Raw genomic sequence first — 215,313 nt, 5'->3', positions numbered from 1 at the left:
TACAAAGTAGCAATAATTCCCAATAATTCCCATATTTTTATATATGTCATATATAATTTCTAGATTTCTCAAGTACTCCCGGACAGACAACACCACCAACTTATAAATAAATAAATAAATAAATAAATAAATAAATAAATAAATAAACACGAAATAACTCAAAACCACGTGGTACTGTTTGGGAGCAGCCCACACACACATTCACAGAGGGCAGACAGCATCACAAGAGTGGGGAAAGGTGGCACGACCCAGAGGCCGGGGGCTGTTTTCAAAGGCCTGCACCAACATGAAGGATTTTTCATACCGTTTAGTCTCACTCTCCTCACAGATAGGCTGCCTAAAAAGAGCCTAGCGTGCCTAGATTTCGCTGAGGCTCGTTCCACCCAATGAAGATGAATGGCCTTTATCGGGAGAAGAACATCTGAAAACATGGCACTCTGTTCCAGGATCTTTGATGCGGCTCCCGTGTAGGGCTACTGCCAAAATGTCCAACAATAAGGAAGTACCAATCAGATCATCCCCCTGCGCAACAACACTGGTACTGTAGCAGTGTTTTATTATATTTTTTAAGGGTAGTGGTGCAGGTAGGCCTGTAGGTGCTTGGCACAGAGGAAAGACATGTCTGCCACACTGTAGGCAAACTGCTACTGCACTTAACGGGGGGTGTTTAGGGATTGCAGTAAACATCCCTAGCTTAGTGTGAGGTTTTTGATAGCAAGGTGGGGCACAAAGGGTGGTCTGAGCAACATAATTCTTAGAGTGAGAGGTTACCTTATACCTCTGGTTATCTATTATAAAGATAAAGCTATTGCTTGAGCAATAGCCATGTCTTGGGCACAGCCAAAAATGTTTTGGCTATAGACAACACATCCCAAATTTTGTTCCATACCATTCTGGTGGTCCTAGTGTTGGTGCTAAAATTAAGTTAAAGGTTCTGTCTGTGGATTTACTGCAAAAAATGTTGGCCCAGTCACCTGATTTGCTGTGTACTTAAGGATAGGAAGTGGAAGTTATACTGTTCTCAAAGTTGCACAAACTAATAGTTATTAATTTAAGAAACATGTTTTAAAGGGTCCTCATAATATATACTGGCTTCTGAGCTGTTGAGGCATGGTATTCAACATATCCTATGAACTTGATATAATCAAAATAACTTTACAAAATTGCAGTGTGCCTGTTATTCATGCATGGAAGCAATCTGTGATATTTTACAGACATTAAATGATTTCAAAAGGAAAATAATCAGCATATTTTAAAACTTTTTTCCCTCAAATTCTTCCTTCCTGATCAGACCACTAGTAATCAGTTTTTTGTAATGCACACTGAAATCAAAGTGTGGTTATGATGATTAAGAATACATTAAGAGTACATTAGCAATTTATGAGATGTCAAAGACTGTGGTTGTTTATGCAAACTGTAAGGCACCCTAGCAAGTTTCAGGCTCTGTTCTAATTGCACTTGATTGGTTCATGGATGCTTTTGTTTCAGCTAACTCCATGTGCCATAAAAGGATGCAGCTATTTTGTTCATATTTACAGTTTGATCAAGTAAGTACTTAAATGCAATTCAAATAAACACTGAAACCTCTCAAGAACCACTCACCTCTGTTGTACTGAAATGTTTGTTTCCAAGCCTTGCTCTGAAATAGAGATTTTATTCAAACATATTCATATTTATATACTTTTTTTCCTAATATATTTATTAAGTTAGTAAATATATGAATATATTGTGTGCGCTTTTTAATTTCTGAATAGTATTTTGGTCTTTTAATTAGTGTATGTTGGTACTGAAGTATCAGGGCTGATTTGTTCTGTCTCTCATTATAATCATAATCTCAAACCCTAAGTTAAGTTTAATAAGTATAAAGAGCCTTACCTGTCTGATTTATTCATCACACCCTCACTCTATATCAGTTCTTGCATGTATTGACCCTTTACACTGCTACCTTTACATGTATCAGCTAAAAAGGCTCTCTGTTCGGATATGAAAAAAGTAAATAATATATAAAGACATTATTATTCATACTTTGCCATCTTCCCAAATGACCTCTGGCCATACTCTCATGCACCTTGCCATGTCACAACCTATATTTTACATGTTCATACTTACTAACGCACAACAGATGCCCGCCCTAACTCCTGACCTCTTTAGGATGCTTTTCCGTAAACCCACTCTCCGAAGTCAGCCAGGTCAGGTCAGGAGATGTTTATAGTGATCACTTCTCTGTTTCTGCCCATGCTTTTCTCCTTTCATTTCGCCCTCTCTACTTCCCATGTAATTATTTCCTTTCAGGGTGATGCGTGAAACTGAGTGAGGCCAAACAGGGAAGGGTCATTCATGCACTCGCCCGCTGCTTCCGCCCCTCAGCCACTTCACAGTGAACTAGGAAATTACAAAGGATTGGGCAAATTGCAGCCGGCCCACCGGCAAGAGGCTGGCGGCATGCCGCCCATCACCAGTGGGGAGGAGGGCTCAACCCTGGCCGGACCTTGCAGACCCCACAATCCATGTGGGCTGCATAGTGGAAAGCAAAGCCGGATGCAAAGAAACTTCCGTTAGCATGTGGAGGCTTCAGATGTTGGCTTCAAAGAGGAGAAAAGTCGATTGGCTAAGCCTCGCACAAGTTACATTCATGCTTTATAGAAAACCTATGCTTTCTGATTTTATGGATAGAACTTGCAGAATATATGCAATCATTCCCAAATGCTGTCTTTTGAAATGTAATGCTGTACTAGAGCACTGCAGCATTGATGTGATGTGCATATCTCTTAATCTGGAGCAGATAAGATTTGTTCATGAGTAGATCCTTGTGTAGACTGCAGGTAAACCCAGGAGCCTCTTGAGAATGTTAATACATATCCCAACCTGCTGGCTTGTCTTAAATTTAAACAAATCCAAGACAACCTTCAGCTGTCTGAGTGCCCTATGATGAGCCTGCTTTATTCCGACGACGTCATTAACACGCATCCTGATTGGCCCAGGGGCCCACTGCGTATCTGTCGCCGGACGGAGCAGAATGCATCCATCATTTACCAGGTTGATTAACATGCTCCAGATGTTTCAAGCTTCATGTTTCAGGAGCTCCCGCCCTCAGCCTTTGTTGTGATAATGATACAGTACCCAGAATGCAATTGTTTATTTTCGTTACCATCGAAGTACAGTCACGCACTCAAAGATCCTAAGTGAGCAGGGCCTTCCAAAAAGTAATCGAGCACTTCAGATGAAAGAACGGCAAATTAATCTTCCTACTCTGTTCATTCTAATTCACTCCCTCTCTCCGGGACTCTCTTCAGGACTCTGTATCCCTTCCACACAATGTTAATTATAAACTGCTGTGGGCCTCCATGCTGTAATTCCAGAGGTGAAAAGGACCACCATTGTCAACTTACATAGTCAATTTATGGATGTCACAGCTGTCAGGCAGGAATGAGAAATACATTTCCTGCTGGAGACATAGTACCTCCTGGCAGTAACACAGACTGTATGGAGGGCTAAAAGCACAGGCGAGGCTGAAACAGAGAAGGCCACAGTCTGGCCTACTTGTTCTCTAACACATGTTGTCAGTGTAGGTTTGCAGCATTCTTTACGGAGCTGGCATCCACTGAGCTTCACTTCACCTAGTGCTGTGGTGGATAGAATGAAAGACGTTTTAGCCACAAGAATGATTTTCAGTTCATCTCCTAAAGCAGTTGATTTGATTTTTAATACCCCATCCCACCCCCCATGTACCCAGCACAATAACAGGCGCCTAACCCAAAGAGACTGACCCCTATTAAGACCCACAGACCCACACATACCCTCATCTTGCTAGATACCAGAGTCTCTACAGGCTGCTACCTACAGCAAAAATATAAAGGGCTTGTCAATCTACTGAAACTGGTACAATCTCCTCCCTGAAAAGCAGGAAATAAGACTAAGATGTTGTTTCCATGTTTAGAGGAAAAAACAGCTACTTTTAGGGAACACAGTTTACTTTTATTTATAATGCAGGAAAAATCAGTACAAAGATGTAACACTTCATTTTTATATACTTTTACATCATGGAGTATTAGCAAAAGCACAAAAACTACTAGATATTACCACATCAGCTGTCAAATTATGTAGATAATAACACATGAAAAACACCTGATATTGTGTTAAGGGTTAATATAAATAAAATGAGAGCTACTCCAAATGCTCATCCGAATTACAGACAGAAGGTGACCTTTTTTCTGGAGTAAAATGCATTAGCATGCGTTTAGTTGCCATTAAGGTCTGGGGTTTTAGTCCTTTGAGAGGGGAGGGGACCTCTCCTTTTTTCCTCCTTCAGAAATCAGCAGGGCTGGAGTGAGCGTAAGAGGGGACAGTGATTACACGGAGCCACTGAGCACGGAGGACGCACAGCCACCAAATCAACCGGCAGTGGGGGAGAGGCTCCTAATCAGAGGGCAAAATGGCCCACTTGACAATCACACACAAAGCTCCCAACTCAGCGCTGATTGCGACGGCTTCGCGATCCAACCCCCCCCCCTCCTGACACTCCCCCCTATTAATGCTCCTTCAGCTCAGCCTGCCAATCAGACAGCCCTCCTTTTCCCCTCAGCTTTAATACGCCGTAATAATTGGACGAGATTTCTAATCACTCCAGTCTATCAGGTGGCTAATTGGTGTTGTTTTAAGATTGTCATTAGAGAGCGGGCTTTTTTGTCCAGGGGAAGTCGCACGGTGATTTGAACTGTCCTGCGGACATCACAGTTTTGCGAAGGGAGAATAGGGTATCGATACTTCAAAATGCTTGTAAAACGTGGGGACTTTCACTGAGGGCACGTGAATTTAAAATTTTCTCTTGTCGTTCCTGATGTAACATTACAAATTAAATATTTAAAAAGCAAAACCGCAAATTATAGTTCATAGTTTTGATAGGTCTCCAGGGAGCAAATTCTACTGTAGCCTACTAAAATATATTTGCTGCTGTAATAATTATGAGCAATGTCTATCGTAGGTGTGCCGTTATGTTTTCATGATGAAGTATAAATTAAAATGGATAAAAACGAATGTTTCGATTTTATTTTGGACCTGAGAATTAAATATCCACAGCAATAAATGTTCAATCACATATGTATAACACTACTAAGAATCTTTACACGATTTCTTTACATTTAAATCTTTACATGTAGGGTTTCGAAATGTTCATGAACTGGTCATTAACCCAGGTCACCGTAGCTCACTCCGGTTGTAAGATCGCTTTGTATACTTCCAAGCAGACCCCGCTACTAGTCCGCAGGTTTTTCTGTCCATTTTGTTAGACAAATCATAAAATCGGGAAATGACGCAGATTCAAACATTAACTTCCTAGTATATTTTTATTACGGTTAAGAGCATCCTACAAACTCTTCCATGCGCCTCCCTATAAATTTAAGAACCAAAGGGTAGCAAAATCAATCTTTGTGAAAGCACATTAACCCCCTCTAGTGGTGAGTTACTGTACATATTTACACGATCCACATCAGGCTTAATGCACGTTTCTGCTCAAATAAACCCTTTGAACACCAAACGTTATTCCACACGCAATATCAACTCCAACTGTCTGAATAGAAATATAAATTTGTGAAACTCTTGCCAGTCCTTACCTCTGACCTCTCTCGCTGTGGGCTAATAAGAAATAATCATTTCACAAGACCTCTTACCTTTCATGCAGAGCAAGCTCATCATCGATTACCACCCAGTACTGAAAATGATGTATAGCAATGTGGAGTACAATATAGTTTTATAAACAATTTATCACCATTTCACATGTGCCTCATAAAAGTGAACACCAAATAGAGAGGAGAGAGTGTATCATGAGAGAAACTCATCCATATGGTAGAGGAGGGACTTGCTAATGAGGCAAATCTCCCAAATGAGGCATCACAGGGCAGAGAACTGGCAACTAATCCTGAGGAAATGTGCTTCCAAACCACACTTGTTTCTTTGGAGGGCCCAAATGATGCTTTGGCAGAGATGACGAATGTGGTCAGCTTCCTCATTGGGCCACCAGTACCTGCTGTCTACCCTCATCACAGGGAAATGAGCTGCATGTACCATTCACATACACAAGGGCTTTCGAAATAACACCAGCTTATTTAGAAACACTGATGCAGAGAAAAAAGGCAATTAAAGGCATGCTTAACACCAGCACCCCTTTGTATAAAATGGATATTCTTTAAAGTGGATTTGAGCCTTTTTTGAGAATGTTGACTATTTATATTCATTACAATGATTATTTATGAGAGGCTCTCCACAAAGGTTTACATGCAATCTCAGAAGAAAGGCAATAACGTGCGGTTTGTTAATTGTTGTTGTTGATTGTTATTGAAAAACAACAAGTATACATTAGACAGTCATTAAACACATTTGCATGATGAGGAGTTATGATGCTTACTCTTTCAGTGAAGTCATTGGAGTTCTAACCCAGGGATTCTTGAGAGTTCTATAAAAACAATGACAGATCACATTCCAGCTCATCCTCCAAATCACTTTCCTTCTTTTTAATACTACACTCTGTTCCGCTGTCTTGCATTCTTTTTCGCCGCCTCCTGTAGACAAATTTTTGATCTGTCTGTCTGTCCTTTAATTGGCTTTTAACTTCCTCTGGTCCCAAGGTCTTTGTCAGGCAATCATACAACCTGTGAAAAGCAGAATCTTGGTTAAAGATATTTTTGGATTCAAACTTATTTGTACTAGCTAAGTATACTTTTCTAAGTAAACGACTAGTGCAATTTTAAGTTGCTCTGCATCTGCTAAAATGTCAACTGTAAATTAAATATTATAAGGTAGTTTGAATCTCTCTCTCTCTCACACACACACACACACACACACACACACACACACTGAAATACCTTCCTATCCTTCTGAGATTTTCTTCCATTTTATTATTAGCAACTGCAACAAGAAAATCAATGTATTCTTCAGAAACCAGGATTTGCCCTTTTTGGCTGAGAGGAACTTCAAGACAATGGGTACTGCGCACAGCCTGTGTGTTGGAACATCATTAAACAGATGACATTAGTTTGGCCTCTAATTTCAAACACAAAAGAGCATGCTCATTTTCTCTAATCAAAGGTGTTAACATCTACCACTCTAAATGTATGTATGCCTGTATGCTTGTTCACCGTAATGATTTTGCCTCTTTTTCCAACAGTCACTCCAGAATTCCTAAAACCTGCATTTATGGCGACAGTGTGCTGCCAGAAAAAAATGATAAAAAATGTCACCAAAAAATGATCAAATTATTTCAAATCTCGACATCTATTTGCTTCATAATATACATTTGTTACCAGGAGTTTTGCGTCGTCTAATTGTTTGCATTGAACATGAAGAACACAAGGCTCAAACTTAAAGACAGCATCTCCAGAAGACTTTCCCAAACTTGCGACCTGTATAGGAGGGCATGTAAAAGTCAGCATTATAACCCAAAGTTAGCCAAGCACCCAAGCAAAGCTGGCTTCGATAGATAAGGTCTTACCACATCATCCTTCTTACACTTATTGTGAGTTAGAAATAACCAGGTACAGTTTTGCTTTTGCATATCGATGCAGTCGGACACCTTCAAGCACAAGAAAATAAAATCAACGTAGCTAGTGAATTTACACGTTAAACTAGTAAGTTTAGGTTTAAAACAGCGGTCAAGCTATCTGTGCTTTAGCTATTCACGGTCAAGTCATCCGCGCTTTAAATTCCAATGCGACTATATGCCGATTTTACGGTATTTCGATGCTCACCGAAATCTAACGGTCCTTAAGCAAAGAGAAACAGACTTGCGTATTTTTTGGAAGAGCTTTGATGAAGACACACTTTTACTATATTTAAAAGTACAACGTACAGTTTGATTGAACTACTTTACTTGCATCAATACATTAAACACAACTGGTTATACATTTAGACAGCTCAGTAAGCATTGTGCAAAACGCTCTTTTCTATATAATGTTTCTCAGACGTTAATTATAGAGCTTGACTGCCAGCTAAAACAGGGGTTATTTTGCAAATGTGCAGGGGAAGGGGTACTCCAGGGCTGAAAAAAATTCCACTGCCAATTGAGTGGTGGCCCTTGGATATAGATCAAGTTTGAAAAGATTCTACTACACCAGTGTTTAATAAATGTATATTGACATCCTTGTATTTCTAATGATGTTTACATGTCCATTTAATTCAGAGAAAGTATTGTTACATATTTTTCTGAATTTTAACATAATACCAAGACAGTTCCACTACCACATAAGAGTAGTGTACCTTATTTATCAGCAGAGTAAGTTGGGACGGATTTCACTGTACCGTTTTTCATAAACCCATATTAAAATTCATACTACATTTATGCAAAAACATGTACTCATTTCATTTAGACTGATTTTGGATATCTATTTAACAAACATTTCCCATAATGCCAAAATCTTTCCATTACCACATAAGAATAGTGTACATTGCCTATCAGCAGAGCAGGTTGACAGATTTCACTGTACCATTTCTTCATAAACCCATATTAATGTACTTGTATTATAAAGACTGAATTTGGAGATCTATCTATCAGAAATTTCACATAATGCCAAGACAGTTCCACTATATAAGAGTAGGAGCCCTTGGCCATCATCAGTGCATGTTTGGTCACATTTCACTGCACCATTTCTTCATAAATCCATTTTAAAATTGTACTACCTTTAGGCAAAATAAAATACTTCATAGAAGCTGATTTTGACCATCTATTTCTCAAAAATGTTCCTATAATGCCAAAGCAGTAGCACTACCTCAAATGTAGGAGCCCTTGGTCATCACCAGTGCAATATATATATATATATATATATATATATATATATATATATATATATATATATATATATATATATATATATATACACACATATATATACATACATACATATTACTCATACTTCCTTTGGGCAAATTAATATACTCATATCATACATGCTGATTTTGGATTGCTGTTTCTCAGAATTTTCCCATAATGCTAAAATATTCCACTAGTCCCCAAGATTGGTAGCATTTGGGCATCATCGGTGCAAAAGACAACAGACAAGGTACACTACTCTTATGTGACAGTGGAACTGGCTTGGCATTGTCTCTGAAATTTCACAGACATAGATATCCAAAATCAGCCTAAATGAAATGAGTGCACGAATTCTCCCAAATGTAATATGATTTTAATATGGGATTATGAAAAAAGATGGTACAGTGAACTTTGTCCAAACTACTCCGCTGATAGGCAAGGGCTCCTACTGACATGTGGTAGTGGGACTGTTTTTGCATTATATTAAAATTCAGAAAAATATGTAACCATACTTTCTCTGAATTAAATGGACATGTAAACATCATTACAAACACATGGACTTCAATATATATAATTTACTAAACACTGGTGCAGTAGAACATTTTCAAACTTGATCTGGTGATAGCCAAGGGCCGCCACCAATTGGCAGTGGAATTCTTCAGACATGGAATACCCCCTGCCCTGCCCATTTGCAAAATTTTACTAGTGATAACCCCTGTTTTAGCTTGCAGTCAAGCTCTATAATAAACTTCTGAGAAACATTATACAGAAAAAGCATTTTGCACAATGCTAATTGAGCTGTCTAAATATATAACCAGTTGTGTTTAATGTAATGATGCAAGTAAACTAGTTCAAGTAAACTGTATTTTATACTTTTAAATCTAGCAAACGTGCGCGTTTTCATCAAAGCTCTTTCAAAAAAAAATACCCAAGTCTCTGTTCCTTTTGTAGGAAGCGTTAGATTGCGGTGAGCAGCGAAATACCGCAAAATCTCGCATATAGTCGCATTCGACTTTAACGCGCGGATGACTTGAACGTGAATCGCTAAAGCACGGATAACTTGACTGCAGTGATTTATCAGAGACATATCGTCGCCAGGTCACTTCTAGAGCACAATATGAAAATGCTAACCTAGCTGGATGTCATTCGTGCAGCTAACTAGATGGATATCTAGCTAGCATAACCTAGCTAACAATGTTAACTAGCTCGCTAGCAAACTTATTTTAAACAAACAAATGGGATTTATACACTTACCCCGTCAATAAGGACGATTCTTCCAGAACAAGAACTTGTGGTAAAGTAGTGCTCAGAACTATTTATGAACGCTACAATACTAGAAATCTCGTCGTCTATACTCCCCTTTCTACTAAAGTCGATTTTGTTTAGACACTGCTTCTTCCACTGTTTGAATGTATTTTCATCTTCCATGTTGAACAGATGTGATATCTAGCTAAATTATATTTTGTCGACATTCACTTTCTGTTCACCTATTTTCATATATTATACAATGATTCTTTTTTTTTATTTTTTTTAACAAGTTCTTGATATGGCTAAGGTGCTTTATAACTGCTAGCTGACTAGGTACTTAACTGGTTAATATGCTTCTATGGTAGCCGAATTGATTCAGAAATCATTAGACACGGAAGTATTTACGACATCGCGGAATTACGTTTGGATACTCTGTTGCAACTTGCGCTGTGAGTTGCTTTGCCTATATTCTAAATTGTATTCATTTGTGTCACGCATTTATATACACTTTCTCAATCCACATGCAAACCGACTGCCTATTGCTGCTTTTTGTGTTTTTATAAAGCCTATCATATTTCAGGTAGTTGATTTCTATATACTTGAATCAGGTTGCCTGCCTAGGGTTGAGAAAATGCTGAGCTCATCATGTAACAGTATGTAACTTTGTAGGCTCGTGAGTCAAGATGGCCTCATCAAAACTAATGAAAGCCATAAGAGTGTCAGAGTTTGGAGCACCTTCAGTACTGAAACTCTGCTTAGACATACCTGTTCCCACTCTAGGTCAGAAGCAGGTAAGCTAATATTTCCATGGAATATGCATTAAACTATATTAACAAAACAAATATTAGTAACAAGTAGCTGTCTGCCCATTGGTTTACCTGCTACAGGTACTCATTCGAGTGCAGGCCTGTGGAGTGAACCCAGTGGAGACGTATATTCGCTCTGGGTCCTTTGCCCGAAAGCCAAGTCTGCCCTATACTCCTGGATCGGATGTGGCTGGAGTGGTGGAGGCAGTGGGAGATGGGGTTCGCCTTCTGCAGGTGCTCGGATTATTTTCGTGTGTTTGTTTTGCAGCATGTTATACCAAAGTGGTCCTATTTCATAGTGTGGAAATGTGCACTCCTTTTAGCTGTACACAGGTATATCCTCACAGCTGGCATTTGTATTGAGTTTTCAGCATTACCTATGGCCAGATTAGCCAGTCTCACACACAGAGGGTCCTTGCACCGTTTGGTAAAAATAATAATAATAAAAATAAATGAATGTTTATATCACATTTTTGACATTTACGTTACCCATATTTACATCATTTCATTGAGAGAGAGAGTGCTAAAATATTAAGTCAAGTTTATTTACTATTGGGTTCTGTTATTCATTTAGCCTTTTATCAGAAAAGCTAGTAAAATGTATTTAATGAAAGTGAAATGCAAAATTTGAGAGTGAGGCCCAAAAATGAAAATTTGCATTAAAGGACCAAGCACTAAATGAGATTATATATAAAACTTCTAAATTAACCTTATATCTCAGATGTGGTCAGGTGTCATTTTATAAGCAATCATTTGCTAGGCTATAGTCTCACTGCATAAGAAGTCTCTCTTTTACCCACATGCACACTCCATTTTAACTTCATATTAATAGCTCTTCCCTTCTGGTAACTGTGAGTGTGTACAGTCGTGGCCAAATGTTTTGAGACTAGCACAAATTTTAGTTTTCACAAAGTTTGCTGCGTCAGTTTTTATGGTGGCATTAACTCTAGATTGTGAAGAGTGATCAGATGAATTGCAATTAATTTCAATGTCATTCCTGGCCATGAAAATTAACTTCCAGCCAGTGAATTTCAACTCTGCCACAAAATGGCCTGCTAACATAATTTCAGTGATCTTCTCGTTAGCTCAGGAGAAAGTGTTAACAAGGATAAGAAAGCTGATATCACTCCGTCATGCTGATTAGAAGAACAGACTGTCTGCTTTAAAAGGGTGGTGGTGTTTGAAGTTTTCTTCCGTTAGCCATGGTTATCTCCAAGGAAATACATGCAGTCATCATTGCATTGCAGCAAAAGGGCTTCACAGGCAAGGACATTACTGCTTGTAAGATAGTACCAACCATTTATCGAATCAAGAGCTTCAAGGAGAGAGGTTCAATTGCAGTGAAGGAGGCTTCAGGGCACTCAAGAAAGTCAAGAAAGTGCCAGGACCATCTCCTAAAGAGGAGCTATAGAATCGGGTCACCACCATTACAGAGCTTGCTCAGGAATGGCAGAGGGTAGGTGTGATTGCATCTGCATGTATAGTGAGGCAAAGGCTTTTGGAAGATGGCTTGGTGTCAAGAAGGGCAGCAAAGAAGCCACTTCTCTCCAAGAAAAACATCAAGCACAGACTGACATTCTGCAGGAAGTACAAGGATTGGACTGCAGAGTACTGGAGGCAGTAAACTTTGACACAAATTTGGATCATAGTCTCAACTTTTGGCCATGACTTTGTATCTGGGAGTTGGCTACCTCACTAAGCAGATGATAAAAAACGTTGTGTGTGTCAGTTTCTGATGTTAATTTTGTCAGGTTAGTACAGTATCTTTTGACAAAACTGACCTGTTTTTCAGGCAGGTGATCGAGTGTTCACCACAGCCACCGAGACAGGGGGATACGCTGAGTACACCGTTGCTTCCGAAGACTCTGTTCACAGACTGCCTGAGTCGTTAGATTATAAACAGGGTGCTGCCATTGGAATCCCTTATTTCACTGCTTACCGGGCCTTATTTCACAAGTAAGAGGTTGAAATGTAAGGCTGTCAAGTGATCACAAACCATATGTTTATTCATTTTTGTTAATTCTTCTGGTGTGTACCATGTCTTTTGATTTTGCATTTTGTCTTAAAAAGGGCACATGCAAAAGCTGGAGAGACAGTTCTCATTCATGGAGCCAGTGGTGGGGTAAGAACACCAACTTCCATTCATTCAACCCTACTGTTCTGATCCCTCTCCATCATTTGCTTGAATCAAACGGCAGGGCATTCATGTTGTTAGGTTGGAATTGCAGCTTGTCAGCTGGCACGAGCATTCGGCCTGAGGGTTCTGGGCACAGCGGGGACACCAGAGGGCATGAAGCTAGTGCTTAGCAATGGAGCCCATGTGGCCTTCAATCACAGAGAAAACGACTACCTTGACAGAATTCAGGTGTGGTTGACACCTAGCATCATTCATGTAAAGGAGAAAGATAAGATGATACACATTAGTGGTGTGTGTTTGTTTGTTTGTTTAGGCAGCAATGAATGGGCAAGGTGTTAACGTGATTGTTGAAATGCTATCAAATGTAAACCTTGGCAATGACCTTAAACTTCTGGCCCTGGGTGGCAGGGTGACTGTGAGTATTGTGTTTTTGGCTATAAACCTCTTTGGGCTAATTGTGTGCTTGCCATGTCCATTTGTGGTATTACGCTGTCTGTCCTTTCAGGTTGTAGGCTGTAGAGGGACTGTTGAGATTAACCCAAGAGACACCATGCTTAAGGAGTCCAGCATTATTGGCGTGGCCATGTTCAGTGCTTCAAAGGTATCATGTTCTCTATATAGAGTATAATATACACATGATGTGGGTACGCTTTCATGCTGTCCACGTCTCTGCATCCTGAAGGAGGAAATGGCAGAGAGTGCAGCGGCCCTGTTTGCAGGGTTGGAGGCTGGTTGGCTAAGACCTGCAGTTGGTCCACAGTATCCACTCGAGAAAGCAGCTCAAGCCCACGAGGACATCATCAATAATCCTGGAGCTTCTGGGAAAATGGTCCTGACTATGTGAATTTAAACCTGTATTGAAGTCATGTTTACATAGACAAAATGAGGTCAAATGGCTCCAGCGATGTAGAAACTGTTTTAAAGTATTATAATTTCAGTCACTATATTTTAATAAGTACTCTGAAATGTACTCTAAATTATTACTATGATGATTCATATACAGCAATTAAGAGCTATGCAATTACAGAGGAGAAAGACCACACCTGTTACATCTCTTGCCTAAGTACCCTATTGCTTACATGTTACTATCATTGTCAGTGATTTAGAATAACTCTTTTCTTGATTCTTCTATCCTGAGATTGGGTGATCTAGCTATCTGAATTTGTGAATTTGAGTTTGTTCCCTCTCCCTCTCCTCCCCTGCATTCAAGTCTCAAGCCCCAGCTGATTAACTGGTGTGCACCTGGAAATTAACACAGAATAATGAAGTTCCATACATGGTTCCTTCCTGATAATGTGCATCCAGAGATGGGAGGTAGTTTACTGAATGTATTTGAAATATTTAACAACATTTTGGTTTCAGTTTCAAGTTACTTTTGGGATGAGTATTTTTGTAATTGGAATTCTAAAAAGTATTTGCTTTGCTTTAATTGCATACTTAAGTTATGCATTTTTATGATGGAGCCTATGGACTAATGATTCTTTATTCTTTTCTCCCACCCACAACCCCCAAACTTCAAATGGTTGATGCTAATTTCATAAGATGATACAATTACATTAGCTGCATGCTCTGAGTGATGGTGCAATGGTTTCTCTGACTGCTTGGTATGTTGCCATCATTATAGCAACTTTGAAAGGTTTTTGCTTCTTCAAAAGGCCCTCCTTTGAATAATTTCAACAGTGGGTGTGGACTTTGCAATGAGTTTATCCGTGATCTTGTTCAGCATAAGAAAGCCGGCTTCTACCAGCCTTTAGAAGCATCATGACAGTTTCATACCAATTTTGAATACTATGGTTAAATCACATGTTTGCTCTGTATGCATGTGTAGAATTGCACAACAGCTTAAGACAGTGGGCTGCTGACATCAGTTTGTATGAAATTAGGACCCCTGGAATCCTGCTAAAGTAATAATTATTGACTATGTTTAGGATCTTGTCTATAGTAAGCAGAATTTAAACATTATAAATGTATTTTTATGTAATTTAACAAATGTATCTCAAATAAATCGTTGATGTATAGTGTGATTTATTTTAACATATTTGATAAGTAGGTTTCAGTGTATTATTTGTCCATTAGTGCATGCATCATCTAACATGGGTTGCCCCTTTAGGGGATTGGTTAGTGTGATAACCAGAAGCGGGTAAGGTGAACTCACGTGTTCTTATCTCTAAGGCACTAGTGTCAGTAATATCAGGTAGCACTCAGGTAAGGAGCATACCTAGTCTACAGTAATAGTACACTTCAGGTCTGGAGTGAGCAGTGAACATCATATAGAGTTGGCATGTTATTGGTTAGCAATTGTACATCTTTATTTTAACTGGAACAAATGGACGTCCCACTGACAACAGACTACTAATTTGTAGCCAGGATCTGAATTACTGTTGCCTGTATCGAGGTAAGCATATAGTGGTTTCATTTTAATGCGTGCTATGATTTCTTGAGAGGATGGCAAAAGGTTCTCCAAGAAGAACTTTTAACTGAACAGACCTGGCAACAGTAATGGGTGTTTTGAACAAAAATATGAAACAAATGTAAATATGTCTAACTTGTTTAGCAATATAAACAAACCAGGCAAATGGTTTTTTTATGTAGAAGCATAAATATATTCAACCTCAACTGTCAAATCTGGCAATTCTGTAAAATAATTATAGTCTTTGTTGTAATTTTTAATTGTATTATTGCTGAAAGGTGGGTAAGAATCCAGGTTATTGCTTTTGGTATATAGGAACTGTCACGTGACACAACCCCACCCCCCTCCGAGTCACGTGGTACGGCCTGCAAGGTGGGGGGGGGGGGGGTTCACCCTTGTCTAACCACACCCCAGTGATGGTACGCACCTGCATGGGGTTTATTGCTGAGCGTTTGTTCGTCTATTTAAACCCTTGTCAGGGCGTGCCTCGGTGTTGGCCGTTGTAAATGTAATTATAAATGTTAATGTTAGTGTATGTTAACTGTCGTGGAATGTTCACGTTGTGTAAAACCGTTGTCTATTTTGTGTGAGTGCCACCTTCGTCATTTGTGTTTCATGTTAATAAATGTTTCACCAGATCGAGGGAGTCTGTGCGTCCTGATCCACGCCCTGCGGCAGTCGGGCAACGTTACAGGAACACTGATGGTTTTGAAACCAGAGAGTATATTTCTTATATTTCCATATCTTAGCCTCACTAATTAGTCACAGAATACGTGGGTGCTGTCACCGGACTCACCATGACCTAGGGACACAAACCGTACATGCCATGTACATTGTGAGAGAAGAGAATCGGTGCTAAGAGAGGAAACAGGTGGCGCATCATGCATGTTTTATCACAATTCCTTCACCTTGTATGATAGTCAGGGTTGCCATGCAACGTGGGTCACAGTGGCACTAAGTGAGTTATAGTTGCAAAAACTAGAAAGAACTGAACAAAAATGGTAAAATATGACAGATCTGCATATGTCAATGAACTAATGATGTTGCTCCAAAGCCTGGGCTGTGGTTGATATTGTAATTTTCATTGTCATTAATAGGATCAAGGTTGGTGACCATCATGCAGAATGCAAAGGTTTACACAAGGCCACAAAGGCTGTGTGGGGAAAGGAAATGCAACACCATGCAACCCATTCAGTGACAAACCATGAGAAGTAAGTAGAGTGTTGCAGTTTGGCAGTACTACTCATCATCTAAAGTTACATGCTATATAGAGAATTGCTCATGATTTGCCAGATACTTTTAAGGCTGTTACGCATCAGGGCAACACAATGCTGTTCTATAGCTTTGTCTGGAATTATACTAGCCTTGTTAATTATGTTGAGCTCTCTTCTCAGGTGTTCTCCTAACACTGATGGTGTCAGTCACACAGGTTCAACTGTCTCTGTCTTGTCCTACCTCCTGTGTTGTGTGCTCTGAGGATGCCATCATTTGCAGTAATCTCTCTACCATCGTAGGTGATGACACTAATGTGATCCTTGCTAGTATTCCTAAATGTTATTCAATTTGCTGTTACCTCATTCAATATTCTCTCAGGTTATGAATACTAAGAAAAGTGCTACGTGCCAGAAAGATGCTTGTATCAGTGACGTTGCTCTCCTTGTGGTATCTTCAGCAGCTCCAAACTCAATCAAGGCCTTGATTCTCACTGATGGACTGATAGAAACTGTGGACAGTGCTGTTCTCTGTGGTTTATCCAACATGAGCGTTCTGGTGCTCAGCAACAATGTCATCTTCACTATTATGGATAATGCCTTCCAGAACCTCACTGTTCTTAGAACTCTGTTAATGGACCATAACCGTATCACATCCCAGTCCTTGGACAGATCCACTTTCTCCTGGCTAAGTAAACTGGAGATACTCCAATTGGGCAATAATGCCCTGAGGGTCATTGATGGCTCCTGGTTCCAGAACTCCAAAGCTCTGAAAGCCCTCTTTCTGGAGGGGAATCTTCTCACCAGTCTGAACTCAACTAGTTTTGGTTCTTCTGACCTGAGGAACTTGGAGACCTTGGGTTTGTCAGACAACCTCATAACTTATGTGGGTCAGGACAGCTTCCACAACCTGCCTCGTCTCCGTAGCCTGGATCTATCTCGCAACAGATTGCAGAATGCACCTAATGCTTTCTCCTATCTTTCCTGGCTCTCATTGCTAAACTTGGACCTTAATCGCTGGAACTGCACATGTGAGCTCAGAGAACTGGCTTCTTTTCTCAACAGTTACATACAGTCTCCAAGCAAAGTGTTGTACAATGGGCAGAGGATGATTTGTGAAAGGTCAGACAACCCAGCAATATGGACAGTGCTGGAGCTAACTGAAGCCAACTGTGCACCAGCTAACAGCAATATTTCAGTACAAGTTGTTGCTAAGGGTTCCAGCACACCTCAGCACTATATCAGAGATGTTGCCATCACTGCAGCCTGTTCCTTTCTGGGTAAGGGTACACTGCTTAAGGACCCCATCATTTACCAATATTTTTTATTTAACATATGGAATTTTCAAGTTGATTATGTATTTTGCTATGTTACAGGTGGTGTTGGTATTATGCTTGGAGTACTGGCACTTGTATATAGGAAACTGAATAAGAGAATTACATGTTGGCAGGTAAAGACCGCAACTGAGGGCCAGGCTGCACAGGCAACTGCCCAGTGGGACTATTCTGAAGACAAGGAAGCTCTTTCAATGTGTTATGCACTCCATAACAGCAACTACAAAGACCATCAGCCCTGGAACAAAGATGTTTCATATGATATTCCAGTCAACAACCAGTTCATATGTCGCAACTGCTGTTCAGCAAATCTTGAAACAGGTTACCAGGAGAGTAGGTGGAGGAGAAAGACTTTGCTGCAGAGATCCAATCAAATGGGAATTCAACATAACAGAAAAGATGATTGGTCATCCCATGCTAAGAGTGACCAATTGAAAGACACTGCGAGCCTGTCAAGGATCAAAGGTAGCTAAACTGAGTTACTAGTGCTTTTTGTCTGCAAATGTATTACATATTCATTACTAACCTATTCTAAAACATTTTTTAATTCACAGATGTTCAAAGATTTACTGAAAAAGATGACTCAAACACCTACCATTTTCAAACTCAAGAAAATGATCCTCAACATGGAGTTTCACAAGATCTGCCAACCATGAGAATTCAACAGTCAGCTTTCAGGAGACACTTATCAGTTGCCCAAAGTCAAACATTTACCCCTAAAGAACAAATGCACAACAACATGGAAGTTCATGGGAATCATGTAAATAATCATTCAGCGTTTAAGCATCAACTCAAGGAATATGGTACTTTGCCGGTTTACCAAACCATTAATTGCTTGCACTGTCATCAAACTTATGAATACAGACAAGCTGTGAATAAAGACCAGGATATTATCTTTAGAAAACACAAGGAGGGAATGCTGCCCAGAGGAGATCAAATATCTGAGGCAATTCAGTACAAAAATCCTTTAAATTCTAACATAGATCTGCAGGGTGAGGGTCAAGCTAGAGAACAGAGAAATGTAACATTTGCTTTATCAGGGCCCATGAACAATGCCCTCATTGTACCCAGTAAAACTCCTGACAGACCATCTAGAATCAACAGCATAAAAACATGTAGGAAACTAGAACAGAAAGGCCATCCAAGGCAAGGCAAGGCATCTGACAATGTAAACAGAATTAGCACACATAGATATGGGAAAAGCCACAAATCCAGATCTCAGTCTAATAGGAAATTAAAGGTGAAACTAAATCTGAACCCTCTTAGGAAAAGTCAGGTTTATCCTAAATCCAGTTCCAGCCATGGGAACTATGATACAGACACAGTCAAAAAAGACAAGCTGGCAACGAGTAAAGTAAAAAAGGATGGTAGTAGTCAATTAAAACAGAAATCCAAGGACAAAACTACCAAGAAATCCACACATAATGGAAGCAAGCCAAAGAAATCTGAATCATCAAAACAGTCACAGGAAAACCACCAGGGATCCAGTTTCATTCCTGAAAACAACAGTGATGATAATAAGGAAAATTCAAATGATCATTGTGAAGCAGCAGTCAATGAGTCCATATTTCCTGGGGCTACAAACACTACAACAACAATGGAAGAGTCCACCAGTCAACAGGAAGGGGGGGATCTCTCTAATAACTCCACGACCCCGCTGACATCAGGCCCTGCTGTAATACAGGAGTACCTATCATCAGGTGATGGTTCACCAAAAAGGAGAATTAGACTGATTATACCTGAGAAAACCTCCAGCAGGCCTCAAACTGCACTTCAAAAGAAAATAAGATAATACATCTGCCATCTTCTACTGTTAGTATTAAAAGACAAAGTTGTTAACTATGCTAAGGTGCATCATTCTAAGCCAATGTACATGTCCTGTCCTACAGTGTGGTATATAAAGGAAGTATCCTTAAACACTATGCAGAAACTGTGTGAAATGTATTTATCAACTATTGTTTGATAATAAACAAACTGTAATATTTTAGTTATTCATTTATCACTGCTGTTCATAATCAATGCTTTTCACCCTAGGAGAAAAAAATAGCTTCTATTCTATCCAAGGACCAATCATTTGCATACAAGTCAGATAACAGCAGCACAAAGTACTGTCTCCTAGAATTACTCTTTATGGTCTAGTGATAAGCTATACCTAGACTTCAAATGATTGCACTTGAAAATGTTCATAACACATACTGTGACAGGACAGAGCTTTACTCTAATACAATATAACAAACAACAATAAAAGTAAAAAATAAAAAATTAAAAAAAAAACGTAGCTTAATGGACCAGGAAAAGGAAAAAAGAGAAGAAAACAGAAAAGATGAGGAAGAAGGTGAAGGAAAAAACCTGAAGACTGTATTGGGAATTTTCACCAAAAAGCAGTTCACCATGTTGTGTGTTGGGGTTAGTCTGGTTGTGCTTCTACTTATCATCACAGTAACCTCATTTGTTGTAACTCTGAATTCTGATACAGGTAACTTTCATTCATGATAGAATATCTTACATGACATTAAGTTGCAATATGCATTTTTATGTTCAATGTATGGTGTTTATCAAAAATAGTAAAGTAACTGGTTATTCATATTTCCAGGAAGTTCAGAAACTTTGGTCCTTTTTCCTACGGATGGAGATATGCTAGAATTTCTTCTACAAAATGGAGAAATAAAGGAGAAAGATGGGCTCTCTGCCACATGGTATCATTCTGCTAACAGCAAAGCTGAAATGAACAAAGCCCTGCAAAGTAAAGGAAGACAATAGCTTTTAATGCCTAACTTGTTCTCATAAGTATGGTCCTATGATATTTTATTTGACCAGTGAGGACTTTTAACTTAAGAGCTACTTAAGTCAACTTTGCTTCTCATCATTATCAAAAGCAAAATGTCTATAAATGTAAAAACAGACTGATACAAGATATGCTGGTATTATTAAATGTAATGTCACATATGTTCTTGTATAACATATTTACCATGATAATCAAATCCATTCCTCAGGTGGAGCCATGATTCTTGAGGCCGATGTGAACATACAAGGCCACAACACACTCAATGAAACCAATATTCCAATAATGGCCCATCCACCAGATATTTACAGTGACAACACTTTGGAAGAATGGCTTGACGCTGTGCTCAAATCTAAGAAAGGTGAAGAATCACCAATGATTCTGAACCATCATGTATCACACCAGCAGCATTATTTGTTGCAAGCAACTGTTGTTTTTTTTATATCTAAATAGGAATCAAACTAGATTTTAAAAGTCTTCAAGCTCTGGAACCCTCACTTGATCTTCTGAGGAAAAAGAATGAAACAGGAATCAACCGTCCTGTATGGTTAAATGCAGATATTCTTCATGGCCCAAATGTTCCTAATTTCTGGCCTGTGATCAATGCCACCCGGTGAGATCATAATAAATAGCCCAAAAGACCTATTGTACTCAAATTTTTTAAATAATGTGGATTTACAGTTTCTAGACTATTTGATTTATTACCATTTTTCTACTCACCAGGTTCTTTGGTCTCATTCAGACTAAGTTTCCAGATGTCACCATCTCACCTGGGTGGACAGTTCTTTATCTGCCCTTCTATCCCAATGCAACTTACACACAGGCTATGGTAGAGAAGATGTATGATCATGTCAGACACCTTCCTCAGAAAATCACCTTTCCTGTTCTGGCAGTGATGGTCAAGAATGGATGGCCACATCTCAGCTGGCTACTCAAACAGTCTTCCAGGTATCTGAATCAGCAAAGACAAAGCAGTGGCATGCCTCATTTTAATTAGCTTATGGTATATTTTATGTGCTTTTTGGTCCAGGTTTAGTTTAACCTTGTGGCAGGGGTCAGAAAACCCCACTGTTAATGACCTGCTCTTCATCAGAGATAACAGCAACCCTCAGCGCATCTATTATGACATTTATGAGCCTGTGTTGTCCCAGTTCAAAGAGGCTGCAAGTAAGTATCACCAGAACCTATTTTACCACAAACCTTTCCTTTTATTTATTACTAAACCTGCTTTTCAACATTGTTCAGAGCAGAAAGATAGACCCAGAAGGTTCTATCCAGGTGGGGACATAGTTGACTATTTTAAGCCTGCAAACAACAATGGCCTAAACATCCAGTGGGAGACTGTGACTGATAGAAATTCTCTGCTGTCTATACTAAAAGGTTTGGCTGATACAAATGTTATCAGTTTCTGATGATCATCACTGTGAATATTATATTACGCAGAATCTATGGAGTAGTAATGGAAGCTCTTTTTTGTAGACAGCCCTGGTGGGATGCTTGTGATTCCAGTAATATCTGGAATAGATAAGCCAAAGTTTCCAGTGGTTGAGGACTCTGACCCAGAGCTGCCTCTCCAGGATTGTCTGGAGTTGATTCTGGCCTCAAAGAACCCATGGGGTATCTACCTTAGGGTGAAGTCTCAAACCCAACTTGCTGTTTCACTCCAGTTACTTCAGCAGGCCTATGACATGGGCCTCCTATACCACCCTACATGGCTCAACATGGACATTGCCCATGGAATCTTTAATTTCCAAGGCTACATGACAGGACAAGAGTTCCTGAGAACCATTAACCAGATCTTCCCACATGTCACTGTGGCTCCCAGCTGGCCCCAAGAGGCTCTTGATCAGGGTTATACACTCCAGCTGGTAAAGGACATGATAAAGCTCTTCCAGGGGACCTGGCAAGATGTTTCACTGCAGTTGCAGGCTGTTTATCTGGAGAGGTCAGAGACCAGATTTAAGAGCCTTCTCCAAAATCAGCCACGATTCTCTCTCACGGTGGAACACAGGACAGGGAAGGAAGGACTTAGTGGTGGGAATCACAGCGTTACATCTCTCCACAAAGGGTATAGAGAGCTGACCTTTTACAACATGGCAAACTCATATAAGAATAATTTTGGAAGCACAGACTATGCCTTCAACTGACATTTGTAGTATAAGGAGGGACTTCCTCTATCGGAGGAAGCTGTGTGACAAAATGTGTTGTGTATTTAATCATCTCTAATCAAAACAAAAATGTATGTAAAGCATCTGTTTTCTTTGTCATTTATATAAAATTAACCCAATTAGTAATATGATGATTTATTTAAAACTACTCAAATAAGACAAATATACTAACCATTTCATTTTATTTAAGATTTTTAATGTCAGAAATAGAAAATAAAATGTGATAATTGAAAATAGAAAGTGATATGTAAACTGCTGACAATCATTTAAATTCACTGCTATAACTATAGTGTCAAAAGTACAACAAAATAGTCATTTCCCCCCATATTCTCCAAAATGACATGGTTGTAAAAATATCTAAAATCACACTGCCATTGATGTCTTTGTAGACAATACATTGTACTGTTTTATAAAACCTTTTAGTAAACAGTGTGTAAGGCAGTGACAGGAAATTATATTTCAGTGTCAGACAACACAGAATGTCTGGTTCTGTTCTCCAGCAGGTACTGGCTGCAGGAATGGAAGGTGTAACAGAAACTGGAGGACAGTCCTGCAATGTCTGTAGAAATGTATGGCAACACCCCTGGATTGGTCTGGTTGTAGTAGGAGATCTGAGTACAAAAAACAAAACAAAACAATGATTCAAATGCACATTAAAAAAAATTAAAATAAACAAATAAAAGGCATTTATTGAGGACTTTTGCTCAAGCTTATGAAATGTGAAAACTAATTAAGAAGCCCGAAAGTGCTAAATATAATGAGAATATTGTGCTGCTTTTGTGGGATTCTTGGACCTTGAGAGGAATTGTAGGGTCCTGCATATCTGTTGTGAAACTACACTGTCAAGTTTTCCTTATGAGGTCATTTAAACTTCTCAGCTCCTACCTTAGAAACACTTTTGGACACCTCATAAATGATAAATCCAGCACAGAGCATCTCGCCTCTGTTGAAGTCCTCTGTTGGGGGATGTGTGGGAAGGGTGACTGACCGTAATGCAATAACATACGGGTCCCTAGACAGACAAACATGCCATATACCTTTTGTTCCAAAACTCCAGAAAACAAAGCGCTTACAAATGTTTGTTTTCAAGTGTTTCACTCACCCACTATTACACGGTGGTCTCCTGGAGGCCAGCAGGATGAAGTCCTGAACTTTTCCCCCCTCGCTGACAGAAGGAGTAAGGACATGATAGATGAAATCATCGTCGTTGACCTGAATTATCAGTTCACACTGCCTGCACAGGACATAAACATGAGGCTCCATTGGTGCATACTGGTGTAACATAAACACGTTTTTCGTTACATAGTCTGCTACTGATCTGTACACAAGGAGCAAAGTGTATTACTTATACAGCTTGTCCCATTCTGGCCTGCAGCATAGGTCGGAGAGCAAAAGGAACGCTCTCGCTGCCGGAACATTCACCTCAGACTCGATCCTGAAACAAAGGGTCTGATTCTCCTCTAAAGTATACAGCCTTACCTTGGAATAAACCAAAAAAAGCTAGTGTCAAAAATGTTGCGGATTTAACACATCAACCCGTAAACTGAAGAGTCAAAGCTGGTTAGGTAGTGATGACATTCTGCTCACGTTGTTCTTTTCAGAGCTGAGGGTCCATTTTGTTCTGGCTGCCAACATCTTAAGTGCAAATACATTATTGTAGCTGAGATACACCTGTAGGGGATATCAGGAATATTCGAATGTGCCAAGTTGATCTAGAAACCTGATAATCAACTGTCCTCATTCTTATAATGTTTCTGCAGATAATCAACATGTGATAATATTAACTTGTGTAAAACATTGCATAAGCTATGTGGTCCAACAAAGCAATACTGCATATCTATAGATCCTGAGGTTATAATGTGGATAGATTCAATGAGATAAAATACCTGGTTACTCTGGTCCCAGGGGACTGATAAGGGCACTTCAGTTTGTTTACAGGAGATGATGTACTTTCTGAATGGATAAACAGATTCAGTTTAGTGAATGCACATGTTAATTAGCACACAATAATACAAGTTTCGTTTAAACTACTCGTATTACATTCTGCAACAGCTGTTATCGCTTATGCAAACTTATGCTTGAAATTTGAGGAAACTGGTGCTTATTCCCATATGCTGCCACTGTGTTATTTGACAGTTATGCATCGTGTGCTACTCGCCTTGCTGTTTCACCTTTGCACACTGGGTGGTGCATTAGCACACATGTGAGGTCACAGAAACAGCAAGACATGTGAAGCTTGGTGTGGTGAAGTTACTGTGTAGCTCTTCCAGTATGTAGCTGTGAGCAGTATTGCCTTCATTTTGTTTGCTTTTGGCAACTCTTATCAGTCACTGAACTGTTAGGCCCTCTTGCAGGTTCTTTTGCATGGAAACTCAGATTGGTCCACCAATTATATTGCAGGGTCTATTAGTTGTCGTGACACGTTTTAATTCCCTTTTAATTTTTAAACGGTTATTGATGTAATTTGGTGATGTGCAGCTGGGAACAAATGCCAGCAGGCACCATGGCCTTTGATTTACAGGAAACAGTTAAGAGAGATGGGAAGGGTGAATGTGACAGCTAAGCTTGATTCTCTTGTCCTCGTTTAGGATGACATTCTGTGTTCACTACCTATCCAGTCGAATCTTCTTCCTGGCAATAGCCTCTTGGTATCTCCTGCTTCCATCCTACCAAAAGGAAAATTAAAAGAATGAATAGAAAAGACAAAATTCTCTATTTATATTATGTACAGCAGACCCCTAGTTAGAAGAATGGTTATCAATAATCAGTTATGTAACAGTTACTTCGCAAATTTTTATAGAATTTCAAACTGTTTCTTACTACTGATTTTTCAGGCTCTATTGTTTTCCCTCCTAACGTTCTATGAATATTAACAATATTCAATATCAATATCTATCAGTATTATCAAAATAGATATCTATCAATATTAACAAAAAACAAAGTTTTAAAGGAAGTATGTCTGGATCTAGACCTTACCAAGGGTTCAGGGCGTATTGGGGGCAGTGGGCATGGCTTGCCATCCTCATCCAGCACCTCAAACATCATAAAGGCACTATTAATGTGTCTCTGTGACTCCTCCCCCTGATACGCCTCCGCACACACACCTACCTCCATGCTGTCATACCAAATCACACAGTACATGACAGTTACCACACAGGTGTATAAGACAATACATCAGATAGGTGCCTACAGGACAGCTTCACCTGTTCTTGAAGGTATTGTTGACAATGGCTTTGAGGACCAAGCGGTCTCCAACCTGGGAGGGGCCTCTGAAGTGGAACATATCTATGGTTCTCAAAGTGGGATGGGCATTGCATAAACGGCTAGAAGGAGTAGGGGAAAAAAGCACCACTTTATTTAAAAAAAAAAAAAGGTTGTCCTTTTAAAAACTGTACAAACAGGTTCATGCATAAATATAATAAACCTGCAAATGACTGGAAGAAGACCAAATTCATTGCAGGAGATTGTGAAGTTACGAAATAACAGCTTTTTTTCGTCTCATCACAGGAAAACTGAGCAAAAAAACGGAGTAACAAAACTTATTTTGTATCATGGAGAATAAAAGACTCCTTTACTTTACCCTCGCCTCTCGCTCCCTCTGTGCCGCCAGCATCACAAGTTTTAATTTGTACTATTAAAGGTGACCGTTCAAACTTTGACCACTGAGTCACTTCAAAGTTTCTACTATGGGTAAATATTAACTAACAACACTGCACTGAACTGTAATGATCTTAAAATGCTATGAATTCAGGATATTAGATTCATGATGATTTATGTAGGCCTACATGCAGCATGGAATGAAGAGATATTGAAAAAGATCTTAATCGATTTTGAAAGTGAATGTGTGAGCTAGGATGTTACCTGGCTGCGATGGTGGCGACATTCTCCATCCAGGCCATGATCTGGCCCCCAAACGTATTGACCTGGTGGTTGGCATGAGGGGGGAGAACCAGCTCCACACTCTCCACCCGTGTTTTCTCAGTCGGAACGGTCAGCTGCTCATTTTGACCCTCTGAACCCAACCATTCACACACATACACAGAAATGCCAAGTGCCTCATGGCCTCCTGCCTACTTAAACGATATATTCAGTTTCTTAGAGAAATGAAACCGTCTAGTGTAGACACTTCCGCGTAATAAACATGTCTTTAGATACCTCATGCTGGATGTATGTAATTTCATGTGAAGTGAGACCTAGATTTACAACACTCACCCTCACTGGGGCTCCACTGGAAAGTCTTGTTACTCAGCAGGTCCTTCATGATGTCGATGTGGAGCAGCCTCATCCTCCTCCTCTCTGCTGCCATGCTGTACTCCAACTGCTCCTTGTGGGTGCACGGCACCAGGGGCTTCAGACAGATCTGCAAGGATATCAATTTACCAATCAATCAAACACACACACATACATATATATATAGCTTTTTTTACGCTTGGCAACAGAAAACAGCTCTCTGCTGGGTCTCACCTTTTCTGCTCTGGTGCTTCTGGCCACGAATGTGGCGAAGGCATGACACACCTTCCATTGCTGGTTACTGTAAAGGTCCTCACAGCTGACTTCTATTCCCACCTTACACACACAAGCACAGCTCATTTTGGCACAGAAGCATCATAATCGCAAGGCCACAGTGAGCAGTCAAATTTGCTGGAGCAACTCAGTTAATCTTTTCATAAGCATTACTGGGGTTGGATATACGCGGTTTCATTTGCTCTTTTAACTTGTATCGTTTTAGATGAAAAGGTTTCTCACTTTATTTCACTGCTTATTTTTGTAGTAATAAATATACAACTATATAGTGTATGCAGCAGTATGGATAAAGTGTTTAGAAATATTTGTGATGGAACAACAGAATTGGACCACCTAATAAGCAAACAATACCAAATGCTGGAATGATCAAAACAAATTGAAAACGAACAGGTATACAGGTATGATATTATTGTATAAAACCCCACAATATAATTTACATATTTAGCTAATTATTTGGACAAGTATTAGGTGTAATATGTGTTCAACAGCAATGTAGCTGAATTTGTTTTGTTTTTTTACCTCCATACTTGAGTTGAAAGCCCTGTTAACTTTTGCCTTAATGTTAACCACCTGTCCAACACTAAAAACAAATATATAGAAACAGAAGGCAGACATCATTTTAAAAGTACTCATTCTATTCCTGTTTCTCATTTCTATACAATACAATAAGCATTCAAATAAGTATCTAAGTACAAGTGTCCAGTTGAACCAGGTAGAGTAACACATCACAGCCATGTTTGTTTCACATTAAGAATCTCATAAGTATAGGTTTGTTTTGTTTTTTACTAATGCATCATAATGCCTCTGTCTGAAAGCTTGACACCCACAGTAATGACCACAAAATCATCCTTTACAGAGCTCAATACACTGCCCACATGCCAGTTATCAGCAGTCCCTGGAGCAACTTCTCTTGAATATAGTGTTAATGCCACTATATATCCAATACCAGACCCACCATCAGTGAGCCAATCATGTATATTGTATTATCATAAAAAAATAATCAATAACAAGTCTACACCAATTGGCAAATTTGTATTTGACACATTTATAAATGTTGTTTACCCAATGGTGCGCTCAAAATGAATGTCATCCATTGAGGCTGTTACACAGGAACACCCGGCATGTCTTTCAGCTGCAATGAGAAAGGGATACTTGGAGAGATCCTACGTAGGTTCCAGACAGCCCTTCTGCTGTGTTTACTAAACTGAAACATGAATGGCTGCCTTCCGAGAGCAAAAAACTATAAATTAAAAAACATTGCTGCACAGCACATAGCTGGCAAATGTATTTGGTAAGGTCTGGTTCCCAATGACCCTAAAACTGTATGTGCAGAACCTTTTAAGAATCTAAAAATGTAGTTTAAGTCTGGAAAATAATGGAAAATCTGTGGAATTTATAATAACAAAATATTTGTAGAATATTCATACAAGCAATTGTATAGCTATTATTTGCACGTGCATGAAGTACAATTTGTAGTTGGGATCTTCTCATAATTTTGCCAAGCTACAAAACAGATTTTAAACATGATAAACAACTCCAGTGTCAAAACCTGTATTGCTTGTTCGCCTCTGAAGCACTATTATGGCAAATGCAAAACCATGCAGCTGCAACAAGCTCGTTGTACTATCTATAATTTAAAACCCACCTACGCTTGGTGGTCCTTCCCCTACAATCATCCTGCCTAAACAATAACAAGCCTGCACTTATACAGAAGAGAGCTAGAGATCTCACATGCACGTTACGTGCTGCAAGTCACATTCTGGTGCACTCCCTTAGTTGCATACTCACCAGAGAGGCAGGCCGTGCAGTCCATCCATTTAAGCAGCTGCCCTACGCTCAGTTCTTTGCGGTGATTGGCATGGCAGGGGAGCACGATCTGGCTCATCTTCACCTCTGTAGGGTTGCGATACATTTTGTCGTCCTCCACGACGAGGTCTGAATCACCCTGCTCCACTTGCGGCTTGATGCCCGAAGCCATGGCAGAGAGGGGGTGATCTGTTAGGAAAGAGCTGTATATGAAAAAAAAAAAAAAAAAAAGGATGTTCCGCGTTGAGATCGCAAAACGTTGGCTCGCGCACACGGTAACGCCAGTAGTGTTGCCTTAAAGTCGAGATTTCGTTTAAAATTAGAGCCACTAGTAACTTTACGGCGAATGAGGAATTTATTCGTTTAAAGTGTTTTTAGATTTGGAATTCGACGTTGCGCTCAGAAGAAGACGAAAAACGTTCGGAAAAAGTGCAGGTGTTGTTTCGAACATGACATCTGACTTCTAAGATATTAGTTTACGAAATCCGAGACTATCATTGCATTTGCACGTTTCAGCTTGTTGAGCTTCTTTTGTTTGCTCTTTTCATTCCTCTCTCTCGCTCGCGCTCGCTTGGACTTAAACTGTGGTTAGTTATGCAATTCTCTTTAAACTTTCGTGTGCAGTCCGGACAAACACACACAGTGAAAAGTGATTTGAAAAGTCAGAACACATTACCAACAGTAGGCTTAATCTGTATAATAATGAAAACTCCGATTATATGGTGAACCCAAATATAATAACGAATAAATAAATTATTGCGTGAATCGTCAACGGCTTACTTTCCGAAGAAGACTATACGCGCCTACCAATCATAACCTTCATAATTCCACGATACTTGTCTGTATTCCATGATGGCATATTCGAGAGTCAAAAACTTAATCACAACCACAAAGAACGCGGGGACTGTCGAAGGCCACGCCTCGCATATTGAGCCGTCAACAAGACGCAATATATGTATGTAATCTGTATGAAATGCATGTATGTCTGTATGTGATCTTGGTCAATGTCTAATGTTTAAGTTTATTGAACACCTGCGGCCATCAAAACTAAAGATCTGTCGTTTCCAGTGACAAGGCATTTTAATACTAATGTACAGGGCATTAATGACATATCCGTTTGCAACGCCAGTTGCTGCTATGGCAGCAATGAAATTAGTGAAATCAAAGATGAAAAATAACTCGTCTACACTCATGGAAGTTTAGATCCCCGTGGAATGCATGTTATGATTTACACATCTACTTTTTCATATATAAACTGGCTCCTCCTACTATTAAATTAGAAGCACTTTGCTTGCACGGTTGATAAAGGACCGCAGGAAACTTCTCTGGAAAATCTGCATACTTACTACAATTTTGAATCTCTCTTTCTAGATATGTTTGTTCAAAAAAATCCGGATGACAGTTTTATTAATCACAATAACAAGAACGGGACCAATCTGACGGTTGTTTCTAGGCCGACAGCAGGGGCCGCCATACACCGTGAAATTCTTCACACGGCCATGCGCGCAAGTTCTAATGAAATATTCTTATAAATTCTACTACAGTTGGGCCTCTATGCTGCAAAATAGATCAACTCGACACCTACCCAGTCTAATGCACTTATTTGTGAAAAGGGGATGCTTTTAGCTGTCTCTTTTTTTGTTTGTGGGGTCTGTGTGAGGAATTATTTTATAAAAGCATTAACTGGATATTTTCAGGGTATTTTGTCAGGATATTTTAACTGCTTATGAGGGCAAGTGTGATTCTCAAAAAATTAAAATAAAGAAATGCAGGAAAACACACACAAACATAAAAACAAACACTAGCTAAATACTGCTATTATTACTATTAATTTCAGTACCCATGAAGTAATGTTTTGACTAGTTAAAACTATAATTCCTGGAACAAACTGACTCCTTAATGAAGACAGCAATACAAAAGTAACCTAGCCTATGCCTCACATACACACTTATGCACATTCAGGCCATACAAATACAAATATTGCTCAAAGCACTTGAATATACTATAAAGCATTCCAAAATGTGGCTCTGAACTGTGGGGAAACGAGTTCTATGTGAGGTAATGTGATACACGTTTATTGGAGAACCCAAATGTCAATCATGTGGCTTACAGTATGTCGCCGCCCATAGTCCACGCTCTGGCTGTGACCAGGGTCGGTTGAACTGCATTATCGCAGTAGGATGGGGTCACGAACGGGCTGCACGTTGACAGCTGGAACCTAAGAAACACGTCGTAGGCAAACGGTTTTACTCAGCACAAGTCATGTTCGCAAAAGGGAAAGGTACAGTGGTGCCGTCGGACGGGCAAGCTCGGGAAAAGTAAGCACTGGATCTGTTTCTTTACTGGTTGTTTTCATAGACAGTTGATTGTGTTGTCACTGCTCCCTACCGCTTAGACGAGTTCTCTTGGCGGGCAGCGTTTAGATTTCGTAGAGTCGGAGCGCACTGCTGGAAATTGTGGAAATTGAATGAAACATTGCATGTCCTGTGTTACGATAGTACTAGAACAACTTACCTTGGTTTAATATATGTTGGGTCGGCACGTACATTTCACCTGTGGGCATATGTTTTGTCCTTAAAATGCAATCCTGTGGCTTGAATCTTGTTATACTTTTTGTCTGAATTTTGTTTAAACATTATTATAACGGTAGAAGATAATGCATCGGTACAATCTTGCATCTAGTTACTTATGTGCTTCGAAAGAAGAAATATTCAACCTGAATCTGTTTATATACAAATTTGAGATGGCAGGCAAGCAACGATGATTGTGTTTCTGCTTATGACTGATTAGACGGGGGAAAATGTGTTGTATTTAACTCACTGTAGCGATTAAGATATTTAAATGAAGCTGACATGCCAAAAACATTTATCTCGCACATCCCGCGCAGGTTGGCGTTGTACGTCTACGAGTACTTGTTACATGTCGGAGCGCAGAAGTCGGCACAGACCTTCCTATCGGAGGTAGCATGTATTTCATATTTTGCATGTCTTTATATTTAACGTTAAATAAATGACCCCGTCCATTCGGCGGCCTTTGTTCTGTACGTGACCTCCATTTTGATTGCGCCTCAACATCTGTTGCATGTTATTGATCACTGGACGACCTAAACTGCCATCATCACTGCAAGCTGCGTGATGAAAATCACTAAGGTTTCTTATTTCATTTAGATAAGATGGGAGAAGAACATAACGCTTGGAGAGCCACCGGGCTTTCTACACTCATGGTGGTGGTACGTGACCCATCAATTTTCCCGAAATTATGATGAGACATTTTTGTGATATCATATTTATTGTCGCATTATGATAAAGCTTGCTAAATAAGTAACAAGAGATAATCTTTTATCTATCTGTGTATATTTAAAATGTATTGTGTATAATAGATGCCATGACTCTGAATTAATACTTCTCTATATTAGCCTGTCAGCTCTCTTTTCAAAAATACTTTGAAACTAGGATTATTTCAGCCTTAACATGTCTTAAAAACCAGGCACATAGGTACCACTATCTGCTATGAACTTTCTTCTCTTTTTAGTGTATTTTGGGACCTCTATTGTGCAGCCCCCGAGAGGAGGGACACGTGTGACCACTCCAGTGAAGCCAAAGCGTTCCATGATTACGTGAGTTATGTTGTGTTAAACGCGATCTTCAGCATAAGAAGAGATATCTGCTTTCCTAATTTGTAAAAAAAAAAAAAAAAAAGTTGACCAAAAAAAAAAAATAACGGCTTGCGTCTGTCGCTTTTACTTTATGCTAACATAAAGCGCAGATGCTCATATCATGGCACAACAGAGTGCTCGAAGTTCTACAGATAAGCCCCAGTTGATCTTACATTTAGGAATAAATGGCCAATAATGGTGTATGTTTTAGATTTTCTAGCTTTCAGGTTGTGAATTTCCAAGCAGAGACTATGGATATAAATGCCTGTGTGGAATTACAGCTGTAAAATGTGTGATGTTCACTGCAATCAGCGAAATAGAAGTATAAAATACTTCCTATTTCATTCTCACTTTGTGTTTTTTGAAAGCTTTCACTGAGCAAATGCAGTTAATTTTATAAAACACTTTATAAAAAATAGTTTTTTACTTTTAGTTTTAGAGGTTTACCATTTTATTTTGTGTTATATTTAGTTATGTTTATTTCTTATTTTTATGTTAAGTCAGTTTTAGAGTACCAAATAACATTGAGCTTCACTGATATGACACTCCCACTGAACTGACCCAGTGGCCTCTTTTTGAGTAGTCGGATTTTGCATGGGTGATATTTTTGATAATAACAGTATTGCCTCTATGTGGTAAGACCATTAAATTCAGTGGAGCATGACAGTGTTCCTTTACACTGTACAGTTTGTTTTACTAGACAGGGAGACCGGAAGGAGAGGCAAGCTGAGCAGGGTGGGAGAACAGTGAAGGGATTGCTGGGGGCAGGGGCAGGAGGAGGAGATGAACAGGAAGTCTAAACAGTCAGCTCAGAATTAAGCAGGAGAACCAGGGAGGAGAGTGGGGGGAAAAAAGAGGGTAGCAGACATGTAGCAGGAACCTGTTCCAGCCACTTGTTTGTGACTGGCAGGGAGAACCCTTGAGGTTTTCTCCTAAATGCCTGGTGGTGTTAGGAAGTGCAGGATGATGGGAAGAGGCTATTGCTGATCCTTTCTTCCTATGTTGCCCGCTGGTTACTCCCTCCATTCCATGCTGCCATCAGCAAGGTAGTATTTCGCAACTACTAAATAAGGCAGAAGACACAATATATATCACTGATTGGGTTTGAGTTTTGGGATTTTATTCATTTGAAGAATATCTGTGAGGCATTTTGGCAATAGTCTCAAATATGACACTTTGTTGTGGACATCTTTCTTTTTCCAGATTGATTGCACAGAGTTAAAGTGTCATTGATGGAAGGACTTGTACTATGTAACACAGAAACTAATCTTAAACAAATCTCCTTTAAAACCAAGAGCTTTAAACTGCTGTGCATATTCCTAGACTGACTTAGGTTGAATTACATTGAAAAAGGCTTTTATTCAGTAATTAAGCACTGCTGAGTGTCTGTTCATATACACTGAACGTAAATTAAATTTAACAAGTCCTGCAAAGGGAGGAGAATATTAGTCCGTGTTGTGGAACCTCTGCCTGGACTGGATTCAGATAGGAAATCCCTCTGCACCGTCTCAAGCATGGAGGTCCTTCCTCATTAAAGCCACAGTTAGCAGTAGAGTGGCACTGAACTGTCTTCAACCCTGGAAGAAGGGGTTACAAACCTGTTGCCTTCCAAAATTCATACATTGCATTCTGAATGCCATGACCTACCGTCAGTAACATATTTCATTTAGTTTAATGGACATGGATTTGCTTCAATTTCCATTGTTTGTGATGACTGATTCCACTATGGTGGTCCACCAATGGGGAAAGCAGGGCTAGGGTAGGAAAGTGAGATGAAGAATAAGCACAGAATTTAACGTGAGCAAAAATGATGTTTGTTTTCCACGAATCCCTGACCCTAGCTTTAAAGTCCTTCCTCAGTGGAAATGTTCATAAGCAGTGTGGGAGGATGTAGGCACCTTGCAGTCTCTGTGGCATTATTAATAAAAACAACCCTTTTAAGGCTGACCGGGCCCTTTAAGCCAGAAATAGCTGATGGTGTGGTGGAGGGTGAATCAGTGGGGGAGGGGCGTGCAGAGGACCTGATAATGGTGAGGCTGGTTCTAGCTTTTTAGCTTTTTAACCCTGACACAGCAGGAAAGGAGGGGCACTGACACACACACGCAACAGAACTCCCAGTTTGGGGACAAAAAATGTCATTAACAAGGTACAAATGCCTGGGAGAGAACCAGAGCATAATCCTGCCAGATGAGGAGAGAAATAGTTCTTGATTTGTTTACATTTTCCTGGGGTGGGAGGGTCAACGATGGTAATGCTCTCAAATAATTTAATTAAATGCATGCATTTACACAACCCCCTTAGATTGTTCTGAAGTCAGGTCTTTGAGCAAACATAGAATTGATGGGGCATTGTTTTCAAACCAGAGGCATGATCATAACAACTGTGGACCATTTCCTGTGCCACCGTAGATAGCGTGCGGAATGAGCTGTTGTGTGATTACCGCACTGTTCAAATAAATGCTCATATGAAGGGCTAGTTGAGCTTTTTAGTTTCCAGACTCAGGGTGTTTCACCTTTTCACAGGTTAAATGTCTATTTCACACCGTCCACCATTGTCCAATGATTGATTTCCTTCGCTCCAGTCAGAGCTTGAAGCAGAGCCATGAAGTCTCTGCATATTCAGTAATGACGTTAACACTGATTAGAGGCTTTGATCAGTTGAAGGTGTGAGACACTCTGCAAAGGGGTCACACACAGGATGTCTGTCGTTGGGCCCTCCAAGGGTCCTGTTTGCACCACCTCTCTTTTCTTTTTTGTCAGTGTTTGCTCTATTGTGACATCACAGACAAATTGCATCTCTAAAAGGCTTAACCCATAAGGAGCTCCTGTGTGTGTGGGTGTGTGGATGTGGGTATGGGTGGGTAGGTGGGTGTGTTGGGGTTGGTGTTTATCTTGCCTGCTGTGTCCTCTCTTTGAGACAAAAAAGGCCTGTTTAATAGGGGGATGGGGTTGATAATGGGGATCATGTGTATTTAAGAGTTGCCAAGTGTCTGTCTAGTCTTTTGGGCTGTTGAGTACCTCTGTATAGTCTGTTACACCTTCAGACTCATGCTGACAGACTGGTGTTTATATGATGTTTTTGTGAAGCATTGACTGTTCACTAAAAGACCCTGTCGGCATTGCAGACTGCACAGGTTTATGTTGGAGGCATATAATCATGCACAGGTTCAAACTGCTCTGCCAGAGCAACCTGGGGATTAGTCAGGGAATGGAGAGAAGAGGAAGGAAATGAGTGAAGAGAGAGAGAGAGAGAGTTTCTGAAGGGCAGAGAGCAAGAGAGTAGCATGGGGGAGGGGAGCTCAGACAAGGATTTTTATTTTTTTTTTGCCTGCTTCGAATAAACAAAACAATATGCAGCCAGAAGGTTTGAAGAACACAGTGCATGTTCAGCTAAGTGCACAAATGTGTGTATGTGTGTGTCTGTGTGTGTGTGTGAGAGAGAGAGAGAGAGAGTGGGTTAATTAGCTTGCTTGCTGATAAGAGTGCTCCTGTACTTGGCTTGACATAGCAGTTGTGTGAGTGAGAAGGCAGCCTTAACTATTCCAGGAATTTCCTTCACCCTTCTCTCTCTCTCTCTCTCTCTCTCTCTCTCTCTCTCTCTCTCTCTCTCTCTCTCTCTCTCTCCTTCTTTCTTTCATTCTTTGTGAAGAGGACATTGCTTGACTGTTGTTTTCAACGCTGAGGTGGAGGTGGGTGGGTATGTACAGGAGTGAGTGTGTGTGTGTGTGTGTCGGGGAGGGGAGGGGAGGGGAGGGGGGGATATGCTCCAGTCTATAGGAGGCTGGAAAGCTCACACTGCTGTTCTCTTGGGGCCAGGCTAAGGATTAGAACACCAGTGATTTGCCCAAATTCCCCATGATATTGTGGAGATTTTGTCTAGAAATGTTTGACCGCCTGCTCAATCAACAAGAGAAAGACATTTTGAACCATGGCCCTCCTACATTTCTTGTAGATATATTATTTTGGTTTACATTCCACAATTGAATCTCCTCTTCCTAAAAGCCTGTGATGTCCCAGTTAACTGAATTGTTCTCATATGTTTTCCTGTTCCTTTGCTTATAATTTGAATTGTTGAGCTTGTGTTAGTCTAGAAGAAGGTTTTTGGTTAACCCAACAAAAGTATAATTTAAGAAAGAGTTTACACACTCACAGACTAGGTGAGAATGAATTTGTGAGGCTGAATTGAAGCCACTGCTATCCTGTCAGTATTGTTTAGAAGGCACAATGCCAAGAGTTTGTTTCTGTATTTAACATGGTGGTATAAGGAATTTTTTTTCCATAAGGGAGGCCTTCTGTTTCCCTTGGAAACCAAAATAATAACATTTTCTATTTGATCCTTTTGAATGGATGTTAGAATTATGATGGCCTTGATGTTCATCTCATATTTTTTTATGGTAGACCACTTCAGTGATGTACACAGATACACTGAGCAGGTTGACTCTGGTCAATTTGCTCATCTGGATTAGCTTTTTACTGAAAGACCTCCCTTGAGACCTCTAAAGTTCTGAGACAAAAGAAACAACATGCTCTGTTTTTTTCCCTTATGGACTCATTTGCTGCTTATGGTTTCCATGGTCTCCTGGAATGCCTCCAGCAGGTTGACCTAAGGTAGTCTGTCATTCAGAGGTGAGCACGTCATGCCGGCATCTGTCCGTACGCGTGTAGCCACCTCACACAATGAGTGTGTAATGATGCCCAAGACAACATGCGAGCAGAGACAGAGGGTGTCTTACCGAGCTCAGCTGAAAACTTGGTTCAAAAAAGTGGAAAATGTTTTGAACTTTGACAGGAACTGAGATTCTGTAGTGTAGACAGTGTTCTATTTCAGTGCTCTTAAACCAACTGGAGGTCTGTCTCCTCAGTTTGCTAATACATATTATATACAGGGCGTCAGGGAAACGTGTTGAGAGAGGTGTGGCCATGGTCTGTCTTTCACAAGAACTAAGGATTTTATTGGCTTAACTGAATTAGTTCACTTTAGCATTATTAATGCAATGCTGCTGGTGAACAAATGTAGGCTTTGTCATATTGAACCAAGGCCACATAGAGCTAAGCACTATTGTAAACCAAAGGAGCTATTCAGTTCATTCTTTCCTTGGCTCCACACTGTTTTGTCGCCTGGTCTGCAGCAAGTGGGTGTGGCTCATTCAAATGCATTTCCTCTAGTGAAAAAATGTTCACCGTTTTACTCCGTTAACTATTCTTGAACCTCACTGGTTGCTTTGCAGTGACTCTGTGTGCCAATTTACAAATGACCAAAGCTAAAAGTCAAAGATGGCAAACATCCATAGAACATCCAGATATTACATGAATTACAAATATACCCTGAGAATATCTTATCATCAAGCTAATCTTAGGATGTGAATTATGTCAGATGTTTATTGTTATACCTATAGTACGATTTTCAGATAAACTCCTTGCAATTGAAATTTCTTGGACAGAAACCTCTTTTAATATTTACTGCTAAGGTGATGGTAACACTATAGTGTACCAGGATGAAAATTACTTCATGTTGTTCACTTTAGTAGGACATTGTTTGACCTGTGACACCCAACATCTCTCTCAGCTACTCCTCTTAAGGACACTTGTTTTACATTTTGTGGCTTAATTGCCACTAATGCCACTTTTATCAGGAAGGTCAATTGGCCAAGGGCAGACGGGCTCACATGCAAGCTCTGCCTCTCCCGCTCTAATTGCGCTGCCCTCTTTGGTGCGGACGCTAGCTCTTAAGAATCTCTCTCTACCAAAGAGTTTCTCAAAATAGCGGCTGGGACAGATGGCTTGACCTGAACCTTGCAAGCACTAGGAACATTTCCCTCCTTAATTATTTATGGGGGGGAGGTTTAGCAAATATTGTGTATGTGCCTATCAATGCAAATGTTTGCAAACATTAAATACAATTCAAACATTGAAACATACAATTCAGCATTCGTGTCATGAGGATATTTTCTCAGTAATTGGGGCAGGTGTGGAGGTACAGAGAGAAAGGGTATCAGAGATTAGGGCCGCTTAGGTACTTTCTGTGCACTTTTTGTGACATCACTTGTTAGGAAAAGATCTGGATAATAAGGTTAATACTGAAGACCATATTTCATCGGATACTCCAGACATTTTAAATATTTTAATTGCATGCCTTCACAAAAATTTGAAGTGCCTGTTGGCATGCTACATGCATATTTTATTACCTGAAATGAGGGAATGCAAAAATTCTAGCCTAATTCTACAGATTTAGATCTTTACACCATGATATTATTACAAGAGCATGAACCAGCATGTGAGAAATTCAATTGTGCTGAGCCCTATTGTGGAGCATTGAGATTTTAAACCAGCATAGCACATCATTAAACTCTGGCATTATAGGCACACAATTGAAATGCATGATTGTGTGGAAACTGTGTGTGCAGCTTAAAGCTCCAAGCTGGGGCGGAGCTTAAAGCTCCAAGCTGGGGCGGCGCAAGTGTGGAGAGGCACCGATCACCCGGCAACTGGTGCGCCTCCATTCCCAGAAGGCTAGTGTCTAATAATCGGACTTGCTACGCAGGGAGGATGGTGGGTGTCATGGTTACAGGCCGAGGGCTCCTCCTCACCCAAGTCTCAATCCCCCCTCACCCCAAGCCATGAGCTCGTACTTCACACCACCAACATCGAAGTGAGGAGCAGTATGAGAAATGTAGTTAATGAATCATGGCTGAACAGGGGGGAAAAGGGTGACAGAGAGCTCCTTCAGCCATGGAGGGATGAGGGGTGGGACGACTGGTGGAGTGGTGAGGAAATAGCAGGGGAAGCCAGCGGAGGAGGCAGCAGATGGATGGGTGTTCTCGTTTGAAGTTTTCCCTTTTTCCGTGCTGCTCCTCCCTTGTCTCTCAGGGCCAGCTGTCAGTAGCCATTACACTGCAAGCCTATCAGTTTACAGCAGAACAGTGGAATAATCGAACTGTTGACACTAATGGTTTTTGGGGCTTGTTCTCCAACCTGTTTGTTGATTTGTATGGTTTTGTGTGTGTGTGTGTGTGTGTGTGTGTGTGTGAGAGAGAGAGAGAGAGAGAAGCTGGAAAGAAAGACATTTGATGCCTTTATTTTTTGATAGAAACAGGTTCTGGGTTTAATTGCTGTTTGATCTTAGTCTAGTTGATGATTTTATGACTCAGGGAGGTCCTTCTTTGCTCAATCACAGATTCTTAAGGTCCTGACCTAAACGTTAATTCACCTCTTCTTAAGACTGTGATTTCCACTGCAGCCCATGAGGTACTGAAGGAATCTATATCTGTGGGCCTCTGTCAATCATTAATACATTGCCATGGGAACCTGCTGGCTTCATCCTCACATCAGAAAGTAGGTATTGCCCCAGGCTAAAATCTCTCTCTCTCTCTCTCTCTCTCTCTCTCTGACTTGCTCACACACACATGCACACATTCTACTTTTTCTTTCATTTTCTTTTTCTCTCTCCCTTTCACAAAAACACTCCCACACATACTCATGCTCCCTATACGTCTCTCTCTCTCTCTTTCTCTTCCTCTCTACCAATTCAGACAGCAACCCCACCCCCACCCCCAGCACACACACTGTCCTCAGATTATCTCTGCATTATTCGATCACCCTTTAACCCGCGGGCTGCGGCCTCTTGTCCGGACTGATGTCATATGTGGCAGTGACGTCAGAGTAAGGGACGTGGTTACCAGGCAGATGGCACTCATCCACTGGCTCTGTGGAGACAGATGAGTGCGTTCCCTCGCTCCTCTGCTGACCCCCCCCCCCCCACCCCCCCAACGTACAAATAAATGTGTGAATAAGCAAACCAATAACACCTGTCCCACTGAGTGACAGGCAGCAGAGAAACAGCTTGCTCATTTTGAGTGGAAAATGGGTGTTTACTGACAAACGTCTGCTTCTCTGCATTATGAATCTGTTAACAGAAATGGATATCAAATGATTTAATGGCACAACAGTATACGGTTTGTGATTTTTCAGTTTCCATTTCTTCATACGTGTTTGAGAAGTAAAAGCAAATCTAATCTGTCTTGCAGCATTCATTTTGTTTTTGCAATCTTCCAAACCTCCTCAAGGCCAGCTTATTTACCCCGGCAACACTGGCTTTTATTTGTGAGGAGACTTATCTTTCGGGTTGCCCTCTATGCCAAGGGTCTGTTGGCCCTAGATCGTATGAATATTTGTGCCACCAGATGTATGCTCATCTTGAGGTCAGGGCTTGATGACGAGCTTTATTTCATCAGACTGCAAGGTGAAGTAGGCCTTAGTCCCACTGTCTCGCGTGTCACTCATCACCTGCTCATCATTGTGTGGGCATATGAGGAGGGCACATGAGCCTGCGAGGACTGGGATGAGCAGCATTTTCAAAGTCCAGACAGGAAGAACTCTGCCACCTCTTGTTGCTCTCTCCATCTTGGTTGTTTGTCTGTCTCTGTGTTTAGCTCTGGCACTCTTCACTTCCTCCTCTCGTCCCTTGTCACTCCACTCCCCCTTCTCTCTGGTCTAGCCTTGGTGCGCACTTCCTGTCCCATGTCCATCTACTGGTGCCTATCTCTTCATCTAAAGAACCACAGTGTTTCTCACTGTCACCCACCCCATGGCTCTAAAGGCGACAAAATGAACCAAGCCTGAATGGAACTGCGACACATTCCAAATGTGAGACTGCTCCTGAGGCAGTCCTAGGTCTAATTTCAGCAGGCAAACCACAGACAGTGGGCATGGCTTGGGCAGGAAATGGAGGCAGGGCTGCTCACTGCTTGTTTAGACTGCCTCGGTGGTGCCGAGCGCCCCAGGGCCGGCAGCTCGCTCCTCCAGACTCCATAGGGGTTTGTGATGGTCTGATAAGAGTGATTGATTCAGGAAGCAGGAGAGAGCCATGCTTTTTTTCTGAAATGTAGGGAGGGTGGCTACTCCTACCAGAATTGGTGTGGTGAGCTTGACAAACTAGGGACAGAACCTGCCACAGTGGGTTTGTTTGGATGGTGGAGGTACTTTGGGGGGTTTTATTGTAGGGAGACTGGGTGATTGACTCTGTTCTGAGGTGGGTACAGATGTCCATGTTGGTTGCAAATAATGCTGACTTACAATAGGGTCTCTCTTTTAAAAAAAAAAACCAAAATCTGGTTTTAGATGTAATGCAGTGTGTAATGTAAGTGGGAGCTCTGAAAACAGTTTGGGAAAGTATTGGTTCATGGATTATTAGTCCAAAGGAAGTAATATTTATATTTATTAAATATTTATCTGTATTTCATAGAGTTCTAGAGTGTTGTTCATACTGCGTTAATAATGAGTTCTAGAGTGTTGAAAGATTTCATACTCCTTCTTTAGACCTAATCCTCAACATTGTCTGATGTCCACGGGTTGCCCATGCTGACAGCTTTTGCAGTGACTGGAGAATTTAATTGTCCAATCAGAAGGGAGCCAACTTGCTCTTATTATTAGACAGATGTTGCAGCGGGAAGGCTCATGCCACTCTACTTAGAAACCTGTTTATCTAGCAATGGATTTGCTAGAATCAGCCTTGGGCTGGGCTTAAAACCTGAAACCAAGGTTTCAGGAATTTTCTTTATCATTCGTTCTCATTCATTCCTCTTTCTGTCATTAACTGTTTACCCGGTAGGTAATTTGTCTTCTGGAGCCAAAAGGTGTCCCACATTTTGTGGCCAGGTACTGAAGTCATAGAGCTAGAATAACCTACCACACTTGATGTTTGTTTTGAAATCTGGCTGTACTGTTTCAGTGCAGTGTTTGGGGGTTGGAGGAGAGCAAATCTCCTAGTCTGTATCCATACTCTTTGATTGTGTTAATCTCACTAATACTCCCTGTTTTCAGTAGGAAAAGAGGATTTTGTGGGAGTGCTGAGGAAAAGCTGTAAAATGTTTCTCTCTGGCTTATTTCTCTACTTTGAAAGGGTTACAAAATGTTGATAAATTCTGGATGGAGCAGCGCTGGACAAGCATTTAAAGGACCTAATACATGCATAAAAATGTTATTCTTGACACAGTCTTTAAATGGGACTGGCTCAGGCTTAGTAGTTGGCTTGCTAACAGAGTGTGTGTTTTTACCTTCTGCCCCTGTACCATGCATGGGATTACGTGTTGAGTGTTTGTTAATATAATTGGCATTGATTATTTTGATGGCCACACATTAAACGAAACAAGAACCTGGGCAGAGCAGTTTGACGGTCACAATAATACAATGGCACGAACCATACTCAGACACACTTGTTACAACAAACGACTCGTCATTCACATGCCATGTCGGTCAAAGGCGATTTTGTCCTTCTATAACAAGATGAGCTTCTTACACGGCTTCAAGATTTTAATCCGTCGCCCTACCTGCCATCGGGCCCTTAAATCGCGATCTTTCCTAATCCGCTTTTGCATGCTCAGGCATGGGTCTGTACTGGATCTGTACCAGGTCCAGGGCCTGCCCCCACAGGAGACTCAACTCAAAAGTTAGGTGAGACATGCACATCAAGTGACCAACTAGAGATGCGGCATTTGTGGTATCGCTGACATGCTCAGGACTCTCACTGGCAGGCCACAGTTTCGGTTTGATTTTTTTTTTCCTTTGAGGAGGAAGAAAAGAGAAAGGAAGGTGTCATGGTGTAACTCCCCGATCTCGTTTTGTCGATGGGGGAGTGCGTGTTAGGGGAGCATATCTATGTTCCCAGGGTCCTATGTTCCCTTGTTTTGTATTCTGTTCACACACATTAACCCTCCTAACCCATAACTGTAACCCTAAGCCTATTATATAGAGATCCATATGGCAGTACAGGGGAACAGAAAACCCTGTTGACAAGTTCCCACAATAGCGCATGTCATAGAACGTTACTACAGAGCTGGGGAATATCTTCGTCAGGTTCCCTTTATGTGCTACATAGAGCTGGGGAACATAGGACCCTGGGAACATAGGACCCCAGGAACATAGGACCCTGGGAACATAGGACCCCAGGAACATAGGACCCTGGGAGAACACAGGACCCCGAGAACATAGGAATTACCTGCGTGTTAAGATATCCCAGTCTAAATATTGATGTACAAACACAAGGCTGGAAGATATTAGATTTAGTTGAAATTACAGCACAGGAAGATTTTATCTCCAGACACATTAATATAGTGATAGATTAATCATTAGTGCCTGGATTGCTTGCCTTGCACTATCCAAAAAATTTATAAATAAAAAGCCTGCACATACCAAATGATGCTCACTGTAATTGACTTTGATTTATTCTCCTATATCTGCCACTCATTAAAGAGATGACTTGTCTGTCATGAGTCTCGGCAGTGCCGTAGGACGTATTTCCTCTATTGATTTTGCTGATGCTGATGCTTTCATTTTAACATTGCCCAGATTATTTAGGTAGCAAGAGAATTTGGAAGACACAACAAAGCCTGTTTGGCAGTGAAGACTTTTAAAGTTCCGGTCGGCGAGACTGTGACGGTTGATTTTGAACTGCTTGATATATAAATATGCCCTTTTAAAATTTCCATAAAGGTATTTTAATAATACATTTGAGGATAAACATAATAAATGCATATATATTGGCTACATACAGAATATAGCAGAGCCTATATTGCCATTTGATTTTTTTTTTTTCTAACCAAACACATTTTAGAATGTCCATTATTAACTTTGTCATGATCGATCCTTTTAATTGATACTGACATATAAAATCCAACTTGATGATGATACACGCTGATGCTTTTCTAAGCTTTTTGGTCATATGAAAATGTATATAGTACGTCTGCATACAAATTGTATAATGCAGGTTAGCACGGTTACATGCAGTGACTTACATGCAATGTGCACTGAAAATGTATTTAGTTTAGCTTTAGTGCAATTTGGATAACACTGTAAAACAAAGCTATCCCTGTGCCTGTTCACAGAGTGCGGCTGCAGCTGCTAGCCCAGTCCTGGGGAACATGCCCTCCGGAGATGGCATGGCCGGTGGACCCATGGCTCCTGGCTTCTTTCAGGTAGGGCTTGCTCTTCTCCTCACACTTACTGATCCCATAAACCATTCCAACTTCTGCTATCAGCTTTGAGGTGCCATAGAGTCAAACACCAGGCCTCTGGGTGCACCCTCGCACTCCCATACACACACACACACACACACACATGCACGCACGCATGCACGTGCCGGCAACTCGGAGGCAGCACGCACAGTGGGGCCATTATGCCTCTGTCTCTGGTCATGTGCCAAGCCCTAGCATCCACTGGGATTCGCTCTGATTACGCCCATTAGCCGCTAATGGCAGCCACTGTTCGAGCACTCTCGCTCTGTCGGGTAGAGTTACCGTTACCGCGCTGCCCGTAACTGCCAGGCCACAGGCGTGCGTGAGTTGTGCAAAACGCACTGCTGTCAACTACCAGATAACTTCCTCCTTCCTTCTTCACGGCAAAGACTGCGTGTCAAAGTATGTAAAGGGCTTCTTGGAACGTCTGACCTCCTTTTCAAGCCGATACTGTGAACTGAAATATGTAAATGTAAATGTAGGTGAGAAATATGTAAATGGAATATGTTTCTACGCTTGTTTTTGTCACAGAAAAGATCTGTGGCTCTGTGGCTTAGAAAAGCTTTCTAGGGAAGCCCAACATCATACAAGAGATGTTCTGATCCTCCAGGGATGGATAATAGAATTACCCACACACTTGCTACCCTGTGAGTTTCTTTCAAGCAAGGGCCATTATCCCAGCGGTCAGGGCTATGCATCAGTGGACTCAGTGAAATGTGAATTAAGGCCAGTTGGAGCACCCTGCTGGACCGTTCTGAAGTAGCACTGCCCTCTAGTGTTAACTTTGTTTATTGCCTCATTTCATTATGAACAAACTCTTTCTAATTTAATCCTTCTAAAGGTTTTCACTCTCTATATAATATGATATACAATTTCTTTAAGCCTTAAGGCTGGACATTTCTGCCAGAGTTAAAGTCTTCCTGCATTCGATACCTGGTTTGAGTCAGAGACTAGCTAGATATAAGCCCAAACCAGGAAGTGAAATCGCTCAGCAGAAAGTACAGTTTCTTTGCTAAATGTTTGTCCTGCTCAGCCTGCTCCTGAAGACTTTTGAGACAAAATCATACAACTTAAAGGAATGTTGTTTAATATTTTTTAGTTCATTACTTTCCCAAATGCTTTTAGAGCACAGCTGGAAACGTGATCATCCAGGCTTAAACATCAGTCTAACATTGACTATCAACAGCCACAATAGTCCCATTATACACTTAGTCTTACATGAAGCTTTTTTAATCTCAGATTCTTAAATTAGAGGGGCTTCTGTAGTCATTCTCTCGGAGCATAATTATATCACCAGAAGCCATCTAACTTTCTCCCTTTAACCTCTCTGCTCCTCTCTGGTGACCTGCGCCAGTAATCCATCTCTCAGACCTTCACTTTGTGTGTTTCTATGCATGTTTTTATTCTGCCAACACGCCTCCCTAACTTCCCCTCCTCTCTTTCTCTATGCTCCTCCACACCACTACCATAACGCCCCCCTCCGTCCTCCACCTCGTCACCCTATCTCCCAATCCTCCACCACCGCTCTCCAACTCCTCGGTCCTCTCTCCACACTCTCCTCCCTTCACCTCCTCCTGGGGCCTCACAGGGTCCAGCAGGCTCCCAGGCATCCCCTCATGCTCAGCCTCCACCTAACTCTAACGTGATGGGAGCTCACGGACAGGTAACGCTTGCAGCAGCTTGAGTTTCCGCCTTTGCTTTTCTAACCTTTTGCATAGATTGCGTTTGTTTGTTTTAATTCTGTCACACTGCACTGCGAGATGGCTTCTATAGACAGCAAAATTACAAACTATTTCTCTTTCTCAACCTCAGCCATTTATGTCACCACGCTATGCTGGAGGACCCCGAGCACCAATTAGAATGGGCAACCAGGTAAGACCCTGCCTGGTATGTGCGATATGTGATTTTGTGTTGTGAAATGTTGTGTGTTCTTAATGCAATTTTGCACCAAGGGGTAAATGGACTGTATTGTTTTCTCCCTGTTTCTCTACCAGGCTCCGGGAGGGCAACCTTTACCACCAAACTTAATAGACCCAACACGGCCTCCAGGTACTGAAAGCCTGACGATTGCAGCTTGGGTCACACTAGTGAACCATTTTAAAATCTGGCTCATTTTAATAATTTGATCAATTAAAATACAGAACCTTTAAAATGGCATTTGTCCACCTCCCATTTACCTTTGTTATCAGACAGAAATGTGTGATTTATTCATTTTTTTTTCCATCTTCAGGCCATCCCAACCTGGGCCCCATGCAGAGAATGACCATTCCCCGAGGCATGGGCCCCATGGGGCCCGGACTGCAGGTTTGTTCCCACAGCTCTCATGCTAAGCTCTAAGACACAGACTAGTTTACCGGACTCTCTACCTAGCAGTCCCCATTACAATACACTTTCCTTCACATCTACAATGGTTTCTGTACTCTGAATCCCAGTCTCTACATTTCTCATGCACCCACAGTCTGTCAGGCTTACCATTATTGTTAAGGGATTGTGATCTTATGAATTCTTGGTTGTTTTCCTCCAAACTAACCAACCTCTTTTTTTTTCTTCCTCCTCTCTCCCACTCTGCGCGCACTGCTGTGCTTACCGTAGTCTGATCCTTGGTTGTCATTGCAGAACTACGGCGGTGGGATGAGACCTCCAAATTCTATGGGTCCAAACATGGCAGGAGTGAACATGTAAGCATCCTGTCATTACCTACATCTATTCTCTGTCTCAAGCATGCATTCCTGATGTCACCTAAATTCAGGACTGCATTTGTAGACACGTTTGCTTGAGACCAACAGGATTTTCTGGTTTTATTGGATTAGTCTTTTTTTTTTTTGGTTCAAAGGGTTGTTTTGTAGTAAAAAGGGGAAAAAAAGCAATGTTAAAGAGATGAATGTGGTTTTCTGGCTTTGTTAAGGGGTCCAGGCACTGGTAGACCATGGCCTAATCCCAACAACGTTAACACGGTAAGCTTGTCTTTAATCTAAGGGTTAAGATGGGGTTTTATATTTGCTCTGATGAAGATAAAAACCGGTGGCTTGATTAAAAAGGTTTTACTGATTTATTTTTTGTTTGTTTTGCAGATCCCATATTCTTCATCATCTCCTGGGACATATGTGGTGAGAGATTTGCTAAACTCATACGGACACATGAAACGCGAAGGCAGACTAAAAAAAGACTTGGCAAAGCAATAATGAAAAGAGGAAACAGAAAGGAAAGTCCAGATACTTGAGCTGATAAGGCAGCCAGCATGGACTATTATGTTTGGTCACTGTTACTTCAGGGGAGGGAACACTTTAGGAAAATATGACTGCAATTCTAGGAGCAAAAGAAAAATTAAAGGTAAAAGGAAATAAATAGTTTTAAAGGCAAATGCACAAACACTGCTTGTGAATATTTGCAGTGACGGCTTTTTAAAACCGCCATTGAAGGTGGGGCCTATAAAAACAATAACAGCTGTGTTAGGCATGTGCCGCTGATGACTTTTTCTCTTTTTGATGGTCTTAGGGTCCGCCAGGAGGGGCAGGGGGGGGCTGTCCACCAGGAACGCCGATCATGCCAAGTCCAGCAGGTTAGCCCACTGCGAGTATACGTACGGCTGTATTTACTCTCTGAAAGGACGTTTAAGTATCCCCAGCAGAAGCACTCCTTGCCAAGGACTCTGTGAACTTTCATTCACAATTTGTTCACATCCCCAGATTCCACTAACTCGGGCGAAAACCTCTACACAATGATCAACTCGGTGCCTCCAGGAGGGAACAGACCCAGCGTGAGTCACTGAGCTCTGCTACTCCTGCAGTTGCTGTCGCGTTAGCGCTAACGTTGCCAGTTCGCTCACTACAACTCTCTTTTTTCTGTTTCTCTTTCTTTAGTTCCCAATGGGTCCAGATGGTCCCCTGGGAGGGATGGAGCCTCAACACATGAACGGGTCATTAGGTACAACCTGGTTGCAAATGCATTAATATGTCTGTGTACTGCTAACCCTGTGAATCTGTAAAGCAGAAAACTAGTGACAAATGAAGTCTGGTATGATCTTTGCTCCCATTTTCTCATAGGTTCAGGTGACATAGATGGGCTTCCCAAGGTGATTATAAAGTGGCAATAAACAGGCTGTGTCAGCTAAGAATTCATTTCAGCTATGCCTTTGCTTGCCAAGAGTGAGCTGTGTCATTTTGTTTTGTTTTTTTTCTACAAATGTAGAACTCTCCAAATAATCTGAGCAGCATGAGCAACCCACCTGGTACGCCGAGGGATGACGGCGACTTGGGAGGCAACTTCCTTCACACTTTCCCAAATGAGAACGTTAGTGCTGCACGTACAGTTGTGTTGCTGCTGCTGTTGATGAAAAAAGAAAGAATTTGGAATCCAAACCTTAAAAAATGTAGTTTTGTGATGTCATCTTTTTCTTTTTTTTATGTCTTCAGTACTCTCCAACGATGACCATGAGCGTGTGATCAGTGACTGCGGCAGCGCTCCCAAGTGGCCCAGAAGCCACATTGCAAGCTGAGAACATCTACAACAGGGCGACAGACGAGTGGGACTTAAATCTCACGCACTCGTGAGAACTCCACCTGACAGATTCTTCATGGTGCGGTCCAGCCAAAATGGCAAAAACCGTCTGCAAGACCAGGGGTGGGCTGCTAGAGTCAGCTGAGCACTCATCTTTTGTACAGAAATTGGTTTCGTTTCAGTTTTTCCCTTTTTTTTTAAATGAATGTTTTATTTGATATGTCTGCCGAGATGCTGGATCTCTTTGGAAGCCATTATAGGACCAGCATAGTGGACCACATACAAAACAAAAATAAAGACAGTGAGGGGAAAAAAAACAAATATAAAATAGAAGTAGATATTCTTCGGAATTTTAACAACATTCCACTAGACTGCCTGAAGATTTCTTGTCAATATCAAAAACATTTTTGGACTTTGTGTGCAACACATTTACAGCTGCCTTGAGCTCACTTTACAGCTGGGTTAAGCCATTTTGTCCTCTTACTTAAAATAAACTGGTCTGATTCTGCAGAGGATGTCACTGACCAAGGGAATATCTGAAAGATGGGGGTACCACTAGAAAAGATGACCTCTTCTGTATCATAAAATGTGTAGTCAATTTTCAGAAATGAACTCTGAGCTATAAGCTTATTTTCCCTTGTCTTTGAAGTTTAGGTGGTCATCTTATTTTAGATTTGTTTAACATTTAAGGAATTTTATAGTTTGTTTTTTTCTTATATTGTAAGCGATTGGCCTAACCATTTATGTGTGCACCTGCAGTTTCCACAGTGAGGTATAAATAAAGAGACCTGGTCATGAAGGGTGTCAGATATGCTATCTTTTTCCTGGATATCCACTGGCAAAAAAACAACAACAAAAAAACCCCCCTGAAATTCATGACTTACTTTAAAAAGTGTGTCTGTAATTCAAGGCAAAGGAGGTATTTGTCTCCACTGGCCAGTGGCAGTACAGGTTGACTTTAGCTTCAGCGTCCTGCTGCTCTGCTTTCACATTATTCATGAAAAAGTTAAGTAATGAATAGCAAACAGGTCTAATGGAGATCTGGGAGGTCCGGTAAACCTGAAGGTGAACTATAGCTGCATTTGAGTAAACTTTGGAATAATTTTAATGAACTCCAATGCAGGAAGTCCACCCAGGTGAATCTTGTTCTTACATACAGTTCCACTGTTTCATTTATTTTCCATTGTAATCCCAATAACTTTTATGTCCAAATATTGTCTTCTCAGGAGACTGAACTTTTTTGTTGAAAGTTATCTGCTTTTATATGTTGGTAAGTGCTTTCTCTCTCTTATCAGCATGTTAATAGTGCACAGGACAAGAGGACTACAGATTATTAAATTTAATCTATTTTGATATGTTTGTTCACTTTGAGGCTTTCCTGTTTTGCTCCTCAGAGCTTGTGTCAATGTGCTCAAAAATACACTCTGGACCTGTAATGTTAGCTGTATTATATTTTTCTGCCATAAGAATGTATATTGTTTACATTGTTCATCTGAAACAAAGCTAAACAAAAATGAGAATGGCTGGTGAAATTTTACTAATTAAATTATTTTACGGTCCTTATAAAACAGATGATGAATGCAATTATTATTTTCTGTCTCTCCTTGTTCTCTCAAAAATAAACATATACATGAATGTATGTTGGTGTTTAGTCCATTACCGGTCAATACATGTGCTCTGACGTGACTGCAGAAATGGCACATACGGGTTGAGGGTTTTAGGGTTTATTTTTCCTCGTAAAATATTAAAATTATAAGTCTGGCAAAGCTGTTCTTGGTTTTTGGACAATCATGCAGCTCCGTTGAGGTACAGTGCCAGGAATTTGCTGAAGGTGTCAGGCTGATATCCTGACAAACCAGCAGGAACCTGAGAACCAAGGGGACAATATGGTCAGCTTACTCCCACACCCAGTCACACATGCTAAGTTAGAATGCAAGAGAACTGAATGTACTTAAGTATTTACCTGCACCACCTTCTTCTTGATCAGGGGGCAGACCTTGGCAAACTCGTACAGCGCCTGGTCAGCGTCCACCCAGACTAGGTTCTTCACGCCGCTGTCTGACTCGAGGGCTGTGGTGTTGAGCTGGAAAACCACAAACTGGAAGAGGCGGCCATTGGTAGCAATGCTCTGCACCACAATGGGTCTCTCCAAAACCTTGGGCTCATTCTGCATGAAGCAAACAGGGTAGTATTCAGAACTGCTTTGGGTCACTTAAAGATACTTAAAATACATGAAAGATATTGGAGCACTCTGCAGATGTAAATCACTTTTACTTAATCACTTTATGTTGCAAGCAAGATTAGCATATTCAAGTTCAGTCTTAATGGTCCACGCGATGCCATAAACATGCTATGCTACAGGAGCATCTATCCTTTCATGAGGTAGAAGCTCTTACTCCATACAGGGAACGAGCACGAGCCAGTGCGTTCCCGAAGGAAAACATGATCATCTTGGCCCGGAGCTGCTGGGGGTAAAGCTTAGGGGTGTTCCCAGTCTCCATCATGAAAATGGTATGTGCATGAGGGAAAGGGTAGTCCTCTCTGAACCCTACACAAACGCACAAAAAATATGCATGGGGCTTTCACTTGCGGTGCATGAAACCATTTTGATCTTTCAAGCTTGTGAGAACAACTAATTTTACTGTTTTAAATGAGAACTGCTCTGTATACAGTGTTACTATATTATATTCCCATATTATATTATATATTTTTGATTTAACTGACTATATGCAGTGCTGTGTTTTTTTTTTGTTTTTTTTTTATGAATGGTGTTTGACACTGCAGAGGTCAGGGAAACACAGGACCACTTGCCAGTGTAGTTCTCCTGCTGGTAGACATGGGTGTACTGCAGGTCAATGGTCGGGGAGATGGGGTAGAAGGTCTCCAAAACATGGTCAGCTGTGGCCTGGACCTCCTCCTCTCCGGCCAGCACTGCAAGTGGGGTGGTGCTGCTCAGCAAGAGGCCATTCTGGCCTCGGACCTGGAACAGATCCTCACCTTAGACAAAGCAGACAGATGGTCACTTCATTGGGGCTAGTCAATAATATCAAACTGATTTTTAGTGAAATTATCCTCTTTATATCAAGTCATCATAATTTGGTGTGTGTCATCAACTTTGTTTTGCTGGTGTGCTGTCTGGTGTTTCTCTTGCTCTTAACCAATAATTTGTCCTTAAGTTTTTAAAAAGTAACATGCAAATAAAATGGATCACTATTATTATTATTATTATTATTATTATTATTATTATTATGCCAAGATTGGTAACAGACATCCCATGGCTAGTTACAATAAAGGAAACATTCGGTATTGGACCATTAATCAATAAAGAGTTCTTTATGCCATGCCCTGCACAACAAATGTGTATGTAGTTTAGAACAAAAGCAAAATGATGTCTCCCATCCCGTAGCATAGACCCACCCACCTCTGGTCCAGCTGGCTGAGAGGCTGTATTTGTCTGCCAGCATCCTCTTGGCCAGGGCGGGATGAGTGACTTGCAGACCTCCGCACAGGTGGAGCAGGTTGTGCATGAGAGTGGGGCTGCAGAGGAACCATGGAGACCTGGATCAGAGACCGGTCAAAGGCCCTAGTGCAGGCATTACAAGCAATGCTTCTCTTTGCCTCTTGAAGCAGACCATTTGCCTGTCCGACACAGGATGCTCAGAGTGAAAGCGGCTTTATTTTGTACTTTGTGCATTTTGCACTTAACGAAGTCCCTAGGGAAATGACAGCTGGTTTTCGGCTCAAGACCTGGCCTTTATGGGTTCGGTGTCGCACAGGGCCACAGCTCAGAGAGAAACCGGTACGAGACAGTCGAGGCGGGAAGATCAAAAGGCCTCCAAAGGGCAGTTCTCCAGTGAGGCGGGGGAGGGGTGAGGCCTATCAAAGCCTTGGCGAAGAGGATCCCATGAATGGCAGGCCTCCCAGGGGCAGGATTAATTAATAAAGGCTTTTCGGTATGGCCCCCTGCCCATCAGGCAGACTGCTCTAGGTTTAATGATGGTCATTAGATTCAACACCCTGTCACAGCAGCGCCAGGCCAAATGCCACTCTCCATGCTCAAGGTGGTGAGCCAATTATGAAGCACTGGGCAAGGGGACAGTGGGCTGTGTGGGACAATATAGGACTGAAGGGGTGGTCCTCTCTTGTGACAAAGAGACGACAAAAAAAAAAACAAATTTAAATGCATTACATATTACATGCACTGATGTAACATTGTCAAAGTCCTTTTATAACATATGACAAACTTTAGAGAAACATCACTGAATCACTAGCTCTGCCGATTAAAGATGAAAGCTAATCTATGCAGTTGTGAATTACTAAAATCTAGAATCAAATCACTGAGTTTCTAAAATCCTTCACATTAAATATAAGACTTTGACATCTTGATCATTTTAGGGTGAAACAATCTCTGGATTCACTCTGCTGCTCCAATAATCCTATTTATTAGGACTTGCATGCAAATTCTACTTGGTTCTTCCCACCAGTCCTGACAAGTAGTAAGAACTTCAACTTGAGCTGCAGGGCAAATGTGTGTACTGCAATAGAATTATTTTGACCCTAGAGAGAGTAGTGTGTTAATATGCTGAATACATGGCTGGGGACAGATAAGCATCAACAGGTAGGGTACGCACCAGAAACGCTCTCGGCGAGGCCGATTTTCTGTCGTGTCCCAGAATCTGGCGTTGCTGATGGTATTCTGGACTCTCTCATCCTGATTCTCTATCTGATTTACTGGGTCCTCCACCAATGACAGGAGCTGAGCAGGAAACCCCTGAATGATTTTGGACTTTGTAAGCCACAAAGCTTGTCTCACACCTGAAGAGAGACACCAATAACGGTATTTATTGTCATTCTTTACAGACTCACCCATTTACCGATCAATTCGACCTAAAATAACTAGCTAGGTACCTTCCAGCACGTTTGTCCTCTGATTAAATATATAGCATGGCTTTTCTTTGTACAGAGGCATCTCTTCTTGTTTCGGCATGCGATACTGTCTGGGGTCGTTCCATCCTCGCTCCCAAACGGGGAACTTCGGCTTTGCCAAGCCGGGAACGTAGTGCATTCGTTCGGCATAAGTAATCCGTTCCAGTCCGGAGATCTCAGGTAGCTCTCGGGGCTTTTTCCTTGGAAGATTTTTTCCAGATAAGCAAGAACTTGTAGACAAGGAACGATGTGCGTTCTCTCGCAGCAGACAGAGGACAAACCTAACGTCTTTCGATGAACATTGCTTTGGAATCATTGAACCAGAAACCCCTAAACTATGCAGTGATGCGTTAAACATCTTTCAAATCATATGCCACAAATTTCGAAAGGCTGAGACTGTATATTTATAAAGAGCATACTATATTGTGCAGAGCTCGCCGTGACAGTTCAATCATTTTCCTTTAGGAGGCAGCCATATTGGTACGCAAAGACATGTGGGTAGAAACACTTCTTCTTCTAAGACTATAGGTTCAAATACGTTAACTAGCTTGCTTTTTACTGCCATCTTCTGGTTAGAACAGGTTATGAATAATGCAGTTACCACAACGTATGCTTTGAGCGCCACTGTTTTAAATTTTTTAATTGATTTGCACTAATAGTCCATAAGACGCAGGATAGGTAATATTTGATTTACCTAACTGTGCATTGAAATAACAAAGACAAACAATCGTTGAAATCCAAATTAAGAGCATGGTATCACACTCCTCTGTGTCAATGGTGACCGATACCTCATCGCTGCTGCTGTGGCAGAATTCGTGGTGACATCGTGACAGGACTCCTCTTTGAAGTAATTTCCGGCTCAGATACCCACTCGAATACAGCGACAATGATTTACATCAGTGCTTTTTATAGCATGTGCCTGAGTCCACACAAGAGCGCCAAATTTTGACATTGTTGGTCGAGTAAACAGCGATAATAACTGAAGAAGGCTCAGCCATGTTCTTCTTGTTATCCGCATGTTTCTTTAGTTTACTCCTGTCAGTTCCCTAAAAGGGCGGCATGTGTATGGCACGGGCATTAACATTTCATGTCGATTCTCGAAACAGTGACATGACAAGCCAACCTTGTGTATTTGATAGCGCTCCTTAAAATTTTAATTAGAAGGTGAAGGCCCCCTATTAGATTCCACATTCATCCTGCGAATGGAGCTCTAAGTTTTGTGTTACGTCTGCCGTTACCTCGAGCTTCCTTTCACAGCTTTGACATAATTCCTGTTCTTTCTCACTTGCGCCTTGTCCGCGGTGCATGAAGTCTGACATAGATTGAAACGATTGTCACAACATGGGCTTAAGGATTGCTATTTGCCTTAATCTGTTGTGTGTTTTTGGCAAGGTTGCATCCAGGAAAGGTAAGACTTTTTTTTGTAAAAAGTGGATAAAGAAAAGCCACTAAAATATTTGTGCATCACAGGTATGTTTACTGTAGATGAATGTCACAATTCCCTTGAGAGTGTCTCTTTGCTTTAGAACAGATTAAAAATAAATTATCTGTTGAGAACTATTATCCATGTGTCCCTTACCTGAATTTTCATTTAGGTGTTAAATGTGGAGGAATCCTCTCTGCAACCAGTGGCAACATATCAAGCCCTAATTTCCCAGGACTGTACCCATATAATGTCGAATGTGTCTGGCTGATAGTGGTCTCCGAGGGGTCCTCTGTGCTGTTGACGTTCCACCACTTTGAGCTGGAGTACCATGCAAACTGCGCGTATGACTACATCAAAATCTACAACGGCATCTCTGAGGGTGAGGGCAACCTGCTGGGGAAGTTCTGCGGAGACACAGCCCCGCCTCAGTTCAGCTCCTCCTGGAACATCATGTCCATTATCTTCCATTCCGACCGCCATGTGGCCCATACGGGGTTCTCTGTGGGATACAGGAAAGGTGATGTTTTGTTCTTCTTTAAGAGGACCTCTTCTTTAAAACATTGGAGGGAGAGGATTTTTTTCTTTTGACCAGTAGGGTAGAGGTGGCACAAGTAAGCAAACACACACAAGTACACAGAACATGTCACGCGCTTCAAAAACCATAAACCAAACTGTCAGCATATGGAGCAATGGCCAAGAATGTACACAGGCAGAAATCCATGAGTAGAATTCACAAAAAGTAAGGGACATTTTGCTCCTCTAATGATAAAAATTGCTATCTACATTATGCGCACCAGGGTTTCTGGGTCTGAGAACATATAACTAAAGCCAGTCCAAATCAAAAAGTGCCAGAAGATGCTGCAGGTTTCTGACCCAGCAAACGGATGTTAAATTGCGCCAGTGCAATGTGATTGTAGATGATTAGTTTATATCTCATGCACCTCTTTTGCCGGCTGTTTTTGTTTGTTTATTTTTTACCCCTGATGGAGAGGAGGTCTGATTGGAACAGTGATGGTTAAAACTTACTGATACGTTTTCCTCTTTTCTCTCGGGCAGACACGTGTGGTGGCGTGTTGACAGGCCTCTCGGGGGTAATATCTAGCCCAGGCTACCCACTTGAGTACAGCAACAATGCTGACTGTTCATGGACAGTGCATGTGTCCAACCGCAGTGTGGTCAGCCTGGTCTTCCTGGACTTCCAGTTGGAGAACAATGAAGGATGCAATTTTGACTACATTGCTCTCTTCGACGGGCCCACTGTTAAACACCGTCACCTTGGGAATTACTGTGGCAACGCCCGGCCTCCCAACACAGTAACCACGTCAAATCAGTTACTAGTTGTTTTTAAGTCTGACTTCAACATTGGAGGGAGAGGATTTAAAGCCTACTACTACTCAGGTGAGATCATACGCCGCCCAAAAGATCTTTAAACACGAACACTTGTTACAATTTTGGAAAAATAGATTTTCTTTGTTTTTGTAAGGTGAGTGTCAGCAAGTGCTTAAAGCTATCAGTCGGAACTTCACCAGCCCTAATTATCCAAACATCTACCCCAACAACATCAACTGTCACTGGACCATCGCACTGGCGCCTGGGTACAGAATCAAGCTCTTTTTCCCCATCATAGAGCTGGAAGACCAGAACAGCCTGACCAATATGTGCGATTATGACTCAGTAGCTGTCTACGATGGAGACAGCGAGACAGACCCTTTGCTGGGATGCTGGTGTGGAACGCAACAGCCTCCTTTTTTGACTTCGAAGACAAATAAGCTACTAGTCGTCCTTAGGACTGATCGGAACTCAGCTTTTATGGGTTTCATCGCTTCTTACACAGGAGGTGGGATGTCTGCAACACATAACCTTTCAGGCATCTTGGAGAATATGATTGTGTTGGACAGGAGGTGATCGCACATAGGTCACCATACTTCCTCTAAGATAGTGTTGAGTGGATGGCGGGCTTCATCAGTATGAGCCAGTTCTTTCTGAGCTTTAAATATTCAATCAAACCCCTATGGTATCTGTTTTTTACATTTCTGGCTAGTGCAATGAATAGCTTAAAATGGCAAGTAATTACATTTTCTCATTTCAGTCAGGAAGCAGCATTTATGTACCTTATTCTATTATCACAGTGCTCTTATGTTTTGTGTCCCAGTTGTCCCAGTCAATGTAACCTGCACTAGAACGGAGTTTCAAATTCAGATATCCCAGCAGTCTTTGCCCCAGCTGGATCGTGAAAGTGTGTATCTGGGAAATCCATCCTGCTCATCCCAGATGACAGCAACAACCTACAAGATTCTGGCCCGCTTCGTCAACTGTGGAACAGCTGGTCAGGTATCAGTTCCTGGCAAGTGATTGTAGATTTTCTGCAATATGCACAAAGCACTTCCTGCAGTCAGTGGTTTTTTGTTTGTTTGTTTTTAAAGATTTCTGGGAGTCTAAGCTGTTGTAGTGCACTGGAACTATACAGGGCCTTCTCATTTCTACATAAACCTCCTTTTGCACTTTCTGCAGAAACGGCACAACATCACAATGCTGGTGAACACTCTCTACATTGACTTCTCCGACGGAAAACAGGAGCATATTCAGGAATATGAGGTGCAGTGTGATGCCCAAAGGAAGGTGGCCATGATCAACATCATCTCAGTGGAGGAGCGCATCCGCATGAACGAAGCCGCTCGCCTTGCGGAGGTGGCCAGTAGTCAGGGGAACGCAGAGAGCGTGGAGGCCGAGCCTCATGAGACCAGCGACATCGTCTTTATCAGTGTGTGTGTGCTGGCTGTTATTCTCATGCTAATCGCCATTGTGTGGCTGCTTCTTCTTTAGAGACTGGACATTCAACTACTGGCTTACAACTTCTACATTTTTATTTTTTAAGTCTTTTATGAACAGCAGATGGAACCAAAAGAATGCATGTTGTATTATTACAGTAGATTTCAATATGTTCTTTTTTTTTTTGTATACAGATTGGGAAGCTAGAGGTCATAGTGTGCAATAATATGGACACCATCAAAATCCAGCCCTATAAAGACAATCAAATGGTCCATTTGATGCATTATATGTGCAGAGTCATTATTAAGAAGTTACTGCTAAAAAGTATTTGTAAAAATTTTTGTATAAAAAGTGAAGGCAAACAAATTATTCTGTTGAATTCCATATTCATCATGCACCAATGAATGTTAAAATCTACTTTTTGAGGTTTCCAGTTTGTTCTGTCACAATCTTACTGCTTCTTTTTGTGACTGCTCACAAATATATTCACAGGCATTTTACCATCTTTAACTTGTGCTCTCACATCAGGCTTGTGTTTGAGAGCAAAGACAATAGCTCTCACAGTCCTTCTGTATGCTCCACTAACAAGCCGAGTGCTCTGGTGAAACACCTCTCTTTCTATGTTTTCAACCAGTCCATGATTAGCCTGGAGAAGCAAGGAGAAAAAAATGATTTCCATGATTCCATGACTTTTGTTCACCATTTAGTCAGATTTATAGGCCGTTTCTATTCACTGTGGAAACTCACAGGTTATTTTGTGCGGTTTAACATCTCACATAACCTGTTTCAATATGCCACACTTTTACCATTTCACTTTGCTCCGAAGACAAATTATCCAGAGTTCCTTTTTTGGTAGAAAAAATATTAACAAAAGACCTTTTTATATACTGCATAAGTTCCAGGAACTAATGTTAATGAATGTTAACAAATGATAATGCATGTTGATGTTTTCAATTATAAAATCATAATCGCCTTTAATTCTATAGTATGTGGCAGGCATAGGAGATTTTACACCAAATCTCAGACCCAAAACAAATACTATTCAGGTATATTAGTTGAAATCAAGCTGAAATAAAAATCTAAGAGCTAATAACATGTTCTGCAAAGCTTAGATAACTGCACTGTTACACACGACATGCATATTAATTTTAGACATGCTGTAAAAAGTACCTCCAAACCAATGCTGTCAGAGATGAGTTTTACTGCATTGCTCCTGAGTCCTTCAGTCTGCTTATCACAGTGAACCTCTATGGATGGTTTGTTCGCATTCTCCTCTATGAATGTTCTCCAGTGTGTGTAGACCTTCCGTGCTAAAGACTGCACTTCAGTATCTGGATGCTCTTTGCGCAGTTTGTTAACTGTGTGACCTAAAAGAGTAACAGTACTTTTTAAAATGGTGTTTTGAATCGATTAATGTATATTCTGTGTGCATTATACACTGGTTTGTTCTTACCAATTTTGGTCGACTTTAGTACTTCCTGCGAAGGTACTTTCTTATCAAGCTCTCTCAGTGCCATTAACATGTTCTCCTTGAGCTGCCCAGGCAATTCAAGAATGGACTTGAACCTTTCAATGTCCTCGATCACGACCACTCTCTGAGAAGACACAAAACAGTTCACACAATGCCGAAGCAAGGGAACTGTAGGTTAGTGATGGTGTCATGGTGGTTAGCACGTTTGCCTTGGCCTCTTGGGCTTGAGTCCCTATCTGGGTGAAGTTTCCATGTTCTCCCTATGTCTGTGTGTTTCCTCCGGGATGTCTGGTTAGTCGCATAGTCCAAAAACACGGAGGTTAGGTTGATTGGATACTCTAAATTGTCCTGGTTGTGTGTGGTTTCTGATGGAGAGTACGCTGTGTGCAAATTGGCCGCCGCTTCTGATCAGGTGTGTGAATGTGTAAAATAAAAAATGTAAAAAATAAATATTTTGCAACTAATAATAATCGGTTACAACCTCGAAATAGCTAGTTAGCAAATAGCTACAGAGCTTACCTTTAAAGACTCCAGTGTTGCCTGACGGTATATTCTCTCTCGACGCTTTGGTCCCTGTTTTGCATGATCTTCCTTTGGAACACGCAGGACAAATTTGTCCATTTTGTTTTGTCTTTATCGTCTACTCCCTTGTAGCTAGCTAGCAGTTAGAATGTTAGAAAGGATGAGCATGCAACCAGTTAAACTAGGTTAGCTGCATTAGCTAGCTAGCTAGCAAACTTACATTAAAATATAAAATACTAGTATTATTTCACATAAAATGTATTTCTAAACTCACACTGGAAAACTTTATAACCGTAACCGTGGGTTTTTCGTTGGACAACTTTACTTGGATTTAAAGAGCTGGGTATAAGATGACCATGTTTACCTCTACCCAGATTAGTAACTAACTTGGCTGCAATTAGCGGAAATGTAATAAAAGTTTCTTGCTATAAAAACTGCTCAGTTGTCTAACGTGATTGTCATACACACATTCTACCAAAAATACCCACAATATATTAAAATAAATTAGAAATATAAGCTAAATAGATGATACAGACACAGTTTTAACTGCAATAAACAAAACACTCTTCATTTGAAAATTTGCATTATTTGTCCGAATATCCCTCACGTGACCAAGACCTCAGTTTAAGCGCGAGTTTTTATACAAACTATCCTCACAGAAGTGTCTTTTATAAACGTAAGTGCCATTGGTATCTTTGATAATTGCTTTTACAAGTAATGCAACTAAATAATAGGAGTACGTTTTGTTAGCTGTGTAGTTTCGGCGAATTTTGAAAGTTAGCTAGTTAGCAAGGTACCTGTAGTTATCTAACCGCTAGCGTTAGCCAACTAGTAAACTATTGGCTAGCTAGGTTAATATGGCTAGCAAATGCATTAGCTGTGTAGCTATTTCGACTTTTCTTCTTTTGTCTTTTCCTATTTAATGACTCAGCTCGCGCTAATTTTTCAAAACATTTGTTTGTTTTATTTATTTAGCAAATTACCACGTTTTCAGGCGGGATACTCCAAGGACATCGCCTAACGTTAAAGCGGAATGGAAGCGGCACCGTCGACTCAAACGAGCAGTACAAAAGGTCTTCAATCTGGCAAACAAATAAAAGACCACAGTAAAGTTAAACGTAAAATTCCCCGTAAGTCTATGGCGGCTGCGTTTTCTACTTATTTATGGTTATATAATAACTGGGAGACTGTTGTTCAATGTTAGTTTTATAGGTGGTTGCTCTACCGTTAAACATTTACTCGTGCTGTTTCGTCCAGGGGATGTTGAAATGGACATTGAATACCTGTATGAAGTTGTGCCACAGCTGTCGCGAGTTTTCAGAATTACTGACAAAATTGGAGAAGGTTTGGAACATAATTCTGTTTTCTCGCTGAAATATATAATAATGAATTCGTTTTGGCTCACTGGGAGCATTCTCAAATTTATTATTATTGAGTATATTAATGTTGTATTGTTAATCATTCTTATAAGTTGGGAACGTTTGCCTCGATCTGTATGGGCATGCCATGTGTACTACTTTATCCGTTACACATTCAGGAACTTTCAGTTCAGTCTACCTTGGAGAGGCACAGATAACCAGTGGTAAGAGAGAGAAGTTTGCCCTTAAACATCTTATTCCCACAAGCCACCCGGTGCGCATAGCTGCAGAATTGCAGTGTCTAACTGTTGCTGGGTGAGTACTTCACACGGTAGCAGGCTCTAGTAAAAAAAAAAAAGAAAGAAATATAATTAAAAGTGGCTTAATGTTGCTGTCTATCCTGCAGTGGTAAAGAAAATGTGATGGGAGTCACTTACTGCTTTAGGAAGGACCACCATGTGGTGATTGTTATGCCCTATGTAGAGCACCAAGCCTTTGTGGTAAGTAGTGCAGAATTCTCCCTATAACTTTAATCCCTGTAATTGCTTGCCTTCTCTTTGTACATGTGATTGCATGTAATCCAAGATCTAATTTTCTCTAGGATATTGTTGGCACACTGAGTTATGAGGAAGTGCGACAGTACATTTATCATTTACTCAAAGCCTTGAAGCATATACACAAGTTTGGAATTATCCACCGTGACATAAAGCCAACAAATTTTCTGTACAACAGGCGGGAAAAGAAGTATGTGTCTGATACAGTGCCACAGTTATCACAGTTGCATGTCAACAAACAGATATCTACTAATATTTAGTGTCTCACACAAATACTAATCTATAATAGAATTGTACAATCTAATCAATATATGAAAATATTATATACAAGAGTTGGTCATATTGTTCTAGTATTACATTCACCTTAACATTAAACAACAAAGGTAACCCAATTCCTTTCCTTCTGCCCAGGTATGCACTGGTGGATTTTGGGCTTGCGCAGGGCACTCCTGACACTCAGATACAGTTGCTAAAGGTGCTGAAAGCTAAGACTCAGAGAGGTGATGGGTCTGCAGGCAAATGTGAGGACACACTGGGGAAACAGGCACTAGTACCCTTACCACCCAACAAGAGGAGTCCTGTAGGCCATTCATCCACAAAAGCTTCAGCAAAAAAGCCATGCCCGTCCACATGCATGAAGCACGGCAAGGTGTCTGCACATATTCAGATCTATTGGGGCCGGGTGTTGGTGTGGAGGAACACTTGATCACGTTTCCGTTTGTCTATTTTGGGGCAGTCTCGCCAGTTTTTGCTGACTATTGGTTTGATTTTGAGACGTTTTTGTTTGTTTTTGTTAGGAATTGATGGGACTTTGTAAGGCATCTCGTTCTGTATTTGGGGAGAGAAACCTCAACAGCATAAACCATAATAATCTCACAGATAAAATCGAGGTTAGGATTTTTTTTACTCAAGGTTTACTCATTTTAATCTGATACCATTTAAAATGCTTTACATAATGCTTCACATTCAAACATGTTTCAATTTCAGGGACACCTGGTAAAACCATCAAAGGCAGTTGAGATCACTGCACGCAAGCTTGCTTCCAGTAAACGCCGTGTTCTCTCCACAAGAGGCCCAGCGACCAGCCAGAAGCCAAAAGATGTGGCACTTAACCCACCTCTGACATGCAATTGCTACATGACTGACCGCATCTGTAACATTTGCCTGTCCAGGTAAGACCATGCAGAATACTATCCTTACGGTTAATTTGTTTCACTAGTACTGTGGTTTGTATTTAACAGGAATTCTACATTAGATTGATAATTAACAGTACTATGGAACTTGACTCTAGTATGTATGTTTTATAGGAAACAGCAGGTGGCTCCAAGAGCTGGCACTCCAGGCTTCAGGGCTCCAGAAGTTCTGACCAAGTGCCCTAATCAAGGAACAGGTATGATGTCATCCATGGTACCATGTCATTTGTCATAATATATAACATGAGAGCTAGGTATTGATATGAGTTGCAGAAATGTATTTACCTCAGCAGTAACGTTTTTGGGTTTTGTTCCTTCCCCACAGCAATTGACATGTGGTCAGCCGGTGTCATTCTGCTCTCTCTTCTGAGTAGCAGGTATCCGTTCTTCAAAGCCAGTGACGACCTAGTGGCCTTAACTCAAATCATGACCATTCGTGGTTCTAAAGAAATGATGCAGGCTGCGAAAAAGTTCGGTATGTATCCATTTTCCAACAGTTAATACTGGCTGTCTGTTTTGATGGTTTCCCTCTTAAGTTGATTTCAGTGTTATGGCAATACAGGCAAGGCTGTGGTGTGTAGCCGTGAGCTCCCTCAGCTTGACTTGAGGATTCTCTGTGAGACCCTCAGGGGTGTTCACCCCTGTGAAGAAGACTCACTGCCAACTGAATTCCAAGCCTCCCGGCATCCTGCAGATACAAGACAGGACCTCACTGACTCTGAGACACAGAGCAGCCAGTCTCACACTGACAGTATCAAAAGCACAGGATGGTCACGGGATGGGGGATGGGACAGTGTTCCTGATGATATGTATGACCTGTTGGACAAACTTCTAGACCTGAACCCAGCAACAAGGATAACTGCTGCTATGGCTCTGCGGCATCCAGTCTTTAAAGACATCAGTGATAAGTGAATAGTATTGACAAATGTCTGTCCAAAGGACAGAATCAGAATCCACAAATATTTACTCCCCTTCAACCACTTCTTTTTAAGTCCAAAACTCATTGGGTTTGCTATTTCAAGTTTTGCTCTATATATAAAATGGTACATATGAAGTGCATTAGTTATGTAATATTTTGTATTTAAATTTTTTTTTTTTTTTGTCAAGTTTCACAAATAAAGCAAAAGTACTCAATCTGGGTTTTACTGAGGTATTTGATACATAACATTGCCTAGAGTACCACTAAGTGAACTGTGACAAATTTAAATAAACATTTCTTAGGGACATCTGTTTTGCCTTATTCTCTAGAATAAGGATGAGAATCTAGTGAAATTAAAATCATTTGGAGCCTGGCTTTGTAAAATAGGATTTTTATTAAATGCCTCAATGCAAATATTTACATGTTGACTTTCACAAACATGTTCTTGAATTAATTTTTAAGCACCAACGTATTTTTCACCAGAGTCATCCCACACTGGTGGGGTTCGTGAAAGCATGACTTTTTTATGCCTTGAGGTTTACTTTTTAATCTTGTTCTCCTTGATGCCTAATTTCAGTTCCATCTCTGCAAGAATGAATTATAGATATTTACAACTTTAATTTACAAATGCTCATGTGTTCTACAAAAATACTTGTCTTGCATAAATATTTACTGAAGGAACTGAACAACTGTCCTTAGGTTATGTGTTTGGAGATGAGGGTTTTCTGTTCAAATCCACAAGAAATGTGTCAATTATTTGTCAAGGTAATTACCATATACAGTAGATAAGAGATTAGACTTGAAAGATTGTGACAATTATGACAATGCAGTTGACTATCTATGGAAAATTCTTAATACAGTAAAAGTGGTTTGTTGATTTTATATACATACTATACAACATCTACTACAAATGCTTCTGATGGGAAGGAGAGGCATGTCATGGCAAACTACAGACAACTAGACCAGAGTAGATAAAAATCAAGATCTTATGTTTTAATCTTTGTTGGATGTCTTTACATTATATTGTCAGAGGTTTGTTGACAAACAGCTTTTTCCAGAAGAGGAAACATTTAAGTGGAGGGCTTGCTGGGCTCTTGCTTCAAGATCTGACCCCATGCCTATAGCCTGCCTTTGGCCTCAGCAATCTCCTCGATTCTCGCCAGGACGCTCTCGATCAAATCAAACGTGAATAGGGCAGACTGCAAGACCTGGAAGGGAAAATGTGTTGCATTACGTCATATGTAGTGTGGCTTACTGCTTTAGTATAGTGAAAATGAAATACGCTGGACGAAAAGCTTCTTTCAGCCGACCAAGGGTGAAATGGTAATGTGGGCCTATAAGAATACACAAAGCAAACCTTTACCTGGGTTTGCATTTCAGGAGTCATATGGGGTATTTTCTCACTGCCTAATGAAACTGTACAGACTGGTGATTTAGATCCTGCAAAAAGTACACAGATGACAAACATCATGACAAATAGTGATTTTGAAACAATAAAAATATCTATAGCTCAAAACTTGTGCAGGGTATATGGGGTTTTTTTGGGGGGGGGGGTGAAAATTGGTGATATTCAATTATTTTAGGGGTTTTTTAACTTGTTTTTTAAAGCATCTATGTGGATCATGTGCACTTAAAATAGTAAAACAACTTTCACACAAATACACAAAATGCTCTCTGCATATGCTGTTAAACTTTGATTCAAGCTCTGTCAACTGACATTGAAACCTCTCACCTGTTGTATTCTCCTTATTCCTCTTCAGCTCTGCCTCATAATGTGCTCTGGACATGTTCAAGGCTGTCCGTAGTGGCTTCAGGTAATTATCCTCTATCTTGTACAGCTCAGTCCATATCCCTGTCTGAGGAGGTGGGTCAAACTATCAAGACCACTGGCAATCTGGGAAATGTAGTGTATTTCTGTGCATTACATATTTTTGTTCAGAACAGCTTTGGAGTGCTGCTGTAAAGAGGCCTCACCTCATTCTCCCATTCTTTGTCTCTGATCAGTAGGTAGCGAAGGAGGTTCAGCGATTCCATGATCCTACATTGGCAAAAAAAAAAAAATTAATTCAAGATTCTTTTCTCTTTCTCAGAAATAAGAAAAAGGCTAAATGTGGATGAATCCACTTTAGCAGATGGATTTTTTTTGGGAGTGTCACCTATCTAAATTGTGTAGCAGGTCAGTTTCTGGTCCTTGAGGAAGACACAGGACTTGCTGCAGCAAAGGAAGTAGATGTTTACCAAGGAACCACTCATTCCCATTACCTGGCTAGGGAGAACAACACAGAAACAATGTCCACGCTGAACATGTCACTCCAAAATTGGTAGATAAATTAATGCCATCATCTCTCTAAATATACCTTCAAGGCAAAGTCAGTCTGGTTTTTGATGTTTTTAATAATGTATCCCTCCACTCCAGCATGGCCACTTGTTTTGAGCATGCATCTGAAATGAGGAAATAGTGTGTTAATTCTGCACCTGACATTCTGCTGAAATTAATGGAATTGTATCAGAATTCTTTCACTGCAATATTTACATTGATGGCATTTAGTTGACGCGTTTATCCAAAGAGACTTACAATTATGACTGAGTACAATTTGAGCATTCGAGAGTTAAGGGCCTTGTTCAGGGGCCCAACAGTAGCAACTTGGCAGTGGTGGAGCTTGAACCAGCCACCTTCCAATTACAAGTCAAGTACCTTAACCACTGAGCTACCACTGCCCAATATTAGAATTCAGTTAAAATGTGTGGTAGTTCTAATCTATAAAAGTGGGCATCTATACACTTTGCCAGACCTACTCACCTGAAAAACTTGTACTTAGCCTCTGTATTCAGTTTGTCAATGCTCAGCTGGAATACTGATAATCCTTTAGTCCTCTGTGAATAAATACAGACCACACACCATTTATGATGCATTCATTTATAATACATTTATAACACATGTATAACTTGTTTATAAACCATAAAGGCATTTGTGGGGGCTTATGCTGGCAACTGTAGACAATGTAATCAACATGTTACAGTGTTACATCTGCAACTGTTGACACAAGCATTTTTAAATGTTTATATAAGATCTACCAGTAGTTTATGTAGGTAATTGCTGTATGACTTCATAAATATTTCAATCATTAAGTAGAAAACTTCAAACAAACTATTACCAAAAAAGGTATATGGTTTGATATTACAGTTATTGTAAAAATGTTTGATTTACCAGATTCTGAACTGGAGATAATGTCATCACTTTTATGACATGCTGAAAAGAGATGCAAACACAGTAAAGGAAAACAAATTACATATGATACATCACAAAAAGAAGGACAAAATATGTCAGAGACTTATTTAACATGGTGCCTTCATTACCTGTGGAACACTAAAAAATGTTTTTAAATCCAAGAGGTCTACCGGTAGACTGCTGTTCTCAAGTCTCACCAGAGTCTTCTCATACAGTTCCTGTGTAGACAAATTTTCCTCATTCCAAATAATTTGTAAATTATTCAATACTACAACAAAATTTATAATGAATTCTATTTAAACAGAACCCTGAGCAAGGCCCTTAACCATCAATTGCTCAAGTTGTACTCAGTTATATTTCTAAGTCGCTTTGGATAAAAGCCTCAGCTAAATGCCATAAATGTAAATATCTTAATGTATCTAGTATATTTTGCAGTTATTCTTCTTACCAGTCCTTTCTGCAACCGTGATTCTTCAGTGCTGTTATAGTGAAACCAAATTTAGTGTCAAGCAAGAAAAAATTAAATACAACAAATAATCTCCAATAAAAATAAAAGATGATTATGATTAGATGTAGGTATTATAGGAATGAAATACGCACCTGCTTAGCAAAACCTCTATGTATTCCATGTTGCACTGCATGACAAAAACTGGGCTGAAAAAAAGTACATACAGTGCTATGAAATTCAAATGAGGCAACTGAACATCCTACAATTATCTCCTGGGTGTCATTTTGTAACTCTTTACCTCAGAACTGCAGGGAAGATGTCCATGGCAATGTGCTGCACAAAAAGTAGATGGGCCATGCTGGCCAAAGATTCTTTAGGATACCTAACTTCTTCCTCAAGAAAGCCAGGCACCTCTCTTTTCCGCAAAATGCTGTGGCCCAGCAAATTAGGGAGGGACTCGCCGATACTGTTCAGAATGACCTAGAGAAAGAGGCATGACATCTCAACGGGATGGTGGCTCATATGATTGCTGAGCACAACGTCTAGAAATAAGCCCAAAGCAAGAATATCTGGGGTTTTTTTTGTTTTTTTTTTACCAGGATCCCTGTGGCAAAATCCCTGAGAGGAGACTTCTCCAACGTGTCTGCATCTTTGAGCTGCACCTCCAAAAGCGGCTCACATAAACTCTTCATACAGCTGCAAAAGAACAAAACCATTCCTACAATTCCGTAAACACATGTATAAGATTGCTATATGAGGTCTTAGTTTTTCTCTTATCGCAATCTGATCCACCTTTGTGTCAGACACCTACAATTTCAGTATCTCCACCCTAAGTTCGTTCTCCCTGGACATGCCATGACTGTCCCTGGCATCTGCCTTGATCTCCTCTACGAAGGGACTAACAAAGCCCAGCAGCTCCACGCAGCAGCGGCACAAACCGAACACGTCGTCCTCCTCCTGCTCTTTGCTCAGGGGCACAGGAAGCCTGACCATCTGGCTGAGGAGGGTGGACAGGGCCATGCCCACCGAGGAGGCTTTCTTCCTGCCCAGCTTCAGCAGCACTACAGGGTGGCACAGCAAGGGACACGAAATTATGACCTCTTTTAGGTTACTGGTCAGGATCAATGATTAAGCAATGGTTCACCTCAGGTGAATAATTTGTATATGTACGCTCCAGAGGCCTTTTTTTAAACCATTGTAGCAAATAATCATATGTATGACATTGTCAGTAATCACTTTGATGAATTTAGCAGATTAAGATGGCTGTTTCACTGCAAAGAGCCCTGGACACTGGATTACAGGTGGATATAGGAACTGAAGACACTAGAAATGACAGACCACAGTATGTTCACCTGTCTGCAAGGGCTTGAGTAGAAGGATGATGGTCTCAGCAATGACACCTGAATCTAGTTGTTCAATCTGCTCCAGTAGGCCAACCAGGAGCTCTTTAGGACTACAGACCTGACATAGAAATACATCACAGGGTGCTCATCGTGGAGGAGAAAAGACAGCCAATCAATTCGTCACAGTTGAGAAGGTGGCAGAGCAAACCTCCAATAAATGCGTGAGGATGGCATGACAGTGAGGGAGATTCTTGTCTTCCTTCTTCAGGAGGACCTTCACCAGAGGCTCTAACAGGTTCCATCCCATGCATCTAACAATATTCTTTAGTGAAAACAGAAAAAGACTGTTTTCTGAATCTGGCCTCCATGATCATGTCAAACATTGAGCATATTTAACATATTTTTACCTTATTTTTCTCATCAATGACAATACTCAGAACTTGTGCACTGTCGCCTTGTTCTATACAGGTTTGCCCTACAGTCTGAAACAAGTCAAAGTCAGCTGATGAGAAGTTTCCATCCTGAATGGCTTGCTAAAGAGAGAAAAACGAGAGAGATCGTTAATACAAAAATGAGTCGGAGATGCCAAATTTCAATCTAGTTTAAATATATCCTCTAACTTACACATCTCTGGACGACATCACTGAACTGCTCTAATGCCATTCTTAATGCATTCTTGGCTTCTTTAACGCAGGCTGCCTACTGAGTGATGAGAATTAACAAAATTATCATTTGATGCGGAGTATCATCCTAAAATAATTTTAAATGTGCTCCGCGACTGGCTTTGTCTGAAATGTAATCCGCTGCAGCATTGTATGTGAAATGAACATATCACTTTACGTGGCGTTTACGTGACAAAGTTTAAGATGTCGGTCTTATTGAAATGTCTATATCCACAACATCGCTTAATTATGGGTACAGAAATAAAACATGAACTGTAAGCATCATTTCGGAACATAATTTTGAAGTAACTGAACGCCCTATGTCAAATACATAATATAGTTTCATGCAATTAAGCTAAACTCGAAGGTTACCTTTATGAATGTATGTAACGTCAAAAAATATTTAATAGTCTACTGCAGATTTAAAAATTAACCGATATAAATTTTTATTTTTCATCTAAGGCTGCTAACATAGCTAGCACTATTAATCTACATAGCTAGCCAGCTTTGCTAGCTAACAACTTGATAAACACATGGTGTACATAAAAATAGCAATCCTTTCATGAAAGATTTCTCTATAACACTAACCTACATGATTACAAATGTAATGCAGACGAACGCAATTTTAGTGAAAGCTACTGAAAAGCGGAAAAGCCAGAGCAATATTACGGCTTGTGAGTTAGTTACACACCTCTTTCCCTTCGTTTTGGACCAAACATGCCACTTTGCTCTTGCCGTAGCGTAGTGACGAAAGCGGAAACAACCCACCAGATTGTTTTGATAGAAGAAAGCATGGAAGCAGGGGAAATGAGACTGACCCGCTCATCTAAAGCCAAGAAAAAAGGTAGTTTAAAGGAACGTAATTATTTTTAAATATCTGGCTGTTTGACCCATTTGTACTAGGCAATGTGCAGCAAGCTGTCTCGCTAACGTTATGTAGCTATCATATATATTGCTTTTTATTATATATCTAATTTCCTTTAAGTCTAGTTTTATGTGTATTAACCTACAGGTGGAAAATATCAGGCGAGGTCAGCCGTAGAGGATGCTAAGAGGTAAGGTATGGCAGTAATCTTTGCAGCTAGTAATGTTATTAACCCGAAGATAGCTAGTTACCTTATTAGAGATCTCCTTGTCGTATAACTTATGTGTTGTCTGTATGTAAAAAAATTTAAGGTATCCTGTTGCAAGTTATCCCCTCACAGCGTGCAACCTTTTTCACAGGAGAGAGGCTTTGAACGAGACCCTGAGGGAGAAAGTCGAATTAGAGCGGAGGGCTCTTCATGTTGTGGAACGGTTGCTTGACAGTAATGTGACGGAGGATTTTCTTATTGACTGCGTGAGCGCGCCAGATAATTGACTTATAATAAGGGTCGCACTAAAGCGAACAGAGCAGTTGTACTTTATGGTGTTCCCTCTTCCTTGCTGACTAAGAAAATTTTGTGCATCATCTGCTTCAGGCACGACTGATCACTCCAGCTAGCTATAGAGATGCGGTGGAAGAACGCTCCATTGTTAAACTCTGTGGCTATCCTATATGCCCCAACAAACTGACCGAAGTAGGAACCTTTTTAACTAGCAGTTCTATGAAATTGCAGAAGCACCTATTAAGTCACTATATGTGTGGTGATGGATGAGAGTTTTTTATTTGATTGTGGTCATATGGCTACTGTATTGTGTGATTGTTACTCGTTATAGTCTCATTAATATAATGAATGTGTGTTCAATATTGCAGGTTCCTACTCAACAGTATAAAATTTCCACGAGGACAAATAAGGTGTATGATATCACCGAACGTAAGGTATCAAAGTGTGCAGAGAGAAGATTTGTGGTTGATGACTCTTCTTGTTCCTTTTTTAAAATAGTATTTTTGTGTCTGTTTCAGTGTTTTTGTAGCAATTCCTGCTATAAAGCCTCAAAATTCTTTGAAGTCCAGATATCAAAATCGCCACTGTGGCTGAGAAAAGAGGAGAGGTAGTATGATGACATCATTCTTATTCATTATTATAAGAGTTTGTTGCCACTATGAACAATGATGTGTGTTTTGTTTTATAAATAGACCTGCTGATGTCAAACTCATGAGGAAGGAAGATGGGTATGTTTGCACCATTTTCTTTATATATTCCCAGAAAATTAACTCAAAGATAGGTTGTAGTGCGCTCATAGTCCCTTGCCCTGTTCCCCCATGCTCAGAGGGAGCTCGGGGCAGGAGGTGCAGCTGACAGACAGAGCGGTAAGCGCAGGAGAAGTCGAGAATCCTGTTACAGAACCGGTCATTCATCTCGGGGATTTGGCCAGTGAGAGCAGCAGCAGTGATGAGGAGCAGGACTTTGTGTCCAGTGTGCTAGCTGGGCAGCGGGCGCAGAACCGGGTACACTGGGGAGAACTGCCCAAGCGCCATGGCAGGAGTGAGAAGGACCAGTCACACCAAGGTGACATGAAGGATGCCCAGGCCTCATGTCTACGACCAGAGAAAGAAAGTGGCGGGCCATCACAGTCCTACTCAACACCACACGGTGACTCATGCATCTATTCAGCCCTGCAGAGTAAAGTCACACCAAAGGAATGTGTCGTAGAGCAAGCTAGGGAGCTTTTAGACCAGTGTGCGCTGTCAGACAGCTGTACCTCAGCGGTCACACCACAGGTCCCTGTTACTGGTGCACTTCAAAAACTTAGTGATGTGAACACAGATGCCAGAAACACTCCTGACTCTGGCCTAAACATCTGCCAGGTGGGCATGAGTAGGAGAGGAGCGGCTCAGCTCAGAAGCCTTTGTAAGAACCACACGAGAGCAAAAGCAGAACCTCCATCAGTCAAGCAAGACCTGCTAAAATACCTCCGGTACACTCTGAAGGAATGGAGAACTGAGGAGACTATGAGGTTCCTCTATGGACCTGACTACACCTCTCAGACTGAGGCCACACCACCCAATGAGGAGGAGGAGGAGGAGCTGGATGAAGATGACTTGGAAGATGTCGAGGAAGAGATGGGGAAGGTTGAGCCTAAGCAGTGTGGGGGGTGTCGGGCCAGACCCAATGCCACAGCGCCCGATTACAGCACTCTGCAGGAAGAGGCGGAGCTTCTGAATCTCAGGGTGCAAGAGTTCTACAAAGGAGTCTGTGCTCTACCTGAGGAGGTCGAACCTGATGCTGTGGAAGAGGATAAAGACACAGAGGTGAGCAGTTCCACATCATTCATGTGCCACATGGCTGGACCTCTCCCGCCCAGGGCTTCCTTGAGCTCACCTAAAACAAATCATCATATTGTCCTTCTCATCTGGATTTGGATAAAGTTGTCCTTTTTGCATAATAATGCACTATAAAGGCGCCCGCCATTAGATACAAATGAAGCATGCTTTTACATACAGAGGCCTGTTGTGGGCAGTGCAAACAAGTGTTTGAGACACCATCTCATCTGAACCTTTCCAAAGTTGCACCGATTTGTAATGGCTTTTATGATTGACTGTATGCTTCTGCAGGACGGTGATAAGGGCCTTGCTCTCCCACTGGTGGATTCTCATGCACAACGTGTAATCCAGAAGCGTATAGTCGTAGAAAAGCTCACCAGAAGGTCTCTATTCAAAGTTTTTATTTTGTATGTCCTTCAGTATTGGTGCATGCCATAAAGATATTATCACAGGCTAGATATTATAAGAGAGTGTTGTGTGCCTTTTTTAATGTTTAAATTGAGACCAGTGTCTTAAAATGGTTTAACAGTGTGATGTTCACAGAATATAATAATAGAAAGCACTTGCGTGAAACTGTGAAGGAACTTGTGAAGGAAAGCAATTGCATTTTGGTAATGTTGCTTCCATTGTTGTCCTGCATGTTCATTTCCTTTTCCAGCTTAAGTGGCATTGTGGGGACCCTGCATCTAACTATGAGCGAGATTATCAACGACATCAACAACTTGGTCAGGACTTTTAGGTGAGCCATTGTGTAATATTATTATTTATTTTTTTTTTTTTCACTTATTTGTACTATTTTGAGTAGAGCCTTAATTCCATTTATGGCAAGCTGTGATATACAGTTGATTATCAATGCATCCACTATACAATAAGAATATATAGAATGCACATCTATGAAAACCATCAGAGGGACCTTGAACTGTGAGATTATTTCAATCTTCACACGGCCTAGAATAGTGATTGGTCATAGAGGTGGTGTCAACAGGAAGTTGTGGCTTACACTTTGTAGATGATTTACCGTGGGCTCCGAAGGGGCACTTCACGCTTAGATTGAAGCAGCTTCCAGGAATTCTACTGCTGTTGCTGAGGGCCACTAAATCTGAACCTGGCACACAAAGGCACCACACCAATTAAAGGTGTTAAAATTTCCTAGTTTCGGAGATCTCCAGCAGCCTGTCCTATAGCTTTTACTGTAATGACTCACATCCTATAGCTAATTCATAGAGCTTATTTTGACTCGCTGCTGTAATGATGGTTTTTGAATTCCTCTCATTAATGAGATCATACCTTGTTATGTTTTAACAGGTTCACCAGCGTTAACATTATTCACAAACCTCCTGAGTGGACCCTGATTGTAGTAGTTCTTCTATCAGTGTAAGTCTCTTTATTCCTCAGTGTTCAGGAATTATTCCAATTATGATCTAATTAAGTTAATATTGATAGGATAGTGTTAGGATATCCTAGTGTAGGATAGTGAGAGATTATCTAATCACATTTTGTGTCTAATAGAAAATGATGGATATCAAATAATTTCTTTTTCTGTAGTAAGCAACAGGTGAGACAAGAAGGATCAGAAGTAGAAGCATTTGCAAAACTGTTTTGAGTACTGCGTAAACGAAATTTCCCTATCAACCGATGGCCACTAGTATATATAATCTCACATGGGAAAGTCCTGTCCTGTGTTGGCATTCGGGAGTGGAAAGGGCTCTGATTGTTGGCCTGGAGATGGTGTTTTTCGCTGTATATGAAGCGGACTACTGATTGCAGGTTTATTGCAGCTCAGTGACCTGCTGTGCCGACAGCAAAAGTATGTGCGGGATGGGCTGACAGCTGGAGTGCAGGGCTTTAAGGGAACCTGGCTGAGGAAATCAGGGAGCATTGTTTTCCCTGCAGGAACAGCCACTCAGTAAAGCCATTTACACCAGAGTGATTTGTGTGCGTGTGGTGCAGTGCATGTGTAATGTGTGTACATTGGAAGGAGATTGAGAAACATGGAGCTTGTCTTGTAGTACTCTTAAACATAATAACATGTATACAAGCCTTTGAAACCTCTTCAGTATTTATAATTTTGTAGCTGTAGTGCATTTTCAGTGTTTTTAATATCATTGTCAGATACCTTAATTAGGGATCACCCATGGGTGATCATTTATATGAACTGACCTTGACTGAATTGCTTGCTTATTGTTCATAGACCTGTATCCATTGGTGATCAGGTCTATGATGGACAGTGGGACTTTCTCATAACCATCTCTGAAGGCATACTGTCGATATATCAGAGAAAAAAAGCAACGGGAAGGTGGCTTGTGCGTGCGCTTTCGGGTGTGTCAGAGGTGGCTCCAGGGTGCTGTTTGCACAGCAACAGGTGGTGCATGCGACTTCCCCAGGTTTTATGAAGGCTGTGCAGAGCTCCGGCGGCCGCGGGCCCTGCCCGCAGTTCCGTATTGCTCCCCGACTGAGTCAATAGAACCCCCCGCTACCACCACCCGACTGCCCGGTCTACCCGGACTGCCCCCGGGGGCCAGCGGCATGGGAAACATCCCACCTGTAGAGTTGTTCCAGCCACTCTGGCCACATGCTCTGCACAGCTGCTCAAAAACAAGGCTCTGATTTGCTGTTTACTGGCGTGGTGGACAAAGTCCAAGCAGATCACTTTATACACTTACTTGTGAAGGAGGCCATTTATTTTTTAAAAATGATACAAAATGCTCATTGAAAAGATGCTAAATGGTTCCTGGATCATTCCGATGTTTCCCAATGAGATTATGATGATCACGTCTGTGTGGTTTTCCTTCTGTGTAGGCTGCAACACTTATTTTGTGTTGCTGGATAACAGGTAATTATCAGTCTGCCCTGTTGTATTTTCATTGTTAAGAAAAATGTATGCATTGCAGTAGAGTGGCGAAAAAACACAGTGATTAAAGTCGCAGTATGCAGTGTATATGACGAGCGCATTTTGTATGGCTGTAGATGGCCTTTTTTTCCGTTCATTAATAATTTGGTTGTGGGCCTCTCTTTGCCTGATGTCAGGCGTGCAGTTAGTTTGTGCTGTTTTGTCTGAGCTTGCTGAATAATGGATAGAGCTCCCGAAACGCTAGAGCAGGTGGAAACCGAGACGTCGTGTCACCCTTTACGTCGAGAGGGAGATGGGTAGAGAGGTGATTTCATGCACGCGTGCTGCAGTAGTGTCTGTAACTCAGTGATTTTTATCAGACTGGGGGTGGGGTGGGTGCGCTGATCTCACTAGTCTCTATAGTGGTGGAGTTTGTCTTGCTCAGAGAGGGCTCATATTTTTAAATGAATTTAGAAAGGTGTGAACAGTTTTAGGTTTATTGCTTGTTTATGGCCTAATTAGCACCTCCTGGAACCTCATTGATTCTGCCAGTCTCCTTCCTGGTTTTTTTTTCTACCCGTTATATTGCAGTTGTCCTGCCATGAGCTGATATTATCAAAAGCTCTTATACTTGGTATGAAAGTGAAGAAATCTACTATGTTGTAATAATAATGATAATAATCAAGCTACCTTTTGTCTTTTTTTTTTTTTTTGCACTATGCAATTTTGGATTTGACAGTGTTGTTGTTTGCACTCTCTGTTGCAGTCCAGATGAGATGTGTTCCCTTTTTGAGTCCTGGCTGAATCTTTGCTGTGTGTGTTCATAGAAAACTATTGAACATGTTTGTTTTTAACTGGTAGTTGACAAGCACATTAGCAGACCCAAACAAGTGCCCAGTGCTACATGTGGCCAGGTGTCCCCTGAACACAACTAGCTGCATTCACATGTAGAAGACACTGCCAAGCTCCTGCCTCAATGCCACTGTGTCACTCAGTTGGTGACTGATCATGAGTCTAACCAAACTGGAGGCTTAGCGTTTTTCTCTAAGCACGCTGAGGTGCTTTACAGTACTACATGTGTAGTTCTTTGAACACGTACCGGAGGATGGAGGCACACCACTCCCCAGGTGGAGTTCAGTGGGGCTTCCTTGTACTAGTTGAGAAATCTACAACAGATCTATGAGATTTAGCTACCAAACTGAGACAGAAATTGACATTTTCTCATCCTACAATCTATCAGTGTTTATCTTTAAAGGTTATGCTTTGTCGCCAAATTTTGAGATCACTTATTGAAACCATTAATATACAGCAACGTGCTCCGTAGTTTTTCTGCTGTCTCCAGAAATCATCGGCATACTGTTGCTGCAAGACACGTTGTCTTTATGCACGTCTTTTAAATGTTTGATGGTGCTTTTTCTGTTGGTCAGGTTAACAGAAGTGTCACCACTGCTGAGAGAGTCCATGGCGAAGCCCTCTTCAGTGGAATACATGTCTTCACTCATGAAGGCACTTGGACTTACAGACCAGGATCTGCAAAACTTAGTACTACTTTTCAAGCCTAACGGACAATTACCCTCTGCCCACTTGGATATGTAAATTGCTGTATTTTGAGGGGAAAAAAATCTAAATAAAAACTTTTAACTTTAGCATGCATCATCTGTTAACTGCTTTCCTTTTAAGTTAAGACTTTCAGGGTTTTTGGTCATTACTCCACCTTAAGAAAAGTGAATGCAGTTCATGTGAAATGCAAAAACTTACCTGACTTACTCAAACATGATCTGCAGCCTGAATTGAACGATAACTTGTTTATCACAATTGACATCTTACAAAATTTCTTACGTGAAAGTTGACCTATTATGCATTTCATTGATCCCTTAGCAGAAACAAATTATAGTCTATTGTATCTGAAAAAGGATAAAATGTAGATGATGGGCTACTTAATAACCGAATAGATTGTATTTCGGTGTAATGTTGGGAACCACGACATTCGATACGATCTGATATAAAACATTTAGGAAGTATTTGATTGACAAACTGATGTCCAGCCTTCGAATAATCGCCTACGATGGATTATTTTATAAGTTTATTTCCACGTTTTTACATATTTAGAAAACAGAGTAACTCGTGTATATGAATTGAATAAACATTCAAACATTTTTATATAAATAACCTAAAAGTCATATCAGGAATTCAGCCACAGATGGCCTAGATACTCTTAGCATAGACTATCTAACGGTCTGTTAGGTCCGTATCCTGATAGTGTTTTACGTGTAAAGAGTGTGCAGTTACAAAACTGTCTTGATTTGAGGTTCTCTTTATTTTAGACCATGCTGTGTTTCTTTGTGCCTCCTCAAATCTACTTTGCGCTGAAAGCCTTTCCCGCACAAGTCGCATCCAAATGGCTTGAATCCGGTATGTTTTCGGCTATGCGTAATGAGGTTGGAACTCTGGCTAAAGGCCTTTCCACACACTTGACATTTGTGCGGCTTTTCGCCTGGAATAAAATGAAGAAATTATTAGAAATAAGTTATATACATTTCACTATCAAACTAGGCCAATGCTAACCAAACTGGCAACTTTCTCTTATGCAATTCAATCTATAAAATTATTGCCATCATCTAAACTGCAATTGGTGAACCTCGTGATTTCCGTTTTAAACAGACTTATTATAAAGACCAGTCATGTTGTACCTGTGTGGATGAATGTATGTTTTTTCATATCTGACTTCTGATGAAATCTCTTGCCACAGTATTGGCACGGGTATGGTCGCGTGTCAGAGTGGATGAGCAGGTGCGTAGACAGAGTAGACGACCTCTTGAAGCTTTTCCCACATATTTTGCAGCTGAAAATCCTCTCCTGTAATACGGTAATTTGTGTTTAAAAATGACACGACTCACGAAGTTCTCCGGCAGATATGCTTTAAAAAAAAAAACTAACAACAAAACAGACGTACTTGCGAGTGAACGGCTTTGTGCTGTTCCAGACTAACCGCGTGACCAAATGTTTTCCCGCACATTTCGCAGGCAAAGGGCCTCGTGCCACTGTGCGACCGCCGAACGTGAACCTCTAAGCCATGCGGGGTTGAAAACACCTGTTTAACATTTAAAAGAGTCGGTGTATCAGATTACCCATAAATCTTCCACGATTACTCTCATTAGAGTACACACACACACAATAGAAACGATACAATAAATCAGTGACTATAAGCATACCTTAGTACATTTTACACATTTGTATGAGCCATTTAGATGGAGCTGAGTGCACAAAAGATCAGACTGTGATTCAATGTCGGAGACCTCAGTGATGGTCTTGAAACTAGCGTAAAATCCCCCGGCGGCGGCCAAGGGGTTATACTCCTGGCTATATCCCCTGGAGGAGGTCTGTTCATTGAAAAGAGCCCGAGTACTCCTCTCCGTGGTACCATAAATGCCGGTCGGCGGTTCTGGTCCCATCGGAATGGGAAGCCGGTGAAAAGGTTGAACGAAACGCCTGAGCTCGGATCTTGCATGTGCCCAATTGCACGGTCGGAAGGTCATGTCAAAAGGCTGGATGTCATCCGGTGATGATACGGGATATTTTCCCACATCTGTTCAGAAAATATTAGTTATCATTGTAGAATATTATGTTCTATATTATCACAAAATATTCGTTTATTTTTCGTTTAATGCATTTTTCTTTTAATCCACTACAAAGAAACAAATCAAAATCACAATGCCCCTTTGGAGTAACGGACAGTAGGCTATGCAAATATTTATACCGGGAGATGATGACGGTGACCGGGGTCTCCAGGAATCGTCATAATCCGAGGGTCTGTCACACACACTGCCCTCGCAGCTGAGCGGAGACTGCTGAGCAGAGTGGTCCGCAGTACATACCACACTTCCCTCGGGCGAACGCCTGCCCGGACTTTTACCTACATCCTCGCAATGTTGTGACGCTTTATCTGTTTGAATATCTACACAGAAAGTTTTTTTTTCGACACGTGGAAATACTATTTTATACTAAAAATGGAAAATAAAGTCGAGACATATTTACACATAATACCTGTGCATGAATGCGTTTGAAGAGTAGTGAGTCGCGTGTAGTCTTCCTCCAGGTAGCGTGGCTGGTGATAGCTGTGTGCCCGTTTGCTCTTCACTAAAAATGACCTCGGCATGTTCACAGGGGTCAAGGGTCGTTATCACAGCCACGCAATCCTTCGTGGGGTGCGCTGTTTAACTAGAGAGATTTAAAACAACAACAACAACAACAACAACAGCAACATTTTTTATAACGCCGGGCCGTGTACACGTAGAAACATGACGAATACAAAGGTGCCTCAGTTCTTCACGTCTAGAAAAACTTACTGACTCACAGAATTGTCGAAATGAGGAAGGATTCGTTTTTTTGCATGTATCGAGACTTTTACGAAACGAATGAACCGAAATATCTCAAATAAAGGCCCCTGAGCTCACAGTAGATTTTAACTCCTCCGTTTAGTAACCTGGTCGAAAAGCCTACGCTGTGTCCAGGTCTCCTGGAGCATCAGTGAAACATTATCTCCTTCGTGTCAGTGACGCAGACTACCAACCAATACTGCACGCAACAGCCTGCGAGTGGTACCGTAATCAGGCTGTTAGCTTTCAGTTTATTGTTTCTTACTGCGTGCATGTCAGTGCGATGTCAGATGTCAAGAGCATCCTAATGAATATCTATTTTCTATAAAACAGAAATATTTATTTGTGTACATGACACTTGAAGCGAACAAAAATACACTGTTATTACTCAGTTTGGACAGTTTTTTTTGTTTTTTTTTTTACATAGACACGTTTTAGGACAACTAAACGGCTATATGCAGGCCTAATTACATTGGTTTTTACCATACAGGCCTTTTACATTTTACATGAAAGTTTTTTGTATTTACGGCAGTATATGTCCATCATAACTTGTAAACCGGAATATAATTCCTGCTTCACACTAAGCACTTTTTTTTTTTTTTTGCTAAAAAGAAAGAGGCGTGACTTTACTGTATGGTATTCGTCAGATGCAGCCGTTTTTAACCACCATAAAATCATTGTGGTTTCGTGAGCTCAAGGTCTGACAGCAAGATAGAAAGGATTTCAATAAATGTGGGAAAAACTTTGGCGCACCAGCTGTGATGCATTGACCGCTGATACACATGTCGCACACCCATATGAACTCATCTGTCTTAAAAACTACGAACTAGTGTCCTTTAAAAAAGATAAAGATCCTTAACAAATTTAAATGTACTTTATATTTGCTAATATATATTTTTTTTGTCATGGCAAATTAGTTTTGCACATTTATTCGCTCTCTCAATTAAACACTCAAGTAAATCATGTTGGGCTACACTTTAGCAGACTACACGGGCAGTGATTTCTTGAATACTTATAATATTGCACCGTAACTGACATTATAAACTCTTATTTAAACAGTAAATCTGGTTTTGAACATCGTTATATACAAACGATAAACTTTAGAATAAAGTGCATGACCAACCTGTTGCTCCGTGCGAGATGTGCAGCGGCGCTCGAGCTGTCTCGTCTGAAAGTGCAACTGCTGAAGCACGCGCCTTAAATAACAACTTGAACTTCCTGAAGATTACTAGGACTCTGTTTAAAGCCAAAACAGGTAACAGGTACCACTGCATAATTTGATAAGCCATATGGATTGGTGGGTGGTGGATTTGATACTATAAATTGCGTCCTGGATGGAGTAAGCGTCCCGTTATAGATGTGTCTGGGAGACGCCTATAATGATCTAAATCAGATCAGGATTTTCGCCTGTTTGAGGAAGATTTCATATTTGGCATTCGTTTGATTATATGCAATTATTCTTCCAGAAATAAAAACACAACGTCAGATTGTCGGTTAGGTTATGCATCTTAGCTTGTCGTGTCTCGAGTCTTTTTAATTAATAGTATGTTTACTGTTTGAGTTTGGTTATAGTCACGTGGTAGAGGTAGTACGTAGAAAGAGAAAAAAAACAGACTAACCACCTCTTCAAAATTGTGCAGTCGTAAATATGTAACAGAAATACGCCTAGTGTGGGATAAATAAATGTAGACTGTGTGTTGTTAGAATTGTAAAAAAAAAAAAAAAAAAAAAAAAAAAAGTCTTTCAGATTCAACGAGTGGTAGAAATTTTTTTTTTTTTTTTTTTTGGGGGGGGACGGGGACGGGGACGCTGTGTGTCTTATATGCTTTATAAACAGTAAACAGAAAGCTAACTTTATATCCGGCCAGTGAATTTATTAATTACAAGCGATACATTAGACTCTGGGTGTGTTTATACACACACACACACACACACACACACACACATAATTAATGACTTATTGATTCCAAATATAATTAATTCCTTAATCATCTTTGCAAGAGTAAGATATGATCTACAACCTTAAGCACATTTAGAAACGTTTATTTTACAAACCATTATTATCGAAATTCCCTCGTGTTTTCTAAATTGAGGCGCTGCAAACATTATCTATATTAAGACATATTTTTGCTAAAGCAGCATTAAAGTGTACAATAAATTTGAAAAATCACAGGGAAAAAAAAAAAAAGAAAAGAAAAATCACCGAGCCGGAACCCAGGGCTCAGAAACGGTACTGGCACACAAACCATGCAGGCTAATTAGTATCGCTTTATACATACGTCTATAGCAGTCCAGTTGTGTTGTTATAAGAGACTTATTAACATAACTTCAGCTTTAAGAGGAAGTTCAAGCATATCAAGATTTAATGACAAATTGTGACCAAATGTAGCGTACCACAGTGAAGAATATGTGTGTGACCACCGGACCATCCGTAGGATAGTGTTGCTAAAATGTTGCTCACAGGTGGGGCGAGCAGCCTGCCCGGGTGCACGTGTTAGCCATGGGTCGGTCGGTCAGAAGGCTACTGTCCACATCCCTCTTCTATTCGCATGATCTTGGAGACACGACGGCTAGTCGGCAGGGAAGCTGCCCACTCTCAAGTGTCATTACGTTGCAGTGTGGTGGCTGGCGATGAGGAGAAGCGCGGCGGAGACGGTCTGACTGCTTCCCTCTGCCGGGAAAGGTTCCGAATCTGGACGACAGAAAGGCCCACCCATGTGTTACAGTATTGCCTTAAGATAACTATGTGGGACTGCAGACTAAGAGACCTGTTAAATTCAGGTGCAGAAAAGAGTGCAATTTAAGGTTAGATTTCGGAGGGGAATATAATTCCAATCACATCACATTGCACGTAACACACAACCTCACCCCCCCCCCCCTCACCCGCAAGATGTTACTATATGGTTCTGTCACGGATGGATGGTACTTTCACACACGTGGCCCACTTTCGTTCTTCCAAACTCAGCGGCAGTGCCCAGTGTAGGAAAAGTCGTATGGCGCGTGCCCCATCCCCCTAAGTCACGCTGCAGTTCTCCCACAGCGCTGAAGAGAATGTAAACGTGACAAACTAACTCGCTCATCAGTCAGAACAGGAAACCAAAACCGTCTCTGAAAAGACGCTATCAATGCACGTAGAGGTCAGCACTCCCCTCCAAGCTTGTGAAATGAGGTTTCTCTCGCTCTTTGAGACTCTCACTCAGTCAGGCTCTGAGTGTTGATGGTAACTCCTCAGCTCTTTAGAGAAAACGTGATTGAAATAGCAGCACTGAATATCTGTGATCAAAACTTCACCCCTACCACCCACCCCACATTTGCTATGGCTGGAGTACTGTTGTACAAAACAAGAATGTCAAGACCTAGATAGCGGCCTGTATGTGGCCCACTGAGCTATTTCTGCAGTTCTAAGAAGATGCAGTCTTTGCTGCTTTCAACTTTTGCATTTCAATACCACACACATGTGAAATAAAGGAAAGACCTGTTTGAACATAGCACCCTCATAAGATGTTAGAAGTGTAAAGTATTTTGAACACCACACTTTGCCTGTGTGAACCGCTATGACCAATTTGAACACAAACAGTGTCTAAAGCTATTTACATATGTAGAAAGCTTTTTTGTCCAAGTTGTAAGATCCTACAACAGGTTTCAAGCATACGCAGCTCCACAGACGGCAAAAAAAAAAATGTTTGAGAACGGGTTGAGGCATCTGAGCTGATTTAAGCAGAGGTAAAACCAGAGAACCGCAAGACTCGCCATGTCATCTGATAGGTTCCCCTTGTCCTCAAAAACCACAAGGGTTGAGACAGAAACTGGGTCTACGTCCATATTTACTGCAAGTCATTCATTAGAGGCTCTTCTGGAGCATCCTAAAAATCTAATTAAATTAATACACAAATAAGTAAACAATACATGATGGATAAATAAATAAACCACAACAGCAGAATGCAAAGTGCTAATCTCATAAGATTCATTAGTGTTATCCTATTCTTGATCATGTGAATGTGGATCTTAAGGAAAGAAACCTTTTAAAATTTGAAATATTATAAAATATACGCAAATATTATAAACATATAAACAATTATTATTAAAAAAGTGTCACAGGTTAAGGCTACTGAACAAAGCCTGCTCTTGGGCTAAACTGTAGTGCCAATGGCAAATTACACACTGGGAATTATTTTAAATCTATAAGATATAAGAAATTAATTAATTTACACATAGCACAGCTTGAACAGATTAGTGCATCTTTATTACTTCTGCATGTATAGTCTATATATATATGCACTGCATTGCTAGGAAAGTCTCAAAATCTGGAGACCCAAGTCGTGAAGGAGTTCATATGGGGCAGTACGTTATACCAGAGCCCTGAACTGACTCAGCCACTTCGCTTAAAGTTTCTACTGTGCAGTAACTACAACAGTTTTCATAAACTAGCAAAAGGTTATCAGCTAAATGAAAGTGGTTTCTTTCTTTTGAGAGTTCGGGTTATAATAGCCTAAAGAACCTGGATGAAGTGTTATTGATTGAAGTTAGCGATTGCTCGAACATGGGACTAGGCCGAACGCTGACAATGCGACAGCGGCAGTTGCTGCAGACGGAGCGCGGGCAACATATTTCAGTGTCTCTTTAGCTCAGCTGGTGAACCCTACTGCTCACGCGAGATAGGGAAGGGGGGTGGGAAAAAGTGGCGGACATGGACCACAATTTACGGCACTGGAGCCAAAAACCACAAGACCGTTATCCCTCTTATCGTTGTTACGGTTTTAAAACCGACTCCAGTAAATCATTGAGAGAATAAAGGCCTAGTTTAGATATATTACTGGATTTATATAAAAACCCATTTAGAAAGCAATGTAGATAACTGGGGTGTCTGATTTAATAGGTGTGAGATAATTGTGAATTGTGAGTAAAAAAGGGAAAATAATTGCATATTAAGTATGTATATTCTATTTCATAATGGATGCAGACAACGCCTAAGGCTTTTAGCAAAATCACTTTAAAAAAATAAACAAAATTTAAATCATCATAAAAATCAAGCATGAGTGGGGATTTAATAATCTTTGTTCCAAAAACACACAATCCATCTTTATATTTTACAAGAAGCTTATTCTGATTGTTAAAGCAAAAAAAACCCATTTTGTGTTAATAAAATAAAATACCTTCATACGTATCCGATATAAACATTGCTGATACAGCATGGTAGGTGTTAAATTAACAGTGAGGATTCTGCTATGCCAAAAGAATGGATGGCACCTCCTAGCTGATTGCTTAAAGGTGACAGAGCATGAGGTGGCAATAAAGCAAGCAACACATTCGACTGCTTGGGAGCAGGGGGGTGGCAGGGTAGGTGGGGAGTCTTCCCTTATCTTTGAAATCCGCTATGCTCATCGTGACGCTATGAACAAAAGCTTCTCGCTGTAAATCTAAGGAGCTGCACAAATCATACAGAGCCAGAAGTGTTGAGAGACTTTCCTGACCATTGTGTGGCTCTTTGAGACAATGTTCTCTCTTTTTCAGGAGAGCTTTTGGCTTCTGAGGGTTCTGGATTTTGGTGAAGTATCTGTGAATAATTCAGACTGACCATCCCAACCCTGCCAGAAAAAAACATTTCTTATTAGTGTTGTGTGGTAGTAATCGTATGATTTGTTCATTATCTAATTTGTCTTTTACATGCCACACTAATGAACTCCAGAAATGCAAGCTTGAAGGAAATTTGAAGGAAACATGAAGGAGATTTTGCCTATATATACACTATAAGAACATCAAAGCAAGCATCAGCTGCCAAAAACGGAACAATCAGAGGAAAAGAAGTTACATGGCTGACAATTACAAAGTCTAAAATGCGAGACAGCTAGTCAAGATCACAGAGCTTTAGAATAAAATGAAGGCAGGAAAGTCTTAAAACTATATCTGAGGTGTGACCAAGAAAGCTTAGGCCACTGGCATGAGCAAAAAGTGTGAAACATGTGGTCAATAGGTCTAAATTTATTTGTTGCTTTAGTTACAGCTATAGCATTTACTTTACTGTGGCTCCAGAGTTCATGTATTGCCATATGAACTCTCTACTGCACCAATACTCTTCATAAAACATTTGTTGTACGTAAAAGAGGTAGATGCTTAATTGTAACCACGCATGGTCTCTCCAAACAAACCAACCCATAAAACCTAAATTCTGTTTAACAACACAGTTCATGGTTTTAAAGACATTTGTTCACACTGAATTCTACCGCACACAAACATTTACTCTTACTTTTGATAGCGAGTTATGAATAACTGCCATAATAGACACACCTGGATCTGCAACTGACTGATATGGTCCTTCAGCTCAGCAACAGTGGTGTCATCGTTGGCCAATCCTCTCCACTCCTCTTCAGGATTCTGCAGTGGACAAACTACAGATGCTCCAGCATGCTAACAGTCAGCTAAAGCCAATGGACACAAGATAGCGTAATCTCACTTCCTTGGTGTTATCTGGCTCCAACATGCATTTTCATTTATTACCCCTTAACTTTCACAGAATTCATTAACATCAGCATTAATGAATACATTGCTAGGATTTGAACATGGCACTGATAAATATTTCAACAACCCCCATTAAGTTGGAGCTAAACATTAAGGATCAAGTTTTGTTTAATGCCTTTAAGAAGTGATGCTCATGGGAAACTTTAGCCAACTTCATAGTATAGACACAGCTCGCTTCATTTAGGTGGCACAACAATTCCAGTTTACAGACAGTGGCTGAGTGCCAGCAAATTTACAAACTGATATTTCTGATGAAATCTCTAATTGTAAGTACATTTACAACGATCCGATATCAGATTATCAGATTACATTATCAGATAAAGTAAATGTACTTAATTTTAATAAAAATACCTAGCATGTGACCTTTATAAAAGATGAAATAGAAGCCATGCGTAATCACACACATTCCTCATTTATCCTCTGTGTAAAAGAACAGCAGTACTTTCTTTGTGCAGTTGGCTGTGTTCTTGCGAAATCACTTCTGCAGTGAAGAGCTTTAGGCGGATGCTGCTTTAGGCCCTCTGGTCTGAAAGTGTGAACTCGGCTGTGCGAGAAAGATGCTATCGGCCACACATTCAGAGAAAAAAATGCAGAAGATGCCGGTTCCGTGTCGGCTGTGTTGGCGATCAGCAGATAGACTTCTTTTCAGCGTTGTTATTGTGCAAAACAGAAATGTATTACTCACCTATCAACCAGGGCAATCAAAGCACAGACTTGGTGTTTCTCAACTCTGGTTCTGGTTGAAGTGTGTTTTCATGCTTTCGTTTAGGGTAAGTGGTAAGTTGTGCTGTGCAGGCCTGAAGGATGGAGTCACTAACAAAACCCTGCGACTGCAGCTGTGAAGTGTATTACTGAATGTAAGGAAGCGGGTGGCTTCGAGGACATTTGATGGGCTTTCCTCTTTAGTCAAAAGTTGGCATACTGACTCAGAGTTGAGAATGCAAAACAGTGTTTTATCCTGTCTGCAGAACTCAAAGGCAGTGGCAGATTCTACTGTCAACCTTTCAAGGGTGAAAGGGTTTAAAGTACGATGTGTGCTCTAGCAGATTTATCAAGACAGTATGATGATACTTTGGGTGTGTCTCCAGCTGCTGTTAGGGGTAATTCTTCTGTACAAATAGCTTTGGTTTAGACACACACGCACATATGCACACACGCACACCCTAATGAACAAGGGTTAAGTGACATGTAACTATCACAGTGGCCAGTGGTACATAGAGTGGTGTCCTTAACACTGAGTCATCATCCATTTCCTTTGGGCTACAGGCTACAAAGCAGCGAGCTGTACACTGCAGGGGTGAGCCAAACCAGTGGGGTTTAATAATGCACACGGACCTGGCCTGAATTTAGCCCTTGGGAAGAGTTGTGGAGGACAAATGACCCAGTAATTAGCCACCTCTGCTGAACCAAATAGGGAATTATGTCACTCTGGGCTGTGCACACCTTGTGCTGCGCTTCCTTCGTGGTCTGTCGCAGCATATTCCGCAGGCTTCGGTTTTGCGTCGCCAGCGACTGCAAATGCTCCGTCTGGTTGTACGTAAGCTCTGTGACGCGCTTCAGCTGGTTACCACGGATTTGGTTCTAGCGGGTCAAAAGTAGGCCTGGTGTTAGCATTTGCTAACACTAGCATCATGCAACGTGGTAATGTTTCTGATTGTGCAGTGGTTTAAATTGATTCAGACAATCTGTAAAACACACTACTAAACGGGTGTGACTGACTTCTAATTATCATTATTTGGGTGGATCTGATTTAGGAGTGATTTCACAGTCATGTACCTTTTACTTGTTAGGAGTGTCATACTAGATGCTGGCTTTTGCAATGTCAGTGTCAAGATCAGACAGAGCATCTGACAGAAGATTTCGACATCAACGTTATATCCGCATGCGTATCATCGTCAGACCAATGATGCATGAATTTCACGAAACAATAATCTGTGGAGTAGCCTACAGGATGTGCAATCAAAATTGTGCAAAAAGCTAATGTACTTCAGTATAAACTCAGACAATAAAACTCGCTCAAGAACTACAGTCCCACAGACTTTAGTTCCATCCCTAATCTGACTAGTCGAATAAAATCAAGAACTTCAATAGCATCTGATTATCAGAACCAGGCAAACTGAGACTAAACTCTACAGGTGCCGAATTGGGTATGCTGGATAAGTAAAACATCGCCATCTACCGGACCTTCAATTACAGTGCATGTTCAGAAGGAAAGCGTGATCTTTTTTTTTTTTTCAAAGTCGCCCATTCAAGTCAAAGCTTTGCCCAAAATTTTAATATGGTTAATACCAAAATGATTCTTATAAAACCTGGTTAACTTGAGTTATTTGTAGTCAAGTTGTCCCTAATAGCAACATTTGGTATCATCAATTGTTGCATTTAGAATTAATTAATTAATTCTTTATAGTTAGTTGTTGCATACAGACACACACACAGCTATAATGTGCTAAAAAGTTGAACCCAAGCCATTAATGTTTTTGGGTTTCCTCACTGCCACGCTTGGTGTATTAGACAATTCAGATCAATATAAAACAAAAACTGGACTTTTCTTCTGAAATATTAAGTCACTGTTGTATTCCTCGGTATGATAATTATGCAATCTATATATTATACATACATGTATACAATATATCCATAAATATAGAAAAGCTGCGTGAATAGCAATGAGTACTATTTAACATAGGTCTGACCTGTATCTGAAGCTGCAGCAGTTTGTGGCGGCTCTGTCCGAGCTGAACTCGAGCGTGTGCTTCTCTCAACCTAACACTCATCACGGCCTCCTGCAGGTCAGTCAAAGTAGTGCCTTTCTTCTGCTGATATGAAGAAAGTATAAAAATGCTCAGAAAAATGTTTGGTCCAATTACGTTGATTACATTTGCAATTGCATTACACATTGCGCGCACACACACACACCTGCCATTTCTCCTCAAGATCTTTGATGTGCTGTCTGAGCTCTCTGAACCCATTCAGTGCCTCCTCTTCTCTCAGTCTCCCACTGAGCAGCTGTTCCTGCAGGTGCTGTAGAATGCCTTCATCAGGAACGGGGCTGCTCTAAAATTTCAGATGCACACACACACACACACACGAACACACACGAACACGAACACACACACACACACGAACACACACACACACACGAACACACACACACGAACACATGCATGAGCACACAAATCCCCTTACTAATCATATCTGGTCGTAGAGTAGCGAAAGGTAAATAAAGATAATGTGGGACACACTTCCTTCTCAAGCAGAATCTTGATTTGTATCTGCTTTAGACTATACTGGCACTCCACCTCTCTCAGCCTGCTGTGGGTTAGCTCCTGCCCCAGCTGCCAGACCAGGTCTTCAGAGCACCTCTTTGAGAGAGAGAGGGTGTATAATGCTGCAGTGTTTCCCAGTCTTGTTATATTTCAGTGTTTCTACTGTTCCCCAACACATCAGACTGATTGTGGCCAGGCGTGGGATTAAAATCATTGCTATTGAGCATGGTAGACAATCTAGAGATGTGCATTGTGGTGAACCTCCAGGACCATGAGTTGGAAATACTGTACTTCTCTTTATAAGCAATTAATACAGCACAGTCTAATCTGGCCACGAGTCCTCTATGTCGGTGAAGTCTACTCACTTTCTCCAGGAGGTCAATCCTCTTTCGCAGACTTTTATTTTCAGCATGCAACTTCTAAAGGGGAGGAAGAGCAGCCACCCAAGAAGGTCCAGGTTATGAGTGGGTCACAGATCTGCAATTACTTTCTTTGTTCTCAGCAAAAAAAATAAAATAATAAAACCTTAGCCTGCAAAGGCATGTAGGAAAGAGACACAAGCTCACTTTGATTTCTTCTTCTTCCTCCATCTCCTTCATTTTTATGGCTGTGTATTCTTTCTCAAGCCTACAAAAGATGCTCAGGAGACAGTGTGCAAGCATCACAGAGATGGCCAACGGATTGTCTTAGGACCATGTTAGCAGGATCAGACAATTGTTTACTGAATTTTGATGTGTATTAAATACCAGTGAATCACTTTTCCCACTTAGTCTAAAATCTCCCAGCTAGTCCATGCCATTTGATCAAGTGATCATTATTTCTAGTAGTGGTATGTGGGAATCAATACAAAGCACACTTTTTGAGCCAGAAACACTGATCAAAAGAGCAGAGAACACACGCTCACTTCTTCATTCTCTTGGAGCTGTACTTTATCTGATACGCTGTTGCGATCATCTCGTCTGGATCTCTGGCAATCTGCTGCGGGGCCATCTTCTCCAGGAACTAAAATAAGAGGGTCACCATGTCTATGGCAGCATGTGGAAGAGCTTCAGAAATGATCACTGAGATGCAGCACAGCTGCCCACACAGAGGACTCATCTTCCAAATGCAGATTAAAACCTAGTCCAAGACTAAAAATACTTCTTAGTGACAGGGTAATTTAGAACAAGCCTTAGCTGAATAGATGTCTGAAAAAACACCCCAAAGTGTCTGGCCAGGAAGATGACATAAAAATAGATGAAGTCATGTATGAGCATGAACATTCTGTTACTATTAACAATTATTCTACTATTTCCATTGTCACTTAGAGACCAAGGGTTGGTTCCCTGGATTGGGGTAATTTTGATCTTTATCTCCTGATGATCTTTTAAGGGCATAGCATAATTAGTTGATTTATTTTTTACCTGCATCATGCTTTCCATATCGAGGTTCATAAGTTCTGCATGGGTCATCTGAAGAATGGCTAGTCCTACACGGAATACAACCTCCAGTCCCTGAGAACACCCACATCCACCCACACGATAGTTTGAGTAAATCAAGTTTAGTGGCATCTTCACTCTCTTCTAGCCTCATACACTCCTGGCCTTTTCCTGATCCCACCCTCACTGAACACGAGGTTTCAAAATGCGTGAGTACCCTGGACGTCACGGCCGTCTTTTGAACCGAACTTGAAGTGAACTCAAATTTGAAGTGAATTCAAACTGGAGCCAAATTAAGTGGCAAGCCTCACCTCACACATGAACACGTCAAAGATCCTGCAGGCTGCAGGCAAAGGCAGGCAGGACAGAAAGATGGTGAGGAACCAGGGTGAAGAGAACATAGAGGTGTGCAAGGCATGGGTTTGGAAATGAGAATGAAGTTCGGGAAGATGTTCCTGGAAAGAGACACACAGCATACCAAAACTGTACAGGGAGACACACTGGATCACAAGTACATAGATGAAAAGTTATGTTGAAATGCTTTATGGGGCGCAAAGCAATATATAAAGACTAAATCACCAAAACCATGTCAATTTTGCTGTATGTTATGGCCACTGTATCATATATGTAACATTAAACAGCACAGGATATTCATAAGGCTTTTCTAGAGGTTTCTAGACGTTGCACTCCTGTGCTTCATTGCTTGCCACTGCAAGCAGTTGAGCAGGATGTCTGACCTGGATCAGACCTTCCAGCTGGTACATGCAGCAGCCTAGTTCCACTGCATGGGGCCGGTAGAGTTCTCGCAGCCTAAAGTCCTGCATCAGCCTCACAAACACACAGAATGCGTCTTCCTCAGGCATCTAGGGTAGAAGGATTTATACAGGCTCATGAATGGGTTTGTAAACATTCAGAGAGAGCAATGTATAATTGGCAGAGTAACTGCTAAATAATTACATTTCATGGGATTTTTCTAGCATGAATAATTAATAGAAATCTTCTTAAAGAAAGCATACACTACCTGCATGAGTAACAACCCAACTATGAATGCAGATCCTTGATTGTAACCAGTTTCTTGGTCTAGAACCGAATAAGCCTATAACCAAAATAAAATAATCATTCGCTTGAGCTGGTTTCCTGTATTTGGAAATTAAACATTAAAAATAACCCATGCAGAGGGAAATAACCTTTAGAATGTCGAAGACCCGTTTCTTGAAGCTGGCATCCTGTCCGTGGAAGAGCTGATGCACGGTGAAGATTCGATCCAGGTCTCTTTGGATCAACTTCTCACATGGGCAAGTCTTCTCGAGCAGCTGTGTGTACTGCACCTCTATGGGTCTGCTATGTGCACTACACAGCAGTTGCCACACTGTGGCCCGGTACTGAGGATGGACTCCCTTCCGGATCATCTCCTAGTTGGGTTATCAACCAGCAGGCTTGTAAGGGGGTGGGGCATGGCTGATGGACGTGGACTGCTCCACCCAAAAATTCTACTAGAATAAATGCTCTAGGAAGCAATTAGCATAATGCAAATGAAGCTGCTCCCTAATACATTAATTGTTAGGCAGATAAAAATATTCCCTTTAATAGGTAGGACTGCATGTTGGGTCTTATGGTGCTACAAAATCATGAATAAAACCTATTAATCAAATTAAGAATAAAATACTATGTGGGTACTCAAGTAATAATTTTAGTTACACCTTCCAATGTTATTTTAGAATTCACATAGACTATAATAAAAATAATTCACAGAAGCTCTGCAGCTTTGCTATGAAAATGAATGGATTGTTCTGCAAATTGCCACACTTTAAATCATTGATAAAAAGACAAAAATAGTTTATTTTATATAAAAATCTAGATAACAACAACAACAACAACAATAATAATAATAACCATAATAATTCACTTTAAATATGAAGTACTTTTCACTGAAAAAAGAAATGATATTATGTTATGCTATACTACATCCCTCAGGATTATTCAGTGACTCATACATTTTTTTTTTTTTAAAACAGAGAAGAAATCAGGCCTTTACCTTCAGATGCTTGACCTTTTTCTTGCTCCATTCTTCCCAGTTCTTAATGATGCAGCCCCATGGGCTCAAGGGGCCCTCCGCAATCGAGAATACCTTTGAAGAGCAGGGACTTTGCAGTGCCCCATTTATAGAGCATAAAGACTTGCTGTCAGTTTCCAGCAGCCTGCCGTGAACGAAATAACCCCGTCATTCTTGTACAGTGTCATGGCCATTCCAACTTGTGCATCAAATCCTAATGAAAGTGTGCTATTTTCCTGAGTCAATAATTAAAAGAGAACCCAGGCAGTGTGCCAACTTATATAAACAAAATACTACCTTCAAACAACCCATTCGCCACATGTGGACAGGGATGCTCTGAGGAGGTAAATGTGTAAAGCTTTACTTTCAACTTGGGTGGAGATAAGTGGGAGTAAGGTGGAAGTGGAGGCACCTGTTCTGCTCCTCCAGCTTAGCCAGGAGCTGCTCCTCATCGTGGCTGAGTTTAGATGCATGATGGGAAGTAGGAGGAGCCACAGTGAGAAAATCCTTTGGCTCTGTGTGAGAGAAAGAAGATATTCGGGCAACCTCACCTACAGCTCAGCACACACGTACTGAGACTTAGTGTTCATTGTAAAGGCAACAGTAGATCACATCTGTTCAAAGGGTGTTCCACTTTTTCCCCCCAAAAAGTGTAAAATTCTAAATCATCCAGTGGGTCATATAAGGTAAAAGCTTAATTACTAAGAAAAATGAATGAATACTTGGTGCTTACCATTGCATGTTACTGAACTCAGAGATGTTGGGACTATCAAGATCTTTGGGACAGCCTCTCCTTTGGTAAATCCTCTCCCGTGGTCATTACTGTTCATGTCTGGAATCACATTTGCTTTTAAACCTGTTTCTACCAGTGACGAAAATATCATGCAGCAATCACATGCTGGTCATTTAGCATCACAGCCTGGTCAAAGTTCTTCTGCAAGAAGGGCTCAGCCAATGACTAAAGTGACTGGTTAGTGACCTGACTAAGCAACTTCCTCTTGATAGTTCCCTTAGATCTTAGGATTCACAAAGAGTATTGAAAATAATATCTTTCTAACACAAAACGTCAGAGTTCCTGCAAAGAGGAGCATGACTAAGAGTTAGGGCAAGTGAAACCAGAGCCTAACAGTGTAGATGTTAGGACTGTGAGGTGATAAGATGTATTTTAGCTGTTGGTGCAGATAAGCAAGAGTCACTATACTGTATGTAATGGTACAACAACAGGGTGGAACTTTTCATATCTGCATGCAGAGTTGCCACACTGTTTTAGAGAAGTGAAAAGCATTGCAGCAAAGGACATTTGCAGTCTGTGAACGCAGTCAAGCAGTGTACAGTAAACCAGGCGAGCTGTGAGTTATAGTGCACTGGGTTAGATGTTTTTAGTCTGAGGTTTCAGATATTACAATGGTCCACAGTCCCTGACTCTGACAATCACACCACTGCACACTTTCATGTCTCACCTGAAATTGTACACCTGATTCTGTGACCAATTTGCCCTTTCCTGGCTTTATATTGAGTAAGGTCTAATGGGCAGATGCTGTTATCCAGAGAGGCAAAAGGCAAAATTACAATAATTGCATTTACATTTAAAAAAAATGAACTTGAAAGAACTATAAAAGTGATTAATTAAAACATAATAAATGCTTAAAATAAATGCATAAAATACTGAATATTATAAGCATATAAACTACATAGCAGTAAGGAAACATTATTAAAATAACTAACTTTATTAAAATAGCAAACATTGAATATGGCCCTCTGGCACCTATAGGGTCAGTTGGGATGAATGGTCATCTGTAAAATACACCTTTACTGTAAGACTAGAACTAGACTAGATTCGCGGTTCTGTCAGATTTTGGTGTGAAAGCTGATGACCACCGAAATAACCATATATATATATACTTTTGCAATACCTCCACCATAACACTTGGGGCATACTCACAACCTTTCATGTGTGGTTGTATTTCCTGGACGCACACCGTTCTAACTTCCTTTTCTCAGTGCAGCGGGAGCAGTATCGGAGTCTGAAGACTTCATCTCCTGACAAAAGGAGAATTAACGATTACGAAATGGTCAGTAATAAACACATAATATGCTCTCCTACTAGAAACATGACCCCATGTGCAGGCAAAGGTACATTTTCCATCCCTGCTGGCCGCGTATGTTGGATGGATGATGTTAGATTTAATACGGCTATCTGATATAGCTAGCTAATTCTATTGGAATTGTGCGCTGCTGCCAGCCTGTGCAATTCTGCCGATTGTGTCTTTTCCTCACACGATACGCTGCACATTTACTCGGAAGGGCTACACGGACGTCCTCGCACGCGCCGATAAGTTTCCAGTTAGAATTGGCTCGTGCCCGGGGTTTAAAGTGTAGCCGCTGTTCACGTCATTGAACACGCGCGCTAATGACAACTCTGGCTAACTAGCCGCCTGCGCGGAGGTAGTTGATCTTGTGAGCTTTTAAATGCCACTGAGGAGGATGACCGTGTGGTCTTAATTATTTATTTTAGTAGTGCTGTTAGGTTACATTGGATGTTCGTGTTGTTTACTGTTCTCGTTTTTTTTTTACCCAGGGGTTCGTCAAAGTGGTCAAGAACAAGGCATATTTCAAGAGATACCAGGTCAAATTCAGAAGGAGGCGAGGTAATTCGATTTTATTCCCCACTGCCAATAATACGCGAGTTGTTACTGAAAACTGATTATTTTTCTGGAAAAAACAGTAACCAGTGGGTAGCATTCAACATAAGTGCACTACATAAGTCATTTTCTGTCCTATGTGGATCGTTGATAAACTAGTGTTTGTGATTGTTGCATCCAGAGGGAAAGACAGACTACTTTGCCCGTAAACGTCTTGTTATCCAGGACAAGAACAAGTACAACACACCCAAATACAGGATGATCGTTAGATTCTCCAACAGGGATATTGTTTGCCAGGTAATTCCAAGTGATGTGCAGATTCACATGGAAATTTTGTTCCCTCATTGAACCACAGTATGACTTCTCATTCCCTATCTCCCACCCCTGCTAGTGTTGATACTTTAACCTTACAAATATGATCAAATATCTTGGTTTGTACATGTATTCCTATACATATACTATTCCTGAATTTTAGTCTGTATTAAAATGGGCATTGCTGTAACGCTGCAGACAGCCCGTATCAACAGAGTCCCTTGTGTTCACTTCCAGATCGCATATGCCAAGATAGAAGGCGATGTGATCGTCTGCGCTGCTTACTCTCACGAGCTGCCCAAATACGGCATTCCGGTGGGGCTCACAAACTACGCTGCTGCTTACTGCACTGGCTTGCTGCTGGCACGTCGGGTAAGAACTGATGCTCGAAACACCTGGACTGACCCTGTCCACATCCCCCCCACTCCACTTTTTTGAACACTCATTCCGATTCTTCTGTAGTTGCTGAGCAAGTTCAGCCTGGATAAGGTGTACGAGGGCCAGGTGGAGGTGACTGGTGAGGAGTTCAACGTGGAGAGTGTTGACGGCCAGCCTGGTGCATTCACCTGCTACCTGGATTCCGGCCTCGCCCGAACCACCACTGGAAATAAGGTTTTTGGGGCCCTCAAAGGCGCCGTGGATGGAGGACTGTCAATCCCGCACAGGTGAGGGCACACAGGAGGTGTTGCACGCTACGAGATATTCGCTTCTCCCCGTCATGACACCTTCTGGCCTTGTAAACCAGCCTCAACTGAGAAAAACAGCACCCTGAGTTCTAGCTAACTAAGACTTCTGACATACTCATATGGTCACATAGGGGATACAGGGACTATAGGGATTACAGATTATGGAGCACCATTCAGTGTGGGATTTGTATACATTTCATGGAGCGTGATACCATCTAGTAATCCTTGATGTGAGATTGACAAGAAATGCTTTGTAGCCTTGGTGCAGAAGACAGGCTAGTCATACTGCTAGAGACATGTACTGTCTCAGTTTTGTCCTTATAGCACATTGTGATTTTCTGACATTGAGTGGGCCAAGCGGCATCAATGCACTGTGTGTAGTTGCCAGTGCATGCGCAAGGGCTTGACCTCTGTGTGTTCTGCAGCACTAAGCGGTTCCCGGGCTACGATTCCGAGAGCAAAGAATTTAACGCTGAGGTCCACCGGAAGCACATCCTGGGCTTGAATGTAGCCGGGTACATGAGCAGCCTGATGGATGAGGATGAGGAGGCCTACAAGAAGCAGTTCTCTCGATTCGTCAAGAGCGGCGTCACCCCCGACTCGGTAAGGCTGGCCGGCTGGTCGATGGCGCTTAGTGCCGCACGGGTCTCTTGTCTAGTCTCTGGAGCAGAACCTCCACAGGTACCTGTTACAGGTTATCCGTTTGTGGCTTCATCTCTCGGAACTGCTAAAAACTGTTGTCGATTTTGTAATTCTTGCCAACGACCACTAGCCTTGGCCACCTCCTCTAGCGCTGTTGTGCGGTTTACAGTTTTAACTTATTCAGCTTCTCAGTGATGAGCATCCTTGGACTGAGCAGCCATGGTTGGTCCTTCATTTGCACAGTTGATGTAACATGTTGTTTTCAAGATGGGCTGAGGAGCTTAAAATGACAATTTTATAAGCACTAAGAAAAGGATTTAAAAAACAAACAGCTGAAACAAGTAAAACCATGAGTTCCATTGTTTTTATGGTTGATGTGGTCTTGAAACATGTATGCATGTAGCATTAGTGTAGAAGCAGCAGTTCATTAAAGATTTTACATTTGATATCTATTTCAAATTAAATATAGTGACCGCTGTGTACCTCAAATGCCTTTCACCTGTTAACTGGACTATTACTTTTAAGGATGCTTGTAAACAAATGTAGTCTTTTTGTTTTATAAGGCATTTAACTGTGTGGGTCTTGCAGGTGGAGGAAATGTACAAAAAGGCTCATGCTTCCATTCGTGAGAACCCAGTCCATGAGAAGAAGCCCAAGAAGGAGGTCAAGAAGAAGAGGTGGGTTCTTATTTTCCTGTACCTTTGTGCAAGGTGACATGTTTGATGTTCTGCTTGCATGTTGCTGTAAACCAAAGTGAGTTACTGTCCTCTTGTGGAGATGACATACTAAAACTATGAAATGCATGTGAGCCAAGTGGTTGGTTATTGTGATGACAGCCATTCAGACTGGTTTTAAGCACCAAGTTGGACAAAACTGTAGGTCCGATTGTATATGCTAGCCCTTGATTCTGAAGTTACTGGTGATTGTCAGTAGTTGAATGGATTTGTTGGAAATTTGCAAATGACAAAATACACAGGGGCATAAACCATGCCATATTTTTACAGAAAGGAACTGTTTGAAAGTAGTGTTAAACAGACCCCAGGTCAAAGTTGATATTTTGACATTTTCTTTGACCACAGTTGAGGTTCCATAAGTAGTTGCATTAATTAATGCAATATTGAATTCTATTTAGTCTCAGCATATGCCCTGATCTTAGCTTTTGCTCCTCAGAGCCATAAAGTGAGCCAAGCACAGATAACTTCACCATTCCAAGAGTCAGCTGTTATTTTTCAACCTTCTTCCGTATGCACAGCGAAGATGCTGCGTCCATGGGATAGACTTCCAACCGCTACCCCCATGCTTTTGCCCCCACTAACAGTCTGTTTTGCAGGTGGAACCGTGCAAAGCTCACACTTGGTCAGAGAAAGGACCGCGTGGCTCAGAAGAAGGCCAGCTTCCTCCGTGCTCAGGAGGCTGCTGATGACGAGTGAAGAGATGGACCTGCCCCTCCTGCTCCACAGAAACCATGCGCCTTGTCCAAATAAAGCATTTGGAAAGAACCGAGTTTCTATTGTTCTCTTTCACATTAGATAAGCAGAAAGCTCCATTCTTTTTGGAGGCTCCGGTGAATGCGTACCAAAGCTCCCTTTGAGGAGCCTTAGTTTAGATATAGCATTATTTGCCACAGCCTCAGGTCTATCAAATACCTTTTTGATGAGCAGTGTTTACAGACTTGTTAAAAGATTTAGCTTGCGGTTTCTGAACACAAAAATAAATATTCTCAAGGGGATGGATGAGGTTGAGGCCACTGTTTACAATGTTTGCCTGCACGAAGCAAACTGTTCTTCCAGGTTATATTGCTTGTTGCATGCAAAACCCAAGCCCTAGATTTCCCTCCTGTTTAGCTAGGGGTCTGTTATCAAAACGTGCATCATGCATCCTTTAATGGAGCTGGATTATTATTAAAGAGTGATGAACAATATTTCACTTTAAGTGCACTAAAACGATGCATGGTGAACCGATTTAAATTAATGCCATCCAACCATTAAAACAAACATAATAGGTTAGTAAATTGCTGTTAAAATGGAAAGATTTTATTAAACTAGACAACCCAGGCAGCTGAGTGCAACAAAACATTTTAATGTGCAAAGTCATGCATTTATACTTCAAAAAAAAAAACATTCATTCTCAGACAGCAACACTGACCTTCAGCAATGGATTGTTGACATGATTGCACATGATTTAATGTTCATGATCAGTTGAATTGTAATACAAAACACCCAGTCATAAAACTGAGTGTAATCAGACTATCAATCCAGCTGAGTGATCAGCCATAACTGGAATTTAGGGAAGTTGTTAATGTAGGAAATTGAGATGATTTCAGTCCCAGCAATCTGATGGTGAAATCGTACCGATTTCAGTACCAGCACACATGCTCTGCAGACCAAAAGAGCCATACAACTAGCCACTTAATTTTCTGCATTTGATCCCACTGTTCCAAGATCACACTGCCTCCCTCCTATGAACTGTAGGGGCAGCACAGGCTGTAGACTGCACATGCTTTAGTGTTCTGTACTTCATGTTGTCATCCTACAATGGATGCAAAAAGCTTCAGTTTCCCCTTCATTAGACTTGAAGGAAGTGTAAGTAAGTGCACAATCAGTGATCACTTGGGTATTGGCAGGATTCAGTCCGAAAACATCAAACAGCAAGTACAAATGAATGTGCTGCACATGTACATTGGCATTAGATACAGTAATGCAGAAGTTTTCAATCCACTCCTCAAGAACCCTCAGCCAGTTTTGTTTTTGTTGTGCTCCATTTTCTGATGAGGGTCATTGATTGAGTGTCTGAGGTGTGTCTGTAGCTGGAATAGAATAAAAATATGGATAGGCTCTTTTACCACCTAATTTCTCTGCTGGAAGAAAGGGCCATAGATATGGGTCAGTACCACAATGGACGCACACTATTGCTAGAATGCTGATCGCTTACTGTTCCATGCCTCAACCTAGCTCAGTTTCAAACCTGGCTCAATAGTAGCTGTGCTGGTGTCCATTTACGGGTCACTCATTTAGGAGTCCTTGGTGTGTGAAATCTGTTTCCACAGCAGGGTCTTCAGATTGTTGAGGATTAATGCGTGCTCCATCTCCATGTGCTCGGCTGAACCCTGAAGTGCCATGCAGGCATAGAGCTGCTTCTCCAGCTCTTCCTGCACAAGCGCTGGTACCCCCCGCAGGAGGTAGTCTTTCAGTGCACCGCATGCCCGAGCCAGGTTGGGCTGGCTCACCTGACCCATGCAGCGCTGCTCAGTGGGGTTGCATGCCGCCCTGCAGTCAGCGCCGTACGCACAGTCGTCATCGTCATGGCAACGACGGAGGTGCATGGCGCGACGGAAGGCCTCCTCAGGCACCACGCGCCGCCCGTCCACCAGCCGCAGGTCATAGCGCTCCGTGTAGCCGAAGCTGCCCGCCCGCATGTCACACACCAGGAAGCTGCCAAATGGCCCATGGAACACGTCCTCCACCAGCTCCAGCAAGCCAATGGCGATCTTGGCCTTGCGTGGCCACGAGGGCGTGAACCACTGATCCAGGCGTCGCCGCAGGCCTGTTGGCACCCATGGCTCCAGCAGCCATGGCAGGCTCAGGCCGTACAGTGGTGTGTAGGGCACGCGCTCCACCACGTAGAGGTCACCACAGAAGCCTAGCAGCTTGGGTGTGTGCTCACGGCCCTGGAGAACCACGGCCAGCAGGACTTCGTTCAGTTGCAGCAGAGCCCAGGCTGACTTGGCCTCCGCTAGGGACACGTGGCCATCCCGATTGCTGTCGGCAAACGACAGGATCAGGGTGACCAGTCCAGCTAGATTGGCCTGTTCGCCAACCTTCGCCTAAAGGTCAAAGTGAGAGACAAGGAAAAAAAATATCAGTTATTGCACGAAGGAGAAGCTGAGCTGCAGAATGCCTTTGATTGAAATGTGCGTCTGAGTGGCCGTACCTTCAGGTGGCTGGAGACCATTTCTTTGAACTTCTCCACCGAGGTGCCCCGGGTGGGTTTGTCGAACAGAACTGTCTCCTTCCTGGGCTCTAGCTCCTCTCCCAGCTCATAGTGCACCACATCACCCAGCTGACACTTGATCACCCCATCCACATCCCCCCAGCTACCTGTATATACCTGACACCACACATGGAGAAGGTCTCAAATCTACTTCACAGGCATCTTCAGTCAAAATACAGGATGAGAACTTTACACTCACAAAATTAAAATGACAGGTTCACTATTTTTTTTTTAGTCCATACATAAAACTCTTTATAATCATGTATAGTGTAACTTATAACATAACTTGCCAATTACTTTATTAATGAGGAACTTACCATGAGAAAGGTAAAGCTTTATTTGTAACTAAAGCGATCCATATCAGGCATATGAAAGACCACTGAAATATTATAGGGGTTGATCATTTTCCATCATACTTAAGTAAATTTCCAGATTATTTGTAATGCTCAGCTTGCAAAAATATTACAGAAGGTATTTGCAAGTTTTATCAGTGTTATTTCCTTCTTTATTTCTTTTGACTGCCACATGGCCGATGATGCTCACCTGATTGTTGGGCTTGCTGGACAGACACCTCCCAAAGTAGAGTGAGCCTTTCTCACAAAGGCTACTACAAGCAGAGCCATCGATCACACCTTTTCTGTACTTGTCACACTGGAAGAAAGAGAGGGAGTGGGCAAGAGAGTGAAGAACCTCAGCATTCTGGAACTGGAAATGTACACACAAAATGCTGTACAGTTCACATGACAACAGGTGGTGCTCTGGAATTAAAAACATGTTCATTGCGCCAAATTCCACAATCCACATGATTGACGCAACATTTATTTGACAGGAACACTCACAATGGTTCTTTGGCATTCTCGCCCTCTGCAAAGCTCTGTGTAAGAGGAGTACTGAACATACACAACCCAGCTTCCCACGAACACCGCCAGCCAGGTGAGGAACAGGTACTTCACTCGGACGTAAGACAGGCGAGCCTGCGGGAACATCAGTACAGAAACCTGGATTCAGTGGCGTTTTATTTTATTTTATTTTTTTAAACTTACCACTACGCAAACCACACAAAGGCATAGGGCCCCAGAGATCAGGGGGACCCCTGCTGGCCATAAGCAGTTGGCTGAAAAACAACAGCAGCAGCAGCAGCTCAGACTAAACGCATTCTTACTTTCATTGTTCAACACCAGAGATTCCGCAACACGCTAGCTAATCAGGACTCTTGAACATAACCATGAAATGCTCGTATCCCAGCAGTGCCCAAAAAAGAAAGAGAATTACAGAAATGAAACCAGGATGTTCATGTCATGACATAACGTTTCTTGGGGCACCAGAAATATCAAGTCTGCCCCTGTCTGGATCAACACATTCAAGCACTGATGCAGAATCTCATGTCCACTTCCAGACTGCTTCATTTGGCTTCTTCCAAACATGGTTTTATCAACCCTAAATAAGCAGCACTCCTTAATTTACAAATGTGTAACATCATACGTCACTTTTTTTAAGTTACACCTACAACATGAATGCTTCAATAACTTGTGCATGCAACAACCCCGTCAGCAAAGACTTTGGTTTGATAAAACCTTACACTTTTGTCTCAATTATGAATACGTTCTAGCATATTTTTTTGACTTTGGTATTGTGACCCTGACTTAGTTTTTGTCTACAAATCAATCAATAACTAAACTTAAATGTTACAGATGATAAAATGAAGCTCTATAAAAGACAGTACAATAGGGTTTATACACTTACCAGCCCCTTTGTACAGTCCATCTGTTGCCAGTTTGTGTTAGACATCCTCCAGTCTTTCATTAATAGTTAGTTTCTGACAACACAACTGCTATTAGCTGGTTACTTTTGGGGACTGAGAAATAATTTCCAGTCAGCAGTGGACCTGTGGTCAGACACTGACCAGTGAAGAACAGAGGGTGTCTAATAAAGTGGCCAGTGAGTGTATATATAGCATCATAAACTGGGACTGGTGAGAATTTATGGCTGGGTACAAATGTAAATTTTTGTTTTTTCACTTTGTCTAATAATTATTTGTACAGGTGATGCAAGTTATTTGATCCGCTGCTGATTTTATAGGTTTACCCCCTTACAAAGACATGAACAGACTATAATTTTCATGATTGTTAAAATAAACCTGAGAGACAGAATATCAACAAAGAAATCCAAAATAAAAACTTAAGGTTATAAACTAATTTGTATTTGATTAAGTGATAAATGATAAGTATTTGATCCTAAGGCAAAACGTAATTTAGTACTTGGTCAAGAAACCCTTGTTGGCAAGCACAGAGGTCAGATGTTTCTTGCAGTTGGTCACCAGGTTTGTGCATGTCTCAGGGGGCATTTTGGCCTACTGCTCTTTACAGACACTTTCCAAATCCTGAAGGTTTCAAGGATGCTGTTTGGCAACTCAAAGTTTGAGTTCCCTCCACAAATTTCTATGGGATTAAGGTCCAGAGACTGGCTAGGCCACTCCAGGATCTTAAATGTGCTTCTTCTTAAGATACTGCTTTGGTGCCTTGGCTGTATGTTTTGGGTCATTGTCATGCTGGAAGACCCATCCACGACCTACCTTCAGTGTTCTGGCTGAGGCCAGGAGGTTCTCATTCAAGATTCTATAGTGCATGGTCCCATTCATCAACCCCACAATGTGGTGATGTCTTCCTGTACCCTTAGCAGAGAAACAGCCCCAAAGCAGAATGTTTCCACCTCCATGTTTGACAGTGGGGATGGTGTTCTTGGGGTCATATCCAGCATTTCTCTGCCTCCAAACATGGCAAGTCGAGTTGATGCAAAAGAGCTCAAGTTTGGTCTCATCTGACCACATGACATTCTTCCAAGCCTTCTCTGAATCATTCAGGTGTTCACTGGCAAACTTTAGACAGGCCTGTACACGAGCCTTCTTGAGCAGAGGGCAGTGCAGGATCTCAATCCATTACGGCGAAGTGCGTTACTAATGGTTTTCTTGGTGACTGTCACCAGCTCCCTTGAGATCATTAACAAGCTCCTCCCATGTAATTCTTGGCAGACACTTCATCTTTCTCAGAATCATCCTTACCCCACGAGGTGAGATCTTGCATGAAGCTTCAGCGCGAGAGCGACTAGCATCTTGTATTTCTTCCATTTTTGAATTATCGTGCCAACAGTGGTCTCTTTCTCACCAAGCTTCTTGCGGATTTTCTTGTAGCCCATTCCAGCCTTGTGCAAGTCTACAATCTTGTCCCTGACGTGCTTTGACAGCTCTTTGGTCTTGCCCATGGTGGTCACGAGGTTTGAATGGAAGACACTGATTCTGTGACAGGTGTCTTTTATACACATAAATGAGGTGAGATTAAGAGTACTTTCTTAAAGGGACAGGACTGATTTGTGTGCCTTATGGGCACATGACCAGTCTGTGGAGGTCAGATTGCTTGCTGGTTGGTAGGGGATCAAATACTTTTCACTTAATCAAACTCTAATTTATAACCTTTATTTAATGTCTTTATTTTGGATTTCTTTGTTGATATTCTGCCTGTTATAATAAACCTACCATGAAAATTATAGACTGTTCATGTCTTTGTAAGGGGGTAAACTTACAAAATCAGCAGGGGATCAAAATTATTTTCCCCACTCTACATTTTAATAGGTGCATTTTATTATTGTACAATTACTGACTACAGCCAGCCCATCTGTTGGCATTAGCGATGAAGCAATATTGAATTTCTTGGGCCAATACTGTATAAATTAGCATCTTATGCTGGATGTTTCTGATGCAATTTCAAACTATAATCTAATATAGGCAGTGCAGTGGGCAATCTGTTAAAGCTCTAAAAATTGATCATTAATTAATTTTACATATCCATGTAAAGGCTGTAGGTAGCCACCCTACCCAGGACTCGAATCCAGGTCTGACAGGAGGTAAAGGGGAGCATAAGCCAGAGCTCCCATTTAACCTTCCTAATTGACACTTCCCATCACAATCCAGGTTACAGGTAAATCAGACACCACAATTATTGTAACCATAACTTATGGCATTTTTATGGTATTTTTCACCTCAAATTGAAGCAGTTATAATAAAGTCTATGGCTGGAAAGCTCACAGCTACACAGACACAAACAGATTGTTAGCATTTTTCTTATAACAGTAGTAATATACAAATGAAGTCTACATTATACAGAAGGCTTATTCTGTTGGATAAAAGAAAATCATCTGTTGTAATTATTGGATAAAATTCCAATCTTGAAACGATAACGATAAATTCAAATCTGTCCTCATCTGCAAACATACTGTGCATCTCTAGTTGGCAAGCATAGGTCATCTGCTACCCACTATCCTGTTCATCACAGTTTCTGCCCAAAGGCCCACTGATCATGAGATACTATCTGATGAGCACTGACATGGCATTGGCGTGGGTTAGGGTTGTACCCAACTTCTCCCCCCCTTCTTTCCAAGGCTGCTGTGTTGAGCCCCCCAAATAAATCAAACAGTGAAGATATGTTTAGATATGTTAAGTCACATATGCAATTCTGGCACATAAAATATATACAGGATTTTAAAACAGTGTTCTTACCATTTCCTCTTCAAAATGGTACACTGTGTGCAAGTAAATCACTGGTCATTTGCATCAACATTGTTGATGGCCTGAAATTAAACATCTCAAAATCATCAGGAGGGTTAAATTATTCTTTACCAAACTGAAAGATCCAGACTGACAGACTGTGCAAAAATCAGTTCACATTCAACATGCCAAAATGTCTGTTCAAGGGGCACGTCCCCCAATTCCATAATGCAGTACTGGTTACCATGGCTTCAGTTTGGCCAGTTTTCAAAACGTTCCTCTGTAGCTGGGAAACAAGCTACAGAGAACTGAGTGTGCAGATATGTGCCGGGCATGATTTTGAAGATGGGTCCTGAGCCTTGGTTCCTTCAAATTTTTTCCTTGCTCTCAGGGAGTTTTTCCTCATCACTATTGCTTCGAGTTGTGCATTAGTGTACTGGATCCGGATTCTCTGTACATATAACTTCTGTAAAGCTTTTTCAAATCATGTTGGAAAATGCGCTATACAAATGTAACAAATATACCATCGTAACATCATAGCAACTGTTCACCTCACTGAGCTAAGGTAAAGGCACTTCAGTAACCATCCAATTTAGCCATCACAAAATACTATACCAACAGTGAATAGCTTGCTATTTAGCAAAGCACATGTGGATGTTTGCTATTATGTTGGCTGTGTGGAAGCATTTAACTCTAAAGAAAGAGAAAAGTAAACTACAATGCCTATCGAGTGTATCGAGAAGAGTCACCAGCACTGTAAACCTGAATACAGCAAACCTAAAACACTTGCAGAGGCATCATGAAAAGTAATACATGAACTTGAACAAATCTTAGAAAAATACCCTCAATGTGTGTGAATTTATTTCAAAGTGATTGTGAAGCTTCACAGCAGTGAATTTCACAACTCATCTGGAGCTCATTGCGTGCCTGTTGTGTTGCTGGGAATAATGGCTCTTGAGGGGAGTCTATTGTGGTAGCTACAGAAAAGATGCTAAAAGCATAACCAATTGACATGAGCCAAGTCCATGACTTTTTACAAGACAATGACCGCAACATCTAAAAAAAATGCATCAGCTTGGAGTCGCAAGTATAGGATGCTTTGTGCACACACTGCAGATAACTGCATGAATGGTTACTGTCACAGCACAGTGCAAGTGATGCACTCAATACCATCAAAAACAAGGGTCACTTTAAACACTTGACATTCATATTTTCACACCTAGAAGGCATTAAGAGTTAAATATGACCAACACCTCCAGTAAGCAGTGCAAACAAGGTGGAACAGTATGCATCATATGATTGAGAGTATGCTCTCTATGACACTGAACCACACTAAAAACAAAATCAGTGGGGACTGCTGTCTTGGCCTCTTTTGAAGAGCTAACATGAGAACTGAAGTGAGGTGAGCTTCTTACCTCCTGCTCCAAGTGATGTGATTCCCATGGTGTTATAGGTGTTTTAAGTCAAGGACATGAAACTGACCAGGGGATTAAATCTATGAAAAACATCCTTTTAACTAAACAGGTATGACCGTACCTCCCACTCTTACACATTCACTATACTCTATATACCATGGGTGTGCATGTAGATCAAGTTGCTTGTCGTTTCGTGTCAGTGCTTCATATCAAAAAAGGAACTCACATGATGCATTCTTGTCTCGTATGTTAAAATAAGTATGGGGAATTTTACTTATTTTAACTGTTGCAGGTACTTTTCAACGGCAGATGCTTAGCAGCTTGGAAAATGTGCATTATTAGCAGGCCTGGACAAGATGAAGGAAGGCATGAAAACCACAGCTGAAACTGCAGAGCCAGTGAACAACTCCCCACAGGTGGAAATTGCAAGCAGAAGCAAGAGTAGCCCCTGTAGCATGTTTGATGAAACCCTGGAAAAAAAGCACAGCAGTACCTGTTCCTGAGTAAGTGCAGATCTACCTCAGCAAACGAACTATTCCAAGGTCAAAGAATCCCTTGCTCTACTGGAACATAAGCAATCCCCGATTTCCCCTTCTGGCTACACTAAAAGCTAAATTTCTCTGTGCGCGCTGAGAAAATGTGGAGAACGGGAGTCTTTTCAGCAGAGCCTCAAATATCATTGATTAAGGAAGAAAGCTGACACTTGAGAAAGCTGAAATGCTTATTTTCTAAAGTTGAATTTGCCTGATATGATACAGTGAGCACAGAGGGCTCTGCAGAAAATGACCCATTTATCTCTGATTAGTGTTTGCAGAATTGTGAACGGTGGGGCAGCCAATAAGTTATAAAAATGTCTTCTCACATTGTATTCATTCTATAGCATGCTTTAAAACATGGTTAGTTTCACATAGATGTGATGTATTCTATATTGAAAATGCAATTTATGTACACAAGTTATCTAAAGTAATTTATTTCTACTGTACCTTTTTGCTTTAAATGTTTACATACAAAATTTCTGTTAAAATTGATATTTGGCACAAATTAGCATTATACTGCAATTTCAGTTTAAGGGTCTTATTTTGTCTGAACTGTAATATTTCCTTTTTTTGTTTGAAAGTTTATTGGAATAAAAATGGTTTGTACATGTTATGATGGCTATGAATTTCTTACTGTATGAGCAACTTTAACTTTTGATGGGTAACTTTAGATGATAAGTAAACTTCAACTATAAGTAATTAATTTTAATGCTTAGTAGTTTCAAAAACATTGGATAAGCATTGGCTGACACTCAAGGTTTCAGTAGTGGTGCTGATATTGAAAAAGAAAAAGTATTGTGACAGTGAATGTACATTCGTCACTATAGTAGCCATTCAGGGTCCAACCCGAGCTTGGTCATTAAATTCCATTTCTGCAATCTCTGTAGTATCCAGCAGTGACAGGCTGCAGGCTTCAAGTGCAAACATGCTTTGCTTGGGCTTCCCCCCCCCCCCAGTGCAGTTGAAAACAGCAAAAACTCTAATCATAGATGAATCCATAACTGCAAACCAGAGTACATGCAGGCAAAAGGCAAAAGCAAAGAGAGCCATAGGAAAGGTTCAGTGATGCTAATTACATTTTGTAAAACACTGCAAACAGGCCAGTGTATATACAAGGCCTGCATGTAGACACATCCTGCCTTTCTACAGTATATATATGAACACGACAAATGAATACAACCCTGTGTTCAAGTGCGACTGAGCAACAGACTTAAGGATGAAAGTCAGTTTAGGAATCTGTAGCCTCCTTTTCTAACTTCTTTAGTTTGCCCATGCCCCAATTTTGTATGGTAATAAGCTTTTAACAAATCACTCTCCAACAAGTTATGCTTTCATGAGCTTTGGAGGAACTAAGCTGATTAGCCAACAGATGAGGTAGAGGCACTGTTTTTATTTGGAGAATTGAGGGGATCCATTTACACATCCAAAAGACGTTACGTCCTTACTCCACATGTCCAGCATCATCAAAATGTAAAAGACAAAAAAAACTACAGTTTTGTCTCAGCAGGAATGTCTGATGTTAGATTATTTTTGTCCAACATGCTGCTTTTTTCACTCCCAAGTGCACTCCATGAAACATTTTGGCCATTTGTTGTTCAAAGCAAGACAGCACTCTGGCTACAGGCAGTGCCTAGGGTAGTGTCAGCACCCCAACTTCACACTGACTACATTCCACTCTCAGGACACCTCTCAGGACACCATATAAGCAGTATAGTATGGCAACTAAGAACATAACTAATGGTTGTTTTCTGACGTATGGCTCCAAATGCTAAGGAAAATGTAGCAGCAAACACGGTGATCTCACTCTGGCATTCTACTCATCAATGTAGAATGACTCATTATTACACAGCAGATACATAAAGCAGACAAATGCCAAATCTTTAGCCTGACTGGCTGCCTTTATCCTGACTGAATTCCTGAGAGCAAGAAAGAACATTGCACAGCTGTTGAAAGAATTGTTCTCCACAGCAGAACAATGTGAAGAAACATCAGGCTGAAACTACAGGACATTAATTAATTGATTTAATACATTTACCAGTACTGGAAATACTTTGCTATGACCTGATAAAACCCCTGACTAAGGCTGCCACCTGTTCCAGTTTTCCTGCGGTTGTCCTTTTTTTAATAGTCCAGAAAATGTATTATCTCTCCAGGGACACTTAATGCACAGTTGCAGAAAGTGTAGTACTGATGTTTTGATATGCCCAACTCTGACCACACAAAACTGTTTCCATATAAAGGTCCAGTATTTCTGTTCATCCTAGGATGTAAAATATGGATTAATAGATTTTTATGATGATACTGAAGAATCCAGCAAAGCTATATTTAAACAGATGGTATCCATTAATGAAAACAGTGAAGACACGCTTTATGGTGTAGTCATCCTGAATTAAGTGTTTCTCACCAAAACACCTTACCCGACAGAAAGTGGCCTGTTTTTCCAGCAAGGCAACAGAAACCACTGAGCAATAAGGTAAGCAGTTGTTTCCTCTCAAAGATACTGAAGATATTTTAAAATATTCAGGGCTATAAACAACCCTACTTCACAAATCCATCACTAACTCTTTTACATCTGTCTAATGAAAAAAGTGGGCAAAGTGATTCACTGGTCATCAGTACGACAGCTTACAGGTTTTTTTGTCGGACATAGGTGGCAACACTACCTTACCCTTAGAGTGCAATTGTGGTTGTTGGTGCTGCACTGTGGTGAAGGCAGAGGGCAGCAACCATACCTGGCCTCGAACCCTGACCACCGGACCAAAAAGCCAGCTCTCTGGCATAGCAGTTTTATTTATTTTTCAAATGGCTTTGAGCAGGTGTCTTTAGCCAAAGCATAAATCCATACAACTAAAATTTTGGGTGACAGTTTTTCTGTGTGTATGATATACAGTGTATTAGTGTAAAATACATTATGAGTTGGTAAAAATGTCAACTGAACTAACGTTACCTCATCAGTAGCTACATTCTTCCTTTCAACGCGATTTGAACGCCATTAGGCCAAGTCAACAAAAAATATGACCAACATGTTGCATCTAGCTAATTATTCTATCACAAAAGATTCTGAAATAAAATCGTTATATCTCGATAGCTACTTAAAGTTTTTGTTTTTCACAAAAATTGTACTTTCGCCTGAAGCCTGTCACTATGCTATCTCTATACAACAAGCATTTCAAGTAAGTTTAGGAGCTTTGACTTTTATTGCGCATGACTGAAGTTAAATGACAACTAATTAAAGATAGGGAAGAAAAAATAACTAAATAAAAATGTTTAAACCGAAACATTTATGTTATCGCTTTAGCACAAAAAGCAGCTAAACTACATCAAATTATGCTAGCTAGTTAGACCTCATGTTTCACCTGCCTGCTGATCCCCGTGTCGTCACCCTCTCTTCTTTAGGGGCTGACGGTCTCTGTCACCACACTACCTTCCCCTTCAGGGCACACACACATGCGCTTCAATCCTTCCATGGGTGCTTTGTGCTCCAACCCCCTTCATCATGCAGTGTCACACCCATGTCCCTCACCAGGGTTCATACACTTTTTATACTGAACTCCTAACGGCAGAGGGCGGGTTCCATAACCACGAGCCTCCCGATGGCCTCCGTGGCACCACCCTACTCCTCACACCATGTGTGGCAAAGGGCAGCAGCCAGCCAGCTCTCTGGCAAAGCAATCATAGCACCCATTTCTCCTGTCTGAAGTGACGATCCGTGTCACAGCACCCTCTCTCCTTCAGGGGGGTGATGGGTCTCCGTCACCACAGGCACCTGTGGTAGACTATTCTTACAGCTCAATATACCAAACGAGGCAACACTGCTGAGCCTCTAGATTCTCAAAAGGGACAACAGTGAAAATTAATTTAAAGCTCTTAGATCATATTTACAGAGGGGATTACTGGTGTCATCACAATGGAAGCCACTATAAAAATGTGTACTTTTTGTAGTATTAGCTAACATTGAAGACACCCCTCGCCAAAAAAAAAGCACCAATCACAATGACAGTCAAATACAACGAACGAGGTTTGAATGAATGATTGGAACACAATCTTGATTAGCAAGTTAGGCCTGCTAAATGACAAACGGATAGGCAGACAGCTGGAGAATTGTCAAAATGATCTGTTTTAGGTACTCGATTTAATTTGTGAGCCAACACTAGACGTCAGTCAGACCACTGACATCAAGCCACCAGACTCGAGAAGTGCTCGGCGGGCATTGCCTAATCTATTCCACTCACTAATGGTTGCTAACCTAGCTAACGCTATCTAACTAGCAAGTCTACACCAGGGACACTGCCGAAAATTCGCAGAGCAAACAAAGTAGTTGGCTTACCCTTTTTAAACAAAAGGCTGGCTTTTAAAACATATCCTACTATGGTTCTGCTTATATCATGGGGCACCTGTGAGGTTATGAACTAGAGTTTAAAAAATAATAAGAAATAATGTTAATTAGTAGAAGTTCTTAGCATGACTTGTCGCAAACATAAATAGCAGGTCTTCTCGGCAAGCTCGATAACCTCCCCGACTAAGTCGCCATTCATCATCACCCACGAATTTATTAGGAAATGTTTCGCACTCGCTTGGGTTTAGAGTAAGTTAGCTATGCAAAGTGTTTAGACTCAGAACTATGACCATCCAGCTAGCTAACAGCCTTAGCTAACATTCCAACTGAACGCAAAACCTGAACTGACTAACCTAGCTAGCTATCTTACCTGTTCTGCTAAGACTGCCAATACATTACCCTAGCTGCCTAGGTTAAATTAAAACAGCAGGAATAACTCGATATGACAACTATTGCATCCATTCATCAAAAACGAATAAAACACTCACTGGTCAGTAACCAAAATGCAGCAGGACTAGCTACCCACCTGAAAGTGATAAGACTTTGTCATCCAGGCCCGTGAAAACAGACCTCTCGCCATAGCAGAAATAGATCATTTCAAAGACAGTCGACTTGCGAAAGGGAATCCCACAACGGAAACAGTCAAGAAAGGCAACGTCGACTAAAGTAGCCTAGCTAACGTTTTCTACTCTCGCACATTGTTATCCTTACTTTGCCTACCACTAACTGTAACGTAAAAAACTGCCGTTTTGCTCTTAACTTTCTGACGTTACGGAACTGAGTAATATTGCAGCTCGAAGACAAATATTAGGGTTCTCTGTCGACCTTTCACTTTCAGCTGCAGCTGTTAAGACAACACCTCGGCCAAAGTCTTTTACACACAGCCATTCACATTGCAGCGCATTTTAAAGTAACAGATGGAAGCAAATTTACTCAACATACACACATGTGCGAATTTAATTAAAAGTAGTCGTAAACTGGACATACTAAGGTAGCTTTCTATATCAGGCTCCTACTGCCCCCTGCCGACCGCGTGTTGCTATCATACCATTCATTTATTCATATAAATGAAAAGATAAATTATTATTAGTCATATATTGTATAAATCCGTATTATAGCATAATTTGATAAGAAATGATGGCATTAAAAAGAGGACGGCAATGGTACATACATGGTATGAGAAGCGTTAGTCACATACAATGCTCGCTTAAAATATTATTTTTTTGCAGGAGGAAAATTAACTGTTCACAATCATCAGATCTGTTATAGGCTACTATACGAAATATCAGGCACATCATCGAGAAGATCTGAAAACACATCCACCTATTACCGCGTTCAAATTTGTGAGGGAAAATTCAACTGTAGACTGGGCGCTTCCCAGAATGCACTCGCAGCTCAGCGGGAAACCAAAATGGCGAGCGTAACGGGGAGAAAACATTTGTTTGCCATATTTTGAAAACTCGCTTTTGTGCTGTTGGGGAACATCTGTTGTTACAGCAATTCAACGGGAGCGCAACACGTGCCATCATTTCCAGTTTACGTTTTTCTGCATATGCATCATTTTAAACGAGGGAAGTGACCGAATGAGGTAAGGCATCTGGCTAATCACAACATATCCATGTTGAATAGGGGGTGTGGGGGTTATTTCCGATATTTCCGATACCTTCCAATTACCAACGACCAACATGGGTGGAAATACTGACTTTATCACCTCTTAAAATGTATTTACTTTAGGCAGCTGTTCAGCAGGGAGATTTGCATTGTACGTAATTGTTTTGAATCAATGGAAACTGGATTGTCATCTTACTAGCTCGTAAGCTAACGCTACACTGCTAACAAAAGGGGACTTGACTGTCAGTTCAGTCAGAGTTTGCACGGACGGCAGTTAGGCGAGCTAACTCTAGCTAAGCTAGTTGGCTAACGTTGCTACCTTATTTATTCCAGAGAGATTTACAGATAGCTAGATATTAGACTTGGCATATTAAATCCCTCTACGAAGTTTTTATATATTTTGTTAGCAAGCTACATAAATTAAAGTCTGGTTTGTAACATTTGAAACAATTGGAGCTTTTAAACATTGGTTTATAACGTTTGCAACATTTGAAGATTTGCCTGAAGGTAAGGTACTGTATCAGCTAAGTTACTTTTATCACATGGTGTCTGCTTGCGCATGATTTATCTGGTCCTTATTTATAAATCTGTCAAAACCATTTAGTTGTTGGTAGTTGGGTAGGTAAGAAAGGCTCACATATCTAAAGGCATTTACTGTGACAGTTTAAAGTTATGCTCACGTGCGACAGAGACTCGGTCGCAAACCAGCTGGGCTCCCATCAGAAGTCTCCATCCCATCGTCAAGACCAGTCACCTGTGTCCTTGTCCAAACTCTCCCTCAAAGATGGGCAGAGTGACACAACCAAGCTCGCCAGCAAGTTTGAGGAAGGGCAAGACGTGTTAGCTCGATGGTCAGATGGCCTGTTTTACCTGGGGACAATCACAAAGGTGAGCCACCCACTTTCTCATGTTACATGCATGCATACATACATACATACATACATACATACGTGTGTGTGTGTGTGTGTGTGTGTGTGTGTGTGTGTGTATTAGGGGTGTAACGATATTTATATTTGTCCCAAACCGTCAAGGGAATACCAGCGCATACAGTCATACTGACTACGTTTAAGTGTGAACGTAATGTGCGAGTTCCACAGGAAACCCTAAGAGATAATCCGTTGTAACATGCTAGCAACATGCTATGCTAATCTTTGCACAAGATATGTGAATGCAAATGACATACAGAAGTTAGAAGACCCACCTGTTTCATTAAAATCATTAAAATAAAAATTGCCAGTTCCCAGTTAACTATGCCAGCAAGTGGTGAACAATGACGGTGTGTCCGTGTTGTAGAGTATGTGTGTGGGAACACAAGGACATGCTAACCCATATTAAATGCCCTGAGCACAAATGAAGGCGGACAGGGCCAAAACATTACTGAAGCTATTGGCATGTACATTTCAATGGGTTGGGTTTAAGATTTAAATGCTGAATTATAGCCTAAGTGGAACAACTTACATTTTCTTTATTATATTTATGTTGTAATTTAAGGGATGCTTTTCTGTTTTGTAGCTGATTCTAAACTTTATTTTTGAATATCATGAATATGATCTATGCCAAAGTGTATGCTTACTGTTTACATTTTATCATTTGATATACTGCAGACTGTACCCCTAACTACTTAAGGGGAGACTGTGACACTAGATCGAACTAATTGTAACTTGCATTACTGTCTGTTCAAATTAAATGAAAAGAAACCTAGCCTAATGCATTTGGGATGGGGTTTTGTTGCCTCTCCCCATTGCACCAAATCATGATGTTAAACTGGTGTGAACCAAACTACGATTTCTGTGTATTGTTATACCCCTAAAATTTATTTATAAACATTTTTGCATTTTTACTGTCACTTTCAACTGCAGAACCTTCGGATGACATTTTACATTCCCCCACATTACAGATAAACAAACAAAAGCATAGCTGTTTTGTGGTTTTTGAAGATCAGTCCAAATCGTGGGTTCTTTGGAAGGACATTCAGACAGGCAAGCACGCTTCCCTTTTTTCTGACTATAGATGGTTTAATTTGTAGCACAGAGTTATCTTAAATATGAATACTGTCTTGTCATATGATTGAAGATGTAGCATGCCTTCTCAGTATTTTTTCCTAGATGACTTGATTTAATCTGCATGTTGTTTGCAGCAGAGATTATTTTGGCAGAAATACAGCTGTGAGGGTTTTTTGTTTGTTTGTTTGATGCTGAAATTCACTAGTCTGGCAAAATGTCAGATTCAGATTTTTTTTCTTCACATGGACATTACTTCCTAGAACTCTCCCTACATACTAGGCAGTCCACCTTTCAAAAAGGTTTAAATTCACCGTTGACCTTGGTATTATTGAGTTGATGGCAGCAGTCATAACTTTGACTTCCATGCAGGATTCAGTATTGCGATGCTCATTACAAACAGTCTCTTGCTCAAGAGGAGTTCAAGCAAACTTTAGTGCAGAGTAATGACTACAGATCTAGTTCCTGCTGTGTGGTGAAGCAAATACACACCTGCAGAACATTTTTCCCTTTGATTGCCTTCCCACCACAAAGCTTCCTTCCAGTTCAAATTAAGTACCCCAAATTCACTCCCTTTCCCTAGTTACCATTGATGTGTGTACATTATGAGCTGTAGCTTCATACTCAGTGGGGGCTACAAGCCTAATTTGCTGAGTGCATAGTTCCAATCCTAAATCTATTTAGGAAAACCACTTTCCATTATGAAGCATTAGCATCAGGTTATCTTCCATATGTATTTATTTATTTATTTCTTAGTGGTGCTAAGACAACATTTTATTAGTCATTTTCATGGTCAAAGGGGCAACATTTGCAAACAGGCTATCGTTTGTGTTCCCTGTTCATACTGCCTAAAATTAAAGTAAAAATAATGCTTATTTATGTATTTTACACAAATGGATCAATTGTGCACATAATGCAAATACATTATATTTGTTTCTGTTTCAAATAAGGGGAAGACCTAATGTGTATGCACAGTTCAGATAAATGGAAATATTTAGTTGAAAATATTACTTGAAGTTCGGTTAGATTGAAACTGCCACTTGATTGCAGTCAGAATCATGCTAAAGCTAAAAATGTAAGCGCTATCAGATCGGATCATGTCACGATGGCCTTGTAATGAGTCAGTTGCTGTGAACCTGCCAGGATTGAACAGTACCAGTTGTCGTGTTGTATGTTTGTTACAGGGGACAGTGGAGGGGAGATGCTTTGTACCATATGTCAGAATGAAAGCTCAGAACCACCAAATGAAATGGTCATCTGTGACAAGTGTGGACAAGGTAGATATGTTATTCTTGTAGAACTGTAATGAACTGTGTTGTGGAATGGAAAGGTCACAGTATAACTTACTCCCCATATGCGATCTTGATGACTTGCTTCAAAGGTGGTGTTATTTATTTTTAGGATACCATCAGTTCTGCCATGCTCCAATCATTGACTCCAGTGTCATTGCTTCTGATGATAAATGGCTCTGCCGGCAGTGTGTGTTTGCCACAACAACAAAGGTTTGCTGGAATAAATATTTAGGTTGTGTGTTTCACATGCATGGGACTAAGTTAGAGGCACAACTGTGTAGTTAGAATTTAAAGCAGGATGTGGAATAGTCAACCATGCGGTGCTGTTTTACTCTGATGATTTTCAGTAGCAATGATTTCTCCTAATACATGAAGGACTATCTCTAGTTAAAACATAGGAGAGCTTGTGTGTTTTCACTATTTGGCACACAAAGTGGGCAGTCTAAGCTAATGAGGCAAACAGAATGGCAGAATATAAAATAATGCGTTACACTAGAGGAAGTGCAAAGCAGTAGCTATTTTTGTAGCCATTATTTGCTCTGCTGAGCTGGCTTTCCTTTTGATAAGGTGCTAGCTGTGTGTGTTGTCCTATATTTCAGAGGGGTGGCGCACTCAAGAAAGGGCCAAATGCCAGAGCCCTGCAGGAGATGAAGCAGTCACTGCCCTACGCCATCGAGGAGCTGGTGTGGGACCAGGGCCACAAGACCAACACCCAGCAGTGCTACTGCTATTGCGGAGGGCCAGGAGAGTGAGTGAACTGCACACATGCACAGACATCTTTATTATTGTACTCTTTCAGTTACTCTTTTGGTCAATTGTTGTTTTTCTGTGTCCACATAACGTTAAAGCCAAGGAGTTGTGTATGTGTATATATTACACACACTCTATATTGCCAAAAGTATTCAATTGTCTACCTTTGCACACACATGAACTTGAGTGACATACCAGTCTTAATCTATAGGGTTTCATATGAAATAGGCCCACCTTTTGCAGCATCAACTCTTCTGGGAAGGCTTTCCACAAGGTTTAGGAGTGTGTTTATGGGAATTTGAAGCTTCTTCCAGAAGCACATTTCTGAGGTCAGACATTGATGTTGGACAAGAAGGCTTGGCTTGCAGTCTCTGCTCTAATTCATCCCAAAGGTGTTTTATCAGGTTGAGGTCAGGACTCTGCAAGCCAGTCAAGTTCTTCCACACCAAACTTGCTCATCCATTGCGTTATGGACCTTGCTTTGTGCACTGGTGCGCAGTCATGTTGGAACAGGAAGGGGCCATCCCCAAACTGTTCCTACAAAGTTGGGAGCATGAAATTGTCCAAGCATCACTTGGTATGCTGAAGCATTGACAGTTCCTTTCACTGGAACTAAGGGGCTAAGCCCAACTCCTGAAAAACAAACCCACACCATAATCCCCCCTCCACCAAACTTTACACTTGGCACAATGCAGTCAGACAAGTACCATTCTCCTAGCAACCGCCAAACCCAGACTCGTCCATTGGATTGCCAGATGGAGAAGCGTGATTTGTCCCTCTAGAGAACACATCTCCACTGCTCTAGACTCCAGTGCATTGTGCTTTACACCAGTGCATCTGACACTTTGCATTGCGCTTGATGTAAGGCTTGGATGCACCTTCTCGCCCATGGAAACCCATTCCATGAAGCTCTCTACGCGCTGTTCTTGAGCTAATCTGAAGGCCACATGAAGTTTGGAGGTCTGTAGCGATTGACTGCAGAAAGTTGGCGCCCACTTTGCACTTCAGCATCCGCTGACCCCCTTCTGTCCTTTTACGCGGCCTACCACTTTGTGGCTGAGTTGCTGTTGTTCCCAATCGCTTCCACTTTGTTATAATACCACTGACAGTTGACTGGAATATTTAGTAGCAATGAAATTTCACGACTGGATTTGCTGCACATGTGGCATCCTATCATGGTACCATGCTGGAATTCACTGAGCTCCTGAGAGCAACCCATTCTTTCACAAATGTTTGTAGAAGCAGTCTGCATGCCTAGGTGCTCGGTTTTATACACCTGTGGCCATGGAAGTGATTGGAACACCTGAATTTAATGATTTGGATGGGTGAGTGAATACTTTTGGCGATATTTTGTGTGTGTGTGTGTGTGTGTGTGTGTGTGTGTGTGTGTGTGTGTGTGTGTGTGTGTATATAATAAAAAAAAAAATGAGAGCGAGAGAGATGGATGTTTATTCAAGAGAGTTCCCAGAGAGCAAGTGAAAATTTGTCAAAGCTGAAGTATTTATTCAGTGAAATGCTCTTATAAGAGAGGTGTGTTTCTCCATAGCTGGTATTTGAAAATGCTCCAGTGCAACAGATGTAAGCAGTGGTTTCATGAGGCATGCATCCAGTGTTTACAGAGGCCTATGCTCAATGGAGACAGGTAAAGAGCAGGGCATTAACTCCCTACTGAAAATCTCATGTTCATATTCATCTAATTGCCATATTTAAGATGGCACCTTAACTAGTGTGAAAGGTCTACAGCAGCACTTGTTTGTACTTGGTAAACCTCCCAATCACTTTATAAGCCATTTTGTCTTTTTTTTTTTCTCTCTCCATAGGTTTTATTTGTTTATTTGTTCCGTTTGCAGTAGTGGACCAGAGTACCTCAAGCGACTCCCTCTTAGATGGTGGGTTTTGGAGTGTGTTTTAGACAAACACCAGCCGATATAGCTGTCAAAATATTGTTTTTCCCCCTTTTAAACATAATTTCAATTATGTGTTCCCTTTTTGTTAATTACTGTAATTCTTCTCTTACATGCCTACAGGGTAGATGTTGCCCATCTGAGCCTTTACAATCTGAGTGTTATTCATAAAAAGAAATACTTTGATTCAGAATTGGAGCTCATGGCTTTTATAAACGAAAATTGGGACAGTCTCCAGCTAAGTGAGGTACATCTCCTCGCTGGGCTGTTCCTGCCTGTGACATACTTTAGTTCAACATGTGCATTCTGCATGCCCTTATTTTTCTTCATTGCATCCACAGCTCGCAGACACCCCTAAATCAGAGAGATACGAAAGAATTTTGGAAGCACTTAATAACAACCCTACCATGTAAGTCTGTTTCCATTACATACAAAATTTATAATGTCCATCAAAGGGCAGTCAGGTTGACTGGGTCATTTCATTGCCTTTGTCTGGTCGGGTCCGAGGTTCATGTCCGGGAAGGAGATAAAAAAGAAGAAGCACCTGTTTGGTTTACGGATCCGCTGTCCACCAGCCCCCCAGAGTGCAGAGCCACCATCAGACACGGAGCAGGAAAAGGCCTCACATGAGATTAAGATCAAAGGCAGGAAGTCCACAAAGTCTCCCCACTCCTCGAGGTGAGAGTCATGATTCCTTCTGTCTCTCTCTTGGGTACTTCATCTCTTTGAGGGAGTTTTGTTTGTAGCTGTATTCCATGCTTATATGCTTATACTGTATAGCAGAAGTTTTCAAATAATTGTTGAAGAAATTGCAAGCAATTTCAAGGAATTTGTCATAGGAACTGTCTTTAACTTTTTTAATTTCATGTTTTGACATTCTCTTATTTTCGCAATCTACTTTAGTAATGTTGGTTTATTTTATTTTTATAACAGTAGCTTCAAAGTAGTGTCACTTTCTTAGTAGCAAGACATTTAGCATCATGTTATCATCTGGCTTCAAAAGTTCCAAAATAATATATTGAAGTATTCAACAATCCAGTATTTTGTACATTCTCTGCAGTAGAAAAAGATGAAATGCCTCTTGTATAGCAACAAAAGCTTGAGTGTGAGTAGGTATGCAATGTACCAACCTTTTGAAATGGCAACGCTTATGTACATCTCCCCCGCCCCCCTCCCCCAAGCACTGTCACCAATGGAGTGTTAAAGAAAGGAAAGAGGATGCATTGCTCACACTCCTTGGAGACACTGGCAAAGCTAAGGCGATCAGATGAACCTTCTGCACAGGTAAGGCTGTAGGACTTGGTAGCTGAAAGTATCAGAAAGTGAAGTTTTGCAGAAACAGCAAAAAGTGCAACTGTTGGAGTAATTGACAAAAAAAAAAAAAAAGTAGTGTCACTTGTATTTTTTTTTTTTTTTTTTTTTTTTGTCCCCCTCAAATGGAGAATGATGTGAAGTTGCCAATACTAGACAGCAACTCGCTGGATGTAATGACTGCTAAAAGGTAGGACTTCAAGTTATTTTTCTAGTACTAGACATAGTAACGCTGTACTGAATTACACTGTGATGTCATTTTTGTTTTACCAAAGTGTTAAAAGGGAAAAGACTGTGCCGTCGTCAAGTACCTCAGATGTTGAATCCATTGGCGCTACCACTATGAGTGAAACTACCTCAACTAGCACATCCAGGTGTGTGTGTGTGTGTGTGTGACCGTGACCAGTCGCTAGCATCCTTCGAAACCATCACCTAAATCTGTTTTCCTCCAAACTAGCCTGAGCAGCCCCAGCAAGACTCGCACAGGCCGCCTCTGGCCCATCTCTCAGCCGCCTGTCAAGAGGCGTCGAGGGCGGCCGCGGCGAGCACTGCTTCCCCCCAACCCCGAGATCCCCCAGGCCAAACACGCCTCCCCCCTCCTGCCAAACGCCCTGGAGTCTGGGCCTCTCCCGCGCCTCCACCCCACGGACATCATGCGGAGCCTGGACGCCAGTGTCCAGCTCAGCCACCTGAAGAGCTCCATCAGCAGCTATTTTGGCGCGGCTGGCCGAATGGCCTGCGGCGAGAAGTATCGCGTCCTGGCCCGTCGCATCACCGACGACGGTAAAGTGCAGTACCTGGTCGAGTGGGAGGGTGTCACCGCCTCCTAGACTCAGAAGTCAACTGACGCCATGTGCTTTGGTTTAACTTGGTATGCTACTCGTATTGGGGTAAGGGTAGTTTTGGTTTGTGGAATGTAGATGGTCAGTTGAGTGATGTTTGAGTGGCTTCAGGACCACTGGACGAAGAGAGAGTTTGGACTGTGTGCCACATGCCTTTGTGCCATTATACATAAGGACTGCCTTGTAGACTGTAGATGTCAAGGGGTCTGCACATAAGAAGCTCATAAGGAATGACTGGAAGAAGGTGGCAATTAAGGACATACAAAAACATAAGCAATTCATCAATTCACTGCGATCTTAAAATCAATGTCCCACCTACATGCTTCTGATGTGCAGAGCCCGAAGAGGTTATAAAATTGATGCTGTATGCTGCTGCAGACTAGAGTATGTATTGTTTTCTTTTTCAGTCAAATATTATTTTCCTGTCAGGCTGAGTAAGCTTGGGAGAGAACAATTTTCAATAGGGCACTTTTATGTACTTTTAATTTCACTCACAATCAATTGCACATTAGTTCATCTTGTTCATCCAGTATTGTTGCAAACAGACTCAGGCCAGCCTTTGGAAATTCTGTGGGTATTTCTAACCTGACATGCAAAATTCAACTTTGTTTCCCTTTTAAGCTATGGTAACATTATTAAACAGCATTAATTTCTATATTAGAACTGTTTGTTTGAGGGGTTACTCTGGACTTGTATAAACAATCAACTGGATTAGACTTGCTAGTAATAAGGAGAGCATCTTTGATCATATAGAATTTGTAAGGATTTCTGGAATTTCAAGGATTTGAAAAATATTAGCCTGTTTTAGTTTGAATTCCATAAAGACTGAGCACTAAAGCATTAGATGAAGGTCCCCTCATTTTGCATAAGGAATTATTGTTTAGCTGTGATCTTTGGTTTTTATCAATTAACCTACACAAGACCCCTCAAACTTGAGAACTTTGCTGAATAGTTGCTATTGATTGTCATTTTGTTCAAGTAAAATATGCACACTATTGACTTAGCTCAAGGATCTTTTTAATTTTTTTGTTAAATTTTTTTTTTTCTTTCTTGAACTTTGTGTCCTACTTTTGTTTTCATCCTATGCAACTCAGTAGTCAAAAGACCTATGTATTTTTTTTATTTTTTCTGCTTCGCATATCCACCTGCTTCAGGAAAACACAGCGGCAATATTTTTGTTACAACTGACTCAGGCTTTTTGAAAATCTTGGTGCTATTTATTGCTTTGGAAAATTGTGTACACTAACGAGGCGTTGTAGTAACAAGTCCCCTCAGGATGCCTTTCAATTCACTGTAAGAGCAGCAAGAAAGTCAAATTAGAATGTTCTATGAAAAAAATATGCCCAAATCTTTAATGTCTTATGATGGTATTTTCATATTTCAAGTGTTTTGTAGCGTTAATTGGTAAGTTACTCAAACATGGTTTTTGTATGTGGTTTTAAGTCGATTGGGTAGCAAATTTAGATTTTCATAAAATGCCCTTCATTAGAAGATGTTATTCAACCACTGTGCATATTAGAACTGGTTTTTACTGTAAGGCGGGTTTTGGACTTCAACAGTGATACCTCTTTTATTTTGATATATCGTTATATTAAGTAATGTGTATGAAACGCTTCTCAGTTGGTGTACCTGTGCTAGATCCATACAGCTTTCTTTTTCTTTTTTAAATGGCTTTGAGCAGGCTTCTTTAGCCAAAGAATAAATCCATAAAACTAAAAATTTGGGTGACTGCCAGTTTTTTGTGTGTAAGATAAGTACAGTATATTGGGGTTAAATACGTTATGATTTAGTGAAGAATGTCAGCAATCGAACTAACGTTACCTGAATAGGATAGCTATATTTTTCACACAATTTAAATACCAGTAGCCTCAGTCAACAAGAAATTTTGCTGACAGGTCTCATCTAAGTAATTATTCTATCAGAGAGCTTCTGAAATAAAATCATATTAAGGTAGCTATTTAAGGTTTTTGTTCTTGGCAAAAATTGTACTTTCGCCTGAAGCCTGTCACTATGCTATCTGTATACTGTAACTTAAGCATTTCAAGACAGATTACGAGCTGACTTTTATAGTATATGACTGAAGTCAAATGACAACTACTTAAAATAAAGAAGAAAAAACATTTAAATTATAACATTTGCGTTATCGCTTTAGCACAGAAACAGCTAGACTACATCATACGCGAGGGAAAAAAACGTCTAGGAACAATAATGCTGACTGGTTCTCTCATGTCGTTTTTTTAGGTAGCTAACCTTCCTAATACGTAAACCCTTCTGTTTTATACTCGACGCGCCAACATTGGCGGCTCTGTATGCACCAATCACATTGGGCCGAGTACAGTCGTCCAATGAGGGGAAGCGATGGTTTATCCCGTTTTGAGTACTAGTTCAAATGGAGCTGGGCAAGTACAATAACTTGTAGATTCGAGATAATTTTGCGTGATTAGCTATTTAACTTAATTCGTTTATTTGCCTAATTGGTAACAAATTAAGTGTGCATGTGATCGTGCAAACGTGTACAAACTGGTTAGTTGGCTGCAGTAATAAGATAATGTGTGCTAACTAGGTAACGTTAGCAAAGCTAGCTAACGCTACTTGACAACCTGTTGATTGCTTACAAACGCCGAGATTCCGTCCAGTAAATAAACGCAGATTAACGTGACATTGACTGATTTTATAAGACTTCTGCAGCTACGATGTCAGTTTATTTAGTTTACTTAAGTCGCTAACTTAACTAGCAGGTTTACTAGCTTTAAAGCTCAATCTTTCAAAAACATGTTAGGATAGTTAGTAGCTAAGCTAGCTAACGTTAAGTGGTTTTAAGATAAAATGAAGGCGCGCGTAACCTGTTCTTAGATGGGTAGATGGCATAACCCAGCTACAATTACCATGCAGTTATCTTGGGACTGGTTTCTTCCTTCGATTACTTTGTGAGATCCACCAATGTTTAACGTGGAAAGTGACTTAGTTGAAGATGTGGTCTCTTTGAGAAATCAGTTGCGATTAACGGAGAAAAATTTGCAGACTCTGGGAGAGCAGTTAAGGTAAGACAGGTGTTTTATACATTGTTTAAGAAATCTGCATTTAACTTGTAGTCCAGTAAATGTTTATGCTGATAAAGTTGATTTCGTTGTTAATCATATACAGTATCTGGCCTACATTTGAGGTGTCACAAAGTAAATTCCGATCTAGATAACCTAGCTAGTTAGTTACAGTAATTTCTAAAATGACCAGTTCAATGTTTTTTTTGCTTTTTTTGGGGGGTTTGGAAGCCAATCAGAAAATGACGGCGTTGCTGTGCACAAAGCTGGGAGCAGATCAGATGAATTCCCTGGCCACCTTGCTTTAGAGGACCTGCAGAAGCCTGATGCTGTAAAGACGCTGTCATATCCAGTTAGTCTGGAGAGAGACACCTCTGGCAATTGGAGGACAAAGGCACACTCTGACTGCAGAGTGAGTGAGAGTTTGCGAGTCACTGTGCTTTAAAAGCATCGTGTCAGTGCACTTTAAAATTATTTAACTGCCTTGTAGTGCCAGTCTTCTGGACAGGAAATGGGGAACGAGTCAAACGAAGTTTCTCAGCTCAGGAGGAAGCTCAGCTCTATTCGGGAAGAGAACTCCTCTCTGGTGCTGGAGAACAGGCAGCTCATCAGTGACCTGGAGGCTGCACAGCTTGAGCTGGCCAGCTCTAATTCCAAGGTAACACATGCACAGATTTGTTGCAGTTAGTGGATTATCTTTAGATGTACAGTCACTGAAGTAGGTGTGACAGAAGTTAGATTTGTATGTTTCCAAACAGATCATGCCTATTCATATAGTATCAGAGCTCAGTACAAGAAGGCCATGCGAGTATCTATAAATAAATAACAGATGTTGTCAGATCAGACCTGTTGTTACTCAGCTGAATAATTGTCATAGTTGTGCTTTATTTTTGTGAGCAAACACCCCAAATTCTCATGCTGTACAGTGTCATTTCAATATTTAATTTTATACCTATATAATTCAGGCAAAAATAATACATTGTAGAAAAGCAGCTGAAATAATTGCTATTGTAAATTTCCAGGACATTAATCATTGAGGTTTGACTAATGTGAAAAGTAACCATTCAGAACTAATTCTTGCTTTACAGCAGAAGACGCTGCTATGTTTAACGAGACATATTTTGCCTTGCAGCTTCGCTTGCTAGGTTCCTCCATAGGAACGAAGACCAGTGTTTCAGTGATGAAAGAGCACATACAGGACTTAGAGTCACAGCTGGAGACTCAAGCCAAAGCCGTAAGGTAACTCCTATTCTTTCTCAAACACATCACTTTAAGTTGCCAGTGTTTGAAGTAATTAATTAATGATGGCGATAGCAATTATTCCTTTGTCATGCAAAATGCTTCGCTAGCTGTATAAATTTTGGCTTTGGTTCTTTCAAGTCTGTATGTATGTATTTTATTTCTTTTTTGAACATTTATAATGTAAATGACTCTGCAGGGATGCTGAGCATAAACTTGCAGCCAGTGAGCAGGTTGTGATGCAGAAGGTCAGAGCAATAGAAAAGCTCAAAGAGGAGCTGAAGAAAGTTAAATTGGAACTGAGTGATGAAACAAAACAGTGGAAACGGTAATTGACACTGTTTTTCGCTCAGATTTAAGAATGTGTACAGATATATTAGTGCATATAAAATGTTCTTTTATGTTTTGTTTCATAAATCTTTTTTTTTTTACTGTCAAAAGTATGGAGCAGCAGCGAAACCAAGCTCTTCGAAATGCAGAGAAACTTTCTGTGGCTTTCAAAGACTACAAAGCAGAAGTTACTGAAAAGCTGAAGAAGGTAGCGCATGTTCTTGGCATCATCCACATGTCGCGAGCTGCTCAAGAAAACCTGAAGTATTTCTTGTTCTCCTTGCTCTGTGGAACATGGTCGACTGTCTCTTGGGTGCAGGTAATGGAGAGCGAGCACAAGCTGAAGGCCAGCTTGATAGAGTGCGACAGAGAGAGAGAGGAGCTGGAGAAGAGATGCATGGAGCAGGAGCGGGAGAGGGAGAGGATGGCTCAGAACCTAAGGTACGGAATCACCCCCAAATCCCAGTGGTGCTTTTTGAGTGTTCTATGGGAAACGGGTCAACCAAGGTGTCCTGAAGGCTTTAGTTTAAAACCTTTGAGACGCAAAACAGATTTATTAACTCCTTTTGTTAAAATATTTGTGTGAACTAACTTTTTTTTTTTTTTTTTTTTTTTTGGAACCACAGTACATTTCTAATAGTCCATTTATGCAATATAATCTATTTCAAGTAGTTCACCTAAAACTACAAAAGGTTTGTAAACTACACAGAAAACAACTAAACACAAATAATTAAATTGCCCACATTTCTTGTGTCTATTTAATTACAGTCGGTCAAACAAAAAATATTAAAGATTGTATTTTTATATTGTTCTGAAAAGTTATAGCGCCGAGGCTCCCATCATCTTTCCTGCTTCTCTCATCTCTCCTCTCTTCCCTGTTGCAGGGAGCTGAGGGAGGTCGGCGAGCGCTCCGAGTCCCTTGCCGCTGAGCGCCTCGATCTGCAGGGCCGTCTGCAGGAAGCCTCCCAGCAGCTGGCCTGCCTGCAGAGGGAGATGACCCAGAAGGAGGCACAACTAGAAGAGGTGGATGGGCTACGCCGGGAGAGGGAGGACCTTCGCCTCCTCACGGCATGCCAGGAGCAGAGACTTGTTCAGGCTCAGAGGGAGATGGAGAGCAGCAGGACTGAGGTGGCCAGTCTGGAGGGTATACTGGATATGTTGCATCTGAGAGAGGTGTGTGGGCTTGACCTTGGATCTCTGGATCCCATGAGTTCTCGTTGGTCTGTGGAAAAATGTTACTGTGCTGTACAGGTGGGTTGAGTGGCTTGCATGTTTGTCAGCAGAAATTCCAGCCTACCCTTTAAGTCTGATTACCACTTAAATTACTGTTTACTACAAACTGACATGAAGTCCCCACCTGCTTTTTGATCATGCCTTTACTGAGTAATTTACTAGAAGGGAAAAAATTACTAACATTTTTCAAGATGATGGGCTGTTTTTCCACAGCAGTGGTTCTGTTAATCCAGGTGATGCCTAATGACCTACAACCCAAGGCTAGTGGTTTAACTTGAATGCCGTTTTGCTCATTATTATGCTTCTCTGAAGATATGGCCCAAATGAAATTTATAGAAAGAGCACACAGCTGAGAAGTTGCATTCTATTGCTGTTCCTCATCCAAAGAAGCAAAACATGTCCTCACACTTTCCTGAAGCTTATGAAGGACTCGTGATGCTTATGAAAACTTAACTTATTCAGCTGATGGTCCTGAATGTGGGTGTGGGTGTTGGTGTTTTTTAAGAATCGAGAAGGAGCACTCTGTGTGAACCCCTGCCTGCTGCCCTCACCGAATTACACCGCATCCACAGACCAGCTCAGACAATGGCCGGGTGAGCAGCAGACTCTGAACACACTGACTACACGCCGTGGGCATGAACAATGAGGGAGAAGGTTTCAGACATGTTTTGCATGTACAAATCGAAGCTAGAGCCAAACAGTCACCGACGAACAAGATTTCAGGGGGTGGTATTGGCACTTGCACCCTAAGCCATTGTCAACAGTGAGGGATTAAAAATTAAGTAAATCAAGACATGGGTCATAATTGCCAAACCATTCTGTCATGGTAAGCCCCTCACTTAAATAATTATGAATCAAATTGTTATTCATTTATGATTTTAAAGCAGTGTCCTGTAAGAGCTTTCCCCATTTCTTGCGCACGTTTACACATTCCCATCGCCTCTTCTCAGTGAAACGGCTGTTCATGCAGTTAATGAATCGGCTGTTCCATGGCCAGGAGAACGCTACCAGAAGCTGCTGGCAGTGCTGCAGTGCGCTGAGAAGGAGAAGGAGAGGCAGGCTAGTGCTGCCCAGGGTCTGCAGGAGAGACTGACCAGGGCCCAGGAGGAGATCTTCTCCCTGCAGGCGTCCATCAGCCAGAGAGCCTCCCACTACCAGCAGATCCACAGCCAGCTGCTGGACAAGGCTACCAAGGCCACCAGGCTGGAAAAGGAGGTGAGGACCTCTTCGCATATCCTAACGGGGCCAGCGCCAGAGGCTCAGTGGTCTGCACAATTGCACTGCTTCTTGCACCCTTTTTCTTAAAACATTTAGAATTATAGAAGGAATCTCGCAGCTATGTACGGTATGATCTGTATGTGCATATGGATTTATTTTAGGCATGTAACAATTCACACATTTTCAGGTTTGATTGTATAATTCTGAGGTCAAGATCTGATTAAATTTTTATATTTTGTATGTTATAAAAATGGATTGGTTCTGCAGAGTTTTAAATGTATGCTATATACACTTGTAACAGAAGGCCTCAAAAGTTTTATTTCAAAACAGAATAAGGCATGCAGCATATACCCACACCCCCACCCCTTCACCCCAAGATCTTAAAAAACACCCAAACTGCCTCATATAAACCACCCTCAGACAACACCAAGGGAAGTACTGGCAATATAGTTTTAAATGTTGATGCACTGTTTTAAATGTTAATGTTTGCAATTTGTTTGTTGCTAAACCCCCAAATGAGTGTACGTGTCAAACTTGCACCCTCTGTTGGATAATGTGTGACTATGCAGATGAAGAAGAGCAACTCTCGTCTAGCTGTGCTGGAGAAACAGCTGCAGGAGAAGACTGCTGCTTACTCTCAGGCTGCAATCAAAAATGGCAAGCTAGAACAGGAGCTGCTGGTAACAAACACACACCCACACGCGCACAAAATATGTATACAGTGCATATTGTATCTCAATATGTATCTGCTTTTGTTTTAATCTCCTCTTGACCGAAGGAAAAAGACAGCAGTCTTCATCACTATCAGTCTGTCTTGAACAAGAAACAGAGGGAACACCTGCAGGCCATGGAGATTTCCAAGATGGCAGAAACGAAGAAATGCCAGGACCTGGAAGACCAGATAGAGGTGGTGAGTGGGGAGTGTGTGTGGATTGTGTGGCAAAACATGCTTTTTGTTTTGAAGGTCTTAAGTCTGTCAAGTTTTTGTGGATGAGACTTAATTTGGGTGTGTGGGTGTGTATGTGGGTGGGTGTGTGTAGCTGCAGTCATCTCTGTCTCAGAGTCAAGCAGAAATAAAAGAGCTGCGGAAGTCTGTGTCTGCCCTAAAAACAGAGAAGCAGGAGTCACAACACCAGGTCTGCCTACTGCAGGCATCTGTTGACCAGCTCACCCAGGTGAAGTGTGCCCCTCACCCCCAGTGGAAGTTCAGCCCCACGCTGGACCACTTAAAGAGCAGCTCACATTACATCTCATATAATACAAATGAAAATGTGCAATTTCTCATACAGGACATTGAGGCGAGCATCAAACGCAGTCAGGAAGAGATCCGTTGCTTTGAAGAGCAGGCCTTAGAATCTGCTTCCAAGGTGAGCTAACATGGCCAAAGACTAGACTAGGATTTTTATTTATTTATTTATTTATTTATTTATTTATTTATTTATTTATTTATTTTTAATTTTTTCCCTCGCGTCTGCTCGTAGCAGATGAATAACATTTGGCCCCTGGAGGTGTAGTGTTGTTTTTACTAAGCCCTGAACTCTTCTGTGCAGGTGACGTTCTTGGAGACAGAGCTGTCCTGCTGTAAGGAGGAGCTGAGCTGTTGCCTACAGAAGATGGAAGAGGTTAAGCAGCAGTATGAGGCCCAGTTGGAGCGAAGTAACTCTGAGGTCTGCCTACCTCTGCATATATAATATATCTGATAGAAGCTTGCACCATCCAATTACTTAGAATATTTTACCTAATAATTACCAATTATATGTAACATGTTGCTTAGTAGTATATAATTGCTAACCCAGTAATATACAACATTTTACCCAACACCATATACACTCCCTGAACAGTATATTAGGAACAACCTAGTAACACTGGGTAAGATCTCTTTGTTCACAGAACAGCCTCAGATCTTTGTGCAGGGATTCCACAAGGTGTTTTGTGGGGGGGATATAAAATATAAAATCTATCTCTGTCTCTCTATCTCACACACACGATGTGCCCTTGGATTCATGCAGTTTACAACAAATTCTGATCCTAGCTTCCACTTGTGACATTTTAAGGTTCGTCATAGCAAGCGACACCTTTCGAATCTTTAACCTGTTGTGCTTTCTTGGATGATCTGCTCTCCACAGATTTAAAGAGTGTTTAGACTCCTCAATCCTGGCCATTCTGGTCTCACTGCCCAATTTTGCCCACTCGCCTACCTGTCACTGGACCTTTTTTTGTATGTCTTCCGCCCCGTCATACTGTGTAAACTATAGAGGTTGTGTGTGAAAATCATAGATCAGCAGTTTCTGAAATACTCAGATCAGCCCCTCATGCAGCAATAGTCACGATACTGAGATCACATTCATCCCCATTTTGATGTGTAATGTGATCGTTATCTGGAGCATTTGACCTGTATCTTCCTGAGCTTATGCACTGCACCCTTGCCAGATGATTGATTGGGTGATTACATCTATGAGCAGATGTTCCTAATAAAGTAGATGTTGAGTGTATGTAATGATGAACCCTGAAGGGCTGCTTTTGTGTGTGTGAGTAGCTGTCTACCCTCCAGGAGGTGGTAAGGAATCGAGTGATGGCCTGTGAGAACTCTAGTGAGGAGAACCTGCAGCTGCAGTGCTCTATCCAGCGCCAGCATGCCATGCTGCAGGAGAGCACGTCCCGCATAGGACACCTGGAAGAGAGCCAGAGTCAGCTACAGAGCCAGGTATGCACACATGCGAAAGTGCACACAGATGCATGTTAGCCATGCCGTAGGAGGTACACGCGCACACACACAGCTAGTGATACAGGTAGCTGCAAAAATACATGATGTGGAGTTGATCTGAATTGATTTGGCCTGGCAAGAGGACCCCAGCTTTACCAACAAGCTAAAAATATGTCTGCAAGTACATCCTTATGAAGACGTCATTATATAGAAATGGCAAATGCTGAAATTTGATTTTATAAGTATTTGTCTGATGCTGCTACCGTAAAGCTAACTTTTCCACAGTGGTTTAATAGTATAATTAAACCATATTCTTTATTTTTGTTAGTTTTGTCGGTACATTTTTTCCCCCAAAAGCTTGTATCTAAATCTTACTCGAGGTAATGAAGCAGTATGCTATATATCATATTGTCAACACCAACCAAAGCAAATAAAGAGCAGAATGCTTGCATTTCCTATGGTTAGAATTACAAGTTTTGCAGATCTAGACCTGCACCCATATTCCAAACATTACTAAAGTGGTATATTTTTCAGAAGCAATTAGAGAGCTTGTTAAGGTTAGAATGGGAAATATGGTATGACTGCCTTTTACCTCATCTGTGCTGTTTCCCTGTAAAGTCTGAGTAGTAACTAAATAACTCAATAGAGATATTTGTACTTGAGGGTAACTCAACACACAGCAGTATTTTATTCTAGAAATGACATAAAAAAATGTCCAAGGATGTCACTAAGCATTCACATAAAGTAATTTCATTAGTTTTAGTTTTTTTTAAATATATATATAATTTATATTATATTATATTATGTAATTGTGTGTGTGTGTGTGCGTGTAAACTAAAACTAACTAAGATCAACAACCTATAACGTGGTTCACATGTGGATACACTGATATCAAGGTTGTCGTCATTTCAGCTCTGAAGCAATGCTGGCATAATGGCCTGGGACCGCAGAGATAATTTATGATGTTTGTGTCTAAAATGCCCAAAATATTACTAGAACTGTGTCTCAGCATAAACATTCCATTATGTTTAAACACTAAACATGATTAATTTAATAATTACATGCTGCTGTAGGTGGCCCAGCTGGAGCAGGAGCTGGAGAGGGAGCGCGCTACCTCCGTGCTGGAGCTGAGGAGTAGGCAAAAGGAGGTGGAGGAGGCCAACCAGGAGCTGAAGAAGAGGGATCGGCAGGCGGCCGAGCTCTCCGGCTCTGTAACGTGAGACTCTCTTACTGTTTTGTCCGAATGCGGTGCCTCCCTCATCACAAATACAGTCACGAACAATTTCAGCTACACTGAATCTATGAAAGGTGTGTAGTTTTATAGCAGTGAAGCATGAGATTTTGGTTCTAATAGCAGGCTTTGGGAGGGTAAGATGTTTAGATTTGTTAAACAGGACTCCTGACATAACTGCATTTTAAATAACTCTCAGGTAAATCCAGAATGACTGTTTGGTACGGAGAATTCTCCCCTTGTGCAGATTAGCCCACACGTTATGATTGCTGTTATGAAACCTGGACGCCTCACCTTCAGCTGGGCCTGCTGGGTGATGTCATCCAGCTGCCTGCTGAGAGCATTGCAGCACACACGCGCTTGCTGCAACTCCTGGGTGGCCTTCTGCAATTCAACAGAATGCCGAATTCTGTTCAACGCTTCACCCCCAAGTGTTGCATGTGCTTTGCTCACGCCTGCCATGTGATTCTGTGGACATGCTGTTGAATGGGCTTCCTTGACCTAAACAAGGCCTTGGCTGCCTTGGCCACAGAACACCTCCGTGTTACTCACATGTGTCCAGGCCTCAAGTGCCCTGTTCGTTTTAAATAACAGGATTCTATACAAACACTGACTATGGGTCTTACCCTGAGGGTGTCCCAGAGAGTCTCATGACTTTGTCCATGCTCGAGCCCCTCTCACTGTTTTAACAGTTGCCCCTCCTACTGTGTGCCAGTATAAATGCAGAGGCATTCTCTGTTTTGCTCTGCAGAGAGAGCACTACAGATGTTGCTTCCTGTCTGGAAGACAAAACAAAGGCGAGGGAAGCTTCTTTCATCGTCTCTTATGAGATATAAAGAAGGGTTTTGTTTAGCTGATAACTGAAACTTCTGTAAGTTTTAATGCAAGGGTTTTCAGCGTCTTATGCTTGTGTATGCATGCGTGTTTGTTTTAAAGGCAGCTGAGCTCCGAGATGAACCAGTGTCGAGAGGAACTGTCGTCCATGGAGCAGGAGCTGTTGCTTCTGAGACGGGACAGCACTGCTAAGGCCTCTCAGCTCAGCCAGATGGAGGAGACATTGCAGGAGACCAAAGGGCTGCTGGACAAGAAAAGTGAAATAGGTACCCACATAGTTGCTTGTATACACTACAAGAAGAGAAATTTCCACCACACTCTCGCCGCACACACACACACACACAAATGGGTCTTTGGTGATCATCGTGACTCACTTCATTATGGAAATTTTTCCTGAGTTAAGCGTTGCTGGTGCTCTTTCAGGCTACAGAGATGTCTGAATTTCCCAGGTCTCTTGACTTATACTCCGCTTTGTCCCTCAGTGAATGATCTGGAGGAGAAGCTCCACTGCAGTGAAATGGACCGGCGGAACTCCTTGCAGCGGGCACAGTTGCTGGAGGACCAACTGCAGGTGGTGCGCGGTGAGCTGGCAGGCACGCTGGACCATCTGCAGCAGCTTCAGGACGTGCTGCAGAGGACGCAGCTCACTGCCGACCAGCAACAACAATCCATCGACCAACTGACTGCCAAGCTCAGGTGAGGCTCCTTCTCTCGGCCTCGCTGCTGATGGCCAAGGAGCCAATGGGGGGGTTGTGTTGCGCACTGTGCTCTGTCGTTGATCAGGACGACTGTGTGGGTGTGGCTTCACAGTGAGGTAGCACCTCGGCTCTGTCTTGCATACACAACCTGTATCTCCTTCCCTCTTAACCAGAAGACTATGGGTGGCTGAGTTTATTTCTTTTGCATTCGTTGTTGGGGATCAAATGAGTAACTCCATTTCTGCCCTTTAGGCATAGTGGTGCTTTCCCCCTATATGCGGCACAGGTAAGAAACAGAAATGACAAACGGTGGAAGCTGGATTTGATTATACAGAGAAAACCTGGATGGCACACTTATCCTTCAAGAAAGCTCTTGGGTGATGATCAGCAGGCTCCTGATTGGCCAGAGTCTCATACGGAAATGAAACATATCGCACCAAACACGATACTTCTCTCCTGCTTTACTCCTGAACACACAGTACATGCATTCCTGCTCTACTGTTTTTGTTAATAATCGTTTTGGCAATAATCGTTATAAGTGATGAGGCTCTCGCATTAAACCTGATTATATGGGAAAAAAATTGTACGTTTGCATAGTGTAAATTTTACATACTTGACTGTTTTAATATATCTAGAATACCCTTTGAATATATAGCATTTGATTTATCTTTTTTTTATCTTAGAATAGAGATGCACCAATTGCCGATTCCCATTTCCAATTTTGTTTAACATGTGATTTGACCAATTAGGATTTTTTTTCTTTCTAAGAATTATAAATGACAGCATACAGAGATGTTTTCTTCCAGCTTTTCCTTTAATGGAAACTTCTTACATCTCAGCATAAAAATGTTCACTAGGTAATGGGACAAACCTTTTCTTTTCACAAACCTCCAAATAAAATAAACAGCAATATTTTTACTTTGAAAACAAGTGCACCAGATAATACTAATGAAAAATCAAGGCACCTTTGTGTTGTCGTCGACACGTGGGCCTAACAGTCACTGTGCTGCTGTTCCTGTGGCTGTGTTTTTGCCGCTGCCGCCCTCCTATGGTGCACAAGTGTAAATGTGACTGGAGTACAATCAGTTTTGTCACAGTTTGTGGCCGTCCATGCTGACAACCAGTGATCAGAATCAGCCAGTTTGTCTATCGGTGCATCTCTGTCTTAGAATAATGTTTGCGTAATATATCGATTTCATCTGTGTTTGTAGCATCTCTTTTGGCTCTTGCAGTACCCACATTCAGCTTTGTAACAATAATTGTTAGAAGCATCCAGAAAATGGCATGGGACTCGAAATCTACGAACATTGCTTATTCATGACCCCTTCAGGTTCAAGTTGGTTTTTCTTATTCCGGCAATCATGACCTCCTCGCTACACTGTGTTGCTTTTTCTGTTTTCTCGGACCAGAGAAAGCAAACATCCTCACTGTTGCAGGAGGAAATGCATAATACAAGGGTTACCAGTTTCATTTAGTTTTTCAATGGGTTATAACTATATTTTTGGGAAATACTACAAACCCCTGTGTGTTTTTAAAATAAAAATGATCAGAGCAGGTATAATGCCTCATGCGTATATGACATGGATATCAACCATTGTTTTCCATGTAAATCACAATTTAGCCAGCTCTCTCAGGACAGCAGGTAGTATTTGAGTTCTGTACAGTTTATTAGGCTCTATGCACTCAGGCGCTCAGGTTTATGAACAGTGCTTCCACTCTCCCTTGCTGCCTCTCTCAGCTCCCAGAAACAAGTCCGCTAATCTGCGTAGTCACGCCCCTTCCAGCCACTGTCCCCAGCAGTGACTAGGTTTGTCTCACCTTAGAAGGGCTGGATAGTGCAGTGTTTAGTACAAAGCAAATATCAGGAGTGCACTGATGGGGCAGGAGATGTAGGTTACAGATTTGCTTGTTTGTTCATTTCTTTGCTGAGAAATGGAAATGTATAAACAAAAGAAAGTGTTAAGAACAAACAGTGTAAAATTAACAGTGTAAAATTAATTCATGTAGCAAGACTGAAACACCCCTGGGGTGGGGGGAACAAGAATAAGATGGCAAATGGGCCTAAAGAACAGAATGAAACATTTAAGCCTGCATTTAAAATGAGTTGCTAAGTTAAGAAGTTGGTTGGAGTCATTGGAGAATAAACTATCGTACGCCGCATAAACAAGTGACTGAAACATCCGCCTCAGGCCATTAAAACATTACGACCACTAGGGTGTGATGAATGGCCTACATTCATCATGAATATGATTTTTAAACATTGCTGTTATTATTTTGGTAGAGTAACATGATTTATTTTGTTACACTTAGGCATTTATGAGCTCTGCTTCCTGAGCAGTATTCAATTTCTACAAAGTTTACATGTATGAACACCTCCCTCCCCCCTTTAATGTGTGTGTGTGTGTGTGTCATGTTTACAGGGAGAGCCAGAGAGAGTTGGAGGAGAGGACTAATGAAGTGTTGGACATGGACACTGCACTAAAGGAAAGACAAGGGGAGCTACAGCAGAGAGCACAGCTGGTACACACACATACACAGACAAAGCTTTAAGTTCAAATTGTCAGAATGTAGGAAGGTGGTATGTCTGCAATACATGGTCACATTTCTGTTTAATGGACACAATGTTATAAGGTGGAACTTGCTGCTGTACAATGTTCTTTTGTAATGTAACGCATGGTTTCTGGAAGTGAGACACGGGGAAAAACAAGGTTCCTGTTATTTGTATGAAGTACAGCAGATGATGGTAAAAGCAGGAACTGGAGACCTAACAAACTAACCACTTTAGGTTCTCTTTCATTTTTCTGTTAGCTGTGTATTAATAACTGTCTGTTATGCCAAATGGCTCTCTCGCATTGTATCGGTAGCTTGGTCAGCTGGATGTGGTCATTAAAGAGCATAAGCTGGAGATGGAGAAGAAGGTAGAACATCTGCAGGACGCTCTGGAGAAGACTGAGCAACAGCTTAAAGACAGAGTCAAGCAGGTTGCCATCATCTTTAGTTTAGTTATTATTCATATATAAACTGCAGTCCATGGAGACAAAGCCGCCTTTTACGCTTTGTTGTCCCCATACAGGTGGAGTTCCTGAGTGAGATGTTGAATCATGTCAAATCGCAGCTTGAGGAGCGAGAGTATTTAGAAAAGGTGAGAGCTGTGATCGGTGGGAAATATCTTTTAGGGAAAGGAGAGTTCCTAAGTGGGGTTAACACAAGAGAAGCTTAAATGGAAACAACCAACCAAAAAGAATAAATAAAACATATCCACCTTTTCTGCAACTATGGCAGGATGCCACAGCATCACCATTTCCTAAGATTCAGATGGGCATTAATGGAGCCTCACTTTGAGGCTCACATGCACATCTTACTTGCCACCACAGGTGATGAACTCCCCGTGTGGAGTAGCAGCCCAAGAGTGTGCAAACAACACACCAGCAAAGTAATTGGACACAGCAGAGACATAATCTGGGTCAGAAGCATTAGCACTTTATTGAACGTGTAGCCACAGTAACCGTGTGGCTGTCAAATCTGGTTCGGAGAAGATGGTGTTTTCTGGCAGTCTCTAAATGCTCTCACCAGTCACATAGAAACATGTATCTTGCTCCTACAATCTTTGGTCAGTTCATTAGGTACAGCTAAACTGTTAATGTGTTTTTATAGGTGTGCAGATTTGGCTTACACAGTATGTTGGGTACCCTCAACCTTGTTAAACGCTGGTTAGTTTCTCACCACCTTCTACTGATGTTTGGGAGGTGGGCCATCCTTATTATCTGGTCCAAGTTCACCACACCGAGCAGTGTTACTAGAGTGTTTTTTGTTTTGTTTTGTTTTTTGTTGTTTTTGATGTTTCAGTTTTACCTTTGGGTTTCTGCCACCCAGTATATCTAGCCAGCGGCAGTACTAAGAAATGCAGGTGTAGAGAAGCTCACACAAACTAAGCTATTGAATGCAATTTAGCACTTTCGCATTATGCTGTGTCATGTCTATTTGGTTATTATTTGGCAGGTGGCAACCTCAGACATGCTTTTGTTGTAGGAACTCTTACCGGTGGTGGACTGACCTCCAGCATTTTAGTTTTGGAGCAGGGGAATTCTTCTTTTATGTTAAGACACATCACCATGCCCCCTGAATCCCAGCTTGCAGGACCCAAGAGGGTTGGGCTCAAAATCTCCTCTGATGATTCCAGGCTTTAGTGCATTGGAGATTGAATGCTGAACATGGTGGCATTGTAAACCAGACATACTGAACTGTAATGACCCTTTTAAGACCCAATCCTGATTTATTAATCTCTGTGGGTGTGGGTGTGCACATACCAGAGAGTTTTGGAGCATGGTCGGCAGTTGTGTGTGTGTCGTGAGCAATTGCAGAAGACCACCCAGGAGTTGCAGCAAGCACATGGGTGCTACAATGCTCTCAGCAGGCAGCTGGATGACATCACCCAGCTGAAGGTGAGGCGTCCAGGCTTCATAACAGCAACCGTAACGTGTGGGCTAATCTGCAAAAGAGGAGGATTTTCCGTACCAAACAGTCATTCTGGATTTACCTGAGTTATTTAAAATGCAGTTATGTCAGGAGTCCTGCTTAACAAATCTAAAAATCTTACCCTCCCAAAGCCTGCCATTGGAACCAAAATCTCATGCTTCACTGCTATAAAACTACATACCTACATAGTTTCAGTGTAGCTGAAATTGTTCATTTGTGACTATCGCGTGTCCATTTTGCCAATGTGGTTGGTTGAAGGCTGCTCATTTCCTCTAAAGTGTGTATGTGTGAGGTTCACTCACTGCATTTTGGTATGCTATTTTCTTTGCTGTATTTCTTCATGTCCTTTGGTTAACCACTTGGCTCACTGAGTGAGTAGTTTCAAGAATGACTGTTTAGTACATCGCTTTATAAGTCTTGTCTCTTTAGACTGAATACCACCCCCAAACTATGCCCATAATTGCCCAGCAATTATGCATTACTGATAATTGCCCTGCTGCTTCACGCTGCCTGCCTCTGCTTTTCCTACCCCTGGGTAGTCTGTTGAGTGGTGCATTCCATTGTGCTCCGTGTTGTATGTTCAGGAGGCGGAGGTGCAGGTGGGCGTGGTCGAGGAGCTGCATGCAGAGAGTTCAGCTCAGCTCCAAGCCACCGTCACCGCACTGCAGCATGAGCTGGATCTGCAGAGAGAAGAACACCACAAAGAGGTACGCCCCAGCAGAGTGGTGCAAACATGGTGTTGGTCACGCTGGCCTTTAGTCTCCAGCCAGTCATTTGCACACAAGTATTATGTTTCAGGCATGTGCATTACTCAGACTCTAGTGCATCTGCACTTGTGTGGAGTAAATTGAAGTGAATGCATTCTGAGCTGCTTTTAGCCATTGGCAGATGGCTGGCTGTCAGGCATGCACACAGCACTGGATCTGACCAGTTTAGAGTTTGTTCCCTATTGTCCATTTCATCTTGTTTTTTCATTCACCCACAAATAACATAAAAGACATGGGGAAAATACATGCAAAGAAAAATAATGTGTAACAGGCTTTAAGGCCCTAAGCAGTGTGTCATCACCACCAAAAACCCTTCTAACATCTGTGTGTGTTGACACCCCCCCCCCCCCAGATCTCAGCGCTGCAGCAGACGCGAGAGCAGCTTCTGAAAGTGTCAGGTCAGATCTCCAGCAGTCTGCGCCTCTCCCAGGAGCAGCTGTCCCAACGGCTGCAGCAGGCCCAGGAGGAGCTGGGCCAGGCCAGAGCCCACGCTTCTGACCTCCGCTCTCGGCTCAGCTCCACGAAGCACCTCCTGCAGTGTGCCAATGAGAGCCTTCTCATCAAGGTAACGGCTCTGAGAGAAGACCTCATCTACCACGGAACTGTGGCACATGGTAGGGCAGGGGGTGGCCAATTAAGTTACGACATGACCCATTACAATACAGGGCCTGTACTGATGTTGCATGTAAGTGGACGTTTAAACCTTTTATTCAAAATGGGGTGGGGAGTTCTCAGAGGAGCACAGCTATTTTAGCGCAACATGTTATATACATTTTAGAAGTCAAAGGAAAAGTATGGCCTATACATGGTTAATTGTGTATTACATTTACTGCGATTTTTACTTTGACACATTTGCTATATGAAGTATAATAGCAGCTGTCTACTGCAAGGATTATCTAGGTTGCGGAAGATTCTTCTTTTGTCTTTATAATAAACCAAACTGTCTTTTATAGTGAACCAACGTGTTTTAATTTAAACTGGAGTTCCCACAGGGCTGGTCTGTGAGCCGTTAACAAATATTTCTTTTTGTGCCTGGTTCACCTGGCAGTAGATTAAGGAAAAATAAACTATTGTTTATGGGCTCTTCTAGAGGTTACACCCTTTAATTAGGAACCTGTTCTACTTGCTATGTTATGACGTCATGCCCACTAAAGCCTAGCAACAAAGTGAGAGCAGTATATTTGCTACACATATGCACAAAACCTTCGTTTCTGTTGGAGGTTCATTCTGTTCTTGTTCTTAACCTTAACAAAGCCAATGACCATCTTCTGCGCAGCAAAATTTAAACAAGCTTTTCTTTTAGGAGAAGGCATGATGATGGATCTGAAATCAAGCCCATTTGATTGCAACAGAAAACAGCCCCGGAAATGATGTGCACCAATGCCTGATCACTAGTCATTCAATAAGTACTCTTCAAAAAACGACTTGTTGACAGTGAAACAAGCAAAATGAGTCAACATAACTAAAATAGAAATATTGTTACAAGTTCAAAGACTAATCAAACATCTAGAAGCAGAGTAAACAAATGCCTAAATCTGCGGTCTTAATGAGAGGAGACATCAGACTGAGTTCTTGCATTTTGTGTTTTGAGTGGTCCAGAGGAACGAAGAACAAATAGATGACCAAGCAATTAAAAGGGAAGAACACGATGACTGGTCATATTATACTGACTCGTACTATTTTTAGGCCCCACCCGCCAAAAAACTACCTACCCTATAGCATTGAGGTTACTGGGTGAATACTTGCTTTGTTTTGATGCAGGTTGTTTTGGGTTGTTTGGGGTAAGCCTGCTTGTTTCAACTGTGTTTAATTTTTTGTAGTGTAGCCCAGAGACGTACTGAGGGTGCCATTTATGTTTGGGTGCTGTTGGGCTCAATGTGCATATTTACTCAAGTACTTTTCATTGTAATATGTGACAAAGTGATTAATTTCCCTTCTGGGCACCTGTGTGTCTCTCTCACCCAGGACTCCGAGATCGCACGCCTGCAAGCCAAAATCTCCAGTTTGGAGAGAACCGCCGACCTCCAGAGTGCCAACATCCAGCACGAGTCCAGCATGTTGCCTCCTCTCAAAGACCTCCCTGTTTACCCCTCCCCCCAAAGGGACACCCTCACTCGGTGTAGCCTCTCCTCCACCTCTTGGAAAGACGCCTCCTCAGATGCCACCCTGGAGCACTCTGAGAGCGTGATGGCAAGTGTGGAGGCAGCGTTAAGGCCCGAGAATTCCCCAGACGGAGGCTGGCAGGGCCTGAGCACCACTGGTCTCACTTCCACCTCAGACATGTCGTTCAACCCCCTCACCTACATGGTGGATGCGGGGGAGACGGAGGAAGAGGATGTGGACTCCCTCTCTGGCACGCTGAGGTTTGTGCATCAGACCCTGGCACTGCAGGAGCATCATTCCCTCTGCAGATCCAGCACCTGCATGCAGGCAAGTACATGCACAAAGAGAAGAAGGAAACAGAGACAAGAGCGCTCTGGAATGTTGTTCACCATTACTTCGTATGGAATCTATACACTATGCACCATTTTATTTTTTTTAATTCATATTTAATGATATTGAAGATCGCTTTAAAACTATGTATTAAATTTAAATATACAATTGTTATCCAGCACAGGTTTTTCAGGTAATAGCAACTCGCATGAATACACTTGCTACAACCATAAAAGACCCATAGGTTTTGCTAGCTCCAGCTGGCTGCAAGTATCTGGCTGTTCGGTCTCCAGTACAGCAGACAGCAGACTTGAGTGAGTCAGGACCTCAATGAAGCTTCAAAGTTTCTGACCACAATCTAAACATAAAAATAACCATTATTGGTCAAGACTGTTGACATCATAACAGTAACAACAGATAATTACACACACACACACACACTACTTCCTACCTTGCATGCGCACTAAAATCAACACATCCGTAGGCACTGGAACCATATGTAACCCCTTGTATCACAGCTAAGGTATGTAGGTGTTCCAGGTTGTAAGTTACACCAAACACTTGGGATCATCAGTGCCAGTCAGGACGCAGTGACGCAGAGCCTCTAGAATCTGATGAATGTAAACAGGGAAGCACAGCCTCCTGCAGAACAGATATCTTGGACAGACATCCCCCAAACAAGGCCCAAGACATGGCCATGTCCTTAGCTGAATGGGATCTAGTCAAAGCTGGTCAGTGGATGTAAACTTTTATGCCAGCTTAACTGCTTCACCCAAGTAACTGGGTGAGTGCACATCAGGGTTTGAGACCCAGGCCAGGAGTGGAGATTCAGGTTCATTTGTTGTGAGTCCCAAGTGGCAGACACAATTGGTGAGGAAGACTGAACTGAAAGAGACAGTGGCAGAAGGGCAAAAATCCATCCCTCTGACAGTGGGACGCAAAATGTGTCAGAGTTGATGTGAAGCCATACCTGTTGTGTTTCTTGGGAGACAACTAAGCAACTCTTGGCAGGATTGATACTGAGGTGGGCAAGCTGACCAATTTGTGCCCGGCTTCACCAGTTCTCTTGTAACTGTCTATGCAAGACATAATTTTGAGACCAGTGTGTCTTGGAGTAGTCAGTCCTGCCTGTTGAATCCGCTGAGCATGCGAGACTGGACTGGGTCCAAATGAGACAAGGTCTTTGTTGCTGGCAACCATGGTCCTGACTACCTAGCTACCCATTCCTCGAGTCCTAGCTATGGTGTGAAACCAAGCTCTCTCTGTTCTTATCTTGCTATCCAGATAACATCAAGGGGTGCTTGCATGGTAGCTGTCACATTATATTGGACAATCCTGCTACCTAAATATATCTACCACGTCAATTCAAAATAGTTCTCTGCTTGAAGGTTTTCAACACTTCACAATGTGAAGTTCTGTGTCAGGTATAAGCTGCACAAAAATGGTTCCCTGCCATCGTTGATACTTCCCCTTGCTGCTAACCAGCTAGATCCCTGCTGGCATGGTCTCTTATGAGAGCATCTCAACCTGCTCATGTCCAGCTGCATACAGCTTCAAGATCTGTGCATGTGGCACTCCCAGGTGTACTACCAGATCTAAATTTGTAGATCTAGTTGATGGGCAATGTTAATGTGACTAGTTACGACTGCAATACATAAATAACAGGTAAATATGCTTGTATCTTGGCCAAACTTAGTAATCATCTAATGCTGCAATCTGGGAGTCATCTATATTTTTCCTGTAGTGAGATGGTAAATTAATGTTTGAAAGAGAATGCTTAAGTAACCCTGGATTTTTGATAACATAAAAGATCTCTCAAAAAAAAAAAAAAAAATCTTCAGACATCATGGACAAGGTAGGAAAAGCTTAAGATTAATGTACAGTTATGTGCAAAATAATAACAGTCTAACATCACTAATGTATTTAATTACTGATTTTGGCAGAAAAGGTAATACAACATGGGGGGGAAAAAATTCATGAGTAGGTGTAGCCGAGTAATGGTCAACCAACAGAATTAAGTCATGACATGCACGCTGCTAATTGGGTGTAATTGATTCATTAAATGAAAGGGGCGTGTTCAAATTAATAGCAGTGTGGAATTCAATTAGTGAGGTCATTTCATTCTATGAAGAAACAGGTGTCAATTATGACTTATTTAAAGAAGGAGGGCAGCAAATGTTGTACCTGCTGGTTTTAGCCCTTGCTCAGTGAGTAAAATGGGTCGTTCCAGACATTGTACCGAAGGAAAAAGAACTTTGATCAAGAAGTTGATTGGAGAGGGGAAAACATATAAAAAAGTGCAGAAAATAATTGGCTGCTCAGCTAAAATGATCTCATATGCTTTAAAATGGCAAACAAAACCCAAAACACGTGGTAGGAAAAGAAATACTACCATCTGTGTAGATCATAGAATAACAAGAATGGCAAAGAAGCATCCAATGATCAGCTCCGGGGAAATCAAAGATCTTCAGTTACCTGTGAGTACTGCAACAATCAGAAGACACCTATGTGAAGCCAAACTATTTGCAAGAAACCCTCGTAAAGTACCACTGCTGAAAAAAAGCCAGGTTGAAAAGATTACAGTTTGCCAAAGAACACATTTGACTGGCCTAAAGAGAAGTGCAACATTCTATGGACAGATGAGAGCAAGATTGTTCTTATTGGGTCTAAAGGCCACAGACAGTTTGTGAGACGACCCATAAACACTGAATTCAAGCCTGTAAAACTTGGAGGTGCAAGCATAATGGTTTGGGGATGTTTCTCATACTTTGGAGTCAGACCCATTTATTGCATACCAGGCACCATGGACCAGCTTGAATATATGAAAATACTGGAAAAGGTCATGTTGCCTTATGCCTGAAGAAGAAATGCCCTTGAAATGGGTGTTTCAGCAGGACACTGAGCCCATACACAACAGCAAGCGGGCAACATCCTGGTTCCAGACCAAGAAGATTGATGTTATGAAGTGCCAGCCCAATCCCTAGACCTCAAGCCGATTCAGAATTTGTGGAGTGACCTCAAAATGCTGTTTTTGATCCAAAACCCAAGAATGCAGAAGATCTGTAGAATGTAGTCCAGTCAGCTTGGGCTGGAATATCTGTTCGCAGGTGTCAGATATTGGTTGACTCCATACCACACAGATGTAAAGCAGTTATCAGAAATAAAGGTTATACAACTAAATATTAGTTCAGTGATCAACAGAAAAGCCAAATCTGTAAACAACTTTCAGTTTATACTGTAAATATTCAAGTTTGTAAATGAAGACGCTGCTATTTTTTTGAACAGGCCATTATTCTTTTTTTCTTCATTTTCATTGAAAAATATTTTGTTCTGTTTCATTTGGAATTGAATGTGCAGTGCTCCCAGTGCCTTTTTGTATATGGAAATAAATGCTATTATGAGGATTGAACTTTTTCTATGTTGTTTTAGAAAAGGTTCTGCTATTATTTTGCACATAACTGTACATGTGGGTGGGGGCAGGGCCTCCATATCACAGTAGTGACTGGTCTGACTACTTGCTGACATGATGTGCGTGTGAGCAGCCTAATGTTTCCAAATGCAGCATGTCTTGATGAGGAAGTGAATTTGTGGTTTTTAGATTTCAGTGGTCTAAGAGACGCTTTGTAATTTTTTTTATTTTTTTTTAATTCTCTGATGTACGAGAAGTCAAACTTTGTTTTTCCCATTCTCTCAAAAGGACTCCAGTGATGAATACAACTTTAAAGAAGATTCAACTTAACAGAAGACCATTTCAAGACGATCTCATTTGCACTGATCTCCGTAGTTCTCCAGAAGGATGGATGTAGCTCTGCATTTAGGGCTTTGTCCTCTACAGTTCATTGAACAGTTTGCAGAAGGACTGGCCTGGCCTGCTCTGGTCATCCATCGTTTGTCATTGCTATATATATATATATTGTGTGTGTGTGTGTGTGTGTGTATATATTTGAATGTTTATTATTCGAATAAATGTTTTCTGTTTTTGCTTTTACCCGCATACTTTGAATACACACACAAATATGACCTATTAATGTGACACTGAAGAATTGTTCTGATGTGCTGCAGCCATTTAGCTGACAGTTATTCAGGAGAACACAGGATAAGACCTAGATTTACAGATGTCGAGAAGATAACACTGTACAAGAGTCAGTTTCTTTGGTGTTTGTCTGGGGGTATGATTAAACACACTGCTGTATTCTAAGCCGTTGTTGAATGTGGTGCAAACAGGGCGTGGTAGGTTTGCTCGTGTCTCAGGCTGGCAGCTGCCAGGCTTTTGTTGATTTTATAGGTGGACAGTAAACTATGTAGGAAAAGCAGTTATGCACTAGTCAACATTGTGGCTTACTACTCATACTAAATACACTGGTCAGTTAATTAGGAATAACCTGTAGGTGTACAGTTAGTCTAGAGCCCATCTAACACACTTAGCAATTTGTGTTAGGAATCCTTCAGCCCCTTTATGGCTAGCCTCCCAGTGGGTTCTTGTCTGGATATTTTTGAGTAGCAAACCAGTCTGCACATTGTGTAAACACTCCATTTACAATGCTGTTCTTGATGAACCACACATGCAGCCATGTCATGCAAGTGTGATATGGACATGATGTAGAAAAAATGGCCTACAATGGACAATGTCAAAAATATTTCTGCTTCATCATACATTTGTGAACAAAGGATCTTTGGTTTTCATCAAAGGATATGTATCAAGGCAATCTAAGCTCCCAGTTGATCGCTCATGTAAGGCAATTATACATGTCTTATAACTTTTAAAAAATTATTTTGCATTGAAAACATGCTCATCTACAATGTATTCTGATGTTTATTAAAACATATAATGCAGTTACATGTAGCTTAGAGACCTGCAGTGTTTCATGTGCATTTCTTGCATTTTGTATATAGTTTCATGATTGCAAAGGGCATGCTGATCCTGACAGGAAATGGTTTCTTTGGCTGGCACAGTGATCCTCGCGTGTGTGTGTTAAACAAATCATATGTCTGACATGATTTGGTTTGGGCTTTCATTGTAGACCTTGCAAATGTTGTTTGAGTGGTCCCTCTATCTTCATTTGATCAGATGTTGTTTGCAACTTTGCAATTCAAATCTAGCAAAATTAATCTTGTATCTGAATGCTGCCCAGAGTGTCTGTCACAGTGAATTTGTTCTTATGCTTGTCTCCAGTTTCCTTGGCAGCTGCTAGAAAAGAAAGCCAAATACACTTATCTGACGCAGTGGTCCTCCAGTCTCTCGGCTACTGTTCTCATGAACAGACCTTTACTGTGGGGAGGTCCCCATGCAGGAGTCATGGCAACAGTTGCTATCAGGGATATATATGTTGACATGTCTGATGTCAAAACTGATAAAGTGGTGGACTTCAGATGTCCAGTAGTGTCTTTCCTACACCGGGTCACACTGGTGGTCTTCCTCCAACCAAGTTCTTTCTGTGAAATCACTTCTTCAGAATATTAACCTCCTTTGCTCACTTTTTTTTTCTTACTGAGGGTCATTTTGATTTTTTTCAGCCTCTAAATTCTCAGGGGTGTTGTGTATGCAGACTAGCTTATCCAGCTCAGGTGTTTCTGCAACTACATTTCTATCATGAGAGTTTCTGAAGTAGATCCTTGTATGAACCTAAGTGTCTGCTGCTCTGACGTCTCCTTGCAGTTGACAGCAGTGTGGATTTAACCGGAAACGAATTCAGAGTAAACTGAGGTGCACTTTAATCTAAACTTTGCGGGAAAAACTTCATAGTTAGCAAAGGCTGTGGGGTGAGTTGTGTTCTGTTTGAGATCTAGAGCCAATTGGCAATCTGGGCTTGCATGGGTAGTGCCTTCTGCCTAGAGAAGAAAGTTCCTGTCCATGGCTAGGTCTTAATGCAAGCTGAGGTGTGAAACAAACATATATAATCATACTTAAAGCATGTTTTGAAGATTGACTGACTTTTTTTTTTTGCTATTAACACATTTGTTTTTCTGATACTTTTATTAGGCCTTTGATAAATATTTTCAATAGCCTTCATATTTTAGTCATTGATAACATAAGCGGTCAGGAAATGGACAGGGAGTTCTTCAGAATAGAAATGATGTTATTGCTTCTGTCCTGCAATGCCCTGGGGTAGAAATTGACTGCAAGTGTGTAGGTATTATATTTCAAAACATTTGAAAAGTGTGAAGCATAGATTTTGCCACCCTTAATACTCTCCCTGTTTTTGCATACTGTCCAACTGAAAACCACCCTTTTTCTTTATTCTTTGTTCAATAAGCATAAAGTTTTTATTGTACTGTGGCACATTGATCGAATGATCAAATGTTATCTCCAGAAGTCAAGAAAAGTAAAGTAATAAATAAAGAATAAAATATGAAGTTAACAAATCATCAGTCCTTTCTGCCTGCATGCTTTCAGGTTGTAAATCTGAAATCATTTTATAGCATAATGGCTTCCAAGTCTATAAGTGTTATCTGGTACCACTCAAAGAAAGCTTTTGTATCGGGAAGATTATAGAACACATGGTACTGAGATACAACGCAGAAGAAGGAGAAGCATGCTATGGTTTAATAACTGGCTTTCAACATCTGTTTCCTTCTTTTAGCGGTCTGTATTTTGAGCTTCATCTTGTTGGGATTAAGCTTGAAGTTCCTACTGTCAGTGGAAGAACACCTCATATGTGTGCAAGAACGTCTTCATGCCCATAAGCGTAAGCAATTTGATTTTTTGCAAGGATACTCATGGTCAGTTCCAGTTCATATTCTTGGTGCAGTGAATCTGGCTTTCCTGCAAATGCCTCCACAAAGACTAAAGGAAGTATCCTGCATACATCTGAGACTGTGAGTTGGGAAGCCACCCTGCACTTGTTTTCAATTCCTTTCTAGAATTGGGTGTGTGGGTGTGTACACGTACATGAGCTTTTGCTTAACAGTTATCCGTGCTGAGCAAACTTTGCAAGAGAGATGTTAAATGTATCATGATTTCAAATAAATCGTTTCGTTTAAAATGTTTCTGTTGTAGCAACTGTACATGTAAATGCACAAGTGGTCATAAAATATTTTCTGCACTGATCAATAGTCCCGTCTCATAATTCTTGCCAGTGTGTTATGGTAGGCCTAAACACGCCCCCATTACAGAATAGACACTGCCTCCACAAGTTTGGCACGACTTTGGAAAGGAACTGCTGCATACTCCAGCGAATACATTTCTGGTGAACTTCTTGCTCTGCAGCTGTCTCGTCTTTCGTGTAAGGATTTTTCGTCATTATTTAAAAGTTCGTGTCCTATATCTACTGCAATGTGATCGTGATCATGATTGTCTTGGCTTTTTGACTGCTCGCCAAAAAGCAATGACTAGTAATGTTACAGATAATAGTAATTCCATTTTATGCAGCGGTAACACAGCCTAGTTGTTTCTTGTGTTGCAAAAAAAGAGGTGAACTGAACCTACGAGTTGCGATTTTTGGCAACCGTCTGCTAGATGCGGTGTGGTCAGAGTTCTTGTTTCTTAGCGTCCAGATGTGTATGCAGACGTTCTGGTGCCTTGCTCAACTATAGTCTATGATGTTTGAATATGCAGTCGAAAGTAAAATCAGGCGTTAGATGCAAGTTTTCCATGATTCCAAGAAGAACTAATAATACCTGTTAGAGGGGGTTCCCTGAACAACAGCTGGTGCTTTATGATACTTTTTTGCGTTTCTTTGTTTTAAAATAATCTTAACCCTTCACTTCTACCTATTCATCGGGTCAGTGCAAGTAGATTTCGCTGTCTGATAATAGCATCTTTCTATAGCAATGCATCCTACTGATTTACTTTTATGAGAAAAAAAAATCCTCTTAAGTATTCTACCTCTGAGTATTTTTATCTTTTGTACATATAGGCTAAAAACAGACAGACGGAGAGTCAAAGCATAGTATCTTTTCGATGTCGAAAAAGAGAAGTGACTAGGAAACGGTCGCATTATTAGTTCTGCAATTCGTGTCGAGATAGGGTTGTTGTTTTTTTTTTTGTTCCTTTTTTTTCATATATTCGGCTGGAAGACAAATAACATCCTGTAGACATAATCAGGGAATAACTGAGGAGAAGTTAAATGCATCATCAGCATCCAAAATATTTAACTTTCTAAAGCTTTTACGTGGAAAAAGTAGAACTTATTGTATAAAACTATGGCGTAGGAGCACCAAACTACTCCCAAGTTACTGGTCGTGAGTACCATGTATTACCAAAAGTATGAACTTTCAACCTAAGAATAAAGTAGCAATATTTACATTAAGCTTTTTCCTCCATCCATTTAAACCCATTATAATGTTAGGATTAAAACAATTATGCTAAAATGCACGTTCGTCCTTTTGGTAGTAGAGAGTGCTCATGACCAGTAATATGTGAGCTAAAGTCATTGTTATAGTACATTTAATCCACGCTATCTATCTTAAAATACTTATAAATAAATCTATACCCAGTTGATTGGGTTGGTTTATTCAATGAATAGATTGGAGCACTTTCATCAGTTATTAACAGTTTATTACAGTTTTTACAATTGTAACTGAGACACGGTTTTCAACCATATGTCTGCTTAAATGTTCCAGCGGAGTATTAAATCCTGTATAGTGTTAATCCATCACTGTGACATCCAGAATGGCTAGGTGTGGGCATTTAGCTAGATCATATATATATATATATATATATATATATATATATATATATATATATATATATATATATATATATAGATAGATATAGATATATATATAGATATAGATATAGATAGATAGATAGATAGATAGATAGATAGATAGATAGATAGATAGATAGAGAGAGAGAGAGAGAGAGAGAGATATTATATTTGCCCTTGACTCTTCTCTGGTCTACCAGTAAGGTACATTGTCATGGCTGCAAGTTCATTTTGGTTTATGGTTCTAATCCAAATATACCTTTGAAGTTTTCATTACTGTAATGATTAAAGGTGATGACTCACTCTTATTGCAAAGTTTTTATATCATGCTAAAAATACTCAGTCAATTTACTTTTAAACAGCTACAAATAGAATCATGTTCAATATTAAAAAAAAAAATCCAAAATGCTTCTTTGATATAGATTGAGTCAATCATTATTTAGTTCTTCTGACTTTGAAATGGTATAATTTTTTATACACTTTCTGCTCCCTGAATATTTGGTTGCTTGGAAGCGGTAGTAGCACAGAAATGTGCACTGGTTTGCAGTCTTGGAGAATCATCTGGCAAACATCTAGTGTCATAAATTAACGTTGTTCTACCCCTATTTCCCCCTCTGCTGTTTCTCTTCCTAGGCATCATGGTTGTCCACAATGAGTTTACCACAGCTGGAAAAGAGCCAGGCCTCAAGATATGGCGCATTGAGCACATGGACCTCAAGCCCGTTCCAAAGAATCTCTACGGCAACTTCTACACGGGCGATGCCTACCTTCTGCTGTACACCACATCTTTACCATCCTATAACATACACATGTGGCTAGGTGAGTATTCTTGGCTGTGAGGGATATTCCAGTTGTGTACTGCTTCCAGATACCTTAGTTGGAACAACTGTGGTTTGGGTGTTCAGTAATGGCGTTTAGGTGTTTATGGCCGTTTAGGTGTTTATATCAGTGTTTTTGTATAGTTCCAAATGTTTCAAGTCCTCCACCTTTTGCAAGCTTTAAAGAATCTCTCTGCAAATTACTGCATTTGGCACTGCAACTTCAGGTAGTTAAACAATAGAGGTTTTAAAACATCTCTCCACCACACCCTCAAAGATCCCTGAGGTGCTTACAATGTTCCCAGTAATTTCAGACCTTTCTCTTGGGTGGTAGTGCTCTGTGGCTAGTTCCTGCTTAACCAGACTGGCATGTTAACAGATGAGGAAATGTCTTCTTACATATGGCCTCATATTTAGAGGAGGAAGGATGTGGCTGCTTTGCATAGATCAGTCTGATATCTTAGATCCTAGATGCAACAGTTTGCAGTTTGGCAGTTAGTGAATTTAGTTGCATAAAATATTAAAAGAACACTTTTGCCATGTGCAGTACCTCCTATCAAGACCTCTTGAGAACTTGATGTGCACTATGTTCTATAATAAAATAGAGGGTCTCATGGGAACGCTGTACATCTTAAAAGGTTTTTCCAGGCACAAGGATCTTAAGAATGCAAGAAGAACTGGAGTGCTTGAGTTATTACTGGGACCATAATGGAAGCTTTCTAATTTTCTCATGCTAATTTGTCCTCTAAATATCATCCCATCTGGTGCATTCTTTTAACCAATGCCATATGCTGACCTTTTGACAAACAGAAAAGAATTTTTTCATCCTAGTACAGTGTAGGCTCACTCCTTCCCACAAGTTGAATACGCAGGGCTTGTTGATGTGTAGTGTAGGAGCTGTAATGAGTGCAACCAGATTTCAGCTAGAGATCTGCTCCTCTTTCAACAGTCATTACAAGCCCACGTAGCAGAAAGTATTCATATCTACTTATATAGCATTGAGTTTGATATCATGCTTTTGTTACATTCCAAGGGATCATCTGTGAGGTTATAGTTGATGCTTCAAGAAGTAATATTTTTAACCTGACTCCTTCGGCCTGTGGGAAGATTGCAACTTTAATACAGACATGTAATAAGGCAGAGCATCATTTTGAATTAAATGTTTTTGAAACATATTCTAAAACCATAGGTGAGCTCAGGAGCTTGGAGAGGAAGGACTCTTAGCAGTTTGTTGGGATGTATGTTGGGTTCGTATAGCTTCATAAGCAGATCCACTCTGTGGTGCTCCCAGAGGGGTCATCGGTAGGCTCGATTATGTCTCAGATGGGCTGTTGCCAAAATGTTGTGCCCGAGTTCTGTACAATGAAAATAACATTTTTAACTACTCCTTGCTAAATGGGAAGTTATCCTCATTTCTCTTTTCCTTTTTTTTTAATGGACTACCTCAGGTGAAGAGTGTTCTCAGGATGAAAGCGGAGCATGTGCCATTTTGTGCACGCAGCTGGATAATTACCTTGGCGGGTATCCGGTGCAGTACCGTGAGGTCCAGTGCAACGAGTCACTCACCTTCCAGGGCTATTTTAAGTCTGGGATTAAGTACCAGGTGAGAAATGAAAGGGCCCTCATCACAGGCAAACGTTCAGTTGTGTGGCTTATTAGATAGAATCCTCACTGCAGATTATGCAGTTTGTTCCAGTACAGTAAAAAATGTATCTGTATAGTAATTTTCACAATAGATCATGTCACAAAGCAGCTTTGCAGAGATCTGGTTCCATTTAGATATTCATAATGGTGTCTACAGAACCCAAACCAATTATATTCTCGGTTACTTGGCACTGGAGGTCCCAATCTTTTCATCCTTCCTTATTGGAAATGGGGCTGGACTCTAGTGTGCCACTTTAACCCCTTAAACTAAAATCCTGTTCAACTGTGACTTTACATAAATAGATATTTTAGTCATGGCAAAAATCCAAGCCAAACATCCTTTACTTTAAGGTCCCTTCTCAAAAGTAACATGCGGAAAGCTACATAGCCAACAAAAGGAGAATAATCTTAACAAAGTTACAGTGATTAAGATTACAGTGATGCTCTTATATAACCTGGAAACAAAGCCAGGAACATGTATGAACAGCAGACAAGGAATGAACAAACCACAGTTAAACATTGATCATCTGCCCTTTGAGCACCATTAAGGCTAAGGTCATTGGTGTTCTGCTGCTTTTCTGCAGTGTGAATGTACATTTACCTTCAAGGGAGTGGCAACATTGACCAAAACGGCGAATACACAGCACATGTGTACTCTGTGCACAAAGGGGTTGGTTCCTGTTCCCCAGGTCCAGACTAGGAACATCTGTTTCTCCTGCCATTAAAACTCCAAAGTTTCTCTTGAAAATAAAATTGCTTCAGATTAGCTTGCGGTTTGGTAATATGTGCTCGTGGCAGTGTGTTGTTCCTACTTTTGGACTGCATCCAGGGTTCAGCAGAGGCAGACCTTTCAAAGGGACAGTTATGTGGCATTCATGACTTCAGTCATAAAATGTTCTTCCCACTGCTCACACACCAGTTTTTTTTTGTTTTTGTTTTTGTTTTGTTTTTTTTAACCACAAAATGTTTCCCCTCCAGATGAGAGAAAGGCAGCAGTGGATCTTTTGTCCTGCTTGCCTCGGTTAGCCTCAGTCTTTAATGGAGTGGCTTCTTTTGTGAGAAAATTTGAAGCAGGAACATTAAAATGTTACTACATTTTCAGTATATTATATTTGTCCTACATAATTTGGGCTACATTGTCAAATATTTACCATGACGGCAGTGTATTTGAGAACCATAAAGCTATCTTAAATCCTCTAATTCTTGACACTTTTTTTTTTTTTTTTTTACCATTATCTTCTCTCTCTCTCTGTCTCTGTGTGTCTGTCTCTCCCTCCTCACAGAAAGGTGGCATTGCATCTGGATTCCGTCATGTGGTGACCAATGATGCGAATGTGAAATACGTGCTGCATGTGAAGGGTAGAAGGACCATTCGAGCCACTGAGGTGGAATTCTCCTGGGCCAGTTTCAACCAGGGAGACTGCTTCATCATAGACCTGGGCAAGGTACTGTTTCCTTTGCAGCACACACTGCCATAGTTATAAAGTTTTGTTGTTGTTGTTGTTGTTGTTATATAAACCACCTCATAATACATGTATATTTGATCTAATATAATTGTTTTAGTTCTTCTCTGGACCTGGAAAAAGCTCAGTCTTGCCTTAAATTATGATTCTAATAGGTGATTCACTGTTTTAAAATAATTTTTAATCTAGACTTTAATCCTTTTATAGTGCAAGCACGTATCTTTTACCTATACCTCAGTGCTGTATCTTTTTATAATGGTACCTGCTAAGATTGCACTGCATATGTTTCACCTCCATTTTAGGACATTTATCAGTGGCACGGGAAACAGTGTAACATGTTCGAGAAGACACAGGCCTTAAACATGTCCAGAAAGATCCGTGATGGTGAGAGGAATGGTCGGGCCACGGTGCACGTAGTGGAGGAGGGGGAGGAACCACAGGCACTCATTGATGTGAGGACAAGTTCCTGTCCAATCATATTGCCCTCTATTGTAATGTCATATTACCCCTTATTCTCTTCCTGTCCAGTGATATAGCCATATCAAGATATATCCATGTTGGGAAGTACTTTTGTAATTTGTGCAAAGTGTGTAAATTTGAGGAGATTTTAATGAAAATACTTTAAGTATTATTTATTAGACATTATTTAATTGCTATATTTTGTCTTTAATGTTTGGATTAATGATTGGCACAGAAACAGAGAGATTGAGGGAGTAGCAGCAGGACATTGTTTTGCATGGCAGTCACTCAGTGTATTGTCTATTCCTTTGGCATAAGGGTGAGCAGTTGGTCTGTTTGGTGTGCCCAGTGCCGGAGGCCATGTGTCTGAATGGGCTCTCAGTGTGTACCATATCTCCCTCAGGCTCTTGGCCCCAAAACTGCCATCTCCCCACCTATACCTGATAGTGATACGGTGGAGACAGCCAATAAGAACAAGGCGGCGCTCTACATGGTAATGCAATTCTTCCACATCTTCCAAGTCTTATTTCGTGGTTGTTATAGGCCACATTGGATTGACTTGTTTGCTTGCTTGTTTGGTTTGTCGTTGTATAGATATCCGATGCCAGTGGCTCTATGAAGACCGCATGCGTAGCTCAATCCAACCCCTTCAAACAGGAGATGCTTATACCTGAGGAGTGTTTCATCCTGGACAATGGAGTAGATAACAACGTGTTTGTCTGGAAAGGTGTGGCCTCAATTGACTTTGAACATGAGTTGTGGTGAATGTAACAGTTGAATCATATGACTAGGCACTAGGTTAAAGAAAATCGTGCAACTTCAGGGTTAAAATAATAATGGGGTTAATATCTAGGATGTAAATGCTTATAACAGTGGCCCCATACATTAAGCCTTTAGTTTCTATTAATTGCAATGATATACTGGTGAAATATGGTACGAAAGGGTTGTTCAACCCAGTCCTCTATTTCTGCTTCTAAGGTCCGAAAGCCAATGAAGCTGAGCGCAAAGCTGCCATGACAGCAGCGCAGGAATTCATCAAAGAGAAGAACTACTCTAATAAAACACAGGTACAAAGCCTCACTGCACACAATCTCTGTTTGGCCACACCCATCATGTTCAGTAGCACTTCATCTCAGTGGCCTTTAGACGACATCCATAAGCATTTTAATATCTACCTATGAATTAGATGGTGCTTCTATTACATATATGAAGCCTTTCTGTGGTACATCCTCACAGATGGCTAATACTGGTCTTCTAACCACTTAGCATCTGAAATTATAAAGGAATCCTATGAATGATATTTAAAGTGCTGCCTTTTTTCCCCCAATGCAGATCCAGGTGTTGCCAGCAGGGGGCGAAACCACACTTTTCAAGCAGTTCTTCAAGAATTGGATGGACAAGGACCAAACTAAGGGTCCAACCAAGCCATTCACCATAGGCCGCATTGCGCATGTGCAGCAGATCCCCTTTGATGCCTCCACTCTGCACTCCAACCATGCCATGGCTGCCCAGCACAAGATGGTGGATGACGGATCTGGAAAAATTCAGGTAAATACAGGCCAGAGGTTCTAACCTACGGCTTTGCTTTAAAGACAGGTGCCGCGGTTAAATTTTGGTAAGATTTTCTCCAACATGCTCTTGCCTTAAGAGAATAGTTAGAAATACCTTTATTGTTGAAGTTTTGACTTTCAATTTATTTGTCTCATAAAGCAAGTGAAATTGGCCAAGCCTGCACCACCATTAGCAGTACAACTGACAAATTCTTAATCAGCTAATAACTTAAATGACTTAGTAATTAGCATTTAAATTACTTAATAATCAGCACTGCGAGAAGCCTTACAATAAAAAAAAAAAAAGTCGTTTAGCCAAAAAAAAGGCACACTGAAGATATTTGTACTTTAGAAACTGAAAGATGTGAAAGATTTCCTGTGATCATCTTCAGATTTGGCGTGTGGAGGAAGGTGCACGAGTGCCGGTGGAGCCCGCCTCCTACGGTCAGTTCTACGGGGGTGACTGCTACATCATCCTGTACACCTACAAACAAGGAAGTCGAGAGCAACACATCATCTACACCTGGTAAGGGGACCCACAATCCTTTGTGACTAGTTATAAGAGCAGACAGCATGTGTTAGCAGGTCACAGTTTCTCGCTCACATTACCTCCTTTTTTTTAAAATTTATTTTTCTTTTTCCCAGATTGGTCTTATTCTGAGCCCTTGTCATAGTAATTTTTTAATATATATATATATATATATATGACTGCTTGTACTAACTGTCCAGTTAACAGCACTGTGATGTTTGTCTGTGCAGAGGTTATTAAGTGCTAACTCTAAGTGTGTGATTCTGCTGCTCTAGCCCGCAGATGCTGTTCCCTCTGCACCATCTGTTCCTTTCTCCTAGTGAAACCACATGTGGCACAGCTGTGGCTCAAGCCCTGTCTTAATCATAAACTTTACTGCACAATTTCTTCAGTGGAATAGCTGTGTTGTGCATAGCCATAGAGCGAAATGATTATGGGTGTTGTAAATCTAGGTTTCGCTGTGCTTTCAGGCAGGGGTTAAAGTGCACGCAGGATGAGCTGGCTGCTTCAGCCTTCCTCACTGTCCAGCTGGATGACTCCATGGGTGGAGAGCCTGTCCAGGTAAGACACTTATTTCCCAAATTTTTCGTTGGAGTACATTCTAACTTTACTGTGAACATTCTGTAGAATCCTGAAAGATCTGCAGGGTTGTTCATTAGCGATTTAAGTATATTCAACATTTCATTACAGTCTTTCAGCAGTAATGTTACAGATTGCTCCATCTGGTGACTCACCTGGAGAACATTTGTTTTTATTAGAGTAAAATGGAACAGAATGTATTCAAACTGGCCTCTTTTGGTGTAAATGTTTTAAGGTTGAGAATGTAAATGTCTTGCACAGGTGCGTGTCACCCAGGGCCAGGAGCCACCCCACCTGATGAGCTTGTTTAAAAAAAAACCCATGATCGTACACTTGGGAGGCACTTCCCGGACAGGAGGTCAGACGAAGGCAGGCAGCACCCGTCTTTACCACATCCGCAGCAGCACAACTCATGCCACTCGGGCTGTGGAGGTAGGCAGAGCATCTAGCCAGAGGCTTTTAGACTGACGGATGCACGTGGACAATGACTGATCAGTTTCTTAGCAGCTATCAGACTGATCCGTTACTTCACAGTTGCTTGACTACTTCTCCTCTCCTCATGTTTTCTTTCTCTATCTCTCTCTCTCTCTCTCTCTCTCTCTCTCTCTCTCTCTCTCTCTCTCTCTCGCTCCAGGTGACTCCTTCTGCATGCAGCCTCAACTCCAATGATGTGTTCGTGTTGAAGACACCCAATTCCCTGTTTGTGTGGCGGGGCATCGGTGCCAGCGAGGAGGAAGTGGCTACTTCCAAGCATGTAGTCACCTTCCTGGGTGGGAGTCCTGTTGATGTGGTAGAAGGCAAAGAGCCAGGTGTGGAGCTGTGCACGTTTCCGTTAAAGATCAGCACTCGAACCTGCACACAACCTTTTTAGGCCAGACAATTATTTTAATTTTCTATTGCTTACCAATATCTCCCTGTAGCGACATTCTGGACAGCCCTGGGTGGGAAGAAGGAGTATCAGTCCTCCAAAAGCCTGCAGAAGATGATCAAAGCACCTCGCCTGTTTGGCTGCTCCAATAAGACCGGACGACTAGTGGTAATTAAGTCAGATTTGCAGAAAATCTCAGTCTGTTTTATTAAATAAAAGAATGAAAAGCTGAAGGAGCAGCCCTCAGCATTGAAGTGAGTACATCAGTTGCGAAGAGATCTAGACATTTACCAATGTTCCATATGTTGACATTCCCTGGCTGAATGAGAGAGTCACTTTCCTGCTCTCTCCCTCCCTTTCGCTCTCTTTCTCCCCCCTCTCTTTCTCTCCCTCTTTCCCCCAGGTAGAGGAGGTGCCTGGAGACTTTGGCCAGGTCGACCTGGCCACCGACGATGTCATGTTGCTGGATGTTGGGGATCAGGTGGGCGGAGTTCTTCCATAGCTGGTTCTTTAAGGGCATATTTGGAGGCAAATACTTTTCATTCCAGCCAATACTAATCTTAGTAAATAAATAATACATCAAATATTAATAAATAATACTAAATTAAAATCACGCTTTTATCCAGAGCACTTTATAAATCTGACTGAACATAACTTGAGCATTTGAGGGTTAAGGGCCTTGCTCAGGGTCCAGCAGTGGCAACCTGGCAGGGCTTGAACTGGCAACCTTCTGATTACTAGACAAGTACCTTAACCACTGAGCTAAGTTAACAAGCTAATCAAAGTTAACAAGCTAATCATGATGCTTTTATTCACAGATCTTCCTTTGGGTTGGTAGCCAAGCCAACGAAGTGGAAAAGACCGGGGCACCAAAAATAGGTCAGATGCCAATTTTGGTTGCTACCATATGCTTTATTATCATGTTTATACTGAACAGAAACTCTTGGTGCAACAAAAACAACAGCTGAGTGTTTGCATCCCTCTCCCCCCAACAGCTAAGGAGTATGTGGACACGGACCCGTCTGGTCGTAGTGGGATACCCATCACTACCATTAAACAGGGGGCTGAGCCCCCAATTTTTACTGGCTGGTTCCATGCATGGGATGTCTGCATGTGGGAGAAGAGCCCCCTGGAGAATATCTAGGCCAAATATTAAACCCCAACCCCAATTTGAAGCCCTACCCCTTTGCTCTTCCTTTTGTGCTTGCACTTTGCATGAGTGCCGGGTAAACTTCTCTTTTCACCTATTGCATCATTTCGCTGTAACATATGGCCATGTCACAGACAGTCCCTCCAACTCATGTAAACCAGTAATGCTGCACTTGTTCTGATTTTCGAATGGCCTAGTTTATCAAATGAACTGAAGCATAAAGATCACTCTAAGTCAGGCGTGCAAGTATCATTTTGGCTGCTCTTTCTAGCAAGTCAGTAACGTAATACTATTAATGCAGAAACAGGTTACGGATAAGCTGCAGTTACTAGGTAGAAGTCTGTTTTTTTTTACTCATGTACTGAAGTTTATTCTATAGTGTATTACATTACAGGCTTAAGGCCCAATTTTGTGCAGCTGGTTCAGCACTACCAGTTGTTGAGATACTATTAAGACAACAAGCATATGAGAGCACATGACTGGTCTTATCAGTGACTTACTTTTTCATAAATATTTTAAGATGCTAAAACATAATTCAGGTTCATAGAGTGTTGTGAAGTTCCCTATATAATTATCTAAACCTCATTTGTCTGCACTTATTTGATTGTTTTGCTAGTGCTAATAGACTCATCTGCTAGGATGTGTATATGAACCTGTTACTAGGACAAAGCACTCTATGTGCTGGACCCCTGAGTGTTCTTTGTGTAAGTATATGGGATACGTATTGTCCATGTATTGGATGGAAGACATATTAGTGGTACATTTTGTAAGGAAAAGTGAATTGCAGACTTCACTACTGTATGTCTTTCTTCTGCCTTGAATAAATTGCTCGTATTTTAAAAAAAGACAGCATCTCTGGTTACATTCTTTCCATCACCACACTGCATGCTTAAATAAGTGATGATGTCTGCCCTTGTAAATTTGTGACCATATGATGCTGGAATGGTAATGAGAGAATAAGCACACAGAGATTCACATGTGTTGTGTTTTTTCCCACTGTTTTCTCTTGGGTTTCATAATAAAAACAATCTGTGCATTCACATTCAACAAACAAGAGATGCTTCTGATAAAGAGATCTGAGTAGTTCTAGGTTTTGTGAATGTGTGTGTGTGTGCGCATACTTTCACAAATACATATGTGTGCATGTTGGTGTGTATGCAAACATTTGTGCATTTAAATCTATTGATAATTCTCCTTATTTGAACCCCATTTGATCCATCCTTCAGGGACCCCCACCCCCAGAGAAGTGTGAATGTATAATCCTGTAGAAGCTCGCCTGGTGCCAAGTGGTATGAGACAAGGCCTGACCCATCATGAACTGCAGGAGTTTGCCATAGAAGAGAGAGTAATGACCTGTACTGGAGTAGTATATTATCAATCCACAGCAGCCAGTTTTGACAACAGAGTTCTCAAAAAGCAGATCGGTTATGGAGTGGTTGTTTATTTACGGCCAGCAGGAGGTGCTGTAGATCCAGCATTTATCACTAGCACAAATGACAGCGGAATGATCTGTAAAATTATTTATGAAGTCTTGTTTGGCCACACATTTGCTTTCCAGGTCTAACATTAGCCATTTTTATCATTAACAACGTAAATAACCTCCCAATTCAGCAGACATGACTACCCAGTTTGTCCAAAAAGCATGCAGACCGTGAGGACTGTGGGGTTTCTGGTTGGTTCTATAATATAATATAATAATGGCTAATGTTGGATTCAGCCCACACATTTGTTTTCATAAAGCTCTGTGTTTTTATATATGCACTGCTCATATATATAAATAATTGGTGTTCTATCAAGATGTGTTAATTAGTGCCATCACAATCTGTTCTTAAGAAAGCTTGAATTATTGGGACCTTTAGCCAAGGAAGAACAAATGTAATATCATTATATACAGATATGTCAATGACAATGTGATTCATAATTCAATTATGTTTTCTTGTTTTAATTTTTTTTTTCTTAAACATAAACTACTCTTTATTGGTTTATTTAATCTACATTTGCCTCTCTTATACTGACAGGGTACTAACAATGAGGCAAAAAATCATTCATGATTTACCTGAAGTTAGGATGAGAATTTAAACAAATATTAAAATATGTTTATTTGATTATCACACTGTTGTTTTATTTTTTAATTTGCATTCTCTGTTGAGGCGATGGTATTTCAGCATAGAAATAAAATGTCAGAAGGCCTTATATTGGGAACGTGCCAATTTTCTAACCACTTCCACTGGGTGTTCTGTAAGCTTGGAGCACAATATGAAAAATTAATAGTACCGCATAATTTTAGCCACACGCTCCTTGAGAGTCTCTGACTGACAGAGATAACCCTTTTTTTCTAAGCACGAATGCCGTATATTTACAAAGAAAGAAATCTCTGTATATCATACTGTGCAATGCCCTTTTGTTTTTAGAAGCCCTGTATGCGTGTGTGCGCGGGCATTTCTGTGCGTGCCACCTAGATAAGTGGTTTTCTGTAACTAAATCAAACCATTTAAAAACTTAGTTATAATAAGAATATATAATCTGTTGTAAACACAAGATTCCCACGGCTTTTCACAGAGCCGAAAACCAGAGCAAAGCTTTAAATAGACAGTACATGTCAGTGATAACGAGATTATCTACAGTCGTTGGTTATGTGTTCCATAAATTAATATCATTTTAATTTGGTCATAACAGGTCGACCTGCTACACAGTCTGCTCTGGAAATGCGGTGCTCTACGGATCGGCGCAGGATGCCGCGTAGTCATGTGATAATTCCCTTTCCCCTATAGTTTCCCTTCAAAGTGGGCAGAAAGAGCCAGTACTGCCTCGTTCACTCAATCTCGAACGGGGAGTAGTGTACCTGGATGCGGGGACTTGTTTCCTTTTCTTTAAGTTTTTTTTTTCGCACGGCTGGAGAGGCAAATTTTCGAAAATGGCCGGAGCAATTATTGAAAATATGAGCACGAAAAAGTTGGTTATCGTGGGACTTATTCTACTCTTATTTCAGGCGTTTTCGTTTATGGTCGGAGGTTTGATTGGTAAGTAGTCACCAGCTCGTAGGGAACCAGAATCGACAGATTATTTTAAGATGTTGTGTAAAATGCGCGCAAACACCCATTTAATTTAGCTAACATGTATCTTAGCTGCAAGTAAGTCTATTTAGGTGTCGCATACGCAAAGGAAAATATCATTCTGGAATGAAGTGAAAAGTTACGGAATGCTTTGTTAGACTACATGAGCCCACTGTTAAACATGGGCGCTGGTTTTCCTTACGTCGAACAGAGCCTTTGTGATTTTCACCATTTCGAATTCGTTTCAGTTGTCCTTAGCTGGTGCTGGGTGTGCACAAGAGAGCGACTTCATTTGCGCTGTGATTTGTTTTCTTTTTCTTTTTCCTCGCTGCTTGCGCGCTCTTCTCTCGTTCCTAAATTTCAATCCTAATCTCATCAGAGGACTTCGTGTTTTGAAAATCCTAAAAGTAAACGTGAAAGTTTTTCTAAAGTGGGACATGTTGTAAATAATGACCCTATATGCAATAGTACGTATCATATATTTTAAATCAACGGTACAAAGATTTACTGAAAAGGCTTCTTATTAACTTGGTTCTTAAATATCTGATTACCACAAACGAGTCTAATTGGAGAAGCGGCGTATATTTTACAGTCCCGATGAAGTAGACGAAGACTTCAGTTACTAAATGGTTAAAAGCGGCGCATCTCGAAAACTTCACAGCCCTTGATCTTACAAAAGCTTCCCCCTCCTGTCTCCCGTGCCCCCTGAAGGCACTTTCATATCTCCTCTCCTCTCAGATCTCCAGGCTGCCAGCCTATCCCACTCACCCACATACTTCATTAGTATTATTCTGAAGGGCTGGGAACTGTCAGAATCCCCCTCGCCCCCACCCCAGCTATCATCCTGTGGCTATACTGATCCTTCTCCTTGTCTTCTGTTCTCTTAAAAGCACTGGAGGATCAGAACACTAAACAAAAAACCCAACAAAAAACCCTCCTTACTTCAAAATTCCATTCTGTTTGCTGCATGGTTGAGTTTTGCTAGAGTGCATTCATATGTTTATTTAGTTCAATCTAGACCATGGCTATGTCCTGTCCCTTTGCAAAGAAAGGAAGCGGGCCTCGGTCCCTGCACGAAGTTGAATGTTCGTTGATGAACTGGCCTGTTTGCTGGAGATTGATTTAATGAGGGAGGATGGCTTTGTGTTTGGTCGGTGGCCAGTGGCAGCCAGGGTAATTGAGAAGAAAGCCTCTCGGTTCTTCCTGTTATCAGACAACTTAAACACGGCATGAGGTCACCGAGCCAAAAGCCTTCTATTATTTCCAACACTTTTTTGGGGGTGGAGATTTAGAGACTGTGCTCCTGTCACTGTGGGTCAGCAAATACATGAATGCTGATGGATTTAGTATTGCTAATTTAGTTTGCCTTAGCAGTGTGGGATATCTGACCACCAGTATGTTGCCACCTCTCGAAACACAGTAGTGCATAACTGATTGGTTCCTGGGGTTACGAACACATTCCTTTTAATTTCTTTCCTTTGAAGTGGTTCTGTTTCTATGTCACTAGATCATATCTCTTTTTATAAAATCGTCTAACAAGGATGGTGATTTCTGTCATATGTAAAGCACTGAAATTGTTTCAAATATTTTGTTGTCTACTTAGAATTTATGTCATGTTACTCACCATATCTTTCAGTAGGTTCTTTCCCCCGTAATTGGATGCTTCATGAAGTCTTCTTTTGTTAAAGGGGAACATTTTTATCCTGTGCTGTGATCTGCTGAACCTTCTGGAAAGTTCCCTCTAGGCCATTTTGACTATCATGCTTTTTAGTCCCTTGCACATGAACTGGTTCCCATTATCTCCCACTTCTTGCTGATTTATAGACTTCAGGTGTCATGGGTGATCCAAGAAGAGTTCTATTAACTGGTACTTCACACTCCAGTGAGCAGCCTTTTGAATACCAGGGGAAATGTGGCTCTGTTTTAACATGCTAATGACTCACTACTTGCTAGTGGGTCATACTGTGTCCTTGGGTTCAGAGCAAATCTGTTATTATACAAAGCAAAATTAGTCCAGGTCCTCTGAATGTACATTTTGTTCCTCATTTTTGTGACCTTGCTGGATGGAATGTGTTTTGGCGGGGGTGGCATGTAATTTTCAATACAAGGTGCCCTGGTGTCACTGAATCAGTATGCAGCTGTGGTAATGCTGCCCTTCACCTCTACATTGGGTCTTGTTGCATGATATGACCTGTGTTGCACAGAACATCATCTGCTCAGTGGGACCATTACAGTATTATAGTTTAGTGTTATCTGTTAAATATAATTTGTAGTTTCCTCATTAATGGCCAGTGCTTAAATACTGTTAATACTACAGCTCTCTTGGTGGAGGGAAGCCTTTCTGACGGCCTGTCCTTTTCCCCCCTGCAGCTCCCAGTCCCACCACTGCTGTGCACTACCTGGCCACGAAGTGTGTGGACAGTGTGAAAGCGCACCATCAGGGCAAGAAGTGGTTCATGCCCTGGGGCCCCTACCAGTGCGACAAGATCCGAGACTTCGATGAGGCCATGGCCAAGAGGATCGAGGCCAACAACATTGTCTTTGCTGTGCATATTCCCCTGCCCAACAAAGAGATGAGCCCCTGGTTCCAGTTCATGCTTGTAATCCTGCAGTTTGATATTGCGTTCAAAATGTACAACCAGATTCGTGAGTTGTCCCCTTCATTTTCATCTGCACCAGTGTTCTAAAATATTCATGTTTCAGTGTTATTGTGTTATGCTTGACTTGTGGTATGTGACTGCGTTTTGCAGAAGCATGCGTCCAGAGTGTTTTGGGTGATTTTTGTGATTTATCCACATGGTTGAGCTGCCTGTATGTAGAATAGTTGCATGTTTGCCAGTACATCTATGTACTGTAGCTGCACAATTGCTTGAATTTCTCTGTATAACTGAGTTCTTAAACATTATAGAGTGGAGTGAAAAATGTAAAGGTTTTTACTCTTGAGTCCAGTCTGTTTTTAAAAATGGCTTTAAGGATAATTGTTCCTGAGATATGGCGTAATCTTATTGCGAACATAACCCAAACTGTGTGCGTGGGTTGGGGAGGGGCAGGCATAGTAATCTACTGGCTTCTATTAGGTACCCCTTATCTGATCGAAAATATATTGTCTGGTAAGACGGAAAGAGATCTATTTCTTTAGCTGTTCCTTAGTATTCTGTCTTTTGTTGCAGTCACATTTAATAGAACCTGGTGTGTGGATTATAAGGATTTTAAGAGGGATTGCATGGGTACCCAGTGGAATGTTGCTTTTCTAGTGGCCCAAAGCAGATTGAGTGTCTCATGCTGAGACAGGACTAGCAATGATTGATGTGCTGTTTTCACTGGGTTGTGCCAATGGCTCCAGGGCACCCAGTGAGGGCTTGGCCTCAGAACTCCATATGGGTGGGGGGAAATTCTCCAATCTGTGACTGTCATCACAAAGACTGTGGTTCTTCAATCTGGTTGTTTAGTTGCTGTTTCACTCCTTTTGTTTACTGTTAACATGCATTTAATTATGAAATAAAGGGATGGGGGTTTCCATTCGGTTCATGGCTGAATTGCCTTTTAGCTGATTGAGGTCTAGGAAGCATGCCTTGCTAATATGCTATGACTGTCTGTAGGCTTACTTGCAGTGTGAGTTCTATGGCTGTGATGGTCCTGGCCCTGGGGCAATTTGTTAAAAATTATATCATGATACTTAGACATTTTCAAAATTCACTAAACTTGTCGGGCTATTTTAACCTTTCTGATACTGGTTCTAATAGTGTGTTATTTTCAAGATCTATGTAATTTATTTCAATTTTTCTTATGGAAACATGCAGTGTTCTTGAAGTACTGACCATGTGACCCACTTTTTGGTTTTGGTGATGTATCATTTTGCAACCCAGGTTTGGCCTTGGCTCAGGTCACCTGGTTGAAAGAGAAGAGGGATTAAAAGGATAACACTGGGGACTCAGAAGAGACCATGTTGGGTGGGAGCTGTCGAGGGAAAGTAATCAGCAAGCCGTCTCCTCCTGGCAAACAGGAGCTCCAGGGTTGCGTATTCATCCCTTGAGAGGGGGAGGGGCTTTTACAGTCCCTTTGCCAGCCAATAAAGGAGGGTACTTGAGGACACTTGCTACATATGCACTATTTGGTCAAAAGTATGGGTACACTTGATTATCACACCTATATGAGCTTGTTAAATGTTCCAAAATTCCAAACATTACCCTTACAAAATCATGGGCATTGCTTAGGAATTGTACCTTCCAACTCCCGGCTTGCCCCAGTCTTGTCCCAGTAACAGTCTTCCCCAGAGTACTGCCACAAAGTTGGAAGTATGTAATTGTCTAAAATATCTTTGTGTGCTGAAGCGTCAATGATGCCCTTCACTGGAACTAAGCCTAGCCCAAATCCTGAAAACTACCCCCAGACCATTGTCTCTACTCCACCAAACCTTACAATTGGCACTGTATATTGCATTAGGTAGCTTTCTTTTGGCATCTGCCAAACCCAGATTTGTCCATCACACTGTCATATAATGAAGTGTGATTAATCACTTCATAGAGAACATATTTCTGCTACTTTGTTGTCCAGTGTTTTTTGTTTAATTTTCACATTTGTGTACTCCATATATTTTCATGATTGTGAGGTGGGCTTTTATAGTGTTTAATAGTCTTCAGAAAACATCAGAAGTGCTCATGGAAAGTTGGGCAAAACATATTGATATGGAAAAAAAAAAAATTGTGTATGTGCATACAATCTACTTCCATGTACAACTCGAACTAGTTTTTAATGACATTGTATATGGCAAAATGAAGCTGTTGGAGATGGAGTGACAGATTATCAGATCTTCTGCTAAAATCGTTGTCGAACAATCAAATCGCAGCTGGCACAGCCTAACTGTAGTGCCATAACCAGGACCTTTTTTTCTGGTGCTGAATCATTCTTTTCCTAGAAGTTCCTCCCCTCCAGATGTTGATGTTTACAGTGAGCATGCGAGTGTTTGGGGGGGGGGGGGGGGACTGAAGACCTCTGATCCTTTGCCAGATCTGTTCCTCTGTGCCTCCATGAACATGGCCTCAGTCTGTCAACAACATCTACTCATAAGGGTACAGTTCAGGTTAATTGGAGTGACTGGAATTTGGCCCCTTTATAGAATGATCTAGACCTGTACAGACTGACTTCAGTGAAAACATGGATAAGTTAATAAGCCAAATTTACATGCATGCATACATACACACTTTGCATCTAAACTTGATGATTAATATCTTTCCTTTCCTTCTCAGGACCACAGTAAAGTTATATCTGCCATTTCTTTATCTGGGACAGGTTGGGGAGGAGGAAGACGAAGCATACAAAATCTTTTCCAAATATAGGACGTGACAATGAGAACATAGTCATGTGAAGTAAACTTTTACCTGCTGCTTACAGGCATCTGAGCAGATCTCTCACACACACACACACACACACACACACAACCCTTGTCCCCCCAGTGTTGTAATAAAACAATTCTGCTCTGTATGCCTCGCCCCCACCCCCCGACTCTGGACATCCCTACCTGGCACGATGCCAGCAATAACACAGCTGTTGAGAGGGCTTAGTCGCCTCGGTGATGGCTGCTGCGTTGGGGTGGAATGTTTGTGCATGCTAAGCTGACATTCAGAGCCCTTTTGAGCTGGGCTGAGGCAGGGGTACAGGGTGGGGTGGGGGCATGGGTTGCAAGCAGAGCTCAGAAGTGAGGATACTGCTAATAATGACCACCCTCACACCCCACCCTCTGTCCTTTTTTCAGTAACTCTCGCTCACCCACTTCTGCCTCCTCCAATACAATGCCAGGTTCAGCTGGTAGCATTAATCTCTGGGCTCTTTAGCTTGTTTCATAACACGACAAGGGCCTCTTCAAAAGGGAGAAGCAGAGCAAGCAGTGCTGTGCAATGTGATCTAAACCGAGGGCTTCATGGCTCCCACCGCCTCCCTGCAGGCTCTGAGCTGGCCAGCTTTACTACCACAGCAGTAGGCACCCATTTCCCTGAGCTTGTGCTCTGGGAGCAATTATGCTTTTTCACTGTCAAGTTTGCATCAAGCAGACCTGTAAGACCTAAAAGGACCACATTCTTTTGCTGCGTTTAGCAGAGTTCCACTGGTCTGTGTATTTGAGATTGCGTATCTAAGTGTGTGGAATAACATGGTAGTAGACATTGACCTCCAGATGACTCTGTTATTTGTGCCTGTGGACTGAAGTATTTTTGCATGAATGAGTGCTTTTACTGGTATCTTTGTCCTTTTCTATAAAGTCAGCAGCTAGACATCAGTCATTAGAGTTTTTTACACAATTGCGGTTCCTCACTTTTTTCTTTTGTGTGCGTGCACAAGCAGAAGAGGGAGCGGTGGCCACCCTAGACGTTGGCCTGGCCTATAGGGACAGCACCTTGAGTAAATGGACAGAGATGGCACATTCCGTGGAAAAGCGCAAGCTGAATTGTAACTTCACCACAACCAAGGTAAACACACCTTGCAGCCTAGATGCAACATTCCTACCCACCTCTGAGCATGCCTGCTGCTCCTGGAGCTGTTAATGTGTGACCTCAGAGAGCTGTCAACCTTCTGTCCGTCCAGTTTTCATAGTTTTTGAAGAAATTAAGATTGGGGGGGGGGGGGTGGGATTCTGAAATGTTACGGTACCATAATGGCAGAAGGGCCACTGAGGTAAACAAAACTCTCCGTCCTGCTTAGACTGTCGAGAATGAGGGCCGCTACTACGAATGTGACCTTTTGCCCTTCATGGAGCTTGGTAGCGTGTCTCACAAGTACTACCTGCTTAACATCCGGCTGCCTGTCAGCGAGCGCAAAAACTTGAACGTGGGGATTGGGGAGATCAAAGACATCCGTCTGGTGGTGAGTGTCGGTTCCATTCTTTTCATTCTGTTTTTGACAGCAATGGCTAACTGGGCTATCAAATGGTTATGAGTAACTAGGAGCAAAAAGAAAATATCCGTGAATATTTGTGCTTCTTTTAAGTATCTGCCTGGCAAGGAAAAATGTGCAGGTCTCTAGGCGCATCATCACTGGAATCTGGGAAGCTTTGTTCCTGATATATGGCTAACATTTGCCAGTTTCTCTACTGTTTTCTGCCTTTTTAGGGTATCCATCAAAATGGTGGCTTCACAAAAGTCTGGTTTGCCATGAAGACCTTCCTCACCCCTAGCATCCTCATAATCATGATCTGGTACTGGAGAAGGATTACCATGATGTCAAGACCCCCTGTCCTGCTGGAAAAGTATGACAGTCTTTCTTTGGCAACCAACTAGCTATGGCTTTGATAGTAGCTGTTTTGTTAACTGTAGCTGCATTGTTACGGTGGTCTTGGTCCCAGAACTGCATTTACAGCCCAGATGTATGTAGTAAGTGGTTGGTTTTATTGGACCATGGAATGAGGAAATTCTAGATAGCAGTGGGTGGCATTGACCAAAAGGACATAGAAATGATGCATCAATGATGCACAATCTAAGAAGACAGAATATGCTGTATAGTCTTGGGTGAACATTTTTAATTCAGGGTGTATAGATGGCACTATTTTTGTAAACTGGGTTAGAATCTTAAGACCATTTGATAGTTCATGTTCAAGAGGGAGAGAGTGAGCGAGATCTCGCTCAAATCCACACACCCACATACTAGTACCTGGTGTTTAAGAACAGGTTTAATGTGTAGGTTTGATAAACTTGGAAGCAGAAAAGGTAAGGCATCTCTATAAGGGTTTGAGTAGGTTTGGGTTCCATGAAGAATGTCCTAATTATCCAAACATTGCATGACGGACCAACCCCATACATAAAAATAAATGGAAATGTTTCAGATATTATTTAGGAGTAGGGAACAAGACAAGGATGTTCTTTGTCTCCACTTTTTGCACTATATATTGCCTGAAGCTCAGTGAGAGAGAATTCTTTAAGGTTTATTTTCTTTTGAGCAAGCCTACTAACTTGGAGCTCTGCTCTTATTACTTGATTTGCAGAAATGTATTACAATGACTCACACAGAACCAACATATCGAAATAATTTGCTACAACTGCAAGAGGTGAACCCTGGAGCATTTAGACATCCACCTGTATATCCAGTGTATCCAAACATGCAAAGAATTCATACTTAAATTCTTGTCAAATGATGGTGGTTTGCACTGTAGTGGTGGTAGGTTGAAGGAGGAAATTGGCTACACAGTGGATATCTTTTGAGCAACCAAACTAGACACTATTGACATTAATTCTAAATGTCATAAAGAGAATTGGAGGAAAAAAGGAGAGCACTGACCTTTTGAGAATTCTAGAGAAACAGACCACACTGATTCGCACAACGCCTCTGTCCTAGTCAGAGGGGGATGGAGACGGCATGTAGTTTACGGTGGGCCAGGGAAAATCCTGCAGTACCCATCAAGCTTACCTGATTGGAGAAACGGAAACGCGTCAATTCTGTAAGGTGTACTTTTGTTGTTCTCTATGCAAGAATGGTCAAGTAACTGCTAAGAGATTAAATCCCAGTACATTCATCTCTGTTAATCTCTGAATAGTTTAGCCAAGTGTCACTCATTTTAGGTAATGGACCACAATCCAATAAAATGTGAAGTAGGCTGGACCCTAAAAATTACACCAACTAGCGGTTAGCCATCTGGGGCAATACCTCACACCCCCTGCAAAAACAAAATAGGACGTTCAGCAGCTGATGCAGCTGTGCTGGTTTAAAGAATGCAATGTGAAGTTTTTCTTACCCATGTCTTTAAAGATCTACAATGGTAACCTACCTTGTCTGAGCCAGGGCTGTCGGCCCAAGGAGAGGGTTTGTGCTCCCAAGCAGCTTTCACAGGTTCAGGGAGGACTAGTCTGGAAGAGTTGGTGTCTGAGTTCAGCTGTGTGGCATGATTGTCACTGCAGCTTACAGCAGGTAAAGACATAAGCATTGCTGGATAGGGCAGTCACGATCATGAAATTTTAGCGATTAGTTGTCATCTGAATTATTGTGAATTAACAAGTTGTTTTTTTTTTTTCTGCTCATTTTATGTAACTCTTAAATATCAAGCCTGAAGTGACTGAAATTGGAAGTTCAGCAATAGCTCAGTTGGTCAATAAATGCTATAAATATAAAAATGTAAAATAAAATATACAAATAAAATGCTCCCCACTGCCCTCCAGACATGACATACACAATTATTTTTACAAGATGTGTCTTGAGTATATCAAGAAACTGAAAGGTAGATCTTTTCTTGATTTTGGTAAGACCTATTGTGTCTCAATGTATTTATTTATTTGTGCCTATTGCTTTACCGTGTTTAAACTTTATACTGTAGGCCTACCCTATTTTTAACTGAACCAAATAACAGGCTCATTGGTAGTGAATGTTCTAGAAATTCCCATGGGAATGGGGAATGGGCAATGACACACTAAGCTAAAATCTAAATACTAACAATTTATTTAGCAAAAAAAGACGTAGCAGTGCCTTTAGCGAAGCAAAACAAGCTGTCTAAAGCTAATGGCATTGATGTAAACAGCATATTATTAGCTGGCCAACTTTTGCCTAAAAGGCTAGGCTGTGTAACTTGTACATTACAAATATATCAGCCCAAGTTATCCAACATAAAATGCATAAGATGAATCCAAGCCTGTAAAAAAATATTTCATGTAGGTTAGCTAGTTAATTAAACGTAAGCCATCTTGTCTCAATAGAAGCACCAGGGCTGTCATTCCATTGAAAGAAGTGGAATGAGGGCTAGTCTGTTTTTGTTTACCCAATGTTAAATCTCTGATACTGAACAAAAAACACCATTTTTTAAAAAACAAAATATGAAAAATGTCCTTTCATAAAATAGATGTAGCATTGCGTTGGTGAAGCAAAACAAGTTATATTCCCAGCTGGATTATATTAACTTTATTCTAGAGCGATATATCTCTTAATCCATTTGGTGGACTACCACAAACATTAATAAGAAACTTATGCTCCTTAGTAGAAGGATCTCAATTTTTGACCACTTTTTTTTTTTTTTGCTCAGGCACCAACCTCAGATCAGAATTCTGGGTACAATTCCCACTCTGTGACCACATGCATTCCTCTGACATGTTCCCAGCCAGTGGGACAGCACCAGAAGAGGAATATCTTGGATAAAACACTTGGCCACTTTAAAATCTTGAGTTTGCAATGAGCAAATTTCACATAATGCCCAAATAGCCAAGTGTAGAAGAAGGACTTGGAGAAGAAGGAAGAAGGAAAAAAACAAAAGGAAGGAAGGAAAGAAACAAAACAAACAATAGCAGCAAGTACTGCTGTTGTGTGAAATTGCAGAGGTTGGTTTACTGACCAATATTTTTTGTTGTTTCCTTTAACCTGCCTCTGTACAGCATGGAAGCTCCTGTCGGACATTGTGGCTAAGATAAGTAGGTACATGGCTCAATATATGAGAGAGGCTCAGAAAGGGATTGTCAGGAACACCAGAGGAGCCAAGCACCAGCTGCTGCTGGATAAAGCAGTCACTCAAAACTGTAAGACTAGACAGACCAACCTGTGCGCCACCTGGATTGATTTCAAGAAAGCACGAGTCACCAAGTGTGGGATTTGCCAAGGAGATGACTTGTACCTGCTGCTCTTCTGCATCGACCTGAACCCCCTTACTAAAATCATCACCAAGATTGGCTACAGACACCAGCTAAGGGATGGAGCAATAATTAGCCACCTTCTGTAAATAGATGACATCAGGTTGTATGCCAGAACTGAACAAGACATTGACTCACTATTCCATCTCACCAGGATATACAGAAACAACACCAGAATGTAATTTGGACTGGATGAGTGTGGTCGTATGGTTACAAGGAGAGGGAATGTGGCTAGAACGGAGGGGATCGCACTACCAAAAGTTAATATAACAGATTTTGATGGTGCCTACAAGTACCTTTTTGAGTCCCATGGGAAAATGGCAAATGACAAAGCCCTTTGGTAAGTCGCTCTGGATAAGTGTCTCCCAAATGCTGTAAATATAAGTGTAAAATGGGAATTTTGAAGAGGCCCCAAGGAAAGCAGTTACAGCCAAATGCCTACAAAGAGTGAGGCAAGTCCTGAAAAGTCAGCTGAACAGGAGAAACAAGAACACCTATGCCCTGCTGGTCAACAGGTACCCTGCTTACATAATAAGATGGCCTAAGGTAGAGATGGAAGTCACTGACATCAAGACGAGCAAATTCCTCACACTGCATGGAGGGCTTCATTCCAAATCCAGCACTTCAAGACTGTACACTAAGCGGATGGAGGGGGGCAGAGGACTAGTAAGTGTCAGAGCCACTATCCAGGATGAAGCAACCAAGATCCAGGAATACATCCGGATAATGGTGAATTGATGAAGTGCTTAGTGAGAGAGCAGAGAGCAGAAACCTGAGGAAGATGGAAATGAGGAGGAATGGGGACCATCATGGGAGGAAAAAACCCTGGATGATATGTACCACCGGTAAATAGTGGAAGTGGCTGATATGGAGAAATCTTACCACATCCTGTAAAATGTTGGTTTGAAAGAAAGCACAGAGGCACAGATCATGGCAGCACAGAAACAAGCTCTGGATATAAGATCAGTAGAGGCTGGGATCTACCACACCAGGCAAGACCCCAGGTGCAGGCTGTGCAAGGCCCCTGAGACAATCCAGCACATAACGGTGGGATGCAAAATGCTATTAGGCAGGGTGTACATGGAATGCTTGAAGGACTGCCAAGGTCTGAAAGATGATGTGGAGGATGAAGGCAGCTGTGGTTCCCCTGGTAATCGGAGCACTCGAGGCTGCTAAAATACTGCTCAGGACTCTCAAGCTCCCAGACTTCTGGTAGAGGACCCAAGCTGGAAGAAAAAAGATCACCTGAAGAGCAAGTGGGGAATTTTCTTAACAACCACAACAGAATACATAAGACACAAATAGGAAGAAGAAAGCAATGTTATTCCAAGTGAGAGACTGTTCAAGATCTTTTGGGCAGTGGTAGCTCAGTGGTTAAGGTACTTCACTTGTAATTGGAAGGTTGCGATTCAAGCCCCACCACTGCCAGGTTGCCACTGTTGGGCCCCTAACCAAGGCCCTTAACCCTCAGTTGCTCAAGTTATACTCATAATTGTAAGTAACTTTAGATAAAAGTGGCAGCTAAATGCCATAAAAATAAATCTGAGAGTTGCAGTGGAAGTGTACTAATTCACATGCCTGGAGATAATTTGGTTGGAAATATGTTGCTCCAACGCAACAGCAAGCGGAAAACCACAGATGCTGGGAGGGTTACATGGGGCGAGGATGAATAATCACTGACACAGATTTTCGCAGTACCCTGTAGTAAGACTTTTCCACAGAACTTTTTTCATTTTGTAGTGCCCTGTGAATGAGCCAGAAGTGTGTGTGTGTGGTATATTTCTTTATAAAGAGCAACAATAAACTTTTAAAAAGGTGGTTGACCCCCCCCCCCCCCATTTATATGATTGGATAAATTAAATATATGTAATGATAAAATAATAATAATAATAAAATAATAATAAAAACCTAATTTCAACTGAGGATGGGTGAATTTGTAAATCTGTGTTAGATGGGTTAACTGAAGTCCATAAGGCCAGAGTTAATTGAGATACTGCGAATGCTGCTCTCTTTGTGTGTTGATTTATTTTAAATAATAAAATAGATATTTCTACATCACTGTATATAATTCTGTTTTGTATAAAACCTAATGTCTGGAAAAGACACAAAAAAATGGAGATTATACAATACGTTCATAATCAATGGTGTGTAATATGATGTCATTGCCTTTGCAAAAATACATTACAAAAAAATTATATTGAAAGTCAAGTCATATTTCTGTCCCACATTTTATACCAGTGAAACTGCTTTTTGCCTTCCTTCCTCCAACCCCTCCCTATTGCCGCTATCTCCTCCAACCCCTCCCTATTGCCGCTATCTGTCCGCCGTGCCGGTTTTCCACAGGCGGCCCCAGAAGGCGACAAGCTCTCAAGCTGCTGTGTCTTGTGCAGTTTCGCCATTATTTTTTCATGCCGTGGAAGCTTCGGCGAGCTGCCTAGAGACGGGGGACTGTCAATGCAAATTGCAACCCTCTCCGCATCTCATAGAAGCGTAAGTGTGCAGATGTGGCACTGTCTCCCCGCTGGCATGCTTGCTGTGAGAGGTCCCAAAATGGCGCCTCACCCCAGCAGCGCTGACTTGGGCCTGGACACATGGGAAGGGGGCAAAATGCAAGTGGGAGAGTTTCACGAGCCCCCAGGTGAAGGGGGGTGGGGGGGCATGCTCAGCCTTTCTTTCCTTCCGTTTTCCCTTTTTGGTTTCGGTTATGGATGTGTTGTGTAGGTGTAGGGGAAACACAGAAGCCATGCATGTAGGTGTCTTTTTTTTTTTTTTTTTTTTTTTTTTAATTCTTGCTATTTTTATTTATTTATTTATATTATTCATTTTTTTCCTGCATACATGTCTAAATATAAGGTTTCATCTGTCAATTTGCAGCTTTATAGGACATGGGGTAGAAGAAAAGAAGTGTGATCTGTCCTTTTGAGTTGGCTGCCCAATACATACACACACTGCTACCAGGTTGCTTTTGCAAACATGAAACATTTTCAGCATACCAGCATCGTGTAGTCCCTCTCTCTCTTCTTGTAACGGAACGTGTTGAGACTGTTCACGCCATTGAGCAGGTTTCTATGGGATTTATGGTTTCATCGCCACTCCCCTTCTTCTTCTTCCCTGATTTACTCTTTCATCTTGTCCATGTGTGTGTGCTAGCTTTAGTAAACAACTGATCTTAAACAGCCGCAGGTTTATGGTGTTGGGTTTGTTTGTTTTTTTTTTGTTATCCACCCAAGCTTTAAGAGCCATTTTGCGCACATGTTTAAATGTCGAATGTAGTGTGAACAGTGTCATATAAACCTGTATGGGCATGGTACTTGGGTGCTGGATACAGCACACACTCAAGCAAATGGCTGATGGAGTTTGGCCTTTCCATAGGGTCATCTTTGCACTGGGAATCTCCATGACCTTCATCAACATCCCGGTAGAGTGGTTCTCCATTGGATTTGATTGGACATGGATGCTTCTCTTTGGGGATATCCGCCAGGGTGTCTTTTATGCTATGCTGCTGTCCTTCTGGATCATCTTCTGTGGAGAGCATTTAATGGTAAGAAGTTTAGCACTCCATGTTTAGTTGATTTATTTATTTATTTATTTTTTTATTTTATTTTTTTTTTATTTTTTTTTTTCTCTCCTCTACTATTCATCAGCATGTGCTTGACCTAGGTTCAAATTATACCAATTAAATGGTGTTATAATTTAAAATGGATGTTGTAGAGTTCTCTGATCTTGGCATTTCGGTTGCAAACATTTCATCACCAGACAAGTTGACATCTTCAGTGCAAGCGTCATACTGTGTTTAATCTGTGAGTTTTTGTCGTAATATCTGTTTGTTCATGGGCCTTGTTCAACCCCTGAATGCCATTGGTTGTTTTCCTGGACGTGGATTGTCTGATCAACTGGTCTTAAAGCCAGGTCTGGGTTGCAGGTTGTAGGCTGATCTCTGATTGGTTACTTGATTTGATGTAGTGCCCTGATCTGGCTCGTCATCTTCAGGCGGTGCACTAGTTGGTGGGTTGGCTACATGCTGGTTGTCATGTAGGGCAATGAGCTGTATTTTTCTCATTGGGCAGAGTATTGGTTGGTTGGTTGATTGAGCATTGTGCTCTGACCCACGTGTCAATGTTTGTTTGTTCTGGTTCTTTGTGTCCAACCTTGATTAATAGGTTGGGCTGCCATTGTGACTGTTTCACGGTCTTCTGGTTGGGTTTCTTGGTTGGCCCTCTTTACGACAAAACTCACGGATCGAACACAGTATGATGCTTGCATTGAATGTCACCTCGTCTGGTGATGAAGCGTTTGCAACCAAAATGCCAAGATCGGAGAACACCATCATCGAACTAATCAACCTGAACTACCGATATTTACCTTGACTTATAATTTAAGTGTTACATGCCTGTGCTCATTATATTGGCATCACAGTATAATGTATTGAAATTATCACCAATGTAGATATAGGTGTTTACTTTTGTGTTGGGGTTGTTTTAAATGTAGCTACTTTTAAAAATGTACATTTTTATCATCTTCTGTTCTTTCTCTTTATCCTATGACTTCCGTCAGGACCAGTCAGAGAGGAACCGTTTGTCTGTGTACTGGAAGCAGGTGGGGCCCATCGTCTTTGGCTCCTTCTGCCTTTTCATCTTTGATATGTGTGAGAGGTAAGCCAACAGTATGCTGTTCACGTTTCTGGGCCTGTCTGGACGCCGTCCAGCTCTTGGTCTTATGCTATCTCAGTCTGTATTGCATTGAATTAGCATTGATGCAAGTTAGAATTGATGTGATCGGATTGCACTGAAGTATAATTCTCAGGCTGTTCTTTTTTTTTTTTTTTTTTTACAGAGGAGTGCAGCTCACCAATCCTTTCTACAGCATCTGGGCCTCTGATGTTGGAACAGAGCTGGCTGTATCCTTTAAAGGTGTTGTATGGTACAGAACATCGTGTGACGGTTTTTGACCACCATATACTAGGCTTGCCTGGGTTTGTGCAAAATCATCATTGTCTACATTCAGAAAATATATAATGTTTAATTTCTTCATTACATTCACTTGGAAGCTGCATTCTCACAGCCTACCCTATACTGTAGCATAATCGATGGAATGGTTCAGTAAGATTCCTTAACTGAGATAATTGCAGATGGCTTTCATCATTGTGGCTGGAATATGTGCCTGCCTCTACTTCCTGTTCCTGTGCTTCATGGTGTTCCAAGTGTTCAGGAACATCAGCGGAAAGAGGTCATCTCTGCCCGCCATGACCAAGGCCCGGCGCCTGCATTATGAGGCAAGGAGCTTCTGTACTAAAGCTCAGACATTTACATAATTCAGTTCTCCATTGGATGTGGTCTGAGGCCTTTTATCTTCATCCTGGTCATCTCCATTTCAGGGTCTCATCTTCCGCTTCAAGTTTCTGATGCTGGTCACCCTGGCATGTGCAGCTATGACGGTCATCTTCTTCATCGTCAGTCAGGTGTGCCATTTGCCATCCTCAGACTTTGTTTTAAAATGGAGAAAGAATCTTTCTCTCTTCACATGACCAAAGCTTAGCTTTTGTAAAAAGTTGTGCACCTTTTTTGTAGGTTCTGTGATGACAGGTAGTTGTTTTGTTAAACTGGGAAAAATGTTTGGCAAGGACATATCTGAACACAATGTCTGTCTGCCTGTGCATAGGTGAATGAGGGTCATTGGCACTGGGGCGACTACACAGTGCAGGTGAACAGTGCATTCTTTACTGGTATTTATGGCATGTGGAACCTGTACGTGTTCGCCCTCATGTTCCTGTATGCCCCATCCCACAAGCGCTACGGAGACGAGCAGTCCAGCGGTAGGATCCTTCATGCTTCTTCCATATCTTACCACATGAACATCTCATTACTAACTGACTGCAAATTAGTAACTGATTTAATCCAATTTAAAGTTGTTTCTTTTTCCCCTCCCTGTAGTAAAGCAAAACTAATCAACTCAAGCTGGAACTTGTTATTGTGGCACCAACAAAAATAGGCCAACCCAGTCTTGAGATCATTTAATTAACAAATTAATTAATTATTTTTAATCCTTGTGGTTTTTCAAGCACTCTCCACAGGTTTCTTAGTAAGAACATTTAATATCTGTAGTGTGCTACATTTAAAAAAAAAAAAATTTTTTTTAAATGTGTGCATGCTTTAAAAGGATGGTAACGGTTAAGGCAAACAGATCTACATGTTTCTTTTCCTGCATTGTGTGCCAGGCTCTCTCTTGCAGCTGCTTTCCTGTTAAATTCCTGCAAAGTCCCCCTTGTTCTAAGCTTCTTCAGTATTTTGAAGGTGTGATGTTGGGCACTCTCCGAATTGGGCTACAAGCAGCATGTCATGGTGCCAGGAACGGATGGGGTTGTTTTTCCCATGGGGAAAATCGGGGCCTCTTTGGCAGGAGGTGGTGTCTTTAATGGAGACCAGGCTTCCTTCCAGAGCGGTCGTAATGAAAACCATCCATCTCTTGAAGTTAGACTTAAAACCTTTACCCTGCCCCCCTTACTATAGGTAGGGTGAGTTTTGAGTATGGCTGGCTACTTGCTCCACAGCTCCTCCCCTCCTCCCTCCCTACCCCAAGGTCTCAGAAAGGGCAAACAAAATCCAGTATATTGACCAGTGAGCAGTTAAGGGGAAAAATCCCTTCTTTAATCTCTTGTTTATAGTTGCTCAGATCTGAGTTTCACAGTGAAAAATTGTTTTTTGAAGAAGCAGAAGTGTTTTGAACCGGTACCAAGCTCCATGACTAGGCCTTGATCGTCCCATGAATTACCTGTCCTAACACTTTATAATGCAGGAGATCAAGGTGGGAACAGTGGCGAAGACATCCAGCTGACCACCACCATCACCCATGTGGATGGACCCACAGAGGTTTACAAGATGATGGGCAAGGAGTCTCAGGAATAGCCACCCAGCCACCAAAATGCCTGCTTTCCATCCCCAAAGTTTGCCAGAGTCCCATAACATCATCTAAAATGCACCTATTTAGACGTCAATATATACATGGGTTCCTCATTCTGAACACCCTGTTCGTAATGTGAGGTTTCCATTTTGCAGCTGATCTTTTGTTTTCAGTTTTTACACTACATTACATGAACCTACTGAGGATCTGTCTGAGAGAAGTGGCTTATGCATGGAAATAATTAAAATAGGGCACCCCCTTGTGGGCAGTACAGAAAGTTACAGTACAGCTCTATGACTCGAAATGCATCATCACTTTCCCAGCATCTCTGACTAAATCTTTACACAGATCAAGCAAGACAGGGATGTAAAAGATGGCTCACCCATTCATTACTAAACATCATTAAAGTATTTCCCTGTAGGTGTGCAAGTTGAACCATTTCAGCTGTCAGAATTTCATAGCACATTAGTGTTGAATATCCCTCTTATGTCAGAGGGACTTGTAGGAGAATACAGAAAGCATCCTATGCATCTATTCAGTGTAGTCCATGCAACCTTGTGAATGCCTTGACCCCTTTGCTTTTTACTTCCTTCATCACTGCCTACACACACACACACACACACACACACACACACACACACACACACACACACACACACACACACACACACAAAACCCCCAACAAACACCCATAACACTGCTGCATTCAGTGTTGTTTTGCTCCAAAATGTGGGATTATCTGTCTGTAGGCTAAAACCAGTTTGTGTTGACTTGATTTAAAAAAAACAAAACAAAAAAAATACTAAGTTCATAACGGTGTAGATATATTTTTATAAAGTGCTTATTTTCAACTGTATGGAAGCATTAGATGCATCACTGTTGTATAGAAGCATCCTTTCAAGGTTTGTGAGACTACTCTTGTATCACACGTATGGAAATGTTTGGATTTTTCTTGCTTTTTAAGAATTTAAATAAAAGAGCCTTTTACATCATAATGTGTGCTTTGTTAAACACTGGACTTTATATGAATGCAAGTTTATTTAAATAAAATACTGACAAACTAGAGCTTGTTTAAGGAAACACAAGTGTTAGTTATGATTAAAAGGTCATTCAGAAACAGTTTGCAAAGATTGTGCATATTTTTCTTGGATTTTAATGAATTTTTTTTTTATTTCATGCCTTGTACTTTTAAATTATCCCTGTATTTGATCAGAGAGACATGTAGATGGAAGGATACGCAAATTAATGCAGTCTCGTTTGAGAGTTATTACACATCAGGAAGCAGTCTTTTAATTGAATACATGTAGACTTGTTTCTGCCACGGGCATTAACGCTTTCTTGTTTTGAAGTCCGTTTCTTCAACCATTAGAGGATTTCAGGGCTGTTACAGGATCAGTATTAAGGTTAATAATTACGAACACCGTGTTAGTATGCTGCTGTTCTCTTCACTAGGCTCATCTCCGCGACACAATCAGCCTTTGATTTTCTACTAAGGGGCTAATCCCTACATAGACAAACTCCTGCTGTGTCTTTTGACCAGGTGCAAGGCAATGGTACGATACCACAACTCTCTGATCCTGCAGTTCTATTCTTATTTTCGGCTGCAGATGTGAACAGGTTTATTATTGGAAGAGGAGGCAAGAAGAATCATTTGTAACCAGTGTTTTAAATCAAAGTAGTGATAAAATATACAAATAATGTTTGTCATTATGAGCAATAAAGTTACAGAGAAAATTGTAACGTAAATCGAAATCCGTGGATGTTATATTGAGATTAACCAATTCGAAGGTCCCGTGTAAACCTGAGCGGAAAGGAAACGACACTCGTCAGAGTGGCGTGTCATCTAACCAATTACTGTACCTACGGTCACAGAAAGAGGGCGCCTGAGATGCGGGAAAGAAAAAGAAAAACATTCACTAGCTCGTTTTACGCGGAGTTCGTTGGCTGCGAAAGGTCGTTTGTTTTCGTCATTCTTTACTCTGGTGCGTTTGGTTAGCGTCGGTAGAAGCGCCATAAACTCTGTCGTTCTCGAAGTAAAAATACTTTATTGTCCTGCACATAAACAATTCATTACAGTTTTGGACAACAGGGAGCTTGTTTAAAATTTGCTTCTGTCATTTTGGAGTTTCTGTAGAGCAGCTTTGGAGACGTCTTTACCGTCTCTTCGGATTTGTCAAGAAACGGCAGGCTCGGGAAACTGAGGTAAAATGAAGCTTCTTTTTTTAAGTGAATCAAAGTTGAAAGTTTAGTAGTGTGTGCTCTTAGTGTTTTAAGAAATGTAATTACATGTGGCTGTTTACTGGTTTATCAATATAAGCATCGATATTGGAACTCTTATCTCTTTTACAACTGTCTCAGTCAGCTCCAATTCACGTAGGAGAGAATGTTCGTAGATTTCGCCTCTAGCTTGCATTGTCCAGCAGACACACCAACTTGCCTCAAAGTTGAAAAGTTTAAAGAGCCTTACTTTTGGTTCAGTTTCTACAGTTGGCTGTACAGTTCACTACAACTGTTGCAGAAGCAGCCGAAATTCCACGTTTTTTTTAGGCTTTCTTAGTGGCAATTTATGGCTCAGTACTTTTAGTGGTAAAACGCATTCTATTAAAAAGGGTTTCTTTTCTTACAATTTCAGCAAAACGTTATTAAGCAAAATTGTGTGTAGCTTTAAATATGATTCTGATTATCTTTTCGTATATAGTAACAGTGCAGAAATAACTGTTGATAAACTGTCATTGTACTGATGTTCTTCATGAAGTGGGATCAGAAAACGTGAATGAACAAGTTGCATCAAAATCCCACATGAAAGAACAACGCCCCATAAATTGTAATGATACCATCGAAAATGTGCTCAGCTTACTATGAGGGCTGTGGAATTTAGTGCCCAGACTTGCCCACAGAGGACCAAACCCTTAGTTCCCCAAACTAAAGAGCCCTACACACTCAACTATACAGATACAGCCTTGCTGTTAATTACTCACTCTCATTAGTAGCCAAGACTCGGTCTCACTGCAAGCACACCCTTTCATTAAACAGGGAGGTGTTTCTCATCTCATCTTTCTACTTTTGCAGCTGGCAGCATAAGCACAGCTAGATGACGGTTGTTGGACTAATGCTGACTAATGCAGTTTTTAGATGTTGTTTGCTTAGTAAACACCAGCGATGCTTCTTTAGAATACCGGGAATGCATTTGGTTTTGTCTGATCTGGTGTCGTGGCTTGTATGGCTTGTTCCTTAGAACATATTGTGGCGAACATCCGTAATTAAAGTTGTCATAGATCCCTTAAAATATTGGTAACATTTATACAAATAAGCTTTAGTTTTTGTGCCAGTAGAGATTGCTTTTACATGTCAGGATCTAGTTTTGCATTGCGTGAATTATAGGGTAATCTGAAACATCCTCTCATTCTTTGAAAGTGGTCATTTTAACCTTTAATGTCTAGGATAGCACTACATTTTTTTCTTTCACACAGAAAAGAGTCTTCCAGCTAACCTAAGAACATCACCTTTATAGTAGAGGTTAGACAGGATTTACAGTGCAAAATTACTGTCATGGTCAGTAACCACTACATGTTTCAAATCCCTTCATCATTTAGGTTTTGCTAGTTATCACACTTTTTCTACATTGAAGGCTCTGGTGACCTCAGAACTGTTTCAGTCTTTTTAAATATTTGTTTCACTACAGAGAGTGAACGTTTGGCTACTTCTGTCCCAGTGATCCTGACAAGTGGCATTGCGTAGTCATTGCAGAGTGTGAAGAAATATGTCCTGGGGGTATGACCCCCTAACCTGCTTACCAGCTGAATGTCCAAAAAGAAAGTTGTGGTTCCAAAACACTTGGCACTGATGCCCCACACATTCATTGTGTTCAGTTCAAAAATGCTGGGTTGCATCATTTAGATGTTTCTGTTTTGATTTAGTTTTGAAGATGGTTGGTGTAAAAATCACAAGCATGTGACCAAAGCATGCACTGAAATGCCTAATCAAATGAGGGCTCAGAGTTAAGGGACTGCGGTTGTATGCAGACACACCTCTGTCCCAACTGAGATTTTAGTGACTCAAAAACTCGAGCTCCAGTTCCTTTCCATCAAATTGGTGGTCTTGTCACTTTCTGAGAAATTCTAAATGAAGGGAGTGTTTGATCCAGCTAACATGCACATTATTTTCATCATATTTATCACATTTATCATATTTGGACATGTGGAGAGCTGGTGATTCAGGCAGTGCCTTGTGTGAATGGTGCTAGTTCAGTCCTGTCATAGTCATGTATCTCCTCATACTATGGTAGTCTTGAGTTTCAGAGTTGCGTCTTTAAGCCTCTGAATTCTGAACAGTTTCAGTGTGCACATGAGCGGAACAAGTCTGTCTCATTGATGGAATGATGTATTACATCCTACCATGTCATGTTTGACTTTTTTTCTGACTACTAGAGAATGTTGACTTATTGTTGTTGTTTGTTTTGTTTTGTTTTTAAACATGCTACCCTTTCTGTAATGGGATGCTTGATTCACTCCTGGGACTTTGGCCTGGAAGTTTTAGTTTTAAATGGAGCCTTTTTCATAAGGTATACACCAGCGTTGACTGTCAGGACAAAGAAGACTGAAAGAACAAGTTTCTCAGGGGCCTTCAGCTACCTGGCTCAAGTGTGTCCAGAGTTGCCACCTTGGGGTCCTCTGATTCTGGGTTAAAAGTGTCTAATGAATTAGCAAGTTGCTCTATTTGTACTGTGCAATACCCAGTGAGGTTTCCAGTATTCGTTTGAATTAAGTGTTAAACAGATTAACAACTATAATGATAGCTAGCAAAAAAAAAAGTGAAGCATTTTAGAGATGAAATCATGAGATTGAATTTACGATAGTGTGAGCTTTATACAAAATCATACTACTGCTGGCTTTCATGGCCTGCTAACTTTGATGTTTTCAGCCTGAGCTAATGTTGAACTGCTGTCAGTGTGATGGAGTGGATTTATCTCCTCAGCCACACTTGGCTGCACCTCAAGTTTGATTGAAAAATCTATTAAAGCCCTGGTGTGATTAACACACATTTTCTTCTGTCAAGCCAAGAAGGGGGCTGTGAGTTTCTGTGCTGTAAGCCTGAGACCTGAGCCAACCAGAGGCCACAAGAGACCTGAGAGATTAGATTTAGAAATGACTCAGCCTATCCTTAGAAGAATTTATGTGTATAAAGGGTTAGTATGTGTGTAAAATGCTTTGTCCTGATGTTGATTATATCCATGTTTAAATCATTGTCAGTATTGTCAGACATAAGCCCTTAACAAATACATAAATGGTTTTGTTTTGGTCTTTTCAAAAGGATAAAATAAATGAGCAATATGTCCATTTTCATCATTGCATTTGTAGTGTTTCCAGCTGCCTTCTCTGCCACGTACATTTGATACCTTTTAAATATGAATGTATTCATTAGAATGGCTTAATTTGAAAAATTCTTACTGGCCCTTAGTAGCTTTCATTCCTTATTACCAGTGTTAGTATTTATTGGACATTTTGTCCACCTTTAAGCAAGGATTATATCATTGGTTAAATTATGGGTGTGTCAATGATGACCACATGTACAGTTTTACAGCACAAGTCCTGTGCTTCCACTTTTTTTCCAAGTGGTGGCGCCAACTGATTACCTTTCACTGGTTGCATTTTAACTGTGTCAAGTCAGTTTTTGGTCCTCTGTGAGAAGTGTATTAATGTGGCCTCAGAATTGTTGAGTCTCAAGAATGTAACTTTTTTTTTTCTGTGATTTCACATGCATGACTCAAAATAGGCACAGATCATAAGACGTGACGATGAGGGCTAGGAATTGCTCCTGTTGCAGCCATGTCTTTATTGATATTACTCAGTCTGTGGCATGGATAGTGTTAATGGATCTGTAGTGTTGGCATGTACATAATGTGTAAGGGATGTTTATGGCTGCTGGAGATGGTCCTCTTTCATTTTTTTTCCTTCTCATTTTGAGAAGGACTCACGTGCAGAGATATTAACCGTAGCTAGTGGCAACCCACATGGTGAACTCTGTGTGCTGTTGAATATGGCATGGGGTAGGGTGTTCACAGTGGCCAGTTACCAGTTATTGTCTGTGGGTTGTTCTTTCAAAAACCCTGGATTCTTTGGGCTCCGTTTCTCTCCGCTGGTTCAGTCGGAGGTGTTGCATTGATGACCCCATTTTTTCTAACATGGCTGAGGTGTTTTTGAAATGTCAGGTCACCAGCCGTGGCCCCTCACTTCCTCTGTCGTTCCAAAGGGTGGCACTGACTGACTGCATTTCACCTTCACCCACCATTTGTGTTTGTTGTTATTGCGCCATTAAGCTAAGGTTAGGATGACTTGCATTTGTTTGACAGTTTTAACCGAACATAACAATAAATTATCTGAACACTGTGTTCCTGTGCGGCCTCTGCCAAATCATTGTTTTTGTTGCAAAGTTTGCAGTGTTACTTTCTGTCTGTTACTAATAGCCTGCAGTGTAAATGCGAGGCTGATTGCACTGCTTGCTGGGCCAACTTAGTGGCTCAGCATGGGTCAGACACGGCTGAACCAGTGCAGAATGTAAGCATATGCCAGGAACATTATGCGTGCATCTTTACTTCTTTTCTCTTTCTTTTTTCTCTCTTCTTTCTTTCTTTCTTTCTGTGGTTCACGTTTGTGGCTGGTTTTCAGCTTCCTAGCATCAGCAGACAGGTTATTGCACAAAAGATGGATTAATGTTGCGTTATTACCCTTCTACTAGATACGTTTGCTTCTAAATGGCTGTCTTTTATTGATTGGGACAATCTGGGAGACTGTTGAGAGTATAGGTGATTTGTTCCGTCACCTTTTAAAGAGATCTTTCACGCAATGTAGCATGCATTAAGGGTTCGATTGTTGTCACTGAGAGAAGCTGGCAGCCACTAAATGGGTTGGCTTGCATATGCCAGGATGTCATTATCATTTCTTGCTCTCTGTTGCCTGGTTGTCAGGTGGCATGAGTGACACTTAATAAAGGCTCAGGGTGCTTGGTTATCAGGGAGTACTTTAATGGTTGAGGGCGAATTGCCGGCTTCACCCTCCCATGCCAGAAACCTAAGAATTTTGTCTAATTGCAATGGATTAATATGTGAATTTGAATCTTTGCCATGATTTGCAGTGGTTAAGCAGCTGCTCCTGGAGTGTTCTTGTGATTACCTTCACTCTGCAATGCTGGGCTGCGGCTGAGGTGTGCCTCACCTGCTGTGACTCTACCATGTTTCATAATCGCCAACACGCTCCAATATGAGCATTGTTTCCTTGTTTGTATTTCCTTCCCCACCCACCAGCAGGATTTGGGCAGGCAAGGAGAGTATCGCTTCCTCTGAGAGCAAGGACAGACACAGCTTGGGAAAATGGTGTCTTGTCTGCGCCGTGAGCCGATAAATGGGGAAAGTAGGTTGTCGGGGTCTGAACGGGCTCGTCGCCGCCGCCGAAAGTCTTTGTGGGAGAAAGTGAGAAGTTGTCATTGTGAGCCAGTAGGTCCCTGGTGGCCAGTACACACGGTTATTGCAAAGATCTCAAACAAAGGGCTTCAGGACTCAGGGGGGGCAAAGTCGGGTCCGTGATTTTCTGGAAGCTTTTGTGTTCATTTTGTAAAGAGGAGGGATTAAGGGGTCTCACGCAAAGGCGTGTGTGCGCACAGGAGCAAGGGGAGAGGGAGAGAATCTCCCACCCCAGCCACAGAGAGGCCCCCTACGCTTTAACCTCCTTGTCTCTGATGTGAAGGGGTGTCCTGCAGGTGCCACCATGCCACACAAGTCCCCTCTGTGTCAGAACAAGCACCTCAGTTTCACTTCCTACTTCCCTGCCCCAGATTCTGAATCAGCTTTGACATGCATACTGAAGACGAGCATTTGGCTTTTCATTCTGGATCCAGCTGACTGCCATTTAGTAACTAGGAGCACAAATGGAGAGCAAGGCTAGATCATTAATAATGGTCACCTTCCTGTTTTTGTGTATGGATCACCTTCCACCTTCCTGTTTTTGTGTTGTATAACATACCATACCTATTTAGGTTAAAATGGCATTTGAGCTGTGAAATAACAATTGAGTGAGATCCTCCATAATTGTCCATGTTTTTATGCACTAATAATGCTACAGCAAGTGATTATTTCATGTCCAATAAATACACTACCATTTCAGATTCATTGTTAAGTTGCATAAGGAACTGCACAGTTCTAAAACACCACTGTTTACCCACAAGATTTTTAATGCTGCAGATGATTTCCACCACATAAATCACTGTGGTTTTTGCAGTTTGTTAAAGGTTATACATGAATTAGACATATAGTTCCCCCAGATGTTTGGGGAAGGCCTGTGGGTTTTTCCAAGCCATTATTCAGCAGGTGCACACTGAAACCACCTGGGTTGCAGCCAGGTGTTTATCTAAGAGTCTGATTTAAAAAAAAAAAAAAAAAATAAAAAAATTGGAGCGTTATTTTCCAGTATGCCTTGCTTTTTGTTTCTTCCTCTTGCTCTGCCTCGGCTCTTCCCGTCACACACACTGCCTTGGCTACTCCTCCTCTGCACTGCATGCTTTGCTTTAGCTCCTCCTCCCCTATCACTTGCTCTGCCTCAACTCTTCCCTCAGTGACATGCTCTGCCTTGGATCCCCCCCTGCCCAATCACATGCTCTGTCTTGGCTCCTCCTACCCACAGTGTCTCACACACACACTGCATGTCCTTGAACTGGCGGGCCGAGTATGCTTGGGGCAGTGCCTTCAGGCCAGTGTGCTCTTATCTTGTACTAAATCTCCTGCAGGATTTGCACGCTTATTTATGGTGCCAGCAAGATGGCAAAAGGACGTTTGTGCAGTGCTCCTCACACTCTGTGACTGGCAGTGTGACTTCAGAATGCCTTTTGTGTAGTCATATGAACTGGGACATTAGACATAGAGTGGATGGAAACAGCCTTTGATCTGTTGAGTGGCACATCCGCTCATGTGTTGTGGGATCGGGTAGGGGAGGTGCTCGGGAGTGGGTCCCATGCATTGTTCTTTTCGTGGTCAACTTGACATTCTCATCGTTACAAGCTTTCAGCGCTAGAACATGTAATGCCTGATATTCCGTTGTTGAGGAGAAGCAGATGCGTTCTCTTTGCTACACCTTCCATCATCTCATCGCGCTGTGGTGTATGCTGCTGCATTTTAACAATCATCTGAACCCCTTCACTCCCCCTCACCCTAAACCCTATCATGTCCTTTCTGCTGTCCCATTGCCCTTTAGATAGACCTAACGTGCCCGCTTATGCACTTTTGAATGGTGAATAAGGCTCACTGAATAGCATTTGTATGGTCATTAGAGACTGCTGGTGTCTGTAGCAATATTTCTGATTTAAAGGTGGGCCGCATAACCTACATGAGTTTTGTTTGTTTGTTTGTTTTACTTTCTTTCTTGATCATAAATTGCTGCAGTTTTTGTCATTGGAACCTTTCTAGCAAACTCCATAAGTGCCCTTTAAGATGTGAAACCACATATGATGACTATGCTCTCAGAACCCACACTTCTGAAGCTGCCCCTTACTTGGGCCTTTCTGTGTTGTCCCAATAGCACATGCACTATTGCACAACTATTTTCTGAAGTCACGCTTTCTTTAGTCTGTGCCTGTTTGCCCTTCAGCAACCTTCCTACAGGGAACCCTAATCGGACAGAACAAACTCCCCCAGTTTAACTGAAACACAACTGTAGCTTTAATGACCTTGTGTTCTTAAACAGAGGGCTTGTTTTCCCAAGACCACCATACAGCGAGGCAGGAGTTAACCATGGACTTTTAACCTTGGAGGGTGCCATATACTCTGATGAAGTGATATGTGGCCATGCTACTCAGCCGAAGTTTCTAAATGAACACTTTGTTTTTAAGGTTGTAAGAGCTGAGGACTGGCAGAGGGAGATTGTTGTTTTGAGTTGAATAGTCGCACATTGCTTCGCTGGTGGGATGAATGGGGGTATTTAGAGGTGGGTGACACACACAGCGCACAATAGTTAAGAGTTTTACTGCATGTCTTTAGCCTTGGCTGGGCTGGCCTCGGGCTCACACGCTCACAGCTGCGCTCCTGTTATTGCTTCATTCGATGCTTTATTGACATGAGCGTCAAGAAACGCTTTTGCCAAAGCAGTACAAAGTATGTAGGATAAACAGCATAGTGGCTACAGAAAGTCAACTTCTAACCAACGCTCACGGGCCTCATGTTCACTACACCCGTTTTATTCCTGTAATTTTTGCTTACATCTGACCTTTAAGTGCTCCACGAGTCTACAAATCAGTGGGTTAGTGAGATTTAAGATAATATTGATTGCAAGTAACAATGGTCCTTTTTACCGTGACGGTTGCTAGGGTGCTATGTAAACGGAAAAATGGTCATTCAAACTGGAGCTGTATTTTATAATTTTTGGAGTGCTGACGCTGACCAAGTGTTGCAGCGTAAATGCTACATTGCGTGCTGATGCGTATTTTACATTTTACATTAAACTGTAGACTGTGAATTTTGCAAAGGACAAAACAGACAAAACAGACAAAAAATACTAGTAAATAAATACGAACTACATAAGATTTAATACATAAGAGCTAAACATATGTGTTTGCAAAAGAACAATGTTCAAAGGTGAAAAGCTTATAAATAATTATTTCCAATTCCTACAATTATGCAGAGATAAGTAAACCAATGCAAACACTGGTCTTCCTTCTTGCACTCTGCCTGAGTGTTTGCATTTTCATGTGGTGCTTGGGATTGTTCTGGAGTTGCTCTGCCTCTCTCTTTTTCTTCCTTCACTACAATAGCATTTGTGTCAGAGGAGTATTTTAAACACTCCGGCCGTGGCAGCATGCGTGTGTGCTGACGTACGTGGGATATTCTCTCCAGGAGCTGCTGTTTGTTTAGGGCCAGGGTGCTGACTGATAATGGCCCATTATGGTAGCCATTGCCCCTTGTTGTTCTGTGCAGATGGACCCCCGCTCGGAGGGCTCCCCCCCGGACGACTACCACCACCACCACCATGCTCCCGTCTGAACGCACCCCTTCCGGCTCAGGGAACTGCTGGGAAAAGGGCATGACATCACTCTGGCTGTGCAAGACTTTGTTCAGAGTGGCACAGCAGGCTGAATGCCCCATAGTGCATTGTATGCACTTGATGCATTAAGGTGCTATATGCAGTTTTCAGCTGAGAATGGTAGTTGTCAATGCAGTCAAGTTTGAGTCTCATTTGTTCTCATCTGTGCCTGTACAGCAGTGGTTTAGAGAAGTATTAGACAGATGTGTGTCATTTGTTTTAGATTAACATTTCCGATAGCTGTTTAGAGACCAACCATTACTTGGAAATTCTTTTACATTTTACATTTGTAATTTTATACAATTGAATTAAAGGAGAAAAAAGGTTACTTTATAATCATTCGGGGCATTTACATTCATGTTTAAATAATTGAACCTAATTAAGGCAATATTCTACTTGTTGAATTGGGTAATCTTGATGAAATTAAGGTTAAACTTGCTATAAGCATAACCTAGTTTCAGTTTTTAGTGGCATGTATACACCTTGTATGGATTTGTTTTCATACTGTGCAAGCATTAAAAGGTCATAATTCATGTCACATGCATCTGACCTGGAAACAGATATTTCACCAAATAAACCATGGACTGCAAATGACGGTGACTACAAGTTGGAGTAATGTTAGACCTGCATAATTTGCACTCTGCACAAGTGCATTACGGCATCATCTGATTTGCATCACCACTGAAGGGAATAATGTCTTGCATTAAGGTGTTCTATGTACACCACTGTACACAGAACAAATTAAACGCAGTAGGAGTTGCAGCATTTCCCTCCAGTATGCTTCCTTTTCTGCCCACTTCCCTATTCCACTTCCTTTCCCATCTGTCAAACATGCCATATTCTTGAATAAGTGGCATTACTACACATGTAAACACCTTAATCAAACTTGTACCTGAATCTGGTTATTCACAATAACTAGATTTATTGTTTCTCAGTGTAAAGACTGAGGCATTTATTGTCTTTTTCGTTTAGGCATCAATGGTGGCGATCCAACGGTTAGTGTACATGTTGAGGTCCTCTGGTCAAATCCTTATACCAGGGATGCTCCAGATATCCTAATCTTTGCTACTGGTTAATACAAGTCCCTGGACCAAAAGTGCTAAAAAAAAACCAAAAAAAACGCAACTCGAATCAAAATATACCCGTCCAGGAAAGCACACTGCAACTGCATGATTTAGCATGAAAAATGATTGGACATATTTTGCAATACCTTTTAATGGATTTCTAAAAACAAGTTTGTTTTTGGACAGTGCTTACTGTAACACTGTTAGGGGAGCAATAAAAGAGTCTATCCTTTGGAATAATTTGGAATATGCAGGCATCGTTTTTCTCCGACAAGTCAGAACCAGAGCAAGTCAGGCTAGCTTTCCCACAAGGCCTTTTGGGTTGGGTGGTGGTGGTGGTGGTGGTGGTGGTGGTGGTTGTTGTTGTTATTGTTTTAAATTAATTATTTTTTCTTTTCCCAGAACATTTCATGTAATTTCTAGCTATATGTTTATCTATGATGCTGGACTAAGTTACATTGCGAGCAATGTGCATGGACGTCCCCACTTCTCTGCTGCAGCAGAAGCAACTCGGCGCTCCCCCAGGGTACTGCTGGCACAAAACAAATGGACCTTCCATATTGCTGAATCTATACACATTGCACTTTACAAATATGGTTTGTTCTAACATTCGTTCATCCCTCAGTGCATTATTGAAATTCAAAAAGTCATTACTCAGAGTTAATTCTGTTATGGGCACTTTTGGACTATATGTGAGTGTAGTAAGATCATTTTATTTTTTGTCAATATTGTTGTTTGCATATATATAAATAAAATGTACTCAGTTTACCTTTTAGTATTTAATATGACACCAGTTCCCCCAAATTCCCTATAGATGTCGCTATACTTCACATACCTGATAACAGCAAGTAAAATTTGCAATGATGAATCACTCTGTAAGACTACAAAATGTATGAATAGACAACACCCCGGCACCATACACACACACACGCTCCGCCAATAGGAACAATACTTTACTCTCTTGGATTTTAATCATCAAAGCCAGAATGCGGTGCCTGTTTTAGCACTGTCAGTTTCACAGTAAAGAAGACAGGCACTGTCATTTACTTTCTATGGCTAATACCTCTCTCTCAGTTGTTCTGGTTTATCTACAGTGCGTTTCCAAGGGCAAGAGCCTCTTTGAATCCTTCTCTGTTCCTCTTGTACTGTCAGCTGAGCACTCTTCCTTCTTTTTGTCCGGTGACTTCACATACCTGTTAACAGCAAGTAAAATTTGCAGTGATGAATCGGTACTCCATTCTCCCTCTAACGCTTTTTCCTCAAGTCAAATATGTATCATAGTTATTCAGTGTGATTGGAATACCCTGGGATCTTCTCATTCCTGCTAAGTGTTCACGTTCTTTAGGTGGAATGGCACTCGAGCAGCAAGCTTTGGCATGCTTTGTGGATCATTGTTAAATAGAAATCCAACTGCTGACCACTGCAACTGCAGTCTGTTCTCTTTCAAACTGAAATGCACCTTTCAAAAGCTGGTTTCCTAAATGTGCTGGTTTTAAGGGCCTAGTCCAACCAACCAATACACCATGTTATGCTAAATCATGATTATTCAAAGCTAGTGCCTTTTTTCATTGTATTACCAACATCTTATTTTATGACTTAGTACAGGTAGTTCAGCTAATTAGAAGACAATATAAATTAATGCTATAGAACTGGCTAAGTATGCAGTTTTGTCCTCAGAGCAACACTTTTGTCATTAGTTTTAATCACTTGGAATATGATAAAGCAACACCCAGTGAGGGTTTACAGTAAATGCTGGCACTGTTCTGAGCCACTGTGCTGTTTTGTGTTTGGAGCCACCAGTCTGTCCCCCATTTCAGTGAACACTAAAGATGATTTTCATCCAGGTGTTCTGTTTGGGTTCTTCCATCCACTATGTGAGAGTACAAAATGTAGGCAGAAAAAAAACAACACCCCCGCCTTATACACACACACACACACACACACACACACACGCTCCACCAATAGGAACAATACTTTACTCTCTTGGATTTTAGTCAAGAAAGCCAGAATGCGGTGCCTGTTTTAGCACTGTCAGTTTCACAGTAAAGAAGACAGGCACTGTCATTTACTTTCTATGGCTAATACCTCTCTCTCAGTTGTTCTGGTTTATCTACAGTGCGTTTCCAAGGGCAAGACCCTCTTTGAATCCTTCTCTGCTCCTCTTGTACTGTCAGCTGAGCACTCTTCCTTCTTTTTGTCTGGTGACTGGAATCAAAATCATTTTACATAACCTTTCCTGCAAAGAAGTGTCACACAGTCTGTGTTTTTGTCAGTGCGAGACCTAGCACCTTCATTCTTCCTTTTCCCTTGACCCACTCTTCAACAAAGGTGAAAGGAAGGTGGGGGGGGGGAGTCACATTTAGATTATGTACTTCTCACTTGTTTACAACAGGTCCAGTAAGATTTGAGTTAAAGGGGAAGAAGCTGCCCACTTCAGATATCCTATTAGTATATCTGTAAAAAAATGCAAATGTTCCCAATGTTGTGGCAGGTGTCTGGGTAATGTATGGTATAAGAGTATTATTGGTAATGTTACTTTCATCAACCCCCCCCCCCCATTACTTCGTTTGGTCCCACAAAAAAAGAATGATGTGATTACTGCTGTAAAATGCTGATTCTTGCACTCTCAGCAAATAATGATTTATGCACAGAAGGAGTTGTGTGTCTTGCCTCCAACAAAGCTTTGTGGGGGAGAGTTGCAAGAATCACACAAAACACAAAAAGTAATGTTAAAAAAAAAAAAGCATAATTCAATTCCAATACATTTCATCAAGTAAAATAACAGTCGTGAGTTATCTCTCTGCTTTAGAATTTGCTAAAGACCATTCTAATACTGTGGCTAGTTTCCTGCAGCTAAATCCTGAAGGTAAGATTTGTGGTCTTCCTTCTTTGTTACTGGTCTCGCTCTGCCTACCAGACTGAGGGATCTGAACCATGGACACTTGTCAAAGTACCAGCTGCAACACAAGCTCCTCCACTGCATCAGAGATATCCTGTTCTCTAATGCACAGAGACAGGATGCAGACTGGCAGCATGTGTCACTGAAGTGAGATGTCATCTGCCACACCCTGCAAATCCATGAAAACTTTAATTCAGATTCGAGGAGAAGTCACTGTTTGTGTGTGTGTGTGTGTTCGTGTGTACGTGCGTGTCTGTGGTGTCTCCCCCAGTTTTATGTTGCTGAAAATGTCTTCTAAGATGTCAAGCTCAACCAACATGGCCAATGCAAGGCGGATGGTACAGCAGCTCCGAGTCGAAGCCAGCATCGAAAGGATAAAGGTGTGTGATGCCACATTTTGCTCCTGCAAATCCCTGTCACCCATTCTTTTAAAAGAGAAACAAGCTGAAATCCAAGAGCAACTTGGTTTCAATGCAAATAGTGCAAGGTGAAAGAGTGAACCCTGCACACTGCTGTTAATGCTGGCTCGCCCCTTCTCTCTGCACTGCTCTGCTCCTTCAGGTATCCAAGGCTTCAGCGGACCTCATGCGCTACTGTGGAGAACACGCCAAGCAGGACCCGTTACTGATGGGTATCCCTGCTTCAGAAAACCCCTTCAAGGACAAAAAGCCCTGCACTATATTGTAGTGGGCATACCTCAGCCCCTCCTGTTATTTAATTAATCCCACTCAACACTGCCTTAAGTCCAGATCTAGCTAAACCTGTGCAGCAAATTGTAGACTGCATTTCAACACTGTAAATCAGTGTCCATCAGTACTAATCACTGGTCACCTAGGAGAAAGATTGGCATTGCTGTGCATATGATGCATCTTTTCTTATAGTATATCTTGCATTTTTCAGACCGAACTGAAAGAATTCCGGAGAATGAACGTATAACTCCAGTAAAAAGTGTTAAATTACGGTTTTCCACTGAAGTGTGCCATTAGTCAGTTCCTTTGTGGTTTATGTAGGGAAGTTGGTATAAGCAAGTTACACACTTGATGACACACTGAGAGGGTGAGAATAATGAAACTGATGTAACCTTCCCTAATGTTGTAGCTGCTGTCAGAAATCCCCAGAAAAATCTAAAGCAAGTTAAACCAGTAGTTTGTGGGGGGTGTATGGGGTTCTTTCTGCTGTTTTAGATTGATTAGAATGAAATGTGTATTTCTTGTACCTGTCCTTTTCCATCCCCAAAGAACTATAGAATGCAAGTGAAAAAGTGATTAAATGAATAAAAATGTAATATATAAAAAAGAGGTTTAAAGAAGGTCTTGACATATTTGCTTTATGCTGGTTAATTGTGTGCTGTGCTAGTACTTTATCAATTATCTTTATAGCAAGGGGATTTAGTTCCATTGATTTTGTTGTAAGAAAATTTGGAGGATTGTTTCAATATTAAAGTGGACTTGTTTTATTATGGACTGAAGTACTTGGGTCACAAGTGTCTCTTGAAAAAGAAATTTTGATCTTAAAGGACACATAGGATATAAGTTAATCACCCTATTAGGGGAGAGTTAGGATAATATGGGTTTGTTGAATCCTATGGGAAATAACAGCAATGTTATGCCTTGCTCAGCCACACCACAGGTCCCTTGATTCCAGACAGTTTAGAACTGGTTGCTATTGGCTAATTGGAACAAGTCATATATAATCCCTCCATCCGTACATAGTGCATGGATACTGACATTGCCTTTTGTCATTTCTACAAATTAGGCAGTGTTTATGCATCAAAAGGTCTGGGTCAACTAATAAAAATCAGTATAAATCTGAATCAATACTGTTATTTTTGTTACTGTTTTGTCAACTTTCAGTTGTTTTTTTTTTTTCAAGGTCATAATTATTTTCCCTACCTCTTATTGACATCATGCAGCGGTGTTCTTGATTTGTGTCCATGGAACATTTAATGACCAGTGACACGCATTAGATTCTTCATTGGAACAGTGACTTCATTAGGCATCACTCTTCAATGATTCTGTCAGTGTTTCAGTGTTAAGGCAACACAGTGCCTTTCTCTGAATTTTTAAATTTATGTGCCCAACAAAACCTGCTCTCAGTGCAGTCCTCTGGCACCCCCACCCAGTCTAGGTATTTGATCTGTTCCAGCTCCTGCACGCCTCCAGCTCCTGGACATCTGGTTGAGTAAGTAAGGCCTGCAAAATCTGATCACCTCAGGGTCAGACGTAGCATCAGGAGCTGGTCAGAAATAATAAATATGTGGTCTGGCTGGGAGTCTAAATAGACTAGATGGAGACCTGGATCAACCTTGCATGCGTTGCTTATATTCCTCATTAAGCCATCTTTAGTTTGGGCCGAGCGGAACTAAGATTAGCAGTTGCTCTCAACCTCGTACCTGAAGCTGTGTGATGTCACCAAGTAGACTGCACTTTTACAAGCCTACAGAAACGACACCTTTGACCCACTGACCTGCAGAAGCGAATCACAAATGCATGGCATCAATGCTTCCTTTGTTGGGCTGCGGGGCTTCCTAAAAGTAAACACTTCTACTATCAGTGTTTGCTTTCCATAACTTGCAGTGTAGCATAGACTTCCATATACTCTGGTATAGATAACATAACATATACTCTCTACAGGACAGAGCTGGCTTTGTTTGGGCTTAATGAAAGCCACAGCTCCACAGCTGAGGACATGCCATCGTCCTGAGGCAGTAGCACAGAAAAAAGTCTCCTATGAATCACTCCAAAGCTAAATATGACCAAATAACAGGCACTGACACATGTCATGGCTGTGAAGCAGGAGTAGGGGAAACAAAATATGCATTTAGTCACCAACTGGGTATTTTATTATATGTTTCCATATAATAGAGTCTTTCCATATAAGAGATGCCTCGAGCAGAACAACCTGTGTCAGAGACAAGAAAATAACATTTCTAATGAACTCAATGAATTTGTTATGAGACCTGTGTGCTTGAGCATGAACAGTTTACCCAATGTGTGTTTAACCCTGCATGTGAATGACTTGATTATCGATTATTGATCACTCTGGTTTTGCAAATACAATATATAAAACTGTATGTTTCAATCTCTTTGCCAAGCATTTGAATTTGTTGGGTTGATATTATGAACAATATATTAACCAGATCAAACATTTGTGTCTTAATTTTTATTTGTATTATCATTATTATTTAAACACCTATGCTAGTCTAGGCCTCATCCTTTCCCTATTCTTAATAAAAGATGATTTTTGTTATATCTGTTAAATAAAAGAATGAAAACTGAATCTAGCTCTGGAGAAAAGCCATGGAGTCAGGCAGTAGATTTACATTATGGAGGCTTGGGATAGATCTTGACGTGCAGTATTTCACTTGACTATTCATATCTCGGTCACTGTGACCTATGCAGCTCTGAAACATGTACTGCATGCCTGTATAATTCTGCCTACACAACCCCACCCTCTCAAAACTGTTTCATAAATAATTTTATTAAAATGTCTAAAAAGTTTAACATTCACTGGAACTCCGAGTCCTTCATTTAACTTCCAGTTAGATGGTATCTTAATGAAGGGACCTGCACTGTGTGTCACCAACACAAAGTAAATTATGACTGTTGCTAGTAGGTCATGGGACTGGGTCTAGTGCTCGTGTTTAGTGCTAAACAATAGGATGGGTTTTACCATAAAATATACAGCACAATATGAGTGTTTGGTTGTTTAATTCTTCTCACCACCTCATTCTCTGAGAGAAGAAAAATGCCTGGTTTATACAATTATGTCCTTGAAGACTACAGGCTTTGAAGCCTATTCATTTTTGTAATATGCATCACTATGTTAAAAAAGATATCCATGCCAATCAATTACACACAAGTCCATGAATGCAGAAGTTTAGTTACAGCTAAATTTCACAAATATAATGAAACTGTTAATAAACCAAATTATGTATCCTTTCAAACCCCAGCCTATCAAACTAAGATGAAGTATTTAAAATATACCCTGCTTACAGCTGTCCATGGCTTTGTGGCGCATGGGCTTTGGAGCATGACATGCATTAGGGTGGAGGTGTTTTAAGTCTGAATGATGATAACTGACATGATGATGATGGTACTCAGTGGCATGGAATGTGCTGATACGGAGGCATATAGGACATTGCTGATCCCGGCATGCGCTTCCCTTCATGCTCCTTGAGCCCCTCTCCTGCAAACGGCCCTAGCTGACACCACAACCCTGCAGTCATTAACAAGTTCAGTATCACTTTTTATGAACAGATTATGAAATACTAGAGGCCAAAGGGCCCAAAATGGATTGCCTATGGTCAAGGGAAAGCTTTTTAAAGAACATTTTCTTATGCATATGCCAAAGATACATTATATTAGTCAACTCTCAGGATGCACTGAAAAAGTACTTTTAAGAATACACCCATTTATCTTTCATTGAGCATTCTAATAATGAAAAACACAACATTAAAGGATGTTAAAAGGATGGCTTACTGACTGCATTCCTAGAGTTACAGCCAGGAATGAAACATGCAATGGAATGCGTGGAAATATTTAACCATGGAGAGCAAGTGAAGGGTGTGGAACACACTGCACTTAAAAACTAGTCCAGTACACAGTGAACCAAAAGTCATAACAATGCTCCTCCTGCATCACCTGTCTTCTCTTGTGTTTTATGTTCTAAAAATAGCCTTTTGAAAAGACACGAATGACCTCAGAACCTGGATTTTTCTGTTAAGCAGAGTTTTGGCTTCCTAAATGGCTACCCTGAAACTGGTTTTGTGATAACATGGAGGGGGGTCTGACACCAGTTCAACATAAACACAACCTCATTTATATGAAGACAAGTTTAATTTAGGTAGAGAAAGTTCTAAGAGACTAATCACAGTGGCATGAGGCAATGCTTACTACTAAAAAATATAAGCAATGCCACTTAGTCCAAGTGCATGTTTCTTACTCCAACCACCGGTACCAAGTCCAAGAATAATATCAGCTAGGTTAGTCTGTACAAATGTGACCATCTCATGATCATGACTCTGCTCCCAGATAGGGGATTGCCTCCTTTTTCATCAGTTGTGACATCACTACCCAAACCCTGCCTGCATCAGATTCATATGCAGAAGAGGTTGCATGAGCAATCTCTCATGTTCTCTCTGTAAGCCAGGCCTGATGACTCACAGTCATGCAATCACAGCCACACCTTTGGTGCTAAAGGTTAACAGGAGCAGACCTTACATTTGTTGAGGTACATATATATGATCACAAGACAAAGGCAATATAGTTACTGGGAACTAAGCAGGCTACTAAGACTAAAAAGGCAACCTGTAGAAATGAGCCTAGTCATGCTGACCAAAGCAGAATAAAGAGGCTGGGGGAGGTTGTCAGCAACGAGGAGTTACCAAGGTCACAGTAGCCAGAGTGATACCCATCATCTAAAGGGAGCGGGGGGGGGGGGGGGGGGAGTTTTCAGGATGGACCCACTCCCCTCTCTGCAGTTCCAGCAATAGAGTAAACTGCATCGCTACCATTTGCAGTTTCCAAAATATACTTTATTGCATCAAAAACACATCATAGGTGCATTGGTATAAAGTATAAAAAGTTAATATAAATACACCTTTTAAATTAATATAAGGATATAATATTAAAGACTATAAAATGAACAATTATAAAAACAACTTATATGGGAAAGTGTGGAAGTAAAGTTCCTTCTCTTTACATGTTTGGTAGCTCTTCCCTTTTTATAAATAGTTGAACAATAATAATACAACATTAGCAACACTTCAAATGAACAGTAAGAGTTGTGAGAAAAACAGAACAGCAATTTCCAAAAGGCTTTTGCTTCCAGCAGCCCTGTCCTCTCTCAGAGGTGGGATCACGGGTTTTACCCTAAACAGAAATGTCGGATGATGCTTCCTCAGACAAAAATCATTCTTAGGGAGCTATGGCGTTCACCTGAGTTCATGATTCCTTTCAGTAATCACTGTTTTTCTTGAGTCCACTGTCCCCAATGTTTTACCATCTCCTCACAGGCTTGAAAGCAAAAACAAAAACTTGCTGAATCACCTTCACAGTTTGCTGGAGACAGACTCCCTTCCTCCAAGCCATGCAGTGCTCAGGTACCTAGATCTGCACTGGGGCAGATCCTTCTTAGTGCATTTCTATGTTTTCTTATGTTTTTATATTTTGCCCCCCACAGTGTTCTCTTATCGGGCTTAACTTTCTTCATCGTTCTGGAAGGTTAATAATGGGTACCCACTGGTCCATGCATCGGCTCTCTTGGCAAAAGTGATTCACTGTCCACAGTGCTTGGCTCTTTCCCGTAGATGTACGTGGGCTCTGGTGGGGGTAGAAAATGAGACTGTTAAGCATATATTGGAATCAAATAGCACTAGTTTTTGTAGAACTAGATACCTGCTACGTATAGCAAAGTTTCATTCTCAGTTACACCCTAAGAGTTCAACTGAATTTAACTGGGAATTCAAACCCATCTTGTACATAAAACTTTAAAAAGGTTTGTATGTCATTGAGGTGTGCAAATGAGTTTAGCACAACAAGAATATAAAAAGCAAATTACACTTAAGTGCATTATAAATGTTAAATATTTTCATTGCTGTGGGAGGGTATAATTTGCATTTGGTCCATAATGCAGGCCACATGTGAGTAAGCGTAGCACTGGCAGTTTGGTCTAGGGCATGTTTGGGCAAGTCGATTAAGACTTCATGCAGTTCACCCAACATGCCCAATATTTTCCAGTTTCATTCTTCTGCTTTCATCTGGGTATTATCAAACATTTGTCATTGAAGTTTGCTTCACTGTACTGAAATTGTCTTGTGTGGACTGTTATTTTATGGCTACTTACAGTAACCAAGACGCAATGGAAATCCATTTGCTCCCCTCCTTGTTTCCCTCCACCACCGAGAATCTCGGCCAAGCGCCTCGTGGTGTTTACTCGCAGAATGTTGATGTCATTCTCACAGCAGAAAGCCTGGATCAAGGTGAAGTGGATCTGGAGGGCAACATCTTTGACGTCCTCGTCATCGGTGGCGAGGATGCAAAGCACAACGTTGTCAGGGTCTCTGTGCATAGAGAAAAAGAGAATCGAACTCTGAACATTAGTTACAAAGTTAACTAACTAGCATTGGCTAGGTACACATCAATCTGTTCGCAAGAACTATTTAAACAACTTCATGAAAGAAGTTTTAGCTGATAGGCAGTTACTTACACATTCAGCGATTTTGCAGCTTCGTACACTCCAACTGTAATGCACCCTTGGAGCAATGCCGAACTGAGGACCTCCTCAAGTGCTTTAGACACCGAATCCATCCTGAAATTTGACGAGGAACATGTCAGTATGAGGGTAGCAGGTGTCATAACCTGTTAACACTCGCTAGCTAGCGAGCGAACTAGCTTGTTTATTACCTAGGTTGTATACCAAATTGCTGCTGTATGTAGCTACTAAAACGTAGAGGTAACCTAACTCGTTCGCTAATGTAGCTACAACTTATTTTAATTACTTCTGTAATTACATAAATGCATGTTTTACTTATTGATGTTTTTAATAAGACAAGCTCGATCCGATTTACAAAGAGTTCCAATACAATGCAAAAACTAAAAATGAGCTGGTTAGCAATGTAAAATTGGGAACCGGTAAATTAGTCAACTAGCATTAGTCTCACGCTGGGTCTCGTGACCACACTGAACCTTCAATTATCGCGACCTGTCACGCGAAACTGTTGCTATGTAGTCGATAACAGGTAGCTAATGAGCGGCTAAAGTTTGTCCCTTTTAGAAACACCGAAACCTGTAGCTAGCAACAAATATGACCCAAAAAATTACCCATTTAACTCAAGTTATGAATGCAATGCCCGTCATAATCACTTCATGAGAGACTGCATGTACCTTAAATATCAATACAATTAAACTTACCTTTCGACAGAGCAATCTCCGTTTAGCTCCTCAAAAGTCATGCTGCTTATAAAATCCAGTACGGTTTGAAATTACTTTGCTACAAAATGCTGAATTGGTTACGAGCTTCTCTTCGTCCTAGCAAGGTAGACAGCACGCTATATGTCACTGTCGCCAGTTGAATCTATGCGATACCTTGCAGCAAGTAAATAAGATTAAGTTCTCCTGGCAACAAGTCAACACTGTCACAACCCTAGTGGTTACTCCTCATTGGATGTATGCTAACTAGGGTAAACAAACTAGGCTCTGAATGGATATCACTACAAAAAATGACGTTTTATTGGTTCGTCATGGTGTTGTAGGCGTGGTTAGTATCGTGTCAGTCGAGATTATTCAGAATCTTTGCCCACTTTTTAAAAATTTACCCACTTTTTAAAAATGTACATAAATATATGTCCAGTAGAATATAAAATACTACATTCATGAACATTTTACTAATACACTGTATAATTATTACTATAGACTAATATAGACTAATAGTCTGACGCGCTGAAGAAGTTAAAACGAACAAAAGCTGAACAATTTCAGTCAGTAAAAAAAAAAAAAGATTACCATCTTAGTCGAGACCACCCTTACTGGAGTTTAGCAAATGCAAGTTTAAGATTTGCGCTGAGTTATCCACATCCTCGTAAAATTTTATTATGTCATTTGTAGCCTACCCTAAGCGTCTCTCCAGCAGATCACTGCGTGGTTATTGTTGATGAGTCAATTATCAGTAGGTTAGCATGTAAAATCTTGCAGCATTTACCATAGTAGTTTAAATCTGGGTCTTTTAACATTCCATGAAAGAGTGACACCTCGAGGCCAACAGAAGTTTTACCAATGTCCAAAATTTCCAAACCTGTAGCTCTGCTATTAGTGAAAATATCTATCCAAACCATTGTACTACTGGTGAATAATTTCACTAGAACCATCTGTCATGCCATAGAAACGATCACTAGCAGGTACATATACACTGGACTAGCCTACATATATCTAGTTAACTATACCAGAGGCAAAGTATGATTGAGTTACATGGCGTGCCTTTTTGATGACTAAAGATGATTTGCTTACTAAAAGATGTGTACAATAATAGTTGCAAATTCGTTCAAAATTCAGTTCTGAATAGTATATCATGTGTAGGCCTGTCATAGCTATATAGGGCAGTGGTAGCTCAGTGGTTAAGGTAATTGACTTGTAATGGGTAGGTTGCCAGTTCAAGTTGCACCACTGCCAAGTACCCACTGTTGGGCCCCTGAGCAAGGCCCTTTACCTTCAATTGCTCAAGTTGTACTCAGTCATAATTGTAAGTGCTCGGAATAAAAGCATCAGCTAAATGCCATAAATGTGTAGGCCTATGTCATACAGTCTACACTTGAGCTATAGGTTTATTGTGACACTATAGTCTTAACTAAAACATTGTTTAAGCTGTAGTGATTACTGATAAGAACATAGTTTGAGAACCAAAGCATAGATTCTGCAACGAACGTTTTTCTGTCATACACTAGGGGGCGTCAGAGCTTTATTAAAAAACTGCAGTAACGCAATTTGAAATCAGTCTGAGAATGAAAGGTCGAAGAGCTGCTTAACAGGCTGTATCTGCAGATAAACGGAGCTCACCAGATTTACAAAATACCGGCTGACGTGATTAGCCAAGTAGAAGCAGTTGCATAATCACATCATCTGAAAATGTACATCAATAATGAAAGCTACTATTACTTAGGTCCTGTATATGTAAAAAATGTGTTCACAAAGTTTGTGTTCCACTGGAAAATAAAAAAGATACGCACAAAGTGAAACGTTTTGTAAATCGTAATATTAATAGAAACTGGAAAGGCTTAAAAGGAATTATAGAATTGATTACTTTTAATTTGGTATAAACAATGATTAATTGACTTTGTAAGCAAATATAAATAGTAAGAAAAAATCTCTTAATTCTCTTGAAGAAGCCTTATGAAGGTATACATGCAATTAAGCTCTACATGCAATTATTTTCCAACATTTAATCAAACATTTATATAGCAATAGCAAAAAATAGCAATATTTTCTTTGACAGGAAATTATAATAAAATACTAATAGTTATTAAAATATTACAAATACTTGGAGGAGTTGATTGTTTACACAGCTCAAAATATTCGGTTTTGCATTTTAAATTTCAAGTATCTCACGCTGGCTTTGGTGGGTTTTTTTGTTTTTTTTTCCTTCCAATACTAGACTCCAGTTATGCTCAATTCTTCTAGAGTTTAGTATTTTTCACCTGAGTATAGTTATGTAGGTGATATGTACAGTAGTAAGTATGCATACAGTATGGTTGACAAATGGAAACTGCTAAGGAATGCCAGCTAAAATATGTTTCTGTAATAGACCAATTGCTCAATTAAGTCCCTGATATGTTCTGTGCCACACTCTTTAATATGGAAAAAGTCATATTTCCTCCTAGATTAGTATAGATACCAGCTGACAGAGCGCACTGCTCAAGGTATTTGGCCGGCATAATTCATTCATAATGCTACAATGCAGTCCATCTATCATCTCATTTTTCCCCTGCCACTTCTTTCCCTCTCCAATTCACTCCGGGCTCCTGGCTCTTTACTGGGAGGGGGTATGAGTGTGTGAGTGTGTGTGTGTGGCTGCAGTGGGGATAGGGTTGCGGGACAAGGTTGGGACGTCAGCTGCAGCTTTCTGCCTGCTGATGTATTATCCAGCATATGCAAGCGATGAATTACCCAGTGAAGGGAGTCAATTATCCAGTCAGAAAGCAGGGACCAGAGCCCTTGCATGGCCCGAGGGCCCCTTTTTCCAATTGAAGGAATTATTTTGGAAGGTGTGGAGGAAGGCAGACCTGGACAGAAGAGGAGCGAGATGAAGATTAGAGAGGGGACATGACATGTCTTGCTTATGTCTCACAGCACGCCCTGCATCGCCCTATCCACTCTGGTCAGCATGGGGCTGGCGCAAGGTACGGCCATGGGACTGGGGCGTGTAGGACGCTTGCCATCCTGCTTCGCACCAAAGCCTGCCCCTGCCTGGTATATTGCCGCTGTTTAGAGTGGAGGTCAGCAGGGAGATGAAAAACCACGACAGAGGCGCATGCACATGCCCAGCCAGCCCCTGGGCCTTGTCATGTTCCCCAGCCATTGATTTTCCCCTTTTTTCCAGGGGAGGTGTGTGCGCGTGTGTGTGTGTGTGTGTGTGTGTGTACACGTGTCTGTGGTGGGGTGTCCTGTAAGAGTGTGAAACCACGTTGAACGCTTGCCAGAACAAGCAGCCCCAGTGCTGACTGACATGGGTGACACTTAGGGAAATGAGGTCATTAGCTCGAATTACAGAGGGTTTTGATAGCTCAGTAATGGGTTTTAATGATGGAATTTAGCATGCAGCGCCACCAGGGACAGACTGCGAATACAGGCAGACAGGTCATTTAATAAAGCAAGAGAAAGAGACCTTCCGCCTTATAATAAGGCGGTGAATAGGGACTCTGTGCGTGCTGTGTGAGCTTTGCGTGTGTGTGCATGTGTGTGTGCGTATATGTGTGAGAGATTCTAAAAATAAAATAGGTCCTGAACAGAGCGCAGCATCATTGTTGAAACACAAGCAAGTTTTTTAAACTGGCCTATTTTTTTCCATCCTTCATCTTTTTAAGTATTCAAAACTTTTTCATAAACGATGTCCAAGGATACGCAGAAAGATTTTATGAGCTTTTTAAAAAAATCCGTGGGGAATTCATAGCTATGGATGGCTATGCAAAATGGATGTGAATTATGTGTGGTTGTTACAAGAGCCTGTTGAGGTCATTTAGTAATCTTCATATCATAAAATAACACGTATAAGGTCATGCAGCGGTAGCTCTGCTACACTTTATTGTTATATCAGCAGAATTGTTGACTAATCAGGGGTGAAAAACAGAACAATCACAAAGCTATGGGGTTATAAGCTATAAAGACTTCAACTGAAAACCTTGTTAGCCTTATATATGCCTCTTCATTTTAAAATTTCAAAAGTGCTTAATAGAACATAGCATACATCCATTTAGTACATTTACCCTACAAGACTCAAAGGAAAGAAAGAAATTGCACAAACTGGTACAAAACCACTACAGAGAGAAAAACTACAGAGAGCTCAGACTCCTTACAAAATTGTTTGGGTGGGTTAGCATTTCTCCCTCAGCCTCTGCTTCCAAGGCAAGTTCGTTGGGCCTGTTATAAGCACAACTTTGGGCAAAGCACTTTCGTGGGATCATACCTCTGGCCTTCTCGAATCGTCCAGTGGTCACGGCTAGGCCAGGTCTCAGGTCTGGCGGCAGAGGCAGGAGGCAGATGGACTTGCGGGCGGACTTAGGGAGCAGATCCAGTGCTAAGCCGAGGAGAGCCGGGCCTGTAATGGCTTGTGGAGGCGGCCGGGGCCAGGCCCCGGGGCCTGTGGCAGCCATATTTCAGCATGTATCGATCAGGCTCTGCCTATCGCCGCCAGGCTTCCCTCCCCTCTGTCCTTGATCCTGTAAAGTAATAACCGTACGCGTGTCAGGAAGGTAATTATCATTGATCTGCTGGAAAAAAGTGACAAATTTCTCTGTCGCACAGGGGCATGATTCATACCCGTGAATTGGGTTAACAGTAAAAGTACTGGGCAAAGCAACCTTCTTTAGTGTAACAGGCACAACCATTGCAACTTTTTTATCTAGAAAAGTGAAAAAGAATAATGAACATCAGATCATTAATCAAACATCTGTTAGCGCCATCATCAGTTATCAGTATTTCTGTTTTTTGTAGCCCACATTTAATCTAGCCATTAAAATGTTTATCACCAAAAGCTCTGATTGAATGTTTGATATTCATACATTACTTCCCATTGTGTACTACAAACACTCTGTAATAGGAAATGTTTCATGACAACAGGTAGGTGGGAACCCACTACACCAAAACAAAAAACAACCAAGCACAAACAAACAAACAAACAAACAAACAACAGCAACAAATAACAACAACAACCAACTCTGTTGTCTTGACTGGCAGCTTCTCTTCGGCCAAGTCTGCTAAAAAGTTATCATCCTACTTAGCTAGCAGTCCCCATCGGCAACAACAGAGTAGCAAGCAGCAAACCAGTCAGGTCGTAACAAATGAGCCGGACAAGGCAAAGGGCTGAGAGATTGCCACATTCATCACGAGAGGACGAGACGGCATGAGAGGCTCGCAGTTTGCACCGCCAGGGCTGCGGGCATGGGGGTCTAGAAGGACGAGCTAAGCCCGACATTCTACCTGAATGTCCTCTTGATTACTGAAATGCAGCACACACACTGCTGTACATTCTCTAAACATTTTTGGAAAGCTTTTACATTCTTATATGACAGTTACCATTGCTCTGTACCATCATAGACACAGATAAATATAAGACACTGATTCCTACATCCTGGTCAACAGGAACCCGTGGAAACCTATGCAGCTCTACAGGTATAATAAATAGCACCCAAATGTTGGATGTTATCAGAACACTCATATATTCTATATCCTAAACTCTTTACAGACCCACTCCCTCTCCTGTGCCTGCTCTCTCTCTTTGGCGCTCTCTTTCTCTGAGTTTTGATAGATGACTGATTGCCTGCCTGTTCAGGAAGATTTATTAGTGTTTATCCAGCGCTCGGTGGTCACCTGCGGCTTAGAGACCTGGGCCCAGTGCACCACTGAACACAGTCAATGTAAGTGTGTGTGTGTGTGTGTGTGTGTGTGTGTGTGAAAAGTCTGATCCCGAACATGATTATATATGAGAGCCTGTGTGTACGCGATTCTGTAGTACAGTATGCAGCTATGTAAAAGTGTGTTTATATTCCATGTCCTTGATTTCATCTACCTATCCCAGCTGTTCAGATCCTTGGTTGCCCGAAACTCATGCTAGCCTACTGAAAAATAAACATTGCAGGAAAAGCCTGATAGAGTTGATTCTTTGTCCTCTGACCGAACGCAGTGACCGACCACTCCACATTTGAACTGTGCAAAGAACTCAGCTATAAATTGTGACCATGGGCTAAGTGGGGTAAGTGGACAATGGATGTGGTAATTCCTGGGCGAGATATTAGTTTCACACTGATGCACTCAAGGGACCACACAGCAACATCCAGGAGCTCTAGAGGTGGTTAAGGAGGATATTAATTTGGCCTGGGAGCATATAGTTCAGAAAGTGAAGGATTACTAACTTTTTAAAATACCCTTTTTAAATACATCAATACCCTTGATGTCCATCCATGATGATGCTCGTGTACTTAAGAATGTGTGGCTACACTTCTGCTCATGCCTCTCTCTTTAACACTGGGCCATAGCATCTCGACAGCCTTCATGTAACCTTTCCTGCATTTCATGGCTATACGTGGTGAGTGAGTGGTGATGAGGAGAGAGAGAGAGAGAGGGAGAGGAAAGGAAGAGGATGGAAAGAGAGGTTGAGAAAGACAGGCAATCATTTCTCTTGTTGAGGGCAGCAGAGCGGGGAGGCGTATAGATGAAACCCCATTTTCCTCTGATTAAGTCCTCCGAAAATATTCCATTTGTCAGTGCCAACACTCCTGACGGCTGCCCTCCCCCCTCCCCCGCAACCAGCCGACTGTGTCTGTTGACTATGTAGTGCTGCCGATTTACATCGGTCACTGACAACATCATCTAGTCACTAATGTCCTCCTTCACTCTTGTCTAAGCACTCCTATGCCCACCCCGCCCCTCACTCTCCCTCTTTCTCTCTTTCTCTCTCCCATTGTCTCCCTCTTTCTTTCTCTCTCTCTCTCTCTCTCTCTCTCTCTCTCTCTCTCTCAGCATTCACCAGCCTATTTTAGCTTTGATCTGCCCTCATTGCAAGGTTGGCTGCCACGATTTCCTCAACAAAAAAAAAACAAAAAAAAAAAAAAAAAGAGAGAGAGAGAGAGAGAAATGAAGAAAGGGGTCCGTCTCTGTCACCGGCGCTCTCAATGTCATAAATTTCAATTCACACCCCACCCCCACCCCCAGCTCTTACCTTAGCCAGTATCTCCTGCCCCGCTTTCTCTTACGGAGTTTTTTCGTCGTTTTTTCCCTTCTCTCCCAAGCCTCACGGCCCTCACCCTCGCTCTCCTCTCTACACATATTACCCATTACCTAGGCTCGCGCTTTCTTAGGCTTTTGCGAAATAGAATGCAATTTCCCCTTGCCCGCTTCGTGATGAGACCCAAATGAAAGATCATTAATATTTTGTTATAAAAAAAAAATAAAAAAAAAACACAAAACAAAACAATTGCTCCCACCATTTCCGTATCGGCTCGCGGGATGTTTTTTTTTTTTTTTGGCCAATGATGAGGCTCTCTTACACCTTCGTGCATTCGATTTTCAGCCGGCTAATGACAAACACCGTCGGCATCTGTTTTCGCCGATATAAACAAACGCCGTTTATAAGATCGAAATGAACTCGGCAGAAGAAATGCACGCGCGTGCAGGTCGGGGTGGGGGTGTTTCCAATTTGTCAGACCACAAGACAGAGTGGCAACATTAGTGCCCCAGACGAACCGAGCCGGGTCCCAGGCTGTCATTTGTAAGTGTGGAACCAGCTGACAGGTTGATGAGGTGTCCCTTTCCTCTTTCCGCTCACATCGTTCTGTTTTGACTGACTGAATGTCTGTACAGGTGAACAGTGGAGGCCTGACCAATCTGTCCACAGCCAGAGATCCAAACAGCTGCATTTAGTACTTCAGTAAAGAATATAATCGTTGCTAATAAGAAGAAACGGTATTGGTGGTCACCTACCATCACGCAAATGAGGTAACGTCAAGTGGTCCATGCTGGCTTTCATGCTTAGCCACGTGTTAGTCAGTAGGAAGGACTAGTATCCTAACTTTCTAGTTTGCTTGGACTTTATTAATGTTATAGAAGGATAGAAGAAAGAAACAATTACTTCCTGTAACTAAAATGTTGATAAGTGAGGGAATGAACATAATGAGAGGGAGAGAGAAAAAGACAGAAAAATAAATTGTGAGAGAACAGTTGTGAAATTTAATTTGGGAATCAGTCAGTATTCATTAGCCCCCAGGCCATCCACATGCTGTTTCCTCTCCCACTTGCTTTCTCTGACTCGGTCTCTCTCACTTACTCTCTCACTCACTCACTCACTCTCTCTCTCTCTCTCTCTCTCTCTCTCTCTCTCTCTCTCTCTCTCCCTCGCTAACTAAACATTTTTCCACTCAGCATGGCACCAAACGTACTCACTGCTCACCCAGGCATTGCCCACTTTCCTCGCTACTCCGCTCCCTAACCAAACTTTACCCCCGTCTGTCTCCCCGCTGCCCTCATTAGCATGCCATTAGCATTTCATTTGCATGGCTTTTTTAGGAGAACTTCCCTCATCTACTTTAATTGTTTCTCGTTCTTGTCAGCTAGAGAAGGAGAATGGGAAAGAGTGGGGCCAACTGCTGCATGGCAACAGCTTCACAGAGCAGAACACTTAAGTAGTCCTGGTCGCTGGAGACCAACATAGATTGTAATCAAGAGATATAAGGAAAGTAAAAACACGGCTATTTGGGGGAGCAGAAAGAACTCAAGTGGACAAACTCAGTATAGAGGCAAGGAGACTTTCCCTAAATCCCTTTGAGAGACATGAGATCTCACCACCTCTGTCTCGTATACAAGCCTATATATTTGTGTCTGTAGCCTAAAGGCAATATTAAACAATTAACCACTTTGACTTTAAATAGAAAAGCAGCCTTTTTGGGCAAGAATCAGTAAACAAGATTTGAGGACATTCTAAATTGCCCTATATTCTTAACACACTCCTAGTATCCCATTTATTATTATTTTTAGAATAATATTTTTTCATAACCATATGCTAAATGCTTATTGTGTCTTGTTTTAATGAGGGCTTTTTGCCATGTGGTTGTACTCAGTCACTCATACTCAACACACGTATATGCACACACAGGGTAATTAGCAGGTTGTCAGGGAGGAGGATAGGGTCGTGCAGGCAATTAGGAGTGTGACAGCTGCTGGAGTGTGTAGTGCAGTGCGTGAGGCCTTCACTGGCATGTGGAGGGCTTGCTCTCACTGCAGTGGGATCAGCCTCACTGATCACACCTAAGCACCGCAGGCATCTCTGATTGATTAAGAGTCTCTTTCATGCACTCTGCAACATATGCACCATTAATAACAATAGTAATAGTAATGGTAATCATCATCATCAATATTATCATGTTATTGTAGTACAGGATGTTTAAATCACCCATTCATATATTTTAAACTGTAAAGATTGGAAGCATTGGTGACTACCAGTAAGCCATGTCAAAAACAAAAACAATATTAGGTATATCTTATTAGATATTAGGTAGAGTTTAGTGGTGGAGCTCATCTCACTGTGTGTGCGTGTGTGCATGTGGCTGCATGCTGTGGTATTACTATAAGTCTCATTACCTTGTGACAGACAATCATTCAAAGCTCACAACAGTGATGATGACCCAGCAAGAAGCCATTTTGCTATCATATGTGCCATTCAGATGGGTATGTGGCCAATAAATAATCAGATAATTACAGGTTGACTTGCCTTCTAATAGATGTGAAACCATTCTGCTGAATTTCAAGTCTTCAGAGCATATTTGAATTTAGTTTGAATATAAAGGTTTTTTATATTCTAAAGCACAAAAGAAGTCACTGCATCAGACTGTAGTAAGATTCCCCTAATCCATCAACATCTGTGCTGAACTCATGGAAGGCAGGGGGGATAAGTTGACATTGACTGCAGTCCACAGTTTGACAGTGTCCCCTAAACTCTATTAAGAAAAAGCAATGCTTTGGTAGGTAGACATTCTGCATGGTTCAGAGGGGAACACTGTTTCCAATCTCTTCCCTATCATTTTTGAATATCATTAGTGAAGAGCAGTCCATTTTCCATGCTTGCCAGCTCAAGTCCCAGAGAGAGTCTGCAGAGAGAGAGAGAGAGAGTCTGCAGAGAGAGAGAGAGAGAGAGAGAGAGAGAGAGAGAGAGAGAGAGAGAGAGAGAATGAATGTGTAAGAGAAAAGGAGAGAGAGAGGGAGTGGAAGCGAGAGAGAAAATCAGAAGTCAGGTGATTTATCATTGTGTGTCTTAGGGCTGGGCTATGCACTGACATTAAGGGCTGATGAGAGAGCCGTGTTTGGTGGGATATTAACGGCCTGTTATCATATCAAATCTCACACATACACACACACACTTACATGGGCTCCCCTCCACCCACAGCATTCCCATACGCGCATGTGCCAGGCGGCGAGGCGGGGTGCTCTCTCGACAACCGGACTCGATCACCTGTGACAGTTTTGATTTGATGTCACTTTTCCCCCGTGCGCACTCTGTCTGAGCGGTTAAGAGGTAATTGTGTGACATTAGCATGGCGGGAAGAGGGGGGGGTCCTCTCGCTTTGTCTCAGAACACGCCGGAACTTGAGGGTGCGGGCAGCGGTTATAAATGGCCTCCATTTCCCAAACCGCTCTGTTCTCCATTGTGGAACGCAGTGCCGCGGGGCAGAGGGGGGTTGTGGGTAACCAGGGCTGAGAGAGAGAGAGGCTCTTTTTCTCATGGGGAATACAGTGACATGGAGGAAACACACCTCGGGTACTCTGGTATCTGTCAGGAAAGCAAACTGTTCCACGCTGTCGTATCATCTGGCACGGTAGGCTAGACTCAAGTCTCTGGAGGTGGTGGTGGGGGGTCTTGTCACATTTGGCGGAGAAGCATACTTTTGTTCTTGTGCAGCTTCTGTTTTGTGAGATGTGAGCTGATGAATTCCAAAAAAAAAACATTTAAAAGGGCACACATAACAAGGTGAAATATATTAACATGTTTGGCTTTGAAGAGGTGAATATTTATAACCCCTTCCTCCCTTATATACACACTCTCTAATCACAAATGAACTCAGGGTATCTCACTATCCCGCTAATGAATCTCAGAAGCTCCCAGTCCACTGAGTATCTTCTAAACAGACTTTAAGAGTCATGGTTCCTTTGACACCATAAGGCCTTCATAGCCCTCTTAAATATTGATGAATTCCAATAGGCTGATTAGGCCTCAGCCCCACCTCCCACTCTGCTTTAGGCAGCCTTCTGATAAACTGGCGGTCATTAAACACACCACGCAGAGTGTGAACAAACATCTCTAATCACAGCCTCTTAAAGACTCTTAATGAGCTGATGTAATTAGCCAGCACCAAGTAAATCTTTTCTCCCCAATCTGTTTGCCAGGCTAATTTGTCTAGTATAGATTAGTGAATGAGGAAAAGGGGGTGTAGAAAGG

General features: G+C 41.3%; 22 protein-coding genes across 73 annotated transcripts; 13 read left to right on the top strand and 9 right to left on the bottom strand.

Annotated features, from left to right (window-relative positions):
* Positions 1-3,940: 3,940 nt before the first annotated feature.
* Positions 3,941-10,405, bottom strand: tyw3 (tRNA-yW synthesizing protein 3 homolog (S. cerevisiae)). 2 transcript variants are annotated; one of them, XM_027031209.3, is made up of 6 exons: positions 10,052-10,405; positions 7,484-7,564; positions 7,296-7,394; positions 7,131-7,202; positions 6,858-6,991; positions 3,942-6,644 (listed from the first exon to the last, which is right to left on the bottom strand). In XM_027031209.3, exons 1-6 carry the CDS (start codon positions 10,223-10,225, stop codon positions 6,449-6,451), a joined length of 756 nt encoding a protein of 251 aa, XP_026887010.2. In that variant the 5' UTR covers positions 10,226-10,405; the 3' UTR covers positions 3,942-6,448. The 2 variants fall into 2 exon arrangements, with proteins under 2 accessions (XP_081579337.1, XP_026887010.2); XM_081723211.1 differs by lacking the exon at positions 7,484-7,564 and having other exon boundaries at positions 3,941-6,644.
* Positions 9,776-15,012, top strand: cryz (crystallin, zeta (quinone reductase)). Of its 5 annotated transcripts, XM_027031189.3 has the most exons (10): positions 9,780-10,091; positions 10,411-10,494; positions 10,715-10,836; positions 10,933-11,085; positions 12,644-12,807; positions 12,922-12,973; positions 13,067-13,216; positions 13,302-13,403; positions 13,494-13,589; positions 13,671-15,012. In XM_027031189.3, exons 3-10 carry the CDS (start codon positions 10,729-10,731, stop codon positions 13,830-13,832), a joined length of 987 nt encoding a protein of 328 aa, XP_026886990.1. In that variant the 5' UTR covers positions 9,780-10,091; positions 10,411-10,494; positions 10,715-10,728; the 3' UTR covers positions 13,833-15,012. The 5 variants fall into 5 exon arrangements, with proteins under 5 accessions (XP_081579335.1, XP_026886990.1, XP_026887000.1 ...); XM_081723209.1 differs by lacking the exon at positions 13,302-13,403 and having other exon boundaries at positions 9,776-10,091; XM_027031199.3 differs by lacking the exon at positions 10,411-10,494.
* A 139-nt stretch (positions 15,013-15,151) lies between these two features.
* On the top strand, positions 15,152-19,900 carry lrrc53 (leucine rich repeat containing 53). 9 transcript variants are annotated; one of them, XM_081723199.1, is made up of 5 exons: positions 15,152-16,609; positions 16,820-16,912; positions 17,074-17,889; positions 17,986-18,408; positions 18,498-19,900. In XM_081723199.1, the coding sequence occupies exons 1-5, from the start codon at positions 16,603-16,605 to the stop codon at positions 19,733-19,735; spliced, it is 2,577 nt and encodes an 858-aa protein (XP_081579325.1). In that variant the 5' UTR covers positions 15,152-16,602; the 3' UTR covers positions 19,736-19,900. The 9 variants fall into 9 exon arrangements, with proteins under 9 accessions (XP_081579325.1, XP_081579324.1, XP_081579323.1 ...); XM_081723198.1 differs by having other exon boundaries at positions 17,071-17,889; XM_081723197.1 differs by having other exon boundaries at positions 16,793-16,912.
* A 145-nt stretch (positions 19,901-20,045) lies between these two features.
* fam151a (family with sequence similarity 151 member A) lies at positions 20,046-22,952 on the top strand. Its single transcript, XM_081723206.1, has 8 exons — positions 20,046-20,419; positions 20,537-20,686; positions 20,937-21,086; positions 21,179-21,338; positions 21,449-21,673; positions 21,756-21,892; positions 21,971-22,105; positions 22,205-22,952. The coding sequence occupies exons 1-8, from the start codon at positions 20,227-20,229 to the stop codon at positions 22,870-22,872; spliced, it is 1,818 nt and encodes a 605-aa protein (XP_081579332.1). The 5' UTR covers positions 20,046-20,226; the 3' UTR covers positions 22,873-22,952.
* Positions 22,953-23,125: 173 nt separating this feature from the next.
* acot11a (acyl-CoA thioesterase 11a) lies at positions 23,126-30,089 on the bottom strand. Of its 3 annotated transcripts, XM_027029862.3 has the most exons (16): positions 30,031-30,089; positions 29,206-29,426; positions 28,480-28,549; positions 27,937-27,997; positions 27,358-27,459; positions 27,106-27,253; positions 26,755-26,905; positions 26,097-26,216; positions 25,870-26,008; positions 25,504-25,559; positions 24,780-24,846; positions 24,481-24,564; positions 24,239-24,372; positions 23,996-24,127; positions 23,779-23,905; positions 23,126-23,504 (listed from the first exon to the last, which is right to left on the bottom strand). In XM_027029862.3, the coding sequence occupies exons 1-16, from the start codon at positions 30,072-30,074 to the stop codon at positions 23,346-23,348; spliced, it is 1,815 nt and encodes a 604-aa protein (XP_026885663.2). In that variant the 5' UTR covers positions 30,075-30,089; the 3' UTR covers positions 23,126-23,345. The 3 variants fall into 3 exon arrangements, 2 of the variants coding, with proteins under 2 accessions (XP_026885663.2, XP_081579330.1); XM_081723204.1 differs by lacking the exon at positions 26,097-26,216; XR_014125993.1 differs by lacking the exon at positions 23,126-23,504 and having other exon boundaries at positions 23,889-23,905; positions 24,316-24,372.
* A 1,268-nt stretch (positions 30,090-31,357) lies between these two features.
* Positions 31,358-51,021, top strand: ssbp3a (single stranded DNA binding protein 3a). Of its 4 annotated transcripts, none has more exons than XM_027029920.3 (18): positions 31,358-31,541; positions 32,111-32,183; positions 32,391-32,452; positions 32,755-32,839; positions 44,757-44,846; positions 46,474-46,548; positions 46,698-46,757; positions 46,880-46,934; positions 47,116-47,189; positions 47,502-47,563; positions 47,791-47,839; positions 47,957-47,992; positions 48,381-48,444; positions 48,572-48,642; positions 48,746-48,809; positions 48,929-48,957; positions 49,074-49,175; positions 49,298-51,021. In XM_027029920.3, the coding sequence occupies exons 1-18, from the start codon at positions 31,486-31,488 to the stop codon at positions 49,325-49,327; spliced, it is 1,137 nt and encodes a 378-aa protein (XP_026885721.2). In that variant the 5' UTR covers positions 31,358-31,485; the 3' UTR covers positions 49,328-51,021. The 4 variants fall into 4 exon arrangements, with proteins under 4 accessions (XP_026885721.2, XP_026885712.2, XP_026885735.2 ...); XM_027029911.3 differs by having other exon boundaries at positions 31,359-31,541; positions 47,478-47,563; XM_027029934.3 differs by lacking the exon at positions 46,474-46,548 and having other exon boundaries at positions 31,362-31,541.
* Positions 51,022-51,090: 69 nt separating this feature from the next.
* On the bottom strand, positions 51,091-54,808 carry mrpl37 (mitochondrial ribosomal protein L37). Its single transcript, XM_027029899.3, has 7 exons — positions 54,291-54,808; positions 54,014-54,197; positions 52,804-52,919; positions 52,194-52,379; positions 51,779-51,930; positions 51,346-51,549; positions 51,091-51,248 (listed from the first exon to the last, which is right to left on the bottom strand). The coding sequence occupies exons 1-7, from the start codon at positions 54,664-54,666 to the stop codon at positions 51,171-51,173; spliced, it is 1,296 nt and encodes a 431-aa protein (XP_026885700.2). The 5' UTR covers positions 54,667-54,808; the 3' UTR covers positions 51,091-51,170.
* Positions 54,809-54,818: 10 nt separating this feature from the next.
* On the top strand, positions 54,819-58,567 carry cdcp2 (CUB domain containing protein 2). Of its 4 annotated transcripts, none has more exons than XM_081723208.1 (6): positions 54,819-55,716; positions 55,904-56,251; positions 56,791-57,132; positions 57,218-57,571; positions 57,887-58,078; positions 58,246-58,432. In XM_081723208.1, the coding sequence occupies exons 1-6, from the start codon at positions 55,650-55,652 to the stop codon at positions 58,287-58,289; spliced, it is 1,347 nt and encodes a 448-aa protein (XP_081579334.1). In that variant the 5' UTR covers positions 54,819-55,649; the 3' UTR covers positions 58,290-58,432. The 4 variants fall into 4 exon arrangements, with proteins under 4 accessions (XP_081579334.1, XP_081579333.1, XP_026885676.2 ...); XM_081723207.1 differs by having other exon boundaries at positions 54,849-55,716; positions 57,362-57,571; positions 57,887-58,065; positions 58,246-58,567; XM_027029875.3 differs by having other exon boundaries at positions 54,849-55,716; positions 57,887-58,065; positions 58,246-58,567.
* A 13-nt stretch (positions 58,568-58,580) lies between these two features.
* tceanc2 (transcription elongation factor A (SII) N-terminal and central domain containing 2) lies at positions 58,581-61,578 on the bottom strand. Of its 2 annotated transcripts, none has more exons than XM_081723212.1 (5): positions 61,480-61,578; positions 60,494-60,632; positions 59,957-60,098; positions 59,674-59,870; positions 58,581-59,149 (listed from the first exon to the last, which is right to left on the bottom strand). In XM_081723212.1, the coding sequence occupies exons 2-5, from the start codon at positions 60,593-60,595 to the stop codon at positions 58,955-58,957; spliced, it is 636 nt and encodes a 211-aa protein (XP_081579338.1). In that variant the 5' UTR covers positions 60,596-60,632; positions 61,480-61,578; the 3' UTR covers positions 58,581-58,954. The 2 variants fall into 2 exon arrangements, with proteins under 2 accessions (XP_081579338.1, XP_026885753.1); XM_027029952.3 differs by lacking the exon at positions 61,480-61,578 and adding an exon at positions 60,771-60,923.
* cdc7 (cell division cycle 7 homolog (S. cerevisiae)) lies at positions 61,487-64,735 on the top strand. The gene is made up of 11 exons (XM_027031791.3): positions 61,487-61,626; positions 61,754-61,840; positions 62,034-62,169; positions 62,261-62,354; positions 62,456-62,598; positions 62,820-63,057; positions 63,206-63,298; positions 63,396-63,580; positions 63,716-63,798; positions 63,927-64,076; positions 64,164-64,735. Exons 1-11 carry the CDS (start codon positions 61,530-61,532, stop codon positions 64,511-64,513), a joined length of 1,656 nt encoding a protein of 551 aa, XP_026887592.2. The 5' UTR covers positions 61,487-61,529; the 3' UTR covers positions 64,514-64,735.
* A 160-nt stretch (positions 64,736-64,895) lies between these two features.
* glmna (glomulin, FKBP associated protein a) lies at positions 64,896-71,004 on the bottom strand. Of its 2 annotated transcripts, none has more exons than XM_027031763.3 (19): positions 70,894-71,004; positions 70,165-70,242; positions 69,948-70,073; positions 69,749-69,862; positions 69,550-69,658; positions 69,009-69,258; positions 68,794-68,893; positions 68,496-68,677; positions 68,350-68,403; positions 68,198-68,228; positions 67,878-67,967; positions 67,729-67,770; positions 67,321-67,394; positions 66,878-66,962; positions 66,677-66,786; positions 66,495-66,558; positions 66,253-66,376; positions 65,884-65,960; positions 64,896-65,728 (listed from the first exon to the last, which is right to left on the bottom strand). In XM_027031763.3, exons 2-19 carry the CDS (start codon positions 70,201-70,203, stop codon positions 65,639-65,641), a joined length of 1,761 nt encoding a protein of 586 aa, XP_026887564.1. In that variant the 5' UTR covers positions 70,204-70,242; positions 70,894-71,004; the 3' UTR covers positions 64,896-65,638. The 2 variants fall into 2 exon arrangements, with proteins under 2 accessions (XP_026887564.1, XP_026887572.1); XM_027031771.3 differs by lacking the exon at positions 70,894-71,004 and adding an exon at positions 70,791-70,869.
* On the top strand, positions 70,923-77,865 carry rpap2 (RNA polymerase II associated protein 2). The gene is made up of 12 exons (XM_027032438.3): positions 70,923-71,046; positions 71,215-71,257; positions 71,427-71,541; positions 71,663-71,761; positions 71,938-72,003; positions 72,088-72,176; positions 72,262-72,297; positions 72,396-73,377; positions 73,681-73,772; positions 74,048-74,128; positions 74,695-74,763; positions 77,647-77,865. The coding sequence occupies exons 1-12, from the start codon at positions 70,995-70,997 to the stop codon at positions 77,813-77,815; spliced, it is 1,893 nt and encodes a 630-aa protein (XP_026888239.2). The 5' UTR covers positions 70,923-70,994; the 3' UTR covers positions 77,816-77,865.
* Positions 77,866-78,278: 413 nt separating this feature from the next.
* Positions 78,279-81,821, bottom strand: gfi1aa (growth factor independent 1A transcription repressor a). 3 transcript variants are annotated; one of them, XM_027031003.3, is made up of 7 exons: positions 81,719-81,821; positions 80,264-80,437; positions 79,977-80,174; positions 79,432-79,805; positions 79,173-79,310; positions 78,910-79,075; positions 78,279-78,713 (listed from the first exon to the last, which is right to left on the bottom strand). In XM_027031003.3, the coding sequence occupies exons 2-7, from the start codon at positions 80,373-80,375 to the stop codon at positions 78,535-78,537; spliced, it is 1,167 nt and encodes a 388-aa protein (XP_026886804.1). In that variant the 5' UTR covers positions 80,376-80,437; positions 81,719-81,821; the 3' UTR covers positions 78,279-78,534. The 3 variants fall into 3 exon arrangements, with proteins under 3 accessions (XP_026886804.1, XP_081578824.1, XP_026886812.1); XM_081722698.1 differs by having other exon boundaries at positions 79,516-79,805; XM_027031011.3 differs by lacking the exon at positions 81,719-81,821 and adding an exon at positions 80,574-81,696.
* Positions 81,822-82,622: 801 nt separating this feature from the next.
* On the bottom strand, positions 82,623-95,926 carry evi5a (ecotropic viral integration site 5a). 12 transcript variants are annotated; one of them, XM_027030983.3, is made up of 19 exons: positions 95,791-95,926; positions 95,306-95,382; positions 94,579-94,677; positions 94,258-94,360; positions 93,828-93,990; positions 92,980-93,204; positions 92,814-92,888; positions 92,530-92,655; positions 92,104-92,247; positions 91,778-91,867; positions 91,279-91,376; positions 90,941-91,001; positions 90,740-90,793; positions 90,351-90,470; positions 90,025-90,162; positions 89,802-89,924; positions 88,555-88,692; positions 86,881-86,967; positions 82,623-83,287 (listed from the first exon to the last, which is right to left on the bottom strand). In XM_027030983.3, exons 3-19 carry the CDS (start codon positions 94,673-94,675, stop codon positions 83,192-83,194), a joined length of 1,938 nt encoding a protein of 645 aa, XP_026886784.2. In that variant the 5' UTR covers positions 94,676-94,677; positions 95,306-95,382; positions 95,791-95,926; the 3' UTR covers positions 82,623-83,191. The 12 variants fall into 12 exon arrangements, 11 of the variants coding, with proteins under 11 accessions (XP_026886784.2, XP_026886776.2, XP_026886761.2 ...); XM_027030975.3 differs by lacking the exons at positions 95,306-95,382; positions 95,791-95,926 and adding an exon at positions 86,067-86,180 and having other exon boundaries at positions 94,579-94,823; XM_027030960.3 differs by lacking the exons at positions 95,306-95,382; positions 95,791-95,926 and having other exon boundaries at positions 89,802-89,921; positions 94,579-94,825.
* rpl5a (ribosomal protein L5a) lies at positions 95,787-99,626 on the top strand. Its single transcript, XM_027031022.3, has 8 exons — positions 95,787-95,917; positions 96,424-96,493; positions 96,669-96,784; positions 97,037-97,171; positions 97,262-97,464; positions 97,911-98,088; positions 98,716-98,804; positions 99,458-99,626. Exons 1-8 carry the CDS (start codon positions 95,915-95,917, stop codon positions 99,555-99,557), a joined length of 894 nt encoding a protein of 297 aa, XP_026886823.2. The 5' UTR covers positions 95,787-95,914; the 3' UTR covers positions 99,558-99,626.
* A 560-nt stretch (positions 99,627-100,186) lies between these two features.
* On the bottom strand, positions 100,187-113,916 carry dipk1aa (divergent protein kinase domain 1Aa). Of its 2 annotated transcripts, none has more exons than XM_027029849.2 (5): positions 113,468-113,916; positions 102,957-103,091; positions 102,661-102,768; positions 102,058-102,234; positions 100,187-101,950 (listed from the first exon to the last, which is right to left on the bottom strand). In XM_027029849.2, the coding sequence occupies exons 1-5, from the start codon at positions 113,519-113,521 to the stop codon at positions 101,138-101,140; spliced, it is 1,287 nt and encodes a 428-aa protein (XP_026885650.2). In that variant the 5' UTR covers positions 113,522-113,916; the 3' UTR covers positions 100,187-101,137. The 2 variants fall into 2 exon arrangements, with proteins under 2 accessions (XP_026885650.2, XP_081578823.1); XM_081722697.1 differs by lacking the exon at positions 113,468-113,916 and adding an exon at positions 103,861-105,559.
* A 427-nt stretch (positions 113,917-114,343) lies between these two features.
* mtf2 (metal response element binding transcription factor 2) lies at positions 114,344-124,364 on the top strand. 6 transcript variants are annotated; one of them, XM_081723743.1, is made up of 15 exons: positions 114,344-114,529; positions 115,337-115,440; positions 116,450-116,531; positions 117,737-117,829; positions 117,954-118,054; positions 118,444-118,592; positions 120,141-120,236; positions 120,415-120,483; positions 120,622-120,745; positions 120,840-120,907; positions 121,006-121,176; positions 121,680-121,783; positions 121,939-121,999; positions 122,085-122,183; positions 122,267-124,364. In XM_081723743.1, the coding sequence occupies exons 4-15, from the start codon at positions 117,754-117,756 to the stop codon at positions 122,637-122,639; spliced, it is 1,491 nt and encodes a 496-aa protein (XP_081579869.1). In that variant the 5' UTR covers positions 114,344-114,529; positions 115,337-115,440; positions 116,450-116,531; positions 117,737-117,753; the 3' UTR covers positions 122,640-124,364. The 6 variants fall into 6 exon arrangements, with proteins under 6 accessions (XP_081579869.1, XP_081579868.1, XP_081579867.1 ...); XM_081723742.1 differs by having other exon boundaries at positions 116,412-116,531; XM_081723741.1 differs by having other exon boundaries at positions 115,242-115,440.
* Positions 124,365-125,013: 649 nt separating this feature from the next.
* Positions 125,014-148,221, top strand: ccdc18 (coiled-coil domain containing 18). Of its 4 annotated transcripts, none has more exons than XM_035528521.2 (27): positions 125,014-125,692; positions 125,921-126,101; positions 126,180-126,347; positions 126,822-126,928; positions 127,128-127,256; positions 127,370-127,466; positions 127,578-127,699; positions 128,143-128,431; positions 128,997-129,084; positions 129,489-129,706; positions 130,279-130,389; positions 130,488-130,619; positions 130,750-130,884; positions 130,999-131,076; positions 131,260-131,376; positions 132,246-132,413; positions 133,487-133,629; positions 134,581-134,744; positions 134,961-135,174; positions 137,597-137,696; positions 138,041-138,157; positions 138,250-138,318; positions 139,538-139,618; positions 140,237-140,359; positions 140,772-140,984; positions 142,385-142,849; positions 146,550-148,221. In XM_035528521.2, exons 1-27 carry the CDS (start codon positions 125,592-125,594, stop codon positions 146,589-146,591), a joined length of 3,972 nt encoding a protein of 1,323 aa, XP_035384414.1. In that variant the 5' UTR covers positions 125,014-125,591; the 3' UTR covers positions 146,592-148,221. The 4 variants fall into 4 exon arrangements, with proteins under 4 accessions (XP_035384414.1, XP_035384413.1, XP_081580019.1 ...); XM_035528520.2 differs by having other exon boundaries at positions 139,487-139,618; XM_081723893.1 differs by lacking the exon at positions 139,538-139,618.
* A 1,728-nt stretch (positions 148,222-149,949) lies between these two features.
* scinlb (scinderin like b) lies at positions 149,950-161,405 on the top strand. 3 transcript variants are annotated; one of them, XM_027030400.3, is made up of 17 exons: positions 149,950-150,075; positions 152,134-152,319; positions 153,767-153,921; positions 155,246-155,407; positions 155,728-155,877; positions 156,288-156,377; positions 156,479-156,611; positions 156,863-156,951; positions 157,217-157,432; positions 157,827-157,960; positions 158,434-158,524; positions 158,804-158,974; positions 159,177-159,351; positions 159,463-159,578; positions 159,814-159,891; positions 160,229-160,289; positions 160,406-161,405. In XM_027030400.3, the coding sequence occupies exons 2-17, from the start codon at positions 152,139-152,141 to the stop codon at positions 160,552-160,554; spliced, it is 2,151 nt and encodes a 716-aa protein (XP_026886201.2). In that variant the 5' UTR covers positions 149,950-150,075; positions 152,134-152,138; the 3' UTR covers positions 160,555-161,405. The 3 variants fall into 3 exon arrangements, 2 of the variants coding, with proteins under 2 accessions (XP_026886201.2, XP_035384376.1); XM_035528483.2 differs by lacking the exon at positions 149,950-150,075 and adding an exon at positions 150,893-151,033; XR_014126193.1 differs by lacking the exon at positions 160,406-161,405 and having other exon boundaries at positions 159,463-159,664.
* A 1,915-nt stretch (positions 161,406-163,320) lies between these two features.
* wls (Wnt ligand secretion mediator) lies at positions 163,321-182,094 on the top strand. Of its 2 annotated transcripts, XM_081723895.1 has the most exons (13): positions 163,321-163,580; positions 165,984-166,259; positions 169,950-170,074; positions 170,307-170,468; positions 170,714-170,850; positions 176,546-176,692; positions 177,575-177,743; positions 178,757-178,854; positions 179,036-179,099; positions 179,331-179,474; positions 179,577-179,660; positions 179,861-180,014; positions 180,995-182,094. In XM_081723895.1, exons 1-13 carry the CDS (start codon positions 163,475-163,477, stop codon positions 181,102-181,104), a joined length of 1,776 nt encoding a protein of 591 aa, XP_081580021.1. In that variant the 5' UTR covers positions 163,321-163,474; the 3' UTR covers positions 181,105-182,094. The 2 variants fall into 2 exon arrangements, with proteins under 2 accessions (XP_081580021.1, XP_035384166.1); XM_035528273.2 differs by lacking the exon at positions 176,546-176,692 and having other exon boundaries at positions 163,325-163,580.
* Positions 182,095-182,982: 888 nt separating this feature from the next.
* gng12a (guanine nucleotide binding protein (G protein), gamma 12a) lies at positions 182,983-199,631 on the top strand. 4 transcript variants are annotated; one of them, XM_081723393.1, is made up of 4 exons: positions 183,026-183,132; positions 183,225-183,301; positions 196,394-196,502; positions 196,684-199,631. In XM_081723393.1, exons 3-4 carry the CDS (start codon positions 196,398-196,400, stop codon positions 196,807-196,809), a joined length of 231 nt encoding a protein of 76 aa, XP_081579519.1. In that variant the 5' UTR covers positions 183,026-183,132; positions 183,225-183,301; positions 196,394-196,397; the 3' UTR covers positions 196,810-199,631. The 4 variants fall into 4 exon arrangements, 3 of the variants coding, with proteins under 3 accessions (XP_035384288.1, XP_081579519.1, XP_081579518.1); XM_035528395.2 differs by having other exon boundaries at positions 183,013-183,301; XM_081723392.1 differs by lacking the exons at positions 183,026-183,132; positions 183,225-183,301 and adding an exon at positions 196,141-196,269.
* Positions 199,632-201,636: 2,005 nt separating this feature from the next.
* On the bottom strand, positions 201,637-204,279 carry gadd45aa (growth arrest and DNA-damage-inducible, alpha, a). Its single transcript, XM_027031111.3, has 4 exons — positions 204,036-204,279; positions 203,332-203,433; positions 202,969-203,185; positions 201,637-202,445 (listed from the first exon to the last, which is right to left on the bottom strand). Exons 1-4 carry the CDS (start codon positions 204,074-204,076, stop codon positions 202,332-202,334), a joined length of 474 nt encoding a protein of 157 aa, XP_026886912.1. The 5' UTR covers positions 204,077-204,279; the 3' UTR covers positions 201,637-202,331.
* Positions 204,280-215,313: the final 11,034 nt, after the last annotated feature.

The sequence above is a fragment of the Electrophorus electricus genome, chromosome 11 (genome assembly GCF_041902795.1).
Source record: "Electrophorus electricus isolate QZ-2024a chromosome 11, ASM4190279v1, whole genome shotgun sequence".
NCBI classification, from domain to species: domain Eukaryota; kingdom Metazoa; phylum Chordata; class Actinopteri; order Gymnotiformes; family Gymnotidae; genus Electrophorus; species Electrophorus electricus.
This window is presented reverse-complemented; position numbering and strand designations above follow the sequence as displayed.

What these genes read in the sequence shown, in the direction of transcription:
- tyw3 (XM_027031209.3), bottom strand. Translation starts at nt 10,225, where the DNA reads ATGGAAGATGAAAATACATTCAAACAGTGGAAGAAGCAGTGTCTAAAC. An exon ending in AGTGTAAGAAGGATGATGTG is followed by an intron (nt 7,395 to 7,483) that starts GTAAGACCTTAT and finishes CCTCCTATACAG; the next exon opens with GTCGCAAGTTTGGGAAAGTC. An exon ending in AAAGAGGCAAAATCATTACG is followed by an intron (nt 6,992 to 7,130) that starts GTGAACAAGCAT and finishes TCCAACACACAG; the next exon opens with GCTGTGCGCAGTACCCATTG.
- cryz (XM_027031199.3), top strand. Translation starts at nt 10,729, where the DNA reads ATGGCCTCATCAAAACTAATGAAAGCCATAAGAGTGTCAGAGTTTGGA. An exon ending in CCACTCTAGGTCAGAAGCAG is followed by an intron (nt 10,837 to 10,932) that starts GTAAGCTAATAT and finishes TACCTGCTACAG; the next exon opens with GTACTCATTCGAGTGCAGGC. An exon ending in ACTACCTTGACAGAATTCAG is followed by an intron (nt 13,217 to 13,301) that starts GTGTGGTTGACA and finishes TTGTTTGTTTAG; the next exon opens with GCAGCAATGAATGGGCAAGG.
- lrrc53 (XM_081723196.1), top strand. An exon ending in TGCAGCCTGTTCCTTTCTGG is followed by an intron (nt 17,890 to 17,985) that starts GTAAGGGTACAC and finishes GCTATGTTACAG; the next exon opens with GTGGTGTTGGTATTATGCTT. An exon ending in GAGCCTGTCAAGGATCAAAG is followed by an intron (nt 18,409 to 18,497) that starts GTAGCTAAACTG and finishes TTTAATTCACAG; the next exon opens with ATGTTCAAAGATTTACTGAA.
- fam151a (XM_081723206.1), top strand. Translation starts at nt 20,227, where the DNA reads ATGGACCAGGAAAAGGAAAAAAGAGAAGAAAACAGAAAAGATGAGGAA. An exon ending in CCAGTTCAAAGAGGCTGCAA is followed by an intron (nt 21,893 to 21,970) that starts GTAAGTATCACC and finishes AACATTGTTCAG; the next exon opens with AGCAGAAAGATAGACCCAGA. An exon ending in TCTGCTGTCTATACTAAAAG is followed by an intron (nt 22,106 to 22,204) that starts GTTTGGCTGATA and finishes TCTTTTTTGTAG; the next exon opens with ACAGCCCTGGTGGGATGCTT.
- acot11a (XM_027029862.3), bottom strand. Translation starts at nt 30,074, where the DNA reads ATGGAATACAGACAAGTATCGTGGAATTATGAAGGTTATGATTG. An exon ending in CATTTTGAGCGCACCATTGG is followed by an intron (nt 27,998 to 28,479) that starts GTAAACAACATT and finishes ATTTGTTTTTAG; the next exon opens with TGTTGGACAGGTGGTTAACA. An exon ending in AAGAAGATTCGACTGGATAG is followed by an intron (nt 24,847 to 25,503) that starts GTAGTGAACACA and finishes TTATCCATTCAG; the next exon opens with AAAGTACATCATCTCCTGTA.
- ssbp3a (XM_027029911.3), top strand. Translation starts at nt 31,486, where the DNA reads ATGTTCGCAAAAGGGAAAGGTACAGTGGTGCCGTCGGACGGGCAAGCT. An exon ending in CCAAAGCGTTCCATGATTAC is followed by an intron (nt 32,840 to 44,756) that starts GTGAGTTATGTT and finishes GCCTGTTCACAG; the next exon opens with AGTGCGGCTGCAGCTGCTAG. An exon ending in CAATTAGAATGGGCAACCAG is followed by an intron (nt 46,758 to 46,879) that starts GTAAGACCCTGC and finishes TTTCTCTACCAG; the next exon opens with GCTCCGGGAGGGCAACCTTT.
- mrpl37 (XM_027029899.3), bottom strand. Translation starts at nt 54,666, where the DNA reads ATGTTTAACGCATCACTGCATAGTTTAGGGGTTTCTGGTTCAATGATT. An exon ending in CCAGCAGGAGAACTACACTG is followed by an intron (nt 51,931 to 52,193) that starts GCAAGTGGTCCT and finishes GCGTTTGTGTAG; the next exon opens with GGTTCAGAGAGGACTACCCT. An exon ending in GTGCTCGTTCCCTGTATGGA is followed by an intron (nt 51,550 to 51,778) that starts GTAAGAGCTTCT and finishes TGCTTCATGCAG; the next exon opens with AATGAGCCCAAGGTTTTGGA.
- cdcp2 (XM_027029875.3), top strand. Translation starts at nt 55,650, where the DNA reads ATGGGCTTAAGGATTGCTATTTGCCTTAATCTGTTGTGTGTTTTTGGC. An exon ending in TAAAGCCTACTACTACTCAG is followed by an intron (nt 57,133 to 57,217) that starts GTGAGATCATAC and finishes TGTTTTTGTAAG; the next exon opens with GTGAGTGTCAGCAAGTGCTT. An exon ending in ACTGTGGAACAGCTGGTCAG is followed by an intron (nt 58,066 to 58,245) that starts GTATCAGTTCCT and finishes CACTTTCTGCAG; the next exon opens with AAACGGCACAACATCACAAT.
- tceanc2 (XM_081723212.1), bottom strand. Translation starts at nt 60,595, where the DNA reads ATGGACAAATTTGTCCTGCGTGTTCCAAAGGAAGATCATGCAAAACAG. An exon ending in ACTAAAGTCGACCAAAATTG is followed by an intron (nt 59,871 to 59,956) that starts GTAAGAACAAAC and finishes TTACTCTTTTAG; the next exon opens with GTCACACAGTTAACAAACTG. An exon ending in CTGACAGCATTGGTTTGGAG is followed by an intron (nt 59,150 to 59,673) that starts GTACTTTTTACA and finishes TTGCTTCTCCAG; the next exon opens with GCTAATCATGGACTGGTTGA.
- cdc7 (XM_027031791.3), top strand. Translation starts at nt 61,530, where the DNA reads ATGGAAGCGGCACCGTCGACTCAAACGAGCAGTACAAAAGGTCTTCAA. An exon ending in ATCTCACAGATAAAATCGAG is followed by an intron (nt 63,299 to 63,395) that starts GTTAGGATTTTT and finishes TTTCAATTTCAG; the next exon opens with GGACACCTGGTAAAACCATC. An exon ending in GTGCCCTAATCAAGGAACAG is followed by an intron (nt 63,799 to 63,926) that starts GTATGATGTCAT and finishes CCTTCCCCACAG; the next exon opens with CAATTGACATGTGGTCAGCC.
- glmna (XM_027031763.3), bottom strand. Translation starts at nt 70,203, where the DNA reads ATGGCATTAGAGCAGTTCAGTGATGTCGTCCAGAGATGT. An exon ending in TCCTCACGCATTTATTGGAG is followed by an intron (nt 69,659 to 69,748) that starts GTTTGCTCTGCC and finishes TTTCTATGTCAG; the next exon opens with GTCTGTAGTCCTAAAGAGCT. An exon ending in GCTAAGTACAAGTTTTTCAG is followed by an intron (nt 66,963 to 67,320) that starts GTGAGTAGGTCT and finishes TCCTCATTTCAG; the next exon opens with ATGCATGCTCAAAACAAGTG.
- rpap2 (XM_027032438.3), top strand. Translation starts at nt 70,995, where the DNA reads ATGGAAGCAGGGGAAATGAGACTGACCCGCTCATCTAAAGCCAAGAAA. An exon ending in ATGATATCACCGAACGTAAG is followed by an intron (nt 72,004 to 72,087) that starts GTATCAAAGTGT and finishes TGTCTGTTTCAG; the next exon opens with TGTTTTTGTAGCAATTCCTG. An exon ending in TGGCTGAGAAAAGAGGAGAG is followed by an intron (nt 72,177 to 72,261) that starts GTAGTATGATGA and finishes TTTTATAAATAG; the next exon opens with ACCTGCTGATGTCAAACTCA.
- gfi1aa (XM_027031003.3), bottom strand. Translation starts at nt 80,375, where the DNA reads ATGCCGAGGTCATTTTTAGTGAAGAGCAAACGGGCACACAGCTATCAC. An exon ending in ACAAAGCCGTTCACTCGCAA is followed by an intron (nt 79,076 to 79,172) that starts GTACGTCTGTTT and finishes ACCGTATTACAG; the next exon opens with GAGAGGATTTTCAGCTGCAA. An exon ending in ACATACATTCATCCACACAG is followed by an intron (nt 78,714 to 78,909) that starts GTACAACATGAC and finishes ATTTTATTCCAG; the next exon opens with GCGAAAAGCCGCACAAATGT.
- evi5a (XM_027030952.3), bottom strand. Translation starts at nt 94,729, where the DNA reads ATGATATTTTCGTCACTGGTAGAAACAGGTTTAAAAGCAAATGTGATT. An exon ending in ATATGGAAAGCATGATGCAG is followed by an intron (nt 91,377 to 91,777) that starts GTAAAAAATAAA and finishes CTCTTATTTTAG; the next exon opens with TTCCTGGAGAAGATGGCCCC. An exon ending in TCAGTCAGTTGCAGATCCAG is followed by an intron (nt 83,288 to 86,880) that starts GTGTGTCTATTA and finishes TCTGTCGTCCAG; the next exon opens with ATTCGGAACCTTTCCCGGCA.
- rpl5a (XM_027031022.3), top strand. An exon ending in GCTTGCTGCTGGCACGTCGG is followed by an intron (nt 97,172 to 97,261) that starts GTAAGAACTGAT and finishes ATTCTTCTGTAG; the next exon opens with TTGCTGAGCAAGTTCAGCCT. An exon ending in AAGGAGGTCAAGAAGAAGAG is followed by an intron (nt 98,805 to 99,457) that starts GTGGGTTCTTAT and finishes TCTGTTTTGCAG; the next exon opens with GTGGAACCGTGCAAAGCTCA.
- dipk1aa (XM_081722697.1), bottom strand. Translation starts at nt 103,920, where the DNA reads ATGAAAGACTGGAGGATGTCTAACACAAACTGGCAACAGATGGACTGT. An exon ending in GAGAATGCCAAAGAACCATT is followed by an intron (nt 102,769 to 102,956) that starts GTGAGTGTTCCT and finishes TCTTTCTTCCAG; the next exon opens with TGTGACAAGTACAGAAAAGG. An exon ending in CCAGCAAGCCCAACAATCAG is followed by an intron (nt 102,235 to 102,660) that starts GTGAGCATCATC and finishes GTGTGGTGTCAG; the next exon opens with GTATATACAGGTAGCTGGGG.
- mtf2 (XM_035528688.2), top strand. Translation starts at nt 115,225, where the DNA reads ATGCTCACGTGCGACAGAGACTCGGTCGCAAACCAGCTGGGCTCCCAT. An exon ending in ACCTGGGGACAATCACAAAG is followed by an intron (nt 115,441 to 116,449) that starts GTGAGCCACCCA and finishes CCCACATTACAG; the next exon opens with ATAAACAAACAAAAGCATAG. An exon ending in TTGGAAGGACATTCAGACAG is followed by an intron (nt 116,532 to 117,736) that starts GCAAGCACGCTT and finishes TGTTTGTTACAG; the next exon opens with GGGACAGTGGAGGGGAGATG.
- ccdc18 (XM_035528520.2), top strand. Translation starts at nt 125,592, where the DNA reads ATGTTTAACGTGGAAAGTGACTTAGTTGAAGATGTGGTCTCTTTGAGA. An exon ending in TGGCCAGCTCTAATTCCAAG is followed by an intron (nt 126,348 to 126,821) that starts GTAACACATGCA and finishes TTTGCCTTGCAG; the next exon opens with CTTCGCTTGCTAGGTTCCTC. An exon ending in AGCTAGAACAGGAGCTGCTG is followed by an intron (nt 130,390 to 130,487) that starts GTAACAAACACA and finishes TCTTGACCGAAG; the next exon opens with GAAAAAGACAGCAGTCTTCA.
- scinlb (XM_027030400.3), top strand. Translation starts at nt 152,139, where the DNA reads ATGGTTGTCCACAATGAGTTTACCACAGCTGGAAAAGAGCCAGGCCTC. An exon ending in ACTACTCTAATAAAACACAG is followed by an intron (nt 156,952 to 157,216) that starts GTACAAAGCCTC and finishes CCCCCAATGCAG; the next exon opens with ATCCAGGTGTTGCCAGCAGG. An exon ending in GGTAGAAGGCAAAGAGCCAG is followed by an intron (nt 159,352 to 159,462) that starts GTGTGGAGCTGT and finishes ATCTCCCTGTAG; the next exon opens with CGACATTCTGGACAGCCCTG.
- wls (XM_081723895.1), top strand. Translation starts at nt 163,475, where the DNA reads ATGGCCGGAGCAATTATTGAAAATATGAGCACGAAAAAGTTGGTTATC. An exon ending in TCTCCGCATCTCATAGAAGC is followed by an intron (nt 176,693 to 177,574) that starts GTAAGTGTGCAG and finishes GCCTTTCCATAG; the next exon opens with GGTCATCTTTGCACTGGGAA. An exon ending in TCTTCTTCATCGTCAGTCAG is followed by an intron (nt 179,661 to 179,860) that starts GTGTGCCATTTG and finishes GCCTGTGCATAG; the next exon opens with GTGAATGAGGGTCATTGGCA.
- gng12a (XM_035528395.2), top strand. Translation starts at nt 196,398, where the DNA reads ATGTTGCTGAAAATGTCTTCTAAGATGTCAAGCTCAACCAACATGGCC. An exon ending in CCAGCATCGAAAGGATAAAG is followed by an intron (nt 196,503 to 196,683) that starts GTGTGTGATGCC and finishes CTGCTCCTTCAG; the next exon opens with GTATCCAAGGCTTCAGCGGA.
- gadd45aa (XM_027031111.3), bottom strand. Translation starts at nt 204,076, where the DNA reads ATGACTTTTGAGGAGCTAAACGGAGATTGCTCTGTCGAAAG. An exon ending in GGAGATTGCTCTGTCGAAAG is followed by an intron (nt 203,434 to 204,035) that starts GTAAGTTTAATT and finishes GTCAAATTTCAG; the next exon opens with GATGGATTCGGTGTCTAAAG. An exon ending in TCCATTGCGTCTTGGTTACT is followed by an intron (nt 202,446 to 202,968) that starts GTAAGTAGCCAT and finishes TACCCCCACCAG; the next exon opens with AGCCCACGTACATCTACGGG.